Below are 288,358 nucleotides of genomic sequence, written 5' to 3'. Positions count from 1 at the left end.
TTGTATTAAAAACGTTGAGTATTTGAGGGGCTGCCACAAAGAAGAGGGGGTCAAATAATTCTCCAAAGCACCATAGGGCAGGACAAGAAACAATGGTTGGAAACTAATCAAAGAGCGAAGCAACCTGGAATTAAGGAGAAACTTTCTAACAGTGAGGACAATTAACCAGTGGAATAGCTTGCCTTCAGAAATCATGGTACTCCATCGCTGGGGGGTTTTAAGGAGAGACTAGACAGCCACTTATCTCAAATAGTATAGGTTCTCCTGCTTGAGCAGGAGGCTGTACTTGAAGACCTCCAAGGTCCCTTCCAGCTCTGTTCTATTCTAAAAACTTAACAAGCTTTCTAGAAAGGCTATAAAACTTCTGATGTGATCTTATGTTGTCAAATTATTGATAAAGTTGTAAATATATAAGATTCATTCTGTCATCAAGCATCTCACAAAGTCTGCTGTCGCCGTTTGAACATTACATGCCTATTTCTATCAAAAATTGAATGATTTAATGTTTTGAAATTTTTTAATCTGTTTAAAATGATCGCGTTATATTTTATTCTTCTTGTATTTTGAATATTGGTATTGTAAGTAGACATTTGGCTAAAAGCAAATAAAATGTAAAAAGCCATCAATTTAAAATTAAAATTAATTCCATCAAACTACAGAATCCCACTCTGTAGTTTCTATTGCTCCTTACAGATAAGTTTTTCTTGATGTCCAGTCTAACTGTACATAAGAATATTATTTTCAAATAAGGTACTGAAGTACATTAGTCAATGCTATAGCTTCATCCACAAAAGGTTATTCAATGTCAAACTTGTTCAGCAGTTTTGCTCCAAACTGTACTTGATTGTCATTTTCTACCAATATATATTTATGTATCATTATGAATGTTTGCATGTCACTCTTCTTTAGTGTCATGCTTGACAGACACAAACATTATTTGCAGCTTATCCTTCTTCCTGTCATAAATTCTGGCTATATTGCTAAGCTTTGCAGGAAATTCTTAAGGTGCAACTAGTGAAAACGTATTGAAAAGTATCCTTTGTTCTCTTTTAAAGAACAACAATACCAATTAAATTAGAGCTACGCTCATCAGGGCTTTACCGAAATCGAAACATATGCCATCTGCTCACTTATTCCTTAAGCTAGTTCTTCAGTTTTGCCAAGGATATTAATTTTAAATTCCCATGGGCTGAGCTGCAGCGGTGCCTGCTGTAGCATTTCTTACCTTATTATTTCTCAGTCCTTTTCCTGGATCAGCATTTTCTATGATTAATATCATTCTCTGAGAATTGTATTTTAGCACTGGAAAGAGAGAGTGAAGGAGGGAGGAGAGGGAGAGCGACAGAGAGAGAGAAAAAGAGAGTGGGGGAGAGGGAGGGAAAGAGAGAATGCCAATATGAATCTTGAAAATAATGCATCTTCAAATGATCATCTAGCTAGCTCATATGCCTCTGGCAAAGGAGAGTCCATCATCTTACAGGGCAGGCTTTTCTCCTTAGGATTCTTTTTCCTTAAAGGTTACTTGAAATTTGGTTCCTTGCAATTTCCAGACGTTCGTTTTAGCTCTGCTGTCTGAAGTAACCAAAAATAAGTCTGCTTCGTTTTTAGCTTATGGTAAGTCAGTAATTGGAGAAATTGAGTCTGCTTAATTTATTTATTCTTTATAACAAAGCACTAATCTTTTTGCTCAAGCGTTTGCAGAAAATAAAGGTGTTTTGTCCGAGTTCAAAACAGAATGCTGCCTTCTATGAGTTCAGTTGCTATATTGTGGGGGGGCTGCAATAGGGATAAAGCAAAATGCCTATTCTAGGTTTTGGGAATCCAGAATTCAAAAGAGTTTTGGTTGTTTTGGAACAGGGATGGGTTACGGCAGAGACTACTGCCGGTTTGTGTGCGTCCACTTCATGCACATGCACAGTAAAATTGCTCTGTGCGTGCACAGAAGCAAAAAGCAAGATGGCGGCACCTGTGGCCCCACCAGGAGAATTGATTTGGGGCGTGGCAGACCTGGGTCACTGCTGGTTCCAGTGACCCAGGCCACCAAGTTACTACCAGTTCGGCCGATAGTTTTGGACATAGGAAATAATGTGATTCAGAACAAGCCTCTCTGGATGAAAACACCAGATGCCAAATCTATTGATCACCAGGACTTTTGCTCTCTAGATCTAGTATCCCTAATCTAGCTTCCCTTGAACTCAGAACAAACCTTTTCCTGTGCATATTTGGTATTCTAGTTGATTGTTTTATGGCAGCCTCTATCAGAACAAAGGCGTACAAATAAAACTATTTGGAATCAATAGTTTGCCTAAATCAACCAAAAAGCGCTTTTTGGAGGAAGTATTTTGTGGAATGGAGAAAATATTTACATTCTAAAGGGTTTTTTTTAAGGGGGAATGGGAGTAACTGGGGGAATCTCCCCTTTTCTTTCCATTTTAAACTACATCTCAACATGCTACGCTGAACCAAACTGATTTTTTTTTAGAACATTAAACTCCAATAAAATGAGAAAGTTGCTTAAGATGGAAGAAAATTAGATTCTGCCATCATCACCAAAAGAAGTTTGAGTCCAGTACTGAGTGAGCACAGATCACTTTCAACTTCCTTTCCATCTTATTTTCAGCCTTTGTCTAGTGACAAATAGTTCCACAATGGTCCATTTGCAATGCCACGTGCTCCATAAAAACCCACTACTTTCCTGAGAAACCCTACCAAGATCCCTCATTCCCGTGATCTAAGCCAGGGCTGTCAAACTCCTGGCCCATTGGCCAGATGCGTCACATGCTGGCCACGCCCATGCCCAGTTTAGCAAAGGTGGGAGAAAGTCCCGATACATCACATGACACTGCTGTGGCGATGTGAGTTTGACACCCGTGGTCTAAGCCAACAGCTGTAGAGGCATGACCTGTCATAGGATTCATAGGAAAATTTGAAGATCACCCCCCCTCCATCTCCAAGATATGAACAATTCCCAATTACACACAAAGCAACTTATAGTGCATGTGTGTGATCCAGAGTGTTCTGAACTGTGTCCAGAAGAAAACAGCTCCATTCTAGATCCAGTTCAGCCCCAATCAACTGGAACACACACCAACCGTTTCTTTGGCACACATATTATCTGAAAGTGGTTGTCCAACCCACATCCCATTTGCCCCAAGATGTTCTAAGCACTGTATGTTTTCTACACCCCTAGTTTTCATTAAGTTTGAGTTTATCTCTCCAATTCACTAACATTATGCAACTTTGTAAACAGCAATTCTGAAACCAAGGGGATAGGAATGCCTCCTCCCTGGGGTTAGGGTACAATCAAATTATGCCGATAATAAATAGAAAGTGACAACAGTGTTTAGTGAAGATGACTGAACTGAGAGAAAAGCAAAGCAAAGGCATCGTTTTAACTAAGCTGAATGGGACATACATAAATTTACACAAATTACATAATAGTGGTAAATTTAGTAACTGTTTTGGGAGGACAAAGGCTTCAACTTCTGTGGAACGCATTCAACCTGATGGCTAAGTGCCATTTACATAATGGGATTTAATTCAGCCTATTCGCAGATTGGGCTGCATTGTGAAACTCTATATGACATAAACAACTTCAAGGGTAACTTTAAGCCGAAAGGAAATGTCAGTAGAACTAATGCAAAACCGGGCCAGCCCCACTCTGCTCTTACCTCGGCACCTGCAATTAACCGATTAAAAACAGCATACTGTTAACACATTTCTTTGAATCAGATATGAGGCTGGGCCTGAATAGCTCCCACAAATCAATCTATTCTGGCCCAAATCCAGGAACCAAATGGCACCTCCCTCCCGCTACAGCACAATTGGTTGAACTTTTAATGCTGCTGTAAAAAAGGGACCACCTGCCTAATAGTTGGACTGAGCACAGCCTCTGTGTGGCTTTAGTTTGAGGGTGTCAAACTCAAGCCTCGGTGGGCAGATCTAGCCCATGGGGTACTTAATCTGGCTTGTGGGGCTGCGCTGAAAACAGCAAAGAACTGGTCCAAGGTGCCTCTGCCAATGAAAATGGAGCTTGGGAGGGCCGTGCTCAGCCCGCCCAGGCTTCATTTTCAGCTACGACGGCCTCCTGCATCCCTCTGCCAGCAAAAATGGAGCCAGAGAGGCCACTCGTGACCTCCCCCAACTCTGTTTTCGCTGGCAGAGGGCTGCAGGAGACCATTGCAGCTGAAAATGGAACCTTGACAAGTGACATCGAGGTGCCACACCCACCCTGGGCACCCCCCTTTCACCCCCACTCAAATACAACCCTGTTGTGGCCTTCAATGAAATCGAGTTTGACACCCCTGCCTCAGCCTCTGTTCTGTAGGTCACACACTCTCTCCTCCCCCGAATAACTTCCAAGATTTCCATTGCGTGCAGTCCAGGGTGTTTAGACTCCCTGGCAGGATGCTCCATTAGTAGCTGGTAGTGCATTTCTCCATGAGTCATCACCTGTGTCAGCCTATTTTAGACCTTCCATTTGTTGCTAAGATATATTAAGACACTCTTTTTGAATGAATTAGAAAAGCAAAACAAAATCATTAGCAATGTGCGTACAGAAAATCCTTAAAGTGGCCCTGTCAGCCTTAATGATGGGAGGAAGGTTGTTTTGTTTTATGTGGGGATTTTTTTTCAGGGGAAAGCATAGCAAAAGTTCTTCTCCCCTCTGGGCAGTTGAGGAAATGCTATTAGAGAAACTTTCTGTCCCCACTTATCTGATAAAACTGTCAGCTCATTGGCAGCCAATTTGTAAAACAGCCGCCTTTTCATCTCTACTTCAGAGGGGCTTGGCTCTCATTGGCTGTCACTGAAATTAAGCTTCAGATGGCATTGATCAAGCAAATTAACAATACAGATGGGATCTTCTCAGGGAAGATCTGTAATAGGGTATCACTTAATGGGGATGATTTACTAGTGTAGTTCTAATCCCAGAGAGCCCTTATGTTCCAGAAACACTCAAGGCATGTAGAAAATGCTTTGGCACTGCCATTCATTCGAACAATGCAATGAATTATTCAGCACTCTTAAATATCTTTTTATTATTTTAGACAGCAGTCCAGGATCAAAAAAAAAAATTCCAACTTCATCTGTAAAGAATGAACATTGATAATGAAATAACAATAAAGATAAAGGTCAGTCTGTCCAGTCATGTCTGACTCTGGGGAGCTGTGCTCATCTCAGTTTCTTAGTTGAGGGAACCAGTATTGCCTGAAGACAATTTCCATAGCCAGGTGGCCAGTATGACTATATGCCAAAGGCTCACAGAATGCTGTTATCTTCCCACAGAAGTGGTACCTATTTATCTACTCACATTTGCATGCTTTCGGTGCATGCTAGGTAGGCAGGATCTGGGGCTAGTAATGGGAGTTCACTCCATCACATAGTGCTCGGGTCTTGAACCTGGGCTGTCAGCTAACTAGCTCAACCATCTTTAACATCTGAGCTATTATACCACCAAAATAAATATACAGTTAATATAAATATTGTGTCGCTTGAACTCTAACCCTTTGTTTACTGAAACAGGTAATTTTTTGCTTCAATCAGATACAATGGAATGTGTCATTGAGGGGAACTCTACAACCCTTAGGTTTAAGAAATAAATGGATACTTATTTATAAAGATAAAGGTAAGGTAAAAATGAATTCTTAAATAGAATTCTTTATTGACCAAGTGTGATTGGACACAGAAGGAATTTGTCTCCTTCAGTAAAGAATTCACTAAATATACAGGTTGCTGGAACTGTACTTTTATTTTATTTTATATTGCTTTCAGGTCAGTCTTATGTCCTAGTAACTGCATAAAATATCCATGCAATTTTCTAGGCATTTTTGAAAGTAGTTTACCATTGTTGTCTTCTTAGTGTTGAGACAAAGTGATTGGTCCAAAGTTGGCAGGTCAACTAGTTGGCAGATCATCACAACTCTCCCCACTTAACCACCAGATCAAATCATACCAACTTCTTATATCTAATCTTCTACAAACGGTTCTTTAAATATGTTCAACTATAACTCCTATTATCTTATGCCATTCTTAGTAACCATCTCCAAATCTATAATTTATAGACATCTGTCATTCTCTAAGTGTTTCTAATGTTCAGTTTTCACAACTCTATATTATTAGCAGCGAGACTATTGCTTTCACTCTTCTGATTTTATTTGTCATTCAAATGCCCTACCTTTGTCTCTAGAATTGTCTGAGCCTTTTAATGGTTTCTGCCCTAGGATTAATCTTCTCCTTATTCTGCAATATGCAGCTCATCTTTATCTATTCTTGATCCCAAGAAAATAACTCTATCTGCTGCCTTCACTTCTTCACTTTCAACTGTCAGTTCACAAAACATAGAGATTGACATCATTTTTTAATCAATTTAATATGTTAACGTTAACCTGGATTTTTCACTTTCCATTTTTTTTCCACTTGCATAATGAACTTTGCTTTCAGCTAGCAAGGTAGTATCATCTACATCAGTGTTTTTCAACCACTGTGCCGCGGCACACTAGTGTGCCGTGACATAGTGTAAGGTGTGCCATGGGAAAATTACTTTATATATAGTCAATATAGGCACAGAGTTAAATTTTTTTAACATTTTCTAATGGTGGTGTGCCTCGTGATTTTTTTCATGAAAAAAGTGTGCCTTTGCACAAAAAAGGTTGAAAAACACTGATCTACATATTGAAAATTGTTAGTGTGTTGACCTCTTATATGAGTCCCACTGTCATTCCTTCCAATCCTGTCATAGTTCATATTGTTATAATATAATTGCTGAACAGACATGCAGTCCATATGCATCTTAGTTTTCTTCCTATTCTGTACCACTCTATTGCTCCAAACTCTGTTTTCAAAGTAGTGTTTGTTCCAGTGTGAAAATGCCTTTCAGATGTCTTTATGGTTAATCTCATTTGTCTTTATTACAGCTCATCTGTTATTACTTCTGAGTGTTTCTATCATTCTTGTGAGTTCTTTTGTCTTCTTAAAAACAGTTTTGGTTTTCAGAGGTTGTGATCGTGGTTGCACTGGATTAAATTCTTGATTGAGGTGTCTTTTTCCTTTCTGCCTGATATTGAAAGCCTGTGTTCACTGTCCTTCTTGCTGCTGAAATCTTTTCAAAGCCAGTGCTAACACCAAATCTATTCCTTACATCAGTTATGGCTAACCTTTTTGGTGCCAAGTGCACAAAGCAAGCACATGCACGCAACCCCAGGATGCAATGTGAAGGCCCCCGTGCATGCGTCCTAGCCCCCCCTCACCCATTTTTGTCTTCCAGGTTGGTGCAGGCTTTTCAGGAGGAAAAGGGGGGGCTTGCACAGCACACCAATTTGACTTCCATGTTGGTGCAGGATGCCTTCCAGGCCAAAAATGGGATGCATGTGGGGGCGGTGCATGTGGTTGGGATGCTTGCATTGCATTTTTGGGGTTCGTATGCATGGCAGAGACCCGAAAACCAGCTGGCCGGCAGGAAGCACACACACATGTGTAGTGGAGCTGCGCTGGGGTGACGGCTGGCATGCCCGCAGAGAGGGCTCTGCATGCCACCTGTGGCACGCATACCATAGATTCGCCATCACAGCCTTACATCAATCTTATATTTTGGCTGTAAGTTCCCAAGATCAACACTTCCTTTCTTCAACTTGATAAGCTAAACTTGTATACTTAATGCCAGTACTGGTAATCCTCGACTTACAACAGTTTATTTAGTGACCATTCAGTTACAACATCCCTGAAAAATGTGACTTGCGACCTTTGGGGTATTCCCTTAGTCACATGATCAAAATTCAGATGCTTGGCATCTGACTTACATTTATGATGGCTGCAGCGTCCCGGTGTCATGTGATCCCCTCTTGTGACCTTCTGACCAGCACAATCAATGGGGAAGCTGGATTCACTTAACAACCTTGTTACTAATGTAACAACTGCAGTGATTCAGATAACAAGAAAGGTCATAAAATGGGGCAAAATTCACTTAACAAATGTCTTACTTAACATAAATTTTGGGCTCAATTGTAGTCATAAGTTGAGGACTACCTTGTTCCAGTTTGCCAAGAATCTGAATTTGGATAACATGACCATGTAAATGCCACACCAGTCATAAAATTGTCAAGCGCCATTGTAACTTCAAATGGTCACTAAATGAATGGTCATAAGTTGAGGCCTGCTCTACATTCCACATTACAAGACAGTGTATCCAACTCCAGTTGTTTATAATGATATTGTGACTGACAATACTAATTATTATCTGTTGCTGTTGAAATATTCAACAAAAGCAAAAGGCATATGACCTCCTACCCAACTTCCACTCAACGTGTATCCCTTAATGGAACTGCATCTATATAGATGGAAGTATGTAGTGAGGTGCCCCAAGGCTCTGTCTTAGATCCAGTATGCTTCAATATCTTTATCAATGGTTTAGATCAGGGGTGTCAAACTCAAGGCCCAGGGGCCAGATCTGGTCCATGGGGTGCTTAGAACTGACCCTCAGGGCCACCCTGGAAACAGCCCATTTTCTCTGGCAGAGCTCTTGGGCCACCACAGGCACCCCTGACACATGACGTATAGCTGGCCACCCCCACCCGGCCTCCCGAGGTCAAACACAATGCTGATGCAGCTGTCAATGAAATCGAGATTGACACCCCTGATTTAGATGAAGGGATAGAAGGTGACCTCATCAACTTTGCAGACAACATCAAGCTGGTAAGAATAGTCAACACTCCAGAAGATAGCTTCAAGATACAGAAGCTTCTCAACAGACTTGAACACTGGGCCCTATCTAACAAAATTAAATTCAATGGTGAGAAAAGTGAGGTTCTACATTTAGGCAGGAAAAACCAAATGCACAGTTACAGACTAAGTGGCACCTGGCTCATAGTAGTAACTGCAGAATGGATGAAGTCCTAGTGGACAATGACTTAAATATGAGCCAGCAGTGTGCTGCACCTGTCAGAAAAGCCAACAGAGTCCTCGGCTACATTAACAGAAAGATAAACTCAAGATCACATGAAGTCTTAGTACCACTTTTTAGTGCCTTGGTGAGACCAGACTTTGAATATTGCATCCAGTTTTGGCTGCCACAATATTTAAAAGAAGTGGAGACCATAGAAAGAGTGCAGAGAAGAACAACAAAGATGATTAGGGGACTGGAGGCTAAAACATATGAAGAACAGTTGCAGGAATTGGGTATGTCTAGTTTAATGAAAAGAAGGACATGATAATAGTGTTCCAATATCTAAGGGCCCCCACAAAGAAAAGGGGGTCAACCTATTCTCCAAAGCACCTGAAGACAGGACAAGAACAATGGATGAAAATGAATCAAAGAGAACCAACCTAGAATTAAAGAGAGATTTCCTGGCAGTTAGAACAATTAATCAGTGGAACAACTTGCCTTGATAAATGAACAACAATGAACAATGAAAGTTTTCAAAAAGAGGTTGGACAACCATTTCTCTGAAATAATATAAGGTTTCCTACATGAGCAGGGGGTTGGACTAGAAGACCTCCAAGGCAGGGGTGAAATTCAGCAGATTCTGACCAGTTCTGGAGAACCGATAGTGGAAATTTTGAGTAGTTTAGAGAACCGGCAAATACCACCTCTGGCTGGCCCAGAGTGGAGAGGGAATGGAGATTTTTGCAGTATCCTTCCCCTACCACGCCCATCAAGCCATGCCCATAGAACCGGTAGTATAAAAATTTGAATTTCACCACTGCTCCAACGTCTCTTCCAATTCTATTATACTGTTATTTACTTATTCTGTTATTCATTTAGGTTTTTGCAATGCAGACAAATTAACATACTTATTCAAATTATGAATGAACTTTCCACACCCTAAGATGGTCACACATACACATTAGATAACCATATTTCAAAACAGTTGTGAAACTAGTCACAAAGTCCAATTTGTGTACTTCGGGAGATAATCCAAACTCATCTAACATCCTTCTGATTCAGCAATCTAGCTGCATTCCCACGCCACATTTCCCTATGCCTTCTATAGTTATAAAGGCTTTTTCCTGGCATCTCTCCATCTCACTACTTCTTTCAAGAATGTAGGCAAAAGCCCCCACTGCCAATGAAGATGACATAACCAGGCAGCTTTTATAAAACAAGTTAAGTAGAAGAATTTATTCCCTCCTCCCTTTCTTTTCCTCTTGTTCATCCCCAAAATGTTTCTGACAGACTTTTTCCTTTTATGGTGCTATTGTATTAGGATGTTGACCCCACCAGTATCAAGCCACCATCAAAGCAGCAATTGTTTTGTATTTTATCTCTAGAAAGCTGGCACAAGCTGATGCAGTTTAGTAAGAAAGATCACCTGCTGTTTAATGAGAAGGTACGTCGCTTCATTATTCTTTGACTGGGAAGATACACCCCTTGTTCTGCTTGGATCTTCTGCTGTAGGGCCCCTTTTAACCTGTGCCAGCTGCTACAAGTGCCTTTGCAGTACTGGTAGATTTTAATAACTAAAGCAGCTTTAGACATTTGCCGTGCCTGTTAACCACCCATGAGGTCGCAACAAAGATACCGGCACCACAACTGTCAGGCAACACAAACATATTTTCCTGAAGACTCCTTTGAGACTCAACCTTTTTTTATGCCTGATTTTAAAAGATGACCTTGAGACGGAATGAGTTCCCAGTGACGGTGTTTTAGCTTCTGTAAATCTTACAGACTCTAGCCTGCACCCTTCCCTGGAGATGTTAATTCAAACTATTTCTCTGACTTGAGAAGCAATGCATGAAGAATGGAGTATTTGCACAGAATTAATATGAAACATCAAAGTTCCTGTCCTATACTTGTCTATGGGTAAAACTCAGCAGGCAGGGATATAAAGTTTACAGTACATTTCCAGTCCTCTCTCCATATCCCAGTCTACTCCCGATGTACGCACTGCAATTTAAAGCATAATTTCAAGTAAATGCCACTGAATTAACATGGTATTCATATACTTTTGTGCGACATATAATAGCTGTTTTGATCTTCTCCACCTCTGTCACTCAGTGGCAACATTTGAGTTGATAGGATTAGGACAAGTTGTGCAGTTCACACAAGGGGTGGGTTCTGGCCAGTGCTACTGCCAGTTCACTCTTTGCACTTTGCACGCATGCACAGTTCAATAGAAATTGTTCTGTGCATGCGCAGAACTAAAAAAAAAAAAAGATGGTGATGGTGACAGCAGCAACCGGGGAACCGGTATGGAGGCGTGTCCAGCCTGGGTTGCTGCCAGTTCTGTGACCCAGACCAGCATGCCACTACTGGTTCGTCCGGTAGGAACCCACCTCGGGTCACACTGTTAAGTCCTCCCCTAAGGGGGAGACCAACCAGAGAATTCATAAGAACAATTGAGGGAATACCATTTGCTACTCTCCACTATCAGTTATCCAAGATGACCAACTTATGCTTTGTTAATGGTGGAGTCATGCAGCTCTGCATGCTCTTTTTAATTATTTTTTAGGATGATGAATACTTAGGGTACTAGTGAGTCATAAACCAGTTTCTCTGTAGTAAAAGAATTTGTTTCCATGGTAACAGCTAATGTTTCCAGAGGAATTTTCCACAAGACAATCTCTCCTGAACAAAAAAAAAAAAAAATGCACGCATACACAACATATTTTTAAACAGGTGCAAAGTACTGCACCCACACCATACCTCTGTTAAATAATCCATCATTCCAGTGCCCACCTATACAAATGCAGGTTCGTATTCCCCGGGGGCATAAACAGAGCACATGGGTAACATTTTGTACCTTCTAAATATATAAAAACTATACCTTGATTAAATACTTCGAGGGTTTTTCAAGAAAGCCTCAACCATGCTGGGTTTCTTCAAAGCAACATCCGAAATTCCGCAACTAGTTTAACCATTCTTGACACTTTTAGTAATTGAAGTGCTCATATCAGATGGAGAACCAGGATGGGAGATCAGTTCCAAGAAAGTTCACGGCAATTAACTTGGCAGACAAAACCCATAAGAATTCAGAATTGATGATTAAGCCACCAAAATAGCTTAGAAAGACAGCATAATGCCCAGTGCTCAGTCAGTAGTTCTTGAGTTAATTTCTGCGACATTGGTGGCTAGATGCTGAACTGTTGCATAAGGATGTTGCAACCACAGATAACTCGATGCATAATATCTATTTTTAATCATCTTTTTGAGCCATTTGAAAAAATAAAGCATCTTTTTAAAGAGTTACATTTTCCAACAATAGGTACAATCATACTACAATCTACTTTTTGGCTCTTTCCAGCTAATTAGTTTTACCAAAAGTCTGGAGAGAATGGATTGAGTCATTCTGAAATTTTCAAGACCATCTAGGGGGCTTTTAAAAAATGATCAACCTACTAATTTTGGAAGCCTCCAAGTAAATTCTGGCTCTTGTATATTCATAAGAGCGTGCTATTGCATTTATAAGCATGGATCTAGCTAAAATCAGAGCAACCTCAGATTTAATGTTGAATAGTGCAGTATTATATAGCTCAGGCACAACTACTATATTACCAAATAGAAAATGTGATTCAGGATTTGGAATTTTAAATGTATCTTAGCTGAATACTTTTCTTCAAAAAATGAATTATTGTCAGAGCATATCAGTATGTTCCTACTGAAGCCAAGCTCACACGCTTGTTTCCTTCCTTTTCCTTCTTGCTCTTAAATTCTCAGCTGCCCATTCTACATATTTGAAGAAATGGCAGGAATAAGGAGAAGGAGCAGCAATTACCACTGGTTTATCTCTGGTAGATATGAATGATGGACACTGAAGGAAGCAAAGAAATTGATTAAGAAGCATAAAGCTGGAATTACCAACAACCAACAACAAAAAATAGTGTATAAAACAAGTGGCACCATGCTTGGTCCCACATTAGCTTCATTGAAATGACCTCTTCTCTAAGAGGAAACTGGGCCTATTTCACTCGCCCACCCCAGCACACTAATGGACTCTGTTGGGTCTCATGCTGCTGACATTGGTAGCAAAAACCCAATATCATCCAGCACAGGTGTGGGCTGCTAGGGGTTCGCAAAGATTCAGGAGAACCTCTAGCTAAGATTCTGTGCAGTTCAGAGAACCCTGAAATCCCACTCCTGGCTTTCCCCCAACCCACCCTGCCCCTCCCTTCCCAAGAGTCCACATGCAGCCTGTTTTGGATGCAGGTAAGTGCATGGCACATGCGGAGCTTGGGAAGGGCAAAAAAATGGACCTACCAGAAGTTCAGGAAGGGCAGAAATAGACCCGTTTCTGGACTTCAGAGGACCTCTGGAACCTGGGGAGGCTGTTTTCGCCCTCCCGGAGGCTCGAAGAAAACCACTTGAGCCCAGGGAGAGCAAAAGTCCCACCCTGCTGTGGTGCAGGAGTCTGACTAGGCCACACCTACCATGGCCAGGCCTACCCAGCAACCAGGCAGAGAACCCCTTGCTAAAAATTTTGAAGCCCACCCCCGCATCCAGAGCTCTGGACAGGATCATGCCTATGTGGCCTCTCTTGACCTATTGCTCCCGACTCTCCCTGTGGTTTATGGAGGATTGCAGGTTCTGAAAAGGGTTAAGAGATCCTAGAGCACTGTTGGAGTAAAGAATGACTGTGCCTGGACATGACTTAGAGCTGCTAAAAAAAATATCACTTAATCCCACCTGCCTGGACAATTCCTGCCCATTTTCCCATCTTTCTTTTTAAGAAAGATGGTTGCTTGGCAGCTTCAGAGGATCCTGGATGAAATGGATTATCTAGGGCTAGGCCCCCTTTCAGTCTGGACTGAGCTATGGAATTGATTGCACTTATTGATGATCTCTGGTGAGAGCAGGATAGGAGTATTTCATCACTTGCTCTCCTCCATAGATATCTATGATTGCAGCCTTGCTCCATGCATGCCTTACACTTTATATCACATTTTGGATGACTTGCCATCACCACCCAATCCTATACTGAAATTTTCAGAGCTTTTCCAAGAAGCAACAGAGATTGTATTGCATTTAGTTCATTTCATGATTGCTATTGAAGTCTAAACCTGCCATCATTGGGCCCAACGTTTGGGAAGCCAGGCTTTGTCTGTCACAAGCCAGGACAAAGGGTGAGTGATGGGGGAGTAACACCTCCTTAAAAATCTTGGTCCAGCTGGCCCAGCTGGTAGCACCTTGTAAGGACCCCTTTCCAGGGTTACAGGAGAAGACAGTCAACGGTTTTGAAGGCGGAAGAGGGCCCTATGCCCCAACGGCAAATAAAGTGGCAGAACCATCTTCTAGGAGAAGGGAAACTCTGATTACAAACCTCCACTGTCATGTGGCTATATCCACTCCTGGAAAAGGCTTCAGGAGTCAACCTTGAGGCAAAGTCCAGAGCCTGACACCCGGAAGCAGTTAGTGACTGTGTACAACCAAGTTCTGGTAACTTCTGCAATTCAGCTGGAACCAATCGTATCGGCTCTGCCGTTCCATTGGAGTATTTCAGCGACGTGGAGAGAAGGGGGGGGGAATCTGCTGCTTGGGTAACAGTCTATCCTCCATATTAAGCTACCCAGGCTTCGTACTGGAAAGGACAGTCCAGCTTTACCTTTTTCCAGAGCACAATACAGTAGTCTTTTGAGACTGAAGGATGCCAATGAATGAATTGAAGTCTATACTTCTCAGGAAATATGGAGATTTGGCTTACGGAGAAAAAAAACCCCAAAGTATGGCACTGCTTCATTTTCTACTAATGTATATGAACACGTTTGTTTTTTTTCAAATGGCCAACATTTTGTAGGTATCTGTTGTAGCCTGGAAAACAAATGTTGTGGAACATCTCAAGTGTGGTTAGATTAGAAGTTCAGTTGTGGATGACTCTCTGGAGCACCTTTAGAGCTCCATGCTGGTTAATCTACATACAGAATTAGAATTGTATAACCACTAATGCATGCTGGAAGACTTCAGTGCACAGTTTTCCTAGATAGTTTTGGAAATTCAAGTAACTTATTTACTTATGTGGGAACAACAGAGCTGTCAGGTAATGTTAGATTCTGGATATATCATATTTTTTGGAGTATAAGACACACCTTTTTCCCTCAAAAAAGAGGCTGAAAATCTGGGTGTGTCTTATACACTGAATGCAGCATTTGTTGCCGCCCGAAACCCCGCCCCCTTCACCAAAATGGCCGTGCATAGCCTTTAGGAGGCTTTCAGAGTGCTCCTGGGGGCTGTGGAGGACAGGTATGAGTGTAAAAAGGCCATTTTTTCCTTAATTTTGTCACCCCAGCCGCCAGGAGCACTCTACAAGCCTCCTAAAGGCTATGCATGCCCTTTTGTGAAAAACAGGCCATTTTTTGCTCATTTTTGCCCCCCACCCCACCCCCCAGGAGCACTCTACAAGCCTCCTAAAGGCTATTCATGCCCCCTTTTTTTAAAAAAAGGGCCGGTTTTTGTGAAAAACTGGCCATTTTGGGGAGGTCTGCAGAGTGCAAAAACTTTTTTTTAAATTTGCCTCTTCAAAATCTTGGTGCGTCTTATACTCCGGTGCATCTTATACTCTGAAAAATATGGTAGTCGTCCCGTTGAGGCTTTCCTCTTGGAATAGCAGTATGTCTTATTCCACTCACTTCAAGGTTGCTAAATTAACCCATCTACTGCTATCTAAGAGATCTATAAGAATTCTCTCAAACTTTACCTTAAAAACCACCCAACACATTAAATACTAACCTGATTTTACAAATGTCAGATGCCACAGATTAAACTCCAATCCATGTCAGCATTCATTCAGGTTTTTTAGTTGTGTCCATCATATTTCCATTTTTTTTAAAGAAAACACTGTTAAAAATTATGTCAAATATGTAAAACACTTACATACAATTGTTGCATGTAACAAACATATTTTGTACACATCTTTTCCTAAGATATATGTATTTGTATGCAACCACCACCAATATATATATTTCCTATGTAACCAGCCCAAATATACCTATTGGTGCATGCATACATACATACATACATACCAGAGGTGGGTTGCTCTTGTTTTGGCCCAGATCGGGTGAACCGGTAGTAATGGTGGCGGGAGGCTCTGCCTACCTGGACGTATGCACAGAACCATTGCGCGGGCGTGCCCGAACCGGTAATAAAAAAATTGGCAACCCACACTGATACCTATGTATGTATGTACTTACATAAATACACTCTCCTGTTTATTTACATTACCAAGAAATATTTAAATATGGATACTCACATCTCTGTGAACTATGTGCTATTGTACTTAGGAGATTTTCAATCAGGCCCATCTTAATTTATGCAGGTGGGAAATGTTTATTTGTGTGCAATGTTTCTCTTTTGTTCATTTCCTCCATATTTGGCAGCCAGGCCTTGAGAAGAAAAATCACAGTATTCTACAGATATTTTTTTTTTAGTTAGCATGTTGAAATAAATCACATCTTCTGTATCACTGTCCACTAATAGAATTTTGCCACCAAATATAAATCATGAATGAAAATCAACAACCAGCAAGAAAAAGGCTATTGAGGCTTTTCACAATGTTGTCAAAATTCCAACATTCAACCCTGTTAAATAAAAGATTAGAAGAATCCTTTTACATTTCCCAACTTCTGCCTTCTCTTATGCATGCAATTGCTGCATCTCTGGAATCTGCATTCTTTTGAGCCTTTTAATAGCCAATACGTTTATGTTTCCTTTACATATAGATTGATGCTTTATTTTTAAAAAGGAAAATATAAGTTGTCCTTGACTTACAATCATTCATTTAGTGACCGTTCAAAATTACAACTGCATCGGAAAAAGTGACTTATGACCATTTTTCACACTTGCAACCATCTGCAGCATCTCGTAAGTCATGTGATAAAATTTGGACTCTTGGCAATTGGCACATATTTATGACGGTTGCAGTGTCCTGGGGTCATGTGATCATCATTTGTGACCTGACAAGTAAAGTCATTGGGGAAAACCAGATTGACTTAACAATCATGTTACTAATGTAACAACTATAATGATTCACTTAACAACTGTGGCAAGAAGGGTTGTAAAATGAGGCAAAACTCAATGACTGTCTTGCTTAACAACAGAAATTCTGGACTCAATTGTGGTTGCAAATCGAAGACTACCTGTATATTTTAAAAAATGATTTGAAAAGAACCATTCTGTCCCCAAAGTGTTCTAGCTCAAAAAATAGTACTCCAGAATGGGTTACAGACTCCTCTGAGCAGGACTGCATTTACCAGGATACAGTGAGGATGGGAGTGGGGAAAGGTTTTGCCAATTCTTGCCCCATTCCTGCAAGGCTGGAGATCTATCTACCCCAGGTATGTCCAACTTTGGCAACTTTAAAATTTGTGGACTTCAACTTCCAGATTTCCCCAAGCAGCATGGGAGTTAACATACACAGCAGAGGTGGTATTCAGCAGGTTCTGGAGAACAGGTAGCAGAATGTTTGAGTAGTTCAAAGAACTGGTAAATGCCCCCTCTGTCTGGCCCTGCCACCATCTATTCTCTGCCTCCCGAGTCCCAGCTGATTGGGAGGAAATGGGGATTTTTCAGTAACCTTCCCCTGCTATGCCCACCAAGCCATGCCATGCCCACCAAGCCAACAGAACCAGTAGTAAAAAAAAATTGAATTCCACCACTGATCCACAGGTCTTAAAATTGCCAAGGTTACACACACTTGATCTACCTCCTTTTCAGTCGGCGAAGGTCTCTGCTGTCCGAATCTCTTTTGTTTTCAGAAGAGATGCCTCTGATCTTGATGCTGTGACTGAGATAAACGATACTTTTTCTTTGCTTGCATTATTTGATTTATAGAAAGTCTTGTTATTTTGTTCTAGGTGTCTGCTATGGACTGTAAAAGGAAAATTAGGGCTCAATAGCTTACACTTTAAGAAAATAAATAGTGTAAGGGGAGAAAAAAACAGTGCAAGGATTGATGTCCTCTGAACTTAAGCATCCAAAATGTTTAAACCCTTTTCATCCTTGTTTCAGACCATTGTGAGCCCCAAATGTCTTAGCATTAACTGAAGCTGCTCATTTGATAACACAGGTACGTCCAGTAATGGATTCCTACCGGCGTTCCTACCAGTTCGCTGTGCACACTTGAAAGAAACAGCTGAGGAGTGGTAATTCAATGTGCTGTCCCTGATCAGCTGGGCTTCAGAAGCTAAAATAAAGATAGGTATAACCCAAGAGCAGGTGGACTGGCCCACTTTCAAAGCAACAGAGAACTGGTTCACTCTCTGCTTGACGGCAGAGCTAACAGTTCGGAAGAACCAGTGTGAACCGGTAGAAACCAGTGGTGGGATACGACCGGTACCCCCCCTCCCGGTACGGGCGTACCAGTGCCTGCTGGGAGTACCAGGTACCATTCTGGTACGGTGCTCCAGAGGGCCCACCTGCCCGCCCACCCTCCTTACCTCTATTTGAGCTGACTAGGGCATTTGCGCATGCGCAGGGGGCATACAGTGCCCATGTGACACTCTGCTGAGCAGCTGGAGCGTCACGGGTGGTGGGATGCATGCACATGGTGGACACCCGGCCCCGTTGAAGCGTACCGGCTGCAACGGGAGCCAGAACCCACTACTGGTAGAAACCACCACCCTCCTTCTTGCAATAAATCTGGACCATACTGTTTAAAAATCTTTCAAATATGTTTTAACACTTAATATTTACCCAGGTCTTTCAAGCCTTGTATAGGTTTGGGCCTTCTTCCAGAAGAAGCAATGCATTTAAGACATGGAGCTTTCTAGTTATGAATTAAAACAAACAGGCCTATCTTCCATTTCCCTCAGTCAATTGTAGTGCTATAAAAGGAAAGACTACAATGAGGTTCTCATTTGGAGAGTTTTACAGCCACTTGGCCCAAGCTGTTCAAAGGCAACTGCAATTGTGCAAACAGTTCCCCACCCCACCCCTTCAGTGGGCAAGCACTTGGCTCTTAGGGGAAGAAGCAAAGCAATTGCACCTGAGCAAATTAATTGCGGCACCGCTCACACCTCAGTGTGATAGCTGCCAAAATACACCTTCTGAAAAGTCCTTTGACATTTCGGCAATTGAAAAAAAAAACACACACACACACACACAAAGCACGGAAGCAGCACTCAAGCTGCTGTGACAACACTCAGCCTATCCAAAGCGATATCTGAGAAAGAGAGAAAGCAATATTTGACAAAGAGAGCCAGTTTGGTCTAGGGGTTAAAGCTAGAAAGCAAGAGATTGTGAGCTCCAGTCTTGCCCTAACCATGAAAGCCAGGAAGGGTATCAAGGGCCAGTCACTTTCTCTCAGCCCAACTCACCTCACGGGGTTGCTGTTGTTGTTGTTGTGAAAATAGGAGGAAGAAAGTGTGTTGGATTTGTTTGCCGCCTTGAGTTATTTGTGAAAATAATAAAGGTCATAATAAATAAATAAATGGATAAATATGTGGTATATCTAGTCTAATGAAAAGAAGGACTAGGGGAGACATGATAGCAGTGTTCCAATGTCTCAGGGGTTGCCACAAAGAAGAGGGAGTCAAACTATTCTCCAAGGCACCTGAGGGTAGAACAAGAAGCAACGGGTGGAAACTAATCAAGGAGAGAAGCAACCTAGAACTGAGGAGAAATTTCCTGACAGTTAGAACAATTAATCAGTGGAACAATTTGCCTCCAGAAGTTGTGAATGCCCCAACACTGGAAGTCTTTAAGAAGATGTTGGATAACCATTTGTTTGAAGTGGTGTAGGGTTTCCTCTCTAGGCAGGGAGTTTGACTAGAAGACCTCCAAGGTCCCTTCCAACTCTGCTATTGTATTGTATTGTAATAAAGATAAAGGTTTCCCTTGTCCAGTCAGGTCCAACTCTAGGGAGCTGTGCTTATCTCAGTTTCTTAGTTGAGAGAACCAACCAAAGTCCCTTCTCTTCTTTTCTCTTCTCTGAAATTTGTGTCAAAAGAAGAGACAAAATTGCTAGAAAATCCCTTCACTACCACGCTCCGCTTCTGTCCTTTTACACACAGCCATACACACATGCCTGGTTGCAGCAATTGTTCTCTTAATTTGATGCTCCACCTGGGCACCAGGCCTTCGGATTGGAAAGCTCAGCCAGGTTGTGTGGTGCTGGCATTAGGGCAACCAGCCAGCCTTGTCAAAAGCCCTTGAGGTAGGTAAAGCTCTCCCATTGCACTGATCCTTTCCTCAAAAAAAAAATAAAAAAAAAAAAATTGAGCCCTAAGAGGCAAATCAGCTGTACAGTCTCTGCCTGGAACTATCCAGTAATTGAGTGACCACAGATGATGCTTGTCAAAGCTCATTATAGTTTAAATAAATTTCTTACTGCTAAGAAAGTGTTACTGCTAATAAGGCAAAGGCCCGCTCAACTACAGCAGTAATTGCTACTATTATTTTTCAATGCCTTTTCCCCCCTTGTGCGGCCTAATAAATATAATATCTGCATCTTCTGCAACCTGGTATCCTCTTAGAGGTTTTGGGGACTTCAACTACCATCCCTCTAGAGAAAATAGGCAAGAACTTTATGAATACTCCCTTAAATTGTAAAAAAAATAAAAAAATAAAGATGGGATGTTAATCTAATAATCAATGAACAAATGATTAGGTCCCATCGGGTTTGTGTTGATTCTTAGAACACATATTTTCTTAGGAGCCATGGTGGCAAAGTGGTTAGCGTGCAGTATTGCAGGCTAATTCTGCCGACTGCCAGCAGTTCGATTCTCATCGGTTCAAGTTTGACTCATCCTTTCATCTTTCCGAGGTGGATAAAATGAGGATCCAGATTGTTGGGAGCAATATGCTGACTCTGTAAACCGCTTAGAGAGGGCTATAAAGCACCGTGAAGCGGTATATAAGTCTAAGTGCCATTGCTATTTTTCTATGACAATCCGTCTGTAACTTGATCCTTCAGGTGTTCCACTTTGCATTATAACTGACTCCATCTACCTTGCTGCTAGTTATCCTCTTCATATTTTTTCTTCCACCTTTTCCAGCATTAGAGCTTTCTTGGGAGAGTTAGTCTTTGCATAATGGGTCCAAAGTAGGATAATTTGAGCCAGGTCATTTGGGCTCAAGTCAGAACTCTGGGGTGAGGCATTTGTTTGTTTTCCTGTCTGTCTATGTTATTCTCAGGAGTCTTCTCCACCCACAAATAAAATTCTGATCATGTAGACTCAACGCATGCGGAAGAAACTAGTTTGGCAAAGGCAACCCAACTGAGGCTGAACTTATTTAGTTAGTTAGTTAGTTTGACAGACATGTACGAGATAATAGGTGTAAGTATAAACATGGACATGAACAGAGGAAATGGGTACGAATAAATGGGGACAATAGGATAGGGATGGTAGGCACACTGGTGCTCTTATGAATGCCCCCTTACAGACCTCTTAGGAAAGGGGTGAGGTCCATGCTAGATAGTTTAAGGTTAAAGTGATGGGGGTTTGTGGATGTAACAACAGAGTCGGGTAGTGTATTCCAAGCATTGACCACTCTGTTACTGAAGTCATATTTTCTGCAATCGAATTTGGAGCGATTTACCTTGGGTTTGTATCTATTGTTTACCTGTGTATTATTGAGGTTAAAGCTGAAGTAGTTGTTGACAGGTAGGATGTTGTAGCAGACAATTTTGTGCACTACGCTTAGGTCAGACCTTAATCAGCCTAGTTCTAGGTTGTCCAAGCCCAAAATTTCGAGGCTGGTTGTATAAGGTATTCTATTGTGAGCAGAGGAGTTGAAATTCTTTTTCTTCTTACAGGCCAGCGCTGTCCTTTCTTGCTATAATTTTAGCAGAACCATAACTATGCTAACAGCTTAGGGGCCTGGGTGCAATGGACTTTGCTAAGATTGGCCTTTAGGATGTTTCTGGTGCTGTTGGTACTTTCTTATGAAAATAGAGAATTGTTTTAATAGTTGGCTTTGAAATCATATTCAAAGAGTGCACATCATTGATTCCTCATCCCACTGGAGACAGGTATCAAGTGGGATGCCACACAGATCAGCTCTGGGTCCTCTACTTTTCAATGTTTTCACTAATGAGTTGTAAGAAGAAGAGACAGAAATGCTTATAAGTTTGTCAATGATACAAATTGGAAAGGATACCGTGTTTCCCCAAAAATACGACAGGGTCTTATTTTCTTTTTACTTACAAAATATGACCTTGGGCTTATTATAGGGGAGGGCTTATTGTTTTGGGGTTGCCGGGCTGCTCCCCCCTTGCGAACTGGCTCCCGAAGAGCCGGGCACAGCCTCAGGGGTCAAGCCTCAGGTCAGTGCATGGAGCTCTTCCGGGCTGGAGAAGGGGGTTGCGCGAGCGCCTGTTCCGCCCCCAGCAGGCATGCCTCCTAGCCTCAACATGTCCGGGCCCAGCTCTCCCTGCAGCAGCCACCGCCTCGCTCCGAGCATAACACCTTCTCCGGTTCCAGACTCCCAAACTCAGCTGCTGAGTCTTCCAGCAGCGGCCGCTCTAGGAGTGCGCTCTATGGTTGTGGGGTGGCTGCTGGAAGACTCTCTGACCAGAAGACTCTCTTACAGAGTCTTCCAGCAGCCAGCCCACAACCATAGAGCACACTCCTAGAGCGGCCGCTGCTGGAAGACTCAGCAGCCGAGTTTGGGAGTTTGGAACCGGAGAAGATGTTATGCTCGGAGCGTGGTGGTGGCAGCGGCTGTTGCAGGGAGAGATAGGCAACTCCCCCCCCCTCTGGCCATGCAGAACGTCACTCCCCAACCTAGGGTTATCCCAAAGGCAGCAAGCAATGTGAGCGCCTTTCCTCCCCCCCGGCTCCTGTGGCTTGGCACCTTCAGGATATCGCTATATCGGTGAGTGGTGCTCTGCCTGGCCAGAGGTGGGGGGGTTGTCCAGGGGGTTTATTTTCAGAGGTGGCCTTATATTTTTGCCCACACGAAAAATGTGGCAAAGCTTTAGTTTCAGGACAGGTTGTATTTTTGGGGAAACATGGTAGCTAATACTCCAGAAGAAGAAATACAATTGAAAATTATTTCGATGGGCTGAAAAAAAATGGACTGAAATGATAGAATGAAATTTGGCAGAGACAAGTGCAAAATCCTTCAGTTAGGAAACAAAAATCAAAGGCACAGGTGCAGGATACACAAAGATCTTGGAATGCTAGTTGATCCTAAACTGAATTTCATCTAGCAATGTCAAATGTCTTCAAAGAAGGTAAATGTGGTTTTAACTTGCAGCAATAGAAGTATAATATCCAAATCCCATAAAGTAATTGTTCTGCTTTGTTTCAGATTGGTTATACTCTCCTAAAATATTGTGTTTAGATTTGGTCACAGCATTTTAAGAAGGTTTCAGAGATACAACAGTACTCTTTAATTGCTTAAGAGTTCTTCCTTGCTGAATGACTTTATAATATAATCGGTCTCCTTGACATGTTGATGCAGTTAAGTTGAAAATTTCAACTGCTGAATTCCTGCTTGTCATGCAGTTTTTATGATTTCAGGAACTCTGTTAGGGAAATATTGGCAGCTTGCAACACTATCTCCATGCCAAGTTGATAGAGAATCTCTTTTGCTTTAAGAGCTTCATGGAACAGAATACAAAAAGCAGCATTTTATTAAATTGCACTGAGAGCTATCATATCTGGGCTACAACCCCCACCCATCCCTTGATGCAGTGGTGGGTTTCAAAAATTGTTCGAATCTACTCTGTGAGTGTGGCCTCCCTTGTGGGAGTGGCTTGCCGCCCATGTGACCGGATATGAAGATGCCAACGACACTTGTCAGAACCACCTTAAATTACCTCACACACAGCACTGCCATGCATAAGAATATGATGTAAACTTGTTTTTTAAAAGGCATCTTTGGTTTGCGTTAAAACAACTTCAACACACGCAATGTTCTGATTGCACCACAAACGCAGTAGTCATCCTTACCTTTCACAGAGGCACTGAGTTTTATAAATATGAGCATGATAGTGTAGAATAATCATATCCAAGGACCAGTGGTGGGTTTCAAAACATTTTGGAACCTCTTCTGTAGGTGTGGCCTGCTTTCCGGGTCCACTGGTGGAACCTCTTCTAACCGGTTCGGTAGATTTGACGAACCGGTTCTACCGTATAGGTGCGAACTGGTAGGAACCCACCTCTGCCTTGATGGCAACAAAAACCTACCAAAATATCTCTTTGCTCCCATGTAGGGATTGTCCAGATTTCTGCAGCCCAAATATAATAAACCTAGTCCTTGAATTATAACCATAATTGCGACTGGAAAATCCATTGCTAAGCGATGCAATTGTTAAAGTCAGTCACACCCATGTTACAACCATTTTTGCCATGGTGTTGTGAATCCATGTTTCTCTATTTACTCTGATTGTCAGAAACTGGCTAGCAAAGTCACAAGTGGCAATCACATGATCTTGGGATGCTGTAAAATGCAAGCCAGTAGTCAAACACCTTGATTGTGATCAAATTACCTTGGGTACAGTGCAACAGTTATAAGTGCAAGAATGAGCCTCAAAGTCAGATGACAATGATCAGCACCATGGTAACTTATGTTGTTGTTCTTAGTTGCGAAGTCATGTCTAACCCTTCGCGACCCCATGAACAATGTTCCTCCAGGCCTTCCTGGTCTCTCAATCTTCTGAAGTCCATTTAAGCTCACGCCTACTCCTTCGGTGACTCCATCCAGCCACCTCATTCTCTGTCATCCTCTTCTTCATTTGCCCTCAGTCTTTCCCAGCATTAGGCCCTTTTCCAGTGAGTCCTTCCTTCTCACTCTCAATCCAAAGTATTTGAGTTAACTTATAGCAGTCACTAAATCAATGGTCCTAAGTAGAGAAACTACCTTGCTTGTACAAGTCTCTTGACTATGGTCTTTTGACTTTCTTTTTGTCTTTTGACCTCAGCTAGAGGTTTTCCGCATTACCTGTTGGATTTTTGCTGCAGAATAAGCAGGCATAGATTAACCATGGGAGGATCCAAATGCTGATTCTAAACTAAGATTCCAGGTGAACTGCTAACATCATTAGAACACTTTGATGAAATTCACAGCAGGAGGCAGCACTCAATGAAAACCATGACTGATCTTGAAGACAACTCATTAGAGGTGGATCTTGATAGCAGTGGTGTCAGAAGGATCCAATCCTTTAATCAAAGAGATAAACCCCACCACCACCATTGCAGGGTATGCTCCAACCTTTCCTACATGCATGTGATGCCACAACTTTTTAGAGATAAAGCATAGCATTTAAGCTTGCTTCATTCTTAGCATGCTTTGATTTGAAATCTACTTAATCACTGCCTAACAAATCCCAAACCCAGCAATGATAATGCATAGCAGGGAAATTTTAGCAGAGGCCAGGAGTTTATGCTTGGTAGCTCTTATGCATTCTTAAGTAGTTTAATTAGCAATGTAATTTCCTGTTAGACTCCCAGTGCTCTTTTGAGAACAAAGCTGAATTACAATTACAGCTCTTCTTGGCTGGGGAAAAAAAGGGAGCAGCAGGCAAGAGCCCAATGAAGCATACTCATTTTTCTGCAAAAGTGGTATAATGAGGGAGGAGCAGAAACTTAATGCAAGCCTATGGGACTATTCATAGGCATGGCCCTTAAACTGAAGTCATCATGCGTATTTACATGTTCGGAGCAGAAAAAGCCACCTATGCTGCAAAGGCAACAGGCTTGCACTTTGTTGAAACGGAATAGGCGGCTGAGAGAATTGCCTTTGTTTTCCTTGGAAATTCTCAACTGCTATAACAAGTGCCACTCTTCCATCATGTCTGGTCGTTTGCTAGTCTATTTTGCAGAAGCCTTGGCTAGACAAACTTTGTTTATTTTGAAAGATGCTTTCCAAGAACTGCTGCATGTGATGGAGTTGATGGGTTTTTTTTAAAAAAATTTTTTTTATTTTCTTATTTTCATACAAGTATACCATTACATCTTAACAAACACTATTATGTATTATCCAATGTTATATCAATTTCTCTCACCATCTACCCACAGCAACACTACCTCCTCTCCTGCTCTCCTCCTCCCTACCTCCTTTCTTCCCTCTACCATCCCTCTCTTCTCTACTTCCCCTTCCTCTCTCCTTCTCCTCTCTCTTCTTTCCACTCCTTCTCTCTCTCCTACTCTTTTCCTCACCTCTGCTCCCTTCTCTCCTATCCCCTCTCTTCCGTGATGGAGCTGATGTTGATTTAGACTTGTAAATAGAGTTCTAAGCATCTGTTCCAGGGATTACTGCATAAAGACAGCCCATCCTTCTAGCAAATCTTAGATGCCCAGAAAGAGAGAGCCAATGAAGCAGTGGAAATTTATGTCCCCCAAAGTCTGTCCCGAGAATGGAGTTAAATGTTTCTCTCCTCTGTCCTCATATAAGTAGAAGGTTTAAAGAAATAGGAGACTCCATCAATCAGGGAAAGCAGTAACTGCCACCTGAGAAGTAAACCCGGGCCAGCATCACCTGCCAAAACCGAAGATGGGATGAAATCTTTACTTGGTTTCAGGTCCATCTCATTTCAGCCAGAAGACAAGCAGCTTAAGGTTTTTGTGTCAAACAGCCATTAGACATATCTGGATCAACAACTGGAGAAGATTTGCGGGGTGGGGATGGGGGAGAGACTCAATCCAGGCAGCAAGGAAGTTTCCAGCAAAGACCATGGAACAAACCATGCATTACTGTGGTTAAATGTCCATATTAAAATTAGGAATGCTAAGATGTCATCTGGAGAGAATATAGTCAGGCTTTATATATATACTTTATAAGTGGAAGTAAACTAAGGAGCTGTGGGAAGAAATGAGAAATATTGTGAAAAGTGAACAATTCCCAAAATAAAAATATCCAAGTGGCTTTCAAAGCAACTTTTGTATAGTCAGAGGAAAACAGAATGAAAACTTTGTACTTTAAGGACAGATATTCAAGTAGCAAATGCAGATTTTTCAATGTCAAGCCACAATGTCAAAGGATTACAATTTTAAAAAAATCAACAAAAGTCTTGTGATTAAAAATAGGGGAATTGTAGGAAAAAATTCAATGGTGGTGGGAATATTCAAGCGCAATCATACTGTAGATGACCTCTGAGAGAAGTAAAGTGACGAGAAAGGAAGAAAGAAAGACAAGGCTGGAAGTCCTTTACAAAGAAATTTACAAAAAGAGAAAAATATTAATATACAGAGAGCGTATTCAGAAGTAGACTCCATTAGAAAATGAGGTATGACAGTTGTCAAATAAAAGAGCACAGCATATGTAGATAAAATATAGGCTGAACAATTTGAAGCTGGAAGAGCAGATATGCAGAGTTAATGACTCTATGTCAACAAACACAGAACCCAAGTTTGTTGCTTAAAAATTGGAGATCGGTATATAAACCTATAAAAGGGACTCAGTGGCTCAGTGGCTAAGATGCTGAGCTTGTCGATCAGAAAGGTTGGCAGTTCGGCAGTTTGAATCCTTAGTGCCGTGTAACGGAGAGAGTTCCTGTTACTTGTCCCAGCTTCAGCCAACCTAGCAGTTCGAAAGCAAGTAAAAAAATGCAAGTAGAAAAATAGGAACTACCTTTGGTGGGAAGGTAACAGTGTTTATCTTTATATAAAACTATACCAAAAAAAAAAAAAAAGGAAAATGGAACAAAAAGTACAAATTATGGAATGATTCAATGTAATTATAGATAAATATCTAAAGAATGTTGGTGGTATAGTAGAGTTGTTAATCAGGGATGTGAACATAGATGTGTAGGTAGACAATGCCATATTATTGACTGAAACCTGAAGATTTTACAGCGAATGCTACACTGATTGGGCAATATAGTAAAAACTATGGATATGAAAATAAATGCATTCAGTCGAAATAGCTGTGTTTGATAGGAAAAACAGATTGAATGAATACATGTATGCAGAAATTGTAAAAAAAGAACTAGTATTAAGTATAATCTTTATTGTCATTGTATTTAAATACAACAAAATTGGTTTTAACCTCACTGGTGCAAAATTATAACAGAAACAAAAAAAGAAAGAAAAAGAAACTAGCATGTGCATGGAGTGATTGTGGTTGTATTTAAAAGTCTCACAGTCCAAGGATAGAAACTATCTTTAAGCCTGTTTGTTCGGTTGGCTATACTTTGCTGTCTTCTTCCTGATGGTAGAAATGCAAAGAGACACTGACCAGGGTGTGAATCATCTCTGACTATCTTCCTTACTTTGCTAAAGCAGAAAGATCTTGCGATGTCATCCAGTGGTGTCAGAGGGCAACCAATGGTTTCTTGTGCCGAATTGATCACTCTCTGTAGTGCCTTCCTGTCCGCAGCTGTTAAACCAGCATACTATACTATAATACAATATGTGAGGACACTTTCTATGGTGGACTGATAGAAAGAGGTCATCAGCCATTGTTCCACCTGATTTTTTCACAGGACTCTAATGAAATGAAGTCTCTGTTGGGCCTTTCCAATCACCAGAGACGTATTGTTTTTCCAGGTGAGATCTTGACTAATAAGCACTCCCAAGAATTAATACTAGTATATGAAATTATCTGCTTTAATTGAATGTTTACGAAATATAGGAAAATGGATGAAGACATTTCAAGATATGCAAATGCTGATGAAAATGTGAAAAAGAATGTAATGTCTGTTATGGGGAATACTTTTTTTAAAAAAAATCCAAAAGAGGTGTGCACTCTTGCTTCTATAGTGGAAGTGCATCAGTGGTGGGATTCAGCCAGTTCGCACCTATTCGGGAGAACCGGTTGTTAACTTTCTAAGCAGTTCAGAGAACTGGTTGTCAGAAGAAATCTCATTTTGTTTTTTCCCACTTTACAAGGCTAATCCTATAAAGAAGGCAGGAAAGAAACATTCTGGTGTTGTTTCTAGCCTAATCTTTATTGTCCTGCTTACAGAACCTTCCTCTCCGGTTAACCCTTGTTACATTCTAACAGCTAAGACGAAGCGCCCATCGATGTAAGTGATGTTGAGTTGGCCACGCCCACCCAGTCACATGACCACCAAGCCACACTTACTCAGTTGGTCATTAGGGCAGAGAACCAGTTGTTAAATTATTTGAATCCCACCACTGAAGTGCATTCAGACATTTATGTAGTAAACAGTTATAGTGTCAAGAATGAATGGGTGATAAATGTGAGCAGATCGAATACAAAAACGAGTGACTGACTATAGAAAATCTAAAGTGTGCCAGAAGATCTCACACCATTTTTACATTGGAACAAAAAACAACTTTGAGAACTGAGCTTGGAGAAAGAGAGTGCTTCAAAAGAGTGCCCAGATTGAGATAAAAATACGTAATGTCTGTTTGTCTGTTGAGTGATTATGAGTGTGACAGGGTTGGAATCTGAAAATTGGAGATCTAAATACTAACAACTGTCTTGTTAGCTGAAAGCAAAGCTCATACAAGTAAAAATGGAAAGTGAAAATTCCAGATTAGTGTACAATATTAAAAGGATAAAGATAATAGCAAGTTTAATATGATAGCAAAGAAGATGGTGGACAATCCCAGTTTATCAGCTTGATATTTGATTCATTTAAAGCAACACAGGACATGATGCTCCCTCATCACAATGTCTTCCTGTTGTTTTGGGACTCTGGATCCCAGGTCTAAGAGGATGACTAGGTTTTCTGGGTGGAAATCAGGGGTGGTTTCCTGCCAGTTCTAACCTCTTCTATAGAAGAGGTTCCACAAATCTACAGTGCCGTTAAGAACCGCTTCCAGCTCCCTCCCCCCAACCCGTCCACACATCATCAAGATGAAGAGCGAGAGGAGGAATTCTGGGAGTTGAAGTCCACAAGACTTAAAGCTGTCAAATTTGAACATCCCTGGGGTTTTTTTTCTAAAGGGTTAGGGGTGCAAGGGTCTTGTAAGCTTTAAGATTTGCACACTTCAATGCCAGAGTTCCTGAGCCAACATGACTGGAGGAGGAATTCTGGGAGTTGAAGTCCACCAGTCTTAAAGCTGTCAAGTTTGAACACCACTGGGGTTTTTTTTTCTAAAGGGTTAGGGGTGCAAGGGTCTTGCAACTTAACAGCTTTAAGACTTGCGTGCTTCAAATGCCAGAGTTTTTGAGCCCACATTTTGGTTGCTAAGTAAGAGCGTTGTTAAGTGAGTTTCACCACATTTTACTAGTTGGCCATGCCCACCCAGTCACATGGCTGGCAAGCCACTCCCACCCAGTCACATGGCCAGCAAGCCCCTCCCACAAAGCAGGCCACACCTACAGAAGAGGTTCTAAAAAAATTTGAAACCCACCACTGGTGGAAATGTATATGACAAGTATCAGGAAAGTAAGATGGGCCAAGAACTTTTTTTCCCTTTTATCATCACTTTTTTTCTAATTTGACATATACTTCTAAGTTTCTATTATTGTAATTTTAACTAATCTCCAAATATTCTGGACAGATATGAGATTTGAAGTATAGCCTTTGGTGGGCCTTTGAAGTACTCAATGAGTTTCTACTCTGATACTGTGTATTATAATTGCATAAGCAAGAAAAATCACAACAACTTGAACATGTTTTAAATAGAAGTCCTTATAAATTGAAGCCTTTTAGAGCAGTGGTGGTACAGCAGTTAGAATGTAGCATTGCAGGCTAATTCTGCCAGCTGCCAGCAGTTCAATTCTCAGTGGCTAAAGGTTGACTCAGACTTCCATCCTTCCAAGGTCAGTAAAACAAGGAACCAGATTGTTGGGGACAATATGCTGACTCTGTAAGTTGCTTAGAGGGGGCTGTAAAGCACTATGAAGCAGTATGTAAGTCTACATGCAATTGCTATTTTCCTGTTACTCCAGACTGAATAACTAATTTTGCAGTCACCTCTTTTTAACCTACATAAACAATTTGCCTCTGCCTGAGTGTGAGAGATGGTACTTGTGGAGGGAAAACTGGTGTGATGGACTACAGTGAAGTAACAATTTCCCAGAAAGGAGGGAGCACATTTCGGAAAGGCAAGAGAAGGGAGAGACAAGAGGAAGCACAGCACAGCATCCAATAGGGAACAGAGAGAGAGGTAAAATGATTAAGATGAGAGTAGTAAGGGTTTAGTCAGGCAAGATTCTGTCTATGTAAGCAAATAAAGGACTGAACTCTGACTGAATTGTTCTATGTTGTTTTGGGGCTTCGCCCAACACTGAGTCTTGATTAAAATACAGTGAATAAGGTGGAGAAGAAAGTGTCAGGAAGTAATAGATCAATCTCTGGAGATTTTCCCCAGCTTGATGAAACATGTTCTCTGCATGCTGTGACTATGAATTGACTCAACAAAAATGAGCATTTTTAATAGCCAACCTGGCTTTGGGGAAGAAGTATGATTTGAAGAATAAGATTTTACAGTTCAATCCAGAATTTCTATCTTGGAGGAAGAATGTTAATACCGCCTGAATTTCAAACTTTCTTCTCTGTGGAATACATTCCTTCCAACATTAGGCAGTTTCTTTTTGATAAAAATAAATATGCGTATTTAAAACCATTTCTGTGTTTGATAATAATACAACTGTCTGCTTGCATCTTAGTTCTGTTTTTCACTTACTAAACAGATTCTTTGGTGCAATCTGAAACTACTTTCATACCTGGCAGAATCTTATCTGAATGTCTGCATCTACTCTCTTTTTTTTAAAGTTGCAACTAAATGCCAGTTTCAAACGTAGAATTTTTCCCCACTCTAAGCCTGATGAACAGGTCTTGAAAATTTGAAAAATTGTTTAGTATTTTGTGGCCTCGCATTAGCCTTATGAGTAAAATGTAGCTTTTTGAACTTTTGTAGTAATGGTAATTTGTTGTCGAGATCTGAGAGAGAGCTATCTCTCCCCAAGTCCAGAAAAAAAAAATCCAGAGCTAAAACTATCATTTCTTGCAATATATTCCAATGCTTTCTGATACTAATTTAACATTTCTAAAGGACACCTATGTTAGTTTACTGTAAGAAAATCCAGAGACCTGAAGATTGACAAGGCTGAAGGAGGCTTAGTTCCAGAGATACAAGAATAAAATGAAGCTAAGAGTAGCACAGTCATAGAAGCTTGTTTCAAAAGAACTCATTGTAAATTTTGCTCAGCATCCTGAGACATTCTGTAAAACCTAAGAATTCAGGGTTTTTTTTTTCTGTACCAAACATCTCACCCTAGGAAGAGAAAGCTCATTTGTTTTGGAAAAGGCTAGTTTATTATGTGTATCAGTATTACACCAAATACTCCAAGGATCACATCCTCTCACATAATCCTTCTTCTGCAGTAGTACCATCTCCACAATCCTCCTCTAGCTGTTACTTCAGCTGGAGAAGGTAGAACTCAATAAGACTGAAAGTGTTTTTTTTAAAAAAATACCCACACTTTTAAATTATTTCCAAAAGATGGCTTTATATTTTCAGTGCCAGTCAGGCATTTTCATGCCTTGATTTTAAATTTCTTATGCTGTTAGGCTCCTTTTTTTTTACTTTGTTGGTATAGTTATTTGTGATTTTTTTTCAAAACTGAGAATTTATATGAGAGTCGTTTTAATAATGAAGAGTAGGTAAACACAGTTAGAGTATAAATAAACAAAGAAAAAACCCACTCTTCCCCAGTAGCATAAAAGAAAAAGGAGTGAACCGTTAGAATTAGCCACTAGTAGAATGGATAAGGTCTTCTCCAATTTCAGAGCTTGAAGGAGAGGCTAAAAAACAGTAAACAATTCTAGGAAAATATTGTGGGTTCCTGGGCAAAGAATGTGATTGTTTTTTGATGGATCAGTTTACACTGACACACACACACAATGCAGGAAGGTTGAAATGTAACTGAAAAGCTGCTTTCCTTCATGGAAGTCAATCAAATTAAAAACCTGATACAAGAGTAGCATTTCAGTCTTTTACTCATGGACACATATGATGTGAGAAAAACTCCAAGGACCTTGTGTGGAATTTGTTTGAGTGTTGACCCTCCTGGCCTGAAATAGGATTCTTATGTTTCCTTTCTCTGTACTGGACACTGACCTTTGGCTCAAAGCTCCTCCAAGGTAAGTGATAGGGTAGGAGCAAAGCATTTGACAGTCAAGTCATGGCATTCCTCACTTAATAGCTACAATTGGGACTCCATCACTAAGTGCTGTGATTGCTAAATAAAACATCTTGTGATTATAATGGGCTTACAACCTCACATCCCCTTTGGCTATTGAACAAAACATCATATGACTACAACTTATGATTTTACTTTTGCAAAACATGGTGATTGTATGACTGCAAGGTCAAATAGTGCCAGTCATAAATGTGAGGATTGGTCACAAAGCTGGGGGTATATATTTTTTTACATCATCGTAACTTCAAACAGAGGGACACGGTGGCTCAGTGGCTAAGACGCTGAGCTTGTTGATCAGAAGGTCGGCAGTTCAGCGGTTCGAATCCCTAGTGCCGTGTAACAGAGTAAGCTCCAGTTACTTGTCCCAGCTTCTGCCAACCTAGCAGTTTGAAAGCATGTAAAAAGACAAGTAGAAAAGTAGAGACCACTATGGTGGGAAGATAACAGTGTTCCGTGTGCCTTTGGCATTTAGTCATGCTAGCCACATGACCACAGAGATGTCTTTGGACAGCGCTGGTTCTTCGGCTTTGAAATGGAGATGAGCACCACCCCCTAGAGTCAGGAACAACTAGCACATATGTGCGAGGGGAACCTTTATCTTTACCCTTACCTTCAAAAAGTTGTTAAAGGATGCAGTCAACAAGGAAGGACTATCTCTAATTAAAACAGACTGGAAAAGTAATTCTATTTACCCCATTCAGGGGTTTGCTGCTCAGCAATAAGAAAGTTTTTAAGAGCCACTAAAGGCAGGGAACACTTAAACATTGAAACAAAACAATGAAAGCAGAGCAAAGAAGTCAGTTGGTTAAACATATGGAAAACTGGAGCTTTTTCACAGTGCAAAGTGGAAGTATGGAAGAATATTTCAGCCATTTGATAGATTGTGTTATTTCACTGTAAGGTTTCTGAAATGACATTGCACATAAAGAAGAAAAGTTAAATTGCAAGATTTTGGGTTTGCCAGATACTTGGCTTTTGACTCTGCAAAATGGATGAGTTTGCATGCACAGACTCATTCTTTTTTCCCCATAAGCCATTGTACAGGTCTTTGATAAAAAACATATTGAGAGTCCTTTTCAACTTTTAAAATATTTTTTTATTCAGAACAAAATTAAAATATAAAATATGAAACTCAATAAAAATCCAAGAAGACATAAAAGGAAAAAAACAACCACAAAAGTCAGAACATTAAAAAAGGGTGCATCAAAAAACAACAACACATTATATAGCAATAGCAGTTATATACCGCTTCATGGGGCTTTCAGCTCTCTCTAAGCAGTTTACAGAGTCAGCATATTGCCCCCAACAACAATCCGGGTCCTCATTTTACCCACTTCGGAAGGATGGAAGGCTGAGTCAACCCTGAGCCGGTGAGATTTGAACAGCCGAACTGCAGAACTGCAGTCAGCTGAAGTAGCCTGCAGTGCTGCATTTAACCACTGCGCCACCTCGGCTCTTATAGACATCTTATCCCCTTTAGTTGAATATATTACTTGCAATTACCATAATTCCCACCCCTTGTAAAGCAGGACCTCCCAAAAATTTTAAACTACTAAATCTATTAGCAACTTGTTGACCTGTCTTCTATATGTTACACTAGGGACAGTAGTTAGTTAGTCAGTAGAAAGCAGTTAGCAGGAAAACAATAATAGTAAAACAGAAGAAAATTAAAGTTTCAAATCTCTCTATTAACAAGCTATTAGTTTAATCCACTGAGAGAAAATTTACCACGGCATCTTAACTATCCTGGATCATCCCAAAAGTTATAAATAAATCGTCCTTGGTCAAAAATCCATGTTTGTTTCTTAATACCCTCTTTGTCAATTGTTTAATTAAATTTAGTAAATTCAGTCCCCAGAATGTCTATTTTCCAGTCAGAGTGCAAGCAGAACTAGTTACAAGTGTTGGAAGAAATGTCCATCTGGGTTCCAAGTGGGAAGAAGGAGACTGGAAACACGGAGACTGCTTGGAAATATGAGCCGAGGTGGCGCAGTGGTTAGGGTGCAGTACTGCAGGCCACTTCAGCTGACTGTTATCCGCAGTTCAGTGGTTCTAATCTCACCGGCTCAAGGTTGACTCAGCCTTCCATCCTTTCGAGGTGGGTGAAATGAGGACCCAGACTGTGGGGGCGATATGCTGACTCTGTAAACCGCTTAGAGAGGGCTGAAAGCCCTATGAAGCGGTATATAAGTCTAACTGCTATTGCTATTGCTATTTATTGCCTTGGAGCTCCTGGGTGAAAAGGGAAGAGATGCTGAGAGTCCCTGAGTCTTATGCCCTCTCTGGGCTTTGAACGTCCTGGGGCACAGGAAGAGTATCCTGATTGGTTGCTGTCAGAGGTCATAGCTAGTTTTGTAGGTTGTGTGCTAAGTTTGGTTGAAACTTGGTGGGTGGTGCAATGAAGGCAATGAAATGGCTCTGCCCTTTCAGGGTAGATCTTTGTTATGTAGAATAGACAGACTCAGGCCTTAATGGCCCATTGACAAATATGAGAGGGGGGGCTATTAAGAGTGAGTCTGTTTCCTGCCTAAAAACATGTTTCTCCGTTTCTAATCCAGGAAAATATGTTCTGCCTTTTCAATATTTCACAGGATATTTCATTTTTCTAGGAGAGGGCTGGGTGCTAACTTCCTAAATTCATCCAGGGAAATATTGTCAACTCATAAAGCTCATGAATTAATTAGGGCATCTTTCGGAAACCTGGCAAATATAATATTCTGCCTTTTTAATATTTCCTAGGATATTTCGTTTTTCTAGTAGAGGGGTGGGTTGCTAACTTCCTTTACAAGTTGCAATAAATCCATCCAGTCTCCCTCCGTCTTCATAGAGGAAAGGAATTTGTCTCCCTCTCTTTCAGCTGAGGCCGTAATATTGGAGACGAATACAGATTTAAACTTAAACTTCTGAACAACAAATGAAATCTACTTTGCTGGTTCTTCAGCCATGAGGCTATCTCTGATTTGGAAACGGATCAAAGTCCTTTATCCAAAGATAAAGCACCAGGTTGTAACATTCTTTGAAGAATTATTAAAGTTTGATCAAATTTATGTAAGAGCAAAGCAGATAAGAAGCTGCATATTTTCCACCCTTCTTTTTTAGATTTCAAACCCTGTTCAGCCATTTTAATCCGTAGAACTTAATCAGGAAGCAAAGGGGAGGGGAAAAAACAATTTTCCTCTATATTTCAATCCAAAATTATAAGAAAGATTCAATAGAAATAAACTTCAGGTATTTTGCATATTCAAAAACTACAGAATCCAGTGGTCAAAGTCTAATGTCTCTTCACCACCATTCCTAATGTTGCCGTGCTTTCCATATAGAGTTATCCAGAACAACATATATCAGAAGGAAAAAAGAGAAAAAGCAATTAGAGTCCAGGAAGGGGTTGAAATAAATCAGCATGCAACCACTGATCAACTTTTAAAAGCAAAATAAAATCATAAGTAAAAAAAAGTGAAAGTTAAAATTCCGGCATGCTTACGAAACAAAACTGCTTGACAGGAAAGTGGATATTCCCAGGGACTTTTCAATCATTTCCAGAGGGAATTGGAATCGTCAAGATCCCCCTCCTTCCCCACTGGGTTCACGATTGTCCAAAAGTTATATTGTGTCACTCCTAAGTGCTCCCATTCAAAACCAGGGAGCAACATTGCCAAAGAACCAGCTTTAGCAGTGAAATCAGTAGATCACCAGTAAGATAAAAAAAGAAACTGAGCAGCAGCCATCTTGAAAGGAGGAGCAGTCCTTTTTAACTTTTGAGCTCTGGAACCTCCGTTCTGTTCAAGAACTCTTTGCTCCTGTATTTTTTAGGCTGTTTACGATAAATCTTCAAGAAAACTTTCTTCTTAAGGAAAGACCCATGGATATTAATTAATATTTATAAGGGAGGTTATTTCATATTTGATTCATATTATCATTTCATGGGATGAAAATCTATCTTGGAACTTTTATATATAATGGCTTGGTGGGCGTGGCTTGTGGGCGTGGCTTGGTGAGCGTGGCAGGGGAAGGATACTGTAAAATCTCCATTCCTTCCCCACTCCAGGGGAAAGGTTACTGCAAAATCCCCATTTCCTCCTGATCAGCTGGGACTCGGGAGGCAGAGAATAGATGGGGGCGGGGCCAGTCAGAGGTGGTATTTATCGTTTTCCAAACTACTCAAAATGTCCGCTACCGGTTCTCCCAAACTGGTCAGAACCTGCTGAATACGACTTCTGGTATTTTCTCCAAGGAACTCAGGACGAAATACAGATAACATACCACCTCAGTGTGATTCTCCAGACATCGCTGGAGAACTGCATTGCAATTTAAAAATGCAATTTATAAAATTACCTCCTTTTTGTTGTAGAAAAAGTCAACTTTCCCACAGAAAGGATTTTTCATAATTAATTCCAAAACATTTCAGATTTATCTTCAATCTGTTTCTAACTTTCTAAAATGAAAGTCTTAATTGTTTTTTTTCCCCGCTGTTTCCCCCCCCCCAATTTTTAAATGTCCCCAAGCTTCTGGTTAAATTTTTATTTTATTAAGGATTGAAGGCCTGTGGGGTGCTTAGATCTGGCCCTCCACTGACATGTAGGTAATCCTTCCATCCTCTCTTTGATCTGACAGGTCGAGAGAACCAATCTACTCATTGGTTCTTTGTTCTTTGCCATGGTATCTGCTTGGCTTTTCACAGAGCCATCTTCAGTCTGCCATTTCTTCCTCTGGAAGTCTGCACAGATATCTTTCTTGGTGCACAGCCCACTCAGCTCCTTGGTAACCATCTCAGCTGAAGGCAATGAAGCAAGTCAAGAGATGATGAGAACACAGGTGGAGCCAAAAAAACCTTTCCAATCCTGTCAAACTTAATCAAACCCCACTAAGAGTTTATTGCTGACCCTACATGGCCTCTTTCCCACAGTCACAAAGCAGAGGAGTCCTTGACAGAAATATGCAAAATGACACATAAGCAAAAGGACCACCCCAAAGGTACTTTTTTCCCCTAAAAGGCAACTAGACTTCTTTTTTTGAAGACTTTCATTTCTCATCCAAGAAACGTCTTCAGTTCTGACTGAAGATAAGTGAAGGGAGCTGAAACATTCTCTAAGACTTACAAAACAAGATAATATACACAAGCCTCCCTGATTCACTTGAGTAGAAGAAGGTGGGAAGTAGGCAAAGCACAATCAGGCTTGCAAGGTTCTGTTCATATAGCCAATAATACAGTGGTGGGTTTCAAAAATTGTTCGAACCTACTCTGTGGGTGTGGCCTCCTTTGTGGGAGTGGCTTGCCACCCATGTGACCGGATGGGAGTGGCTTGCCACCCATGTGACCGGATATGAAGATGCTGACGACACTTGTCAGAACCACCTTAAATTACCTCACACACAGCACTGGTATGCATAAGAATATGATGTAAACTTGTTTTTTAAAAGACATCTTGGGTTTGCGTTAAAACAACTTCAACACACGCAATGTTCTGATTGCACCACAAACACAGTAGTCATCCTTACCTTTCACAGAGGCACTGAGTTTTATAAATATGAGCATGATAGTGTAGAATAATCATATCCAAGGACCAGTGGTGGGTTTCAAAAAAATTGGAACCTCTTCTGTAGGTGTGGCCTGCTTTCCGGGTCCACTGGTGGAACCTCTTCTAACCAGTTCGGTAGATTTGACGAACCGGTTCTACCGAATAGGTGCGAACTGGTAGGAACCCACCTCTGCAATAATATAATAAAATGTAGTTTGAGCCTTCCTCAATTTCTGATTTTCTGATAGGGCTGACTTTTTCTGAGCAGTTTGGGAATTTCTGGGATATGGCTCAACTAAATATTCTATAAAACCCTCAACAGCTCACTATGACATGTTGGATGGACAGGTTGAGGAAGAAATGGACCTTAACTTGGTCTTTACAATTTCAGTACTTCAATCTATAGATGAGTCTAGGACCCCATTTGGTCAGATTTTTTTGGAATGCACTTCACTTCTTAAAGCCTAATAATACAGGCAAGCCAGGGAGTTTTCATTAATTTGTTTGTAAGTTTGCCTACCACTAGAGACCAAACAGCAGAACAGCACAACCACACAAAAGTTAAGAGAGCAAACATGAAGCTCTTAAAAATGAAAATCTAACTACCCAATTATCAATTGCCATGTCTCCCTTGTATAATCAGTACTGAGTAGAATGGGCTGTTCTTATAAATCAGGGGTATCAAACTGGCGGCCCCTAGGCTGGATGCGCCACATGCAAGTGACCTCCCTGGCTCCACGAAGGGGAAAATTGTCACAATACATCATGTGATGACAACATGACCCTGGAAGTTTGACACCCATGTTACAAATCAGGGGTGTCAAACTCGATTTCATTGAGGGCCGCATCAGGGTTGCGTTTGACCTTGGGGGGGGGGGCAGGTAGGTATGGGCAGGGTGAGTGTGGCCAGCTTGACGCCACTCTTGTCGGGAGCACCTGTGGTGCCCTGAGCGCTCTGCCAGTGAAAAATACTGCGACAGAACTTTACTTCCTTCGGGAACTCTCCCTTTCCTGGGGATGGCCTTCTTGCTTATCAAGACACTTCCTTAATGACGGATCTTGGGATCCTGAGAGGTGGCATGCAAAGAAGAGACTTCTTAGGGGTTTCTTACAGGGGTTTTTAAATCAAATTTTAAGGGAGAGGGTTGATTTGGATGGCTCATACAGGCTTGGGGGGGGAGTCTGCCAGGGCACAGGCCAGAGCTAACTAATAGGCGCGGGTCGGGAGTGCTGGGAAGGGTTGGGATTCTGGGGGAGACATTAAGCCATTCCATTGGGGGGGTTCACCATCTCTACGGTTTGTAGGAGAGGCAGATATGGTTGGGGCCGAGGGCCAAATTATGTTCGGGGGACGCGGGTTCGCTGTTTAAGAGCGATCACGCGTTCTGACCCTCATTGCACTTCTTGCACCTCTGGGTGCTCAGGATTACAGGTGCACTCCCGCTGGTGTCGCTTAATGCCAGGTCTGTGGTACATAAGGCTCCCCTCATTTACGACCTCATACAAGAGGGTAGAGCGGACCTGGCGTGCATTACGGAGACCTGGTTGGGCCATGAGGGGGGTGTTCTCCTTAGTGAATTATGCCCACCAGGCTTCTGGGCGTTTCACCAGCTGAGAGCCCAGGGCAGGGGTGGGGGGGGGTGGCGGTGGTTATTAGGGAAAGTCTTGGACCTCAGGTGGTCACTGTGCCTCAGATAGGTGGGTGTAAGTCCCTTTTTGTGAAATGGGGCATTGGAGTTCAGGTGGGCCTTTTTGTTACATACCTGTCTCCCTGCTACGTTTCATCGACCCTGCCAGAGCTGCTGAATATGTTAGCTGGATTGGCGGTTGATTTCCCCAGGCTTATGATCCTGGGGGATTTCAATCTGCCTTCCATTGGCAAGACATCCGAGTCAGCTCGGGAGTTCATGGCTTTCATGATGGCTATGGACCTAACTCAGTTAATTCAAGACCCCACCCATAATAGGGGACACACGCTCAACCTGATTTTTGTCTTTGGGAAGTGGATGAATGATCTAGATTTAGGGGATATTTCTATCCAACCCTTGTCATGGTCTGATCATTTCCTCATCAGGCTTGACTTCCATACTGCTATCTCTCGCCGCAGGGAGGCGGAACCGACCTGATGGACCCTGAAAGGTTCCTGATGGAGCTTGGGACTTTTCCTGAATCCCTTGCTCACAACTCGACCGAAGCCCTAGTGGAAGCCTGGGATAGGGCGGGATCACTTGTGGGATGCCCCAGGGGTCAGTTCTCTCACCCCTGCTGTTCAACATATATATGAAACCGCTGGGCGAGATCATCCGTGGTTTTGGGGTACGGTATCATCAATATGCTGATGATACCCAACTTTTCATCTCCACCCCAAACCACCCAAATGATGCCCTCGATGTGATGTCCCAATGTCTGGAGGCTGTGCGGATCTGGATGGGGAGGAACAGGCTCAAGCTCAATCCCTCCAAGACTGAGTGGCTTTGGTTTCTGTCATCCCGATTTGTGCATCTTGTTCCATCTTTGATGATAGGGAGAGAAATTTTAGCCCCCTCAGAGAGCGCCTGCAATCTGGGAGTCCTCCTAGATACACGGCTTAGTTTAGAAGAACACCTGACAGCTGTGATCAGGGGGACCTTTTACCCGGTTCGCCTGGTACGTCAGTTGAGCCCCTTTCTGGATCGGGATGCTCTGTGCACAGTCACTCATGCCCTCGTCCTTTCTCGCCTGGACTACTGCAACACTCTCTACGTGGAGCTGCCCTTGAAGAGCACCCGGAGGCTTCGGCTGGTCCAGAATGCAGCCGCACGGGTTATCATGGGAGTATCTAGCTGCTCCCATGTTATACCCCTCTTAGGCGGCCTGCACTGGTTGCCGGTTGTTTTCCAGGTGCGATTCAAGGTACTAATTATGACCTTTAAAGCGCTCCATGGCTTAGGACCAGGGTACCTGTGAGACCACCTACTGTCCAGTACGATCCCACAGAGTTGGCCTCCTCAGGGTGCCGTCAGCCAGACAGTGTCAGCTAGCGATCCCCAGGGGGAGAGCCTTCTCTGTGCGAGCGCCTTCTCTCTGGAATGACCTGCCTCTGGAGCTTCGCATAATCCCCGACCTCCAGTCATTACGACGCGCCCTAAAAAGTTGGCTTTTCCAGCAAGCTGGCCTGGCCTGAACAAAATAAAATACATGATTGATTTAATTGTTAATTTTAATCTAATTTTTAAAATGTTGTGGTTAATATTAATTGGGTTTGTTTTTGGATACTCTTACCTAATTTCCTTTTTAACTTTTGTAATATGTGTTTTTTTTAATGTTCTACGCCGCCCTGAATCCTTTCGGAGAAGAGCGGCATATAAATCCAATAAACAAACAAACAAACAAACAGGGCTCCTGATCTCCGTTTTCAACTGGGACGGCCTCCTGCAACCATCTGCCAGCAAAAATGAAGCTTGCGACCCTCCTGAGCTCTGTTTTTGCTGGCAGAGGGTTGCAGGAGGCCATCCCAGCCAAAAACAGAGATTGGGAGTCTGTTTTCGCTGGCAGAGGCACTATGGGGCTGTCCTTCACTGTTTCCAGAGTGGTCCCGTGGGCCAGATCTAAGCACCCCACAGACCTTGAGTTTGACACCCCTGTTATAAATGAATCCACTAATAGGGGGAAAATGTTTTCTTCATATGTTTGGCTCTGATGAGTAAAAGCATTATTAGTTGAGGACCTGCAGCAGAAACTATGGGAAGCTGATTCAGTTGATCCTTTGGAGCTAGGGCATATTACTGTACTTCACACAAGACTCCTAGATGTTAGGAAATTATATCGCTTAAAAAAACACTCTCCAGTGCAAGAAAGATGCAAGAAAGGTCAGATGCTTGACTGGAGGGCAAGGTCTTCTCTATCAATCATCTCTGCAGTAATAGAAGAAAAAAACTTTGATCTTTCTGGAAATTGTTATGAAGAATATGCTGTTTTATGGCTAAAATTCATGCTGGAGCAAAGCTGAAAGGCTTAACTTAAGTCAAAATTAACATCATTCTTCCAGGAAGGGGCAAAACTATGAATTAAGAGGTCAGTCTTCTGAAATACATAATTTTAGCCAATTCTAATATGAGTCTGGAGAAGAATCTCCAGGTATAACAGATAACAAGATCATCTTTATACGCTGTATTTGGGGTGAAGTCTTTCAAGAGCTCTTAGACATTTATCATATTCACAACTATATATTATAAAGCAAAAAGCTGAACACCTTGGCCTTGAAAACATAAATGTGGCAGCCACAAAATCATTTCCTTTGCAACTAGCAAAATGAATTATTGCATTAGATATCCTTTGTGCTCAGCAATGTCTTTGTTTTTCCATGATGTAGATGAGCAGATTATTCAAAGGCATTTAAACCCTTTGACTTTTTCAATATAGGTAAATTGGAGTCTATGTCAGTGTGGAGTGATACAAACTTTGTCTTCATATAGAAAACAAGCTGTACATACACAAAGGGTGTTTGGAGGAGAGCATAAAACACTAACTATTGCGCAGAAGCTAAAAGATATTGGACTAAGATCCACACGTGGTTGGAGAAAAAGACACAAAAACATATAGACTTAAACCACAGATTTTGGGGGGGGGGGTTGTACCAGAAATATATAATAGAGATTTGAAATATTTGATTGTAAATGTTTTAACAGCAGCTAGAATCGTATTTGCAAAAAATTGGAAAAATGAGAAAATACCAACGCAGGAGGAAACTATTCAAAAAATAATGGAATGTGCAGAAATGAGTAAATTGACATTTGAAATTAGAGAACAAGAAGATGAACAATTTTACAAGGTTTGGGACTTGTTCTATCAACGATTAGATAAATAATCATGGTAATGGAAAATGTTGGAGAACTTTTTACATTTTAAGAATAATAGAATGATATATGCAATACTTTAAGGGTTTAGCATTTTAAACAGATTAGAACGATGTAATGGAATGATATAGAATATTCTGTTTAAAATGTAAAAATAATAATTGGAGTTGAACTATTGATGCAAAATGATGTTGTGTGTATGAATTCAATACTTAGAATAACTTGTTTAAAATTAAGGAATAATAATTACAGTTGGATAATTGATACATAATGATAATAATGTACTCGTGTTTATCTAATGAATAATTTGTGATTCAATATATAATTGTAAGTGGTGATCATGGGAAGGACGCACAAAATCTTGTAACCAAACGACACGCCATTTGAAATGGAAGAAGGTTGTATGTGTTTTATGTCTTCATTTTTTTTGTTTGTTGAAAAATAATAATTTATAAAGAAACACTAAATAAACACTTTGGTGATCTTTGACAACAGTCTAATTCCATATCCAGTTCTAGTCAGATGTTAAGGGTTATATACTTAGCAAATTGTAAGGTTATCTTGTGAGTGTATAGACTTTTGAGGCAGTAGTGGGTTCCGGATCCCGTTGCAAGTGGTATGCTGTGATGGGGCCGGGTGTCCACCATGGGTACACGCGCTGCACATGCGTGCGCACTCACTGCCCTGCAACACTCCAGCTACTCGGCGGAGCGTCACGCAGGCACCATATGCTGTGCATGCGTGCGCAAATTGCCCAGTTGGCTTAAATACAGGTAAGGAATGTGGGTGGGCCCTCCAAAGCACCGTTCCAGTACGGTGGCTGCTGCTCCCAGCAGCTACCCATACACCCATACTGGCCGGAACCACCACTGTTTTGGGGAGTACATAAGTTATGTAAGGTATACAGCAAGAAATATAACTAATAATATAATTAATTAAAAGGCATTGAAATAAGAGGAGAAATCTTATAGAAGATTTTACACATTATTTATGGTACTGTCTTGTTTCTGCTTCAGCACATGGAAAAAATTTAGAATCCTCTTGATGGGAAAATCACTTTGGTTTGATTCACATATAAATGAATATAAATTCATTTAAACAAGGAGATATCAATATAGAGGTTAGAAAGTTTGTGCAGGCTGTTAAACAGAGATGATCTTATCAAAAGTTCCTAATGTGTTCCATTATTTCATCTATTGTAAAATCAATGCTTTAATATTCTTACCAATGAATGCTATCATGTTTCCTTTGAGTCTTCTCTTCACTAGGCTAAACACATTGAATTACAAGAACCAATCTGGTTAGGTCACCAGGACCAAAGGTTTTGACTTCTGAGCTTTTGGACTCATGCTGGAGTCCATCTTCAGGAACTTCTCTATAACCTCATGCCTAATCCTAACTCTAACCCAGATTGGATCCTGCAATATTATCTTGAGACACATCTATTTGCCTTCATTCGTGATACCCATTTCCCTTAGCCATTCATTGTATGACTTAGTCTCCAGACACCTTGTTATCTTTGTTGCTCTTCTCTGCGCTCTTTCTATGCCGCAATGCCTCTATATGAAATATCAAAAGGTGCCAAGTGTCTATGATATCCATTGTCATCCTAATTTTCCAGCATGAATTTGAATCCTGTGATGAGATGGTATCTACAAATCTCAACAGCTGCTGAATTTTGGGGCATTTTTCTTGTTACTCAGTAAGGACAAATAATTCTTACAAAGGGTAATTAGAAACATGTTTGTTTGGAAGTCCTTTCCCAATCTTGTTCCAACAGAGAATGTCAGCATATATTCGTATGCTTTGTTAGGAATATAATCTAATGGTTGGGTTGGCAATATATAAATCATATAACAATGCTGTACCTGTTTCTTTAAATCATACTGTAAAATGTGATTGGTTGCTGTTTTCCTCAATTGGCCATAAGAGGGAGCCAGAATGACTGTTAGCTCTCTGTTTGTTAGATGCTGGGCTGATCTGATTTGAGTGTTTTGGAAGCTGACTGTTAGTAAGTGCCCTGAGCTATTGTATGTTTTGCAACTGTTAGCAAACTTTGAATACTGAATTGATTAAATGATACTTGGATTACTTATTTGGATTATCCCTTAACTGAAAGACGTTGATGACTGACTGTCTTATCCGTGTATGACTTGGACTGTTTGATGGACTCTGATACCTCTATTTCTATGAAAGTAAAAGCCTATTGCAATGTCTCTGTATGCTGGTTTGTGTGTTCTCCAACACAACTCTCACAATGCTTCTCTGAAAGTACTCGCTCTCCCAACAGAGAGCTTATCTAACAGGCTTAATTTGCTTTGCACTGTAATCTGTGTGCTTGACCTATAGTAAAAATGCAGGTAAAGAGAAAAGGGGGGCAAAACCAGCAATAATTAACTGTTAACAGCAGGTTTTGAAATTATAATTAAAAAAACACCTGGCATATTGGTCAGGCATCTCAGTGTAACAACATAGCTTTATATGTGCGCCTCACTGACTTTATGATATGCTTCAAAATATTTGAGGATTTCTTGCAGGTTTAAAATTAAGACACAGGTATTGGTACATTAAAGAGAACCCCCTGTTGCTAATATTTTATGTTTGCTTTGTTGTTGGATTGTCATTTTATGATTATGTAGTTATTTTTGCATTTATTTTGGTTGGCATCCAAATGAAAATAAAAATAAAGATTAAAGAGTTGAGGAACTGAGTAGATCCTACACTAAAAGCAAAAATCTACTATCCTGAGGATTAAAGTTTATGGACAATTTATTAATGTAAATTAATAATATAAATTAATTAACAATTTAATTTTTTAGTGTTATCTCCTCATCCTTCCAATGCAATCCAACTTTGTAAAAGCTCTTTGTATTTAAAACCCAGTGCTTCGGTTAGGGGCAGTTTGATAAAGACGTAACATTAGGTTCACCAACAAATGCACGCTCGAAAAAGCACACCCGATGAAACCGCAGCGAGACAACCGTAAGTTCTAAATCGCGCCAACGAATGAGCACAGAAGTGCGCCGACAACAGCGCGCTGACAGAAGTGCACTCTAAACCTAACCCTAAACCTAACCCTAACCCTGAACCTAACCCTGAACCTAACCCTTACCTTAACTTAAATCGCGCTTCTGTCGGCGTGCTGTTGTTGGCGCGTTAATGACGTCTCGGTTTTCACGCCGTGGTTTCGCAGCGCGCTTTTGTCATGCGCGCATTTGTCGGCTCACGGTAACATTATAGGAGCCACATAGGTAACTGAGAGTAAAACATTCTGTGCAGTATAGGAATCCAGATGAAAGCATTTCAGACAGATGGCTGCCTAGATGTTAACTGAGCACATACAGTGAAGAGAGCCCACCATCTCTACAAATTATTTGTACCTCCATATATATCAAGAGTTTTTTTAAGAAAAGAAAAGAATAACAGCAAGCCTAAAACAGAAATAAAGTACCAAGTTGGTGTAGAGATGTCGTTAAAGAAATTAAATGTGATGCAACGTATCAAGTGATTCTCGAGAACGTATTCCTGTTAAACAATATTTGTTTGCAAAAATGCTAACAAACACTAACTCCCTGATTTTAATATATCATTAGGTAAAGGTAATTCCCCTTGCATGTATGTGCTAGTCATTCCTGCCTCTAGGGGGTGGTGCTCATCTCCGTTTCAAAGCCAAAGAGTCAGCGCTGTCCGAAGACGTCACTGTGGTCATGTGGCCAGCATGACTAAATGCCGAAGGCACACGGAACACTGTTACCTTCCCACCAAAGGTGGTCCCTATTTTTCTACTTGCATTTTTACATGCTTTCAAACTGCTAGGTTGGCAGAAGCTGGGACAAGTAATAGGAGCTCACTCCGTTACACGGTGCTAAGGATTCAAACCACCGAACTATCAACCTTTCTGATCGACAAGCTCAGCATCTTAGCCACTGAACCACCATGTCCCCAAATATATCATTACATTTATTAAAATAAAGCATATTTTTAACATTCTCAACACTATCACAATGACTTACTCACTTTAATATTGATATAGATAGATGCAAATCAGTTATGTCTGCTTGTTTGTTCATTGAGTACAAATTGAAGGGGGGGGTGTTTGGTGGTTCATCAGCACAAAATTATACAGACAGCAAAACTGTAGCTGAGCCTGAAAAACATGTAATTTTCCAGAGTGCATTATGTTCCAAAGCTGTGTTATTTAAATTTGGTCAAACAATATTGACTAGATTTAATCAAGATCAATCATTGACCTGATTATGTGTCCTCTAGCTGACTGTGGCATGTAACCATAAGCCTGAATCTGATAAATACAAGCTTCCTCATAAATACAAGTATTTATGCACATTTATGCACATCAAAGTCCGATTCTGAACAAAGAACATATGTAAACATATTCACACCAAAGTCTGCACTTACTTGCAGTTGATCAACTACAGCAGTGTATTTCAACCTCAGCAAACTTAAGATGTGAACTTCAGCAGTTAGTATGGGTGGGGTTGAAAACCAAACACCTTAAAGTTGCAGGGGTTGAGAAACATTAAGCTAAAGGTAAAAGTAAAGGTTTTCTCTTCATGTGACATTACCAGGGGAGGGTTTCAACTGGTTCGCGGCGGTCCCCGCGAACCGGTTGGTCGGCGAACCCGAAGTAAGTAACTTCCGGGAACGGCGAAGGGCCCACCCGCCCGCCCGGGCTCCTTACCGGTCTTTGAAGGCTTCTGCGCTTCTACGCAGGGGCATGGCACATACAGCGCCTGCGCGATTCTCCGCGAGCAGCTGGAGCATCACGCAGGCGCTAAGACGCATGTGTGAACTGCGCACGTGCACGAGGATGCCGCCGGCCCCGTTCCAACCGAACCGGTTGAAACGGGATTAGCAACCCACCCCTGGACATTACCCTTGAGGATACATAATCAACCCCAGTATTATTTGATTAGCTTTAACCTGTTTGGAAATACTTTTCATTCTGAAAAATTCCTTTGCTATTTTGAGGCTGGAAATGAATTAGACCCTCAAGTATCTTACTCGCTGATTTTCTAGTAAATTTGTGTTAGTGCTATGTTTCATTATATTTTAAAAGAGACACATGATTACTGCTTTTTGTTGTTGTTGTTGTTAGTGTAGCAAATAAGTGAAATTGGTTCCTTTTGCCCTGTTTGGTGATTCTATTTATGCTTCTGGCCAGTGGTGTCTGCAACGTATGGGTTAAAAAGTCAAGATGGTGAACATAACAGTGTGATCAAACCTGTACCAAAGGTGCTTTTTCAAGAGGCAACTGGACTTTCCGGTTTTTCTTTGAACATGTTTCATTCCTTTGGGACAACCATGATCTGGGTGACTGAGAATCTCCAGAGATACAGATCAAACCTGTACTTTTTCCCGCTCACACTGTTGTGGTCTCCATCTTGATCTTCTTTTACTCTGTAGACAAGCCTATTCTGATCTATCTATCCTTCTATCTATCTATCTATCTATCTATCTATCTATCTATCTATCTATCTATCTATCTATCTATCATCTATCTATCTATCTATCTATCTATCTATCTATCTATCTATCTATCTATCTATCTATCTATCTATCTTTTATACACCACTTAACAACTGTTAGATGAACATATTGACCTGATTTTAAGAAGGGTAAAATAACTTACACAAGATCCTATTTTTCTATGTTCCAGACATGAAGTTGGATTTCTGCAAATCGAGGATAATGATTAGTCAACCAGGTGTTGCCCATTTTACTTTTCAAATACACACTTAAGGTTGTCAAGAGAGGCTTAATACATAGCCAGGGATGTCTGTAGTATATGGTCAAAAAAACCAAAATGTTGGCCAAGATGATATGATCAAAGCTGTGGTTTTTTTTATACAGGTTGCACACAACACACCCAAAAACCCAGATGGTTCAATTGCACTGTCCTGGCCACTATCTTGGTTTGTTTTTAACTTTAACCTGTGACACCTCTGTGGATAGTAAACTGTAAATCTTGTGAGGGAGTAGATATTTGGATTTCTGAGGGAAGCCTTACTGGAAGAGCAAAAATCATAGCCAGGAACAGTCTTGGCCTCAAGCATTTAGTTGCTTCAAATAGGAGCACTGACTCTACTTCAAAAAGTCAACTACAGGGTAGTGGACAGGTTGAGTTATTTTAAGAATGAAATAAAAAGGGGGCTTTATTTCCTCTGACTGTAAAGATGACTACAATGACATATGACATTTTTTGGGTGACATCCAAGGAAGCAGCTCATGGCAACTGCCCATTCAAGCCAACTGTAGGGCCAAGGTTATGCAACTTATTTTGACAAAAACAGGAATGCAGCAAAGCAATGTTCCTTAACCACCAGACAGCTGGGCTGTCTTGTAAGAAGGAGGCAACCTTTAGCGGGCCCAGATGACAGGGGCCTTTCTCCAGTGACTTTGCAAAATAGCTAAAATGTTTCCCCCAAGCACTTAACCGTTAGCAGGACTTGGTCTTATTTTCATCCTGGTTTTAATTGCACAGATTTTATTGTTGTGCTTTATAGGTTTGCATCTTGATGCATGGCTTGTGATTACTGCCTTGGGTGCTTATGTAAGCAGAAATGTGGGATATTTATAATCATGCTGTCAAAGGATAAGGGGAGTTTGCAGAAAGAAGGGCTTAGAAGAGAGAATTCAGTCCTGAACATTCCGAACCTGAGGCAATCACAAAAGGTAATTTTACTATATTCCAAAGACAAAACAGCAAGTCACAACCCTCCTCCACTAATTCTACTTCTAAAACTAATCCTATCATCAGGGTTGGAGTAGAAAATATTATTCTCAGTGCACCTAGGTTCTTAGAGAGAGGATTTCCTTTACTCCTTTCATCACATGTTCAAAATTCTGCCTGTTGTCAATGGTAGGATTTGTTCCTCTCCAAATATGATCACAATTTCTTTGTGATTTCTGAGCTTAGGAAAATGATATTTCAGCCCTGCTGTCTCCTCAGGACAGGCAAGGAAAAACCAAATAAATGTTCTCTCTTTATTTTTCCCCTGAGAACCACCAACTGCTGCTCGCTTCAGCTGTGAGTCCAGATTAACAGAGCAACATTTCATTTTCTTCCTAACATGTTACAAGAGCTTTTATCATTTATTTCATAGGTTTCATATCTTATATTTCATCAGGGAATGCAAGAGAAGTAAGGAAGTGACAAAGCAGCATATCATAGTACCAGGAAAAACAACTTAAATCTTCCACAGCCACAAATTGACTTGGGTGGAGTTGCGTAAAATCTTGGGGGGTGTGACAGGTCAGATTTATCAAGACAACATTTTCCAGAGCTTTTCTTTTTTTAGTTCAATGGCTTATCTTTCCGGATTTTAGAGCAACCATAGATGTTCACAAAGCTAATAGCTGCAGAAGCCCGATATGACTTATCTCAATGTGTAAACATCAGGACTGAATTGCCAAAATGCAGGATATCTCTTAGCAGAAGCAATTTCAGGATTAAACAATCTTCTGACTTTTGCATGAGTAACTCCTCTGCCCCCACAATCCGACAGTTAGAAATCTAGGCAGGAGGAGGCAACTGCACCAGGCAGAGGATGTGTGGGGAGGACAGAAAGTCTTCTCTCAGGGTTGCAGAAAACAGTTTGCAAAATATTGGGTGTTAAACGTTCAGTCAGAAACACTGGGCTTAGGCGTGAAATGCTCAGTTGGAAATGAGGAATATGAAGTTAGGTAGGTCTTCAATCAAATATAAGAGGATGAAGCTTTATTATGGAAAAGAGCTCGGGATAGTTAGTGTAGTTGGGGCCAGGCCACAAGGTGGCCTTCATATAACCTCTTCCAACCTTGTCATGATATGAGACTACAACTCATGTGTGGGCTAGTAGCCATCTGGATTGGGAACAGGGGTGCTATTCACTTACCTTCCCTACCGGTTCGCAAACCTGAGTGTGCGCACATGTGCTCCACCTTCCGTGCATGCGCTTTGCTTAAAAAAGGGACCTAAATGGGATGCCATAGATCCGGGGCAGGTGGGCAGGGCCACCCGTAATTTCTGCTACTGGTTCGGGCGAACCGGTCAGAACCAGCAGAATACCACCTCTGATTGGAATAAAGGAAAGTGTGGTATAACAACTTCTGGAGAAAGAACTGGAAATTATTTGACTAGCTTTACTTGGATTTAGTCTTGACTCTGTCTATGGCTTACCAAAATCCTAGATCTCTTCTCAACAAACTGGCCCTTTAAGCATGTATGGTAAAAGCTGAGTAAGGAATTATTGTCTACAACAGTAGTGTCAAACTGGCAGCCTGCGGGCCAGATACGTCATGCACAGGCCACGCCCACCCCAGCTCTGCAAAGGGAAAAAAACATCACATGACGATAACATGATGCTGCGAGTTTGACACCTATGGTCTGCAACTTTTTGAAACAGTAATTGTGCGGCCTTGAAGACACATCATAACAGGTTGGTGGGAAGCAAAATGTTCTCCTCTTTGCTTATCAGATTCATCACAACTTCTTGCCTCCACCCACATAAAAGGCTGATACCAACTTGGGAACCACAATGTAGGAATTAGCAGAAGGGGGGGGGTGCTTGGGAGACGGGAAAGGGTAGAAGGAAACACACACATAAAAGGGGGTAGAGTGGAGGTGTGTTCCGAACCATTCATTTCAGTCAGGAAAACTGGCACTTACAAGGTTTAAAATAACATCAATTGTGGCCTTGAGCGGAGTAAGATATTCTACTACACATTTCCCAATCTGGTGCTGCTCCAAAGTACAGCACTCTGTTAGTCTCTTGTTGGACATGATAATTGGGAAATTCTGGGAACTTGAGTCCAAGATCTCTGGACACTGATTGGACTATATTTAAAGAAGGCAGATTTACTGCAGCTTGATGGCTCCTGTTAAGAATGCTTAACTGTAAATAGATGCATTATATTAAAGAATAATAAAGTATAACCCAAAGAATATCATAACACACTCTTTTTAGACATCTGGATATTTTCATTGGAGACAAGTAAGATACAGTTCTGGCACTGGGAGAGGAAAAGAGATAAAAATGTTAATGCAAAACATTCAACATTAAGGGCGATTTTTCAGACTGGAAGTTCAGAGCCTATTTATAAACAACCACTCTAAGCAATCAGAGACAAAAAGAAGGGCAGTGCAAGATTATCTCAGGAGATGGACAGTCATTCATCCTCTTGATTTCCTTGTCAGGGAGTTCCTCCCTAGAGAAACAGAAGAATACAGATAGAGGATTGTACGGTCATCCAGCTTTCAGGCTCATTTATATAGGAACATATTTCTCAGCTTCAGGGAAGATACAAACCAGAGCTTTGGTAGTTCGTAACTAGTTTGGATAAAAGGACATTTTGGTTTAAGGCAGCTGATAAGAGTTTCCAAGGAGGCTTGCTCATGTCTGTGGATTCTTTTGTGGTCATTGGGTATTGTAGATGTTTTGACTCCCACAGCTTGCTTTAAACTGTTGATATCCATCATGGCTTCGTTCCACTGCACCATTAGCACAACACTCCCATTTCAGATGATTCCATCGTCCTGGAATTAAAATGCTTTCATCTTTGTGCCTGAATCCTGCTTGCGCTTACTTTAAGAACTGAAGCTTTACAGTGAAATCCTACTCTTTACTGTGCAATTATGGGGCTTTATGGGGCTCACTCCTAGGAAATATACAGTGACAGTTACAGCACAGTGTTGGATTGTTGCTGCCATCTGCTGGCTGCATCATGTTAGTTCACCAAAAAAATGCAAGGGGTAAAATCCAAAACTGGATTATTTTGAAAGTAAAACAAATGTACTTTTTGCTTGGGAACCCTTCATTAATAGGCATGGCAACAGCAGTAGCGTGTAAGCATTCTACTATAGGAATTGATTTGGAAAGCAAAAAAAGAACAAAATGTATCTTGGATTTGCTTAGGGCTAAAGTCAAACTCCCTAATCGGAAATTCCATTCTGTGTTTCCCATTGATAGTTATGGAAATAAAGTTATCATTTTTAAAGAAAAATTCTCCCACAGAACTAAAGGCGACTTATTTATTTATTAGACTTATATACCGCTTCATAGGGCTTTCAGCTCTCTCTAAGCAGTTTACAAATTTTTTAAGCAAATTGAGTCAGCAACTTGCCCCCACAGTCCGGGTCCTCATTTCACCCACCTCGGAAGGATGGAAGGCTGAGTCGACCTTGAGCCGGTGAGATTTGAACCGCTGAACTGCAGATCACAGTCAGCTAAAGTGGCCTGCAGTACTGCACCCTAACCACTGCGCCACCTAGGCCAAATTTTCAGCTAAAAGGCTAAGTATTTTCTGCTTTGAGACTTACAAGTTTTTATTTAAATGAAGTGGGGAGAAGTTTACTATCAAACTTTCCTATGATGAGCTACCGTGTTTTTCAGAGTATAAGATGCACCAAGGTTTTGAAGAGGCAAATTAAAGTTTTTGCACTCTGCAAACCTCCCAAAAACCTGTTTTTTTGCAAAAATGAGCCCGTTCCCCCCCCCAAAAGGCATGAATAGCCTTTAGGGGGCTTGCAGAGTGCTCCGGGGGGGGGGAGAGCAAAAAATGGCCCATTTTTTCACAAAAACGGGCCGGTTTTTGTTTTTAAAAAGGGAATGGATAGCCTTTAGGAAGCTTACAAGTGCTCCTGGGACTGGGGTGGTAAAATTGAGCAAAAAAACGGGCTGTTTTTTGCTCATTTCTACCCTCCCCAGCCCCCAGGAGCTCTCTAAAAGCTTCCTAGAGGCTATGCACGGCTGTTTTGGTGACGAGAGCAGGGTTTCGGGAGGCAAAAATTGTTGTATTCAGTGTATAAGACGCACCCAGATTTTCAGCTCCTTTTTTAAGGGAAAAGGTGCATCTTATACTCCAAAAAATACGGTAGTTAGATCTAATAAGTTTTAAATTAAAATGTTCGGATTTTGTTTTCAATAGAAAAAGAGTCTCTTTTGAGATTTCCAGGAAAAATACGCATACTGTATGTATTTTGAGGGCAACTCTCACAAAATAGCCCAAAGCCATTTAGGAGAGAGGTGGCGTAGACATTTTATAAATAAATAATATTCCAGGATACAAATAGTCCTGTAAATATTCATAAAGTTAGATGCTATCATTTGTGTGAGTAGGGATGCTTCAAATAGGAACAGGAGGACTATGATGTATATTTACTGCCTTGAGTTATTTATAAAAAATAATGAAGGCAGATTAAAAAGTATCTAAAAAAATTGAAATGTGTGCAAATTGCTTTTCTTTATCCCCCGTTATTTTAAAATGTGTCCGTGCGTGTGCGTGGTAATTTGTACAAACTATGTATATATCACAGATATATCTTAGACAAGATGGCAGGCTTCAAACAGGTATAGTCATAAATATCAGATATGCAGATACTGAAAACCTTATTCTGAAACTGGCTTACTTGGCAGGCGTCCTGCATAGGATTTGGCAAGATTAGTCTCTTTATTGCAAATAGAAAAGAAATGAAACCATAAACACTGGGAAGATTTCTCCATTGCAGAACAAAGAAATCAAAGCCTTTTTAGAAGATTGTACTGCTGGCTTTCAAATCTAATCTTTTTCCTGCCACCTTTCTAAATCAATGAACAACTTGGTGCTTCTCTAGATGGCCATAGAAGGCACCTGATCATTGTTGGCATGATGGTATTTTGTAGTATGAGAACTACTAGTTCCTGCTTCATTAACTTCATTCCTTCCTCCATTCCCCATTAAAGAATTTTGGTAAATCAGAAGAAGTTTGTTTTTAACTTGAGTGCCATCAAATCTATTTTATGTATTTTTATTATTAAATTTGTTAGCTGCCCATCTCAGGACAAGGGGACTCTAAGTGGTTTACAAAATTAAAAATCATAGAAAGCACAACATAACAAGAATGACAATAAGGGGGAAACAAACCCCAGCATTTTTTAATTGCATGTACTGGGTTTCAAAGTCTTCAGCCATCAGGCTTGTCCTTGAGAGAGCAAGAACTAATAAAAAGTGCTGGACAGTGGTAAAAGTACATAAGGTAAGGTAAAGGTTCCCCTTGTACATATGTGCTAGTCATTCCTGCCTCTAGGGGAAGGTGCTAATCTCCGTTTTAAAGCCGAAGAGCCAGCGCTGTCCAAAGACGTCTCCGTGATCGTGTGGCCGGCATGACTAAATGCCGAAGGTGCACGGAACGCTGTTACCTTCCCACCAAAGGTGGTTCCTATTTTTCTACTTGAATTTTTTACGTGCTTTCAAACTGCTAGGTTGGCAGAAGCTGTGACAAGTAACAGGAACTCACTCCGTTACGCAGCACTAGAGATTCAAACCATCGAACTGCCGACCTTTCTGATTGATAAGCTCAGCATCTTAGCCATCGAGCCACCACGTCCCTTCAAAAGTATATAGTAACATATTCAGTACTTTTATAAAGCACAAGAATTAGAGACTGTGGTAAAAACCATCCACTATAATTTTAAACTATAAATAAGAAAAACTCAATTTTCCTTTATATTTGTGTTTTTTTATTTGTGCTGATAAATAAATAAAAATCATATATATATATATATATATATATATATATATATATATATATATATATATATATATATATATATATATATATATATATATATATATATATATATATATATATATATATATATATATATATATATATATATATATATATTCCTTAAGTGAAAAGAAATATTGGAAATGCCAAGTAATTTCATAAGGAGACACAGGCTTATGACATGCATACAGGACTAAGTGATAAAAACTATGGATTAAGTCAAGCACATCCCTCCATTATAGTTTATTTTATGTGCAAATCAGACAAATATGGATAACACCACTAAAAGAATTCTGATTTAACATTTGTGCTGAATGCAACTATGTCCTGTGTCTCTGTGAATTAGGAAAAAATCAGTAAGGTGAAGGTCTAGTCCTAATCCACATGGAACAGTCCTGAATTTTTCCAAAACAGATTACAGCTGTGGCCAAAGCCAGTGTCAGTGTGCAACAGCAATAGCACTTAAGCCTATATACATTCCAAAGTGCTTTACAGCACCTTGGAAGGATGGAAGGCTGAGTCAACCTTTATCTAGTGGGGATTGAACTCCTGGCTGTGGATAGTTATCTTGTGACATTGCATTCTGACCACTGCGCCAATACAGCTCCTCGATCCGTGATGGCGAACCTATGGTACGTGTGCCAGAGGTGGCATGCAGAGCCCCCTCTGTGAGCACGCGCACGTCACCAGATGCTCTATGCATACTGGCCAGCTATTTTTACACACCAGAGCGCCAGAAACGTGAAGACCAGTTGGCCGGCGTGCAAATGCGCACCAACCAGGTGGTCTTCAGGTTTTCAGTGCTCTGGCACGCACGGTCCATTTTGGGCACTCGGTGCTGAAAAGGTTCGCCATCACTGTCTTAGATACTAGATTGGGATTATGGAGAACCATGTTCAGGGCTTATTTTAGCCATGGAAGTTAACTGGGCACTTTGGACTATTTAACCCCAACAACAGAATTATTGCAGAGGAGAAAAATATAGGGTTAGTACATATACTGTGGTAAGCTCCTAGAAGAAAGGCTTGATACAAATCTATAGATTAAACGAATCAAATTAAATGCTCAGTCCTAGTAAGAATCACCATTAAATAACCACATCAGTATTTTTTTTTACTTTTTAACATAGCCCAGAATAGGACTTTTGGATATGCTCATATTTTTATGAACTTTTCAATTTAATCAAACTATTTTACCAAAAAGGTACATTTTCCCATCAGAATGTGATAAAAAATATTTTCAAAATATTCCCCAAAATTTTGTTAAATTTGCAGGATACTGCCTCATCAATATAAAATGACCTATTCTAGCTGATGAAAGAATGTGAATGTTATAGTTTTGATATTTATTATGGCAAATTATTTACATGTCTTCGCTCATTTCCACCCCCACCTCCTAATAATAGCAATAGCAATAGCAATAGCAGTAGACTTATATACCGCTTCATAGGCCTTTCAGGCCTCTCTAAGCGGTTTACAGAGAGTCAGCATATTGCTCCCAACAATCTGGGTCCTCATTTTACCCACCTCGGAAGGATGGAAGGCTGAGTCAACCCTGAGCCGGTGAGATTTGAACCGCTGACCTGCTGATCTAGCAGTAGCCTGCAGTGCTGCATTTAACCACTGCGCCACCTTGGCTCTTGGCTAATTATATACATGTATTATTCATAATACCCGACATGCCTTTTGTTTATACTTTTTTGACACTGTTGTCTACTCCTAACATTTCCCATTCTATCTTGCTTTTTTACTTCTCACACAATGTAATTCTTCCCTCTTCATAGTGCGCCAAAAGGTACTGTATTGCCAAATGGCATCAGTTCCTCTATTAAAATATTGGCCTTTGTCTAGCACAAACTTCTTTCTCATCTTCCATCAGCTCATTTCTCTTTCAGAATTATTCACATCTTTCATTGTTCCAACAATACAATTTCTAAAATGCCTTGTCTTTCCTCTCTGTACATGATTCAGCAAAGGATAAAAACAGATGCTACTGCTTTAAATTGGAACTGAGCATGCCTGGCTGTGGAATTCTGGGAGTTAAAGTGCACAAGTCTTAAAGCTGCAAACTTTGGATTTTAAATTGAAAGGCTGCTCAGAAGGAGGTTTGCAAAGTGACATTCAACATTTCTGGGTCAGCTGAACAACAAACTAGAAAGAAAGAAAGAAAGAAAAAGAAAGAAACAAAGAAAGAAAGACAGACAGAAGCACAGCAATTTAGGCCTAGAAGGCTATTCAGAGGTCATCTAGTCCAACTCCATGCTGCAGCAGGAAACCTTACATTGTCTGGATTATTTTGGTGCTTCTAACAGGGAGGAAAATTGCCAGAAAGGAGAAGAAGTTTTCTAGGACAAGGCTGCCATGCAGAGGAAGACAGAGATAGTCCTTGACTTATGACTACAATTGAGCCCAAAATTTTGGTTGCTAAGCAAGAGGGTTGTTAAGTGAGTTTCATCACATTTTACCCAATTCATGACATCCCCTGGTGAGTGTCATCAAGTTGGCCATGCCCACAGTCACATGACCACCAAGCCACACCCACAAAATAGGCCATGCCCCACAGAATAGGTAGTAAAACATTTCAAAACCCATCCCTACTTCAGCCTATTGTGTGACTCTGTGTGTGTGTGTGTGTGTGTGTGTGTGTGTGTTACTAAATATTACTATAATCCTATATAAGACCAACCTCAATTTTTGTGGGGAGAGAAGTTAGAAAGAAAGGGATATGCCATGCTGAAATTGATCATGAATGTAATGAGAATAATGATAACTGTAGGAGCTAAAGTATAGCATGAGTACAGTAAAATGCACATCTGAAAAATACAAAGCAATAAATGACAGATTTGGAGCTCGGCAATAAAAGAACATATAATGTCATTTCTATTCAAGGAACAGAAGAGAAGGTATATTAACCTGAACATTTTCACCATTGTTCTTCAAGGGAAAAAGAATAATGAAATATACAACACCCATGTGTAGTTGTTTAAAAGTCTTTGATATAAAAAACAGAACATGAAAATAAAACAAGGGACAAGAAGAATTTTTTTTTAATTTCATTGTTTCTTCACTGTCAATACTGTCTTTTCAAAGCAACATGTTACAAACAAATCCTGTCAACTTTTCCCAGTTTTAAACAGCGACAATATTTACAGGCTGTTTCAAAAAAACATACACACACCCACGCGCTCATACTCTCACCGACACATACAAAGTACACATAACCCTATCCCTGGCAAGTTCTCCATATGCTGGTAAATGCAAAGCACATATTCCATTTTCCAACTCATTTTATCTTTGCCCCCACCCATCATTTAAGGTAATAATAAGCAGTTCATTATCTGGCTGAGTTCATAAAGGAATAACAAGTCTGACTTTTAACCGTTGTGACTTTTGTCATCCATTTGGGTCATCTGTAAAGTTAGTATAAATATCTAAATGGTATTTTCAAACATGTTTGCTGATGAACGGTGTATAGAAATCTATGAAGCCTTTTAGAGCAGCCATCTTTTAAAAAATTTGGGGACAATTAGATATGGGCAGTAGCTCCCACCAAGGTCTTATGTACTCACCACCATTTTACTAAGGCACACATTAAATACTGCTATAATTCTTATACTGTCTAGCATTGCAGGGCTAATGGCATCAGTTTTCCAATCACCAAGTAGAACCAGACAAGTAGAACCTATATAATAGGTAAGAAAAATCTCTCTTAATAAAACTAGGTATATAAAACCATGGTGGTTGAACCTACAGCTAATATGAAATATTTAGGTATGCTCTGAAAAGCTCTTTCAAATGCACTAGTCCATTGGTAGAGTTATTACCATTTAAAATATATAGAACTGAAGGGCTGGCATCACTGCTTCATCCCATCTGTTAAGAAGGCATTTCAATGTCAGTTTGGGTAAAATGTGCCCCCAAATTTAAGATTTCAAAGGCCTCTTCCATAACACTCCGTACCATCTATTCAATATTTTCACATAACATTGCAACTATGCAACTAGTCATTCTCCAACAGCAGCAAGCATGAGTAGAAAAAGCAACAAATAAAAAAAAACACCTTGTAAAAGATATAATTTTTCAAAAACATTTCCTTCCCTCCATATCTATTTCCTAGGTTACAAGAACATCTACAGAATATTACCTCAATATTGAGCAATAATAAGATTTTGTTCTTTATGAAAATTAAAGCATTTCACGAGGTAAAAGAAATTTCTCCTTTCATTTCCCAAAATATTAACTGGGAAGCTAAGTATATATGTCTGTGATTTTACATTAAATTAATGCCTAGTTGGATTATCAGTTTATTATGCATATTTTTATAAACATTGATAGTAGGCAAATGAACTTTCATAAACTTTTTCTACATAAATATTATAGCTTAATCTAGAAATTAATTTAGTGGATTACTAGTTTTGTACAAGACTTAGTATCAAATGCAAAAAAACAATATTGTAAAGTTTTCAGAATGCTTGTCATAACTGTTCGGAGAAATTAAATGAAGAAAGCCACCGAGTCCATATATGAAAAACTGCAAAACAATTAATTTGGCTTCCAAGTTCATATACCACAACAAGCAAAGAAAAAAGTTTCATAAATACTTGTTAATCCACCAAATTATTGGGAGATGAACATCTTAAAAATCTGCAAATAAAACTAGATATAATTTTCACGAATGCTAATTAGATGAGATTTATATGTATCAAAAGTGTGATTGAGATTGTACTAATCAAATAATTTGTTTTCAATTATTTAAACTAAATTTATCACATTCTAAATGTATCTAGATATATTAGAAGTCTTGAAATTATCCTCTCTTTCAAGATACCTGTTTAGTTTCAAATATAATCAGTAGTGTGGGAGTATCCTATGTCACAGAGTGCCATTTCTGTTCTATTAATAATTTAAAAAAGGAAAGAAAAATCTTATCAGAAAAATCCAATTTTCCATATTACAGTGTTCATTGCCTCATTCAAGTTAACCTTCAAAAGCACTCTCTTTGTCAATGAATTTCATATATTCAAAATGACTGATTAATCTTTTTGAAAGGTAGATTGCATTTTCTTTCTATTTTGGGAAGGTCAAAAAGATAAATGAATATTTAATTGTCAATTGAAATGTGAAGTAAGATGGCTGACCAAAACTCAGAAAATAATTTTTCTCTTGTTCATAAAATGATGAAAATATGTGTGGGCATTCAGACATTAGCAGGTGATGTATATTTTACCAGAACAGCAAAATCTTTTGGAAGCTTTTTTCTATATTTTATTGTTAATGCTGCTCCCTGGGACAAATGTTGTGATTTTCAGATTCTAGCAAGTTATCTGCAGCAGTGAATAGCTTTGCAAAATATTGTCAAGACTGTAATGCAGTAAGAATGGCATTTGGATTTTACTTTAATATACTCAGCAAGCCATAAAGGCTGTTTTTTATGGTGTCAGATTGTTATGAGATTATTTGATTATGTTCATTAAGTGTACGATGGTTATGTTTCACTGCAACTTCTTGTTTGTAAGATCACCCATGCATAATTAACATAGGAATAGTTCAAAAGTAAAAGATGGCTGCTTCTAAAAGCTAAAACTGCAAATTGTTTTGTTTCCCATTGAGCCCAAGTTTCAGATCACATGAAAGAAACAATCACTACATATAAAACTTTCCATTAACATTGTGAGCAAGTCATAGAAATAGCAAGATAAAAATTGCAACTTTGTCCCCTTACTCTGTTGCTGTTTGAATAACTTGTTTCCCTGAAAACACACACTAAAAATTCCAATCAGTAAAAATCGATGATATGCAACATAAATCAATTTCACAGTTATATGCAAAGTACAATTATTATAGAATATATATAATTATTGAAAATGAATTCAAGTCACAGAACATAATAGCAACTAAAGGGAGCTAAAACGCAAAATGATACAGATAATATGATACAACATGCCTTCTGATTTTTATCCTTTAATTTTTTTAAAAAAGTAAACTATTTTGCTTAATAAAGGAATAAGTCCCAGAATACAGATAAAGTCACAACCTTATTTAAAACAATGTATCTCATCCAGTTTTCCATGAAAACAAAAGCAAACTTTTTTTTTCAAAGGAGCCCAGTAACATATTTTTGTTGACTCCATATTAGAAAGTAACAAAAGAAGAAGAAAATGCACAATTGTATGATTGAGCCCATTATGTAAAAAGATAAAATTTATGCTATCAATTGGTTTCACCATGAGTTAGGCTTCCCTGGAGTTTTCTTCTGTAATTACTGGTTAATCTACCATATATTGTAAATAGGACAGAATAAATAAGTTGTTGGGAAATTTTTTAGCCAAAAATGAACCAATGGTCTTTCCTACCATCATATGAATATGATGGAGGAGGTGGATAATCCCAAAGGCAATTTAAATAACGCTATTTTCTTTTATATATATATATATCAATAAATGTTCTGAGCAATCTAAGATTTTTGTAGTGCATTGCCATAAAAAAAATAGTGCAGTTTTCTCAATGATCTTTTTTCCCACTTAGAAGAAAATCTAGTTATACTTGCAGTTAATGAAACATTCTATTCAGCTTCACACTGACCTCAACATTTATACCATTTTCAGCTGCTTTAAAAAAAATGAACTGAATCTACATTAATGAGACAAAATATTTTTGGCAAGACAATTAGAAAAAATTGAGATGCTCCTGTTTTGAAACTTGGAAAATGTGGGGTTGTTTTAAAGCATTGCAATGGATAAAATAATGTATAAAGCAAAAGATATATCCTTTTTACCCTTCATGCACAATATTTTCTTCAGTAGCTAACTTGAAAAATATCAAAAGCACCCCCTTAATTCTTTTGGGGACTGACATCCTACCCTTAACTTTGTTTTCAAGTCTCTTCCTATTACTTGAGCTGTTAGGGTAGCCTTCTGAGACACCTTACTTCATTTCTAAACATTGTGGAGATGGACTAGGCATTAATTGTCCAAGATGGTCACACTTCAGCTCCAAGTTCCAGGACTCCGGTTTCAATCACCGCAACATATTTGTCTTCAATTTGGACGAGCAAGATGGTTTTGTCTATATGGGACCTATGCCCTGGATCTCTGCTGCAAGGCACCCAACGGTGAATCACCTAGCAGGGATAGCAAGCAAAGAAAATATACTCAGCAGTAATAGTAGAACTTTATCATTCTGAAGTAGTACGTGCAGGCTACGTGAGAGGATCAGGTTCGGCTTTGAGGTCTTACTTATCTATTTTGTTGCTCCAGCACAGAAATTATTTTGATTCCAATAAAGTTATATGCTATAATACTGAGAATAAAATAATAATAGAAATATTCCCGTATTTCACAGGAGAAAATTTATAGAAAGCATTGAGAACTGTAACAAGGGAACAGGAAATGTCATACTTTGGTAAATAGTGCACTTATTTATGTATATTTCCCTTGTGTGGATTTAATATACTATGCTCTTACCTTCCAAGAAACTATGCAGAATTGATTGGTCTTAAGTTGCTGTTGTTTTTTTAAAAAGTTAAGATTTCCAGAACACATAAAACAAAGACATATGATGCATATTCCTGTCTATCGTTATAATTTAGAATTTGTAAAATTGGCTTTTTCTTAGTGCTCCACTTTTTGAATTTACATACAATCAATATAACCTCTGAGCATGCCAATAGCAAAGGCGGATGAGGAATGAAACTTACATGGCCTTCCATGCCTTCCTGAGGAGTCCAGTCTTTCCAGCTGTTTCTTCCAGCCCTTAGTCTTATCATTTCATCTGGCCACTGCAGTTCTTTTCTTTTGGATAAGTTGATCCCTTCCAAAACCTGGCTAGGATCTATTATCTTTAAAAAAAAGCAGCAGCTTAAAATTAGTGCTATGCAAGAACTGAGTTTGAAATTCCTCTTTTTGAAATTGTTCAAAACTTTTCCAACTCAAAAGTTTTTGCATATCCTTCCAGGTATAATTTGATTTCAAACACCAGACAGCAAAATAAGAAGGGAAATATATTTCCACAACCACAGGTTTCACATTCCTACAACTAGTTTGAGTAGAACACAGAGAAAATGAGATATAATTCAATGTTTCCCATTGATGTTTTTCTTAGCTTCCAAACTTGGATCATCTAGCTTGCACTGCAAACCAACATACACAAGAAAGTCTGTTTAATGAAATAACAAATAATTGCTTAATTCTCCACCTAATAGAATTGTTATAGCATTTTAGAAAGCTGTTGAAATAACTTTAGTACTTAACTTACACCATATGTTTTTGTAATACAAAGATCTTTATTCGCTGACCATGTCTTTGCCTTGTTCATTCTCTATCCTTTAGCAAATGAAGCACCATTTTCAAAGTGTAGCCAAAGCACAGCACAGCCCTAGCAAATACCAGCTGCTAAGATGTGTTACATCTGAAATCTTTCGTGAATTCTGCATATTAGTTTTTCATTCCAGTGAGTTGCATTCCAGAAATGTAGGGAAGATTAAAAAATTAAACCCATAACTGTCCAGCCATAAAAATAGTCATTAGATAATAAAGGACATATAAACCAGGTCAATTTCTACATTTCATTTACCTGAATTCTGTAAACAACATCATCCCTTTTGGTTCGTGTCTGGTTCACAGGGCTCACATTTGTGCCTGCCTGTGAATCAGTGACGTTCGTCATTCCATCGTTCCCTAAAAAGCCAACAAGGGCATGTTGTTTGCAGACTGGGATGCTCTGACTGGAACTGCTTGAAGAAGGGAGGCCATTCTGCATATTGGCAACACCAGTCTGGTTAGTGGATTCCATTTGGTTCACCATGGAAAGACGGGACTGTATGGACGATGGAAGATTGCGAAGGGAAAGCTGGCTGGTGGAAGACCGTCGGCAAGGCACAAAGCCTGTGGTGGATGTCCGGAGGGATGAATGACGACTGCTGTAGCAGTAAGTTGACTGGCTGGCAACTGAAGCACGAGCAGGGGAATGTCTGATAAGGCTTGATTGCACAGAATGAGCACTCTGGCTGGTGCCTAAAAATAAAATATGAGCAAAAAATAAATGAAATTATTATATGTTGTATAATAATTTTATATACCGTGTTTCCCCGAAAATACGACAGGGTCTTATTTTCTTTTGCTCCACAAAATATGGTGTTGGGCTTATTATCAGGGAGGGCTTATTATTTTGGGGTTGCCGGGCGGCTGCTCCCTTGTGAGCGGACTCCCGAAGAGCCAGGCACAGCCTCAGGGGCAAAGCAGCCATGAGATAATCACGCTCATAAGCAGCCGCCCGGCAAATCCCCTCTGCAGCCGGACAGAGCGCCATTCACTGACCTAGGGGGTATCACTAAGGCACCAAGCCATGTGGCACTCTGCCTGTCCCCCAGCTCTGGAAGACTCTGTCCGGAAGACTCTCTGTCCGGCAGCCGGCCCACCATAGAGAGCACTCCTAGAGCGGCCGATGCTGGAAGACTTGGCCCCGAGTTTTGGAGTTTGGAAGTTATGCTGGGAGCGTGGTGGCGGTGGGTGGCAGCAGTGCCCTGGGAGAGCTGTGCAAGGGCTTGGTGAGGCGGGGGGGGGCAGAACAGGCACTCGCGCAACCCCCCTCTCCAGCCGGGCAGAGCTCCATGCACTGATCTAGGGGGTATCCCAAATGTGCCAAGCTGCGAGAGCTGGGGGGGGGGGGCAGGCAGAGCGCCACATGGCTTGGCGCCTTAGTGATATCCCCTAGGTGACTGAATGCGCTCTGCCCGGCTGGAGAGGGGATTTGCCAGGTGACTGCTTGTGAGCATGGTTATCTCATGGGTGCTTCACCCCTGAGGCTGTCCCCGGCTCTTTGTGGGCCCGCTCACAAGGGAGCAGCTGCCCAGCAACTCTCCCCTCCGGCCAGGCAGAATGCCACTTCCAACCTAGCGGCATTCTGAAGGCGGCAAGCAACGTGAGCATCTTTTCTCTCCTCCCGGCTCCCGCGGCTTGGTGCCTTCGGGATACCGCTAGGTCGGTGAGCGGTGCTCTGCCTGGCCAGAGAGGGAGTTGTTCAGGGGGTTTATTATCAGGGGTGGGCTTATATTTTTGCCCATGCGAAAAATGTGGCAAGGCGTTAGTTTCGGGACAGGTTGTATTTCCGTGAAAACATGGTACATACAGTATTATACACTTTAGTTTGTTTATGCCAAAGATGTAAATTTGAATGGAAAATTGAAAAGGCTATTGGCTTGTATGCTGTTTAAAATTCAAATTAGATTCTGGATCAATTTCTTTTAGAAACAGCAATGCCTATTAATTGAAGAAAATGTGTCTGATAACTACATAGAAGTTCCTTCAACTTTCTTCAACCATAAATTTAACTCCTCCCCCTTCCAAGTCTTTTATGCCTGATGTTTTAATCATTGTCAGACTGTCTGTTTCATCACTGGGGGTTTTAAAGAAGAGACTGGACAGTCACTTGTCTGCAATGGTATAAGGTCTCCTGCTTTATCAGGGGGTTGGACTAGAAGACCTCCAAGGTCACTTCCAGCTCTATTCTGATTGATTGATTGATTGACTATTGTGCTTTATTCTGAACATTTTAATTTTGGATAGTATCATTTGAGGAGCAATAAGGCATAAATTCAACTGTTAGATTTGTGTGGTGTGGTTTCTACAAAGAACTTCCCACATAGTGAAAAATAACCATAAGAAACTATTAAGATGGTTTTGACATAATGTGCAAAGTAAATACAGATCTCTCCCTGGGTAATGAAATGCTAATTTGATATAATGTAATTAATTAATTAATCAATCATTAAATTGATTTACATATGAAAAATATGACGAGTTGTTGGATGGCTAATAACTCATTCAAACAATAAAAACAGCATAAGTGAAGTGAAAAACCAACAATGACTATCAAGAATGGAATAGAAACAAACTACTTAAAAGGCCATCTAACCTCTCATCCCTCAGACCTGGAATACATTCTAGTTTTAGCACTTTATAGTGCTGACCTTGTGGAAAGCTAGCAAAGGTGGAGCCAATCTGGTCTTGGAGAATATGGCTTTCCATAGGGCAGGTGTTATGACAGAAAAAAACATGTTTCAGAAGTCCTGTATAATTTTTTTAATCAAAAAGATAGGAGCATGTGTCTCCTGACACACCTAGTGGGACAGGAAGAAACAACTGAAAAAAGACATTCTGACAAATAATCTGGCTATATTCAATTGTAGGTTTTATAGAGGAGAGCCAACACTTTGAATTCAATCTGGATGTACACTGGAAAACAGTGGACCTTATGGAATTGAGGTGCAATATGGGCATACTAAGGTGTGCCCATTTCTGACTGCATCACTGCATTCTACACCAGCTGCAGCTTTTGGATAGTCCTAGAGGACACAGCCATGACAATACATAAAAGTAACCTATTTATTATATGACCAAGGTAGGAGTGACCATGAGCACTGTCTCCTGATGCAGGAAGATGCACAGCTGCTTTACAAAACAAAAAAAGTCCTCCTAGGCATGGCTATCACTTGCTTTTTGGAGTCAAGAAGTTTTTGGTTTTGAAGTGTACCACAATCAGTGGTATTGAAGGACACTAAGAGATCAAGAATAGCCAGAATGGATACCTCCCCATACCTCTCCTATAGAGGTCAGCCAGAAATGCAATCAGTGTCATTTTAGTCTCATGACTGGTCTGAAACACAGCTAAAAATAGTCCAGATAATCTGTTTCCTTCAGAACTCTCTAAAACTGCTGTTTAACCACCTTCTCAATAGCCTTTTTTTTTTGGGGGGGGGGGAAACATGCAGCTTCATAATATTAAGATTTTGGAAGATGATTTATGTCTTTTATATGTGTGCTGATCTTCATGGGAAAAAAGTACAGTTATCTTTCCTATTACTTTCTACAGAATCACCAAGCTGAATGGATGGCACGGGGCCTGTGGATTCCAAACATGCTTAACAGACACTGTTGATATTAATTATCCCGATCTGGCAATGAGATACTTGAATACATACACTCTAAGACACCTGTTCAGTTTTACCTAGGGTGACTGGATGAGAGGAGACAGGGGGTTGCAATCCTACTCCAGATCCCTGTCCAACAGTTATATTCCCACCTCCTTGAGATACGCTGCTCTGAGAATCATTGACAGTTGCACTATTACTTGTGCAGGAAGCACCACCTCCAGCATCTGAGTCTTCAATGTTTCCTCCACTGTTGCAACCAGCACCACAACCTTTTCTTAACCTGAACATAACAACAATAATAAATTAAAAAAATAATACCAAAGTCTTACAAAGTCATATCTTGATCTATTCTTTTCATATTTATTTATCACATATCCTACTTTTCTTCCAGAAATTCAAGATGGCATATACAGTTCTCCATCCCTGCATCTACCTCATAATTTCTTGAGATAGATAAAGGTAAGCAAGTGGACCTGGTCCAAAAGTTATTCAACACAACACAATAAAACACAATACCAGTTTTCTCAGCTGTTGTAGGGATGGGAGATACAAAACAGGTAAGATTGTATTGCCTAATTTACTTTACAAATCATCCCTGGAACAGTGAATTCAAGAGAAAAATAGGATATGTTAAGGCAGTATTCTGTGTCTGGAATAGAGTTTCACAAAGAGCAAACTTTATCCATAGTTAATGTTTGCAGGGCGTAAATGATGCAACTAAGATTAAAACTGAATGTTGACAAAATACTGAAGTAAGTGTTCCACATTTCTAATAAAAGCAATATTCTTGTTTTGACAGGAATCTTACTCTGAGTTTGCATCATAAAAACAAAAGTAATAAAATAAAACTTTATAGTGTACCATTCTAATTAAATATACTAAAATGAGCAATTGTACTCTGGAGACTTCTTTTGCTCACCTGTGCCAAGTAGATACTATGAAGTTCTTGATGTTTCCCAGACTGATGGCACCACCAAGAATCTCTCTTAGCTGTTCATGACTATCAGAATATGACGTTGTCAGAGGTGAGACATAAATTGGGTATCCAATAGGCTGATCACAAGATGAGTTGATCATGTTCCTCAAAGCTTGCTTGGCATTTTGGATGCTTCCTCTTTCTGGGTTTCGATTGCGTAAGAAGACCAATTCCTGCTGCTGCCCAGCCCAAAGGCCACGGACACATTCCTTATTTACCTGCAAAAACACAGAAATCAGGAAGGTATGCAGGAAATTAGTGTGGCAACATGCAAATCAGACAGCTATAACTACATGAATTTTATGACATGAAATATTCATTGTGTCAGGATTCCAAATAACATCCAAAATTAAATCAGAGTCCAAGGCAAAGTATTGCTCAAAGTTCCAATTTATTAAGAGAGTCACGTTGGCACATCTGGGAAAACCCAAATCTGAAAGCTTCCCGGTTTCCCCCACCCAATTGAAAGTTTAAGATCCTGTCCCCACACCCATAAGTCCATCACATGATCCAATCTTCCACTGCCATGCTGGCAGTTCCACCCATCCAGTTCCGGTCAGGTGCAGAGACAAAGGATGATCTTGGCAATCTAAAAGGAATTTTATTTTGGTTACATCACATCCTACTGCTTACTATCCCCCTCCAATTTCCCCACTATAGAAACAGCATAGTAGATAGAAATGTAGATAAGAACCGAGGTGGCGCAATGGTTAGAGTGCAATACTGCAGGCCACTTCAGCTGACTGTTATCTGCAGTTCAGTGGTTCTAATCTCACCGGCTCAAGGTTGACTCAGCCTTCCATCCTTCCGAGGTGGGTGAAATGAGGACCCGGATTGTTGGGGGCAATATGCTGACTCTGTAAACCGCTTAGAGAGGGCTGAAAGCCCTATGAAGCGGTATATAAGTCGAACTGCTATTGCTATGTGGCAGGATCCAAAGATCCCAAAAGGAACCGGCTACAGGCCTGACACACTGATTTTATCGAATAAATCTACTAGTACAAAAGTGGTTTAAAATTACAGCCATTTTTTAAATGTCTCAAAAATGCTTCTTTCCCCCAAAGGCAATGGAACTTTCTTGTTTTTTTCTTTTGAAAACATTTCATTTCACATCCAAGAAGCTTCTTTTTCTAACTAACTAGTGGGGAACTGAAGAAACATCTTGGATGTGAAATGAAACGTTTTCAAAGGAAAAAAACCCAAAAAGTCCAATTGCCTTTTGAAAAAAATCACCCTTGGGACAACCATGACCTGGACGATTGAGTCTCCCTAGACACTTTTTAAACGCATACTGAAAACAGGATATAGGCGCGCGCACAAACACACTTCCATCCTAATCATAAATATCTTCAATGTTTAGACAATTTTAAAATTATACATTAAAGTTTTACCTTTTAGAAAAATAACTAAAATCATGTAATTACTAGAAACATGCAGCCTTTGTATTTAACTTTATGGAACCCATTCATGCATATATTATATCATTATTTATTCTACTTGTAAGCATTAATATAAACAAATTTAAAATTTGCTTAGACAAAAGAAATAGATAAAAACTGTTTATCAGTATACTGTAGGAGGTAAGATGTAGCAAGGTAGTGAGAAATGCCTACGCTACACTTTTCTTAATTGTGGAATTAAATATAAAATATGATCATTTTTTAAAATTTGCCTAGTCTGCAAGTTCTGCTGATTTCCTTAATCAAAATATTTAAAAACCTAGAACAATTTAACATAAAAGAATTGCTTAACAAAATCACAGCATTTAAAAAGGAATTTAAAAAAATCAAAATATCAATTTCATACTAGGAAGTAATAAATGCCTATTCTCCCCACTTATTACATCTCATCCTAGAACAGGTGGTCTCATCTACCCTGTTAATTGTTTCTTACTTTAATGACTCTGAAGATTAGATAGCGCTTGTTCAGCATGATGATCTTGTATTCGTTGGTGCCATCATCCATCACATGGCGAAGGGCAAGTAGGGAGGGAGAATTGGAAAGTACAGCACTTCGCCAAGCTGGGTCCCCCTCATGAGCTATAACCAGGTTTTGTTCATGCGTTGTGATAGCTTCATAGAGAACAGCAGGATCATCGTATTCATCGGGAGAGGTGAAATGATCCTAAACCGAAGAGTAAAAGCATTATCATATCAATATGAACCTTCATTGTGAAAAGGGAAATGATTATATTCTACTTCAGTGTTGCTGAGCCTTGGCAACTTGAGGACATGTGGACATCAACTCCCTGAATAGCAAGTTTGGCTGATGAATTCTGGGAGTTGAAGTCCACACATCTTCAAGCTGCCAAGGTTGAGGAAAATTGTTTTAGCCTATACTAAAATTATACAGTCCAAGTTTATATTCGGCCAAACTCAATTATTTAAGATTGCATCTAGTTATCTAGTTACATTAAACAATGAAGAATGCACAGTTTTCCTAAAGCAGTAGTTCTCAACCTTCCCAATGCCACAACCCTTTAATACAGTTCCTCATGTTGTGGTGACCCCCCAACCATAAAATTGGTGTCTCGGTTACTACGACCATCGAAAATACGTGTTTTCCGATGGTCTTAGGCAACCCCTGTGAAAGGTTTGTTCGACCCCCAAATGGGTCGTGACCCACAGGTTGAGAACCGCTGCCCTAAAGGCTAACAAATTTACTACTGTATAATCATTCATAGATCACAGCCTAGGTTTTAAGCTGAGATATAAAACAACTCAGCCATACATTTCTCTAGGGATGGATTTGTAACATCTGGCACCATGGCAATACCAAATGCAATTAACAAACATAATGAGGACCCAGACTGTGGGGGCGATATGCTGACTCTGTAAACCGCTTAGAGAGGGCTGAAAGCCCTATGAAGCGGTATATAAGTCTAACTGCTATTGCTATTGCTATTTTTTCTCTCGTCAAAAAGATGTAAAAATTGCATTTGTTTTTAAGAAATGCATATGAAACAAATACTATATGCTTCTGAAAGTTTGGTATTAAAAAATGAGAAAATAGTCAAACAATGAAGACCAGGGAAAATATCAGGGAATTTTGTAGACAGTGATATTGAAAAGTATAGTCTGCTTCCCTTTAATTCCTAAATCCTAAATTTTTCCTTTCTCAGTTTAATTCTAACCATTTTCCCCAAATTTGCTCAGTCCTGTTCTTTCTTACATGATATAACGTTGTAAGGAAAAATAGAAGCTTTAAAAAATACCAAACAGATCTGTTAAAGTATCTATTCAGAATATCTATTCACTCTATATTGAATTGCTGATCCTGCTAATATGGACATTAAGGCAAATTCACATAACTTACTTATCTTTCATTATGAAGCTATTTATGAAGATAAATCCTGTTCAAATAGGTAACTGAAAAAATGTTAAAGCCAATTTGCTCTTGAAAGTTAATGTTTTCCTTTCCTGATAAATTATCCTAAATAAACTCACAAAGAATGCTATCGCCACATACATCCATGTATTTTCAGTTTACTGAAACAACATTCTTTTAATACATTTCAATTATGTATACAGATATATGTGTGAACCAAGCATTATTTATGTATTTATTTTATTCAACTTCTAAAACTGCCCATCTTAGTGAATGACTATGATACCAGATGATACCAGAGTTACTGGCTTGAGATGGGTGACAACAGAAATTGAATGAGTAATGAATGAATGAATAAATATAACACTAAATTAATTTTTACTGTATTTATTGGCATTCATTTCACAATTAAAAATTTTCCTCATACATTACTAAAAGTGACTCCTTTTTCAAGAACTTCATTTGCCCTTGAATCAACTTTTTTACCAATGGGGGGACTGCTACAAACCCAGAGTTTGAGTTATAATCATCTATGTCACTTTCGGCTGATGTGCATTTGTGCAAGCATTCTGTATACCTGATGCAGTTTTAGTGACATGCGTATTCCAGGGACCACCACTTTTCTCAGTAATTCCATGTCTGCAAAAATCCATTCATCTCGAATTGATGATATACGAAAGTCTCCTTTAAACAAGGCATGGAGCCCATACAGGAAAGATTCCAGATTACTGTTTGGTTTGGGAGAGAAACCCCAAACATTAAAGCAAACATTCAGTATTCTAAAATTAGTTGAAGAAAGTAAGACTTTCATTTCTATATAAACATTGTGGGCTGCCAAGCAAATTTAAATTGCCATACTAAACAAATATAAATCAGGAGAGTAAAAAAAAAGAGAGCTGACAATCATTCTTCAGTTCCTCATCTGTCCTGGCTATGTGTTCAAGAAAGAGCCAAGGTGGCGCAGTGGTTAAATGCAGCACTGCAGGCTACTGCTAGATCAGCAGGTCAGCGGTTCAAATCTCACCGGCTCAGGGTTGACTCAGCCTTCCATCCTTCCGAGGTGGGTAAAATGAGGACCCAGATTGTTGGGGGCAATATGCTGACTCTCTGTAAACCGCTTAGAGAGGCCTGAAAGGCCTATGAAGCGGTATATAAGTCTACTGCTATTGCTATTGCTAATGGCTGAAACACTAAAGGAAAACTAATCATCCTCAAATTACTTGGCAGAAAAGTGGCATAAATTCTTTGTGTTAAAGAGAACAATAGTAGTTGCATTATCTTGTACTCTGCAGTTATTTACCAAAGAAGCACCTGGCCTATTTGCTGACAAATTACTTCTGTATCTTAGAGTCTTTCACTTCCCTCAGAATCAATTTTATACTTATTCTATTCTTGAACTTAATGGAAGGATTCTCCAAGTTCCCTTTTCTTCTTCTTGATGTTTATAGATTGAGCTTGTCTCAAATACCAACTCAGTGCTGTTCAATGACTATAATAAAATCAAAAGATCCAAAAATGCATATTCTTTATAGCAGTGTTTCTCAACCTTTGCAGCTTCAAGATATGTGGACTTCAGCTTACAGAATTCTGTTACATGTTTTCAAGATTGAAAAGCACTGCTTTAAAGGTTTGTCACTCTGAGAAATCAGCCATTAACAGACATACTGAGATAAGGTCTAGCTATGAACCCTTCCAAAAAGGAAGCAACCAAAATCAAAGAAAGGGGCAAACAGATCTAAGTACATCTTTCATCATCCTGCACTTATTATAGAATGGAAAAAGGCACAGCTATATTCTAGGGGACTATATTCTGGAATAGTAAATAAGAGTACCTAGCCATATGATGTGAAGCAGTTCCCAGAGCTCTCCGACCAAGAACAGACAGTCCGTAGCAAAGGGTAACCAGAGAAGAATCCTTATCTGCATTGAGTGGCTTTGAGTAAAAAGAAAAACAAAAATTGAAAACATTAGGTAAAGAATATAAGATGTTATGTTCCATCATATAACTCAAACTGTAAGTTTTCATCACTGTTTTCTATTTTCTTAAGAAAAAAAAAGTGGAGAATAATTTCCAAAATGAAATATACACTTTCACTTTAAAAAAAGTGGCTGCAAGCCTTTATGTTCCATTATCAGCAAATGAGATATTGTTATTACTGAGTAGGTTCTTGGCAGCAATAAATTCTCTTCATGGCTAACATAAATACTTTAAGCTAATATATATATATATATGGGACTCAGCTAAGAAGGTCAACTCCCAATTCCTCCACATTTTCAGGATTTAGACGCTCTTTGAGAGATAAGATAGCATATCTTCGTAGGATTTCTTAATCATTCAAAAATACTTACTTTTTCTCTCTGAGAGCAGCAATATTCTACCCAGTTGAGATAAATTATACAAAAACTCTCTCTTGAAACCCCTGCTAGCCGATGATCATAATCTTCATCAATATTAGGATTAAATGTAGGGTCTACATCTACGTAATTTTGATCTGCACATTGTTGCAGTCCTTCCTGCATTGTTTCATTTGATAACCATTCCTCTAGCTTGGGAGAGGATATTACATAATAGATGATACCCTACAAGATAAAAAAATAAAGTTATTAGAATATATACATCTGATTGTCACTTTTAAGTATTTAGCAAACATAGAAAAAGGATTAAACACATCCTTTGTAGAAGTTGAACCCTGACGGTTTATTTACCAGACCCAAGCCATAGTAAAGAAATGAAAGGTAAAGAAATGGAAGAAAGGAAAATACCCAGGTTTATTGTTTTTTTTGTTGGTAAATTTTACAGGATCATGAAACAATTTAGAATTGCCTTTACAAATGAGTACTAAGCTATTTTATTCATATTATTAATATATATGGTATATTCAGGTAGTCCTAAGTTAACAAAAGTTCATTTATTGACCATTCAAATTTAAAATGGCACTGAAAAAAGTGACTTATGACCATTTTTCATGTTTATGGCATTGCAACATCCCCACACTCACATGAAAGAATTCAGATGCTTGGAAACTGACTCATATTTATGACAGTTGCAGTGTCCTGGGATTATGTGATTACCTTTTGCAACCTTCTGATAAGCAAAGCCAATGGGGAAGCCAGATTAACTTCATCACTGTGTTACTAGGTTAACAACTTCAGTGATTCACTTAACAACTCTGGTAAAAAAGATAATCAAATAGGGCAAAATTCATTGAACTATCTCACTTAGCAACATACATTTTGGATTCAATTGTGGTTGTAAATTAGGGACTACCTCTATACCAATATTGTAATTATTTTCAAAAGAAGGTGGTAATGTGCTTATAGAAAAAATCATATTGGCTAGAAATGCACTGGTAATCAAAGTTGCTTTGCAGTTGAATGTGAGGAGTCTGAATTTCAAATGTAAATTTCCATCCTCCCACCCAGAGAAATTAAAAATAATAAATACTGTGCAAACTATTCTTCTAAATCAGGGGTGTCAAACTTGGGCCAGATCTGGCCCACAAGGTGCTTAGATCTGATCCGCGGTGCCGTCTTGGAAGCAGCAAAGGACTGGCCCGTGGTGCCATTGCCAGTGAAAATGGAACCAGGGAAGGCTGCGTGTGGCCTGTCCCCAGTTCCACATTTGGCTGCAACAGCCTCCTGGAGCCCTCTGGCAGCGAAAAAGGAGCCCAGGGAGGCCGTGTGCAGCCTCCCTGAGTTCCGTTTTCACTGGCAGAGGGCTGCAGAAGACCATCGCGGCCGAAAACGGAGCCTCAATGAGTGACATCAAGCTGGCCATGCCAACTATGGCCATGCCCCCCTCCCAAGGTCAAACACAACCCTGATGCAGCCTTCAATAAAATTGAGTTTGACACCCTTGTTCTACATTCCTGAGTTAGAGATATACCTTGACATAGTATGTGGTGAGTATTTTCCTTAGATCAAAGACCTGAAGCATGGAAGCAGCGCTGTTGTCAGTTATGCTGTAACCCTCCAAGACATACTTTGTGACTAAAACTTCCCAAGCGAGCCAACGCTGGCCAAAGGCAGCATTAAAAGACAACACATGAGGGAAATGACCAGGTTCACAGCAACAAAACCCTTCATCTTCTTCAACCCCTTCAGTGATAGCTTCTACTTCTCGTTGCTGACAATAAGTTCCTGAAATGAAAAAAAGTAATTCTTAAAAATAGGAGCATTAACACCACCAGTTCTGATAATTTAAAAATAATGATTTGCACTTGCTTTCTGGTAGAAAATGGGATGAGAACTGTGTTTCCCCGCAAATAAGACAGGGTCTTATTTTCTTTTGACCCCCAAAATAAGCACTTGGCCTTATTTTCGGGGAGGTCTTATTTTTGAGGTGTAGGAGGCAGCGAGCGTGGTCATCTCACGTCTCCTGCTGTGCTGCAATATTTGGGGGGAGGATTTATTTTTGGGGGAGGGCTTATTTTAGCACATGCACTCAAAAGCCCGATTGGGCTTATTATCTGGGGAGGTCTAATTTTCAGGGAAACAGGGTAACATTGGGATAAGTAATTAAGGACCTTCATGAGTTCAAGTTCATTTTATCAGTAATATCTGTATCATAGATTTTTTTTTAATTACAGTATTTATACCACTATAAAGGTGTCAGAAATTACTAAAATAGAATACACTAATGAAAGAAAAAGTAACAGGATTTTTGTTGAAATATTTGAAGAAAGTAAAGATTAAGTGATCTGAGGTTATAAAATGAACTTTGTTCAGCTCTATCAATTTTACCCAGACTCAGAGCATCTCAGTCTCTAAAATATTTATTAATCTAATGGACTAAATTAGCATGTTATAATGTCTGAAGCAGAAAGTAGTATGGGAAGATTAAAGAGAAGTGCCTTCACATAGACTTTACCTCTGAATTCAAGCCCTCTCAGCTGGAAGGTGACTAAGCCATTGCCAATCTCTATAAGGTGTACAAGTGCATTGAGGTAGTCGGAAGCAAGAATAAAGCAATCTCCAGTACTGTAGTTTCCCCATCGCCCCAAGAGTAAGTCTCCACATAGGCTGTGCTGAAGGGAGCGAGTTAAATGTTCATAGAAGATTGAATTCAAGTTATTGTCATCAGAACCTACATGGATGAGAAAAATAATGCAATATACTAGAAACATAAATTTATTTTTACAATTCTATTGAAAAATCAGCCCAAGATATTAAAACAGACTGGATAAATGATCACTTTAAGAGCTTATAGCTGACTCAACACCTGCTTTTTAGCCATATTATTTTCACTGTAGAAACATTAATGTATGTTGTTCTCTTGGCATCAAGGAAAATTTCTTAGGTGGGGCACCCCAAAAGTGACAGAGATCAGGAACCATCTCCAGGAACTCAAGATAGTATCCACAGCACTTCTCCATTTTTCTCTACAATAGTACAATACAGAGAAAGCCAAAGTAGAAATAAACAGTTTGCATTCTTTAGTGCCTAGCATACAGGATTAACCTTTGCCCCTGGTTAAGGTTAATTATTGTTTTACAGATAGTTCTCTCATCTTTGGATAAACTCTTTTTGAAAAGGGGAATCCTTTTCAAGGATTTGGACAAGTTGCTAGAATATATCTGGTAGCTTAAATAGGGATTGTGTAAAGAGGAATATTCATAAGGACAGCAGCAGAATTTTGGTTCCCACCCCCCTGAAAAAATAGAGAAAAAACATAAAAGAAAGACTCTAGATTTATTCAGATGATAGAAGGGCACAAAAATAGGAAATACTAGTTATAATTTTGAAGTTGCAGTTTTGAAAAATATGGTTCTTTAGTTAGAAAAAAAGATTTTCATCTATTAATTGAATTTATCTATTACTGTGTTTCCCCGAAAATACGACCTGTCCTGAAACTAAAGCCTTGGCACATATTTTGGGTGGGCAAAAATATTAGCCCCCCCCCCTGAAAATAAACCCCCTGGACACCCCCCCCCCCTCAAGCCAGGCAAAGCACCACTCGCCGACCTAGCGGTATCCTGAAGTTGCCAAGCCACGGGAACGAGGTGGGGACAAAGGCTTGGTGTTGCTTGGTGCTTTTGGGGTACCGCTAGGTCGGTCAGCGCCATGTCCAGCTGAAGAGGGGGAGTTGCTGGGCAGCTGCTCTCTTATGAGTGGGCTCCCAAAGAGCTGGGCACAGCCTCAGGGTTGAATGGCTGTGTTGCGCTGTCACAGCAGCATCATAGCAGCCATGAGGTGACCACGGTCATGAACAGCCGCCCGGCAACCCCCCTTTCCAGCCAGACACAGCACCGCTGACCGACCTAGCAGTACTCAGAAGGCATCAAGCAAGTGTGACTCGCAGACTCACGATGCCCTTGGCTAACTCTACAGTACCTGCAGAGCCAGGGTATCTCTGTTGCTGGTGCCGCCCGCCACTTGTTTTTTTTTTGGCGGCTTTCAAAGCATGGAGGACGGATGCCGCTCTGGGAGTACGCTCTATGGTTGTGGGCTGCAGAGCGTACAACCATAGAGCGTACTCCCAGAGCGGCATCCATCCTCCGTTGCAGCTTCCAAAGCATGGAGGTAGGATACCGCTCTGGGAGTACGCTCTATGATTGTATGCTACCATAGTGCATACTCCCAGAGCGGCATCCGTCCTCTGTGCTTTGAAAGCTGAAAAAAAAAAAAAAACCCCAAGCGGTGGGCAGTGCCACCAGCAGAGATGCCCTAGCATTGCAGGTACTGTAGTTAGCCAAGGACATCGTGAGCCTGCGAGTCGCGCGAGCAGGCAGCAGAAAAGCCGCTTGCGCAACCCCCTCTCCAGCCATGCAGAGCCCCATTCACTCACCTAGGGGCATTCCGAAGGCGCCATGCCGCAGGAGGCAGAGGGCAGCGAACAGGCACTCACGTTTCTTGGTGCTTTCCGGGTACCGCTAGGTCAGTCAGCGGCACTGTGCCTGGCTGGAAAGAGGGGGTTGCCGGGAGGCTGCTCATGAGCATAGTCACCTCATGGCTGCTGTGTTGCTACTGCGACAACGCAACACAGCCATTCGACCCTGAGGCTGTGCCAGCTCTTCAGGAGCCCGGTCGCAAGGAATGGGCCACCCGGCAATCCAAAAACAATAAGCCCTCCCCTTTAATAGGCCTAAGGCCACATTTCATGGGTCAAAAAAATATAAGACCCTGTCGTATTTTCGGGGAAACATGGTAGATCCGAGGTGTCAAACTTAATTTCATTGAGGGATGCATCAGGATTATGTTTGACCTTGGGGGGTTGGGGTGGGTGTGGCCAGGGTGGGTGTGGGCAGCTTGAAACCACTCATGTTGGTGGTCTGAGTGCTCTGCCAGTAAAAACGGGCTCCCAAGCTCCATTTTCAGCTGTGACGGTCTCCTACAACCCTCTGCCAGTGAAAACGGAGCTCAGGAGTGTCCCTCTCAAGCTCAGTTTTTGCTAGAAGAGGCACCATGGGTCAGTTCTTCACTGTTTCCAGGGTGGTCCCGTGGGCCAGATCTAAGCACCCCACGGTCTGGATCCAGTCGCCGGGCTTTGAGTTTCACACCCTGTATTAGATGAATACAGATAGACCTTGACTTACGACCACAAATTTTTGTTGTTGAGTGATAAATTTGTTAAGTGAATTTTGTCCAATTTTATAACTTCTCTTGCCACAGTTGTCAAGTGAAGCATTGCAGTTATCATCGTAGTAAATGATTATTAAGTGAATCTGGCTTTACCATTGATTTTGTTTGCCAAGTGGTCACAAAAGGAGACCACTGCAACCGGCATAAATATGAGTCAGTTGTCAAGCACCTGAATTTTATTCAAATGACCATGAGGATCCTGCAACGATCATAAGTGTGAAAAATGATCATGTCATCTTTCTCAGTGTTGTTGTAACTTTGAAAGGTCACTAAATGAACTGTTGTAAGTTGAGGACTACCTGTAGTGTGTAACAAATCATCTAAGTAGACAACTGTTAAGGAATATAGATATAATCATTAACACAATCAATATATTTGAATGATTAAGGAATGTAGTATCTAAGAATTAACTGTATTTGTTGCAAATGAATTTAAAGTAAATTACTAACAATATCTATAAAACAAAATATCCTATTAATATTTATCCTCCATAATACATTGTTCAAAGACAGAATCCTAATGTAAAAGCAGGTAAATACTGTTGCACATACAAAATATACTTATCTATTAGAAAGAGCTCTTCCCCACCCGCTTAAAAGATGAAAAATATCATCTTTCATTGGATTAATTTTGCTTTCCACCAAAAAAAAAGGTACGGACTGAATTGAGCTGTTGCACAATCCACTAAACAGTTCACCTGCCTACTTTTATCAATATTACCTGGGTTTCTGTCAAGCTGAGAAGCCAGTCTTGTATTTGAGTGGTCCACTCGTTTCGTGCTGAAATAAAGACAAAAAAGTAGAGTTAACTTGTATTCCTGAAATACCTTGAAATGAAGCACCACAGGGTACTTACTGTTTTCCTACCATTCTACCTTCCAGACAGAGACTCATTTTTACACGCCTTATCTTAAAATAAATAAGGGAGAAACTTTTGTAGAATCTAATATACAATAAGGGGCTTCCCCAATTGGTGATTGTCCAAAATATTTGATTCCCTGCTTACAGAACTGAAACAGGGCCAATGGTGGGTTTCAAATCCAGTTCCAACCAGTACGGTTGGAACGGGGCTGGCGGTGACCTCATGGATGCGCGCAGTGCGTGCATGCATCTTAGCGCTTCCGCAATGCTCCAGCTACTCCACAGAGCGTCGCGCAGGCACTGTACATGCCATGCACCTGCGTGGAAGTGCAGAAGCCTTTAAACACCAGTAAGGAGCTCGGGCGGGCCGGTGGGCCCTCCGGAGCACCGTACCGGAATGGTATCAGGTGCTCTGGTACACGCATACCTGGTCGTACCGCCTGCAACCCACCACTGAACAGGCCGATGAACAGTGCTAGTTCCAGTCATTTGTTTTCTGATAGGAGAGGCTGAGACAGATATGTTTCTAGATGTGAAAACAGATCCTGTCTGTTTTTCAAAGTTCTGAATGATACTTTCATGAATGTTGTGGCAACCAGAAAGCCTAATTTTACAAATGCCATAAAAATCCATTTTAGGGGGGGCATTGCAATAAAGAAATCAAAACAATACTAAAAAACAGGAGAAACATAGTTAATAATAGTTTTTTAAATTCTGGCAAGACTTGCTAGAAAAACATATCAAAATGAGAACACCTGGCTGGAAAAAAACAGATGCATTATTCTTGTGCACTGTGAAACTCAAATCTTTTCCATTCCTTTAAAAATGTATTTGTTAAATGGAAATATTTGAAGCTCTGTAGTTTCATTCCCCCCCCCTTAAAACGTTATATATTCAGAATAGTCAGTATCAAGAAAAGAAACATTTGTGCCTTTGAGATTAAAAAAATATATTTAAAATTTCAATGCATTACAATGTACTATACATGAAAGCCTTGTATGATTTCAGTAAAACCTACTTGTAGTCTCTCTCCCAGAACTTGACGGGTCTGACATAAGAAGTGATAAATATTGCACTTCCCAAAAAGGGGTTCAAAGGGGTAGAAAAAAAGGCAGACACGATTGCCTGGACAAACAGCATTGCAGAATCTACCGGACAATAAAGTTAAGGATGTCATAATTGTTACCCAGATCCTTTATTAGCAGGATAAAATGAAGCTGGATATTTGTCCCTTATTATTTTTTCTTATAACACTGAGCATGTAAATTCGTCTTTCCTTTTTGTAATCATTTACTACATATTTTCTCTACTAGATTTAGATTTCAAGAGATCAAATTAAAATAAGTTTGAATTTCAAAAGGATACGGGGCACAGCAAATGGTTGGGCGAAAGCATGGAAAGCAGATCCCCATGTGATTTGCCAAGGAGCAATGTAAGTGTACACAAACCTTAGTTTGTAAAAAAGTTCCCAAAGCTACAAAAGAAATCAGAAGAAAATATTTAGAAATATAAGCTCCAGCAAGAGTAGCAACACAAAAGCATAATCATGCATGGATTTTATCCTCTTGAAGCACGTGCAGAATAATGTCTCCAATAAGGCTTAAGGGAACTTGATTTGACGAAGCCACCAAGATCTACCACCGCATCCCATGTCTGTGTGTAAGCATGCCCTGCTGAACTGATTAAACACCACTGTCAACAAGAGAAATGAAGTGGAATTTTTCTGGGTTCCCTTTTAAAATTCAGGAAAAAAATACCATGACATTGCAAGATTTATTTTACGTTGTAAAACTAAAAAAAAAAAAAAAAAAAAGTAGAGTTAATCCTCACTTCTGGAGACTACATGGATGTGCCCATGTATTTTCCTTTACAACGAAGCATCGTCTTGGTAGTTTATGTTGGCTTCCTCTGGGATATTTTTTTCTCAAATTCTTAGTTTTTGTCTACTACCCTAAGATATCCTGTTAAATCTCCAATCAAAATTTGTCCAATTATCCAATTTTACTTTACATGTCTAATATGTACAATTTTACTTAGCTTTCTGAGATTAGTCAACATTGACCAAAATACCTTTATACTTGGTACCATAACAATTCTTATTTATCCATTTACTTATTAACTCCTGTACAGAAACCTATATGGTCTCTCAGCTAGTAACAAGGCATACATCATACAAAACCACACAGGAAACAATAAAATAATACTTGAAGAAGAATACACGTTGTGCTTACATGACATGCTCACCTATAAACAGTAGTTTCAGCTTAGTAGTTTGTATGAATGCAGCCATTATATTTTAGGAATCAAAATTTATGGCTTCGTACATTGCTCAAAATCAGCCAACTCTAGTTTATTCAGTGAACCATGGCTAAATAAATAGGAGTTTAATATATATGAACTAGATCTGTGTTATAAAGGCCTGCTTGATCTTTATAAGAGTTCATTGAGCAAGAAGACAGCTCTGCTACACAAAAAGCCTTTCCGCCCTTTGCTCTGGCAGATGTTGAGATGTTCACACTAAACCAGTTTCTGCCAGTTGCTTGTAACAATATGGAATAGAAGATGATGCTGTATTTGACTTTACCTTGCTGAAGAGTATGGACATGAAGAACAAGTCTAGCAGCATGGTCTCAGAGAATCGATTGTAATCAAACGTAAAGAAAAGCACTGTAAAAATGATAGTGACATACTGGTAGGTTGGATTGCTAAAAGATGAGCGCAGCAACTTCATACCAGCTATAGTAATCATTAAAGCACCAAGTCTGCAATGGAAAAATAGAATTTCAGATGAAATCTGAAGCCAAGGAATTCCCTTAGTTTTCCCTTTAGAAATTCCCATTAGTTTCTTCTTGCCTCACACCCCTCTGCTTGATTAATTTGTTGATTATTCTCAGTGAACTTATTTTCTAAAAATCCTTTTTATTAGATTCCGTAACTCGCAGGATCTTGTTTGGGTTCTCAGCTTACCGTATTTTTCGGAGTATAAGATGCACCAAGATTTTGAAGAGGCAATTTTTTAAAAAAGTAGATAGATGGATAAAGGGATAGAGAGGGAAAGAGAGAGAGAAATACAGTAGGTACGTAGGCAGAGAGAGTGCAGGTAGGTAGAGAGATAGATAGATAGATAGATAGATAGATAGATAGATAGATAGATAGATAGATAGATAGATAGATAGATAGATAGATAGATAGATACAATAGATAGGTAGGGAGAGACAGAGTAGTTAGGTAGGTAGGTAGGTAGATAAAGAGATAGAGAGAAATAGAGAGAGATAGAGAAATACAGTAGGTAGGTAGGGAGAGAGTGTGTGTGTGTGTAGGTAGGTAGGAAGGTAGAGGGATTGAGAGAGAGAAATAGAGAGAGAGAGAGATACAGTACATACGTAGGTATTTCTGCTGGCACAGCACTTGATCAATCTAATTCTCGGTTAAAGAGCTTTCCAAAAGGGAAAAAAAAGTTTTTGCACTCTGCAAACATCCCCAAAATGGCCCATTTTTCACGAAGATGCCCCCCCTTTCCCCCCCCCAAAAGGCATGAATAGCCTTGGGTGGGCTTGCAGAGTGCTCCGGGGGGGGGGGGGAACAAGCAAAAAAAGGGCCCTTTTTTTGAAAACGGGTCAATTTTTTGTCAAAAAAATTCCATGCGGAATTGCTTGGGAAGCGTATAGAGTGCTGCTGGGGGCTGCAGGGCAAAAAATAGCCCATTTTTGCTCATTTCTGCCCTCCCCAGCCCCCAGGAGCTCTCTGAAAGCCTCCATTATGGTATGCACAGCCATTTTGGTGAAGGGGCGGGGCTTCGGGAGGCAAAAATACTATATTTGGTGTATAAGACGCACCCAGATTTTCAGCCTCTTTGGTGCCTCTGCCAGTGAAAACGGAGCTTGGGAGGGCCACCATCGTAGTCAAAAACAGAGCTCACAAGGGCCGCAGACGGCCCTCCTGAGCTCCATTTTTGCTGGCAGAGGGTTGCAGGAGGGCATTGCAGCCGAAAACGGAGCTTGGGAGCCCATTTTTGCTGGCAGAGCGCTCGGGCCACCACAGGGGCCTCCAACATGAATGACATTGAGCTGGCCATGCCCACACCCACCCTGGCCATGCCCCCCCAGCCCCCCCCCACGAGATCAAACACAACCCTAAGGCAGCCCTCAATAAAATAGAGTTTGACACCCCTGCTCTAGAAGAACAATCTATCTGCCATCAACTTTGACTTAAATTTCTATAGTGAGTAGGAGTTTGAACTCAATGGCTTGAATGAGACCTTTTTATTCTAAAGTTGCATGAGAGAGACACTATAGCATTCCTAGTGCTGAGGATGATGAAAGGTTATACAATGGGAAGTGAAAATAGAAACAAAGCTCCCAGACACTTTTTTTTCAAAATACTAATCATAATTAAAACAATAAAATAAACAGTAAAATAAATCTACTTACTCTGTATCTAATCTCTTTGGACTAGCAATAGCCTTTGCACTGCTGCTGAGTTCATTGAGGACTACCAAGGGATAGATTATATTTTTCTCCACAAAAAGAAGCCATATATGAGCTTTCTCAAACCACATAACATGTGCGGCATCTAAGAAGTCAAAGAGCACATTCTGAAATCAAGTATTTCTGGAGTATGCATATAATATCAAACTCAACTCTAATACCTCTAACAGAGCATCCCTAAGATAGCTGAACTGTCTTTCTTTATAGAGGAATAAGGTTTCTATGGCAAAAAGAAAAAACTAGCATGTAGCAATAGCACTTAGACTTAGACTTTACAATGCTTTACAGAGTCAGCATATTTCCCCCAGCAATTTGGGTCCTCATTTTATCGACCTTGGAAGAATGGAAGGCTGAGTCAACCTTGAGCCTGGTGAGATTTGAACTGCCAAATTGCAGGCAACCTGCAGTCAGCAGAAGTATCTTACAGTACTGCACTCTAACCACTGTGCCACTACGGCTAGTGAGACCTCGCCAAAACGTTGCCAAGACAATCTCAATCTTACACGGGAAAAGACCCGAATACAACAAGACATGCATATATATATGCTGGTCTTGTTGTATTCGGGTCTTTTCCCGTGTAAGATTGAGATTGTCTTGGCAACATATATATGTATTGTGTCATACCCAAATATGGAAGGGAGCATACTGCTTCCCTTTTTCTGTCTTTGTGTTGGCAACATATATATGTATTGTGTCACAACCCCTGGTATGCCCAAATATGGGAGAGAGCATACGGATTCCCTTTTTCTGTCTTTTGGATCACCCTAGGAGCCATCCAGGCAGAAAGCCATTTTTTTAATGTTGCCTTTTATGTTGCCTTTTTATGTTGCCTTTGTTTATTTATCAGCACAAATGCAACACACACACAATATATATATATTTAGTGATAATGCAACCAATATTTAGTTAATCTATTGCAAATTGTGCTACTTACTGCGGACTTCAAATTGATAGTATTCCTTGGTTTTCAGCAATGGATGAGAAAAACAGTGCCATGGGAGCTGTTTTCGGAGCTGAGGCAGCACATAATGGGTCATAAATCCTATTAATCCCACCAATGCATACAAAACGTAACTTAAAACAGGCTAAAAGAAAATTTTAAGAAAAAAAATATCTCAAAATCAGGTAAATATAATAACCATCCCTTTCAGAATTGTGTTACCTTATTTACTTTATTTCATTGTAAATAGCAGCTCTGATTAAAAAGCTATCTTCTCCTCTGATTAATCTTATCAACAAACACTGTATGTCACAACATATCAGAAACACATGATGTAGTCCCCTATTGGATCCTAGTTGCTTCCCTTGATTAAATGTATATCAGTTTACGGGAATATGGTACCAACTGAAGAAAAATGGCAGTAGAATTCTGTATTTTCCCTTTAAATGCTTTACTTTAAATGCAGAATATTATACTGCATGTTATTATTAGAATTAAATTCTGTTGTTTTTTTTGTCCAGGATTGGAACACTCCTTCTTCTGTATTTTCTCACCTATCTTTTGAGAAAAATATCGGTGTCCTAAAATGAGCTTCTCTGGATGAATATGATTAAAATCTAGACTCTTCTCCAACTCCTTAACCACTGAATTTGCTGGAAGTTTATCATTTAGTGCCCCCCCCCCCAACCGATAATATTTGCATTTTATTGCATGTGTATCAGACAAAACAAAAACAAACAAAAATGAGATTTTGGTCTGTTCAGACAGCATAGCTTCAGTACATCATGGTTTTTAGCATTCCAAGTTTCCATATTTACTCATATACCAGAAACATAAGTCTGCTCTGGAAAAAGTTGCACAAGCAGAACATGCAGAAATGAGAGAATTTTCTAACCATAGGCTACCTCATATTCTTCCCATCTTACTTAAATTTCTTAAGATAGTAATAAAGACTAGCTGGAATAAACCCGGTAGCACTTAAAGCAAGAAAAAAACACATGAGGCATACATGGTGTCAATGTGATATGGCTGAACCTAGAAACAAGTTTTCTATGTGGTTAAGCAATCCAAAAATATCCAAGAAAGATTTATAAAAGAAGTGTGTGTCATGATTTTTTTAGAGGACAGCAGAAATAAATCTTACCTGCAATACTGTGAAACCTGTGCTGACATGGATTGCAAAATAAAGTACACCAATTACTAGACAAACAACAAGATCAGACTGCAAACGTTCATTCTACAAAGAAAAAAAAGACAATGCATCTGCATGTCAAGAAGGTTCTATAAAATTTCCACATTTTTATTACTCACATGGTTATTTTGAAGACAGTTTTAGAATATAGTGTTGCAATTAATATTTATAGAGTCTCAAAACCTACTCCCCACCCACAGTTTGTATTGACATATTTGTGGAATTTTAGTTTAGGTATCAGATGATTTGCCAAGCTATACAGAGATAATTTTTTAAATTGTTGTTAAGATAAGATAAGATACTTTATTTGTATGCCGCCCTTTTCCCTGGGGGGACTCAGGGCGGCTCACAGTTCAGGGGGAGGGGAGGACAAACCAAGTTACATATAAGACAATACATCATTAAAAGCACAACATTCATACTATTCGGGCAGGGTTAAGGTCTTTAGCCCCAGGCCTGTCGGGACAGCCAGGTTTTAAGGCTATGCGGAAGGTCTGGAGGGTGGTGAGGGTACGAATCTCCACGGGGAGTTAATTCCATAGGGACCAATTAGATCCCACAGAGAAGGCTCTCCTCCGCGTGGTTGCCAGTCGACATTGACTGGCTGATGGAACTCGGAGGAGGCCTAATCTGTGGGATCTAATTGGTCGAGTGGAGGTGATTGGCAGTAGGCGGTCTCTCAAGTACCCAGATCCAATACCATGAAGGGCTTTGTAGGTGACAACTAGCACCTTGAAGCGTACCGGAGATCAACAGGTAGCCAGTGCAGCTCGCGGAGGATAGGTGTTATGTGGGTGAAACGAGGTGCACCCACGATTGCTCGCGCGGCCGCATTCTGGACTAGCTGAAGTCGCCGAATACTCTGTTAGAACAGAGTATCATAAATCTTAGCATAGTCTGAGCAAATCATTTCAACATCTGAATTGTATGTGTGTGTGTGTGTGTGTGTATCTTGAGCACAGAGTATTATCATAGCAATAATAATAATAATAATAATAATAACAACAACAACAACAACAGTTCCTAGGTCCTTGGTTAAGACTCGAACTGTTGAGCTACCAACCAGCCCCAAAGGCTGTGAATCTCACCAAAGATTAACATAATAATAATAATAATAATAATAATAATAATAATAATAATAATAATAATAATAATTGCAAAGAAGCTGATGAAACTGTTGATCACATACTCAGCTGCTGTAAAAAAATCGCGCAGACTGATTATAAATTGCGGCACAATTCAGTAGCACAAATGATCCATTGGAATTTGTGCAAAAATTATAATATTAAAACAGCAACAAACTGGTGGGAACATCAGCCTGAAAAAGTCACCGAAAATCAGATGGTCAAGATCTTGTGGGATTTTCGTATACAAACCGACAAAATACTGGCGCATAATACACCAGACATCACACTGGTTGAGAAAAATAAGGTCACAATCATAGACATCGCAATACCAGGTGATAGCAGGGTCGCCGAGAAGGAACATGAAAAAATCGCAAGATACCAGGACTTAAAAATCGAAATTCAACGACTATGGCATAAACCAGCAGTGATAATTCCAGTGGTAATTGGCACACTGGGTGCTATTCCAAAAGCACTGGAATTACATTTAAAACAGTTAAAAATTGACAAAATCACCATCAGTCAAATGCAAAAAGCCGCACTGCTTGGATCTGCACGCATATTACGAAAATACGTTACGACCTCCTAGGCCCCTGGGTGGGGCCCGACTAGTAACCAATGCCAAATCCGGCGAAACAACTGGCCGCTGTGATACAATTGTATAATAATAATAATAATAATAATAATAATAATAATAATAATAATAATAATAATAATAATAATTCAGTAGCACAAATGATCCATTGGAATTTGTGCAAAAATTATAATATTAAAACAGCAACAAACTGGTGGGAACATCAGCCTGAAAAAGTCACCGAAAATCAGATGGTCAAGATCTTGTGGGATTTCCGTATACAAACGGACAAAATACTGGCGCATAATTCACCAGACATCACACTGGTTGAGAAAAATAAGGTCACAATCATAGACATCGCAATACCAGGTGATAGCAGGATCGCCGAGAAGGAACATGAAAAAATCGCAAAATACCAGGACTTAAAAATTGAAATTCAACGACTATGGCACAAACCAGCAGTGATACAGTTGTATAATAATAATAGTGTCCATGTGAAAAAGTAATTATTTTTTTAGATTAATTGTTTTCATCATGTTTAACTATAACCATTGCAACCCAATGTTCTCCAAAACTAATGATTAGCTTCTCCTATTAATACGTGGGTATTCTGGCTCATTCCTCCATGGTGAATGGCTTCCAGTGAATGGCATTTGTGGGTTTTCTTACATTACTTGCTTACTTCAGGTCCCACGTAATACTTCAATGAGATTTAGGTCAGCACTTTGACAGTGAGTTTGTTCTTCCTCCATTATTGTGTAGATTTCTTTGTATATTTGGAATCATTGACTTTTTATATGATCTACTTCAGGGGTGGGTTTCAAAATTTGTTCGAACCTACTCGGTGGGCGTGGCCTCCTTTGTGGGCGTGGCTTGCCACCCATGTGACCGGATGGGAGTGGCTTGCTAATGCCGCCGCCGCTACCGCCGCCACCGCCGCCACCACTACCGCCACACACACCCCACCCGCCTTCGGCCCATAGTGCACACGAGCCCGCAGCTTTTGCAAGCTTCTCGCAAAAGCTAGGCCGCCGCCCCCCACTTCAGCCGCTACCGCCGCCGCCACTGCTAACGCCGCCGCCACTAACACCGCCGCTAATGCCGCCCCACCACCCAGCTTCGGCCGCGTAGTGCACGCGAGCCCGCAGCTTTAATGAGCGAAGGCCTGGAGGCCTTCCCTCACGAAAGCTGGGCCGCCGCCCACCACCCACCCGAAGCCTCCCGAGTCCCGCTGCTTGGGCTTTGTTGCTTACCTGAGGGGGAAGCAGCAAGCGAAGGCCGAAGGGAATTTTCAAATGGAGGTCAAGCGCGAAAAAAGCTTTGCTTCGCCTCCAGCCCGCTCACTGATTGGCTGGACTCCAGCCAATCAGTGAGCGGCAGGGTGGGCTTAGTGCGGGTGGGCGGGGGAGCGAGCTGCGGATGGGCAGGAGAATGAGCAAGTGAGCTGCAACGCGCTGGCAAAAGGGCACTTTGCAGCAACAGGGGCCAGGACCGGTACCGGCGTTCCCGGAAGTTAATTACTTCCGAATTCATCGACGAACCGGTTCGTGCGAACCGGTGCGAACCGGGAGGAACCCACCGCTGATCTACTTGTGCCTTACTTCAATTTTAGCTGGCAGATAAATGATCTAATCTTTTCCTGTAGAATTCACTAAGATGATCAAAATTCTTGCTTCCTTCAAGACTGGCAAGTCATTCAGGCCCTGAGGAAGCAAAGCATCCCCAAGCTGTGGCACTGCCAGCTCCACACTTGACTAATGGTACAAAGTTCTTACAGCAGAATGTATTGTTTGATTCAATATAATAAATATAATGTAAATATAATAACACAGAGAAGTCTAAAAAGTTCCAATTCTGATTTGGTGGCAAAGATATGCAAATATCTAGATATTCTGAAATAATCAAACACTCTTTTTATAGAACTGTAGACATAGAAGCTGCACATTGGGATGTCCTCCAAATGTTGTGGACTCCCTGTCCCATTTGTGTCAGAAGCACTGTTTAAGGCACTTCCAGGTTGAAAGGATTAGTCGGTGACATCATCATTGCCTGGGGGATGCCTGGGGGGAGAGGCTCTTTTCATGTCCCCATCAAGGAGCTGAAGCAAATGATAGGAGCTCACCACACTATGCAGCAGTACATGGGTCTTGACCGCAGATGTTGCTAACTTCCAACCTGGCATGAGCCACGCATTCTAATGTTCTGGATTGTGTCTCCCACAAATTCCCGATGAGCAATGATCATTATTAATAATTCTGGAAGTTTCCCCTGTTCATGAAACATATTAATCTTTCTCTAGTCTTATACTATAGATTTCTTATTTATAATACACAGTAGCATTGTTCATATTACTGAAATATAACTGTATACAACATTGAAACACCCATAAATATTAGACTACAACTAAGACGGTGATTATTCCTAAATATTCCAGAAATATATCAACTATTTAGCTCAATATTTAGTCTCATAATAGCAAACCTATTAGAATTATTAGTAATTTGAACTGTTACAACTTACCACTGAGTTTCTAAGCTTTTCAGGTAAGGGATCTTTGACTTCAGATAATGGATCTTCTGGGTTTTTATCTTCTGAAGTAGGAAAAAGCTTTGATTGCACTAAAGAGCTAAAATAAATACTTGTTTTAAACAAAGTCTTTACAGAAAAGAACTGCATTATTCATTACTGTATTCTAAGCAAATCTAAAGCATCCCTTTCAGTTTAACAGAAAATGAGCATTCTTTTTTTGATAAAACAAATGGTATCTATCAAAAGAGCTCTATAGCTCTTTGATATCCCCACTGTCTGGATAGTTTTATAATGCTGTAGATCTTGTGATAAAATATTATAAATTGTTTCTGTATATCCTCTACAGCAAGTTGCCAATCATTCATGGTTTCATTGAAATAGCTGAAATTTGAAAATGTAAATGAATGCTACCATTTAATGATTACACATTTATCTTTTGGATATCATCAGAAATGTTTCAGTTCAATATGTCAAACTATCTGTCAGTAAGTTCAAGTTCTTTGTGTAATTTTTAGCTGACTGTTCTTATGCAAATAATTCCTACAATGCTCTGACCGCGTCTTAAATTTATTTATTTATTTAGAAGATTTATATCACTGCCCATCTTAAGTAACCCTAGGCAGCTCACAACTACAGTAAAACAAAGTTATAAAAGATTGTTTTATGACAGGAAATAATGATAAAAACAGTAAAGCAGTAAACAAAAAATCTGTGCCTTAATCATCTCCTTAGGATACTCCATGGTAGGCTCCAGTTGTCCATATTCCAAACTATATATATATGCGGTTTTAGGAGAGGGACTCTTTGAACGAGGGGGAGGCATCAAATAGGGACTTAGTCTAGAATCTCTATGTAGGCACAAGAAGGCAAAGCCCAACACTTCCTTGAATACCACTGAACTTTATCTAGCCTCACCTAGGTGCAAACAGTGTGAGAAAATCCCTGTGTAGAGGCTTGAGCAATAAAACAGTTAATTGAACTCTTCAAAAGTGGGTTGTTTGTTTATGCCTGACAATAATACAATCCTATACCAGCACCTTGGTAAAATGGAAAAATGCCAGGTCTTAATTTCTTACAAAAGGCTAGAAGGGTGGGCACCTATCAAATTGCTGAGGAGAGGGTGTTCCAGAAGATAGGGGCAATCACAGAAAAGGCATGCTTCAAATGTCCCACTAGATAACAAGATTTTAGGGAGGGGACCAGGAGCGTGCCTACCCTATCTGATCTAGTGGAATGGGTAGATATTCTTAGGGAGAGGTGATCCTACAAATAACTAGTGCCATACAAGGTGCATTGCAAAAATGCAACTGGGAAGTGACTAAGGCATTAGTGACCACGAGGAAGGCCTTTCAGGCCTTTTACATATACAAATGCTTCAGAATCATCAAAGTTTATGGCAATGATCAGAGTAACCTGGTATTTTTAAGGAAGAAATTTCAATGCAGCAAAGAACTACAATTCCAATCCTATATCTGTTTACTACTAGTTCCAAGTGAGTTAAGGTAACTTATTCATAGAAGTAGCTTTAGGCTTTTAAAAAACTAATTTCTTCTATATTCCTCAATCTGAGAAGCAAAATTGATGTAATATAAGAACAGGAAGATATCACTTACAAAAGGACAGAAGGATCACTACTTTGTCGGCTGAGATGATAGGAAATTGCCACTAATGTACCACAGAATACTGAAAAAAGCACTGGAATATGTTGACCATCCCAAGAATCCTGTAGATAAACATGTATTCCCTTATCAGAATGATTAAGTCAAATTATAATATAAAAGATAATTTTTATTTTAAAATTGTTAAGAAATTCTGAATTAAAAATAAGTAACATCAATTGCATAGTGGTAAACCACAAGTTTATTTTTGATTAATACAAAACTAAGTAATGAAATGTAAATGTCTATGGAGAGTCTCAATCATCCAGTCATGGTTGTTCCAAAGGTGCTTTTTCCAAAAAGTAACTGGACTTTGATTTTTTTTTTCCTTTGAAAATGTTTTGTTTCACATCCTAGAAGCTTCTTCAGTTCTGGTGAAGGGAATTAAAGAAGTTTCTTGAATGGGAAGCAAAATGTTTTCAAAGCAAAAACCAAGAAGTCCAGTTGCCTTTTGGGAAAAGCACCATTGGGATAATGAAATGTAATCACAAAATATTCCAACTCCAGTGTTTTAGGAGTCATAGAATTCCAACTGAGAGCTCTGAAACAAGGCACACACTACTCAATATAAAGATCAGAAAGCATATGGAAGCATTATAATTTCCTGGGAAAAATAAATGAGAACTTTGGAAGGAGCAAATCTCTGTATTTAAGTCACATACAGACTATGCTCTTCCAAATTAAAGAAAAATCAGAACAAAGGCAAATGAACGTTTTCAAAAAGGACATGGTCACTCACGAGGAATTATATATACAGGGTGAAAGGATAATAAATGACCACAACTTCTGCTTTTCAGCAATTTATATTCAACAAGCATTTTCTCTAAGTCTGGAGACCCATGTAGCCATGTCTATACATCTGCTGTATGACGCTCCTGTTAAAATTGGGATATAAATCTGCTATTTTTGAAATTTTTCCATGTTATAAAAAAGAAGAATGAAGCAATATATTTCCATATGGTCCAAATTCTCAAGCTTCAGAATGTAAAATTTAGAATTCTACATTAATTAATTAATTAAATTATTAATCAACGATCAACATTAAGAATTTAGCAGATTAAGGGCTAAATTAATTCTGTATGTAATCTTTTACTTCTTTTTTGCTAGGATTAATTTATTGTAATAATCACAATATGCCTAGAGAAAAAGATTTTTTTCTCACTATAAATCATTATTGCATTTTTTTCTTTATAGTATTTTAGTTCTTTGTATTACAATATTATAATATAATAATACTAGCACACTGAACTTTCCTAAAGTAAGGAATTTACACCTACTATCAACAAATATTCGAAATATATTTTCTTATATAAAGAGGTGAGATTTTTGTCTGCACCTTGAAACTATTTAAAATTACTTTTATTGGAAGATCCTGGGTTTCTGTATTGTATGAAAAACAATGATGTTATCTCCATGTATGATATAAAACAATGAAATCAGATGATAACTGCATTTATCTATTTTACAAAAAAAAAACCCAGAATATAACAATTTTAAATCTAACTGTACTGTATAAAAATATAGCACTAATGCTATTACTCACCTTTAGGGCCCCATAACACAATCCATATAATAACGCTACGGCCACAATACTACAAATAAAACTGTAGAGTGCTGCAAGGAGGCTTGTCGTGGCTAGATAATAATATGACAATGAAGAATAATAAAAAATGAATAAAACATTATCTTGATGTAAAAATTAAGCATTCATTATTCTGAAGTTTATTTTAGGTATGTCTTTGGTTATAATTTTTTTTAATGAATTCACTTTCAGCAAATATTTTTAACACCTTCTTAGTTTAATCAAATATAAATTATTATTCCTTCTCAAATAATATAGAGGTAGTCCTCGAATTGCAACAGTCCGTTTAGTGACTGTTCAAAGTTACAGCAGCATGAAAACCATTTTTAACACCACTTTTCGCATTCATAACTGTTACAAGCATCCCCATGGTCAAGTAATCAAAATTCAGATACTTGATAACTGACTCATATTTATGACAGTTGCCATGTCCTGGGATCATGGGATCATCTTTTGCAACCTTTTGACAAGCAAACTCAATGGAAAAGCCAGATTCACTTAACAACCACGTAACTAACGTTAACAACTGCAAAGATTCATTTAATAATTTTGGCAAGATAGATTATAAAATGGGGCAAACCTCACTTAACAAATGTCTCACTTAGCAACAGAAATGTTGGGCTCAACTGTGGTTGTAAGTTGAGGACTATCTGTATTCTTAATAGAAGTACTATAATTAGAAGAGATTTCTGGAATTCTGGAGAATTCATCAGATCATGTATAACATTATTCTGGTGCATGAAAAGTTCCTATCCATTTTTTTGTTTGTTAACAAATTTTGAGATATTGCTCTCAAATTAATCAATTGCTTGGTTAACGCTGGGACAATGAAGAGCAGACATAATGCCAAAAAAGAATTAGGTTGCTGCAGTGGTTAAGGCACAAGTTAGAAACCATAACACTGTGAGTTCTAACCCTGTCTTAGACACAAAGCCAGCAGTGTGACTTTGAGACAGTGACTCTCTTTTAACCCCAGGAAGGCAGCAATGGCAAACCATTTCCAAATATCTTGCAAAGAAAAGTACAGGGACTGGCAATGCCTAAGGTCAAAAGTGACTTGAAAGTGTGTATGTGCCTGCATGTGTGCAGGCACACATATACACAATACCAAAGGTTGGCATAGAACAGCAAAATTCAAGTGAACCCTGACTTATGCATTTCATCCTTAACTTTCCTAACTTGTAGCAGACCACAGTCTACTTTTATATTACAATTGATATGTTATGGTTTTCCTTTTTGCCCCGCCCCCCCAAGCTGAGTACTGTAGAAAAAATAAAATAAAACTATGAATAAAACCAATGAACTAACCAATGAACTACTACATTACACTGAAATATGGTTAACATTATGCTTGTTTATATAAATCAGTACATAACTATTTGATTATTAATCATTTGTTCAGCAACCATTTGAAGTTACAAACATGCCAAAAACAGTGAAAAGCAGTTTTTTTTCCAATGGGAAAGGAACAAGGCATGGCTCAGAAAGCCACAGGTAGGAATAGTTTCCTGGAAAAGCTGCTTGCAAAGGGGCCTATTTGTGCCAGAATGCTCTTGCTGGCTTTGCACAAAAGGATATTTATAAGAATACATATTGCCTCTTTTCACTAAGCTGGTTCCTGGAGAAGCAACTTGCAAACACTATATGCTTTTCCTGGAGTGCTTTTGCCAATGGGGCTTCTTGGTGCAAAAGGACAGGACAGGCACACTTCATTAGCAGCAGCAGCAGTAGCAAGAAGACCAAAAAAGGTAAGCTGGGTATCAGGGGTCTCAGAATTCATAAATATAGGCAGGTGGGAAGGGGAGCTGCTTACCTTTCTAAGGTTTGGTGGTGGGAAGGACAAAGCTTAGAATGATTCAGATTGGGGTGGGTGCTCAGCTAACAACTGCTAAAATATACTTAACGACAGTGGTGGGTTTCAAAAAATTTTCAAACCTACTCTGTGGGTGTGGCCTCCTTTGTGGGAGTGGCTTGCCGGCCATGTGACCTGGTGGGAGTGGCTTGCCGGCCATGTGTTCTCTTTCTCTCTCTCTTTCTCTCTCTCTCTCTCTCTCTCTCTCTCCTTCTTTTTGTCTCTCTGTCCCTTTTTCATTTTTTTCTTTCATCTCTGTCTCACTTTTTCTTTTTTTCTTTTTTTATTTCTTTCTTCCTTCCTTTCTCTTTCTCTTTCTGCGTGAGTGTGTGTGTGTGTGTGTGTGTGTGTGTGTGTGGTGGGTTTCAAACATTTTTGGAACCTCTTCTGTAGGTGTGGCCTGCTTTCTGGTGGAACCTCTTCTAACCGGTTCGGTAGATTTGACGAACCGGTTCTACCGAACTGGTGCGAACTGGTAGGAACCCACCTCTGCTTAACGATGACAAGGGGAATTGCCAGGATTGTCACACTAATCTCACTTTATGAGCATATTGGTTAGCGATGGAAATTCCATTTCCAATTGTGGTTGTAAGTCAAAGACAACCTATAATCTGAAAAGGCTAAAATGATGATACACTGAAAACTGAGAGTTTGCATAAACACTCAAATTGTTTTTAGAAACCCACTGAAAAGTTTTTTACTGATTATATTTCATATAATAAAATGGTTTTACTCACCGTTGCCACCAAAGACATGAATATCTAATTGTTCACAGAGGTACATCACAAATGTGTTCACCTGAGGCAGCAGACCAATGAAGAATACTATAGGGAAGCATAGTATAAACACTATAGGAGACAAAAACAATAAAAAGCAGTAAGTACATAAAGAATTGCTAACTGATTTTCCACATTTGTACCACATTATAAAGCTACTTTTCCAACACTGTCAAACTGTGAACAGTCACTAAACAAGATAGCCACTTAACAAAGACTACCTATACTGTTCTTTTCCCTATGACTTGATTATATTTTCTAGCATCTAAATCCTGTATATTCACTTAAACTCTTTGTACTGGGACCTCCTTGAAACTGGTGTAACACTTCATCTTATTTAAAGAGAAAGACAGAGAGGGAGAGACTAAAATAGAATAATTAGGTTCAACAGAGCAAAGATGACACAGTAAGCAATCAGAACGTACATCAGGGATGGGAGAACCTAGCAACCTCTAGACATTGCTACCTGGGATGGCTGCAATTTTGGTTCAACAGCATCTGGAAGGCTACAGGTTTACCAGCCCTTACTTAAATGCACCAAATAGGAAAAAAATCACTCACCCATTATCAAGTCCCTTGCTGAAAGCAGCAATATTGGATTCGTGAAAGCCATTCCATATAGTTGGAACCGTGCAGTAAAAGTGCTCTTGCTGCCATAATCCAATAGCCAAATGAGACTGCAGCATATACAGAAGTAAACAGGCCTGCTGTAGGCGATGATTCGGTTATGACCCTGGAATACAAGTTTGAGTACTGCAACTTAAGTTGTAAATCATAACTACGCCTTTCTTTAAAAATCAGTTCTGAAATTTCATTTCGCATGCTAGTTCCACTGAAGACAGAATTTATATGCCTTTTTCTAGGTGAAGGAATAGGTTTCCCCCCCCCCCGCACCATTCCAAAAGACATTGCACACTATTATTTTAATTCTGTATCAATTACATCAGCTTCATACTCCAAGTAACAAAGATTCAAGTAGCATTGATTTTCAGTTTTAAACAACAGCTTATTTTCTGCTATCATTAGATTATTATTTTTTTGCAGCTTCTACTAAAGTAATAGAAATTGCCTTAACTCTTTTGTGACTTTATTGAATTCCTATCAGGCACTGTTAAAATAAATATTGCTGCGTATGTGTATTGTTTTTCTAGTTTCTGTAGTTAACACTCCAAAAACTTTCTATTTAGAACAGGGGTGTCAAACTGGCAGCCCACAGGTCGACTGCATCACAGGCCACATCCACTGCGGTTCCGCAAAGGCAAAAAAGTCATGATAAGTCACCTAACATCACATGATGTGATTGAGTTTCACACCCGTGATTTAGAAAATCACCTTCTTTTTTAGTCGATTTAATTAGTACATTTTGAACTGTATACTGGCCATTTGTAGGCATATCATATACTGTATAGATTTTTAAAAAAAACCTTCAATGTTTTTAAAGTACAATTTCTTCTTAATGGCAATATTTCTTGAAACAACGGCAATAGATGCAGCAATTTTTGATTTATTACACTACATAAAGACCAGATGGGAAAACTTACATGTCGAGGTGATGAAGAATCTGGCTGAACGCTCTGAAAAAGTGCAAAGATAGCAAGAAAATGTTATTGTTGCTTTGGTATCTCCTAAAATAATAATCTGAACAAATGGTATTTAAAATGACTTCCCTGGACAGATAAAACTATCAGGAGAGCATTTTCCAACTATGAAAAAATATTTCTCAACTATTATCCAGAGCAAACAGGAATTAAAAAGTCTATCATAGTTTGGATATGTCTAATTGCAACAGAAAATAAATACAACTCTTAAAACAATTTTTGGTGGGGAAAATGACCATTTAGTGGTCTCTCAAGGGAGACGATGTAGTTTGTTTTCCCCTGTTTTTTTTCACATCGAAGGAGGAGACCAGGAAAATCTTAGACATTCTGTATGGACGTACAGTCAATTTCTGTAAAATATCATAATGTGACATGAAGAATTCAGAAATATACAAAAAAGTGTAATCAACAATAGGAAGAACACACTGTTTTTCTGTGTGGGTTGCCATAGAAAGGAAAACTGTGTTGCTTCCTAGGGGGGAAAAACCAAATTCACAGTCATGCAGTAGCCTCATTTGGGACAATTCAAATATCTCAAATTGTGAGTGGGCTTTTGAATTATTTAGAAAACTTCTGGATATTTCTTTTTTAAAATATTACCCAATGTGGTTTTTAACAATTTGTAAGATTGAAATTTCTATGAATCTCACTTAAAAAAAAATTACAGAATGAATAATATTCCCAAGTATTAATAATTGCCTGTCTCACAAGATACTATATCCACATACATTAATATTTCCTGTGACACCTCAAAAAGAGGATTAGTGGCTTCTTAATCACGATTATAAGGACAAGCCAGAATCACATCAAATCTAATAAAATATATTTTGAAATCCACACTTGTTCTACAAACCATAGTTTATGCAAACTCCTCAGCTATGGCTGGTTTACACTTAAAAGGCAAAATTAATTTATTTCAATCTCCTTCTCTGGCATATTTTTTAAAAAAAGGAACTGAGAGGAATATGAAAAGATTTGTTGGCATTTGGGAATAATTATTCTGCTCTCCCCTTCAAGGTGCTCTTTTAATATCTTTATTTAAAAATAAACTATAAAACAGGGGCATCTTTTGAAAATACTGTATATTAACTCACACAGTAAGACAACTTTAATCATTTAAAACCACGCAACCGTGAGGATAAAACATTACCTTCAGCAAAGAGTACTGGCAGCTGGCAATCACCAAACAAAATTGGAAGACCCATATGTCCTTGAAGAAGCCTTCTATAAGGAGTACAGAACCTAGGAAAGCCACCTGGATAGCTAGAATGACAGCTAATACATTTTCCAAGATCTCACGATTCCTATGACAAAGAGATGTATATATTAGCGAAATGCTACAACAGGAACAAAGAATGCAAGAAAGCAGAACACATCAAATAACTATTATTATGCATATTTAAAAGACACATCTGTTATTTTTGGTTTTGAAATACAGTTTAGTTATAATCAGCCACATTTTCCCTTGAATTCAAGTGAACAATCTGTTCTATTAAATATATCCAATTTAATCAAATCATCTGGTAGTCCAAATCTTAACAAGAAGAAACCACCACTTCCTCTTTGTTTTCTAGGTTTTTTTTTCTAATTAACAGTAAATATTTTGTTATTATGATCTTGCTCATTTCTCAGTAAACTATTATTTGGGTAATTGTACTCCTTAATGCTTTGATACTTCTAGAATATTTAGATTTCTTTCCAAGCAGACTAATAACCTAAACATATTCTATATTAGAACAGTATAAAGCATACAGGACTTACCTGTCAAACAAAGCCAAAAGAGTCAATCTATCAAAATTGATACCAATCCAGACTTTGGGTAAGATCCAAAAGCGATAATAGTGTTTCACTTTTTGTGATGGCTCCTCTTGTGGTTGTAGATGGTCCTGCAGATCAGGACTTAGGTCCATGTCTTGATGCTCCAGAAGATCGGTATCTATGGTCAACAGTCTGTTCAGTCTGATCTGAGGGAGGGAAAGCTACAATAACGTTAATAAGATTTTGCTTTCATAGTTAGCTTCTTCAGTCATATTTTGAAAGAACATAAATGTTAGGGAAGAGATCCTGCTAGATGATGACTACTTGATTACCTGCCATCTTTATAAGACTCTATAAGCACTGGGTAGAGAGCTATCTCTGGAAGAGTTATTTGAATGACAACTGCTTATGACCATTTACTTAAAAACACTATGGGTATGCCACAGGATATCTGGACTGGCTAATTGTCTCCAACAAAGAAATACAGATCTTTCCCAAAGTTAAATAAAATAGCAGAACATCTGAACCATAAATTTCAGGTGGTTAGCCTGAATTTAATTGGAGCAGCTAAGTTTAGAATATAAAATTATATATAATTTACAACGAATAGTAACAAATGCAAAAACTTACTAAATCATGTGGGTAAAAACGAACTGAGGTAGAACTTGATACATGAGAATCCGTATCACTGAAACAAGAAGACAAGTTTAGTTGGATGCTTTAGTCTGATTTCCAATTCAATTCAGTTTTCTGTTTTCGAAAAGAGAACATTACCCCAATATCCTCTTACAGACTAGCATACACACTATATTGAAGCTAATATTTGATTTTGGCAGAATATCTATTTGAGCCATAGGCCAGGATTTTCTTTCTTTATGATGCATGCACACATATAACAATAATATTGGTGTGTAGTTCCCAATTATTATTCAATCATAACTATTAGATTCAATACATAACCTCTGATATTATACAATATAAATCAAAAACATTTGCTGTTAGTATCAAAATGCAATCCTACAAATATTATCCATTTATAAATTGGTATTACTGCAAAAAACAAGAGCAATTACTTTCAAAAACACACCAGATGTTAGATGTTCTTCTTGCAGCTGGCTCAAAATTCACAAGCGACATATCGCAGCCCCCCGACTCATAGAGTGTGGAACTGAACTTACCTATTGAAGAGAAAGTCAAGATAGATTAAATATTATGAAATCTTTGAACATTGTAGCAACAATCATATTGTTATTTACAAACATACACATTTAAAAATCATGAATAGGGCAATATTTTTATTAGATAAATCCCTCAAAAGATATTATAATCAGGATTAGTGATTAAAACACATGGGCACTTATGAAACTCGCTAATTTATATACCCATTTTTCATCATCCTTGTATGGCATAGTTTGTTAACACAAACATTAAAAACACAACATCAAGACAATTAAAATAATGGAATTTTTTTGTTTACAAATTTCACCTTATTCGGCTTACCAATTCCTACGTGAATTCCTTTCCTGTAGGAGACAGCTCATAAATTGGACTTATGTATTTGCAGAAAAATAATTAAATAATTAAACAAACAAGAGAGGGAAAAGAATTTCTCTTGTATAATATTTGAATGTGAGACCATTCAGTGAAATTAATTGACAATATGCTTAAAACAGACATAAGGAAGTGCTTGCTTCTTTGCATTAGTGTATGTAATTTGCTGTCATGATAACTCTATTACTTGATGAAAACATGGGAAACCTGCTTCCATTAAAACTATATATTAGCAACCCATGATTATTAGCTACTGATAGAAACAATTACTAAATGGTTTCTAACTCAGATATCCCTAATAAAGGAATAAAGGAAAGAAAAATGCTTGATTCTAAGTTCCTACCTACTGTAAATAAAATGGACTAAATCTTTGTATGCTAACGCTGTGTCTATGTGTGTGTGTGTGCGTGTGCATGTGTGTGTGCATAGTATGAAAATATCACACACTGGAAATTTTAAATTATTAGTTGCCATAGAGAAAATGCAAAGTGTACACCTTTTTGATGCATGCAATTCTGGGAGTTGCAATGTTCTCAAATGATCCCCAATGTTGATGAGGGCAAAGTTTTTCAACTCTGTCTTTTTTTTTTTTTTTTTTTTTTTTGCAATTTGAGGATTTTGTGGGACTTTAAAGGGTGAATTGTAAAGGCCCAAGATCACTGCATCACTTAAAAATCTGATTAAAACTAGTGAAAATCACATTTTTGTGATTGTTTTTTATGGGACACAATACATTTCTGCATTTAGCCATTAAGATCTAACTAAATCCCTCAAATCCCTTGTGTCATATTCATTCTGGTGATTTTCTTCTTTCAGTTATTCTTCTGTCTGCTGAACCAAATCAAATCCATTAAACCACAGATTTAAAGAATTAGCAGTGCTTGCTTTTTATCAGCAGAGGGAGATAAAACTCTGTAGCTCTATAGAGTCGAATTCTACAGTTACTAAATTGTTATTAAACAATGATAGAATGAAATTTAAAAAATAATAAAATAGAAAAATGTAGAAGAACAATAATAGCAATAGCAGTAGACTTATATACCGCTTCATAGGCCTTTCAGGCCTCTCTAAGCGGTTTACAGAGAGTCAGCATATTGCCCCCAACAATCTGGGTCCTCATTTTACCCACCTCGGAAGGATGGAAGGCTGAGTCAACCCTGAGCCGGTGAGATTTGAACCGCTGACCTGCTGATCTAGCAGTAGCCTGCAGTGCTGCATTTAACCACTGCGCCACCTTGGCTCAAAAAGCCTCCACTTTTCAAGTATAGCCACTGACATGCTGTACAGAGTTCATGGCAACTTTTGAGCAAATAGACCAGTGGTTCTCAACCTTCCCAATGCCGTGACCCTTTAATACAGTTCCTCATGTTGTGGTGATCCCCAACCATAGAGGAGCGGTATCTCGGTTCCCAAGACCATCGAAAATATGTGTTTTCTGATGGTATTAGGCGACCCCTGTAAAAGGGTCATTAGACCCCCAAAGGGGTCGCGACCCACAGGTTGAGAACTACTGAAATAGACACTCTACATTTTTGTTATATAATATGCATATGATTCCTTTGAAAGTGCACATTTCATTGTTTGAAATAGGAAATTGTAGGAGTCATAGTCTCCATTAAAACTCTTTTCAGAAGAAATCCAGGGGTCACCATAGTTTGATTTCAATACGGAACAATTACATACAAACATGCATGGCTATCATGTTCTTCCTGTTCAAGAAATGCAAAATTCACAAAAAGTAATACATCATAAGTCAAAAAATTAAAGATGTGAGATTAAAAAAATAGTAGTAGTATAAAATTACTTCACAAACATAACATTGCCTATATTTTCTCCATACCTTTCTAGCTTTGGAAAACACATTCATCTTCTACTGCATCCTTACATAGATTCATATATTGCTTTCAGTTCTTTAAACTTCTCATCTCTTTCTCAGAATCTCATCAATTCTATCCAACCATGCTTATTCCTCTCAACTAATTCATTCTTCCTTCACATATTTATTTTGAATTCATTTAGCCTATATAAGCACATTAATTCAACTTATTTCTTTCATGCTGATCATGGCATGTTATACTTTATAATCCAATGTAGGCCTTCACTTCATTGAATATATTCCTAAATTCTAAATCCATAATATCAAGCCATCTTTATTACACTCTTAATTGTTTTTCTCATTTTCCATGGACACATAATGCACTTCTTTCTTTTATTTGTTGATTAATACTTTTTAATAAAGTAGATATCTTGGTTATATTCCAAGTTGTAGATGACTCCTGTAATCTTAAATCTATCATAAATTTGCTTAGTAAGAAAAAAATGTAGATGTGGTTACCAGCTTTAATTGCAAACATACCATGAGCATCATCTTATGTTAATAGTAAGGACAGGATTTTTTTAGTTCATTTTTGTCAAACTGCTATAAGTGCTGTTGAAGTTATTTTACCCTAAGAAAGTTGATGCTATTTCAGTATATGCAAGATAGTTTCTAAATTAGAAATTGCAAGCTAATATGCTATTGCAAGCATTCCACCAGCTAGAAAGTACATGCAGTCTATCAACATAATTCAGAATGTTATAACAACTGTATTAAGTGAATAAAAAATAGAAAAATAATAATTTATAAAACTGATTTTATATCAGCTTTCCAACTAGTTCCTAGTTTAGCCCATACCAATTACACAGGATTATCATTTGTAGATACAAATCCTTTTTGCCTCGTTGCTTACATTGACAAAAAAACAAATTCAGATTACCAGCTGCAAAATTCTGTGAAAGATTTTTAAAAATAAAATCAAACTCAGGCCCTCAAATGTTTTATTGTCTGTCTGTCTATCACAGCTATCTTCCATACTTCTAAATCTCCCATCTCCCTCAAAGAAGGGCTCTGATCTTTTGGTCTCGCAAGCCAGTAATTTATTCATATTGATAAGGATGGCAAACATATTGGCTTTGTTTTGAGAAGAGTACTAGCTGAGCAATTACAATACAATACTTACTCAAAACTTCCCCAATTAAGGGCAATTTATACAACACAATTTCACAGAATTAATTCACTTATCCCTCCCTAGATTCCAAACACTGACAGGAGGAATTTGTAGATATGACTATGGATCTGATGCTGAACAATACAGCCTGTTCATGATATCTTTAATCTTTGTTCATGAGCTAGGACATAATCTCAGAATGAGCCAATGCAATATTGTGCATTTAAGTTATGGCAAAGCTATATTAAATTTCAAAACTTGTAGCAGTAGAACATCATCCAATTTGGGAGTGTAACACAGATAATCCTAAGCTTAGAATCCCTCCGACTCCAAAGCTCCGTATGATCTCCCACTAATGGTTTTATTTAGATATAAGTAGCACAGATGAAGAAATGGTATTCTGTGGAACACCATGCATGGGTGAATGACTTACCCACGTCATATAGCACCATTAAAAAAAATCTAAATTTAATTTTATTCTCCAAAGCAGAGAGAAAAAATAGAAATATGTGTTGCTGCTACATTTTGGATATCTAAACACTTGAAAACAAACACCTGGTACCTGGCTGACAATATACGTGATGACTTTTTAGCACTTCCCTACAAACAGTGAGATATGTCACACCTATAGTCACAATAAAAGTAATGTAAAGGTATATGAATGAATTTAATAGTGGAAACCAGATTTCTCTCTCAATAGTGCATAGATTTATTTTTTATTTGCTTTCTTTAAAATATGTATATAATCATATGACAAATTAAATATACCCCATGTAAAAAACAATCTTTTTTTAATATATGTGGACAAAACAATTGTTTGTATTCATCCAAACAATATATAAAGACAAGGATGGTATTACTCAACACTGACTTTGCAATCATTTATTCAACAAAAAAGAAATAACAGATATACCATTTCCTTCTGTGGAAACGATAAGTAGAAGTACAAGTAGAAGTACCCTTTGCTCTAATGCAGGTAGTTCTTGCTTAACAACCAGAGCTAAGTTATGATGGCCCCCAAATTGTTACTTTTGACCCTCCTTTAAGTTATAATTGCTGCACAGAAAAATGTTTTTTTGCGAAAAACAACAACACCCATTTGGGAGAATGGGTTCACTTGACAGCCACATAACTCGCTTAGCAACCATATGATTTGCTTAACAAGTGCAGTCAACTGCAATAGAAATGGTTGTCCCATGTCAGGTCACATGGTCATCTGCTTAACAACTGCAAAAAATTTTGATCAAAATTCCAAGACAACGCGGCTTATCTGTAGTTGATATTGCCTCCTTTGGCAGAAACAACCTCAAATTGCTATTTCTTATAACTGCCTCACAGTGTCTGCCATCCACTGCAATTTATTCCCACTCTTCCATGAAGATATTTTTTCACCTGTGTGATGTTTGAATGGTTTCAGTCCATTTCAAATTATCCCACAATGACTTGATGGGATTTGCAGTAGATACAGACTTTGACTTGGTCATTCCAGGTTCCTCCATTTCTTTCTTTTTCCTCCAAGCCATTTCTTGAATAATTATTGCAATGTTTAGGCTCGTTAGTCATTGGGTCACTATTTCAGATATATTACCTTACCTAAACAGAGAAACATAATGACCATACAGGTATAAAAGCAGTGGGAGTGGGAGCAACTTTTGATTTCCTGCCAGTTTCCCATTGATTTTCCTTGTAGAAAATTGGCAGAGAGCATTGGAAATAACTAACATGCAACTATGACTGACTGCTGTAGTACAGCAGTGGGGCAGAACTGAAGCAGCCACAACTTGGCTAAATATTAATTGCACTGGAATAATGAATGATAGATTTTGATGCATTCTTTAAGTTACTCCATCTGAAGTTTGTTGATTCCAAAATAGTTGCACAATAATGCACTATTTCTCCCAAATAAAGGTCACCAGCAATCAGACACAAAAGTTTTAGAGGTATTAACACTTTATGCAACAGAAAATGTTTATCAAGTCTGCTGAACATAGGAGAGCTTCAATTTTGACCTTCCTCAGCATAAATGATTTAATGATTGTAACAGCAGTGGCTCCTTGGATTAAAGTTGAGGTAACAAATGATGACAAAATGATCTCATACATGTGACTATGATTCAAAGAGAAATATGTTAGCATCATTTTTTTTAAAAAAGCAACCACTTGTACTACCAAAGCCAACATTTGATCACTTCTAAATTAACCGTTTTTCACCAGGCTATATGCTTTCCTGTAGTGCCAATGTCTAATATGGTAGGAGTGAGGCTAATTGTGCACTCTGATGCCATGGATGACTATCTTCTCACTTGATTTGGTTTAAGCTTCCAGCATGTAAACAATAACACTCCAAGGACATTAATGGGCCACAATTAAACTCCCTAAATCTGAATTATAGCAGTCATTTGCCTATTCATTCCAAAACATAAATATAAAAGTAATACATTCAGAAATTATTGTAACTCCAAACTTCTCTTATTCTATAGTTGCCACTAAATGTTGCACATACCAGTAAAGCATCCACATTCAATCTAATAGACAGAGCCTATTAGAATAAGAGCTCCATCAAAACAGACATGATCCTAAACAGGGGTGGGTTTCAAAACATTTTACTATCTATTCTGTGGGTGTGGCCTATATTTGTGGGTGTGGCTTGGTGGTCATGTGACTGGGTGGACATGGCCAACTTGATATCACTCACCAGGATTGGGTAAAATGTGATGAAGCTCACTTAAAAACGCTCTTGCTTAGCAGCCAACATTTTGAGTTCAATTGTAGTCATATGTCAAGGATTATCTCTGCCATCCTCTGCATGGAAAGCTTTGTCCTAGTAAACTCCTTTTCCTTTCTGGCAATTTTCCTATGTTAGAGGCACCAAAATAATCCAAACAATGTAAGGTTTCCTGCTAAAGCAGGGGGTTGGACTAGATGACCTCTGAGTAACCTCTTCTAGCCCTAAATTGTTGTGCATCTTTCTTTCTTTCTCCTTTCCCTCTGTGGGAAGCAACCCCCCCCCCCAAAAAAATATTATTCCCAGAAAAGGAAAAATCAAGCTGCTAACAAAGAAACCTGTCTGAGGCTCATTCTACATTACTGCCATATAGAGATGAGATAATGAGACTAAAGAAAGTTTGGCTCCATTCCCACAAGCAGGGAATCATCCAAACACAAAGCCCATATTCCACAAACCCCAAAACTTCAAAAACATAGAACCATATAAGAATCTTTCCTTTTATCAAGTTTGTTGTTCAGCTGACCCAGAAACAAGCTACTGAATGTCACTTTGCAAACCTTCTTCCGAGCAGCTTTTCAATTTAAAGCAGGAGTCAAGGTTTGCAGCTTTAAGACTTGTGGACTTCAACTCCCAGAATTCCACAGTGAGGCATGCTCAGTTCCAATTTAAAGGGACAGCATTTTTTTCTCCTTTTCTGAATCTTCCAACTGAAAAGTGAGTTTCCTTCTTTCTTTCTTCCTCCCTCTCTCTCTCTATCTTACTTTGTAAAGCTTTTTTCCCCTTGCCTGAACCAGCAGGGGGGAAAAAACCTTTTTTTAAAAAAGCTTCTGACGAAGCTTGACAGAAGAACAGGTATGGGGGCATGGCCAGGCCACCATTACTACCGGTCCTATTCAGTACGCTAGATTTTCACTACCTCTTCTGGCATACCGGACTGTACTGAGAGGAATCCATCTCTGATCCTAAAGTTATTCCCGTAAAAAAAATGGCATTTAAAGTCTTTGCAATAGCTTTCCTGATCTTTTCTTCCTTATACAAATTATTTTTAAAAACAGCACATATATAACATTAAAAATATCAAGTTCTCAAATTTATCAGCATCCCTGTTGTCTAAGTTAAATCTGGACCACAGAAAAATAAAGACACTAAAATTCATATTTGGGGGGAAAGACTATGCTAATAGAGTACATTCCCCATGTTGTCCTTTGGAGAAGATGAGAAATTCAGCATAATGTATTTTATTTTTATTATTTTATTTATAAAATTTATAAAAAATTCCTGTTTGCTTAATGGAAGCTCCAGCTATTCATGCAACATAAGAATTTTCAAATATTTTGTGTTTCTTTAGTAATGACCTGTTCAGGCAACCTAAAGAATTAAAACTAAAATGAACAATAATAAAATGGTGGTGCAAAGGTCAGACAACTGAAAAAAAAGTATCAAAAAAGTAATTATTGGTCTAAAAGCTTGTAGGTGATTTCATCCACTAGATATGCCAATACCCTGGGAAAGGTTCTTCTGATTATACAGAATTATTATGAAACAAATGTGAATTCATTTAAATCCTTGTCAATGATTTGGAAATATAAAGGACACTGTGCAGCACATATCCAAAATTAGTATTTTTCCACAAACTATGTAACAGAAACAGCAAAAGGAGGAGAGGGAGGGGCATAGTTTCCCAATTTAAAGATCTAATTTTCAACTAAGGAGTAATTTCACAGCAGGATCCTTTTGTTTATTTCCCAGGATTGTATTTTTAGGAAGAATATAAAAGTATTCATTTCATTTTATGACTGCTTTTTGCAGCAAAAAGAGTTTTGCATGATCAGTGAGAGACTACTATTGTTACCAATATCTAAAAGAAACCCCACAGTCCCAATTTTTTGATTCCCAGCAAAAGTACCATCAGTTAGCATAAAATTAATTACATTTCTTAAGACTTAATTTTGGGAAAATGCAAGTAGAATTGCAGCTTTAGCAAAATAGCATTTACTGTATAATTGATTTAATACTTTGTAAACTTTTTTTTTACAATCTGCAAGTTATCATTTTAATATGTCCTTTTTTAAAGTCGTCAAAAAGAAATTTTTATCAAGTTAATCATGAGATGGCAGTATTGAATTCTAATACAAGATAGAATAGAAAAGGATTGCACAATGAGACATCAGCAATACCTAAATAAACTGTGATCAATCTGGTCACACATAAAAACCTCTTTTCAAAAATCAAACTTGGGATGTTGCGGCAAGGGGAATGCAGGTATCATATGTATCACATATCCCAACTCAGAACAGAACATTTCTATCTAAGATGGGTATTTTCTTCTACCAAGCAGGCAATGGAATGGAAGGAATGCACCTAGAGCAGTGAGGGAAGAAGGACAGCCATCTGACCAGTTATATCAGACAAATCACTCTTGGTGACTGAAGGCAAAACAGACATTCCAGCCAGATTGCCTTTACATCCACTACTGAAAGTATCAGTGCTTAAATTTAGCACTGCTTCCATATATATGTGCACAGAGAAGCCACAATTATTTTCCACCTGATTAAAATATTAATAGGATTTTACATTGTGGGTGATAATTCAGCAATCATCAGAGGTCACATGACAGATGTTATGCACTGGTACAAATTTAAATCGTCCAACATGAAACAGATTGTAGAAGTCATTTCTATGATAAATTGTAATTATGTTTTAATTAAAAATAGGCTTGCTGAATTATTAAAGTACAAGTTGTATCATGCCTTCTCTAGGTTTATAGTTTCCATATCCAAATATAAGTTCCAGTTCAGAATTCAGAAATGTGGATCAATGCAAAAAAATAACAATAATCACAAGTGTCAGTATTGTAAAGAGGACCATAAACAATGTACAATGGCAACATTTAACACCAAAAGTGTATTATAATAACAAAAGTTTGAAATACTATTACTTGCATTCTGCATATTAATGCTGAAAAGCGATTTATTAGAGTTCCATGCATGATTAAAATCTTTAAAATAAATGCAAAAAAGTTGAGACATGGTATTTTGATGGATTTTTATATAACTTAATTCAGTATCTTCAATCAGTGATTTTTTTTTTAAATTTAACATAGGAAGTCTTGCAAAAGGGAGACCAGAAGCAATTTGCTGTAAGAAACACACCTCAACAGTCTGAAATAAAGCCAAGACTAAGCAAGTTTAGGTAGAATGCATTATAAGCCACAAATCTATGGAATAAACACTTTGATTGCACTAAGTTATGTAAGGCCTGCATACCAAGTTCATTGTGCAAACTGCTGCTGCCGACAGCAGATGCATTGTCATGTGTTGCTTCTAACTGGACACTCCCATTTCTCACCAGCAAGGAGGTGCTAGCGCTGAGCACTGCTGCCTGGGAATGGGGGCGTGACTGGACTTTGACTTTGGCTGTGGACTGCTGCCCTTGTTGAACATCTTGAAGGCTACGAAAGAACATGGATGGTGGAAACATTACAGGGAAGAACACAGAAACAGCAGCTAGAAACCAAGTTAACACTGCATTTTGAATTAAGGTTAAAAGAAAACTGCAATACAATGAACTAGCCAATCTTTGATGAACAACACTGTTACAACATATCTAGGGAGTCAAACAAACAAAAGTTAAAATTAGCTGGATAACCATTCCAAGCAGTTTCTACACTAACTTGGGTTTATTACTTCAAAATATTTTCTGTTTCATATAGTTCTCTTCTAAGCAGTATTGGAAAGTGCAATTATATCATGATGTCAATGTCTAATGTAATATGGTAAGTTTTTAAAATGTAAACTTTGCTTTTTTTGTGTGCTAACGAACAGCAAATGTTACTCTTTCATGTAAGTTTAAAGTAAACTTTGAAAAGACTATAAGGAATAAACGCAGTTGCTCAACTTAATTTAAAAATAATATAAATCTGTTGCACTAAAAATCACTTTATTTATTTCATTTTATTACCTATTTATATAGAAGAAAACAAATTATTAGTACATGTCCAATTTCCCTTTTTTTCTACATTCCCCTCAAATGTGTTTTGTTTAAATGTCTGTCCAAGATAAATTCAGAGATGTACATAGTGGTAAAGATAAAAACAAGAAAAATTCTTGTTGTACAAATGAATACATATGTACTACATAAAGTCGAATTTTTCCAAATGCTGAATAAAATTGTGATATAGAAAAATTAGAGCACTGTGAAATAGACCCATTCTGCATGCAGGTATCTAATAACCTATGCTTTAGTCTAATTTCAGTTGTGACTTACAATCATAGTTATGCATCCTTGTTTTATTGCATAGAACTATAGCAATCTACCTTATAGGTAACTAAGAAATCACATTGAATAAGATTATGTACAGTCTTTCAAGTCTATGACTGCAATATTAGCATATTTAGTATATTATGATTGCAATACAGCAACTTCCCAGGTTAAGAAGGTCCCAGTACAATATTACTTATTACATAATAATATTATGCAAGTTTACATAAATTCGACTTAGGAACAGAACTCATTCTTCAACTGGGTCCTATCTGTATAGCACATTTTAAGAAGAAGGCAGAAATTATGTATATTACAACTGAATTGAATTCTACTGGATTAAATAACTCTTACTTCTTGGTAAATTAATAATGGATACAGTATATGTATTTATATATCCCTGATATATAAATGCCTTGAAGTATCATTATTCTGTGTTCATTTATTAATTTCATATGAATAAAACTGCAATTATTTGCAGAACGCATTATTTTTTACAATATATAGTATTATATATAATACTATATTAGTATTAGCTCTCATCAGCTAGCCATAACCTTACTGGGATTCGAACCTGGGCTGTATTACATATTAGGCAGATGTGTTAACCATTAAGCCACCTCCACCTTTATCAGCTGGGCCAGGGAAATAGGTATGTATTTAGTGTCACAACCCCGGGTATGCCCAAATATGGGAGGAAGTCTACTGCTTCCTTTCTCTGTCTATCGGCTCGTCACAAGAGACCATCCAGACAGAAACCCAATATTTTTACTGTTGCCTTTGTTACATTTGTATATAAATATGATTAACAGATAACCATAAATTAATGCTTAGTTATTAATATTAGTTTCTTAAGGTCCTTGTGTAACTCCACTCCTTATCCAAATAACATTTCAGATGAAAAGAATTATTCCAACAAAAAGGATTAAGTTTGATAAATTCACATTGCTCACAAAATTGAAGCAATATTTAAATGAGTGTAAGAGATCCATAAAAAGTTTTATACATATTTGTGTCACAGATTTAATTACCCAACTAATTACATCATTAGTGTTAGCAGTATTGATATTACCTAGCTGAGTAGCAAAAAGTCTGCAAGAAAACATCTAAGATCAGAGATCACCAAGGACTCCATAATTCAACCCTGAGTTACATATAATGCATTCTACTGATTTCTTTCATAATTTATATACTTCTTGATTCCTATACCTAATTATCTGACCAGTCTTTCTGCAATTTAGACTTAATTTTTTAATTAAATTTTTCACTGATTAGTGTGAAGAACTCTTTCACATTTCCTCTCTTTACAGAAAGAAATGAGAAAGAGGATGCTTGGCTTTCTTTATGTGTTAATTGGCTCTTCCATAAAATTTGCATTTGGGAAATAGATTCAAATGATCTTTTCCATGAAAATATTACAGTAGATTTTACATTAAAAATAACTATTAAAATAATTTTAATTTCAAAATTGTCAACCTATAATACTATAGAACACATGCAATACATACTGTAAAATTCCATATGTTCAATATGTATAATTCCTAAAATTGTAGTAATTCTATTATTAACCTAATCATTAGAAGAATCTTATCATATTTCAGTAAAATAAATTAATAACTGAACATCAAAGATATATTTTAAAGATCTAAAACTGAGTAACACGTTACATTCCAATTCATTAGAATGGGTAGCCGTATTTTAGAACTGTAATTTAATTTTTTAAAGGCCTTGACTGCTTGTTGCAGCCTTATGCCATAGTCAAAATCCAGAAAAAAAGGTTTTAAACATCGTAACCAAGAAATAAGAGTATACTTTGTTTACTCTGAACAGCTTGTGAAACAGATGTGGTGGTTTGGAGCATATGATGCATATAGAATTGAATTATTTAGTGCCTTTGTTTAAAATATTTTACATTTTTTAATTTTTTTACAATATAATATTAATATGTAAACATGCAAATACAAGAATAAAGAAGTTATTTAATATTAGTGTAGATATTATCATTATCCTTTTCCAAACTTTAGAAAAAATGTATATATGCATTTATTTATATGGGGGGATTAAATAAAATTTTTATACCAAAATAGTCTATTGTAACATCAAGCTTTAAAAAATACATTTCACACAAAAGTAAAATTTATCAAACTGAAATAACTCTTACAGTAATGAAGATGGATAGTCTTTGGAAAAAATTTCCTGCTACTTAGTCATGGCCTTTAGTCTGTTTGTGACATTGCTAGCAGAAGCCTTCAGGAATTACTGTACAGTTTTAGTAAATATCATTTACTCTCAAGCCTTTGATATTCCATTCTGTTGCACAAAAATTACAAATTAATAAATCACCTATTCCACAAGTTTCAGCCATGAACTTTATTAAAAGAGCCCTAGGAATATATTCAACAAAATATGAGAAATTATAATGAATAGGAAATCCTGTTGAAGAATATTTCCAAACAAAGTATCATGTAGCTGTGCATTCTCAATGGACATGAAAAGGAGTATCACCATGCAACATGCAAGCCAGCAAGAACAGTGTTAGTTTCCATGGTCCATAAAAACATTGTTATTTGATTGTTTGGCAATAGCCACAATTCTTTTTTCCCTATTTATATAAAATAAATAAGGTGGGCTTTGGGTGCCACACAAAAACTAGTGCTGAACTCTAGACATTTTAAAATTCACCAAGTTAGAGAATCTTTTACTTAAAGCAGTTAATGCCAGATAATGCACAGTATTTGGCTTGATAGACAAATGCTATGCTTTAGATTCAGATTCTTGTGTCTCTGGTTCTTTATTTCTGGGTTGTCTGTAATTGTTTTTATTCTGTTTCACAGGTTAAGGCAAAAAAACAATAAAGCCCAGCTACCTCAAATAAAGATACAACAGAGTTCATAAATAGCTTTAATTTATAACAAAAAATTAAAGAATGTTATAATTGTATGGAAGACAAAGTAGAACGAGCTCAGACAATTTTTCCCCAAGTTGATAAAAATATTTAGAAGCCCATCTAAATTTAGGTTGTAGTATCTATACTATCCATTAAGCTAGAAATCCAAATTTGCCTCAAGAACTGCGCAGGATGATACCCCTTTCTAAATCCCATTTCTTGAGCCAAGTCCTTCTCACTCAGCAGTCTTTTTCTGCTTCTGTGCAGGGAAAAAATAATAATCCTTCTCTATTCTTAGAAATGATTAACTTTTGAATGCTGAACTTCTATTGGCTAGATAATGTCTTTAGGCCAGGGAGTTATTTTATGTTATAGACAATATTGTGACTGAAATTGTTCCCGACTCCTACATTTTACAGCTGAATTTAAATTTTTTGATAAGAAGGAAAAATAGATGTAAATTCAAGTGAAAGACCAACTACCTAGTTGAATTTGGAAGTTCATTGGTTTATTATTGAGAAATATTTTAACAAAGTTTGGAATGTTTAAAAATAAGGTATCAAATACTTCAATAAATAATTGGAGTGAGAAGAAAATGTTAGAAAGGTTGCTTTATATTTTGTTCCTGTTGCTTACTTAACACATGTAATCCGCTGACTTTTCCCTTCTTTAAAGTAATGAAGACACTTGAAAAAAACCCATCACTACTACACAATATTTAAATATGACCTAATTCTTTTCCTAATTCCTAAAAAGTCTTCTTTTGGAGAAAAAAGTCTTGCCATGACAAGAAATAGGCAAGAAATAGATAAGAATTATCAGCAAATGAGATCTTTTTTTGTTAAAAGAGCAGCATAACTTTATATGAGTTCTAAATTAAAATTAGCAATAGCAGAGAGTGAAAAATGGAACATTGCTCCCATTATTTAATTATCCACCTGTGGTCTAAAAGATACAGAAGCTGTATCAAATACGTGCCTTTATCATATTAAAAAAACTCAATAGATTGTTTTTGTGATGGAATAGCCCACCACTGAAAATGTTATTCACATAAATGGATTCCCATTAGAATTATGAGTCTATATGAAGCAGAGCAAGTTGAAGTTATCCCTTCAAGGTCACATCAGGAAAGAGATTTCAAAAAACTGACTGGAACAATATTTATGTAGACTACAGTAAAAGAATATTGAAAGGCTGAATTCTCTTCTCCGGTCCCCTTATCCTATATGAACTGGGGGGAAGTCAGTCTGGGCTCCTTTCTTATGCTTCTGCTATTGCTCGGGGTTAGACTTACAATAGTTCATTTAGTGACTGTTTGAAGTTACAATGGCACTGAAAAAAAGTGACTTTTAACCATTTTTCACACTTATGATCGATGTCCCATCCTCATGGTCACGATTTGCATTTGGATGCTTGACAACTAGTTTGTATCTATGACAGTTACAGTGTCCCGAGATCATGTGATCCCCCCTTGTGACCTTCTGACAAGCAAAGTCAATGGGAAAGCCAGATTCACTTAACAACTATTAATTTACTAATTTATTACTAATTTAACAACTGCAGTGATTCACTTAATTGAAGCAAGAAAATGGGGAAAAACTCACTTAACGAATTTCTCATTTAGCAACATAAATTCTGGGCTCAATTGTGGTCATAGGTCAAGTACTATTTGTACCATGATGAATATATCAAAATAATTTTTATATTAAGATTATATAGTTGAAAGGAGGGCACAATGGTATAATTTTATTCCACTTATGCACAAAGCAGCATGTAAAATAGGGTTAGTTCTACACTCTTTAGAATAAAAAATATAATGCATTTACTTTCATTAGAATTTTAACAGTAATTATACCCAGAACATTTTATTTAATTATACTGTCATGCTACCCATTAATATGAGCTATCTGGACAATCAATTAAACATTTCTTCTTACTCCTCTTATAGCACATCAGGTGTTGAGGTTAAGCATTGTAATACTAAAATATAAAACTACAAAAAATGTTCCTAATATTGACAAAAATAATTTTGGAATGCTTCATCAATATTCATTAAATTATCTACAACGTCATGTCCAATTTGGATTGCTTTCAAGACAGTTCTGAATAATCAAGATTAAATGACAGATTTAGAAGCTAATAAGTTTGTTGTTCTTTTCTCTACTTCCATATAAGAAATTACTCCAATGTTATTAATTATTAAGGATTTAATAAGGATTTAATCTTAAAGGAAGAAATTTATCAATACTTTTCAACTAATGACTATAAGCCAACATACAGATCATCTATAGAACATGAAATTCATTCAGATTATTGAGGCATATGCTAAATATATTTGCATACTCATTTTACATTGTGAAATGACAAGATTTCTTATTTAATGCACAATTGTGTATTTTTTATTCTGGATTGTATTATATAGTTCTGTTCTAAAACATTTTGTGCAGTCTTATATTTATACTAGTATTGTATGTTATTGGTTTTATTTCAGTATCTTATTAAAATATCGTAACTGATTTTAATGAGGCAATTGATGCATTTCATACGATTCTTAAGTGCAGAGGAAAAATAATGATTGCATGGAACCTCCTTTTGGCATAAGAACCATATGTAGAATTCTTGGGGCTCTCTAAACTTAGTTGTTTGCTTGCATATTTTTTTTTCTGCTTGATTGTGTGTCCATTTAATCCCCACTTATCTGGGTATTGGTTGAAGTTCTGATCTTTTTGTTTTCTTTTTAGTTTTTTTAGTGTATCTTTAGAATGGTATATAAATGTGATTTATTTCTAGGTTCTATTGATTGCAGATTTATCTGAATGCCAAAGTTTCTAGGAATTCCCTAGGTTTACTGGATTTAGCTTGGTCTGGGATGCTCATAGTTTACCAGTGAAAGCATGATTGAGTCTGTCCATGTTTATGAGATTAAGGAGTTTTACTGTATTTTCTTACTGCTAGTAGGTGTTCATGGATGTGTTCTGCTAGTCTTCTACCTGTCTGTCCTACATAGCAGTTGTTATCTTTGCACTGTATGTTACAGATAGATCCTACTTTTTCTTCTTGGACTAAGGGGCCTTTTGGTTTAGAATGATTTGGAGAAATTTAGTAGGTCTATGTGTTATGGTGATGTCATGTGGTTGTAATCTGTTTGGTTATTTCTGAGATTTTTTTATGTATTGCAGTGTTATTCATCACATGTGTAGGTTGTGCTGCAATGATGAATTAACCAGGGACTGTTGAAAAAGTATACATTTCATTGGATAGGTTTCCTTTTTCTGGAGTTGTGAATTGCTGCAGTGTTTTTATACATATCTGAATAATATGCTTATCCAGCTCCTATTGAGGGATTTTAGGTTGTTACTTTGTTAATGATTAATGTGGGTTGTTTTTCAATAGAGTTGTGTTTCTAATTTGCCATTATTTCCCCTGCTGATGACGATATCCACACTATATAGTGTGTTTGTTTTCTTCTTCCCTTGTGAATTTTATTCCTTTGAAGATGTTGATTGTTTCATGTGTCTTCTCCAGTTGTTCCTTTTTTTATTATGACAAAGGTGTTGTATATGTACCTTATCCATATTTTTAGTTGTATGTGTGGGAGTGCTAGTTTCTAGATATTGTATTATAGTCTCTGCTATAAAAACTGAAAGTGGTATATTCTTTTGCTAGTTCTGGATCTGTACAATATCACCGTAGCACACAAACCAATTAAAGCCCCCCAAAATCTTAAGTAAACCAAAAGACGTATTAGCCCAAAGACTCCAAAAACAGGAGTCATCTACAACATATAATATAAGGACTATAACAAGGACAGATGGGCAGAACACTAGGAGAATGCATCAACTAGCAATTAGAAGACAAGATGAAAATGTAATCTCATAATTAAACTAACAAGACAGAATTAATCATATTTTCAACTGGGAGCAATCTACACCAAGCCAAATTCAACAACACTAGGGAATTCCTTGAAAGTTGGCATTTAGACAAATCAGCTATCACTAGACACACAGAGACAAAAATACTAAAACATACATACCAATTTACATACCATTCAAGAAAGAAAAGAAAAGAAAAAAGCTAAGAAGGAAACAAAAAGATCAAAACCTATTCTTTGTAGCAAAAACACTAGATAACAGCAATTAACATCAGAAAAACAATTAAGCAGAAAACAATGCCCTAATCAAGAAACTACCAAGAAAACCATACCCACATCACACTGTTTACTAAATATAAACAGGGGGCAAACTACACATTCACTAATACTGATGATGCTACTTAGTCAGGTAATGAAATGTCTGCAAACAAACAACCAAACTCAGAGAGCACCAAGGACTCCATAGTTCAACCTTGAGATATATTTTCTATTCTATTGGAACCATATGTAATGTCTTCCCAAAGCATTCTGTATACATAGTTACCTCCTATACTTTCCTTAGATGCCTCTAATTTTCCATAATTGGTTAAAATTAAGTTTGGTAGACAAAGTAGGAAAATACAAAGAAACAAACTTACAACTAGAAGTGGAGGGAGTATAAGAAAAATTTAACATTGTTAGATATGTCAGTGTTCTGTTTTGATCATGTCCAATTCCCCCTTGTTCCAACTACATAATCTACAAATTTGTCATACAGTTTTCAATCCCCCCAAATTCTAAGTTTATGTTTTACAAGAATAGAATAGCATTGCTCGATTTTCCTAATTCCCCCATTTCATTGCAAGACTATCACACAACGTTCCAGAGGACCACTCAATCCTCAGGAATAACTTTAAAAGGATGTCTAGAAGTAACTCTTAAGTGAGGAATGCTTTGGTTATCTATTGGCATCAAATCTAACAATTTTGGTTTCCAAGTTGAAAAATAGATATATTTATAAATATATGAAGCACCTCAAGTGATGCTTTAGAATTGGATATTTTTCCAACACTGCACCAATAATTTGTTTCTCTTGACACTTGCCTTTTATATGTATTCAGTAGCATATACAAGAGAAAATTTGTGACAACTGTGAGATAAACATTGAAGTTACAGCAGTGCTTCATAATCACAACTAATATTTATTTCAGATTTTACAACAGAAAATATTTTATGAAACCTGTACTACAATTGAGATTTATTATTTAATATTTAATTTCTTATTAAATATAATAGCTAATGGATTTTAAAACAGAAATATGTTTTTAAGATTTTTAAAATCTGATATAGTTTACATTTAAAGGCTAGAGGGAGATAAATATATTGATGATATCTCCAAAAATATTAGACTACTTTAATATATCTTGGTTTAATCATCCTGATAGCTCATGAATTATTTAAAGTAATTTCTACGTTTAATATTTGTAGAAAAAATAGTAATGCATTGGGGAAAAAATAGAAACTTAAATGAAAGAGCTAATTTTAGATCAGTTTGTTAGCATTCTGGCTTCTTAGATGACTTTCAGTAGACTAATCATTTTGAAAAGATGGACAAAATAATAAACAACATAGTGTACACATGCACAATTGAAAAAGTATCACAAATGCATGCAGTAACAGCTTAAGGAGTTTGATTGGTGGGGGTAAGGAGAAAGGCAGAACAAAGCATGCCTACAACACCATTGGGAGTTGGTAGCAGTGATCAGCTGCATGCATGTTAGATACGGTGGAACACAAATACCATACCTGAGGGGAGAGCCGATGAGCAATGAAGGAGGGGTAGGGTTACTCCCTGCATTGTGACGGCGCCGTACTGCCTGACGCCTAAATGTGCTGCGTTCACGCCGAACTGTGACTGCTTCCTCATTGGCTTGTGCTGCTGCATCAAGACAGACCAAGTCAAATTGAACCTCAGACCAATAATGTTTACACCATCCAATGCTATTCCCACAAATTGTTCTTTCTCCTGCAAATCAGTTGATTGTTTTAGTTCACTGCCAAATAAAAACTATGAATATGGAATGGTCAACTTAACAAGTATCCAGATAAGGTTTTTTTTTTAAAAAGATTCAGACAGAGTTTAAGTCAATTTTTAAAAATAACAATTTGATTCCACAAAATCAATAGTTGTAAGCACCATTGAAAATATATCTTAATCTCAAAAATCTAAATTAAATAACAGTTGATCGTTTCTTTAAAAGTTATAGACAATCCTATACTAAAATTGAAATTGCTGGGTAAGAATGGGAGTGTGGGGAGGGGGAACCTTAAATCTTCCTTGATTGAAACTTCGTGTTTCTTTGAATCTAGCTTTTAGTTTATCTAAAACAGGGGTAGTCAACCTTTTTATATCTACCGCCCACTTTTGTATTTCTGGAAGTATTAAAATTTTCTAACCGCCCACCAGTTCCACAGTAATAGCAATTTATAAAGTAGGGAAGTAACTTTACTTTATAAAATTTATAAAGCAGAGTTACAGCAAACCCCTACCACCCACCATGAAAGCTGGAACGCCCACTAGTGGGCGGTAGGGACCAGGTTGACTACCACTGGTCTAAAAGTACAAAATTGAAGCAAAAAGAAATTCTCAGTTGCTCTTTTTCCTCTCAACAAATGTTATTATGATATGCAAAAGAGACTGTGAACTCCCTAGTATTATTTTGTTTTTGTTATGTGCCATCATTTTCAAGTTCTAGCAACTACACAGAATGATTTTTCCCCCCAGGACATTCTATCCCTAGCCTCTTCTTTCAAGTTTCCCAAATATTTCAGAACTGTTTTCTAGCAACTAGTTAGCAAGCATGCCTGTCCTGGAAATATATGGCATATATTTGAAAACTGTATTTCAAATAATTAATTTAAATATTGTACACTGAATCTAAAAATATCTTCTTTAAGGACAGAGACTTGTAGAAATCCCTTGAGGATCTATGGAGAGGAGTGAAAAATAGGAAGTTCAAGTAACTGGGTTTTGAAATGTTGCTCTTGGACGTTTCTGAAAATAGCTTTCTTGCCTTCCTTGGAACCAGAGTTATCCGACTCCTCTTGGCTGATTCTGACAGATTCAGAAGAAGCGGGGAATCACACTTTTTAGTATGTAATTATATTGGAATAGCTGTATATACTTTGGCTTTAGAATTTAACTGCCTTCTCAAACACATTTTAACAATAGCAGTAGCACTTAGACTTACGTTCCACTTTTAACAGCATTTACAGCTGTATAAACTGAAATAAATAAAAGATTACTTTTGAAACTGCTACTGAATTCTACTTTAAAAGAAGTGACATTCAGAAACAAAGGCCACTCTCATCAGACCAATGCAATTTCTTTACTGAAGGCTGTGCCCAATCATGGGAGGAGAATAAAAATACAGAATTAGTTCAATTGTTCCCAAGCCAAAGTTCAGTACTAATTTTCTAATTCAGACACTACTGAGTACTACAGACATCTACATTCTAGAATTCAGTTTTATTATTCTATTTTTCTGCAACAGCTCAAGGCAATGTACATACCTTATTTTCACCACACTAATTTTATCCTCAAAACTAAAACAAAAATAGATTAGGGCATGAAGAACTGAACTGGGTCACCTCCAATCCCAGTCCAATATTTTAATCATTATATCTTAATGGCTTTCAGTGCTGGGGAGCACAAGCCTCTGAGGGTGTTGATGAGCTCGGAGAAATGGGATCTGAGGCATGTTCTGCTTACACTGAATTTTTAGACACTGCCTACATTCATAAAAAATGCAAAACACAGCTTGATTTAGACAGAATGGCACTCAATAGTTTGTTGAACAAGCCATTGCACCTTGGGATAAATGATTAACCATGAATTTGTCATCATTCTAAGCCATACATAAACATCTTCAGTTTAAAGAGTTTAAATACTTCCCATACACTGTACATAGCTGGCTTTTCCTACAAGCAACCAGAGTGACACTTCTTAGAAATCATATTCCATGGTTCATAAAATAGATATATCATCTAAAAACTCATTTTCTGACTTAGCCTAAACTTTGTACTATATAACCAAGTTCACAGAAATTTAGTGTACAATTAAACATAAGCTACCAGAAGGAATTACATTTAATCATTTTGTGAAACAAGAGTTTGCAGGCAATATCCCACCAATAAAAAGAGCTACTGACACTACACTTTGTATTTTGGAAAATACATGCTACTGATGCAAACAAAAACAACGGGAATAAAAAACCCCAGAGAACTATCCAAATTGTCCTAAATTATGCAAGTATGACCCTCCCAATCCTAATCATCAACCACCTGGACTAGACATGAAATAACACTACTGTTCAGTATTTAGAATTTACTTAGGCATGAGAGGCAACATCCATTCTAAAACATTTTAAATAGAACAGATGTGAAAATGGAGTATGGATAACCAGTAGATGCTCAGAATCCTGGTATGTTCATTTTAAAAATAAAAACCAACTGATCATTATTCTTATTCACACTACATCACTGTAGCTATTGTGGTAGAATTGATAGGTAATACTTTTCATCAGCGTCATTTATCATATACCATATTTATATCAGAAAATTAAGATACAGCATTGCCACTGAATACTATTATTTAAATATTGGATGAACATGTAGTGCATGGGAAGAAGATATGGAGAGATCTGGCCCATAGAATCACCAGGAGTTGGACACAACTGAATGGATAACATCAACATGATCAAACACTGGATGTGTTAAACTAGTCTTGCACTCAAATCTTCCATCTTAATATCTATTTTTCTCCTTAAAAATTATGCTTTAGACTGTTTATTGTCCATTAATATAGCTCAGTTAAAAAGGAAATGAATAGCTGCACGTGGATAAATAAAACTTCATGATGTCCACCCACCACAGAATCTTATACTGAGATCAGGCAGGCCTCAGAAACAAAGCATTTCTACCACCAACTGGTGTCATATACATCTAGCTTGGCATTCCACTCACTACCAAGATTGGCAGTTTTCCCTGGTGATATCAAATACCAATATTTATTTGTTTGTTTGTTTTTTCCCCAGGAATTTATTGAATTTCACATGTTTTTATCATAAAGTGCTTTGACATTTCCTGTAAAAATAAAAAGTACATACAAATTATATTAATTAAATAAGTATAAATCATATTGAGCACTGAAACACTTTTAATCTCTACTTGGTTCCTCACTCAAGGCTATCACACTCATTCTGCTACTGTTTTCTTCTTATTCCTTTGGACAGGAAACATATAATGGATAGGTTTGTATAAATTATATAAGTTCCTTTTAGATAAGAGTATTTCTTCTCAAAATAGATCATCACATTTTATTGGCAAGCATTTATATGTGTGTGTATATACATTCATAATCTCAGGTAACAATTTTTATGTCTTCTCAAAATAGATGACATAACAATTATATCATACTTAATTCCTGGCTTTTCCAACCATATTCATGAACTTAACTAAATCTTATGAATATTTTAAAATTGAAATAGGTGAATTTTGTTCCAGATTTAGATAAATTATACATGAAGGCCCTTTGTTGAATTATTTCCCAGTCTTAATATTTTTTCAAAGGAAATAGCAATCTGATATTAATGTGAATCTGTTGTTTTACAAAATCCGAGGGGGGGGGGCAGATATAAAGAGGTAAAAGAGAAAATTGTAGATTTTGAAAGTTGAACTCCAAGATTTCAAAAAGCATTACTGGCAAAACATTTTCTCATTATGTACTGCACAAGTTAACATACATGGTACAAAGAAAAAAACCTATTTAAAAATGAAACATTAGTTGGTTTTATTTTTTCCAATGTTGAGCATAAACATAAACTGGCATTGTATCCAGAAAATCATTTTTTTACACCCAAGGAAAGAATGAATTTCATAATGTTACATTATTTTAAAATAGTGCTATCATATTGTTTCTTATATACCTTATATTTGCTTCTCTTCTTCAATCCATTAATACACTCATTTTGACATTTTTTCCAGCCCTTGAATTTAAATATACCAACAAGTTGACATCTATATTTCAAATAGAACCAAGAACAACATTTACAATTTAGAAAGTAATGAAGAATATGATCTTTCCATTACAAGTGGAGCAAGTATTGGAAACAATGTAACTAAATAAACCCAAAGCAGTTATTATTACTCTGAAAAAAATATTGCTAAAGCTGACAGGATAATAGGAGATTTGCATTTCTATGCTTAGTACTATGGGGAAATAAAATCTGAATCTCTTTTCTTCTGAGAATACCGCTGCATATACTTCTCATATTCAACCTCCTACAATGTTTCACATTTCTAACTCAGCTCCAGCAAGTTACAGAAGAACATAAAGTAACTTGTATGTTACATGTTGACCTAAATTTAAATGGCAGCAATTAATTCCTAAAGTTCACTTTTGGCAGATATGAATGGCAGATGTTTATATAAAATAAGCCAATATAACTATTACTGTGTGCATAAGGCATCAGTTCTTTACAGACAGAAGATAAACTACAATATTTACCCAAAAGGAAAATTATTTTGAATTTAAGAAAATTGATACTTCTCTTGGAATGACAGAAAAAAGATCATTTGACTCTGTTACCATATTCCCAGTGAACATATATTTCTTTATAGTAAAGATACATGAGGGTGGGGGAAGGCAATTCTTCCTATCGTATAAATATCAATGTTTGTATTATAATGAATTACACTATATTGCCAAAAGTATTCACTCACCTATCCAAATAATCAGAATCAGGTGTTCCAATCACTTCCATGGCCACAGGTGTATAAAATCAAGTACCTAGGCATGCATACTGTTTTTACAAACACTTGTGAAAGAATGAGTCACTCTCAGGAGCTCAGTGAATTCCAGTGAGGAACTGTGATAGGATGCCACTTGTGCAACAAATCCAGTCGTCAAATTTCCTCGCTCCTAAATGTTCCAGAGTCAACTGTCAGCTGTATTATAAGAACGTGGAATTGTTTGGGAACGACAGCAACTCAGCCACGAAGTGGTAGGCCACGTAAACCCATCCAACATCAGTGTGTGACCTCACAAATGCGCTTCTGGAAGAATGGTCAAAAATTCCCATAAACACACTCCTAAGCCTTGTGGACAGCCTTCCCAGAAGAGTTAAAGCTGTTACAGCTGCAAAGGGTGAACCGACGTCATATTGAACCCTATGGATTAGGAACGGGATGTCACTTATAGTAAGTTCATATGCGAGTAAAGGCAGGTGAGCAAATAGTTTTGGCAATATAGTGTATGTCCAACTGATGTCATAAGAACCACACCACAAAATTCTAAACTATGAATTGGATCTTACTTATATCTCCAGACCAGTTGTGGAACCCTTGCAAGTTACAGGTTTATTATGAAACCTCATCATTGAGGATACTATAACTGTTAATAATTGCCAAAGTGAGCATTATAACTTTCTTCACTTATGAAAGTAGAATTGTTTGACTGCACTCTATTCATAAGAAAGTTTAGTATAGTTAACCATAAATAATGAACCTATTAGTCATCTATTATGCTAGTGAATGATGTCAACACTGGATGAGAAAACCTTTCTTTCGGAGAATTTATATCAAGGGAAGCTAGAATAAACTTAATACTGTGCCAGTTGCTAATCACGACTATCACAATCTGATGAGTTGATGCATATCACAAATCTCATGAGATCACAGAGATTTCACCTTTCAACTATTTCAGTTTTAAAGCAACCTAGATCTGGTTAGTGTGTTTGCTAACAATAATTAGCTCAGGTTACACATGACAAGCCCTCATTGACTCATGATGGAAAAAGCCACACAAAACAGTAGAGGATTCTCCATAATAACCTAACTTGGCCTGTTAGCACTGTTACATTTGGATGCAATCAGCAAAAAAGTGGAAATTGGAGGATCAAATTGAAGTTGCTATTTTATTAATTAGATGAACACAGAAACAACTTAACTGGAGTAGTACTCTTAATAATTAAGATATTAGAAGAAAACAAATATATTATAAATGCAGGAAAATGCTATTTTAAATTCAGCCTCTTTGCATTATCAATTCTGATTATCGCTAGAATAGTATATTCTTAGTTCTGAAAAAACTTCGAAAGCACTTCATTCCAACGTGATACAATAAAATTGATCTGTAGTTTCTTAAAAATGAACAGGTACATTTTAAAAAAAAATGATGCTAAGGACTAGCAAACAAGTCTAGGACACTATTATTATATGATTGTCTGCAAAGAAAACAATGTTAATTTTTAAGTAACATAAAAGCTTGGGAATCATGATATCCTTCTAGTCCAAGGCATTTCAGTTTGCAATACAACTAATCAAACTGCATTGCAAATGCCTGTTAACATTTCTATTTGCAAAGACTGTTAACATTTTTATTTGCTATATCTCTTTATGATAAAATAAAAATGGAAGAATAAGCCTTTCTGCATCACTGATTATGATAATACTTATATTATCAGTTTATACTTATATTTTGTTGAATTATTAAAAATATTTCATAAGTGAAAAAATAGTAATTGTCTTTCCATTTAACTGCAAATACTTTAAAGATGAAGCATCAGCTACTTTGGTAAACAGTGGGATAAAATTCAAATATATAAAAAGTCACACACACACACACACAAATAGTTATGCTAATTAAACTCAAACAGCCAGTCAATATAAGTTATCAGAAACCCTCTCACCAGATTTCTATTAACAGTTATATTAATTGGTCAAGTTATACCGATAGAAGAGCATATTATATTATATTATGTTATAACGTATAAGCTATAGTTATAAGTTATATTCACTGGCACTATTTATTGTTAAAAACATACAAGATACTAGTGAGGAAATGCTTACAAACCAGAACCGTCAATTGGAGATGCTTTTCTTTCTGCCACTCTATTGTTCTAAGTTGTGTTTGATCATTGGCAACATTATATGAAAGCTCAGGTTTATGCAAAGCATAATTATTTTGCAAGAATTTCTAAACTGGAAGGTGCTGGTGTGCTTGTGATATGCTGCTACTACAGGTAGTCCTCAACTTACGATGACAATCCAGCCCAAAAGTTATGTTGCTAAGTGAGATATTTGTTAAGTGAATTTTGCCCTATTTTACCATTTTTCTTGCCCCATTTGTTAAGTGAATCAACACAGTTGTTAAATTAGTAACATGGTTGTTAAGTGAACCTGGTTTCCCCATTGACTTTGATTGTCATTAGGTTGCAAAAGATGATCAGGTGATCCAGGGACACTGCAAATGTCATAAATGTGAGTCAGTTGTCAATAATCCAAATGTCACATGGCCATGGGGATGCTGCAACGATCGTGTGTGAAAAATGGTCATGTCATTTTTTTCAGTGCCATTGTAAGTCGAGGACTGCCTGTACTAATAGACTTCAGCTTTCTTGACTGTCAAGTATGTTTAAAAGTGAGCTAAAGTGGAACTTGAACAGACCTATCAAGCAAACAACTAACTAGCCCCTAATGTGTTTAAAGAATCAAATAACAGCCATTTTAGGGAAAGAAAAATCTCCTTGATCTTCAGAAGCCTTGGCCAATAGGGCAAAGAGAAGGCAAAGAGTTGGTTTCATTGTCCTCAAAAACAAACATGGATCTTAAATCTACTGCATATACATGCATATATATGCTTTAGAAGAAATTAGCATCTGTTTAATACTTGCACTAATTCAGGATTAAAATATACATTGCAACCATGTCCCACTGGAATATTTGGCCATGATGAAAACAATATAAAAACTGTTATATTGAGGAAACCACACACATATTAAGAGCTAACTTATGGGACTCACAAAAAGGGTAGATGGTACCACACTACAAAAGAAAAGTAATCTGTGTTTTGTTCAGTCATGACAATAGCACAAAGAGATGCAACAGAAAAACTTGAAAAGAAAGATGTTACACATATTTAAGAGCTTGATGAAGTAGAATGCAAATATGTTCAACTTTACCTCATTATTACAGATGAAACATGATAAAAGTAAATATTTTACTAGATGACAAATACAAAGCATCATATACTTGGGTACCAATATGCCCACAGATACCTCACTGGGCACCTGTCAGATTGCCTATCCTGCCTGGCTTTTTAAATTGATGTTTTTGGCATTAGGCTGTAATTACTGGCACTTAAGCTTCTAATATTGTTCTCATTTACCATAATCACAGCAATTCTTAGAAAATTAATACAACTGATAGCTTTAATTATTATTATTTATTTGGAAGTGTGCTCACTAGATCAGAACATAAATGGTAACCAGAGGTAGTAGGGATTGTATTCTTTGATAGCAGGGAACAACATCACCAGTTTGTGTTTTGACAACTAGGTATTTGTGAGAAGGCCTGCCAAGCCATCCTCAATACCACATTTTCAACATTCCAATGTGCCCAACTGACCTCAATAATTCTGTACAGTTTGTATTTGTTCAACCTGTCTCAGTTTGTGTTAAGGGATCCAATATTAGCAACAGTAATGCTGTCTTATTTACTATGCAATGCTAATTGAGTTCAGAATAGTATCAGCATAAAATGATCTCAAAATGTAAAACACATATAATATAGATGACCTGCAAAAAGTTGACATTTCTTATAAGCCAATGTAGACTATGTAGAGAACAAACGCACTGATAGACTGTGTTACATCTAAGTATTCCAGTTACTTACCAAGGCTTCCCTTCTCCTGATCGTCTCTTTCAGTAAACATAGGCTGGTTTGGTAAGCTATTTCTAGAGCGAGTGACTGATTCTAGTTGTGAAGCCCTTCCCAACAGAGATAGCTCATCAAGCACCTCTCCCTCTTTGGCCTCTAAGTCAGATTTAGAAGTTGTTAGTTGTTTTATTGTATCTGGCATCATTAGATTTGGATCATTCAAACAGGCTACTGCACCACTATCCAAGCTTAATACCCTGGTACGACTCTTGGCACTGTGTGTACTATGAGTCTGTCGGGTTGAATGCTTTTTGACAATTGCATCAGTGCCCAAGTGAATTTTGTAAGAATTTTCCAAGTCTGTGCCTCTCTCTTTGGCAATATATTTTGTCTTTAGGGCATTGAATTTTCCTTCAGGAGACTGGCATGAATGAGAAGTTGTGCTGGAAGAGCTATCACTGCTGAACTGGTGGGCTGACTGCATACTTGAAGTTCGGCTCAAATCACTTTGATCACTTGAGTCTTCATCATGGCAAAAACCTGCACTGTGGGGCTTGGTAGCAGATACCCCTCGGAAGGAAATATACTCTTTGTGTCGACTTGTGTCAAAACTACTCGCACGTTTTTTCCCTGTCCTTCTCCTGCTGGATTTTTGAGCTGAAGCTGTCCGATGGATTAAGCTACAGGATTTAGGACGCACATCCCCCTCCTTCTGCTTTTCTACCATTTCCTTAAAAGTTCTTGAGTCAACCACAGACGATTTCTCTTTATGTTCATCTCTCTTCACAGTAGGGTTTCCGGGAGACTGTTCTGCTTGTGTTGTTAGTTCATTAGCATGAGGATTCTTATTTGCTTCTTCTGAAGCAGAGGTACTAAGGGCCCTCTGATTGTGCATCTCCTCTGATGCATTCAGGCATTCTTCTACTTGAATGCAACTGCTGGTGTTAGTTTCAACTATAGTTCTTTCCTTGCTCGTCCTTTTGTTAGTAGCAATGTGACAGTCCTCAGAATCAAGAGCATAGTCTTTTTTCTTGCTGCCTTTTTTCTCTTCTTTAGGTGACACCTCATGGTCTGACAACATGCTTTCTATATGAGTAGAACTTGTCTGCTCACTTTTATAGCTGCTGACAGTACTGATGGTATCACGGTCAGTCCCACTACAATAACTCTCTGTTGAGCCACTACTTCTTGTACTCAGGCTTCTCAGGCTATCAACACTTTTATCTGCTTGTAGAGATTTACTCCTGCTGCTTTTGACTAGCAGCTGTGGACTGCTACATTTTAGAATATCATCTAGTTGAAATACACCAGAGACACATGAGTTCTCAGCTAATGATTCTTTGGATCCTGTTCGAGGCTTGCAAGCTTCTAATTCACTGACAGTATCCAGCCCCCGCCTTTGCTGATAGAGAGGAAAGTCATTTAGTGATACATCTGGAAATGCAACAGCTGAACTGGAAGTCCTTGGCACACCTCGTGGCCTATGATCTTTCCTGTAGGAGTGTGAATGCAAAGGGACAAGAGAAGCCATTTCAGTATCACATGCATTAGACACAGAAGGATCTATATGCTGATTAGGAAGGCACACTTTATCAGTACTGTCTCTTGATAACTCCTGTGCAGTTGACAATGAGGGCTGAATGGATACAAAGGAATCAACGGAGACCAGATGAAAAGTCTTCCGATCAGCTGTCAAATCTGTTTGTTTAAAAAAATGAAGCAACATTAAGAATTTTGCATATTACTCTCACTGCTTATAAAACATATTCTAGATTTCTTTTTCAGCTAATGTATGAATACAGAATCTGTTCTAACAAACATGATTAAAATCCACACTTCTTTTTGTTTTCTTAGTTATTCATCATTCAGAAAACCTATGCATGAGAATATCACAGTCTACCAAAGCCCTAAACGATAACCGAGACAACTATTATATGGAATTAATGCAAAGACCCAAGAGGTAGAATAAGTATTTTACAATGTATAGGTAGTTCTTAGCTTACAACCATTAATTCAGTGATTATTCTAAGTTACAGTGGCTGATTGAAGAGCTTGATGACCAATATCCAGGTTACAGCTGTTGAATCATCCCTGTGGTCACATGATCAAATTTTGGGTGCTTGGGGGCCTGCCTGTAATGATAACCACAAAAATATTGCAAGTCCCCCACCAACCATCTATGCCCTTCCTACAGCCACAGGGTTGTGGTGAACTAAGATGCCCTGAGCCACAGTGCCCAGCTTGGTGGCAGCAGTCAAAAGGGCAGAGATGGCATAGGTGTTTGCGGGAAATTGAAAATGCAATCCCTTACTACTTATCAAGACCAGGAGCTAGGACAACAATAGGAGCTTACCCGGTCATGTGGAGCTCGGGTCTCGAAGCTGGGCTGTCAGCTTTCCAGCTGACAAGCTCAGAGTCTTTAACCACCGAGCCATCATGCCCCCATAGTTAAATAATAAAATAATGTGAATAAAAATATTGTAAGTAATCAGTCTTGATAATTACAATAAGCTAACTTTTTGATGAAATCCAGATAACAAAAACAAGTCATTAATATTGCATGAATATTATGCTAAGTTCATTAGCTCACTTGACTGCAGATCTGGAAGCATGCAAAATATAACATATGGATATGTGTGAAAATCATTTCATCAAGTTTGTTGTAGTGCAGTCTTTTTTTTTAGTGTTTAATTCTAACTCTTTGCAAGCTACTTTCATTAAGATTCATATCACTAGCATATGAATCCACAGAGAAAAATACTTATGACACATCTAACACCCTCTGAGGTTTGGTAGAAAAAAATTAAAAGACTTTAGAATATCAAAAGACTTCAGATGTAATCACCATAACTTTAGGCTTGATTATATAATAGATAAAATGATCAGTTAATACAGCAAGCTACAGTTAAATGACTATTATTTTGCAAATACAAAATTAAGACAGTTATTATTTGTTTTACTAAAAATGTAACATGGATATAATGCATAAGAGGTTGAACAAGACATACATACCTTGCTCTTCGCTCCCTTCTTTACAAAGACTAGAACTCTGGCCAAGACTCAGACTGATATCATCAGAAGTCTTTGCAGTATCTGTATCACCTAAGTAGTAGAAATAATGTTAGCTCAGAAAGCACCACCCTATATGCCTAAAAGAAAATAGAATTTAAAAAGTGTTTTTAATTCTCTACATATAGTTATAATGATCTGAACTGTATACTCTAACCTGTATTACATCAGCAGGGATACTGTTGCATTAATGTAAGATTTCATTGCAACAGCACAACTAAGAAAACCAAAAGATAATAGGGCATCTCCACCATATTAAATTACATTATGTTGAGGCTAATATGCCTGTGCAACAACAAAACTGATGAGAGAAAAGACACATCATGGAAGACTAAGAGAGTTTGCTAGTGCAGTATTTTTCAACCTTTTTTGTGCAAAGGCACACTTTTTTCATGAAAAAAATCACGAGGCACACCACCATTAGAAAATGTTAAAAAAATTTAACTCTGTGCCTATATTGACTATATATAAAGTAATTCTCCCACGGCACACCTTACACTATGTCACGGCACACTAGTGTGCCGCGGCACAGTGGTTGAAAAACACTGTGCTAGTGTAACATCCACTATTCAAAAAGCTGCAAAATTTACAACAGGGAGGCCAGTTGCAGTCTGTGAGACCTCATCATATGCAGGGCTTACCTTACTATTTCCAGTGAACAGCCCCAGATAATCCCTATAAGAGGATAGCACGAAAACGACTCTCATATATGATATGGTGAGGATATATATTGCAAATGAAATCCTAAATGGTCAGTGCATCCTTAAAACCAAAACAAGTCTCAACCCTTTATATAAGGATGAAAAAGCACTGAGTAACATCTCTAGATTCCCTGTTTGCAATGATACTATTGACCTGTAATTCTTGAATCCATTCTTCCATATAGAATCACACACACCGAGGACATGTTTTAATGTAATTTTTTATATCAACAAAAGTTCATTCAGCATTATATCCCCAAGAAGATTTGGCTCACTTATACATTATTTAAAGGAAACTAAGTTGAAGGTCCTGATTCCATGTGAAGTGATGAAGATGGGAAATCACCAAATGTCTTCTTGGTAGCCCCAAGCCCTGAAATCCTCTATACTTTCTCCTAAGTTAGGAAATGTCCCTAACTACCTGTTTTTCAGAAAATGTTAAGACTTTATTATTTTCTAGAGCAGTTGAATGCTGATGATGCACGTTAGTTCATTTTGCTGCATTAGCTGTGTTTTATTTATATATTACTGTAAACCACCACCTCAGGCTCAACTAAGTGAAATATAAAACTTTATAATAACTTTGCATAAAGAAATAAACCATTACATTTTCAAATGAAACACAAAAGTAACTTCAACCAAAGACTGGAACAGATTTAGTGCATCAAATAAAATTGCAAGGAGAGAAAACCGGTACGGCCGGACCTGACTTATTCCAACTTTATGAACATGGAAGCTGTGCTCTGAAGAAGCGCTACAGAGATTGGGTTGGTAGTTCATTTAACTATATTAGGAAACAAGAATTATTATAGAGCTTAAGATGAAATAATACCAACTCTGAGAGTGGAGGTTTGTTCTCCAAGTTTGTGAGTTGGTTTCTAAACGTTTCATTACCAGACTAGACGACTTCCATAGAATTTGGGGATTCCTAAATTCCGCTGAAGATGTTATTTAGCCTGGTAACAAAATGTTCAGAAACCAACCCACAAACTCAGAGAATGAACCTACACTCTCAATCTACACCCAAGCTACAAATATTCGCCACTATTGCAATATCATCTTTAATTACTGGCTGTATTGCCAAAGACATGAATATGGTCTATAAATATCACTGCATGTAAGATAACTAGAGCTGTGACAGTTCCAACCAGTTTCTACTTGGAAATACTTTGGAAGACATTCCAGAATAATAGGTTTCAATCGTGGAAGAAGCATGCTACTGCAACAGGAAAGCAAATGGGTAGAATTCTTGGGATATCAATTTTAGAGTTAAAAAAATTACAATTTAAAGTAAACATATTCTGTATTTTTTTGTCAGGACTCAAGGATCAATAAGAATTTTTCTGCATCTTATATTGTGTTTTATTTTTTACCTATCAACAAAGTAATATAAAATCTTTTTAATACCAATCCATCTGCTGAGGTTATTCAAAGATGAAAGTCAGAACGTTACCTTTAATGGTAGCTACAGTTCCATGACGAGATAAACCTGATCCAATCTAAAAGGAAGAAATAACCAAATAAGTTGCACCAATAATTTACCTTCTTAGGCAAAATTGGGATAACTGGAGTAAATACCTGAAATCCCCTTTATTAATAGAATAATAGGAATAGTACTTTTAGCTTTTAAAAAAATCTTTTTTAAAAGATTATTTTGTAAACACAAAATTTTAAGCTATTGTCTACTGCAAATTAATCATATAATTGCTTTTCTCCCCTAAATCATTGTGCTATTTTTGCTCCTTTCAGAAAATATATTTTGGAATTTTAAATAATGTGTATGATTAATAGCACTCATAACAATAATGCATAAATAACTGCAATTAGTAATACCTACAGACATCCAAATACATGAACATACAATAATTCACAGAATCCTATCATCCCAATGTTAAACAACTGCAGAGAATAGCAACAAAAATAACTGTTTCATTGCCAGTCACTTTGAAATAATTTAACAAATGTACAATATTAAAATCCCGGAAGTTAACAAAAAGCAAAGGAAGTAACAGATCCTCAATAAACTAAAACAGATGATAAAATAAAAATAACTATGACCGTTAAAGGGTACTGTTATTTGGCTCAGCTGAATTTAACTAAAAAAAGACATGTGTCCCCAAACAGTTCTTACCTGGTTATTTAGATCTAGGCCAGCAAAAGAATTTCGGGAACTGCATCCTACTGGAGGTGTGGCTTCTCTAATAAACTCTGACATCTCAATCCCTCCGCCTGGATCACTAATAGGTAAGAAATTTTAATATTTAAAGTATTATTTTGGTTATCTATGTCAAGTTATACCAAAGGATATATTTGAAAGTTCTTCAATTGCCAGCATTGTTAATACTCAGTACATCTACTGGAACTACAAATTCAATGTTGTAATCCAAAATATCTAGTTAGCAAAATATCAAGAGTTGTTCAATCTCTTCTATATCCAAGTAAGAATAAGCTTCTTTATATTATCATGTTTTATACCCAACTTATTCTACATGAAAATGCCCCCAAGTTGACAGAATCCAAAAAGTAATTATTCTCACAAAAATGCAAAAGATCTCTGAATTAACAAGATTCTAAATAGGTATGCTAAAGAAAAGGTGTATACTAAAACACTGTACAATAAAAGATTCCCTACTTACAAGAACCTCTAGTATTAGAAGATGAAGTAAGATAAAACACTCCAGTCATTACCAAGATGGAAGGCTACAGGAACTGGTGAAATAACTCACAGAAATATGGAAATCAACAGAAAGAGAATCAGTAAAAGTTTTAACCAGACTGGGGAGTGATACAATGGCTGACAGAAGAAGAGCCTTTCCTGCTGTGGCTCCCTCACTCTGGAACATTGTGCTGTTTGAGGTGAGATCCACCATCACCCTCTTGGCTTTCTAAAAAAGGTCTAAAAATCTGGCTCTGCCGATTGGATTGCGGTCCCAATAGGAGTGTCCTATTCTGGAGATAGTTAATAGACTAAGAAGAAGATCCCAGCTCCACCCTATTTTGTTCTTTTTAATTTTCAATGTTCAGTGGTGTGTGTGTGTGTGGGTGGGTGGGTGGGTGTGTGCTGTATATATGAAGCCACCCAGAGTTGCTCAGCAGTGAGAAGAGCAGCATATAAATGTAATAAATTTTAAAAAAATAAAAATACCAAAGTAGAGTTAACAGAGTATGCAAACTATCATACAATATTCTTAATTGCTAGAAAAATAATGCTGAGAAACATCCAATGTAGATTAAAACTCTACCTGGAAAAAAAGATTTTCCGATGTTCAAGCTGGCTTTAGAAAAAGTTAAGGAACCTGAAATATTACTGCTTATCCAGGCTGAATAATTGAGAAAGCCAAAAAAGATACTTGCTTCATTGATTATGTAGAAAAGCCTTTAATTGTGTTAATCATGGCAAGTTGTTTAATATGCTCAGAAAAATAGGAATCCCATGACTTCTAAATGTTCTCATCAAAACCGTATATATATGGTGAATCTTAACAAAAGATGGATTGGAAGATGAGGACACTTCTGGGGAAGAAATGGCAAACTCATGATGTCTGTGCTAAAAATAGAGCAAACAAATGTGGCAGAATGAAGCAAATAGATAGGCTCTTCCTAATCTCTCTTGGGACAAGGAGAAGACTTGAGATCACTCACAATACTCCAGGCAGTTGCTTCACAAGAAGAGACCACAAGTCAACAACAAGGTGGGTTTTCCTGAACTCACATCTGCTACCAAAAGAGCAGGTGGCAGGCATGACTAGGACATCTTTTGCACAGTTCCAATTAGTGCACCAGTTGTGACCTTTCCTGAATTATAACTTCTTGTGCTCAGTTCCTCAAGCCCTGGTCATCTTTTGTCTGGATTACTGCAATGCACTCTACATGGGGCTAACCCTGACATCCATTTGGAAGCTTCAGCTGGTTTAAAGTGTGGCAGTGAGGGCAGTCTTTGGGGCCCCTAGAATGGCCGATATTACACCTCTTTTCCACAAACTTCACTGGCTATTCGTCTGATAAATGCAGTCTGTTTATGTCCACCTACTGACTGACAATGACTCTGAAGGTAGCTTACAAGCAGTACAGTATAAAAAATATGATGATGATGATGATGATGATGATGATGATGATGATGATGATGATAACAACAACAACAAATAAACAACAACCTCCCCACCTTACACCCCCCCCCCCGGAACAACACATGGTAGGTTAAGCCATTTGATGGGTTCTATGCAACTCTAGGCTCTCCAGATCTTCAAGGTCTTATGAAAGAATGTCAGAGTGTGGGCAAGTTTAATTTCTGTAGGGCTCCTTATTCCAAAGGGAGGGAGCCACCAAGGAGAAGGCACTTCTTCTGGGTCCTGCCAGATGTATCTCCTTAGATGATGGGATTTGCAACATTCCCTGTCTCCCTGTTCTAGTAGGTGGGGTAGATGTAACAGACAAGAGATGGTCCCTCAGGTAACCCAGTCTCAAATCACAAAGGGTTTAAAGGTGACAAACAGCACCTTAAATTGCACCCGGAAGCTAATCTGCAGCCAATGCACCTTCGGCAGGAGAGGTAACACGTGTGCACACCTATGTCTGTAAAAACCCTGCAGGCTACTGCATATTGAACCAACTGCAGCTTTTGGATGCTTTTCAAGGGCAGCCGTACAACCCTTGCAGAGTGCATTGCAATAGTCAAGACGGGGGGTGGGGGGTAATTAGGGTATAAGTGGCTATGGATAGGAAAGGGCATAACTGGTGCACAACCTGCAGGTATGCAGTGGTCCTCCTGGCCATGACTATCACATGCTCTTCAAGCAGGAATCATGAATCCAGGAGAATCTCCAGATTACACACTGGGTCTGTATGGGGTAGTGCCATCCCATACAAAAGTAGCAATTTCTCATGGAACTCCAAATCCAGAGCCATTTGGTCTTGTCAGGATTCAGTTTCAGCCCATTGCTTCCCATCCAGCTCCTCACAGCTTCCAAGCACTGCAGGTATCATCAACATATATCTGATGATATATCAGTCCATGGTGACGGATGATCTCACCCAGCATCTTCAAAGTATTGGTTATGACCTTTAAAGCCTTTAAAATTTTGTCTTTATTTTTGCAATCACATCATCCTGCTGACTCATTATCAGTAGCATTCAACTACTACTTCAAAGTTTTTTTCTCAAGTTCTGTACTGCACTATAGCCCAAGGAAGACAACCTCTGTGCTATATTGCTGCATTTGATTTTTGCTGTTCAGATGTACAACTTTGCTGTTTTCTGTATTCAATTTTATTCCACTACTTTCAGTACATTTCTCTAACCAATCAAGATTGTTGTTGATTAGCTATCTCACACATTTTTTATCATGTGCACTAATGAATACATAAGAAGAGAAGACTGAACCATATGGCTCCCTGCTTGATACTTTTCTCCTGTTGATGACGAATCCTTGTTGATAGGATTTTTTAAGCCAGCTATGTACCCACAACTGTCATGCCTTAGAATCCTGATCAAAATCTCATGGGTACTTTAAAGCAGCCTCTGAGTAGGCATTAATGTTCCTAGGGCTACTATCTCCTTCTGTATCCTCAGCGGGAAATCAGTTGCTAGGATGGAGAGGAATAAAAAAGTAAAAAGTTTCCCACACATTCACTACAGGCACTTTTTGTGGCAAAAGTCCATATCTATCTGCTGATTCATGCTGAAAAATGAAGGGACCTGTTTGAAAATCTTGGGTTTTCAAGTGCTACTCTTTAGACTCTGGCTTATATAATGGATTCAGAGTGAATATATTCTTATGAAGCCCACAAATATAAGCATAATGCAACCTATAACAACACATAATGATTTTAGCTCAATAATCAAGGACAATTTCATGTATTATTTTCTACTACTTTCAACAATTGGAATAGAAAATCTATAACAGAATAGATACTGCACAAAAACTCTGAAGAACACAAGCCAGCATGCTAAGTTTAAAGGCTAACCCAATCTTCTATAACTCAGTAATTTATAAAATACACAATAAAAACAAAAACCTCACTAGAAGTACAGGAAAAATCAGTCATTATTGGGGGGGGGAACCCACACAGGACCCATTACCCACTTTAAACCAGGACCTAGAGACAAAGCCGCTTTTTAATAGCTTAATGAAATTCAAGAAGAGCCGTACAAATATTTTACAATTCTTTTGTTCTGTTCTATGTTCAGTTTGTACAAATTGGAATTTATTTATTCATTTCAATTTATAGCCACACTCTTGCCAAAGTGAATCCAGGTAGCAAACAAAATATAAAATTCATTAATATAAATAAACCAACTAAATAAATAAATAAGAAACAGCGGCCAAGAATAAAACACTGGAATAAAAATAAGGAAACAAGTCTCACAAACTACCAATCCCCACACATAAATCCAACAAATTTTAAATGTTTTCTGGAATGCCAGCAGGGTGAGGGTTCAAGCTAATTTCAGGTGGTAATGAAAAGGCACTACAATTGTAAAGGTACATGGCACCCAAAGTATGTCCCTGCAAGCAGATCTAATAGAGCAGGTAGAAACAATCATTGAGAGGTGGGCCTTCAAATATCCTGGCCTCGTGCCATAAAGAGCTTTTTAGGTTAACAACCAGCATTGTTTACCAAAAGCTAATACAGGTTGCAGAACAATGATGTAACATGAGGAACGCTCATAATTGCTTGTGTTGCCACATTCTTCAACAATTGTTGTTTATTGATGCTCTTCATGGGCAGCCTTACATTGCATAAGTCCTTATGTGAGCTGACCAAGCATGAGCAATTATGCTTTGTGCTCTGGAAGCTAACAAAAAGCAAAGAACAACTACTATAAGCACTGAATAATGAAAAGAGACACAGTATGTAAATAAGGATGTCAGTTTCTTCCTCACCCAACTTGTCTATCTTCTTGAATCATGGGAATAAGAAAAGTTGTTGTTGCGGCTATAATGTCCTACAGCCAGGAAATTAAAATGAGGACGAAACTTTGAGTAGAAATTTGTTTCAGGGGAAATTCTAAATCTGTTTAGGCTGAACCTGGACCAATCTGCTTATCTTTTGTATAGAATGGCTTCCAAATGAAGCCAGTAGATAAATAATCTGCAGCTATGAGTACAGTGGCAGGTAGGCCAAAATCTGAAAAAACAAGTCTTGTAGCCTACAAAAAGGAATGAATCGTTACTTAGGTCCACTGGTTAAGGCATCAGACTAGAAACCAGGAGATTGTGAGCCCTGCTTTAGGCATGAAAGCCAGCTAGGTGACTTTGGGCCAGTCACTCTTCTTAACCCAACTCCCTCACTAGGTGGTAGTTGTGAGGAAAATAGGAGGAGGAAGGAATATTAGTTATATTTACTGTCTTGAGTTATTTATAAAAATAATAAAAGGCAGGATAAAAAAATAAAACTTTAAAAAATCATTTCAGAATATAAATAATTACAGGAATAGAAATAGTGACCAAAAATGGTCATCTTGAAGATTTCTTACCTGGGTCCATTACTGTCCCTTCTCTTGGTAGAAGAGTTATTCTGTTCTGCTTTTGCACTCCTGTCCATTTGCTCACTGGCATTTCTCTCCACAATCTCACCTTCATCAAGAGCTCTGTGAAGACGGTAGTTTATCATCTTCAGGACAATGAAGAGAGCAGCTATCACTGGGCAGTAAATTGCTACTATCACCATGGAAGAAGGAAGAGCCTTTTGAAAAAGAAAAGGAATTGGATAGGAGGAGGAAATTAGGGAAATTATTTACAAACATTTAGTTACATACACTTTGAATCAGATTATTCACAACTTGTCATGTACAACGTATTTAGGCAGTAATTAAAATATAGTTAACAATATAAATATATGTTATACATGAAAGAAGCATAAGTTTTCAATCTATATCTAAGTTTTGAGTTTATGTTTTCTCTAGAAAAGAGTATTAATTGATAAAGACTCTTTTTTAAAAGGATACTGAGATGTAAAATGAAAATAAAAAGGACTGTACTAATATGTGGCTCCAGTTACCCTTATGCAGGCTGAAAAAATGCAGTCATCAAATCACAGAAAAAATGTAGTGATAACCAAACAGATGAAATGGAGTGATCATCTAAGAGGTGTACATGCAGGTTATGGAACTGATCAGAAATGAGGTGACCCCGGATCCTAATCCTAAATCAACATAATCTTTCTTATTACTGAATAGAAACAGAGCACTATGCCATCAAATCTTATTTAAATAGAGAACTATTAAGAAATATCCACATATTCATGCCTAACCTCAAACAGGACATTCTCAAAAATAGGAGAGTGATTTAAAACATAATTGAAAGGGAAAATTGAGAAAGTGAAAGCTTTGCAACATGCTTTAAGATACTGAAAACCACAATTCAGCTACAGTATATGCAGCAAGGAAGTAAAGGGACCGCAAAGTCCAAAGCACTAGCTGGCTATTAAGAAATAACAATGCAGTTTTTGGTAGATTTCTCCTAACTGATGTTCAACACATCTGAAGGGCATAACATCCACCAAATCCATATGCAATGTATACATGCTCTATCCAGTCTGCACCAATTTTGGCTGGTGAGATCCAGAAGAGCCTTTTCTGGCACAGCCCCTGTCTTTTGGAAGGAGGTCTTTTAGCCTCAAACTAAGAAAGACTTAAAACTTGGCTATGCCAGTTTGCTTGGAGTCTTGAAATAGAAGCTGCTGGCTGGAGATGGTTGGTGCAGTAATAGGGAAGGCAGCACCACCTCTCCACTCCAAACCCAGGGTTTTTTTTTTGGGGGGGGGTGGAGTGAACTTTTTATATATGTATCTGTTTTTGTATTTATAATTATCTTTGTATTTGCATATTTTGTCACATTGTAAGCGGCTCAGGGTAGCTTGAAACTGTGAGATGAGTGGCAAATAAATTTAATAAATAATAATGGCTACGGTGTAACTAAGTATGCACCAAATATCCCGCCCAAAAGTCTGTATCTTTACTCTCTGGACCCCCACCCATTCCTGAGTGAAAAAGTGCGTTTTACATGTGCAGTTATTAGCATGTGAATGAATATGTTATATGTGTGCCTAAGCAAATGTCATGAGTACCTGAGAAAAGGGTTTCATGTGGTCAATTAGAGTGGAGTATCTATCTGACTTAAAGGCAAATAGAGGATTGTGCAAATATGTACAATATAAGTACAGTTTATGAAATACTTATGAACACTCTAGCTGGAGAAATCTTGAGCACAATTTCGGCCTTCTGCGTTTCTTTGACCAACAGAATGGTACAGTATTTAATTTTCATCCTATCAGCCAATCACAGGATACAGACAAGCTTGTTTTGATAATGGCTGTTAAGAGACCTGACTGGTTCTAATGTGTATTATTAAGAGTAGAAATTGTGGTAAATTAAATCACAGAGTACTTTAAGCTCTAACTTAAAAATAGTATCTACTTGGCAAGGAAGTTAGATTAGATATGGGCATTAGGCATTAAATATTAGTGAACTGTTGAATTATGTGCATTTGCACTCTTCATCTAGTACCAATTAATAATGAAAAGTTTATTTAAAACATATTTTGAGAAATGATTCTATTTTAAAAGTATGTTTAATATTAGATATAATCTCCATCACTGTTCTACTCAAACAGCAATTACTGTTCTGTATTCGTTAGCATTTTCTTCACCATTCTTGACCTTTAATGTATAAAATGATGTTTTTTCTTTATTTTTACATACCAGAATTATCATATAGCAATTTAGATAAAATGTTTTCGGTTGCAAACTTAATATTCTGCAGTATTCTCTAATGGGTAAGTAAATGGGCAAGTAAAAAAATGGAACATTACTATCTGCTTTAAAAATTAGTTTAAAAAAACCCTTATATTTCTTCTGCACATATTGTGGGAATCAGAACTCTGAAGAACAAGAGTAATTCTGACAATTCTATTAAGTACTCCTTATCATACTGAGTTGTTTATAGAATTTAACAGTCCACACCTTTTATTAAGATTTACAGTGAGGACCATATTTTTATTTTACAAAGGACAGCTTGCAGTAAAATTTAGTATTTTTTATATTTGCAATTAATCATTTAATTTATCTGTCATACTAATCATTCAATGTATTCTAGAATTCACTGTGTCATAACACTTTTTTGGGAACAGTGACACCTTATAATTTCTTTTTGAAGAAATTGTGCCTTGTCAAACTGGCTGAAGCTTACCCTGAAGCACCATGGTAATGAAAAAACAGTGCAGTACCCAATTGCCCCAACTCCCGAGAGATCTACTTACTTAATGCTGCAACTCCTTCAGTTATATTAATGAACACATTTTAGAATGTTCATAAACATAACTGATTGTGCAGAAACCATGCTGAACATTCTCCTAGAAGAATTTATTTTTTAAAATAATAGCAACAATAATTTAAGTACCCTAAAATCAGAAATACTTATTTAAGCCACTTCAGGGCTACAACCTTCAGTTGTATGCTTTATGACAAGTCCTTAAAAAATCCTTGTGGACTATGCACTGGGTTAGAAGAGCCATTAACTTGACTAAAAGAATAGGTAAGTCTTCATGTATCCTCTAGTGAGAAATCTGTTATGATTTGTTAGCAAGCAATGATTAAGAACACTGTAAAATTCAATGTATATACAAGAAAAAATGCCTCATAATTTAATCACAGAGGCTAAAGGGAGAAAAATTTGACAAACTTTACGAATAGAAAGAGAGGCAACAAAATATTCAATCAAACTAATGGTAGCCTGCTGTTGATATTTTTGGAGGGAATAGTCTTTGGAAAAAATAAGTCCGTTCACAACAAATACCCTTTCTTCATAAACATCCACAAGTCTTTAAAGAAGGCACTTTGAAATGAGGAAAAACATAGAAGAACAAATGTAAAAGATTGACAATGCAGAAGAAAAAAAAATCGAGGGCCAAATAATATGAAATTATCCAAGCATGTAATCAGTGCTTGAGTAAGATTATTACAAGGAGATTTGTTAAGTCCTTATCCAAAGAAAACTTAAGAAAGGAGAACTTCAGTTTCAAAATGTCAGTTAGAGAAAATTAGATAAAAATATGCACCCATAACCCAATATTTGGCATAGTTCCACCTATGTCGAACAGTAATGCCAAAAGAAAATTCTGAGGTAGTTAACTAATTACAAGTCCATCAATCAATAGTCAGACAGTATATTCCAATTCAAAAATAACACTGACTTTGTATTTTGACAAGAATAGCTTAAAATATCCTATCTTCAATAATACTGAAAGCCTTTTTAAAGTAGTACTCCAAGAAACTGATTTTCAGATTTTCAGAAAAAATCTATTCCAAGAAACCAGGTACAATGTCATCACAGCTTGAATTATTAACAAAAATAAAATAATTTTATGGAGAATCAACCAGCATTAATGCTAAAGAGGGATATATTGGAGTAATCACAATGTTTACCTCAGGGGATTTCTGGATAATGCATAAAATGACCAAAATTCAAAATGTAATGCAATAAAGCCATCCAAAATCAAAACAAAACTATATCAACCAGATTTAATTTTAAATCTCTTCAAACTTTTTTTAATGCTCATGCAGTAGAAGTCAAAATTTGTACCAATGTTGTAGGGGGACATAACATATTTAAGACACTGGCATTGACAATGCTAGCTATTTTGACATGTTAAATTATTTTTCCCACTTAATGAACAGAGAATTCTTCCATTCTAAGCCAAACAGAAGATGGAACACTAATCGGGTTACTTCTAGCCAGGAAAATAGCTGATAAACTATATGAAAACAGCAGATAATATTCTAGGTTACTAATATCAATTAATCCTCAAGAGAATCCATCAACTTAAAATGTCTAAATTGTGAAAAATTTCCTAAATTTAAGTAGACCAATTCTTTCATCAAGAAAAAAAATTGTTACAGATTGATAAATAGAAAAAAATACGTAATTTCTAAAAGAGAGAAATAATATATGATATTCTGTGAATAAATGAGGTTTGTAACCATAACTGAGAAACAAGAGCACATTAATTAGGAAAATAAAAATCCAAAGTAGCCAATCAAAACCAAAATTTAAAAAAAATCTAGATCCTAACATTTTTAAAAAGTTCAATGAGTACAGGAAAGACATATATTAGCAATAAAGAAAATGTTATGCAAAAACATTCTTGCATGGACCACAGATCTGATAGTTTAATATGGAGAAAAAAGTTAATTTATGGCCGTATATGCTCTATAAAGTTTTAAAGGTCAAAATCAGCACTTTAAATTACACTCCAAAATAAATGGCCATTTTAAAATCCGTAAGAGAAATTAGTTGCTGTTATTAACCTAAGTGTTTTATTGGGTAAAGAGTTTCCAAGGAGTCTTCAAGTATAGCCCCGTGTATCGTAATATACTGTATCAAGATTATCTCTATCTAGAAAGAAAATGCAGATGCTATAACACGCAAAGTTGGTGGAAAGCAATTAATGCCAAATATATCACTTGGACTTTAATGAGATAACTGCACATCACAGCAGTTCCAAAATGTATAACCATAACTAACCCTAGCTTTATCTAATGAAATCAAAGTGTAAAGTCCAAAAAAGTCACGAGAAAATTCTAATTGGCTTATGAAAATTCACTACTGTTCACAAAGCAATTGGCAACCATTTTCAATCATCATAACAGAAATTCAGTCAGCCACTCACAGTTGCATCTACTGTTCTTTATAAACAGAAGCTCTCTGCTCCTGAGCAAAATTTCCCTAAAAATTACACATCTGAATATTTATTTTCTATGTCCTCCCATCTCAACGGGATGACTCATACAATAGTTGTACCATTACTATTGTGATATGCCTATGGGTACCCAGAAGCAGCTGACTAAGCACTTGTTGCAAACAAAATATTGATTTAAACTGACCTGACCCAGCAATGGCTATTTTTTCATTGCATGTCAACCTACATTATATGTCAAGCTACAAAATAAGCTACATTGATAGATGTTTCTCTTTGTTAACTTTCTTAGCATTTTATTTTTTCCAAGATTTAGATTTGATTTCCTCATTCCTTGCCAACTCCCTTCCTGCCTGCATCAGAATGTAAAGCATACTCAATTTTCCCTATCCATATGTGATACAGTACACAGTTACCGTGTTAAGACAGGGTCTTATTTTCTTTTGACCCTCGAAATAAGCACTTGGCCTTATTTTTGAGGAGGTCTTATTATTTTTGAGATGCAGGAGGTGGCGAGCATGGTCACCTCATGGCTGCTGCTGTTTTGCAATATTTTAGGGGAAGGCTTATTTTCAGGGGAGAGCATATTTTAGCGCATGTGCTCAAAAGGCTGAATGGTCTTATTATCCGGGGAGGTCTTATTTTCAGGGGAACAGGGTATATCAAGTCAAGAATGTACCTGAAACTGAAATTGGGCCATAAAGGCTACCTTTTCTGAATAAAATTTATGTTCTATCCAAAAGACAGTTGAAGATAGAATTCACATGTTGAGTAAAAAGATTTAAGCTGCCATTTTATGCACAAAATTCACAGCAAATCTTCCATTATTACAACAGGAGTATATGAAAAAAAGTATCCAGATCCAAACACAATTCTAATGTGGTAATTCATTTTCTTCTTTGTTCTGAGTTTATAATGTTTTCACATACACGAGCAAAATTGTACCTTTTCAAAGTTAAAAAGTTTTTCAATGTATTATATTTGGAAGTGGAAGACAAGCAAAACTGTTGATGCAATAGTGAAAGAAAATTACACCCAAAACGTCTGGATATAATTTTTTTAGATATTTCTATTAATTCTGCTAATTTGGTTATCTTCTTCTTTGATGCTCACTTATTTTGCGCTACATGAGCAGCCAAAAACAGCAAAAAGGGAAGAATGAGCACAGAATGTCAGAGCATACGTCTGGCATCTAAGATAGCCAAACCAGAAATTAATTTAACATTTCTGTCACTATACATCTGCATATAGGATCTTTTGATTTAGAATGAACATTGGCTGCGTAATACAACAGTTGGCAGTGCTAATCTCATTTCAGAGACTTCCAAGATAGAAACTGCTATTCTGACACAGAAAAGATCAAGTCATACATGATCAGCGTTTAAAAGGACTTTGTTTCTCCAATTTAATCTCCTACTTAATACAAAATCTATAATGCTAGATGTGAGTATATAAGCAATGGTGGACCCATTCCTGGAGTATATTAGCTTTTTCTCAAAAGGGGGAAGAACTACATCAGCCAAAATAAATAAGCTATACATTCAATGGGTAGCCTTATCCATTTTGTAATTTAATTAGAAAATTATAGGATTTCTCTACAAAAAGCAAAGAAAATTTGCACTATTTGATAGAGTGAAAAAGTTCTATAATCAAGCTTTGGCCTTAGGTTATAGGTAACCTACATTCATCAATCAAAATATATGCCATAACAGTAACTGCTTTGAAATTTACAGAATTTGGTACTCAACGCATTTTGACACAAAAATTTTGTTCTAGTGCTCATTGTTTTTTTGGTACTCAACACACAAACTAGAACTTGTCAGTGTTGGCTGCCTTTTAACCACATTATTTCTTAAGGGGAAAAAAACTGTATGGTACTCATCATTTTGGTACTCACCACACCTCCTGAAACCAGTTAATGATGAGTACCAAGGAACCACTGTATTTAGTTCATAATTTTGAAGTTTACTCCAGTACATAGTTAAAATCCACACCTAAAGTATCTCTTTTCCCAAACTCTAAATAAATATTGCTATTATGTGTAATTGTTCTACTGGTCCAAAGCTAGAAAGCTTGGAATAAATAGTACTTCGAAACCAAATTTGGTATATAGACCTTACACACATGGCAAACATGCAATCCATAAAGAGCCAATTATGAACTGAGGTGTGACTAACCAACCTATACTCACTATAGGATTAAGATCATTGGCCTTTTCTGTTAATTCAAGCCTATCCAACAATTATTTCTTTCCCTGAAGATCTATTTATAATCTTTTTGCTTTTGTATTAAGGAGCAGATATTACAAAGAAATATATGTATGACTATCTTAAGACAGAAGTCATAGTTCTCAAAAGTTATTCAATGTTATTGCCCTTTATGCTTCTCACCTGACAGAACAGACTTCATAATTCCATATTTTTCATGTAATCCCCAATGGTAAAATAATTCTTTGACTTGTATCTTAAATACAAGTTTTGATAATGGAAGATAATGTAGTTCCCTACAAGTTTATTACCAATATTTCTGAACACATGCACAACTGAGTTTTATACAAAGTAAAAAAAATATGAAAAACAGCAAAATCACAAGCATAATGGTAACCAAAACTTAGCATAATGAAAGTTCAAATACTCTCTCTCAGAACCAGGTTTCACATTACTGCAAAAATTCATCAGACAAGTAATCCATATTTATGGGAGTGAGCTGTTCCATGGGAGGGAAGTCAACACTGGGAAAACCTAACTATAGTGTACTACCAATAGGATTCCCCCTAAGGACAGGACCTTAGCAGAATTTCTTTTCCTGATTTTACGGATAGATTCAGTTCGGAGCAGATAATCTTGACGATAACCAGGTCCTGAAGCATGTAAGGCTTTACAGTTCATAACTAGTAACTTGAATTTCACCTAAAACTGAGGAGCAACCAATACAGTTGTCAGTCTCTGCTTCGCTACTTGCTTTCGGCTGCCATAGAAACGGGGGGGGGGGTATTTGGGATGGGAAATAATTGGTATAGGAGGTTAGTTAAAAGGGGAGTTTTGTTTTCACCATGTTCTGCGCATGCTGATGGCCGATGTTTGGGGTTAGTCAAGGCCAGCCGTCCTGCATTCCAACCTGATGATACTTCTTGGAGATGCGCCCACATGACACATAAGGGATTTGCAGATTGGGCAATGGGGTGGGGGTTGTTGGGGGAAGGGGGTTGAGCAAATGTTTGATATGTTTGATTGCGCGTGTTTCTGCCTCAGACCTTGCTTTACTTCGCTGCTATCTTTTCATAACCAGTAAAAGTACTCTTAATTCTACAAATGGAGTTAAATGGTTTCTTTCTTGGTTGCTGAAGGAGGTGTGCATGACAACAGTCCTCAATTTACAAGTTTGTTTAGTGATCAAAGTTACAACAGCCCTGAAAAAATGGACTCATCACCATTTTCACATAACCATTGCAGCATCCCCATGGTCATATCATCAAAATTCAGATGCTTGGCAACTGACTCATAGTTGTGGTGGTTGCAGTATCCTGGGGTCGTGATCACCTTTTGTGATCTTCTGACAAGCAATGTTAATGGTGAAGCCAGATTTACTTAACAACTGTGTTACTAACAACTGCAGAGATTCACAAGAAAGGTCGGAAAATGGGGCAAAACTCACTTAACAAATATTTTATTTAGCAACATAAATTTTGGACTAAATTGTGGTTATAAGTCAAGGACTACCTATAAAGTTTCTAGAATAGAAGTGTTTTGTGGGCAACCATAGGTGCATCCATTGCTACTCATACTAGTGCATACTAGAACCAGTTTAAGCTTCTGGATAGTCTTCATTTGAATACACTTCATTAAAGTCTATCAGAAGATAGTCTTCAAATGAAGACACTTCATTTAAGTGTACTGTGGAGTGATCAGAACACTGGTGCTTATATGTAATGCCTTCTAATCCAGAGAAAACCACAACGGAGAGACAAAATATGTTAGTACAAAGGGTTTTCTGGCCATGGTCGCTGTTCAAGCTGAACCCAAGAATCCGAGAGAACCATCAGATTACTAAACTGCTATTATGGGGAATCATGACTCCATCCTATACATGTATCTCTGGATTCGGAAGGTCTTCATACCCTCAGCCACTCATTATTGCTTAAGTCTGTTCCTCTCTATCCAGATGCCAATCACCTTTAGGGGTTGAGTCAAAAAGTTCACTGCCTCATTTCTCCAGCCTGGTATAAGGAACAATTTGCCTGAATTAAAGAAATAGCAAAGCATAGAAAAATAGAAAAGATGCATTTTCCTTTATTTATTCAATTTATTTGGCTGCCTATTTCAAACAAGTGACTTTGCACATCAATCAATCATAAAATCAATTAAATTACAAGTACAATACAAAAAAAAATTAAATACATACAGCAGCCAAGAAAATTATTATCTGAAAATGATAACATAACCAGGAAATGGAAACCTTAACACACTCTGGACCCTAGTCCAGCCACATAACTAGATCTTTGAGGACTTATAAAAAGTCAACAAGATCAAGGCCATGCAAATTTCTTAAGTGACAATATTCCAGAGCTTAGGTATTACAGCAAAAAAGCTTCCTAGTCACTGACAGCAGATATTCCTTGCCTAACTGGACTCAGAGCATGCCCATTCTGCTGAAATAAAATGGACAGGTAAAAACAACTGGAGGAAGACGGTCCCTCATATAGTCTGGTCTCAAGCCATGAAGGGCTTAAAGGAGATAACCAGCAACTTGAATTGCACCTGGAAACACACTGGCAACCAATGCAGCTCAAGAAGCAGAGGTACATATGCCAAGTACCTGACACTATTTACTAACCATGAAGCTGCATTCTGTGCCAGTTGAAGCTTCTGACTGCTCTTTTAGGGCAGCCCAATGTAAAGCAAATTGCAGTAATTATGACAGGAAGTCACAAAGGAGTGAGTGACAGTAACCAGAGCATCCAGGTCCAGAATGGGTACAACTGGCACAAAATCTGAAAGTGTGCAAAAACCTTCTTTTAATCCACAGATATACAATCTAAGAGATACTCTAAGCTGGTCTGGTACCTGGTCTGTGTGGGGCAATGCCACCTCATCTAGGACCAAAGGTGGAAAATCTTTGACAATGGAAGGCTCAACTACATAAAGCCACCCTCCTCCAATCGTAGAGTGGAGACTAGATAGGGATTTCAAGAGAACAAGTGCAGAAATGCTCTTTTGCACATTGAAAACAATGTGATCACACTGGCAGCAGGAAAAAAATCAGGCAAATGAGATTCTCTGCAGAAATCACTTGCTTCCTCCCCCTCTCCAGAGAGAGATTGGAGAGGAAGAAATTTGAAGAAACTATTGCAAGCTGTTTATGTAATATGCCCCCTTCATTTTATTCTTCTAGCTGCAATCTCATGCACAATTCTCTCTAGAGTCTTATTTGATGAACAATATAAATCTTTCACAAGTCAGCTTTTCCCTGATATTTTGTTTACTAGAATTTCCAAGGAATAGTGCAATGTCTGGTTGTCATGGCAACATCACACTCACAAAAAAAAGTTTCCCCTACATTAGAAAGAACTGAATTTAGTAAGGGGCATGAGATAGCAATAGAACTTAGCATGTTCATTTCCCAATTCTGCTCCATAATTCTTCAGCTCATTATTCATTTCTGAAATCAAATTGTCAAAAATATATTATTGTTTACGCCATTACCTGTTTATGACTATCAACATCTAGATTTCAGTAGGTCAAGAATATCAGTGATATTACAATAAATGCATACAAAAAAATTCTTTAAAAAGTGATACTAAGAAATATTTCGTAGCTTTTCCATAACATAAATGTATGCATTTATTGTAATATCACTGATATTCTTAACATGACCTAGCTGGGTTTAAGTTACAGAAATTTTGTTTATACCAAGAGAAAGAATCTCATTGCCTCTCTTCATCAGTTCATTCATTAATCCACAGAATACAAAGGTATGTAGGTTAAAGCTTACTGTAGTAGAAATATAAACTATAATATGTAGCTTAAACATACTGTAGTAGAAATATATGCTGTAGTCTGTCAAAGTTGTGCATTCTTTCATCCCGTGTATACTTTCTGTACAAACATACAAAGACTTCAAGTTTTCACAGAAACCTTTAATTCAAACAGATTTCAAGTATGTGGACTTCTGCCATCCCGCCAATCAAAACAATAACTATTAAATTAAGATTATACATCAACATAAAAAGAGTGCTGGGAACAGAGTCTGATGACCATTTAATTGCACCTCCAGCTGTAAGATTTCTACTGTTTTTTTTAAAGAGTATTTCTTATCCCACTATAGACAGGGATGCATATCCAATTGTGGAACATTAGCTCCAACATTTCCCTCCCTCCCCAGCAGTACTTTAGGACTGAGTCCATCAGCCTTTAGTTATTTATCCTTGGTCCTTCACAACTACTCGCTCAGCAACTGTGTATGTTGACAAGCTGTAGCCAATCCTGGATTTGGAGGACAATCTCATCAAAACACCCCACGTGTAAGATTGCCACCCGTTCAGCTTTACACGTAAAAAGAACATTAGGTTTCCACACAAAGCATTTCCTGTGGAGGGGGAAAAATCCATACCGTACGAGGAGGCCAAAAAAAAAAAAAAAGCCACGCATCCGCTTCAAACGACAGGAGAGGTCACACCACTGGGACCTTCTCCTATTTGTGTTTTTAAGGAGCGGAGGTAGGTTTTGGACTTTTCCTCCCCAAGTTTATTAGCTTAGCGTTTGACCTGAACAGGGAGGCAACGGCGCTTTTTCCGACGGCATCGCCCTCCGCCTCCCCGAAATACAGTAAAAGCAGCGGTGAGGAGACGGTGGTGTCAAGGCGGCTCCCCAGCCCAACCTGACCGGGAACACTCCTTAAGTGCCAAAGGCGACAGCCCCCAACCTGAAGGCGAGGCTGAAGCCCGAAAAAGCCCCTTCCCCTCCTTTCTCTGCCGGTGGGGATGGGTCAGGCCGGCTCCTTCACTCACCATGTACAACGTGAAAGGGAAGCCGAGCAGGAAGAGCCACAGGTAGAGGTGCAACGCGTTGACCCCGGCGCCCTGGTGCGGGTCTTGGTACCAGCCGCCGCTCAAAGCCGCCCACACACCCTGGCGCAGGATCTGCAGCACCTGAGAGCCCATGGCGGCCTGGCCCCAGCTCGGGTCCTGCCAGCCCCGAGCCCTCTTCCTTCTACCCGTCCTGCGAGCCCGGGCACAACTGCCCGCCGCCTCCACAGCCTGAGCCTCGCGACAGCCACAAGAGCCACCCCCCCGTCCTCCGTCTTCCCCTCCTCCTCCTCCTCCTCCCCCCCGCCAACGCCGCCGCCATCTTACGTCCGGGCCCCGGACCGCCCGCCTATGGACCGGCAACCCTTGCGGCAGCCGACGCGACCTCACCGCCCAACCTGGATTCTCCGCCCGCTGCGCGAACGGAAGATGCGGCGGCGGCGGCGGCGTTTTCGGTTCGGCTGCCGAACCGCTTTGCGAGGAAGTCCCCCCCCTCCCCTCAAGTGAAGTGAATCAGAGGCACAAAGGGGGAAATAAACACTTATTCTCGCCCGTTTGGCGAATGAAGCAGATATTTTATTTTCTTGGAGCTGCTTTCCAGCCACAAGCGCTCTTTTCCTTGGGTTTCCGTTGATGTCCCCAAATTACGAGATATTTACTTAGGTCGCTGGAGAGGCTCTCCTCCGCCTGGCCAGCGAGGTGGCAGAGAGTCAAGCCTTTGGCAACGCTGTCGACAGCCAGAACAGCAGAACTCTAGTTTGCTTTGGGATTGCATCCGCTGTCTTCGCTACCTGAGCGCCGTTAGCACTGCTGGAAATATGGTGGGGGGAAAGGCATTTAGAAGATTGCTAAAAATGCGAAAGGGAAACTACGAAAACCTAGAACAGAGGTCTTCAAACTTGGCAACTTTAAGACTTGTGGACTTCAACTTCAGCTGTGCTGGTTGGAGAATTCTGGGAGTTGAAGTCCACAATCCTTAAAGTTGCCAAGTTTCAAGACCTCTGACCTAGAAGCTAGAAAAAAGGGGGATACAAGAGCAGCTCGCTTGTCAGGCCCGGGAACGGTGTACTTTCCTAGGGCGCCGTCCTCTACCAAGCGGCTTTGTAGTGCGAAGTACAAATGGTAATTCGTTCGCAGACACTTGAGGTTTGGCGATTTGGACTGCAGTCCTAGGCACCCTTTTTCCCGGAGAATATAAGAGACTGAATGTCCCAAAGCTGCTTTTTCAAGAGGCAACTGGACTTTCTGGTTTTTCTTTTTCTTCAGTTGCCTCTTGAAAAAACACCGTTGGGGACAATCGTGACCTGGATGACTGAGAAACTCCATAAACGGACTTTTAAGAGCATGTTTCTCTGTGCTGATGAAAACGCTTATGCGTAAGGCAACGTACAGCGTTGGTGCAGTTAGCAGCTCGCTGCGACTATGAAATCGGGCGATGTGGGTCACTGATTAAACAACCACAAGTCCTGCGGGACAATACTATGCCAAAGTGTCAATGGCTTTTGGAGAAGAGCTACCCTGCAAAGAACTGAAGTGAAAAGAGTGTGAGTTTGTAGTGGGTGGAGCCAGGGGTTATTAAATTACGCCCCATCGTCCCTTCTCGCGAGATAGCCAATTATTGCGAGAACAGGAAAGCCGAAAGCGTCCCTTGGTGTCATAGTAACGAGACTCCCCACCCCACCCCACTTTCCATGCTTGCATCGCGGCGTCCTGACAAAGCTGTATTCGATCTTTTAAAAAACCATTTTATGTTAGTGCTGCTTTATATATATATGCTATCTATACCAGGTGATCATTTGATTGACAGGAAAGCTCAGTAGTTTCACTGATTTTAGAACTGTGTGAGAGAAGGAACTCATTGTAAAGTTACTTTCACCAGTAAAATCAAAGGGGAGGACTGAAGTTAAGAGGAATCCATAAAGGCAGGTGGAGTTACATCTAACCAAATAAGGGTGAAAACTGACATTGAGAGAATATAATGGCCAGGAAAACGCAGTGTGTGCTCTCAGCAACCAAATAGACTGCAAACAGTCCGTTACAACAAGTCAGTAGGAAAGAAAAAGAAAAATCTTGGATTTAAACCTCAGCATATACAGATCTTTCAATTCTGTGGGAACTGTTTTTACATAATTAAGTCTGCCTAGCACTTTGATGATGAACAATGGCATGTGTGCCACAGGTGGCATGCACAGCCCTCTCTGTGGGCACACGTGCCAGCCAGCTGGACTTTGCAGGTGCTGGAGCACCGGAAAACAGCCTGAAAATGGCCAAAACCCAGGCCGTTTTTTGGGCCGTTTTCAGGCTGTTTTCGGGCCGAAAAATGGCCAAAAACAGGCATGCATGCACTGGCCAGCTGGTCTTTGGGTTTCTAGTGCTCTGGTGCATGCATGTGCACACACATTCCAGTTTCGGCACTCGGTGCTGAAAAGGTTCGTCATCACTGGCCTAGCATCTACAGTAAAAGTACTTCTCCATACAATTCTCACAAATTTTGTGAACATTTCCTAAACATCTATTCATCCAAGAATTGGCTCAGGCAGCATGAGGAAAATCAAACCACCTAAAAGGACAACTTTTCCATTTGGAAAAAAACCAGCGCATTATTTTCAGCCTATGCTTGGCTAGAGTTAAAGCATTCCTCTAGTTATTTGAGAACTTGCATAAGTAAATCTGGAAATAATTATAAGGCTAGATACAAGCTAATATAATCACCAATGCTGCAAGGTTTAAAAGAGGGACATAACATAAAAAGTGGGAAAAATAAATCTTGAAATTGTCAAAGTAGAAATTAAATTTTAGGCATATGTGAACTTAAGTGGACCAGGATTTACTATTCAGGGCATGGCATGGCAATAATGCTTAGAAAGGACGTTACTCAGTATAATATGTACTATAGTTGGCTATAATCCATTAAATAATGAGATGATATATTAGAATTACTGGATATTCCATACATAGTTACACTCATCTATGCTCCTGTTGATCTGTTTCTTGGAATATTTTATCCAGTCCTCATTTAAGGAAAGTTCTTTAGCTGTCAAATAGGACATTTAATCACCAAATGGAGATAAAACAGAAATACTCATTGAGTTTTATAAACAAAGAGGAAGTTAACAGTTCTATGTCAACAGATATGAAACAAGACTGGATTACAGACAGGTACATCGATCAGTTTATATATTTGTTCCCAAAATGTGAGATGAAGAGAAATATATAAATTATTGAACCATTTCATTCATTATTCATATAAATAAATTTATGCTTTGTATTATGCTTGATAATACAAAGATGTAGAGATTCACACTTGGAGAAAGTAATGCCAAATGAACTGGTAGGTTTTAGAAAGGTCAGTGGAGCATAAGGTATGTAATATAAATATATTAAAAATAAGACATTTACAAGAGAAAGATCCTTTGCTTTGATTGATATATGGTTTTATTTGATTTGAGCTCAGAAATAAATATGGCCTGTCTGATGGAGAAACAGAGATATAGGGAGAAAGGCAATGGATGAGAATCAGTAAAACTCATTGCAAAGCTGATCAAAATTAGGTTAGGTTTTGAGGAGGTCAAAACATGTGATCTTTATTTAGCAATCTGACAGCTATATGTTTCCTTTCTCTGTGTCATCACACACAGAGTTTAATGGAAATTAGTGAAAACTTCTTGTTAGAAGAATTGTACTTCAATTTATTCGTTTATCAAATTTCCATCTCACTTAGGTGACTTTGCCGAGTTTAGAAAGAATGAGTAAAAGCAAATATTGGACAATTACTAGAAATATGAGGTTCTTGCATTGTCTCCTTGGCAGCAAATTTTAGAGAAGGCCAGTCCAGCTATTGAGCCAGATCAAGTGTGGACATTTAATTTTCTCAAGGGTTCACATGAGAAACTGGGACAGTTGTGGAGAACTGAACCAAAAGAGCTGTAAAGGTGCATAGGGATGCCTGCATGTAAGAACATACATAAATTGAAAAAAAGCAATCATCTTCAAAAAGCAATGCAGTTGTGTGCATAGCATATACTTATTTACATTTAATTTTTAATTTCTGATTGAACTCATGTAAGCTGGACAGAGATACCCAAAAATGTGGTCTGGGGACCATAAAATGCCCTTTTGCTTTTGAATCATAATGATGGACTTGTTGCGTTTGTTGGTTGCTATGATGCTTTGAAGAGATTTCTTGCTTTTCTTCTCATAGTATGACAACAATTACTGGCAAATTTCAATTCTTCAAGTTTTTACCTCTACCATCAGCACGCAAAGGAACCCATATCCCAATACTGAAGGACTCAGTAATGTGACTCATATTCCTGTGAAATTCCAAGCTTGAGAGGAATTTCCTTTTACCTCTTCTTTATAAGCTCATCAATCTTACTCGTGAAATTTGGTGGTTGCTGTAACAATTAGTTCACCTTGTCCTTGTTCACACAAATCAGCTCTTTCCAGTTTGGCCCAAATGTTAGTAATCACATTAAAACAGTCATCATCATAAACTACCTGCATTTAATTGTGAATTAAACTGACAGGATTCCTTGAGCAATTAAAACTTCCATCTCATAGTGGATTGCTTAAAGCATATTGAGGAATACTCATTGCAAGCTTTCATTTCATAAACAATAGCAACATAAGCTTTTCCCCAACAACACTTCACCAATTTAAGTGATAGAAAGGGAGAGCTTCTGGTGAATCAGTGCTGCCATCTCTTGGTCACGTACAACACTGGAGACATTGCTTTCCATTCAATCCTGGTACAATATTTTTACTAATCTAGTTGAAGGAAAATAACTGCTGGTTTAAAAAAATAATACTATAAATGATATGCTGATGTGTAGGCTCATCTTGCTTACAAATTATGGTTCCAAACCCAATCATGATTGATAATCTTTTACTAGAAATTAGGTGGAGATATTTGATCATCAAATTCCTGTCAAATCTTTCTTAAGATTTTTGAATTCAGAGTTTGAATACAATACAATGAAAACATTGGCACTGATGCTCAGTATTCTAACCTGGAGTTTTCTTTGTAAAAACTTCCTGATAATGCCATTTTATTTTTAGTAGAAGGTGAAATGAACACTTGATTTAATGGCACTGGGTTTAGGAGATTTTGAGAGCAGTAGTCAATTTTTCATTAGACATTACCCACAATTTAACGAAGCCCTTTATTTATGAAGCAAACTGGACAAGTGATGTAATTTTATATCATTTGTATCAATTTGTATACTTAGACTATTGATAGCTATTTGTATCTGTCATTTGTGTCAGTTTACAACATTTAATTTACAGAGATTATAAAGGTAAAGGTAAAGATTTCTCCTTTTCAGTTGTCTCCAACTCTAGGGTACCGGTTCTCATCTGTTTCTTAGCCAAGGGAACAAGCATTGTCCAAAGACACTTGCATGGTCATGTGGCCAGCATGACTATATGCTGATGCACATGGAACACTATTAAATTCCCATTGAATTTTTTACCTATTTATTTACTTGCATTTACATGCTTTTGAACTGCTAGGTTGGCAGGAGCTGGGGTAAGTAATGGAAGCTCCCCCATCATGTTGCGCTTGGGTCTCAAACCTGGGCTGTCAGCTTTCCAGTAATGAGTTCAGCTTCTTTAACCGCTAAGCCATAATGCCCTTTCACAGAGATATAAAAAATCAATTATGAAATTAGATAAGTATTGGAATTTTGGATTCCCAACATAGTCTGTTAAATTGAGGTTTTTCTATATAAACATTAATTGAAAAAGTTTGTCTCCTCTTTTTGCTTAGAGTTAAGGTACAGTATATTTTGTAAAGCACAAGATATCCAAATTGCTTCTGGTTTAGCCCCCAAATTTATTACAATGAGAGGAAAAACGTATCAGGCTCAATAATGTTTTTCGAAACTTTAACTGTAAATATTAAACAACTATATGAAATATAGTTAGGTTTATGAATATGGTTAGATTTTAAGAGATTTAACTGTATTAAACTGTAAATATTCTTATTCAACTGTAAATATTAAATAAATATATGAAATATAGTTACGTTTATGAATATGGTTAGATTTTATGAGATTTGGAATATAATAGAAATAGTGTAATTGTAGAGAAAGAATGATCAAGCTCATGATCTGATCCTCCACTCTGGAATAGAATGAGTACCACATAATTCAGTCCTGGATAGATTTCATCAGCACATTGCAGATACACAGCTATACTTCAGGATAAAACAGGCAGGATAAATATGCTACTTTAATCTGCTGTATGGAGGTTGCCAGGGGCAGAAAAAATATTTTGTCATTGTTGCAATTTCTTTTGGTGGACATAATCTTTGGACATAGTCTATTATAGAAGCCAGCATGAATTAAAATCAAAATATACTGTTAAAAATATGGGATAATATCTGATTACATTCTACCACTAATAGAATAGTTTTTTATAAAATGAATGGGAAAGCTCCAAGTATTTGCACTTAAGAATAAAATTTTCAAACATAATTACTGTGTTGCACACAGACTAACTACAATGTAGTTAATTGCTGGCTCAGTGTGTTATGCAAAGCCAGGAAGAACAGTTATTTTTTGATCTGTGTGTCAATGCTTGGGAATTAATCCAGTAAATGGTTTAATAAATCATGGATTAAGCTGCAATACATGTATGTTGGAAACAAGTGCAGTTTTCTTTTAGGAATAGTTTAATTAGATATCCATTTATTTAAATATTAAATGAATAAACTGATGTAATTGGCTGAGATTTATTTAATCTAAATAAACCTCAACAGTATTATTACATCCATAGCTGAATGGGTCTTGGGTTTGCAATTCCATTTTGTTTCTCTGGTTTTGTCAACCACTGTTGCATTCACCCACTGTTTATTGATTCTTCCAGATTAATACAATTAATCATGAAAATCAATAGGATTAAAATAAAAGCTAATGTGTGCCTGAATTTTCATTTAGTGCCATGCAAGCAGAATCACTCACTGTTTTTCTCTGTGTTTTTCAGTCACATTTCTCTACAATGTGAGTCATCTAACTCACAGGAATTTAAAGTTCTTGTGTTATTCTAAATCAAATTGTGGCTTGTGCTATGTGAATGGCTTGTCCATTTAGTTCAAAACTTGAAAGTGACTGCTTCATTCCACATGCTAAGCTATGGGATCTTAATCATGATTTATTGATCAACATGTACGTGGTTGTTCAACATGAAAGGTATCCCATAATTTACACAGCATGGTAACTCACAAGCTAACAATACAGTGTTAGCAACTTTAAAAAAAAAGGTCTACTGAAAGGATCTGAACTTGAACATTTCAGCCATTATTTTCCTACTTCAGGAAACAAATTGCTACATTGGCTTGAAATGCCATGCAAGCATTAGAAAGGCAGCAATCTTGCTTGTATTTAAGAATATTGAAAAAGCTTGCTAGGAAAGCTATGCCAGCAGAAGTCAGAAAACTGATTTGAAGAAACCAAAACCCACACTTTTATTAGGATCCATTTCTCTATTTACATTTGTTACATACCTCACAATTTTTTTTCTAGGGATGGTACATACACTTGAATTGCAACCAGAGAATAATAGTGACTTAGACTTTGCTTTTAAATTACAGCATTGTAAATTGGCCTTGGAAATACACTGATAGGTGCTTTTATCTCATAAAACGGTCACTTGACTTCCCATCGATATTTGGGTGGTCGCACGCAGCCCCAGCTCAATTTTTGTGACTAGTTTATTTCAAAGGCAGGTAGCCCCACCTGGTTGCCAACAGTTCCGATAGAGCCAAAAGGCTGCTTTGAAAAAGAAAAGATGCTCATGGTAAGGACCGTTTTGCACCTGGCGCTTGAATACTAGAATACTATATAACATAGTAGAATCGGAGAACCCCGTAATATTTAGTCAGGCGTAAGCGAAGAAGCGCTTTTCAGAATAAGGAGACCCGTTTCCCTCCCAGGATCCGCGCCCATTCATTCCCAAGCAGCGAACTCGGCTGGCACGCGCGCGAACCCGCGCCGAAGGCAAAAGGCAGCCTTCTCACCTAGCAACGACAGAACCTTGAGCTCCCGCAGTGACGCTCAAGCCGATCCAAGGGAACGTTGACGGAGCCGCCCAATAGGAAGGACGACTTAAAGCGCGTGCGAGACAGCTGAGGGAGGGGAAAAAAGAGGGGGGGGCGGAGAGGCTAAACAAGGAGGCAGGATACCGTTAAGGCACCGCCAATCTTCAATCAGGTAAGGGAGGAGATTGAAGGACTGCCGTATCAGCGAATGGGAGCCCCGGGATGGTCAGGGAGGCGGGGTTTTTCGGACGCTCCTCCCTCCTCCCCTCTTCCAAGCTTGCCCGGTCAATCAGGTGGCTTAGTTAGGATGTGCGGTCGGCGGCACCGGCGGAGCGCAATGTGGCTGTGGAGGGGCTGCTGGGCGGCGTCTCTTCTCCGCGGAGGCTCCGGCCTCGGCGTTCCCTCCAGGGTTGATCGGGAGCCGGCAGCCGCATGAGCTATAGGCAGCTTTCCCCGCGGGCAGCCCTGCCCCCTAATGGAGGAGCCGTCCTGTCCTCCTCCGCCTCTCCTCCTCCCGCGCAGCCCCCTTCGGCCGCCGCTGCCGGGGAAGGCTGAAGGGGAGGGAGCTGCGGCGGCGGCGGCCAGCCCCGCTTGGGGGAAGGCGGAAGCCTCGGCCTCGGGCGATAGCACCGACGAAGCCGGCCTCTGGACGGCCGTCTTCGAGTACGAGGCGTGCGGCGAGGACGAGCTGAGCCTGCGCCCCGGCGACGTGGTGCAGGTGCTCTCCAGGGACTCGCAGGTATCCGGTGACGAAGGCTGGTGGACGGGCCAGATCGACCAGCGCGTCGGCATCTTCCCCAGCAACTACGTGACCAGCAGCGGGGGCAACAGCAGCGGACGCCGCCTCCAGGAAGGGAGGAGATCGGATCTCCAGGCTGCTAGTCCGGCCATCCAGTGTAAGAAAGGAGGGCTCGGTGTGTGTGTGTGTGTGTGTGTATGTGTTGGGGGGTTGATTCAGGAAGACGCCCGCGCTGTTAAACGCCGGGCTGAATGCCCTGTGGATGTTGAGGGGGGGGGGCTTCTGGGGAAGAGGCCGAATACTCCCCCATACACGCGCGCGTGCGCGCGCGCCTTTTCACTGCATAAGTCCATACAGACGACCACTGGGAATTCCCCCCTCCTTCCCTTTGCCGGTCAACGCTACGACCCAGGAGAGGCTGGGTTTGCCTTGTGCTGGAGAAGTTTGTGGAGGGGGGGGTAGACTTGGTCCTGCGTGTAGGCTGCATACCCGTCACTTGGGTAGGAACAGGACACGCTTGACTCGTGTCTTTGAAACTTCGTCCAGGGATGGCACTTCTTCTCCCATCTTAATGAGACTGCAATAGACGCGATTTTGCTTACGTTTTGCAGAAGACAATCACATACTTCCGGAGGGATCTAAGGAAGGGGTGTGGCTATATTGTATCCCATTGATGTTTATCCCCGCCGTCCCCACTCACCTCTTTTGCTCTTTCTTGATCTCAGCGCCAGTAAACTTGGAGAATTGTATATTCTTCCCCATCCTCCTCTTCTATAGTTTAGATGAAATAATCCAATGTCCCAGTGCTTTAAACTGGGTCAAATAAATTCAGCCTAATTACGTTTTCCTATTTAATTTGCATCTCTGAAAACTGTGCACTCAAGAATAACAACCAGTGTTGCTGAGTGTCAAGGGGCACAGTATATTACTTTAATAAAGAATGCTAACAGTGTAGGAGTGTAATTGTTTCAGGAGAGAAACCTTTTTCAGCAGTGTATTTTTACTTGTTAAATTGGGTTGTTTTTGCAAGGGACCTTGGTACTCTCTAAGCTTGTTTTCTTGCAGATGTTTCATTACCCAAACTAGGTAACATCATCAGTGCTGTTATAGGTCATTGTTTTCCTCCTTTGTAACTTCCATGCTCTTTATGCCCAATGTGTTTTTCTTAAGTCTCAGTAGTAACCTTGTTCAGTTGCATGCGCTTCTAGTGGCTGTTTAATAAAGGTAATTTTTTAAAAGTCATTATGAAAGGTGTAATCTCAATTTTGATACGAACTAGCAAGATGATTTCCCTCTATTCATTAATTTGATTCATTGGGAACATTTCAGCAGTTCATACTACAAAGATATAAAGCTTCCTGTGTTTGAGTGGTTTGTCCCAACTGTCAAAGCTTCTCTGATTTCCCCTTTTTCCTGTGATCTTTCTGCTTCAACACATAAACAGTTCAGTTTTTTGCTCGCTCTGCTTAGAAACTTCAGAAGAAGACATGTATGTTTTTCATCAGGATCTTTATTCCAATATGTTTTATGTCAGGTTACTTTTGCAGTATTTCCTTGTAAACAAGTGGCTACAACTGAAATGTGTTAATAGTACAAAATTCAGTACAAAGCATTAGCTTTGGATTACTGTTATACCTTATTGCCAAAATCAAGATATTTGAAAAAGAATGCTAGACTTGGCATTTTTCTTTCCTTTTCAAATTCTAATTTTGCAAATCATTTCATTCTTACAGCTTAAACATTTGCAAGAGAAAATAGAGATTAAAAATACAATATATGGGAAACTTATATCCACTTTAAAAGGAAATAGTAAATAATCTGAAATGGGAAACTACAGTAATTTTGACACTGCTGCCTCTTTTTGGTTTTGAGATGCATTTTGTCCTAAAGAAAATAGCAATAAACCAAAAAAAAAGTCTTTCCTAGCACTTTGCCTTTCTGTAGGAAAAAGTGTGCATAGTGTTGCTTTGAGACCATTTGGTAGCAACATTACAATTGGCAATTTGTTGTGGGGAAAAAATAGAAACTTATTTGCAGCTTTTTCAATGATACAAAGATATCTATTTTCAGTTGTAGCTATTCAGTTCTTACATATGTAAAACTGACCTGGCTGTAACTGACAACAGTTAAGTTACAGGATTTTTATTTACATAACATCCACCTCGCATAGATGACTTTGGATGGCTTACAATAAAACAGATAAAAGCAATAAAATGCGTAATAAAAAATAAAAAATAGAAGCTAAGTTTCATAAATAATGTCTCTTATGTCCCCTTTTAAGTTATATTTAAACAGTATTTGTACACTGTCTGATGCAGTATAACCTTGTTCTTTTCATACACAGAAATACAGTCAAAAGTCTACTCAGAAATAGGTATTTGGTGGCAAACTCTTTGTTATTACACAAGGAAGTTACAGAAGTTTAGATCTCCAACCTAGTAATATAATCAACAGAAAACACAGTCAAATAATGAAAGCTGGAGGATTTAGTTTAGCCATACAGAGATGATTTGGTATAAATCCAGATTTAGACTAAATGTTTATGCAATTGCACTGAGTAGCCTTTGTCATTCATTCTTTTGCAAAGGGGCATTCTTTATATTGACTTTTTAAAAACCAATATTGTATAGCTGAGACCACTGTGGTACTGAAAGTAAAGTGTATGTTCCCAAATGTACATCTACCCCCCTCTCTCTGTGTGTATATATATAGTATATACATGCCCACACACACACACATGATCTAAACAGAATAAAATTTGATAAATGATAAAACATCTTCATGACTTATATCGAATAAAATTTAAAGACTTAACTTTGAATTTACCTGCTTTTTGTTATATGAAAATATTTGTACAGGATATCACTCTTCTCTTAACCTTTTTTTAAAGACTCCTGTATAATTTATAAATTATGGTAATCATTTAAAGTTTTTTCGTCTACAAAATCATATGCTTCAGACTGCTGTTGAGAATTCTAGCAAATGCTTTATCACCAAAGGAGCTGTCCATTCAGCACCCATTAATTCAGAATCTCAATTTTCTGTTCATAAAATGTAAGTATCCTTATGTCCTGTGATACAGTACTAAAAACAGCAGTAAATGAAAGGAAAAATTTAAATGAAATGAAAAATTTCACTCCTTTTAATCACTTAATCAAGAATATGCAGGAAATTTGAGCATGCTTAAGCTTTTTAAATAGGGAAATCAGAACTATAACTTCTTCTGTTTCTTTTTTCTACTTAAGTTAACCTTAAAGATCCTAATTTACTATTTAACTTGATAAAGATGTTTCCAGTTCAATGCTTTTTAACATTAAATTCCCATATGACTATTTAGACTTCTAATGTTTTTCAGAACCCCATTTTTTGCTTTTATTCATTGATATTTCAATAGTGAAAGGTCTTCATTAGATAGACTGCATGTATTGTAGTAACTAATATGCTTCCCTTCTTCTTTAAGAACTACCTGAATTCTGGGGGTTAATATTAATACAACCAGCATATTTCTTGACTGCTGGTTCCTTTGTTGTAGATAGATGATTCTAAAGACAGAAGCTACTTATCACTTTTATATCTTCGTTGTCATTGTAGGTGAATTTGTCTAATTCTCTTTTAAATTTGGCTAAATCACTCTCTGTTCTCAGCAAATTGGTCATCATGCTACTTATCCAAGAATTCAGATTGGGGTGAACAAGATGAGTGTTGTTGGCTTTCAAAGGTGGAGTTTTTACCTCTTGTGATTGTAACAACAGTTATTGGGAAAATTATTGGTCAATTTCCCCAATATTTCATTGTCAAGGATATTATATAGAGCTTGTACATTAATCATCTTAAATTGCATCCTAAATTATTTTACTTTTCAAAATTGATCTTGTGCTTAAAATTGGTATTTTTCCATTCCAGCATGTCAATATAAAAGGAAACTTGTTATGTGTTTCTCAGTGGCTATTTTATGTTATTTATGTTTATATTTCATAACAGAAATTTAATTCTGTTTTATCCTGTTTTAATAGTTGGTCCCCCAAAGTCCTGTATATAAGATGGAGCTATATAAATTGAATTAATTAAATAAATAATTGTACCTGCTTTTAAACTTCCTTGGAATTATTTGGAGCATAATTTGATCAGCAATCTATAGTCTTTATTATTTGCATGTTTATAAAATTCCTATGGAAAATCAATGATCTATTATTCTTTTGGTGGAATTATAGTATTAATTGTAATATATCAGCCAGAAAAGTAGAACAGTGTACAAATTTTATAATGCTATATCTCAAAACAAATGATGCCATAAGACATCTTCCTTATCACCAGTATGATGAACTTTTCCTTCCTGATGTTCACACATGTATTACATGGAAATCTGAGCTCTCAGCAAACTGCCCCATTTCAACCTCATTGTCATCAGCATCCAATCATGCATCCCATCTTACATGGCATAGCCTATCCTGGTGACATTAACATATGAGTACATTTGTGCAGAGAAAAATAATTCAGGTATCCAGGCATCAACTAAACTATTTAGATTTTGAAGGTAAGAAGTAGCCTTTTGAATTTAGATTGGAAGCAAACTGAAAACCAATGCAGCTGATATGACTCTGTCGTGTTATGACTGGGCTCCAGTCCAGAGGTGTGTCAAAGTTTGTCAAGGATATACTCATAAGGAGTACAATACAGTTGTGTAACCTAGACATGCAACTGTGACTTTAAAATGTAAGCTGCCTTGAGCCTTTGTAATGAGGAAAAGTGAAATATAAATAGACCGTTCTTAATACTGTTGTCTTCACGTAATACTCCTTCCTCCTCCTAATTTCTCCACAAAACACTCCTGTGAGTTGGGTTGACCTAAGAAAGAGTGGCTGGCCCATTCTTTCCTGAAAATTGATCTTTTTTTGTAGAATAGCTTATAACAAAAAACATGTTTATAGAAGGTAGATTTAAGTAAAAAAAATGTTTAGTTAAAAAAGAACCTAGCTATAAGGTATATTTGCAAATGTATTAGTAATTTTTAATTAAGGTATATCAACATGTGTTAATTGCAGAGTGAGAAGAGGAAAGATAACTGACCTGATCAGTTCTGCAGGTGGTATAAAAGTGCAGCCAAGGATGTGCTCCTACCTCTCTCTCATTTCAAGCATCCTTCAAAATCAAACAAATTAAGTAACAGAGAATTTGGAGAGATGAAATACACCTGGAAAAGAAGAAGAGACTATGATGAATATAAATGCAAAGGTTGGAAGGGGAAACGCAAAGGTGCTTTTTCAAAAGGCAGCTGGGCTTTCTTTGTTTTTGCTTGAAGATGTTTTGCTTCTCATCCAAGAAGCTTCTTCAGTTCTGAATGAATGGTGAAGAATGGAAGGATTTATATTCCTTACAGTCATCTGGTCACTAGCATAGTGTGTGAGAGTTGTTGAGGCCACTTGGAGGTTTATCTGTGCCTTCAGGATCACCTGAATAGTGCAAAGGGATACGGCATTTTCTTGGAACTGCTGAAAGAGCTGTGTTGTAAACAGGAGATAGATAGTCATATCCCTCCCCCTCTCTTGAGAGAGGATTCTTCAATCTTAATGTTTGACCTCTCTTTCACACCAGTGAGTATGAAAAAGAATGACCTTTGACTCTTTTGTCACTGCATTCGCCCTTCTAAAGCAGGGGTATTAATTAAAATGAGTCACAAAACATAGTATAAACAATTGCTTCTTAATGGATAATCCAGTTTTCCCTAACTTGTTTTCCCTCAGTTGGATGGATTTCAGTGCCCAGAATTCCCCAACATGCATTGTCATTACTGAAAAGTTAGAGATTGAAGCCATATATCTTAAGGCACTAACTAAAGATCCGGACGTTTGGCAAGAATGCATCTACCTTTTAAAATGAAATATTTACCCATAATAAAATCTTCATTCCTCAGGCACAATATTGCAGTCTTATTAGAACATGATGATACAAAACATCTTCCTGGGAAGTAATTTAAATTGTGATTTTTAATGATTAAAATATGTTTTTCTGAACCATGATTTAGTTATATTTGATTTAAATTAAATCTGTCTTTTGAGACACAATCACAATACTGATTTAATATATTTTTTCTGAGTATTTCTAGCATTGGTAAGGGTGCAAAATGAGCTGAATCATATTTCCACTAGGTAAGTATTTCAGCAGTCCTTTGTCTTAAAAGGTCAAGGTTAAATCGTGTCAGTAAATGAATGATGCTGATAGCAGTTATTGTCTTAAGTAATCTTTGTGGAACTTAGACATTTTCATTTTGTATCCTAGTGCTGGAGATTGACTTCTCAGAGCTTATTCTGGAGGAAATTATTGGCATTGGAGGTTTTGGGAAAGTTTACCGTGCAGTTTGGTTTGGAGAGGAAGTTGCTGTCAAGGCAGCTCGCTATGATCCAGATGAAGACCTCAGTGAAGCCATTGAGAACGTCCATCAAGAAGCCAAGCTCTTTGCTATGCTAAAACATCCCAACATAATTGCCCTTAAAGGTGTATGTCTAAAGGAACCGAACCTTTGCCTGATTATGGAGTTTGCCCGTGGAGGCTCATTAAATAGAGTGCTGTCTGGTAAAAGGATTTCACCAGACATTCTGGTTAACTGGGCTGTCCAGATTGCTGAAGGAATGAACTATCTGCATGAGGAAGCAATTGTTCCTATTATCCACCGGGATCTGAAGTCCAGCAATAGTAAGTGGAAATTTGGAATGAAACGCCAGTAACTTTCAGGAATATTGGGCATAAAATAGTATTTGAAAGTTGTGAGATCACTTATGTCATCATCAGATGGATAGCACGTGAAGAAATGTTCGAAAACAAATTTCCAGGTCTATAAACCTGTGTATAGAAATGATGAATAGAGAAAATCCACTCTACTCCTCTAAGGAACTGATTGAACAAAAATAGAAATAAAAGAAAACCAGAACCTCCTCTTTTTTTTCAGTTTCTTCTGCTAACACTCCCTCCTCCATCTTGAAATTTTGCTGACTGAACTATTTCCTGTTGCGTTTGTTTACCAAATTTACCAAGTTGTTTGTAACATGAAAGGAAACCTTTAGTGCTTAAGACAGACTAGAGGAAAATGAATTGTTCTTTCTTACTTGGATGTTATTGGCAGTGTCAAGACTGATACATGAATGAAGGCAAATATACATGTCTCAGGATAATTATTGCAGGATCCAATCTGGGTCAATCATTGGGACCAGAGATTTAGTCTTCCAAGCTCTCTCACTCGTGCTGGAGCCCATCCTCAGGGAACTTCTCCCTAATGGAATGTGACTGACTGATGATCAACCCAGATTGAATTCTGTAAGAGTAATACAGGATTGTTCGATGTTATATATTTGGTCTATAGTAGTTAGATTTATTTTTAATTTTTATACTTTTAACTTTGCAATCAAATTGTTTTGTACTTCCCTCCCCCTGAATTGTGAGCCGCCCTGAGTCCCCCCCAGGGAAAAGGGCAGCATACAAATAAAGTTAAAATCAAAAATCAAAATCAAATTTCCGTAATTATAGTATGCTGATGATACCCAATTATATTTTAAACTGGAGATATAAATGAGGCCATCAAGATGCCATCCCAGTGTTTGGAGGCTGACCAAGTTTAGATGAGGGCACTGTCTCTGACTTCAATTCTAGCAAGACTGAATGGTTGTGAGTGTTTGGGCACCCAAATTGGGAGGTTGACCTTAGATGGGAAAGTACTTTCCCCTTCAAAATTGCTGGCCCTCTGAGCATCTTCCTGGATTTACAGCACTTGCACAAAGAGCAGCTGTCAACTGTGGCCAGGAAGGCCTTTACATACTTCAATTTGGTACACCAAAAACAGCCTTTCCTAGATTGGGCGGGGGTGGGGAGCTTTCAGATATTCACTCATATCCCAGTTACCTTTTAGCTCAACTACAGCAATGTGCTCAATAGGGGGCTGCCTTGAAGACCACCTGGAACCATTAACTGCTCCAAAATATGGCATCATGAGCAGTAATCAGCACTTCAAATGTGCTCTACAAATACAGTTGCCAGTTTACTTCCAGGGGCAATTCAATATGTTGGTTGTTTCCTATAAAGCTCTATACATGGCTTAGGGCCCTAAACATTGTTCCAGACAATTTCATCCCACAAGGTTGGCATACTCTAGGTTGTTTTGACTTTAAAATGTCACCTAACAGAATCCTGGAGGTGCATTTTCTCTGTAGCAACACCTTTTCCCTGAAACAATTTGGTTGGCTGCTTCTCAGTGTGGTATAAAAAGCCATGAAGATCTGGCTGACCACTCAGGAGTTTATCAAGGGAGAGTAAGATTCTTTGCTTCATCATGCATGGCATTTTTTAAAAAAATGTTTTTATTGCATTTCTTTGCTTGATCATTCTGAGTCTTTCAAAATCATTGAGAGTTGGATGGCATACAAGTGAATAAATTATTATTGTATAACTTTATTTTGTGGTGGTATCAGAAAAATTACCTCAGTACTTGAGGCTAGGCTAATGTTGAATGGCAAGCCTGAAAACATAGGAAGCTAAATCCATTAGTCTCATGAGATAATTGTAATTTATGTAGATAAAATCTAATAGGGTGTCCTTTCAAGAGAAATGAATGCAGTATCTTATGAACTTGATTAAGTAACATGATGGAATAAACGTGGGCAGGAGTCTAATAGAAATGAATCTTGAAACTAAATTAATCTTAAACATATTTTAGCTTACCAAAAATACTCAGAGGAATTATAGACCCTTAAAACTTCTTTCTTTTATATCAGAATGAGGATAGTTCAGTTTTAACTATTGAGATGGTTCTTGGAAAGTCTAACATCATGGAGAAAAAAAAAGTCACCCTTATCCTTATTTTTTAAAAAAACCTTATTACTATTTCACATCTGCAGCAGGTTTGAATTAATCTAATTAATAAAGTAACCAATCAGAATTTCACACTTAGGAATTTATGACATAGAGCTAAAAATAAAACATTTTGGTCTATCTATAAAACACAAAATATCAGCATATGATAATGTCTGGTGCCCTATTTTTCTAATTATAAAAGCCAGGACTTCTAAAATCAAAATAAAGAGAAAAGGAGAAAAATGTCACATTTCATTCATACTCCAACATAAATTTAAAGTGAAATTACAGTGTTAAGAACTATGATTTATAAGATGTATGGATCATATTGATTCAAAATATTTCAATTATATCAAACACCTTTTCAGCTTCCAGAGAAATTATAACTGATGCGTATTATGTATGTTGAACTAAAGCAAGAACATTGTTTAAGGATCTTATAGTTTCTATCACAAACTTAATTGTTCCATAGAAATAATACTCTGTTAATCTATAATCCAGGAAATAGTTGTATAATTAGAACACACAGCAATCCCTGTTTGAATACTGTGATATTTGCCTGATTAATACGCAAAAGACAGGGATTCCCGTAAGAATTTTGAGCATATACCTATGCGTCCATTTTATATCAATTGACTGACACCATCGGTAGATTTAGTTGCACAAATTAATTAATCAGTGAATGACTTGCCTTCAAAAGTTGTAGGTGCTCCAACAGAGGAAGCTTTTAAGAAGACATTGGGCTGCCATTTATTTGAAATGGTATAGGGTTTCCTGCTTGAGGAGCGGGTTGGACTAGAAGACCTCCAAGGTCCCTTCCAACTCTGTAATTCTGCATTTTTAAAATGAAAGAGGGCCCCAGTTGTAGCATTCACTAGTGGAGCAGCTTTACCCCAGATATTTAGATAGCTGTGATGTTATAGATCTTTTAAAAACAGTTAAAAGCAAAATTATTCCAACATGCTTTTGGTCTGGATAATCAAAAAAAAATATTATAGATGTTGCTGTTGTGTTATCATTTTCCTTGTGTGTTTTTATAATCTTGTTTGCTAGCCAGGGTTCTTTGTGATTAAGACAAATGATAAATACAGGTAGTCCTCCTTTAGTGACCATTCATTTAGCAACCATTCAAAGTTATGACTGCTGAACAAGTGATACTTACGATCGGTCCACAAAATTCCAGCCATTCTGGCATTGCTGTGGTCAAATGATTGTCCTCTGGGTTATATCATCCCATAGGTACATGATTACCATTTGCAGCCTTCCCGAGTCACAAGTCATTCTGATCAGTCACTTCCACCACCTGCCATCTAGCACAAGCCATCCCCGGGCTTGCCATGCTTATGCCGCCCCTCATACCAGACCTTATCTGCTTCCTGCTTACAAGCCACCTGGACTCACTTAATAACCTGCAATCTTTACTTAATAATGACTATTGGAAGGGCCAGGATTGCTGTCAGTAAGCAATGCAGTGTGACATTGTGCTTATGTTCACATTCCCAATATTAAGCAAGGGCTCCCTGTATTATGAAATACATACATACATACTTACATATATACACCCCAGAGGTGGGTTGCTCCCAGTTCGGCATGGATCGGGTGAACCGGTAGTAGGGGTGGCAGGAGGCTCCGCCCACCTGCCCAGATGCTTCTGCACATGTGCAGAAGCATTGCGGGCACACTCCAGTAGTAAAAAATTTGGAAACCCACCACTGATACACCCATACATGTATGTGTGTGTGTATGTGTGTGTGTATATGTATGTATATGTATGTGTGTATGTATATATAAATATATGAATGCCAGTTAAAAACACCTTCTCCACTTGATTCTTCAATAATCATATTATAAAATCTATTTAAAATAGATTTAGAATTTTACTTACATAAACCTTCTCACTCTGCTTTCTGTTGGAGCTATTCTTAAATTGAAATATGTCTCTGGTAAAAAAAAAACAATTTCACTTAGCTAATGCCTTGCTTATCAAAAGAATCAAAACATTTTACAAACATGCTCCATTTTATATAATTTTGGTCTAGAAAGTTAAAGAAGGAAATTTGGAACAAATGAAATATATGAAGTACTCCTTTTTTATAACACACTGCGGAGTTAGTCACTAAGTGAAATGCAATATTTTACAAGTCAGTGTTCATCTCATAAAAAAAAAATTGATCAAGGCTGACCTAAGGGTATTTGCTTTAGATGAATGTGACTTTGAAGGGAAAGTAAATAGATTTAGGTAGGAGAGTTTGGCTCTGTAGCTTTTGAAAATAAACCACAATACCTGTTCTTAATGATCTTTCAAAGTTACGTTCTTTAAAGTCAATCTTGATAACTACACCTAGCACATAAGGTTGACAAAAGGCATGACCCGTCAAAACCGCACTCGACTAAGCCGCGCCCGATTAAAGCGCGTAGCTGACGTCATCAACAGGGCGACAACAGCGAGCACGGAGAAAGAAGGGCGCTTTAAATAGCGCTTTGAAAGCAAGCTGATTCAACTTAAGGTAAGGGTTAGGTTTAGGATTAGCTTTAGGGTTAGGGTTAGGTTAAGGGTTAGGATTAGGTTTAGGGTTAGGTTAAGGGTTAGGTTTAGGGTTAGGTTTAGGGTTAGGTTTAGGGTTAGGTTTAGGATTAGGTTTAGGGGGGTTAGGTTTAGGTTTATGGGTTAATTTTAGGTTTAGTGTTTACAGCGTGCTTCTGTCTCCGCGCTGTTGTCGCCCTGTTGATGACGTCAGCTACGCGGTTTCGTCGAGCGCGGCTTAGTCGAACACGGTTTTGTGGTGGAACCGACAAAAGGTTTGCAACGTTCAATTGCTTTTATACATTTATATGTTCTTTCATCTCTTCATCAACTTTTTTAGCTGAAACGTAGGTAGGTATGTTATCTGGTATTCTGATATTTGGCACTTAGTTCTGAGCAATCTATTTGCTTATCAGGAATAGCATTGGTTAAATAGAGACCCAGTGAATCTTTAGGCATTTGCAATGGTGACATTTTAATGGGAGAAATATATATATATATATCTTCTGTGACTATAAATTAACTCTTCTTCCCACCCCCTCACATTATGTTTTAGTACTGATCCTTGAAAAAGTGGAAAATGGAGACCTGAGCAACAAAAATTTGAAGATCACTGATTTTGGCTTAGCCAGAGAATGGCATAAGACTACTAAAATGAGTGCAGCTGGAACATATGCTTGGATGGCTCCTGAAGTTATCCGTTCCTCTATGTTCTCTAAAGGCAGTGATGTGTGGAGGTATGTTTATTAACACTAAAACATTTTTATAAGTCCGCAATGTTATATTCTTGCTGCATTGAACCCTCAATTGTTGATTTTCCAAACCTTATGTTAATGTTATGTATATCTGGTCTGGGTTGCGAAATCCACATATTCATTTTGCAGACTTTATTCTAAATTTGCTTATATGAATTTGGAAATTCTTCAGCTTCTACTTCCTGTTGAACATGAACTGTAGACAAACCATCAACAATTGACTGTTCTGTTTTAAATGTATTAAAGCTTGCAATCAAATTATTGTAATAAACATGACATTTCCAATTTTCTAAATTATGCTTGGTTTATGTTGTAAAGTGGATTGCTACATGAAAAAAAAGCTTTCGTCACTACTTTAACTGCTTGATCTATTGTAAAGGCACCATCCAGCACATGCTGTATTCACAGATCTGCTTTTTTAATGGGATTCTGCCACTCTGTCTTTAATTAAAATCTGTTAAGCATTCATGAGAAATTTGATTTGGTATGCATTACTGAAATGAAGCTGACAACAAGGGGATGCTTTTCATTGGCAGTGCTAAGCCTTGTTTCCGGTACGATGTTAATTATAGTCCCAAGACAGGTGTGAGGGAGTGGCTTAGTTCACCTGGCAGACTTGTGGTTTCCATCAATGATACTTCATTGAAATAAATGGTCAATGGGTCTTAAATTGAGCTAAAATTGTAATGCAACTGGGGGGAGGGGATATTGTGAGACTTCCTTAGGCTATGAAAATTTTTTAGAATACCCATATCACTCTCTGTCTTAAATGATCATGTAAAATAACTTCTTCCAGGTGAACATAATTTTTAAATGATATATTCATAATAGGGATAACTGACAACAACCCCATTCATCTCCAATTCAGTTTTTGTCTCTGTGTACATTATCTTAATTGCATGAGAACACTTATTTTATATATCTAAGGAAAGAGTGATTCCAGAATGTTGTGTTAGAGGAGATATACTATAAGCTACTACATTAGTTATTAAACCTCTGTTTTGTATTCATAGTTATGGGGTATTGCTTTGGGAATTACTAACTGGGGAAGTACCATTTCGAGGAATTGATGGCCTAGCAGTAGCATATGGCGTTGCTATGAATAAACTTTCACTTCCTATTCCTTCAACGTGCCCAGAACCTTTTGCCAGACTGATGGAAGGTAAGAATGTGTTGGACAAACTGGATCTGTCAAAATGCTTTATCACACAAATATAGTTCTGAATATCTGCTGATTTTAATAACCAAGACTTTGTGCAAGTACTTGAGAAATAGAGAATAGGTAGTATGTCACTTTGCTCTTTCTAGAAGAGTTATCCTTCTGCTTATATCTATGAATATATAATCTACAATGATATGATAATTCTATATCGTATCATGGTTATGATGTAGAATTACTGGTAGTCCTTGACTTACAATTGAGCCCAAAATTTCTATAGCTAAGCAAGAAAGTGATTCAGTGAGTTTTGCCCCATTTTTACAACAATTGTTAACTGAACTGTTAACAGTCGTTAAGTGAAGTGTGTGGTCATTAAGCAAATCTGGCTTCCTCCATTGACTTTGCTTGTTGGAAGCCATCTTATTGGAAACTTACAAATGGTATCACATCACCCATTGCCAATTGCCAAGAGTCTGATATTTGATCATGTGACCATGGGGATGCATGCAACAGTTGTAAGTATGAAAATTGGTAATAAGTCACTTTTTTCAGCACCATTGCAACATCAAATGATGATTAAACAAATGGTTGCAAGTTGAGGACTACCTTGAGAACCTTGGATGAGAAGTGATAGCATCCATCAAACTCTGCCATAGAAATCTCTTTGAATTATATTTAATTCATCAGAAGAAATATTTCAGGGTATATCATACTTGAAACATTCAGATTTACGACATTTTCAGAATCAGTATTTGTTTTGAATTTGGCAGAAGTATATCTTTACTTACTAAGTAACAGAGAAGTCAACTAAAGTAGAATTATGTGTGTAATTTTATGCGCATACATATTGGATTAAGGTACTTTGGACTAAGTAGAATTTAGGATATTAATTATAATACAAGGAAAAGGCAATATAGCAGATACAATGTGAGTCTTTGGTAGCTGAATAAAATTGTGATTTACTAAGCTTCTTTGAAATACTTCTGAATAGACTTGCAAGATTTTGTTGATGAAGCCTTACAATAAAGTAGAATTAGTTCATCTAGTCCTATTTCCTGTCTGGATTATCTGGGAGGGCTGACATCAATCTTGCAAGGCTGAAGGTACAAATTTTCTTCCAGCATTTTTAATTGTTTGATCGGTAGAGTGGATCCTTCCTAAGTTTCCTTCCTGACTCTCAAGCCACTGGGGGCTCCTGCCTCTCTTATCTGATTGTTTCCTAGGCAGCATTGCCACCTCTCATTCCTCAAGGTTTCCTATACTTACAGTCCATTCCACATAGCCTACAGCTACATAATAGCCACAGAAAAAAACTCCAAAAGGAGCTTCCCTTGCAGTACTCATGTCAGCCTTCCCAGGTAGATCAGACAGAAAATATAATCAGATGACTTAAGATGACTACAATAACTGAATCTTTCAAGTCTGATAATACAAGCCTCCTGGCTTCTTTTTTTACAGCCTGAGAAATTAATTGCTTGTTATGCAGCTGCAGGCTATGTCCTCTCTTATCTGATCATTCCTTAGGTACCACCTCTTCCCCATCTCCCAAGGTCACCTCATATGCCATTATTTATATATTCTAACAAAAGAGGACATTTGAGTAAGTATGGGAACTGAGATGATTAGTAATTAAGTGCATAGTTCATTAGCAAAGCCTCACCAATACTGTACTATTGTAGCTCCTGAATTGTTGGCTTTATCCTGTTTAGATTGTTGGAATACTGATCTTCATTCAAGACCATCCTTTGCAAATATTTTGAATAAACTAACTAATATAGAAGAATCTGGTTTCTTTGAAATGCCAAAAGAATCATTTCATTCCCTGCAAGAAGATTGGAAAATTGAGATCCAGGAAATGTTTGACCAACTCAGAGCCAAGGAAAAGGTAATTAGGTGGGAACTGTTACTTCAATAAACAATTAACCACTTCTGTCTCGGAATCCATTGCAAGTCAAGTAGATTTCTCTACAACACAGACAGAACTATACATATTAAATTTGTATTCTTTTCTACTTCCCATGAGAAGAAACTTTAAAACTTAATAATTAAGACAGTAAAATGCATACTTGTTCCTAAATAAAATTGTTTTAGATAAATATGGTCCAACTGAAACTGGAATATATTCAATTATGAAAGAAAATTCTAGATAAGGTCATTGTGAGACAGAATAGAACACATAGCCCAAACTGTTTAAGTTATGTGAAAAGACTTGTTCTGAATATAGGTAGCCTCGATTTATGACTGTAATTGAGTCCAAAATTTATGTTGCCAAGGAAGACAATTGTTGAGCTTTGCCCCATTTTACAACCTTTCTTGCCACAGTTGTTAAGTACAATAATACAATAGCTGATGACCACCTTTAAAGCACTCCATGGTAGTGGATCTGGGTACTTGAGAGACCACCTTCTGCCGATCACCTCCCTACGACCAATTAGATCGCACAGACTGGGCCTCCTCCGAATCCCATCTGCCAGTCAATGCCGACTGGCGACCACACGGAGGAGAGCCTTTTCTGTTGCAGCTCCGACCCTGTGGAACGATCTCCCCGTTGAGATCCGTACCCTCACCACCATCCAGACCTTCCGCGCAGCCCTCAAGATCTGGCTCTCCCAGCAGGCCTGGGGATAGGTTTCCAATTCACCCGCCCGAGTGTTTGATTGTTGAACGAAAGTTGTGTTTTTACTATTTTTCTTTGTTCACATTTTGTTTTGTTTTTTTTTTTGACACTGCACCCCCCTCCCTTGTGGTTGTAAGCCGCCCTGAGTCCCCTCAGGGAAAAGGGCGGCCTATAAATCCCAATAAACTCAAACTCAAACTCAAACTCAGAGTTGAAAGGGACCTTGGAGGTCTTCTAGTCCAACCCCCTGCCTAGGCAGGAAACCCTGTACCATTTCAAACAAATGGTTATCCAACATCTTCTTAAAGACTTCCAGTGTTGGGGCATTCACAACTTCTGGAGGAAAGCTGTTCCACTGATTAATTGTTAATTAATAGGGACAGGATCATCGTGGAGAAAATCTATGGTTACTAAGAGTTGAAAACAATTTGAGGGCACACAATCAATTTTTTTTTAAAAAGCAACATATACAGTTGTCTTAATTACTATTTGTTTCCACACACATATATTCAAGTTCTCTTTTTGTATATATAGATAATCCACTGCAAGAAGATCATGGTTGGACTAAATGGCATAGATAATCCACTTCTCCTGCTATGATTCTATTAAATCGATTAACTGATTTTTTTAATATTAACCAATTAATATTAAAAATGATAAAAGCTCATGACAATAAAAATGATCAAGATCTATAACATGAGAGAAGTTTAAAAAGGGATTGGTATCAAATTTGAAAGGCGGTACTGAGTATAGCTAAAGATTTTAAGTACAACTGCTTTTTCTATATCTGCAAATTAATCTCTGGAGCTATTTAATGAAGTGCTACTGTAAGTAAACTGCAGAGTCTGAATCATCATTAGATGGAAATCAAAGAAATACAGAAGACTTCTGTGGTATGGATTCTGGCAGATCAGACAAGCGGTCCAGTGAATACGGACTTGATGAAAAGTAATAGTTCTATTGCTTGTTATTTGTCTTCTCTACTTTTTTTTATAATAACAAGCTAAATAATCTGATTTCCACTCAATGTATGAACATTTCTTTCAGTTTTTTAATTTCTCACCATATAGGTAGTCCTCACATAACGACTTTTCAAAGTTACAACAGATTAAAAAAAATTACAACCCATTCTCAACTTTATGACTGCTGCACACATGTGCATGCACACACACATACACAGACAGTGTCATGTGATCGCATTTTGGATGCTTGGCAACTGGCTTGCATTAATAAGTTGTTGTAGTGTCCCACAGTCATGTGTCAATGATTTGCGATATTTTTTTGCTGTTGCACAAAATGGTAAAAAGACACTCTTTGGATACGTTGGATTCACTTAATCACCATGTGCCTTGTTTAACAGCCACATGATTTACTTAATGATTCTGGTGACTCACTTTACAACCATCCCCAAAATATTTGAAAAATCAAGTCAGATCATGGGTGAACCTGTATAACGATTGCAATAAGTTATGACCAAAATTCCAGCCTCAGTTGTGGATGGTAAGAGAAGATTACCTGTAATTGCTTTGAAATTTGATTACTGGCTGATTTTAGAGAGAAAGCTAACACTATTCTGATTTTAAAAATGTAAATGATTCGTTCATATCACTGAACTTTAATTATTCAAATTATATGTATTGAAAAGCTGTTAACTACCATGTGCGTATTCAAAATATCAACTGTGTTTTGTTTTCTGAGCCTTTCCGTTTATAGCAAGCCTAATTGACTTTGCTACCCCAATTTTTAGTTTGGTTTGGGACATGTTTTTTGTAGGAGTTGCGGACGTGGGAAGAAGAGTTAAAACAAGCAGCAGTTCAACAGAAAAACCATGAAGAAGTACTACGTCAACGCGAGCAGGAGTTGGCAGAACGAGAAATTGATATTTTGGAAAGAGAACTCAATATCATCATCCACCAACTGTGCCAGGAAAAGCCCCGTGTAAGAAAACGCATGGGCAAATTCAGGAAAAATCGGCTCAAATTGAAAGATGGCAATCACATCAGTCTTCCCTCTGGTGCGTTTAGCAAAACAAAATAAAGTATCTATTGCTTCCTTCCAGATTTATTTATTCCTGAAAATATATGATGTGTGAATAATTACAATATCTGATTACAATTCAAACATTCTTTCATTCAAGCTAGACTTTTGGTGATTTTATAGGCCTAGACAAATTGTTTTCTTGACAACAGTGTGAAAGTGACAAATCTTTTTGAGACATCTTGGTCAACCATATGTAGGTACTACCAAACTGCTCTACTACTTTTTAAAACAAAAATCAGATTGTAAAAATAAATCTGTCATTTATCAGGTTTCTGTTTAAGGGATAGATCTTGATCACCAGGCAATAAGTAAGATTGAGATATATTCTTTATGCCTTTTCAAATTTATACAAACTCAATATCAGTCTGAAATTGGAATTGTTTTGATCCACATTTAAGATAAACAGAGTCTACAAATATTTGAACCAAAATGTTATGGAATGTCCTTTTAAAAAAACAGTACTGAAAAATTCCTAGTAGCTGGCCATTTCTGAACATTTACCCCAAAATAAAATCACATTCTGTAAAAAATTAAACATGTTATTGGTTTTTGTGACTTTGTAATGTTAACAAGTGGGACACCGACAAGAACTGTTTCTTTAATTTAACTTCAGATCTTAGCCAGAATTAAAGTAGACTGTCTCTGATTTGGTCCAAGTCCAATGGAAGTATTTTCAAAATAATGCTGAATGTTGCTGGAACAAAATCTTTAATTTTAACATCCCCAATAAGCATTTGTGATACAGAACTTTTAGCAAATTTAGCAGTATTTTCCCATCAAAGCAATGTCCTCTCCTTCCTCTCTTCTGAATTAGCTTATTGAAACTACAGCATTTTAATATGTCATCATACTGTATCTTCTAGAAAAAGTACTTTACTGTTTCATAAACTACCAGTAACTCATCTGTGTAACATGTTGCATAGTAAGTTTGATACAGAAGAAGACATGGCTCTAACATATTTTAATAAGTGGAAAACAATATAATTTTAATGTTTTCTCTTGTCAAGATTGCAGGATTCATACTAAATTCTCAACTGAAGATAATGTATTAGCAGACTAAAATATATATATGAATGACACAGTACCTCACTTATATCTTTTCAATGTTAGCATTACTTCACTAAGTTCCTTCTTTATATTTCCTTCCATAACAGATTTCCAGCACAAATTCACCGTGCAGGCATCTCCAACCATGGATAAAAGAAAAAATTTGATCAACTGTGCTAGTCCTCCTGCCAGCCCTACTATCATTCCTAGACTCAGGGCTATCCAGTGTAAGGAATTTTAATTCCAATTGATAAAAAGTGTCCAGTGCCAATATGAAACTCTGAATTTCTGTTTCAAATAAAGACATCATGTTGCTTTCTATGTTGAGGAGTTTTGCTTACAGCTAATCTTGATTGCCCCATTGTGTCTCATTATAATTTGTTTTTAACAACTGATTGCTTTCTTCCATTTTTTTGCCATTTTATCCTTAACAATATGGGTTTAAATACCGTATTTTTTGGAGTATAAGACGCACCGGAATATAAGACGCACCAAGATTTTGAAGAGGCAGATTAAAAAAAAAGTTTTTGCACTCTGCAAACCTCCCCAAAATGGTCCGTTTTTCACAAAAACGGGCCTGTTTTTCACCCAAAAAATTGCATGCATAGCCTTTAGGAAGCTTATAGAGTACTTCTGGGGTGGGGGGGGGGTGGGCAAAATTGAGCAAAAAACTGCTGATTTTCACTCATTTCTGCCTTCCCCAGCCCCCTGGAGTTCTCTGTAGAGCCAAGGTGGCGCAGTGGTTAAATGCAGCACTGCAGGCTACTGCTAGATCAGCAGGTCAGCGGTTCAAATCTCACCGGCTCAGGGTTGACTCAGCCTTCCATCCTTCCGAGGTGGGTAAAATGAGGACCCAGATTGTTGGGGGCAATATGCTGACTCTCTGTAAACCGCTTAGAGAGGCCTGAAAGGCCTATGAAGCGGTATATAAGTCCACTGCTATTGCTATTGCTCTGGAAGCCTCTTAAAAGCTATGCATAGCCATTTTGGTGAAGGGGATGGGGTTTTGGGATGCAAAAAATGCTGTATCCAGTGTATAAGACACACCCAGATTTTCAGTCTCTTTTTTGAGGGAAAAAGGTGGGTCTTATACTCCGAAAAATATGGTAGATGTGCATAGCTGTAACTTGTTTTCTTGCAAGGCACAATATAAGATGTAGAGCAGTTGACTAAACACAGCACACAGTAATTTTGCTACTGCATTTTGCACTGGCTTTTATTTTCAGATCAAAAAGACCACCAAAAGCCACTGGGAATTAAAAATAATAAATTGTTAATATTTGCCGCAGTCTGACATTACAATAATGAAGTATGAGTTTGCCAGTGTGAGGATTCCTGATACTAGCTTATCCCTATATAAGAACAGCCACAAATAGTCTGTCAAATGAGTTAAACATGTTCTCTGATACTAGCTTCCTAACTTCTAGTAACAATACTAACTCTGCAATTAGACTGCATATTCCATCAGAACGAGAAGGCTAACTATTTCTCAAAGCCATGAAGAACATATCTTTAAGACTTACATCTTAATTAACATGCATTTCTGCTTCTTATTCTGTCTGTCACTATGTGGTACAACATTGACCTATGATTTTCATAATTTCACAATGCAGATGGAACAAAAATGTGTTCTTTTTTATTTTATTTTTTAAGAAAAGGTTTTTCTCCATCCCAATACATCAGTTTCAAACTGATTATCACAAGCTTGGTATGATCTTTCAGAGGCAAAGAGGATGTCTTATTTAGCTTTAAAAAGAAGCCGGAACAGATATATGTAAAGTGGTCTGACCTTTAATCAAGTATAGAGATATGTTTGGATATTTATCCTCTTATCAGTTTTTTCTATCAACTTCTTCTGCTATTTCATTGTATTATTTGAGACTGAGTTTTATTTCCCTGAGAAATGTTCTCTCCTTCAATATGCATCTTTAAAAAAAGAGAAAGAGAAGAAAAGAGAGAGATGACAAATGCCTGCCTTCCCTATAAAAAGTCTTTTCCCTGGTTAAGTTGAATGAGAATGTCTATGAACAATTAAAATTGTGGTTTGTAAATTTTCAAAAATAAGTCTAGTTTATAAAGTATAAAATGTTACTTCATACAACGTTGTTGGGTGATGCTTACTTTTTTTCTTTCTCCAATTTTGCCTCTCATCTTCAGTAACCCCTGGTGAAAGCAGCAAAACGTGGGGACGCAGCTCTGTGCTCCAGAAAGATGAGGAAGGGGAAGAAGAAAAAAGAGGCCAGAAGAAAAAGGGTCGGACATGGGGGCCAGGTACTCTTTGCAGCAAAGAGCTCACATCAAGTGAGGATGGGTAAGGATGAGGATGCTCCTGTATCATGAGTTTTCAATGTATATTGACAAACATTTTTTCAAATAAATAATCATCATCATATTTTCCATAAAGTGTTCCAAAATTTAAACCTGTTCACTTTATCATATTCTTTCACTATACCTACAAATACACAGCAACATTTCTTTTTCACTTTTAGCTTAGGGTCATTTTGGGGGGAGGGGGTGTCTCATGTAGACTTTCAAATTTGTTTAGGCATTCCAAAATCTTGAATAGCTGATATCAGTATCCGTATCATCATCAATGCTGGTTGACTGAAATAAAAATTAAATTGGGTTTCATTACCTAATTATGTTGAGGTTGTAGTGTATTGTATTGTACTGTATGCTGTACTGTATTCTACGGTATTGTGTTGTTGAATTTTGCTAACCATTTTGTTCTCACAACTGTAGATTGTTTCAGGGGTTATGCTAAGGAAAATCTCATATGTTTAAATAAGTAACTGAGGTGCATTTCATTTTTAATGTAGAATCTATAGAATGTCAAGTAATGTTAATGTTTAATCTATAGAGTGTCAAAATGGAATATAGGAAGCAAGCAAGCTCCTGCATTTATTTAGTTTTTCTTCTCTATATTTTAGCCTAAAGTCCCTAGCAGATGGCGCTAGACAGTGGTCATCGAGTGCGCCAAACCTTGGAAAATTCCAGCGAACAATAGTCCCTTTTCCTGGATTTGCAAGCCTAATAGAGATGGGTAAAGTACATATTAAATTACATGTATTAAATGAATAGCAGGTTGCTTTATTTCACCATTTGTGATAAAGAAACAAAAGCCTCTCAAATATCTCTAATGGTTTTTTTTTTTTTAGGCTCCGCTTAGCAAGTCTGTTTGCCTCACTGGTGAAGTTGGGACATATTTAGCTCTCCCTTTTCCCCAGAACTGTCACACTTGTTAAAAAAAATTGATTCCTTGGGGGAAAAGTTTTGATCAAAGCTCTTAATATAGAACAAATGATCCAAAACATCTCATTGGCTTTTAAGAAAAGCCTCTGAATTGTGCACATAAATTAAACTAATAGCAAATGAAGCTTTTTAAGGGCATGTGATTTCAGAGGTTAGTTCCCCTTTTCAGCTTAGAGGCTTTATTTTAATGACAATCCTGTAGATATAATTTTAAAATAAATCTGGAGTTTACCAACATGCCATCCATTATTCTTCATTTCATTCCAGGAAATATGTGTATTCCTAAACCCCACTCAACAAACTCGGATCAATTAACACAACGTATCATAGTTTTGACTCACTGCAGGAAATACAGCCTCATCTATAACATTTGAATATCCCCTCTATCCTAGATAATCGCCTGCAAAATACAATTTTCTTAGAACTGTTGTCTTTTAAAAGACGCATGAGTCAGTATAGTTGCATAAGAAAGAATTAGAGGATTTATCAATTCAAAAGTAGTCTTTTGACATTTTTCCTTGAATGAACAGTGTTCCAATATGTTGTATTCTTATTAAAATTAAAATTCAGATTTTGATGATTTTGCCATGTTTCAAGATATGCATGTGTGGTAAAGTTAACCAATACATATTTATTATGTAAATATTCAAAAAGTTTTTTTGTGTGTATTTCAGACAATGAAGACAACGATTCTTTGAATGATACGGAGAGCAAGATGCAGGAATCCCCTGGATTTAACCAATCATACCTCTGCATCCCGTTTCATAAGAATGATGACTGGGATACCCACTCGAGCGATCCAAATGAAGAGACTACTCCAGTGAACTCTTGCACAAGCACTCCTCAGCTCACTCCCACCAATAGCCTCAAACGTGGGGGCTCCCAATACAAACAATGTCAGTTGGCCTTTCTAGGCTGTGGGGCCGTGTTGGCTGCTGCTGGCCTAGGTTTTGATCTTTTGGAGGCTGGCAAGTGCCAGCTGCTAACCCAGGAAGATCAGGACATGTCCAAGGAAGAGAAAAAGAAACGGGAAAGTATCTTCCAACGGGCTGGTCTATCTCGGAGGAGTACCAGTCCACCTTCGAGGAAGATCTTCAAGAAAGAAGAACCCACATTCTTGTTAGGCGAACCATCCAGTTCTCTGACTCTACTCTCTTTGTCTTCAATTTCTGAATGTAACTCCACCCGTTCTTTGCTTCATTCAGACAGTGATGAAATTGTGGTATACGAGATGCCTGTTAGTCCTGTGACAGTGAAGGCTCCCTTGCCAGTAGTTAGTAACCCACTAGTTAATATCCGAGTTGAGAGATTCAAACGGAATCCCAACCAGTCTTTGACACCTACACATGTGACTCTTTCTTCTGAAGCTCAGCGACAGAGGCATAGACGCACTCCCTCGGATGGTGCCATAAAACTGTCTGATCTTGTTCCTAATGGAGATTCTTCCAGTAATTGTCCACCAGGAGCAATGGGAACAGGTAGGTTTTCCTTCTTCATTTTTATATTCCATACGAAGTGAGAACATAAATGTCCTTGGCACTGCATTTCTGCAACAGTTGTTGATTTTGAAGTAAGATTGAAGGACAAAAATAAGCTATTTTTGTACAGACAGTTGGAGCAGTAGAGAAGACTCAGAGATGCTGAAGGAAAAATGAAACCTTTATTCAATCTCTTTTCAACTTTCCTCAAACTAGAGGTTTATCTTTTTCTTGTAGCTTCTGGTTCTTACTTCTCTTCCTATTTTGCTTCCTTTTGGCATGATTTTACTTCTTGCACACATTTTTCTGTGCTTTAAAAAGAAACCCTAGAAATACTATTTTATCATTTCATCTCTTCTTTAGTGTTCCCAGTGTTTTCTTCCACTCAAGATTGCTTCTTTATTTTCCTGAAATCTATGTCCTGCTAAAAGATCAAATTCTTTTGTGAATTAACCAAATTGAGCTAATATGACTAACGAGTGACACTAAAAATTACTCAGATGAACGAATGTGCATACATTGTTTATTGTGGCAGAGATACGTTTCCTGCTTCTTAATTGAGACAATATATTATCTTAAAAGCAAATGACAAGTATAAGACTTACTGTGGACACCTACAATTTCATTAAATCTCAAGGAAGCTATTTCATTCTTCACAATTACATTGTGAAAATCCCAAAACTGTTTGATTTCTTGGGATACGTTTTGGGTGATGAATTTAGCAAAGATCTGTTCTCTCCAAATAATAAAAGTAGTAGTAGTAGTAGTAGTAGTAGTAGTAGTAGTAGTAGTAGTAGTAGTAGTAATAATCATCCTAGGCCCCTGGGTGGGGCCCGACTAGTAACCAATGCCAAATCCGGCGAAACAACTGGCCGCTGTGATACAATTGTATAATAATAATAATAATAATAATAATAATAATAATAATAATAATAATAATGACAAAATCACCATCAGTCAAATGCAAAAAGCCGCACTGCTTGGATCTGCACGCATATTACGAAAATACGTTACGACGTCCTAGGCCCCTGGGTGGGGCCCGACTAGTAACCAATGCCAAATCCGGCGAAACAACTGGCCGCTGTGATACAATTGTATAATAATAATAATAATAATAATAATAATAATAATCATCATCATCATCATCAGCCTGAAAAAGTCACCGAAAATCAGATGGTCAAGATCTTGTGGGATTTTCGTATACAAACCGACAAAATACTGTCGCATAATACACCAGACATCACACTGGTTGAGAAAAATAAGGTCACAATCATAGACATCGCAATACCAGGTGATAGCAGGGTCGCCGAGAAGGAACATGAAAAAATCGCAAAATACCAGGACTTAAAAATTGAAATTCAACGACTATGGCACAAACCAGCAGTGGTAATTCCAGTGGTAATTGGCACACTGGGTGCTATTCCAAAAGCACTGGAATTACATTTAAAACAGTTAAAAATTGACAAAATCACCATCAGTCAAATGCAAAAAGCCGCACTGCTTGGATCTGCACGCATATTACGAAAATACGTTACGACGTCCTAGGCCCCTGGGTGGGGCCCGACTAGTAACCAATGCCAAATCCGGCGAAACAACTGGCCGCTGTGATACAATTGTATAATAATAATAATAATAATAATAATAATTGTTGATCACATACTCAGCTGCTGTAAAAAAATCGCGCAGACTGATTATAAATTGCGGCACAATTCAGTAGCACAAATGATCCATTGGAATTTATTGCAAAAATACGTTACGATGTCCTAGGCCCCTGGGTGGGGCCCGACTAGTAACCAATGCCAAATCCGGCGAAACAACTGGCCGCTCTGATACAATTGTATAATAATTATAACTAATAATAATAATCTTCCTGCAATAACACCAGCAGAATTGCAAAAAACTGTGCTACTTGGAACATCTTATATTTTAAGAAGGTACTTGGTTGATACCTAGGACGCTGACAGCAACCCGTATTAACCATTAACACCAGACAATGGTATTTGTGATGCATTTTTGAATGTTCAGTTGACTGAGTTTCATGTTTAATGAATAAAGTAAATAATAATAATACAACAAAGCCCTCTTACTAAAAATAAAATAAGAGCAATGAAATAAAGAATAACTGAGTAGTTGCGCAGCAGAAAAATAACAGTGTTGCCTGCTTTGAAGCTTGTTCCAAGAAGCAGCTACTACAAGTATTAAAAATGCCAATACTACATATCAAATATAAGCAATAATTCACTGCAAGAAACAAACCAACTGATGTACAACACAGCTGCAGTTTTAACTGAATACCTTAAATGCAAAATCAACAAGATGAAAAGCTACTAAAACCCAGTAAAATGGAAGATCAGGTTGGGAAATAAAGCCAGGGTGCTTAGATCAGATGCAAGCAAGCTAGAACAGGTGAAAGAAAAAACGCTGAAGAAATGTCATCTAGAAATAAGGAAAATCAAGAAATCACTGGAAATAATAAAGCAGCAAATAATAGCCATAAGCAAGAACTTCAGCAGACATAAGGCTCACATTTGCTGCCTTGAATTATTTGTAAAATTGATAAAGGTGGAATATAAACAAACAAATTGCACACTATAGTCAGATCATAAATGTTTCTACCAGTTCATCCATGGAGAGATTGCAATGAATCAGTCAACACCTGATGAGGAAGAAACATTGCAGTTCTGGTTGCAGCTATGGGACAACCTAAAAAAAAAAAAGTAGGAATGCAGCTTGGCTAAAGAAGGTGGAAAGAAAAAGAAGAAGCTGAAATGAAAGAACTTCCAAGAACAGCAGAAATTATAGAGAAAAGGGCAAGGAAACTCAAGAATTGGTCAGCACTAGGTGAAGATGAAAAGTGCTTGGTTTTTGGTTGAAACAGCTGACTGGTCTGCACCCACACATTGCCAAACAGTTTAATAACATACTGCAAGGAGGTGAAATTAAAACACCAGCAAATCTTACCTGATCATGAAAGCTTCAGCAAAAGGGGTAGCACCACTATGGCCAATTATCTATCTGCCAACAACTTTGAAATTGCTAACTGGTGTGGTAGCTGATGCAATTCGACAATATCTACTTGAAAACAAGCTCTTTCCACCTGAGCAGAAAGGAAACTACCCAAACAGTAGAGAAACAGAAGATCAGTTCCTAATTGAGAAGATGGTTTTTGGAAAATTGGAAAAGAAGGAAGTCCAACTTGAATGTAGCAAGATTTGATTACTAGAAAGCATTTGACTCCCTGCCACATGATTAGATATTCAAGCGTCTAGAAATATAAGAATCAGTAGAAACATCAGAAACTTTGTGCAAAGATCAATGTCACCATGCAAGACACAATTCCTGGTCAAGAATGATAGAGTGGGAGAGGTAAATATCAACAGAGATCACTATCACAACTACTGTTTGCCATTTCATTGATTCTTCTATCATCAATACTGAAGAAGTCAGCCATGGCTATCAGAGATCAAAAACATCTGCCAAGCTATCACACCTCCTCTGCATGGACTATCTGAAGCTACAGTATATAGAAAAACACCATCTGAAATAGAATTGCTGCTAAACACCGTCAGTAATTGTAGCCAAGACATTGCTGTAGAGTTTGGACTGGATAAATGTGCCACCCTTACCATCAACAGGGTAAAAATAGAAGAACTCAAGATGCTCCATGGAAATAATTTCAAGCACCTGGATGAAGAAGATCACAACAAATACACGGGCATCCATCCTGCAAGCTCAGAAGGTCAAGGCAATTGAAGTCAAGAAGAAGGTTAGAAGGGAATACATCATGAGAGTGAAGAAGATCTAAAGTCCAAACTGAGTGGAGGAAATGTCATCAAGTCAATTAACACCTAGGAAATTCCAATCATTAGATATACAGCCCTGGAAAGGAAGAACAGAAAAATGATGACAATGAATCGTGCCCTTTATTCACACAGCAATGTTGACAGACTGTTATTTACAAGGAAAATAGATGGGCATGGACTCTTACAAATATATCAGACAACTGAAGAAGGAAAAAGGACAGTGAAAAAGATGGACTGAAACTAGGATACCATATTATTACCAAAAGTAACAGGTGCCTTGGGTGCAATCCCAAAGCATCTGGAGCATCATTTGAATGCCAATTATATTGGCAAAAATCGCACGAGTCAATTCCAAAAAACAGCTTTACTTGGAACAGGTTAGATCCTACGACAATTATCTTTTAACGCCATCTAAAAATATCTCTACATCTCAGATTTTGGAAATAACTTGATAGATAAAATTGCCAAATCCAGTATAAACACCTGGCTAATTGTGTGCTCCACCATAATAATAATAAATAATTCTGTGCCAGCACTGAACATGACATTATTTTAATTTACAATTTTAAGGCTACAAATATAGATACTTAGATAGTTGGAAGTTTTCTAGCCATGTCCATACAAATAATACTTTGTCATCCTAATTTTGTCCATTTTCTTAAGATATATATTAAAATGCATATTACAATAAAGCATAAGGGTTATGATAAAATGAAAACTTCATCTTCTCACAAAATACTGTCATTTCCTTGCATAAAATTGATATCATAACTTGGCTATTCTGAAGTTACTTTAGGTATATTGGTAAGGTGGGGGAAAGTTCTATAATTCCTCCATTTAAAGGAAAAATAAGAATGCTTCACTGTTAATACTATTTTTAAAACATAATTTTTAATTTAATTAAAAATTTAAATGCATTTTTAAATTAATTACAGTTGAAAAGAAACAGCTTTCTTTAAAGAGTTCTCAAACTTTTTAAATAAATGGTCTGGGTATAATCAATTTATAATATAATATATGATTATATAATCTGGATATAATAAGAAAGTCCTGTATCTATAACTGATAGAGATCCGAAATTAAATCTCTTCCATTTCTTTGTTATCTTTTCTAAGTGATTTAAGTCAGTTCAAAAGTACATCGATATGGTACATACTACATACAACAATATGTTGTGTATCACTTTAGTTTCCAAGAGAAGAAGGTGTTCCAGCAGAGATGGAGGCACTAGGCAGCACGCGTTCCCTGTGGCTGAAACTAATAATGCCATTTCCCAGCACCTGTTCTCTGCAGCTACAAAGCAGTCCTGGAAAAAGACGTACTTGACTTAAAGCATTGCCGCTTAGTGCAATGGAAGAGCCTTTCCAAAACACTTTTTTTCCTTTTTGAATTTTTCACAATCCTGTCATGCACTTGGTCAGATAGGATTCCAAACAATGCATGATAGAATCACTGCCATTTACATAACTTGTATCCTGCTGATGTACGTAATATGCAAATAAATACTAATAACAAGGATAATTAACGCCTACTCTTAAGAAGTTTCCAAATGTAGTTAAAGAACATTTTAAACTTCAAGAGACACATAGTCTAATTGTAGATAGACACTGCATCTTTTTTTGGAGGAAGCCCCATTTGAACTGTGAAATTACTGTTAAAAAAATGAGCCTTTGAGCAAAAGTTCCACTTTGAATCATAGCACGCCTGTGTGCTACCCTGAAATCTAGATGCAGTATGTAGACACAATAAGAATTAATTGAGAAAAAACGTTACTATTTTATTGTTTTTGTTTTAGGTTGCTTTTATTAAAAGCAGTGGCTACTCTCTGCAGAGCTGTAGCCAAAGAAATGTTTTGTATCTTCATAAATAAAATTTGTTCCAAGCCATTCTAAAGCAATGACGCATAAACATAGTCTTCACACTAATAGTAAAACACTAATGGAAACCTTTCCTTTTCAATATAGGTGTGCTGTTCTCTGACTGTTACCAACTATAAAATTGGTTTTAGATTTAGTGCTAAGTTGTCCACATTGGAAAAAATAATTCCAGCAAAAGAGGCATTAAACTGCATGTTGGGTATATGACGACCTTGTAACCTGTCACTCTATTCTTATACTGGCATTTGCCATACAGATTTGCTTGGGTCAGCAATAATAGTCACCGTAGCTCCTATGTGAACTGAATCCTCCCTCTGTCTAATACACCCTTTGTATACTAAATGATCCCAGTGCCTCATTTCATCAGTGCTGTCTAACTGGTTGGTTTCTCTTTCTTTTCTCTCTCCCCGTTCCTTTCTTCTGTTTGTGATTTTTTTTTCCTGGTGAGAGAATAGGTATAATAAAAACTCCTAGTCCAAGTCAGGGTCCAAATGAAGTCCCTCGTCTGCCAGATCCCAACCTCATCTTCCCTCCAACCCCCAGGCGTTATAGTGCTCAACAGGATTCCATGTTGGAGAGACCCAAGACCTTGGAATTCCTACCTAGGCCACGCCCTTCAGCTAACAGGCAGCGAGTTGATCCCTGGTGGCTTGTATCCCCAAGTAAGGCTAGGGGTGAATCCTCTGCTAATAGTTCCAGTACTGAAACTCCCAGTAACCTGGATTCCTGCTTTGCCAGCAGTAGCAGCACAGTTGAAGAGCAGTCCACACTGCTTTCTTTTCGTGTCAGGCTGCCTGAAGAGGAACGGACACTGCTGGACATGGATGCTGAAGGTCAGAATCAGGACAGCACAGTGCCGCTATGCAGAACAGAACTCAGAACACATAAATCTACAGCATATGAACTCAAGCAAGAATTTTGGTCCTAGCATGAAATCCACAAGGGGCTGGTAAGCTCCTTTTTGCTTCAGTTCTACTTCTTGCACTAAGAATGCACTTTCAAGCCAGGTAAAGTAGGAAGTTGGTGCTGAAACCATATCACATTTCTTGGTCCGCTACGGAACTGGCATTGGGGAACCCCGTTTTTTATAGCTGCATGTGGCTGAGCTACACAGAATTGCTGACTCTTTTTCTGGAGTTTCTTGTAGTCCTTGTTAAACTGCAACAAGCAATGCGAGACATCTAAGCCCCTGTTCTTGATTTTTCAAGAATACTATGATAATTTGCAAAAGTAGACATCAGTGTTTGTACACTGTTAGAGAGCAGGAAAATATGTAAAAATGTTCCTGCACCAGCACTCTTGTCACACTTCATGTTGTTTTTCTCTCTCAATGCTCTAAACCAGGGTTGTGTCAAATCTTGGCATCTGTAAGGCTTGGGGACGTCTAACTCTCCGAATTCCCCAATTTGAATTCTGGCAGTTCAAGCCCACAAAGTTTTAAAGTTGTCAAGGTTGGGGCATTCCTATGCTAAACTAATTTCTTCTTCTTCTGCCCTTCTCCTTTTCTGTATGCATATGAAACTACTGTTGAGTCTGAATATTGTAGGCATGGGGGATTCTAGGCTATCTGCAGGAAGCCTTCACTTTTTCCAGTTGACAACATTGTGGGTTTTGACATCATAATGCAAGCTCTGCTCCTTATATATTTGCTTGTAGGACAACTCATGTATAAAAGGGGCAAAGTTTGTACCACACCTTTTATCATTTGCCCCCTTGACTTGCCTCCTCACTCAGGGGGTGGGGCAGTTGGTTCCCTATAAAAAATGAACTTGCCAACATCATATAAAGCATGTATTCAACTATATTTAATGATTTCTGTTGAGAGGTAGAGAGCCTTGAGTTTCAAAGCCTATTTTCAAACTCCTGAAGTCAGCTATTTTGGATGGGTAAATGAATGCAGGGTTACATCAGGGCAGAATCACCAGTGGGATGTATGTAGTGGGAAAGCTCTGGTAATGAAGAATTGGTACACTGATACTTTGATCTAGCCCAATCATGTAAAAACACTTTTACATCTTCAAAATTACAGAAGATTTGGGTTGCAATTAGAAAGTGGTATAATTCAATGAAAAAAAAGAAAACCAGATATAGAATTCTGCATTCCTTGCACAGATTTTGGAAATATTTTTCATGAAAAAGTTGTTAATTGCACATGCCTTTTTTCACCTAATCTTCTGACTAGGAGTGTAAAGTTTTGATACAGATTGGCTAGCCACGTAAAGCAAGCAACATGCATTGATCTCTTATTCCCATGTTATATGATTAGGTCTATTTCTTATTTTTTATTTCAGCTGATTGTAATATTTGATTTTTAAAAAGAACTGAAAAAACTAACTCGTCCTATACACTTACGCTACATATTTAACTTCAGATTGTGGGATGTTTTCTCCCTATTGTAACTATTTTGATTTTTTTTGTTTACTTGTTTTTGTCTAACAATGACTGGCTACAGTTCCTTACTTTGAACTGTAAGCTGGCCACTTGTGAAGAATGTTTTACAAATTTTTGGCACCATTGTTGCCTAAAAACTAAATATGAATTCTGACAATTCAGGCTTAACTTTGCTTGTGCCACCAGCTTCTTTTATGACATTGGGCAAATCAATTTGCCATATGTGCCTCAGTTTCTCCATCTGTACTAATAGCTACCTCATGCAACAGAAGTATAGACTTACTGTGCAAGTGGGAACTTATGCCCTCAATAGAAGTAGACAATTTACTTTAAATTAAGATAAGTTACATATGATGAAAAAATCTCTCTCTTTGTTATAAAGTATAGGCTAGGTAAATCTTGAATTAGTTCCATATTAGTTTATTCATCTAGCTGGGCCTAGAGAATACAATCTTAACAATCAGCATGGAAAAAACACTTGCACACTTATGTAGTCTGGTGCAATGGCTTGTATCTTTCTAGGGTCAAATACTGCTGTTTTGTATGCTTTAACATTTCATCTCCATATTGTTCCAGTTATAAGCATTGGCCAGCCTAAGCTAGACAATTCCTAAGCTCTTACTGGTGGTTTGAACTTTGCTCTCATCATAATCATGTTTGGTCTTGTCTCAATCCCATTTTTTAAAACAAATGAACGTTCTTTGATATGGCTTTAATGAAGAAGGTGCAACAGAACAATTGGAACTTTGGGGAGAACACAGGTAACCAGGGCTGTGAAAACTCATTTTATGGGACATTTCATGAAATGACTGAAGCACCCTCCAAATTCACTATTCAAAATGTCTAAGTGTTGCGCCCTGTTGAAGTCTCAGGGCAGCCATTTTGAGAAACTCCCTGAATTACCTGAACATGTGAGACCTGTTGCTGAAGCAAACTGAATGGTTAATAAACTCTTGGAATCTCCAACTGCATGATTAACATTATAGTGCACATTGCAAAAATTAACTCTAAGAATAGCAAACTTAACAAAAGGCAGTTATTTCCAAATGTCATGTATATTATTTCATGTATTGATTTATCTGAATTCCACTTTTTTTTTTGCAAGAATCTCAGGGCAATGGTCATTGTCCTCTCCCATTCCATCCACCATCTCTTTGCAATAATGGATAGTGTGAGATCTTATTAAATATCTCTTAGTGAGATTAATATATCTAAATTGGATTTAAACTTCAGTATCCCCAGTTCACGTTCATCTTTCAAACACTATGCCATGAAATATTAATGAGCAGAGAAAGATTCTAAGAAAGAAGAAGTCAGATTGTCATAGTGGCTCATATGCTTTGTTCTTAACTTACAGTATATATAAAACCAGTGGATTTCAATGTAACCTGACAGGCAACCATTCTATAAGAAGATTGCATTTTTAAAAGTGAAGTACTTTTTAAAACCTTATTTCCAATTCCCATGCCTATTTCCAACCAATATCACATAGGAAGTTCTATACCATTAGCTTTTCAGCACTTCAACACAATATTAACACATGCACACACACACACACAGAGACACACACTCATATAGACATAGACATACATGTACACACACACACACACACACACACACACACAACTCTACCGTGTATTGCACTTTGCTAGGGTTCCCCCTAATAATTCCAAAATTATTTGCACAACTTCTGTCCATGAATATGCAAATTATTAATGCCTATTTTTTAATGTCAGGAAAAACGGACTTGTTTTCAAGCTGCCCATCTGAGGAAAATGCTGTATGTTGACTAGAGAGAACTTTTCACATATGCATCCTTCTTTACAAAAAAACAAACAAACTGGAATTTGTGGCATCATAAGCTAACTAAACTGTGGCTTGTCACAATATGCTAAAGCTGGTATTGTGTATCATGATTGGGCACATAGGCTATCCATGTTTTCCATATGAAAGATATGAATCTTTCATATTATTCCATACCTATGAGCAAACTATTTCTTTTCTGTGAGGATAGAGCGTGACCGTGGTCATTTTATTACCCTATCAAATAGCAGAATTTTAGCACACTGGAATGTAAGTATCAGTATTATTTAAATGTTTGTTTGCTCTCCAGATCTGAGATTAAATGTCTTTAATGGATATACTTTGATTGATTATCGCTGCCGTCATCACGCACATGCACACCCGCACACACACAAGTTTGGTAGGCAAAGTTTTGAAGATTGCTGTGCACAGTTGCAGAATGTATATTGATTGTGCATTTGACAGCTTCAAGAATATTACAAGTAAGTAATCTGTTTCTTCTTTTATATCTTGCCACCTCTATGTAATGTGGGCAAGGCTGCTTATCAAATGAACTCTCTTCAATCTATAGCTGCTAAAATTTAGAAGTGTAGTTGGGCCAAAATCTATCTGCTGTAATCATAATCAGCCATCTCTGGATCTTTCCCCCCCCCCTCTTGATTGGGTGTGGTTTGGTCTTCTTGAAAGACTGCTCACGTGGAATAATTGTACATGTGTGATGTATTTCACAGGTTAGCACATGTGGTCTTGCATGCCCTGGTTTGGAATGCGGCCATTTTAGGTTGATGTTAGTTTAAGTACACATAACAAGTGTTTTGCGTGGCAACGTATAGAGGAAGTTGGATCCTTGGTTTCTTCTCATTCAGTCTGGCATGATAAATTCCATTGGGGTTTCTGTCCCAATACGATGTTTGTTAAAATCTTGCTATAAAGGCTGTAGTACAAGGAAGGTATGTTTTTGTCCCCCAGTTCATTGTTACAAGTTTTTGTATGCTAAACACTCTGTGTTCTTCATTTTGTGATAGTGGTTAAGTGATGTGGAAGTTTGCCTTTTTGTTTGTACTCAGCAGCAAGTTAGGAAAAGGGTGGGAGAGTAATTTTATTTTTAAAAAAGTGTTACAGCCTGTCGCCTTTGGAGTTTAAAAATATTGACAGCAATGACTGGTTTGTTTTAATCTTGTGGGTTACATCGACAGGTTACATTTGGTGTAATTTATTGTATTTTGGGTTTTGTCAATGTATTATGTATATATCTCTATTGTGTTTTAATTTATTTTATGCCAGCGAACAAAATGTAAATCGAATAAGCTGATTCCCTTTTCTCTTTTTTCCCCTGAATGTATTGTGGGGGGAAAGGTAAACCAAGGATGCCAAGCAGGCTTGGTTCAATGGCTAAGATTACCATTGTATTACAGTGTAATGCTATTCTAAGCCTTGTCTCAACATTAGAGCACACTTACTTGAATAAAATTGTTAAACATTAATTGCACTATGATATTTTCATTTCTTCACAGCGTGTTCTTAAGAAACATTGAAAAATGTCCTACTACATGAATAAACCAATCATTTTCTACTCAAATTACTACTAAATAAAAACCTAAATCCATTCAGAGAGATTTGGACAAGATAAAGATTAGATCATTCTGATTTCTGTCAATATACATAATTTCTGAAAATGCTTTATTATGGTCACTAATCAGAATTCTACCAGGTAATAGAACAATTAAACAGATTGCATTTCAAATATCTTTTTTTTAATCATAAAAAAATAACTACATCATTAAGGCAACCAAGTCACATTAGGGTTTACAAAATAAAACGCACTTTTGCCACATTCAAGGAAATGGAATCAGCCAAGTCCAACTGAAGTAGCTGTGTGCAAAATAAATCACTACTGTCCAGTACATAACCAAGTAGGGAATTAAGAAGCAGGCCCTGGCATTCTCAAAAATCAGCATAATCAGTACCAATGACTGTACAACTATTTGACTGGCATTGCAACTGAACATCTTAAAAGTTACCATATTTCTATTTGGTCTTTTGGACCTGTGGGGATTCTGAGTAAACATCCAGCACTTGAAAAGAAAATATAGTCAGATAAAAGGCAGCTGAGCTTTCAGATTGTTGAGCTACTGCAAGTTAAAGCAAATTCTGCCCCAGCTGAATGTATCATGGCGTTTTGCAAGCTGGTCAGCCGTATGTCTACCTGCTGTTGATGTTGCAACAACTTTGCTGATAAATGTTCAGCGGATAGCGTAATCCCATGAGGATCGGAGGCATTCCTCAAATTCCTCTCACTGGAAGAGAGTACGAGACCTGCAAAATTGATATCAGCCTTATGAAGTAAACCAGACAGGAGACAACCACCAAACAAGTTCTTTCTACACTATTGTAACATTATATTAACATAATCTTACAAGTCTGAAAGTACAGCTCTCTTCCAAAGTCTTTGTTTACAGTTTAAGAAATTAGGGAGGATCTCTTTTGAGACTCTTGCCCCACCCACATTCCTGCTGCGTGCTCAGCTCCCTTTTATCTGACCATTCTCTTGGCTGTGTCTTTTTGCCCTGTCTCCAAAGGACATTCCCACATAGCATTACGCTCACTTTCTGACATCCAGATAAAATCACTGGATACTTCTGGTTGTGCTGGCTTCTGCTTCCACCGCCATCCTCCCTCATGTTTAATGTGTGCTTTTTGTTACTGATTTCCTTGAATGGCAATGCTTTTAGCTACTTTAAACAGCTTACACAAAGGGGAACATGCTCGTTTTCACAAACACATGTGCAAACATTGCTCTTCAAGTACCCACGTTTTCCCCGAAATAAGACCAGATCTTATTTTTTTTTTTGCTCCAAAAGACGCATTAGGGATTATTTTCTGGTTAGGTCTTATTTTTGGGGAAATACAGGACTAAATGTGTCCATCTGGCTGACAATCTTAATGAGCTTATTTTTGGGTAAGGCTTACTTTAGGAGCATCCTGAAAAATCATGCTGGGGTTTATTTTCCAGTTGGGTCTTATTCTCAGGGAAATAGATAATATGATAGAGATAGTTGCTCCTGGGAAGGAAAACTGTCAAATCTAGACAGCATATTAAAAAGCAGAGATACTACCTGGCCAACAAAAGTGTGTATAGTCAAGGCTATGGTTTGTAGTCCCCCTCTCGAGCGTGGAAATCACTTTATACTGTTCATGCTTTTTCAGGCAGCACCAAATTAAATTGTATGGGCGGAGGCATCCTTTTGAATCTGTCTAATAAAATAACAACTACCACCAGAGGGTGCTCATAAGAATGCATAAGCCATTTAATTCCCCGATTTAAGTCCAGTTCAATGAGCAAATAGCTTCTTCTTTGAAAAACAAAAGCTTGTAAGAATTTGTGTACGATCAGATTAAGAAAGAAACAGCTCACATTTTTTCATCTGGCAGTTCATGCTAGTAAGAATGTTGGTTCCCTTAATGACATATAAAATGGTGATAAATTTAATTCTATTGAAAGAAGAGAAAAAGTTGCCAACTATTTTCAAGATACTGCCTGGTTTAAGCAAAACTCTTAATTCAACCTAGTAGAGTTATGGGTTTTTTTTCTCTAACAATGCCTGTTGAGAAGATGAACAAATAAAGGTTTGTGGGTAATGCAACCTTCATTAAAAAATATTGAAACAATTGCATACTACTGAATTGTGTACCCATTTTATGTGAATTTTCTTAATTATGAGAATAGAGGATATGCTTCTTTGAGGAAGATGCCCACCATTTGCAACTGCAGGGGTGGGGTGTTGAAAGAAAAGATTAAATCAGTAAATTATCAGCAAAATCTCACAAAATGTTTGATATACAATTAATAGAAGGTGTCTCTGAGATAGGACTGGGTTGCCCCACCCCTGAGCTAATTAATTATGGTTGTATCTTTGGAAGCTTTTTCCCCCCTTGTAGATGGCATACTGCGTTTAATATTGAGATGACATGTTTGAGTCATAAATTAAGCTGATGCTATAACACTACTGGTTTGATCCAGTGAAACCTAGAAAAGTGAAAATAGAAGCCACACAGATTTTTTCTTCCTGGAGATCGTTCCCTGAGGATCTAGAAGACAGGTAAATTAGGAACAACCATTAAGATGCTAATACATTGCTTTTGGTGTAGGAAACAGAAGAGGCAAGCATACTTAAATAGGTTGATACGATTAGAATTTATCATTAGGAAATTTAATTAAGACGTTTACTGATTTTTAAAGCTCTGGGTAGAAAAGGAAATGAATGAGCTCAAGAATTAATCAAATTGTTTTGGGAAACTAGCGTAACCTTTGGAATAGTATCCAGGAATAAATTCACCATTTGGAAATTACTGACTTAATTTTAAAAATGCTCTTCATTCTATCTCTTCCCCTCTCTCTATCAACAAATACAGAAACAGATAATGGGATCAGTATCATTTGTTCAATTAGAGGTTAACAACGTAAAGTACAAAAAATATTCCTATACAGTAATACAGAGTTTCCCATCAACCCCCATGTGCTTAGATGAATAAATAATCTGTCTTCAGAGCTCCTTTACAGTTATTTCAATTATTTCCAGCTGAAGAATAGAAAAATCTCTTCTATGCATCACAATATGGAAAAAAGAAATGTGAAGAATGTGCCCATGCGATGTTTTGCATTGTTTGTTTTGACAGTGATGTGTGTTTTCTCTTGTCATGTGAGATTTATTTTCTGCTCAATTTATCTGCTTTTTGCTTTTTCTGGCTTTTAATTATGGTACCTGCCATCCAGAGTGTTGGGGCAGCTGTAGGTAGGTAAGTAGACAGCAGACAATCAATCAATCAATCAATCGGAGAGTCCTGGAGTCCCCTTAATTGGCTTAATTGTTGGCAAAAACCTCTTAACTGTATCTCCTTTTGTTTTCTACGCCTTCAAAGCTACATTATCTGCAAGAATTGGATTCCAACTAGTGTAGCTCAGCATATTTTGTATCCTGATAAAAATCCATCCAGAGTAACTTCTATGCAATCCAAAAACAAAAAGCCTCTGCAGGCAATCTTATCATGGATGGGAACAAAAATAGGGGTGGGGGAAACAGACTCTTGCTCTGCTGCCTATTATCATCAGCTGGAAAGGTAGAGGATGAAACTAATGTGCTGATACAAGTGACACCAAGGGATATATTAAATGTTTCGGATAGAAAAGATTTGCATTTTGTATTGCTCAGCTAAAAGATCTGTGCAACTCTGAAGCTTGTAATTCCAGTTTGAGCCAAATGCAGCCAAGTAAATAAAGTATGCACATCCTGTCATTTATCAACCATTTACTGAATGATCTGGGCACATAACCAACCAATCCTATATTTGCTTCAGCATTAGGACAGTTGATATTTCATTCCCTTGCTATTGAATGATCCTTTCTAAGAGCAAACATCTAAATGTTTTTCTAAGCATATTAGTGGATCAAGAGACCAGTCTCTTGATCCACTAATACGCTTGGAAAAACATTTAGCCTGCACTATTGATTCACAATCTTGACAGATCTATAGTTTAAGTAACTTTAGCATGTCAGTGCTCCTATGCTGCATTTTCCAAATATTCCTCTTTTTAGGAGCGCACAAATATGCTACATGGGTTAATTTTGTAATAATCTAAATAATCTTAAAGCTGTGATAATATCATATGAACCAAATTATTTATCATCCTGCCTTCTTTAGCGTGACATTTTAAAAGTGAACATGTCGTCAAAGCTGTTGAAAATGCTCTGTTTCTGTTCTTGCCCCATAATACTATAGGACAGGAGTGTCAAACTGATTTCATTGAGGGCCACATCAGGATTGTGTTTAAACTGGGGGGGGGGTGTCCATGTGGGCATGGGCATGGTGGGTGTGGTCAGCTTGATATCACTTGTGTGGGGGCACCTGTGGTGGCCCAGGCGGGGCTAGGGGGAATCCACTTATGCTAGTAGTTTATTTTGGTAGCACTCTGCCACTGCAAATTGAGCTCAGGGGGCCCACACAGCCCCTGCCTCTGCCAGTGAAAAGACCCTCCCAAGCTCCATTTTCATTGGCAGAGGCACCGCGGGTCAGTCCACTGTTTCCAGGGCGGCCCTAAGCACTCTGTGGGCCAAATCTGCCCCACGGGCCTTCAGTTTGACACTCCTAATATAGGACATTCATAGTTCTCTGATTGGACCCCATTAGAAACATTCCAAATCATTAACGGTTTCCTTTTCACAAGTGAATAATTATCTTCTTAAGGCAGAGGGGAAGTTGATGTCAGGAGAAATTACATGTTTCTTTTTCCTTAGCTATCATTGCAGTAGCAAAGGAAAACCTCCGCGGTATTTTCAAAGATTCAGAATTTAATCTGAATCTTCTTCTCCTCTTGTCACTTTTAACTGCAAACTAGTGTTGAGGGCTGCTTTCTTTATTCTCCATTCCAACCTGAACAGTGGACACATCTGTATAAGCTTCCAATAAAGGAGAATATTTGTAGCTCAGGGTTGAAATAAGGGGTCCTTGGTGCTCTTGGTGCTTAGTTGTAACAGCAGCAGCAATGATGTTACCTAGTTTAGATACTGAAACATCTGCAAGAAAACAACCAAGCTCAGAGAGCACCAAGGACCCCTCATTTCAATCAAAAGCCTATTGGTATCACATATGGGCATCAAATGGTTCTGAAAGTATGCAGATGGGAAATATTTGCCTGTATAAAATTGCAGTATATATATTTTTCAATTTAGAAAATGTATTACCAGATTGACATTTATATAGATAGCCATTTGATATGCCCAAGCCAAGACTATCTTCTAATTGTCTTTCCCCCCCATCTGTACCTAGTGCATATGCCCTTCAACTTAACAATTAGTTACTACAATTAGTTGTATTTGAATGGCTGGTAGATATTGTATAATTTATCAAATAAGAGTTTACTATAGAGAAAGGCCACACGATATTCATTTAAATTGAGCATTTTCTAATGTTGCAAATATATAATTAAATTTATATATTTGCAGATTGATTAATGGATAAAGAACTTGTAAAAAATGGAATTTTGATGTTTTATAGGTTGACCGCATGCCAAGAAAACTTTATGCACAAAAATGGAAGAACACTTTGAATCCTACAATGGATGAATGGCTGCAAAAGTTGATGGAGTTAGCAGAGATGGCATACATATTTTTATTTCTCATGTATTATAGCAGAATTAATTTGGCACACTTAATCATACAAAAAGATAAACTAGGTATGTTTAAAGATTATTTATGTTTCAAACAAATTTAAGAGACTGAACATTGATGTGTTCTTTACTACTGTTTCCCTTTTACCGAAAAACCCTTAGCAACTAATCTCCAGATTGCAGAATAAATAACAAGAGGTTTCTGCAGGACTCATTAAGAATGCAATTTCCTTTTAAATGAGAGGCAATCAGTGTCATTATCAAATCCATTAACACAAGTATTTTAGCATTTTAGCTGTGTTTTTATGTGTCCTACCTGAGATTTCCTTAGGGTTTTTTTGTTAATTTTATCATGATGTACATTTACATTGCTTACTTGTGTTTTATTTGGGCAGCAGAGAAGGATGGTCAATATTGTACATTTGGAGGAGATGGATATGACCTATTCAAGAGTGGATTTAGTTAGCTGACATTATTGTAGACAGCATTGCCCGCTACAGTGGATTATGTAGAACAGGAGTGTCAAACTCATGTCGTCACGGTGGCCTCACGTGATGTATCAAGACTTTCCCCCCCTTTGTTAAACCGGGCATAGGTACGGCCAGCACATGACGTATCTGGCCTACAGGTCATGAGTTTGACAGTCCTGTAGAAGATACGGAGGAATACAAGTGGACACACATGGAAATATATGAGGCAGTACAAAGAAGTAAATTTTCCATCTCTTAGTCGATATTCCTGTTCTTTTCAAGCATAGCTGTCTAATGATTACCAATCGGATTTGCCAATATATCCAGCCTATTGGATTTAGGTTAAAGCTAAAGTTAATAAGATCTGTTGTTTTCTTAACAAACTGGAGCAATTCTGCTTTCTTTCCTTCCTTTCTCTTTTAGTATGATTTCCCAGCAAAGAGGTTGCTCATTGTTCATAAGCATGATCTCCTCCTAATCCTTAATACATACTCTTTTGCCCTTATTTCACCCTAGTTTTAATGCAGAGATAGTGATTTAGTAGCAGAATTGATTGAGTTTTGCTTATAATTCTTGATGATCTTGGCAATTTTAAAGAGAACATGGCAGCAAAGTATTTTCAAAATCTACTTTTCTCCCTTTACAATGCAAAGGATTCTGAGGTGTTTGTTGAAAGAAGTAAGCTTTTAAAGTACAACAGGAATCCCATTCTGCCTTAGATTGCCTTTAAAAGGAGAATGCTGCTTTTGCCTACTTAATATATAGGCAGATGTTAATCTGCCTTCATTCCTTCCCAGAATATTTTGCATTCTGCTTCTGTTTCCAGCTGTGTAATTGCACTTGGGTTTATTAGTTTGTTTGAAGGGACTTGTAAGGGAAAGGAAATAATTTAAAAGTAGCTTTAGTAATGAGACAATATTTTATCTTTCAGAAGCAGGCACTATTGCTTTTTGTTAATTCTTGTTGTCTGATGCTTGGTGAAGCTGCATTCAAAGTCGTCTTTCATTTTCTACTTTGATCCAAATCAATTCAGCATAGTCATAATACATAGGACTTCTATTATTTCCTGTTGATAACAATGGGTGCTAAACCAAATTCGTCCTCATTCACCTAGAAAGGAGAACAAAGTTATTATAGTGCATGATTATTTAGGCAAAATAGGTACTCTGGATTAGTGATCACTTTTACCACAAGAGGCAATTATTTTATACTTACGCATTTACATTTTTGTGCCACTGTGGTTGGTATGCAAATTATAGCTATTTGCAGAAAAGAAGATCAAGGAGAGACTTCTAAATATGGTGAAAACTTTTAAAATTATGTTTCAAAATCAGGTGCGGGTTGGCTATTTCATGGTGCGACTGAGCGTAATTAAGGGTTGCTAGTGGATTTAAGATTTCATCTGAAGAACAAAGCACTGTTATTATAGATGAAAACAGACATGTGTGCGTATGTGTATTCATCTGGCATTATGGCTGGTGTATGATGTCACCATAATCAGTGTATCTGAAAGCTCCATCTGTGTTGCTGCCACTTCATCATTATGTTGCATTGTGTGCTGCTTTTGTTCTTCAACTGGCTGGTGTTTCCTTATTCCCCATGAATTATTCAACTTAAGAGGCTATTCTTACCATTAGCAGCACTCTTGAATCCTTCCGACATGTTTTCCAAATATGTGATGGAAAGCAGTCCCACAGCTGAAACATTTTGATGCTTTTTAAGATGCCTTTAAAACCATGGTGGTTGTATTATTTCTACAGCCCTGACAGCCTGTTGACAAAACGGTACCATTTTGGAGAAGGTCTTTTAGGAGACATTAAGAGAGTGTCATTGGGGATGTATTGTCACTGTTCCTTGCTGTCGCTATTTTCATCAGCTAGGGTACAGTATGTCAGACATAAATATGAGTATTCCCTTGTAGCTAATAGGCTGCTAGTGGTAGGAGGATAAGTAATGATATATCCTGAATGATACAGCACTATGCTGAATGTTTTAGGATGCTTGTATCCTAAAACATTTATCACAAACTGCTATGTGAAATTAATCGGAATATAATAATAGTAGATTTCAATGTAACACCATATTCTTCTCTCCTTCTGCTTCCAGACCTGATTGATTTATTGACTAATCTTATATACTGCCACGCTCCAAAAGGCTCTCCGAAGCTTACAATATCTAAAAATACTTGAAAATCAATAAAATGGGACTACTACCAAAACCATCTAAAAGGTATCAGTCTCTTCTTAGGATGTATCTTTCTCGTCACATCCGAGAACTACATTGATTCTGTCTCCTAAGGTGGTAATTTTGCTACTGACTGTAATCTTGAACAAATCAATGTTTTTCTCTTTGGTGTATTTTACAGACTGGAGGAAAGATTATAGTGGCTGACTCTACCTTGCTTTTGCTATCTTAAATAGCTAATGATTTGAACATTTCCCCAAGTTCTCAAAATTACAGTGATTTAGTCTGGCTAGGCCTGGGGAGGAAAAAGAGATGAATGTGGAAACAGCAGCCGAGGTCTTGTTTGCAAACCATAAGGGGAAAATATTTGAACATGGTTATGATTTGAGAAGCCATGACTTCTAGTGCTATCTTAGGCAATAAAACACACTAGGAAAGTTTGCTTCCTTAAAGGGGCAGCCAATGCAACATGTAACCTTAGCCCAAATGGCACATTGTTAAAATATATGCGCAAGAATTAGAAGTACATTTTTTTTTGATACAGCTTTTATCAGAGAAAGGATCATTTCACAGTGAACTCTGCGTTTGATGGCTGTTTAGTTATTTGTTTTCCTTTGCCCCACTCTGACCTTATGGATGAAATTGCTGATTATAGATTGTTGAATGGTGAATGATATACACCAAACTCCACATTTTGGTTTAACTACTTTGGTGCAACTATTTAAATAATCATACCCCTAAAATAAGGAAATAGTATGTGTTATGGATTCCTTTATATTATATATTCCATTGAAATGCCATGCAGAGAGGAGATGGTACAGTAGATAGAGCATCTCTATCTTGACAAGAATAAATAATTAGCTCTGAATAAATGGTGAAGTTTCGATCAATGTCTAAACAGATGGACTGCAGACTTGCAAGTCTAGAAACTGGCAAATCTGAGCTCCATGGGGAAACTGAGGACTGTGGAAGCCAAACCTATTAACATTTAACAAAGATTTGGATGTAGTGTAAAGAATTATTATTTTTCATGAAGCCAGAATAAAGTCTTTAGAAGTAAAAGAACAGTCTCATGACAGATTGAATGCAAACTATAAATTGTATTCAGCGATCATAGGCAGCTCTCAGATATGATTTAATGAATGTACCTTGGGTTTACAGCCTTTGTTAATATTTATGGAAGAATGTATTGATGGAGTCTTTTCATTGCCAGCTGATTTTAAATTGGAGATAGTGGATGGATACAGATTAAGAGCAAAATGCAATTTTTAACAGCTATATTTAAATTAGAGGTACTATATTCAGAACAACTTGAGTACTCTTTCAAGTGCAGCAATCACTTAATCTGAACTATTGGGAAAAAAGGAAAGAAACAGGGGGACTTATTGGCTCACCAGCTTACTTACTTTACATACTTTTTCCCCTTTATTTATGTTTACAAATAACTCAAGGTGGCAAACATATCCCAAATACCTTCTTCTTCCTATGAAATGTTGTTCCTCCTCCAGAACAACTCTAGGAGGTGAGTTGGGCTGAGAAAGAGTAACTGTCCCAAAGTCACCTAGCTGGCTTTCATGGTTTCCTGCTTTCTAGTCTGGTGCCTTAGCCACTAGAACAAACTGGCTTTCTAATATTCCAAATTTTATATTTGGAATACAGGCTAATCAGTGGTGAAATTCATTTTTTTTTTTTTACTACCAGTTCTGTGGGTGTGACTTGGTGGGCGTGGTAGGGGAAGGATACTGCAAAATCCCCATTCCCTCCCCGCTCTGTGGCCAGCCAGAGGTGGTATTTGCCGGTTCTCTGAATTACTCAAAATTTCCATTACCGGTTCTCCAGAATCTGTCAGAACCTGCTGAATTTTACCTCTGAGACTAATGAATGGTTTCATACTGAGGCAGAATCTATTAATTGTGTGGTTTTTTTAAACATACTTAATTATATAAACTGATAACTTTTGTAACTGAACAGTAGTATTACCTCTGAAGTAAATATTGAAAAGAGATCTCTCAAGAGGATTTTTTTTTAAAGGCATAAATATTATGTTACATGATAGCTAATGATAATTCAATCTATAAGCCGTCCTGGACTTGATAGTTTCCCAGTTGAATACAATAGAACCATTATAGATTCATAGATACTTATATTATTAGAGGTTTATAGTGAATAGTTTTTCTACGTTGCCTTTATCATTGTATGTGGCATATATTGATTGAGTTCTATAAAGTTGTTTTGGACTTCCAGCAACCACAGATATTTTTTCCATAATGGATGAATTATAGTAATATGAAATCATGAGAAATACACTAATAGATGTATGAGTTATAGGTTGGTGCTAAAATAATAAGTGCAGCATCAGCCAGGTGTTTATACAGTGTGATGCCATATATAGTTCACCTTTCTCAGCCTGAATTTTTAAAAAAGCAGACAAGCATCTGATAATATTCATCCTACAATTTATATTTTGGACACTGCAGGAGATAAATGATTAAATGAGTTTTCTAATCTTTTTAGATGCTGAAAAGTTCTTTGATATAGTTCAGATTGAATGAATGAAGTGCACTTCGTGTTAGAATTGGCTATAATTATATCTCCAATAAGGCTTCCTACTCCTCCATTTTTTTAAAAAGATTCTTGATTCATTAGGTTTTCTCAATAAACAATCTCAAGCTATTAAGGGTGATGGCATTTGAAAGTGAATATATGTTATTTACATATGATCATGATATTGTGGCTGTTTTGGATAATTATTATCAATGCTTATTGAAATTCTACTGCAATATGGTTTTATATTCTTATTATACTATAAGTTAGAAAAATCCAATTTGTTGGAATCTACAATATGTATAAGCTCCTGCAATAAATTGGGATTTAAATTTGAATAGGCTCTATAAAGTATCTTTGATTTGTATTTTTTTTTTAAAATATGTTACATATGTTGGACAATATCTATCAAATTTCTAGATTGCCAAACTCCAAAAAAACTCCAGACTTCACAAGATTAAAAAGACAACAATGGTGTATGTATTTAAAACACACACACACACACACAGAGAGAGAGAGAGAGAACCACAGCAGTTGTCAAAGGCAACATAACATAATGTAATTTCATATCCTCCCTCCAACTACCTGAGGCCTGTCTGAAATATCCTAATCCAAGGCCTGGAGGAGAAACCAGATTTTTAGAAACCAGGTTTTTAGTGGCAGACAAGGTAAGGGCAATATAAATTAATTACATCTAAATGTTTAGATTGGATATACATTTCAGTAGATATAATCCAGTTAAAACTTCCATTGAGTATCTGGAATAAGATAATGTAATTAAAATGAACATTGCATTATGTCTAATGTATATTTTAAGAGAAATTCCAATGTTAATTCCTAGTAGATACTTTACACAGATTAACTAATTAGAACCAGTTTATGGCAGGATAAAATCCTTCAAATATTTTTTCCCTAATTGAGCATAACTGCTTGTGATGCTGGCTTTATCCTACCAGATTTTCAATTTTACTGTTGGGCCTTTATTTTTAAATCTATATTCTCATTGAATGAGAACTTGAGAAATTCAGAAACCTGAACTGGGAAACAAATATTTGGAAAATCTCATCTTGGAAGATCAATAGGCCAAGATTTTTTTTAATGTAAAATTGACCTATTATTATTTGTGAGTGATGTTAATTAATGATAAAATATTTTGGATCTTTTAAAGTCTGGACTTCAGATTTGTGTATGTGTGTGCTGGTATTGTAGATTTGAGGGTTCTTTCACTGACCTAATTTCATCTTGTCCAATCATAGCTCTCTTTCAGTTTCAAATCAGAGCATACGGTTTTGGAAAGAAATATAAGGTTTAAAGATGTAAATAAGGTGTTAGAATATATTCTTAATTTGGTTACTGGTCATTTTATGAAGATCTTTGTCACGACTGAGCCTGGGTTTTAGAAAAAAGAATAATCTTACGAAAATGTGAAGAAACTTACCCTCCTGATATCAAATAATTGATTCAAAATAAGGTCGGTTCCTTTTTTTAAAAAAAAGTCTTTGTCTTCTAAAAATAAGAAGATAAAACAGGACGTTTCTATATGATATAGATTTCATTGTAGTTTCAAGGATCGAATTCTAATTTGACACAAATGCTTGTAATATGGATCTTTTTATTATCGCTTTGTCCTATTACATTTAATTATTTAAAATTCTGTAGCGCTTTTGGCTGTTTTACTGTATATCTTACTATTAGTGTGTTTCTTTTTTATTGGTGGTGTTGGTTTTTCATCATGTAATAAAAGTAGAAGACGAAAAACAAAAGGGAAGAATGTTAAGATTGTGTTCCTGGAATAGAAATGTAACCATTTCTCCTCTTCTACAATGTGATATAGAAAGATTTGCCTCTCTGTGCTATGAATCATAATAGAATTGAACCTTTCTTTTATATGGGCTACAAATTACAGGCAAGTTTATCAGCCAATGACAATTACAAAGAGAGAGATTTACTTAATTTACTGCAATGATTTCCTGTCCACAAAATAAAACTCCTCACTTGTAGAATTCTGGAAGTATTAATTTCACTTGAATCAGTTCTCTCACCAAAACCCTTTGGCAGCAACGCTCATACTTTATGAGGCTCATATTTCTTCAGGTTCCAAGTTATCCAGGACAACATGTCCCAATACCCACAGTAAAGGTTGTACTTCACAGAGGGGTGTGTGTGTGTGTTTATTTATTGATGAATTTATTTATTTAAAACATATAACTTCCTATCTTACAACCAACCCTGCAAAAGCTCCTAATCAAAATTGATGTTTTTATATACACAAAAAAATGTGAAATCACAGCTATTAATTCTTTAGCTAGTGTTAGCTACCATATGCATCAAGTTCTTCTCAAGACCACTAGCAGGTTGTAATGTATTGGCATAATTTATCTGTGGATCCAAGCAGTGTGGCCTTTTGACATTGACAGATGGAAATTTTTGTCAGTGCACAGATTTTCTAACTGCTGTCCAAGATTTTTATGTATGGCACTTAGTGTGCCAATAATTACTGGAACCATCACTGCCAGTTTATGCCAATAGTGTTTCAGTTTAAATGTCCAGATCTTGATGGCTTGTGATCTTCTCCAATTTTTGGTCTTCTATTGTATTACCTCCTGTTATTACCACATCAATCTTCTACACTTTCTTCTTTCCAACAATAGTTTAATCTGGTGTATTATGAGCAAAGGCTTTATTAGTTTGCATTCAGAAATCCCCCAATATTTTAACCTGCTCATTTTCAACTTCTTTTTCAGTTATATGTTCCTACCAACTTTTACAGATGTTATAAGGATTCATTTTGGCAACTATGTTATGTTCTTGTTTGTATATTTTTGCCTGACAAAAATATGACAACATCAGCAACTAGATGTCTGGAAATTTTTAATTTAGCTGTTTAATGTATACCATTGATAAAGTTCTTTAGGTTTTCTTTAGTAACAAGTTGATGTCATCCAACCTGAGGGGCTTATCATATCACATAATAGTCCTTTTATATTGTCTATCTGTGTGGTTTTCATGGTCAAATACAGTATATGTTTACCATTCCCTTCTCCTGCCCAATATAAAATTATGCCTGCTACCCAATATATGTTCCCCATACATGCTCTAACGTGCTCTAACCAGAATGATCTTTATATCTTGGATGAACCTTAGTATATACTGTTGGTATAGGCTCCCAGCTTTCTTTGCTCTTTCCTTCTAGAAATATCTCTATCACAGTGAGGGAGCATAGAAGGATTTGGAATGAGATCATATACTTCTGAAGTTTTATCATTTCAAATTGCAATTCATCAGGTATATATTGTAAAATACCAGATTTTGAAATGGAAGGAGTGTCATTTTTCTTTATTTACCTGACTTCAGAAAAAAGGGATATTGTCAACATTTTTTTTTGGTTGTTTCTGCCCTTCCCAATTAACCAATTATCTCAGCAAAGCACATAGCAGATTGCAGTTCCAGCCTACACAGTGTAGTATTGATCTCCTCCCAACATACGTAGCTGGCATGCCTCAGGAAATGTGGTAAAGAGTAGAAGATTCCCATTTCTCCAGTGAAGAGTTCGTGAGTATCTAATTATACAAGGCGTATTCTATACAAATTAAGAAAATAAAGATAATACAGAATTAAGCTAATTCATAATAGGAGAAAGTCATAGCATTTGACCTAAACTTTCTCTATGAACAATGCATTCATCATACACATCACTTTCATCTATCCTCCTCCGCCTCAAACCAGGAGCTGGTCATCAGGCTATTTGCAGACAAGAGTTCCCAAAGAAAAAACCAGCAGCAGGAAACAATTGCAAACAGTGTGCTTAATGTAATATCCAATACGCTGATTTCTAGATTTCTCACCATGTGTCTTAACTTAGGAATCACTCCCAGTTTTTGGGGTTACTTGTGTTATAGGAAGGGCCAATGTTTTGCCACAGGGTGGATAAAAATTGATGATTTTTGAAAAAAAATTAAAAAAAAGATTTTTAAAATTTAGATTGGATTTTTTGATTTTTATCAGATTTATTTTAATAAAATGCTTTTGAAGTCAAAATCTGTCTAAAGACAGTTTTATACTTAAGATACATTAACAATATAGTTTATTCAGCATGAAATGAAGCTTAGTTATGTAGCATAAGGCTATATATTCTGCAATATTGGGGCTGTCAGTGAGTCAACAGCAGGTCAGAGGATGACAGTTGCTCTTTAAAAATTATGATTTAAATTTACTTGATTTAAATCAAGCCTTTTTACTAGTGATTTAAATCATGATTTAAACTGTGATTTAAATCGACTTGATTTAAATCAATTCCACCCTGTTTTGCCAGCAGTGTCAATTCAGCTTTGTCAAAATATTACTTCTATTCAAGCTATTGGAGGTGAAAATGGAGAATCTGCTTTGAAAAGGAGCCATCGTTCCTCTACTACAAGGAGGGGTGTTCCACAAGGATGCCTTCTATTTTAGACCTAAGAGATTTGAATATTTTCATGAGCTTTGTTGGATTTTGAACCATCACTTGTAGCTTGTTCTTTCCTTACTCTAATTGGTGATTGATTTGCATCTATTCATTTAAAGGACCTTCCAAATCATGATTCGGCTCCAACAGGGATGTTTCCTAGCCTCCATGAAGATTAGACAGTAGTGACAACAGCTTTTTGGACTTTCACAACATTGTTCATTGGTTTTTCTTACTGTTTTGACTATTGCTTTATCTGAGGCGTCAGAAATCATGCATATTCCCATAAACATATGATTGATTCATAACTTCTTGACATCTGTTTCTCCTACATATCAGGGGTGGGATTTACTTACCTTCCCTACCAGTTTGTAAATGTGAACGTGCATGCTTTGCTTGCACGGGCCTCATCTGCACATGTTCACCGCCTTCTGCGCATGCGCAATGTGCATTACGTCAGGGCGGGTGGGTGGAGCCTCTCACCGCCAGTGCTACCGGTTCGCTCAAACCAGAGAGAATTGGCTGAATACCACCTCTGATGCATATATAGGATTCACACTCCTTCTCCTAGGCAATTTCGTTTTCAGATCATTTGTAAAATTTCCAATTACAGCTCATCCCTTCAGTTTCTTAGTATTTTTCTCAGTTGAATTGAAGGAAATGTTCAGCTTATTACTGTGATTCAAATAGTATCAGAGATGCCCTGCAGATTTTGGGATTTATGATGTTGACCTTAGTTAGCTCAACAATATACTTTAGGGCTGACCCTTTATATTGGTGCTTCCTTGGACCATTATACTATATTTCTCAGACAGGTTTGGGATCTCATCACAGATGAATCTGAACACTCTAATTGTACATTCTCCTCAGAGTTCCTGGTTATGTTGATGGCACTATGTACCTTTAAGCTTTCCCCGTGAAACTGATAAAAATAATACTGGTATTTTACTTATCTACTTACTTATTTATTCTCTCTTGTGCACAGCATTTTTTTAAAAACTGTGGTAACCTTTCAGGAGTGAAGAAATGCTCTGAGCAGAATTCAGCCTACTGGAGTGCATCCTAAGGTTATCCACTACCTTTTCTTCCGCTGGGGTTGACTGACTTCGAATTACTTGTCTCATATATAATGGTCAGGCTATTGCTCCAGGGCTCTAATAGGTGGAAACTTACTGGGATGTATATTGATATTCTCTTGGAAGTCCTGTGCAACTTTCTTCCATCCTTTCTCTCATTACCAGAATTAACCACTTTCTCCATCATATATCATTTGTAGGCCTATTTATCACCCCACTGTAATCAACACAGCCTTAGTTGCCTACTTCCCTAATTCTGTCCCAAAGGAATTACTGTCATTTGTTTAAGAATAGGCATTACGTTCTCTCTGCAAATTAGATTGGATTTTCTTCCATAGACATTTCCTGGAAATATTGCCATGATTTTTGAAATCTCTAGGGCACGGGTGTCAAACTCGATCACATCATGTGATATATCATGACATTTTTTTCCCTTTGCAGAGCTTGGGTGGGCATGGCCTGCGCATGACACATCTGGCCCATGGGCCGCCAATTTGATACCCCTGCTCTAGGAAGTCCTATAACTTTGTCCTAATTTTTAACATTGCAAATAAGAAAAGGATCAGTCTTCCTAGTTGCTTCCTACCAATTAGGATTAGGTTTATTGGATCCAATATTGGATCTCTTTTAGGTTTTGCTCTGTTGCAAGCTCTGCAATTTCCACAGAGCCCATTCTTAGAAATAGCTATTGTGTGGGCTAGAAGGACCAAGGTCAGATTCAAAAAGCCTGAGACCAGCTGCATCCATTACCATAACAATGCTGTCATTCTTCCTATTGAGAAACCAACAGTATTCAGTCTCTTGTTGGTATATGGTCAGGAACAAGAAAGAAGAATTGAACCTGGGGACATGGATTGGTATGGATTTTGAGGTTTAAAGTTGGCAGTTGCTGGTTTTCTGTTCTAATTAAATATTTTCTACTCTCTGTAATAAACCACCTTAGCAAAGAGCTATATGCTTGAGTCTCAGCCTTCAGGTTAGAATAATGGATTGGGTAAAACCTGATAGTATCAACTCTTACTGCTGTTTTTATAGGGAAAAATGACTTAAATTCCTATGATAACTAACCCTCTTCAACTCTAGATCAGCGCCTTGCTTCTGGATGAAACCCAAGCCACCTAGCATTAGAACCAGGTAGCCATCCAGATTCAATGACTGAATGTACAAGTACGGCAAGTAAATCAGAAGTCTTTACTGGTTGTTGCTGCAGCTTTGCTAGTGGCAATGACAATAGGGTCAATTACCATTCTTGAATGGTTACTTGGCTCCTTGCCTGACAAGTATGATTGAAATCATGTAGCATTTATGAATTCTCTCTCTGTCTTTCTCCCCCTCTCCCACTCTTTCTCCCTCTCCAGATCACTTGCAAAATGGATGACCCTCTCTTCTGCAGCAGAATGTTCTGGACCTATACCTTCTTAGATAGACTGTGACCTTTGATTAAAATTGTTGGCAGCTAACGATGAAACTCTATGCTTAGTGCATGCATATGTGGCTGACTGTCAGTTGCTCACTAAGGATATGGCTGGAATGAACCAGTCTTATTTCATTACTTGATAAAATACAAGAGCAAATAATTTGACAGGGCACCTCAGTTACCTAGATTGAAGGCTCGAAGGACTGCAACGCAACATGGGTAGGAAGGAGAGATGCCATTGCTCTTTTTCATTCCTCTCCTCCTAGCATGTGCTTGTAAGTTGCTGAACCCTTGGAACTGAAAGCCAGCAAGGCTCCCTGTCTGTGAAAGAGAAACCACACTGGCACACATATGGCCTGAGTTTATATTGTGGAGGCCAGGCTATTTTACACAACTATATTGCTTTGCTAACCCATCCCCACCCCCATCAGAACAGGTAGCTAAGTGCTTGTGCAGAAGAGAAGGGAGGGGCAGTGTGGTTATTTTCCAAGCAGAAGCTGTAAGAGCTCCAGAGCTGAGTTGCCAAGAAATTGCAGAATGCAGCAAAGCACCTGGAGTAGCTTACAATAGCAAAATAAATCAGTGCAATTAAACAGAACAAATACAATAAATTGCAAAGTTGCCATTCTGTTTTTAAATCCTCCACACAAACCCCTCCCCAATACCAAGCACTATATTTTGAAGCTTGATGAATTTTTTCCCCCAGTAGCTGTCTAGAAGATAGGGAAAGGGGACTCTAATCATTTCCATCGGAATAATAACTTGTTTTAGAACTGTGATACCACTGCCAAGAAAGCACTACCAAGGAGGAGTTGAAACAGTACACTATGGCATTTTGCTGAAATGGTCCTTCTATTGACATAGTGTTGTTCACACTCAAACTGCAGTATTCCTTACAGTTGTAAGAGCGAGCAAGTTACTAAAGCAGCAACAGTACAAAATTCTATACTGAAAATAAAACTTAGGCAGTAGTTTTCATAATACTTGATTATGAATGAAAGAGTGAAAAAGCATAGTTTAAGGACTGCCCTATTTTGAATAGGGATCCTATGAAGAATATCAGTTGCACAATAGTATCAAACCTGTATTCTATGTACATGAATCCAAAAAGTACCACCTACAAACAAAGATAAGTTATTCTCAGGAGTATCACAGCAAATTACAATGAAGCCACCATGCTGCTAATACATACTTACATCTTAACCTTGTCTTGCAAGTACATAAGTCATGAAATGTGTATGATGGCACTGGCAAGAACGCCCCCTCCCCCTCAATCTAGATGTTAGATTCTGGCAATTCTCCAGATCTGTGGTAGTTAAAAAAAAAGAACATATTAGAACATTTAAATCCAAACACAGAAAACTAGGAAATAAATTGAATATACTAGGTAGTTAAAATTCATACTAAATAGGACCACTGTTTTTATGGCATTTTATGATATAACATCAAATCTTATAAAACATTTCCTGTGGTCATCTTCTGACTGTGCTATACAATTCAGTTCAACATGGGTTATTTTCAAGGTAAATACATCTCTATATCTTATAAGAACTTTACAAGTGAAAGGATTGTAAAGTTCTGCCATTGTTTTTATCGTGTGTGATATAATATTAAAATTCAGTGTTTTAATTAAAAGATTCTGAGAAAAAACATAACTCTACTAGTTCTATTCAATCCTGGGAGATGCTTTCAGGAATTATTTGGAGGAATCTGGTAAGTAAATATCTCTGAAATGATGACCTAGCAGATTATCTAGTCTTATCTTAACGTTGTTCCAACATTTCTACATATAATATTTACAGTAGATGTATTATGTGATAATGGAGCATATTTTCAAGTGCCCTTAAAATGAGCACATTTTGAATGGTAAAGCTACTATGTGTTGTAAAAGGTCAGACAATGTTCTATTCCACTCATGTTATTAAATATTATAACTTCTAATTATTTTATGGGAAAAATAATTTTGCTAAGGAATTTTTCCAGGCAAACAAATACATTTTTAGGAAGTACATCTGTATCGATCATATTCTTGTGGGCTGTGAGTGCGGTGGATGCTCCAATACTGGAGGTTTTTAAAGACGAGATTGGACAACCATTTGTCTAAAATGGTATAGGGTTTCTGCTTGAGCAGGGGGTTGGACTAGAAAGCCTCCAAGCTCCCTTCCAGCTTCGTTTTTTCTGATGGATTGATGCAGGTGAAGTCCATATTTGCTCATTCCTCTTGGGAGAGATGAATCTCCTTAAATGACATACTGTTTTTTTATCTCAAAATAATCTTTAATAGGATTAATGTACCTTTCCCTCCCTCTAGCAGGTGTTACTTTGCAAAACATGATAAAGGTTCTTGCTGATGAATCTAAATTTATTTACAAATCATCTCCCATCAAAACTGTCCCTGGGTTCTGTGTGGAGTTTGGAGAATATTTTTATAAAATTGCCTGGCAAGCTATACTGCAAAAATCAGGAATTCAGTTATGTATTGTTTCTGCAGCATTCTCTGAAGAAGCTGACTTATGCAATTTGCCCAGTAATCTGACTCTCTTCAGCTTATTTCAAATGGTCTCAGGTTGTGAAAATGTAGAAGTTGGATGGAAACAGAAGAGGAAAAAGAATGGCTGACAAATCATGTATCATTTTTGATTAAAGGGAAAGGGGAATGCACCCTGACTTGACTATCTAAACCAGCTTCAGAACTGTAGGTGCCTCTTCTAAACAAAATTCAGAATAATATTTGGCCTTATGTCCATATGGATTAGTTAGAATAAAAGTAAAACATTAAATTTTAAACAGAAATTGTAATGCATCATAATGCATATAAACGGCATACTTAATGTCAGCAATAGCAGAAAGTATATGGATTCATTGCACAAAACAAAATTAGATTGAATCATTGGAACTAAAATATGTAATGACTTACTTGTCTCCTTATTCTGCTTTGGCAGAAAAAAAAAGACCTTGAAAAAGTAAAAATTAGATGAATAAATTATGCCAAAATCTATTTTTGGACCATATTCCTATTGTCACCAAATAATGTAGGCTTTTCAGGTTTTCAGAATTTGCAGTAAATTTGGAAAGTTTAAAAAATACACTACCAGCATCTGGTAGAATTTAATCTGAATGTCTGTTGTCTCCTATATTCTGCCTTATAATTTAACAGAGACATTATGGCATCAATAGGCACCCAATTTCTTGTCCTTATTCCACTTCCTACTTTATTTACTACCAAGCTGATGATGAATCCTAGAGGAATTGCAGAGAAATTTCATCTAGTTGAGAAATAGTATATATTCTGCAGCATGGAATCACTGTTCAAAGGCTGGAAAGGAACATTCTCACATGGAGTGTACAGGTTGTCCTCAATTTACAACAGTTTGTTTTCTGACCGTTCAAAGTTACAATGGCACTGAAAAAGTGACATAACCCATTTTTCACACTTATGACCTTTGCAGCATCCCTATGGTCATGTCATTTATCTTTGGATGCTTGTCAACTGGTTCATATTTTTGACAGTTTCAGTGTCCCAGGTCATGTTGTCAACCTTTTGGGACCTTCTGACTAGCAAAGTAACTGGGGAAACCAGATTCACTTAACAACTGCATTATTAATTTAACAATTGAAGTGATTCGTTTAACAAATGTGGCACGAAAAGTGGTAAAAGGGGTCAAAAGGGGTCAAAACCGCCTTGAAGGAGGTGGTGGTTAGGCCCCTCCTTAAGAAGCCTTCCCTGGACCCAGCTTCTTTAGCCAACTATCATCCGGTCTCCAACCTTCGCTTTGTAGCGAAGGTTGTCGAGAGTGTGGTAGCACGTCAGCTTCTCCAGTACCTGGATGAAACTGCCTACCTGGATCCGTTTCAGTCAGGTTTCAGGCCCGGGTACAGCACGGAGACGGCATTGGTCGATGATCTCTGGCGGGACCGGGACAGGGGCTGCTCCTCTGTCCTGGTCCTATTAGACCTCTCGGTGGCTTTCGATACCATCAACCATGGTATCCTACTGCGACAATTCGGGGGGTTGGGAGTGGGGGGCACCATTTTATGGTGGTTCTCCTCCTACCTGTCGGATTGGTCGCAATTCGTGTTGACTGGAGGACAGGGATCAGCGCGTTACTTGTGGGGTGCCCCAGGGGTCGGTTCTCTCACCCCTCCTGTTTAACATATATATGAAACCACTGGGCGAGATCATCTGTGGTTTTGGGGTACGGTATCATCAATATGCTGATGATACCCAACTTTTCATCTTCACCCCAAACCACCCAAATGATGCCCTCGACGTGATGTCCAGATGCCTGGAGGCTGTACGATCTGGATGGGAAGGAACAGCCTCAAGCTCAATCCCTCCAAGACTGAGTAGCTGTGTTTTCCGTCATCCCAATTTGTGCATCTTGTTCCATCTTTGATGATGGGGGAGAAATTTTTGCCCCCTCAGAGAGAGCCCGCAATCTGGGAGTCTTCCTGGATATGTGGCTTAGTTTAAAATAACACCTGACGGCCGTGACCAAGGGGGCCTTTTGCCAGGTTTGCCTGGTATGTCAGTTGCGCCCCTTCCTGGATCAGAATGCTCTGTGCACAGTCACTCATGCCCTCATCCTTTCTCGCCTGGACTACTGCAACACTCTCTACACGGGGCTGTCTTTGAAGAGCACCTGGAAGCTTCAGCTGGTCCAGAATGTGGCTGCGCGGGTTATCATAGGGGTACTTAGGTGCTCCCATGTTACATCCCTTTTAGGCGGCCTGCACTGGTTGCCGGTTGTTTTCCAGGTGCGATTCAAGGTACTAATTATGACCTTTAAAGCGCTCCATGGCTTAGGCCCAGGGTACCTGCGAGACCACCTACTGCCACCAGTAGCATCCCACCATCCAGTGCGATCCCACAGAGTTAGCCTCCTCAGGGTGCTGTCAGCCAGACAGTGTCGGCTAGTGACCCCCAGGGGGAGAGCCTTCTCTGTGGGAGCGCCTTCCCTCTGGAATGAGCTGCTGCCAGAGCTTCGCATAATCCCCGACCTCTGGTCCTTCCGACGCGCCCTAAAAAGTTGGCTTTTCCAGCAAGCCAACCTGGCCTGAACAGAATAAAATAAATGATTAATTTAATTGTTAATTTAATCTAATTTTTAAATTTTTATTGTTAATATTAATTGGATTTGTTTTTGGATACTTTATTTAATTTCCTTTTTAACTTTTGTAATATGTGCTTTTTTTAATGTACGCCGCCCCGAGTCCTTTGGGAGAAGGGCAGCATATAAATCCAATAAACAAACAAACAAACAAAACTCAACAAATTTCTTAGCAACATAAGTACTGGGCTCAATTGTGGTTGTTAGTCGAGAACTATCTATAGACAACAGTCACTTTCATTTTCAAAAGCTTGATAATAATGCATATCCTAATATCCGTATTGTTTTTGTTGTGATAACCTCTTTTCAGTGCTGGATTGACTTGTTTTCCATTATCTTCTGCTGAAGTTTTGGTTTGAAGAATTCTTCCTTGACCTCTATAAATTAATATACTTAGGATGGACAGTATTCATTATTGTTTAGGGCATGTTGTTCAGTTGCTGAAGAACCAAACTTCTTGTTATGCAATCACCAATATATTTCCCTTTTCTTGTCAAACTAATTTTTCAGTTTTCCCACTGAAGTAATTTTTTTGTGGGTACTTTAAAAGTGGGAAAGAAGGTGATGTGTGCAATTAAGCAGCAATCCCCATATATCCATCTAATGGAAAACTCTTACGTAAATGTATTTTTCTCTAATAGCAAACGATGTGAGTGATATTATTATATCTCCAGGTGTTCTGGCATTTCCACCTACAGTAAATATTAATAGAAAAAAACACCATGTCACATAGTAATTGTCTGCATTTCAAAGCCCCCTCAACTTTTCTTTTGTTCTTTTGAAATCAAAAGCCTTTTTTTCACTTGAATATTCTTCTGAGCAGGTGAAAGAAGTTAAGCTTTAAAGTAGCTACGTAGCATTTTTTGCAGTGTGTTTACCATTTGATAATATGAGCAAGTTCTGAATTCTGCATTGCTTTAGAGAAGGAGAAGCAAAGCTTTTTTTATATATACACACTGCACATTTCCAGGCCATTTCATATGATTAAAATTTCATAGCAATGGCAAGTTTTCATCTCTCTGCCTTTCTGTCTCCGAATGTCTTCGGCCTTGCTCACAATTTTAAATTGTCATTGACTGTTTGAAATGTCAGGACAGTAGAGGATGCCCAACAGCTTTGGGTATTTTTACTACGCAATTCTCAAAGCCATGGCTCTTTCCCTGGGCCATTGTAGGAGGGGGGGAGGGGGGAGGCTTACAGTGGTGAGGTAGATAAGGCCATTAATGGCTCTGATTCAGGTGATTCAGTAACATATTAACACTTTGGCTAGATCATTTTAACATGTTGGTTGCTGCATTTTGATGTCTTCTAATCCTGAACCGTTCTCATCATTCTTAGGAGCTAGCCAGTAATTCAGGGATCTGAAGTCCAGGTCCCAGTTTAAGAGTTTCTTAAATATTGATATTCTATAATATTTGCTGAATTACTGAAAAGCATCATGTTTTAGTTTGCCTTTTTAAGGTAAAAAAAATACAAATTTATATCAGTCAGAAATACAACATATATGAGAAAATCATGGGCTACCTCCAGGTGAGGAGAATTTAATAGTTATAAGCCTACATCCTTTAATGTGTAGATAGAATAATCCATTTTCCATAGTTTTGATAAGACTTTTCTTTAAAAAATAATCCCTAGATTTCTTTTTTCAGAAATCACTATAAATTCATAAAGAAAATTATTTTGGTTTTTTTTTTTTTCAGTTGTATTCATCCATTGACTCATTGGGAAACTCTTTGAAATGGTAATATGCTTCTTAATGTGATTGAAATATCTAAATCATGCAATTGCAATACAATTGATGAATAATCTCTCTGGAATAATACTGCACCCCTCACCCGCCCTCTTAATTTTATTGTGTGGGATTAAAAGAACCTGTAATTCAGTAGCACATTCGTGAAGTCAGATATTCTGGGTTTAAAAGGCAGTTTAGAAGCTAAAACTGGGTTTCTGACATTTGACAAATCATGCCCTAAATTTCTCACTAGCATTAGAAGGATATTTGGACATTGCTTCCTGTTTTGCCTGAATTGGATAAACCAATGAATGTTTTGATTTGGGGGATTACAGCCTGATCCGTTGCAGCCTTGAGTTAAAAATAACAAATGAAAACAAGCAGGAAAGTATCAAGACAATGTGTAAGAATTGCAAGCTTAGTCCAGTGAACCAGTAATATAATTTAGCACTGTACAAATATTAGTTAACAAATTCTCACAACACCCCCTGTGAGGTAGGGAGACATTTTTGTTCCCTCTATACAGATGGAAAAACTGAGGCACAGAAAAGTTAAGGTGTATATTAAGATGGTGGCAAGCCCATAATTCAGTGCTTCAATTTCTATAATCTGAAAACTAATTATAAAATCATGCTTCCCCTTTATGTATTAGAGCCCAGCCATGCCTTCTAAGAAATAATATGTGGGGTTGTTGCCTGTTAACAACATACATTTGATATTAAGTAATTGTTCCAGTTTTCATCCCCATATAGAACAGCATCTTTCACATTCTCATTTAGATACTATCCCATGCCCAAACTCTCAACTTTGTTGAACATTCTGTACTACGTAAAATGTACTACAAGGGAGTTTCATTAAATATATATATATATTTTCTTCATTAGCTATTGTCTTCGTATTTGAAGAGAAAAGGAGGATCTCTGGAAGGCTGCTGTGACAAAAGTAGCAGAAGATAAGCACAAGGCAAAATGAATCCTTTTTCTATTGCTCTCTTCATCCAAATTCCCAGAGCAATTGTGCTAGGAGGACTAGAATGTTATCACTAAGCCAGCAAATAGCCAAAGCTAGAGCCAGGATCTCTTCTTAGATCAAAAGTAACATCAGGAGAGGAGAGAAAACTTGTCGATCTAATGTGAAGCCAATGAGAAGGACAATTCAACCAGTGATCATTTAGGGGAGGACGTGTCCATTTAGGCCCACAGAACTGGGTTTCTTCTTACAATGTTTCTTTTTCCCTCTGGGAACATCTGCTAAGCTTCATTTCTGTCAGCTGGATGTACCGTACAACATTGGTATCTGCAGGGAAAAATAATTAAAATACATCTACTTAATATAACTTTCTTCTTGAAATATGCAACAACCACATTTGTAGATCATATTCCCAACTGGTAATAAAATAAGGGAAGGCTATTTTAGGAGAGATCAACCATCAGCTTGAGAATATGGCTAGTTTTTCTATCATAGAACTCAAATACCAAGCCAAAGTACTTTGCTAAACTCAAACCAGACAAACTATATGATATTAGTATGTGAGGTATATATCATGTCCTTGTTACCCACTAAGCACTGAGCGTATTCCAATTAGCATAGCCTCATTTACTCCTCTCCACAACCTGTGTTGCCTATACATGCAACATGTATGAAATAACCATGATTGACTGTGCTTTATATTTTGCAAAGGAAATAATGTGACTTTAAATGCCAATGGTGCAATGGAGACCAGCTCAAAATATAGGATTTGTCTATCAGTGGGTATGACAAGAAGCTAGCTGTTGGAATGGTTGGATTGTGGGGCACCAGATCTTTGTTGATAGTCCAATTCTTGAAATTACCTATCCTTTGTCTACATTGACAGGGTACATATATGAAAATTATGCAGGTATTTAATTCCTACCATATCATTGTAGTGTCAATCTCCTTGAATATGTATGCAGCAAAAAATACAGAAATTGTCTTGATTACTGCATTTAGGCATGAGTTAATATATAGGCTCAGAAATAATGAAATCTGACACTCTACTGGTAGTAGCTAACGCTTAGGGGGAAAAATCATAAGAAAAAATGAATGTGAGAGACAAAGATTAATTCGATTTTCGACAGTATGTAAAGAGCATCCATAAAAAGTTCAGAGTTAGAAGGTTTAGCACTTTGTGATCAAAGATGTGCAATTGGAAATTTCATAAAATATCTGGTAGGGAGTCTCTCAGCCTCAATTTTTTTTTCCAATTACTACTCCCAACAGTTTCAATCATCATGGATAGCAAGGAAGAAGGTGGAAGTTGCCATTGAGTGGAATCAGGAGCTCTGTAGGTTGCCCATCCTTACCTGAGAAAAAAGATACATATTCTACACATTCAAAGTACAAATATTCATTTTTTTAATTAAAAAAACTCCCCCGTTTCTCTTTTGATGTAGATATAATTTCCCGTTATGTTGTCTGCTTTTTATGTGATGTCATAATTCAGCCTTGGACTGATCAGGAAGATTGAAAGATATATTAAATAAATAATGAAATATTTATAATTTGTTGGAAGAGTAGCTAGGAAGTCGTTTTATCAGTTCCCTTCTTAACACTTGTACTGCTTGCTTTAAGAAATTGAAGATGGAAAACCGAAATGCAGCTACTTTATATATTGTGCACAATACCAGTTTATACCAGTTACAAAACTCCAAAGAGCCTTCAAAATATACAGTAGTTACAAATACCATCTTTGCTATTAAAACAGTGTTCAAACCTTGTAATATGTATAATATATTCTCTGTCACTTGAATCTCCCCCCACCTCTTTCTTGGCAGAGATATGAAACCTTGAATATATGCCGAGTGAACTAAGAGGGATAATTACCTAGATAGACTTAAAAATCACACATCCTGAAGATCACAGAAACAATCAGACAAATTTCTAAAATGATAGAGAAGAGGTGTGTGATAGGGGGATGGGCAGGGGGGCCTAAAACGCCAAGTAGAGAGCATGTCTTTTTTTTGTCAGCACAGAAGGAAATGGACCTATGGATAAGTTCATGCATATGAATACTTTCTCAAATGCATTTTCTTTTCAAGACTTGGAGATAAAATAAGATTTAATCAAAGATATAACGTTTTGTAGCCAAAAAAAAAAAAAAATCCCTCAGCCAATTTTTACTGCAGATTCTTGGGCTTGGTTATCCAAATCCTAGGTAAGGTATTCTTCACGGAAACCGTTTTTTCAAGCTTTACCCCTTTTTTTCTATACAATTGTACTAACAAATGTGTTATAAGGCAGGTATTCTTGTTCTTATTTCATTTTACACATTAACATGATTTTCTTAAACCTCCAACTGGAAGCATAATCCTGCAACTACCCCTCCCCCCCCAATCAATGTGTTTATGCCACCCATGGCTTGAGTTTGGCTTAACTTGACGTTGCCAGCCATTGGAGTTAATTTATCCAATTATACTTACAATGTTTGTGGCTTAGCATAATGATGAATACCAGAATTTTGACAGTGGGTCGGATTCAGACATTGCTTTAAGCTTGTGCTGTTCAATTTTTGATGTGTGAATCTACTCATCTGGTTTATTAAATCAAAGCATTTTTAAACAAACGGTGGCTTTTATTTCTTTCACATTCTTTAGTATGTTGTGTGATATTTTCATTTATTTTAAAAAGCCTATAAAATGTCTTTGAGGATGTATGACAGCTCAAGAGACTTTACTGATCCAGAGATATTCACTGAGGAGCCAAAAAATATAATGTAAGTATGTTGCATGGCAACAGTGAATCTAACTAATGGCAGCAACCAGGACAATTTCAAGCTGCACTGCACTCCAGAGGGAGGGAGGGAGGGAAAGAGGGAAGGAGGGAAAGAGGGAAGGAGGGAATTACATATCTTTTTTAGTGTAGATATGTTATTTATTGACAGACGGGTTATAATCACTCTTTTACAGTCCTCATTGTGACCACATACTGTGAAACTTACCAATTTAAAATCTTCCATATTTTTCAAACTGTCGGGGGGGTGGGTGTTGCTGGGACAAATATTTTCCTAGATGTTATTTCTCTTTGATTTCACAGTCAGATCTGTCTGCTGTCTGTAACATCTGATTATATAGATCAGGGATAGGTCATCTGTTAGTGCCAAAGTCTCCCTGGACAATTTGAGAACATGTCACGGTTGCCATCATAGAATTGTTGCCATAGGAAATCAACCTGTTCATAAGATAGTTGCTATAGGGGACATGGTCAGTCACAGAAGTGCCATGTAATAGAATAGTCATCCAAGCAAGTCTCTATCACTCCACCTGAATCCTTCTAGAACTCAAGCTGGACTTTGCTTTGTAAAACTACTTCCTGTTTACATGTAATTAAAAATACTTTTAAAAAGTCAAGTAAAGCAGGCAAATGAGCACATTTGTTCATGAGCACACAGTGTTCATGGGCACCATACTTTGACCTAGGTAGCTTCTGGAAGCTTAAACTATAGAGCCATAAATTGGCAGGAATAAGGAGGTTCTCCATATGATGCGGTACCCTATTTTAACATGGATAATAGCTGAAACTATCTGGAACACAATGGCTCAGTGGCTAAGACGCTGAGCTTGTTGATCAGAAAGGACGGTAGTTCAGCGGTTCGAATCCCTAGCGCCGTGCAATAGAGTGAGCTCCCATTACTTGTCCCAGCTTCTGCCAACCTAGCAGTTCGAAAACATGTAAAAATGCAAGTAGAAAAAGTAGTAACCACCTTTGATGGGAAGGTAACAGTGTTCTGCACGCCTTCACCGTTTAGTTATGCCAGCCACATGACCACGGAGACGTCTTCAGACAGCGCTAGCTCTTTGGCTTTGAAACGGAGATGAGTACCGCTCCCTAGAGTCAGGAACGACTAGCACATGTGTGCGAGGGGAACTCTTACCTTTACCTTTAATAGCTGAAACAGTATGCTTTATATGCAGATGGACTCCACACCCTCAAAACCTTTATATAAAATCGTGAAAGACTTCTGCCAATCATAGATACTTAGGATCAAGCAATTTCTTGTGAGGAGAACACAGTGGTCTCTTTACATGATAGACATGTTTCTCAGTAATCTTCATGTTGCTTCCATTAATTAAACAAAAATTAATGGCAACTTCTCCAATGGCAATTTCCAGTCTACTTTCTCTAAATCATTGCATCTCAAAAGTTTGGGGAGAGCAGACAAAATGTTGGACTTCTTCAATCATTTAATGCATCAGTGAAGATTAGGACCAACCAACTCCCCGTCTGACATTCTGGCTATGCTTATCTGGAAGCTCACCTAAATATTTTGCATTTTTCTTAAAAGAGGATGTCAGTAAAGAATAAGATAGCATTTGGGAAATTAAAAATGTACCAAGTATTGCTTAAATTTCACAACACTAAATCTTTTCTCATTCCTCACCTAAATCCTTTGAGTTGCCTTGCAGGATTCCATGATACCATTTCCCTTCTGCCTTCAAATTTTTCCTCAAGCCTTGTTTTTGTGAAGCTTTCAGCACATCTGCTTCTCATGTCTTGATGGAGCTGCATGTAAGCAAGCCCCAGAATCTGCAGGTGAAGCCATTTGTGGTAGTTCCCTATTTATATTTTCATAAGTTCCCTTTTCTGTGCTTTTTTCAAAGTATTATTTTGTAAGCTCTGTGGAACTGACATTTGTCTGCTTGTCCTCTGGAAATTTCCATGTCTATCATTCATGAAAAAGAAGAACCACCCTAACAGACATAAGGATGAAGGTCAAGCCAATTCTTGTTCCCTTTGCTTGAGAGGGAAAAATGATTGGCATTTTATAATAGCAAGGCTGAACTTGCCTGGACAGAGGGATCCTCACAAAATTGTCAAGGCAACATTTTTCTTAATCACATCATGTGTCTGGCTTATCACTTCTGAAAGTCCTACAAACTTCATCTTCTAATAAAAGAATGGCTCAATTATCTCATGTTCTTTTCTACTTTTTTCTGATTGAGGTTATGGGACAAAGGTAGAATGCAGTTCAGGCAGGTTAGTTTTCCATACTGTAAGCTCTTGGCAGAGAAATAAAGAGATATAAAAGGCATGCTTCACCAGCAGCAGGTTTTTAGAACACAGGATTCATCTCTAAAATACATTCCTGCTTACTCAGTGAAGTGAGCTTCCACTGGGTTGTACTAATGCACTCTTACTAAATCCATCAAATTCTTATGTATATAATACAAGTATGTGGTCTCTCCCCCCTCCCATGCCATTATTTCATAAGCATGGGTATAGATAAAGGAGGGTAGCAGAAAGGTAGAGTAGATATCATAAATTACATAAAATATGTAATATTCTGAGGTTCAGTTTTGTATCAGCTTCCAGATATGATTTTACTTGATTATAACACTCTCTTCTCAAAATATAGAAATTGATTTTAAAAAGCAAGCAAACCAAACTCATAAATACCACTTTGGAAGCAGCAGCTACAATAATGGGTAGGTTACATGTCACAGATCAACTTGTCAAAAATGAATTTCAGCAATTCACCCCGGTGAGCGCAAGGCAGAGGAAAGATCAATAGAGTTTGGCAGATGTCTTACTATAGAGTATCTTGGAGATAACCTTGGAGAAACTATTTAGAGATATTTCAACAAAAACATATGCAAAAATATGCACTGAGTCTAGGAAACAGGGAAAGCATTAACAAGAGACTCAGTTAATCTCCTCCCTGGGGTATAAGAGGGAGGGAAGGGAAAACACATCAGGCCACATTATTCTGTTGGTATAACCTATTTAAATAAAATAGAGTGCTAGTCATCTTTGGAATCCATTTCCTGATCTGGTCAATTTTAAAAGGCTGACACTCTGACAAACACAAATACAAACTAGTTAATCACACACGCAGACACGCACACTTATTTAGAGTAGGCATTGAGTTCCCAAAAGTTATAGCTGAGACAGTGACAGTAGGGACAGCTGCCAGTGCAGCAAACTCCTGCAAAGGTTGGCTTTGAATTCAATGGAGTGCTTTGCACTTCTGTGAAAAAGAGTGGATTTAGTGTGTGTTTTATTTGAGGAGTTTCAAACTTTAATCACTTTTAGGAACCTTTGGATCTAATCCTCTTTCTCCAGATAATCCAATAAAAGCTTTTCTAAATAAAACTTGAGTCCTATGGAATCTTCTGATATGTATCTAACAGCAGATAAGAGGTCAAGAGACTTAAAATGATCTCCTCTCCCATCTTCTTGTGTAGCAGTTTTAGATCAAATGTCTTCCTCTCCTCTACCATTTAAGAAACATCTTCTCCGGATGAAATCGAGCATGAAATGTGTAAATGTTAAAAATGGTGGGCAAATATGAAATAGCTGGTAACACTAGTGGGTTCTTGAAGGTTCCTTAGTGCTAGGGAAGGGGGGCGGCAGCAACTGAAAATAATTTAATACTCCCCTCTAATTAATTTTCATTTGGGAGAAGTCAGATATTTCCTGTGGTTAAGTGAGATGCAGAGTAGATATGACAACCTCTAATCTAACCAGGCTGACTGAAAGGGTATATAAACATATTGGCAGAGCAAATACAGGCTACGCAGCTGTCTGAGATGAACGAAAAGCGCTTCAGGCAGCATCAAGCCAAGCATGACAGATGGAAGCAGAATGTCTTGTGGGATATGAAGAGGACAATGCAAAGCAAATGTCCAGCTTGCCTTATGAGTGACAGAGAGTGGTTTGTTTGTATACATCTTTTGCTAGAGAAGACCTTGACCTTAGCCTTTATATTAGTTCCAACCCATGGAGTCTTCTGAGCAAATAGTTGCCAGCTCATTAGCTAACTCTTTGTTGATGCCATTTTGACAGACACGAGAACCTGCTAAAAAATGGGAGAAATCTGAGTGAAATCTGACATTCAGATCTTCTTCCCGAGAAATGATTGGCATCCTCCAAATGCACATCACTACTAATAGGTTTTTAGATAATGCAGCAAAGTTGTCCTGCATGATCTTTAATGCCAGATGCCGGAATGAAAAATATTTTTTAAAAAATCTGTTCAAATCTATCTTTATTCACCTAGTTTTGGAACTTATAAGCTAGACTCTTGTATTTCTCTGTGTCATGCTCTTGACTCCCATTTGACAAATGAACAGAATTCCAAGCTTCCCCACAGTAGACACAACAAATTGATCAAAGTGAGGGGAATATTAGACTTAATTCTCACTAATAGAGAGGAAATGATAGAAGGTGTTGAAGCCACAGGAACCCTGGGGGCAAGTGACCATGCAATATTGGAATTCAGCATTATGCAAACACAAGTAGTAGAACAAAGTCAAACTAGAGTCTTGGATTTTAAGAGAGCTAATTTCAATAAATATAGAGAGAGTTTGGGAAGAATTCCATGGATGAGAATCCTCAAGGGGAAAACAACTCAAGAAGCTTGGGAAATTTTGAAAAATGAGATTACAAAAGCTCAGCCTAGCACAATACCAATGAAGAAGAAAAATAACAGCTCCCAAAAGAAACCAGCATAGCTGCATAAAGAACTCTCTGACAAATTGAAAGACAAAAAAGTTAAGTATAAAAAGTGGAAAGAGGGGGACATAACTAAGGCAGAATATCAGCAAATAGCCCGAGCCTGTAAAGATGAAGTAAGGAAAGCTAAGGCTCACAATGAAGAAAGGCTTGCCACAAAAGTAAAAAAATAACAAAAAAAGCTTCTTCTAACATGTTAAAAACAAGAAAAAGGTTAAGGAAACAATTGGTCCATTGCTGGGAGAAAGTGGCAAGAAGGTGACACACAACAGGGAGAAAGCAGAACCATTTAATTCATTTTTTGCATCTGTCTTTACACAAAGGGATAAAACAGTCTAACCTATCAAAAAACAGCACCACAAAAATCAGATTGGGAACACAAATTGAAATAGGGAAGAAAATGGTAAGTGAGCACCTGTCTACCCTAGACGAGTTCAAATCACCAGGACCGTATGGATTACACGCCAGGGTTATGAAGGAACTGGCAGATGAGATCTCAGAACCACTGAACTATATCTTCCAGAGATCCTGGGGCACCAGGGAACTGCCAGAGGACTGGAAAAGAGCTGATGTGGTTCCCATCTTCAAAAAAAGAAAAAAAATAGATCCAGGACACTATAGACCTATCAGTCTGACCTCAATACCAGGAAAGATTCTGGAAAAGATAATTAAGCAATGAATTAGTGAACACCTAGAAGTATACATAGTAATAGCCAAAAGCCAACATGGGTTTGTCAAAAACAGATCATGCCAGACTAATCTTATTGCATTCTTTGACAAAGTGACAAAATTAGTGAAGCAGAGGAATGCCATCGATATAGTTTACTTGGACTTAAGTAAGGCATTTGATAAGGTAGACCATAACCTACTACTAGATAAAGTAGAAGAATGTGGGTTGGACAGCATCACCACCAGATGGATTCGTAACTGGCTGACCAACTGCACTCAACGTGTAGTCCTCAATGGAACTGCATCTACATGGAGGGAAGTATGCAGTACTCTTCAACATCTTCATCAATGATTTGGATGAGGGAATAAATGGGGAACTCATCAAATTTGCAGATGACACCAAGCTGGCAGGAATAGCCAACACTCCAGAAGACAGGATTAAGATACAAAAGGATCTTGACAAACTTGAACATTGGGCACTAATAAAATGAAATTCAGTGGTGAAAAGAGTAAGGTTCTACATTTAGGCAAGAAAAACAAAATGCACAGGTACAGTATAGGTAGTACCTTGCTCAATAGTAATAACTGTGAGAGAGATCTTGGAGTCCTAGTGGACAACCATTTAAATATGAGCCAGCAGTGTGCAGCAGTTGCCAAAAAAGCCAACACAGTTTTAGGCTACATAAACAGAGGGATAGAATCAAGATCATGTGAAGTGTTAATATCACTTTATAATTCCTTGGTAAGGCCACACTTGGAATACTGCATTCAGTTTTGGTCTCCATGATGTAGAAAAGATGTGGAGACTCTAGAAAGAGTGCAGAGAAGAGCAACAAAGATGATTAGGGGACTGGAGACTAAAACATATGAAGAACGGTTGCAGGAACTGGGTATGTCTAGTTTAATGAAAAGGAGGACTAGGGGAGACATGATAGCAGTGTTCCAATATCTCAGGGGTTGCCACAAAGAAGAAGGAGGAGAAGAAGGAGAAGAAGGAGTCAAACTAGTCTCCAAGGCACCTAAGGGTAGAACAAGAAGCAATGGGTGGAAACTAATTAAGGAGAGAAGCAACTTAGAACTGAGGAGAAATTTCCTGACAGTTAGAACAATTAATCAGGGGGACATCTTGCCTCCAGAAACTGTGAATGCCCCAACTCTGGAAGTCTTTAAGAAGATGTTGCATAGCCATTTGTCTGAAATGGTGCAGGGTTTCCTGCCTAGGCAGGGGGTTGGACTAGAAAACCTCCAAGGTCCCTTCCAACTCTGCGATTGTATTGTATTTAATAGGAAAAAGTATGACAGCTTGATCACCACTGCTCCATCGCTTTCAAAACAGACATAAGACATGTTTTGTTTTTAAATGCAAAAAACATCTACCGGCGACAACCCACCAGGATTCAAGTTATCTGTTCAGTCTGACTTCAAGGAAGGGCCTTCCCAGGTCAATAATAAGGGCAAGCAAGAGAGCAATCTTGGTATCCACTTCCCAAGCTTTGTAATCCCCCTTTCCCCAGAGGATTACCTAAAGTTAATTCTTCTGAAAGTAATGAGTAACTCTCACTACAATGGAAATTTAGTGGCTGGGCCATTTTTCAAAATGTGAACATACACATATACATATAAAAACACACCCATATTTCTATGTACCATTTTCAGTGTTTCGGTTCTCAGGTAACCAGAGCAAAAGTGCTTTAAATAATGGATTGAAGACCTTTTCTTTGTTCTGAGCTATATTCCCCAATGCCAGAAGCTACATTCTGAGATTAATTTCTCTCTCTTTCTCCCCTTCCACCTGCCCTCAAACTCTTTTACTAATTGTCCTATTACTTCTCCTTCCCTCTTCTTGAACACCTAACAGGGAGAAAGCAGAACCATTTAATTCATTTTTTGCGTCTGTCTTTTGCTAGGAGAAGGATAACTTTTTGCATAGATCTGAACTGATAACTGATAACTAGCAGAAAAGTTTTGGAATTAGAGTATGGGACACAGGTGCTAATGAGTCTTGTTTTTTTAAAAAATGTGAGTCCCTCTAAGTCCACATTTTTGTTTCTGAGATTCATGTATTACAGAGTTCTTCAAGACCCATGATGGGACCTAAGAATTGTGCCTCAAAAGAATAGAGCCCCCTAATTTTTCTGTGCTGCAATCCTCTATTTCCCTGCATCATGTTATGATTACTACTGTTAGAGGCAGGGAAACATGCAAGCGTTCACACACTTGTATGTTTCCCTACTTCTGTCAGTAGCAATCATGAATATAATGCAGGATTGCAGCTCTGAGCAATTGCACTTTTCTTACGTAGTTTTGTGGATGACAAGTGTTAAAAGAGGAGCAGAAAAAAATGACCAGAGTGAAAAGAAGGGAATTTGTTCTGAGTAAAAATACATTTTTTTTAAAAAAAAAAAGGAGAGGCAAACAATGCTGATGAGAATAGAGCAACAGTGGATGATCTCTTGCTAGTACCTGTTGGCTGTCGAGACCTTGCTTCTTTCAAGTAGTAAAGGGCCTTGTTGTAGTCTCCAAGGTGATAGAATGCTACTCCTGACCGGTAAAGTGCCTTGAAGTTCTCTCCTTCTTTCTTCAGTACTTTCAGGCAATATTCTTTGACCCTCTCATAATTCACCAGCTCAGCTTGAAGTAGGCAGGCTACAAGAGAAAAAGGAACAGCAACTACTACAGTGTAAATCTATTTTAGAGAATTATTCTTTCAAGATCAACAAGGGGAAGGATGTGGAGTTGGATGAAAAGTAGACAACTTAGGAAATGGCATTCTCATTCAGCTGAGCATCAGATCCCATTTTCCAATCTCTAATCTCAGCAGAAATAGTCTATGCTGCAATTAGAAATTGACATAAAGGTGGCATGGATGGATGGGTACCCTCTGGTTTGTTTGTTTTACAAATGAGCCAGGAATTCCCTATGCACCAAGAACAAAACTTTGTACAGACAGGAAAATGGATTCAAACTGTATGATAAAACAATACACACACATAGTACAAAGCATATGCATATAATGCTGAATTATATGGTGCGGCTTAGAATATATTAAACTAAAGAAAAATAGTGTTATGAAAACATAAATATGGATGCTTGAACTGCAAAGCTACTTAAGATGAAGTCATTCATAATACCCAATAATATTTTCTTTTTAAATTGCATATTTGTAACTCAACAACATTTGCATTTTATTTTCTTACACAAAGCCATTCACAACGATCTCTTTCCACCTTCTGTTATAATCTGAAGAAATGCTCTGTAATCAATAGCCACACAAGATGGGAATAAGACTCTTGTTCATACAGAAGCTATGCATATGGTTCCACCACAAAACCGCGGTAGACTAAAGCGGGCTTGATGAAAGCGCGTATGTGACGTCATCACAGCGCGACGAAAACAGCACACTGTGAGCGGTAAACTTAAAATTAACGCGTAAATCTAAACCTAACCCCCCCAAACCTAACCCTAAACCTAAGCCTAACCCTAAACCTAACCCTAAACCTAACCCTTAACCTAACGCTAAACCTAACGCTAACCCTTAACCTAACCCTAAACCTAACCCTAACGCTTAACGTAAATCTAAACCTAACCCTAACCCTAACCCTAAACCTAAACCTAACCCTAACCCTTACCTTTATGTGAATCGGCTTGCTTTAAAAGCGCTTTTTAAAGCACCCTTTTTCTTTCTTGTCGCGCTGCTGATGACATCACGTAAGCGCTTTAATCAGGCACGCTTTAGTGGACCGCGGTTTTGACGTGCCACGATGCATATATATGGAAAACTAAAAATTGATTCGTAACATTTGCATGCCCAACTGCACTTCCCTGTAAAAAGTTATAAAGCTGCTACACAGTGCTTTGGATTGTTCACCATGTCTTCTTTGAATGAAGGCATGAGACTAATTTATTTAAAAATATTTGGGAAAACCATGGGACCATATTTACCAGGACTTCCCAAATCAGCCCCTTTGTCGCTGTGGGATACAATGCACCCATTGAAGATGCAAACTCACTATATAAGCACTGTGGTTATTTCAAAGCAGAAGAGCATTTACAGTTTCAAGGTAATGACTCATTGGCTGGACTGTGGCTGTATGAAAAAAATTCTTTTGCTTGAATCATGTCCTGGTATCTTCAATTTACAGAATGTTAAGAAGACCGAAAAGAGCTGCTGTCAGCCCGGGATCAACAGACAAAAATCTAGCAACCTGGTCTGTTCTCAGACACCTTTATGATGTTCTTTCTTGTCATGTGTTTGGCAAGAGATTCAGCTTTTCCTTATCATGCTTGTTTTCCTTTCACAAAAGCTCTACACAAATTGTACCTTTCCTGAACTGGAGCCACACCATCACATCAATTATACAAATCTACACAGGCACAGGCCAAAGTACATAGCTATTAAATGTTCTGTCCTATGATTGCTGTGAGAAATCTCCACGCCTGTATTTTGTGCTAGGTACAACATAGCAAGAATGGGTTAATTCTGCACTTCTCTCTGCATATTTTTATACCATGTCATTTCCAATAGATGCTCTCTTTTGTTAGACTCTCTCCTTTCCCTTCTTCACAATGGTACTACTCTGTGACAAGGCCATAGAATTGATTAGTTCAAAGCCAGACATAGGATCCCTGCTGCTGTTCCTTTTTCTACAAGTTGGACTGTCTTTTCCAAGATGGAAAAAATTCCTGCCCTTGAAAGGGAGACACAACATAAGAAACTATGGATTTAAACAATTTGGGCCTCACCTTCACCATAATGTCAGTATTAGATGGACTGCCTCTTCCCAACTTATATCTGCCCATGTCATCAGGTCTGGCAGAAGAGGCATGTTGCAGGTCCCATCTGCTAAGGAGTCACATCTGGTGGGACCCAGGAGACAGGCCTTTTCTGCTGTGGCACCTGTCCTGTGGGACATCATCTCCTCTACATGAGATTGGCTTCATCTCTGCCAAACCCCCAGAAGTCTTTCGAAACCTTATGTCAACAGGTTTGGGGGGTCACAAGGGAATGATATTTGATGAGATAACTCCATTGTTCATATTATCATGTTCTCTGCCAGCCTTTTAATATTAATTTTTGTACTTGTTGAATGTTTTATGTATACTATAAAACTCACTCTGGGTATGTGTGTGTGATGGATCAGTTGACTAGGTCCATCGTCCGTCTGTCTGTCTGTCTGTCTGTCTGTCTGTCTGTCTGTCTGTCTGTCTGGTAAGGGCTAGATGCAATAACAGCAGACATTTCAATATAATTTCTGGAATTGACCCTGTCCCCAGGTCCTGTCTCTATTCACTCACTGATCATGGAATGGGACTGTCAGCCTCTGCTTTGCTGCTGCTTCGGCTGCCATTGAAACGGGGAGGGGAGGCATGGTATTTGGGAGGGGAATCATGATGTGCTGGAGGAAGATTCTAGATGCTGACCTGACCATCTTACTGCGCATGTGGAGGAAGGGAGTTTCCCGCCAAGGTTAACTGTCCAGCATTCCATCCTGGTGATGACTTTTGAAGTTATCTCCCACCTGACAGTTGGGTGCATTATAATTGGACTATGGACTGGGGTGCCAAGGGGAGGGGATTGAATTATGCATGATATTATTCGCTTTCGTGCCTAATTAACCAGATTCAGCTTAGCTTTGCTACTGTTCATTTATAATTAGTAAAAGTACACTTGATTTCAAACAAATGGAGTTGAGTGGCTTCTTTCCTGATTACTAAATGAAGTCGCAGTTGACAGGGACAATTCACCACAGCCAACTCCCCATGACCAATTCACCACAGCCCACTTGCTGCAAGGGAACTCACCATGGCCTACTTGCCATGGACCAACTCGCCATTGGACAATTCAACAATTCAATGTAATTATTTAAAACAATTTTAAAATTATTTTAATTTTTGTCATTCACATGTCCCTCCTTTTGCATCCTTTCTTTAATGATTCTATTCCACCATTTCTTTGATCTTAGCTAAACTATTATGGCTGGGTTGTCCCATGGCAAGTTGGCTGTGGCAAGTTGGCCATGGTGAATTAGCCATGGCAGGTTGTCCCGTATCTGATCTCGGAGTGGGCTTGATCAACTACAGCCGGACCTGCCCTAACTCTGCTTCAGATGGTAGTACAGGTAGTCCTCGACTTACAACCACAGTTGAGCCCGTAATTTCTCCTTCCCTCTTCTTGAACACCCAATGTTTTGCTAGGAGAAGGATAACTTTTTGCATAGATCTGAACTGATAACTAGCAGAAGATTTTTGGAATTAGAGTATGGGACACAGGTGCTAATGAGTCTTGTTTTTAAAAAATTTGTGAGTCCCTCTAAGTCCACATTTTTGTTTCTGAGATTCATGTTGTTGCAGTTGTTAAGTTAGTAACACAGTTGTTAAAGTGAATCTGGCTTCCCCATTGGTTTTGCTTATCAGAAGGTCTCAAAAGATGTTCACCTACCCTGGGGACACTGCAACCCTCATAAATATGAATTAATTGCCAAGCATCCAAATTTTGATCACATGACCATGGGGATGCTGCAATGGACATAAGTATGAAAAATGGTCATAAGTCGCTTCTTTCAGTGGTGGTATAACTTTTAGCATTACTAAATGAACTGTTGTAAGTTGAGACTACCTATATATGTTTAGGAATATTTTCCTTTGCTATTACAATGCCGAATTGCAAAATCAATACACTTGATACACAAATGTACCCTCAATCCGTTCACAGTAGCCTGCAAAGCAGACATAGCATCTGCCTGGTCCAGGATCCTATTTTCCATAGTTCCCCCCCCCCTGTACTTAAATTGATTGTCTAGCCATTTGTGGTCCGAACTATGCTGCCACTGATTCTGACATCATATTGGTCAGTCACTATCACTGATTAAATTCCAGCATGTCCCCATTGAACCTGTTGCACAAGTTAGCCTTGAATTCAAGTATTGTTGATTTCATGAATTATAGATAAAATGGACACTTGCTGGATATTATCCATAGGTGGTGGCGGTGGTGTTTCCACAACAACCTGGAAATCAGTATCGACTGTCATGAAGGAAAGGCATAATTTTAGGGGCCGATGCTGTTAGGCAGCAAGAGAAAGTGGCTGCTGCTTACAGATGGTAATTTCAGAGAGGGGTGGGGATTGGGAAAAGGGTGTGACAGATAAAAGAAAGAAAATGCCTGAATGCTGCGGCAAAATCTTTTCAATCATTGGCCCGGGTCACCTGAGTTCTGTTTCAAACAACAAAGAGTCATAGCCTGATTCTACATGCACTTGTCAGATGTGATGGAAATTTGTCACACATCACAAAAGAGCACTAATGGGGATTTGTTCCCAACACAGAGAGCAGCCTAAAGCGGCAGATTTTCATCAGGACAGCTACGGAGTGGTAAAGGATTAAATTCTCCTTCTTGACTAACGCAGCCTCGCCAATGATATCCCAAACAAATAAAAATCGGGGACTGAGAGATTTCAAAACAATACATCTTAAACACACAAAGGCATAGAACAGTAATGGCTAACCTTTTTCTAAAGGTGTTCCAGAATTGTGTGTGCATGTGCTATCGCATGCACACATATGCCCACGCACCTGCGCATGCACGTATGACCCCCCCGGGCATGCGCCCTCCCACATGGGAGGTTTCACCCTCCCCAGGTTCCAGAGGCTTTCCTGAAGCCTGGGGAGGGCCTGGAATGGCCAACGGTCCTCTGGAAAGCCAGAAATTAGCTGGCATGCGCATTAGAGCTGAGGGCTGCCATGCTGGCAAATATTGCTCTGTGTGCCACCGGTGGCACGCATGCCATAGCTTCGCCATCACGGGTGTAGAACAAAGGCTTGGTTCTGAATTTACCCCCTTCCTCGCAAAGAGAGAGCTGAAGCAGAATCAGCAGAGTTGACCCAATCCAAAGAGAGATTGGCCAAGAAATGGTTATCCAAAGATCACACTGTCCTTTTGCTTCCTTGCTTCCAGGATCATAATCATGCACAGGTAATCCTCGGCTTACAACAGGTCATTTAGTGGCTGTTCGAAGTTACAACGGCACTAAAAAAAAGTTACTTGTGACCATTTTTCACACTTACGACTGTTGCAGCATCCCCATGATCACGTGATTTACATTTGGATGCGTGACAAGCGGCGCACATTTATGATGGCTGCAGTGGCCCAGAGTCACGCGATCACCTTTTGCGACCTTCTGACAATCAAAGTCAATGGGGAATTCAGATTCACTTAACAACCATGTTACTAATTTAACAACTGCAGTGATTCACTTAACAGACGTGGCAAGAAAAGTTGTAAAATGGGGCAAAACTCACTTAACAAGTTTCTCACTTTAGCAACGTAAATCCTGGGCTCAATTCTAGTCATACATCAAGGACTACCTGTTGTCATTAGGGCCAGGAGCTCCTCTTTGCATGAATGCAGCTTTACAGCAGTGTTTCTCAACCTTGGCAACTTTATGCTATGTGCACTTCAGCTCCCAAAATTCCCCAGTCAGCATGCTGGCTGGAAAGTTCTGGGAGTTGAAGACCACACAGCTAAAGTTTGCTGAGATTGAAGAACACTGCTTTAGAGAGGAGTAAACATAATGAGATGAAGGGTGAGGGGGGAAAAAAGAGATTTCAACCCATTTAACAAAGGCTGCTGTCACCATTGGAATTTTTTTCCCCATTGACTTCAAAAGCAATAAACTCTCTGCCTTTTAAAAAATTCATCTATATTCTCTCCATGGAGCTTGAAATGAAGGCAGCCATTCCTTTCTGTCATCCACCCCCATGTCTCTTCCTGTCTCCACACTTCCTTCTCGTTAAGGTGTGAATCTGAAACTCAAATCCTTGACAGCCCTGGGAATGTAGTTCTATATTTGTGTGTCAAATAACAGGTACAATGGCATAAACAGCTGCCCTTTACCCAAGAATTTTGCCTGGTGCAGTCAGAGAGCAACCTCTTTGTATAAGGCCGCCTGTCAGTGCCACAAAGAGACAAGTTGCTGGAAGCATGAAGAGTAAAAAGACAGCAAAGGCTTCACAATTGCAGGCTCACAAGGAGCTGCCTTATTCTGAAACAAAACATTGATGCACCTAGCACAGAATGATCTTTACACACTCCCATGGGGAGATGAGTATTTGGGAGAAGAGCAATTATTCTCAGCCCAACCAGAATCGTTGACATCTAATGCCACAGCAGTTCTGCAAGGTTTCAGATAGAAGTCTTTCTCAGCGTCACTTGGAGGTTATAAAAAAATTGAACAAGGACCTGTTAGTAATCAAAGCGCATGATCAAGCCATGAGTTTTAATTCCTTTTAGAGATCAATCATTTAGTCCCAGCAATTTTATCAAATCTTTTTATGAAGTCAGGGAAATTGTCCCCGGTGTCCATATTTACTACTATATGGGAAGCATGTTGATCCTTCGTAATGATTTTCAATCTCAGTGTGAAATTCATTCATTTCTCAAGCAAGCCAATTCTTCAGCTGCAGCAATTTATGAATTTGGTCCTAATGGTCAACTTTGAAGTAAGGAAGTTTGATGTACTCATATGAAAGCTGTATTACTTCCCTGCTATGCTTTACATGTCCTTTTTTGTATGATTACTGCAATATTTCTAAGCTTGCAGCAGAAATATGCTCCCACCCAAAAATTACTAATAGTGGAAATGACATCATTATGTCTGTCTGTGAAGAAGTGATGACATCATTATGTCTGTCTGTGAAGAATATTTGCACACAAATATTTTTCCACAGCTGCCGTCCATGATCTTATTTAGGGTGGGGGGGGGGGAAATCTAAGTTTAAGGCCAGAATTTCATTCATTTATGCAGAACATAAACTCATCAAGTTTCTGAGACCCAATACAACTAAGAGATAATATTAATATAATTAAGATTGAAATATAAGAAGTCAAATCGCAGGAAATTATTTGTAATTTTCTTCTCATATTTTTCAGGCTGGCCTTTCCTGGTTTTGGACTTGGTTAGTACTTGGATGGGATGGAAAACCAAAGCTAGACTGAGAAGTACAATATTTTTTTAAAAAAAATCCCAGAAAATAAAGCGTATTCAGTGGCTAGACATTTCTCTGTATTCACAGACAAATACCACTTTGCTCAATATCTTCTGCACCTCTCATCATCATCTCCATCGTGAACAGAGATCGCTTCTGCCTTCTTTTGTTTGTTGCTATTGTTGAATAAGTGGTTAAAAGCCCTGGAGGGTTTCCTCTTTTTCCTCTTTTCTTTTAATTTCCCCAGTAATGTTTAACCCAGGTTTTACCTTTCAAAAGCAATATGCATGCTCTGAATCTCCAGTAGCTTTTTCTTTTCATACTTCAGTTATGCTTTCCCACTTCGTGAGTCATTCACTAACTGAGAAAGCTTATTCAGTGGTTTCCTCTTCTGTTTCTTCCCTATTGCTCTTTCTTAGCAAGCATCACTAAAGATCCTTCTGCCTTTTGTAGGCTCTCAGCAGAAACTGACCTTCCTGCTAAAGAGGCTTCTCTCCTGAGACACTCCATCGCTCCTAAAGGTGCTCTAGGAAGCTAGGAAGAACCTCAGGAGCAGATCTGAAGGATGGCTCCTAAAGTTGATAAATAAATACAAATATATAACTTGGACTCTGAGAGACCTCCCAAGTGGGCCTGTTCCTTCAAGAGGAGGACTTTTATCCTGAATTATCACTGGGAGAGACAAAGTTTGCCCAGAAACCTTCTTCTTGCCGGGACTTAATCTCAGTTTCTTTCCTTTTGTCACAGCTCAAACCAATTGATGATCTTCCTAGTAGCTTTGTACAGATGTGAAATAGCAGGGGAGAAAAAGATGAACCTCACGGCACCCACAAGTGGGCAACTGTTCGGGTGACCTCTCCCCAGAGGTGGGCTGCTGGGGGTTCGCAGCAGTTCAGGAGAACCTCTAGCTAAGATTCTGGGCAAATCAGAGAACCCCCAAATCCCACTCCTGGATAGCTCTGCCCACCCCACCCCTCCTAGGAGTCCCCACGTAGCCCATTGTGGATGCAGGTAAGTGCAGGGCGCGCACGGAGGCTCAGGGAGGACAAAAAATGGGCTTACTGGAAGTTTGGGAAGGCTAAAAGCAGGCCCATTTCTGGCTTTCAGAGGGGCTCTGGAGCCTGGGGAGGCTGTTTTCACCTTCTTGGATGCTCAAAGAAAGCCTCCAGAGCCTGGGGAGGGCAAAAATGCCCCCCCCCCATCGTAGTGCAGGAGGCCAACTAGGCCACGCTCACCTTGGTCATGCCCATCCAGCAATCGGGCAGAGAACACCTTGCTAAAAATTTTGAAGCCCACCCCTGCCTCTCCCCAATCATCACAAGTGGCACTGCCTACTCAGGAAGAACAACTTCAGAACAGAGTTCCTAGTGCCCTGCCTTTGAAGTCAGACGGGTACAATGGTGATGGTTATAGAAGCCAAGAGGTCCGAATAAATGAGAAGGGATTGCATTCCCCTCATTCAGACCCCAGTAATGATCAACTATTAGATGACCAGAGTACTTTCTATCCAGGCCCAAATGTTGATCCAGATAATTTACTTCCTCTAAGGCAGTGGTTCTCAACCTGTGATCCGCAGACCCCTGGGGTGTCACAATGTCATCACACGGGATCCACGAAGGATTGAAGAAAAGGTGACCTTGGTGGAAACTTTCCTTCCCATTGTACTGCAAAGGAAAAAAACCCTCTAATTAAAGGGAGTTTATTTGCTGGCTTTGAAAAATAGATATAGTTAGATGAAACACTTTTGAAATATAGTTCAAATAATGCCTCACCTGTAGCATGAGGCAGATGGCCAAAGAGGATTTCCTGCTCCAGCTGGCTGTTCTCCAGGTCCCTTCCAATGGGCCAACTGGCACCACTGCCATGTGTGAAGGTCCCTTCCAATGGACCAACTGGCACCACTGCCATGTGTGAAGGATTCTGTTAGGTAATCTCCCCATTGGGAGAGCAAGTGCGTTCAGAGAAGCGTTGTGAGAGTTTTGTTGGAGAACACACAAACCAGCATACAGAGACACAACAGTTTAAATAGGCTTTTACTTTCGTGGAAATAGAGATATCAGAGTCCATCAAACAGTCCAAGTCATACACGGTTAAGACAGTCAGTCATCAACGTCTTTCAGTTAAGGGATAATCCAAATAACATAGTCCATAATCATACAAACAGTCCAGTACACAAAGTTTGCTAGCAGTTGCGAAACTTACAATAGCTCACGCTGATCACTATATGGCACTTCTAACAGCCAGCTTCCAAACACTCAGATCAGATCAGCATCTAACAGTGGTTCTGGCTCCATCTTATGGCCGATTGAGGAAAACGGCAACCAATCGCATTTACAGCATGATTTAAAGAAACAGGTACAGCATTGTTACATGATTTATATATTGCCAACCCAACCATTAGATTATATTCCTAACAGATTCAAGACTTATGAGGGAGATAGGTGAAAAATAAGTATTTGGTAGAGCAGAACTGTTTCTTCTGCCTATCTGTCTCAGCTCATATTCTATCAATTGCTCAGAAGGATGGTTCTAATGAGCTTGAAGAATTTTTTTTTTATTGTTGATTGTTAATTGGTGTTGCAGTGAGGTGCCTTTGAATTTATATAGGATATAAATAGCTGCAATAAACAATGGATGTGCCAGCCTTGCATGGATAGCAAGATTGGGGTCAGGAGGTATTTCTACGATGCAATTTGTGCTGCTAGACATCCAACATCTGCAGATATTTTCAAGTGAACTTTGCATTTTCAAATAGTACTGGGATAACTAATTGGAGAGCTGAAGAAATAAAAACAAGAAACTCTTCTAGCCATTTGGCAAATTCCCTCATGTACTGCAGGGCCAAAGGCTGCTCAAGGAATGAGACTTGCTCAGTTTCTGCTCCAGATGGTCTGCATTATATCCACAAAATCCATCTTGGAGACTTGAGTAAACATATATACATAACTCCGTGTATATTAGAAATATACTATTTACTTACCTGTTTGTTTACTACAGTTTTATCCCACCTTTATTGCTTTATAAGTAATTTAAGCTGGCAAATATATAATATTTGTACTATTTTCTCTACAATCACCACCCTGTGAGGTGCTCCTCCCCCACTAGAGTCGTACTCGACTGGATTGGGGAATCCTTTACCTTTTATTATCTTTAATTACTTACAATTGTCATGCTGTTGGAGATGCAACTCATGATTAGAACATTTAATCCCCCAGTTTGGCTTTATCCCATGATGTATGTTATAATTTATCCAATAATTTTGGTTTAAAATCCATAAGACAGTCAACACGACCTTGGAACACGACTTTGCTGTTAAATAAAGACACACTCTTCTTGACCATAGAATCTGTGTTCAGAATCTATCAAGAGGTCAATAAATTTGGACATGGTATCAGGGGGCGATTTCAGACAAATTGGAGCTCATTGGTCCCCTGAAAGCTCTCCTTCACCACCTTTTAACTAATTTTAACCTCTTGCCTCCTGTTCAAATTTTTAACTTTTACATATACAATATATATAACTGCTATTTTGACATTATATTGTACACTGCCTAGAGTCCCTCTTTGAGGGAGATGGGTGGTTTAGAAATGTGAGAAATAAATAAAAAATACATATTTAACATTAGGATGATAAGTCTCCGCTAAATTGCAGCTATGAGCTGTTAATAACGTGGCTTATCATTAACTTCTTTTGAGAAAGGGGCAAGGAGGAAAACTTTAAAGTATTGTGGTAAATTTTTCTGAAGTTCTTTATTACACAAACTTCCAGCTCTCCTGCTCTTTCTCTCCCTTTTCTCTTTTTCTCCTCACCATTTTTAAAAACATTATATGCAGTTCATATATAGTGTAATTTTTCATTTAGATGATAAAGTTTGTTAATATTTTATAACAGTTAAAGATGCATTTAGCATTTGTGGGTTTTTTGTCTGCACTACTATTTTATTATTTTTAATTATTTAACAAAATATGTGCATGCATGCATATTTATTTGTATCCCAGTTTTATTAGTTTTACAAATAACACAAGGTAGCAAACATATGACAAAGGGACAAAATTAGTGGACCAGAGGAATACTGATAATATAATTTACTTGGACTTCAGTAAGGCATTTGATAAAGTAGACCTACTTTAACCTACTACTAGAGAGTAGAAAAATGTGGGTTAGACAGCATCACCACCAGATGGATTTGTAACTGGCTGACCAACCACACTCAATGTGTAGTCCTCAATGGAACTGCAGCTACATGGAGGGAAGTGTGCAGTGGAGTACCCCAAGGCTCTGTTTTGGGCCTAGTACTCTTCAACATCTTCATCAATGATTTGGATGAAGGGATAAATGGGGAACTCATCAAATTTGCAGATGACACCAAGCTGGCAGGAATAGCCAACACTCCAGAAGACAGGCTTAAGATACAGAAGGATCTTGACAAACTTGAACATTGGGCACTATCTAACAAAATGAAATTAAATGGTGAAAAAAGTAAGGCTCTACATTTAGGCAAGAAAAACAACAGGTACAGTATATGTGGTATTTTGCTCAATAGTAGTAACTGTGAGAAGGATCTTGGAATCCTAGTGGACAACCATTTAAATATGAGCCAGCTGTGTGCAGCAGCTACCAAAAAAGCCAACACAGTTCTAGGCTGCATAAATAAAGGGATAGAATCAAGATCATATGAAGTGTTAATACCATTTTATAATGCCTTGGTAAGGCCACACTTGGAATACTGCATTCAGTTTTGGTTGCCACAATGTAAAAAAGATGTTAAAACTCTAGAAAGAGTGCAGAGAAGAGTAACAAAGATGATTAGGGGACTGGAGGCTAAAACATGAAGAACAGTTGCAGGAACTGGGTATGTCTAGTTTAATGAAAAGAAGGACTAGGGGAGACATGATAGCAGTGTTCCAATATTTCAGAGATTGCCACAAAAAAGGGGGAATCAAATTATTCTCCAAAGCATCTGAGGGCAGGACAAGAAGCAAATCGAGAAGAGAAGCAACTTAGAACTAAGGAGAAATTTCCCGACAGTTAGAACAATTAATCAATTTGCTTCCAGAAGTTGTGAATGCTCCCACACTGGAAGTTTTTAAGAAGATGTTGGAAGTGGTGTAGGGTTTCCTGCCTAAGCAGGGGGGTTGGACTAGAAGACCTTCAAGGTCCCTTCCAACTCTGTTCTATAGCCAATGTACCTTCCTCCTCCTATTTTCTCCACAATAACAATCTTGTGACTTGGGTTGGGCTCAAAGGTAACCCAGCTGACTTTCATGGCTAAGGCAGGACTAGAACTCACAGTCGCCTGCTTTCTAGACTGGTGTCTTAACCACGAGGCCAAACTGGCACATATGTGCATGTGCACGCATGCGTGTGCATATGCGCATGCACACACACATACCTATGTTCTTAGGTCCACCAGTGAGAAGGTTGGAATGATGACCAAGGAGTAGAAATCATTGGCAGAGCATGTCTGGAATTCCAACCCCAGGGAGGTTTTACATTTTTTGTTTTAGATTTTGGAGGGTCTATAGAACATTCTGTTCCAGTTGGTTTTGAAAGATTGACACAACTCTCACCATTCCCTCTGTTGCAGTACTACATTTGATGTTAAATGTATTTGTTTTATCTGTTTTAAATGTTGTGATTTAAAATATTTATCAATGTGCAATCTAGCATTACGCTATTATTTGCTGTGAGAAGATGCATTGTCCTGAAATGTAGCATAATCTTTAATATTCATCTTTCCATAAATGAGAAAGGGCAGGTGCCAATTCAGGAATATGGATGGCATTTTCAGACCAGTTGGTGATGACTTCCAATTCCTGTATCTAATGGGAGACTCTGTGTAAGGCTTTGGGGTTGATGATGCTTCCATGTTTCCCTTACAAACACAGCAGAGCCAAATATGCGAGTTTGGGAATTTTGAGACCACACCAATCATTCAAGGACTAGTTCATATATCCTGGTTAAGGAATGCATTACCTGAGAAATATCAGGATTCATTGAAAAATACAAACTGATAGTTTTTTATGCTGGAAAAGTAAATTTCAGAAGGCTAGTTCTCATGACATGGGTGAGAATGTTAAATGCCTAGATTCAACAACGGGAAGTGATATTAGGTTACAGTCTCCAGTCCTGCTGTCCCAAAGGCCACTTAAATATCTATCTAATTCTATAAGAAAACCTACATGCACGTACCTACAACTAATGTAATATGTTTACATGCTGTTGAAAGAGGGCTATAAATCTACAGGCTGTTCCTCAAAGAAACCTTGAATCCTAAAACCTGATCCAAAATTTGGTGCTGAATTATAATTTTTAATGAGCCTGAAGGGAAAAGAGGCTAAATATATGAGGAATACTAGCAATTGTATTTAATTCAAATAACATTGTTCCAATTCAGCCTGAAGATTGTTTACTCCTATTTTAAATTTTCCATCGGATGGGAAGAGTCAACAGTAGAGCTATTTAAGCAGATTTTAGTAGGAATGAATCAAATTTAAGTAAACTGACATAGCAAGCTGGATTCAGATTTCAGATGCTATACTTATAGAAATGTCTTCTCCCTACGGTGGCAACTCCTACAGGATCCTGAAAAAAGCCCTGTGTTTTGTTTTGTTTTTCTGATTGTTGTCTTTGTTTTTTTCCTGTATTATCTGTAATTGATTGATATATTAAGAAAGATGTTGTACCAGTTTTTAAACTAAAACTAAAAAAACATTTAATTAAAAAAAAAAAAAAGCCCTACAAAACATGAGGTGCATCAGCCAGGCTTTCAAGGATCTGCTCTTTACCATCAGTGCATTTAGTAGAATCCTGCCCTGCCTGTATAGAATTTCCAGAAAGAGTTCTAGGGAGCTAGAAGAAAGCAAATCTCTTCCCACAATCCAGTTGAATGAAACTAAATGTAAATTCATGTTTACATTCCTTAGATCAGGATGCAGCTTTCAGCCATGTTGGATGCAAAGGCTTTCTTGACTTTAAGCACAACTACTGCAATATGAACTTAGAGAACAGAAGGGGAAGAGGCTTAAAGTGACTTCTGGATGTTTGGCAAGAACAGGCTGATGTCCTTTGTTTAGTATACTCTAGGGATCTACACAGATTGTGCCTTGGGATTAGCACTGCAAGTGACACTGCTGAGTGTTGTTTTCCAATCGTTTCAGTAGGTAAACAAACAGCTTTTCACCAAGACACCACAAAGCACAAGCATTTTCCTGTGATGGATATTTCATTTCATTTTGGTTCTTTAATCAAAATAGCTATCTTGCCAGTAATAGAGGGGCATCAGCTGCAAACATCATGAGCGATGAACAGCAGCAAGTCATCAAAGCTGCTTGGGGAGATGCTGCTGGTTTGGTATGAAATGGTCTTCTTACATTTTGGAAAGTCTTACCACTGATGATACTTTGATAGGAATGGAAACATGTTGTAAGATCTAGGACTCTATCCGTTATCTCAACTTTAGCATTACTAATCCTAGAAAGGTCTAAGGAGGTTGCAGCATCTGCCTGATCTTGGCTAATATTATTAGAGACCACCAAGAAACACGTGACTATAGTCTAGATTGGGAAGGCAGTGATGGCAAATCACTTTCACACTTTTGCCAAGAAAATGACTTGGATGTGTCCATATAAAACCTCTGAGCAGAGGTCAAGTAGCAGAAGGCCATCTTTGATCCTAGAAATGGAATGATTTTCTCCCATTAAGTTGACTGAAAACTCCAGTTGTGGCCTGTTGACTGCCAGCAGAGTTAGCTGCAGAGTCAGAGGAGGAGGAGGAGGAGGAGGAGGAGGAGGAGGAGGAGGAGGAGGAGGAGGAGGAGAGCTTGGGTCAACTTTCTGAAGCTCTGATGTTCTGAAAGCTCTGGCTTTTGGAAGGCTCTGATAAGGAAACAGCATCAGAGACAGAGGCAGAGCTGGGGCCTTCCAGCCTCCCCCAGGTGGAGAGGCAGCTATCTTCGGGGCCTGAGCTGAGTGAGGGGGAGGAACAGATGGGGCCCATCCCAGATACATGTATGCACAGAGAGGAAAAGAGAGGAGAGCAAAGGAAAACAATAAGCCAACTCTCAAGGAAAAGCAGACATGGATGCTAGCATCCAGTCCCTCCCTGGCTGGGAAATAAATAATAGGGGTTTGGGAATGGCTGGTTGTCACAGACAACTGTTTGCTTTTAGGATACAGCAAGCAATTCAGATTTCTTGGCCAGGTCTGTTGGGACTAATTACATTTGATTTTTGTTTATCCACATGAATAAAAGACTGTTCCTACCCTGTTTGAAAAGGGGTTTGTTTTTACTTGTGAGTAAGTAGCTTATAATGACTTGCTAAGGTTGGGTCAGAACAACTCCATAAGACCATATTGGACAGGAGTGACTCAGACAGAACCATCACTTTTAAATTCCAAATTTTCTTAGCTGTTCGGCGTTGGTGTTTTACTCTAATTTTACCCAGGGACATGTAGATGCAATTGACTTGGGCAATTAAAGATTGCAAAACATTTAATGGGGGAGATATCTTGAGTTACAATTGTATAAAAAGAAAGAGGTGTAGATTTTTACAATCTGCTAGGAATACTATCCTGTGCACTATGAAGATGAACTACAATAAGCTCTTGATTTCACTTTTACAATTTCTACTCTGCATGAAAATCCCACTTCACATCTAGGCAGTGTGATAATTATGAACCAAGCCACCCCACGATGATGCTGGATAATGGAAGAATAGTTAATTACAGCCTTCTAATTCTTACAGATTCTAGTTATTGCAGTAAAAGAACGTGTATGTGGATTGCCTCTTGATTCCTGTCCAGAAAAGGGCTCCTGCTCCAGGTTTTAGTAAGACTTCAGGAAAAAGCTGGAGGCCTCATTTTAGAGTGCTAAAAAGCTAAGCTTTTTATCTTTAAAAGAAGAAAGTCTCGTGACAGCTTAAATACATTTATTACTGCCTTGCTGACAAAGTATAACACTGATATTCTTGCATTAATTATTTGGTGAACGTAGGTATGCTTGCACTGTTAGATCGGGTAAAGGAGGCACAAAAGGCTTCAGTAAACAACAGCTCTTTATTGCAAATCAAGTAGAGCCAAGGTGGCGCAGTGGTTAAATGCAGCACTGCAGGCTACTGCTAGATCAGCAGTTCAGTGGTTCAAATCTCACCGGCTCAGGGTTGACTCAGCCTTCCATCCTTCGGAGGTGGGTAAAATGAGGACCCAGATTGTTGGGGGCAATTTGCTGACTCTCTGTAAACCGCTTAGAGAGGCCTGAAAGGCCTATGAAGCGGTATATAAGTCTACTGCTATTGCTAAACATCCGGCTGTTTAACTGTTTAACTGTTTATTTCATTTGTATGCCGCCCTTCCCCTCCCCAGGGGGACTCAGGGCGGCTCACAGCTCAAAACAAGGGAAGGGGGGATACAAACAATTTGCCAAAACAACACAAAACAATACATAATTTAAAAGCGCAACAATCATACCATTCGAGATAGGGGCACGGTTCTTTAGCCCCAGGCCTGTCGGAACAGCCAGGTTTTAAGGGCTTTGCGGAAGGCCTGGAGGGTGGTGAGGGTGCGAATCTCCACGGGGAGTTCGTTCCAGAGGGTCGGAGCAGGAATGGTCGGACAGTGTCCCCTTTTAAAGGGATCTGTCAGACCTCTTAACCAATGAGATTCAACCTCTGTTCCCACCAGAACAGAGGACCTTGGTGGAAACCTCTTTCAGTCTTGGGGGGGGATATCTAACATGCATAGTATACTTTATACATGGTAAATTGACCCCACTTACTCAATCCAATTCTTTGGTTCACACAACACAGTGAGCCATACACTAACTACATGGGCTTATTATGGCTTTTGGGGTGGGGGGAATGTAAACATCAGTTTTCTTAAGAGAACTAATAGAGATGGGGGGGGGAAAGAAAACAAAGATCTTATGCTCAGAGAAATGCAGGAATCCAGAAAGGGGTGGGGTGGTGCCTATTACAATGTAGATATAGATCAAAATTTAGAGCATTGTGGCTGAGGAATTTTGAGGCTTGAAATCCACAAATCATAAGGTTGTCAAGGTTGAACACCCTTGGTTTAGATGGGTTTCTGCCTCATTTTGTTCCAGATGTGTAGTATTTGGGGATGGTTCTGTCAAGAAGAGGATGAAATTTATCGTTTCACTCTGAGGGTGGTCATAAAGCTTAGCAAATTAATTAAAACATTCAGTTTAATTTTCAGATTAATTTTGCATGCCACAAAGATATGAATCAGCCTCCAGCATCATCTTTCTCAGAAGGCCTCTGTGTCGAAATGGGCCTTAAAATTAACGGCTACAACTCAGTGCTTTATTTACCAAGGGTCCATCTGGGCAGAAATAGGACAGGAGGGAGTGTTGTGTGGAAGGTGGGATAGAATGGTGCAGGTAGCACTTTTGTGAATTCATGGCTTTGTTCCCCATGCAACAATTTTGGGAATGGCAAGCCTCCTGTAAGCCCCTCCCACAATATCTCAGAATTCTAAAGGAGCTCACCAGAAAGCTTGGAGTCTCAGGTATAATGGCTACCCCAAATACCAGAAAAATGGTAAATAACTGCTTCAGTGTGAGCTGAAACTGAAGGACCGTCTCTAGGGTTTTCCAGATGAACAGGCATCCTTATTTCACAGCATGGGCAAGCAAATCAAGGGGGGAGGACAAGCTGTGGCTCCCTTCCCTCCACCATTGTGGGCACCAGCTTTGTTTTTCACAACCAGGAAATGGACAAGTAGACGGGTACAAACAGGCAGACAACTCCTGCATTCAAGGAGATGATCCTGAGGCTATCCAAAGCCCGCACGGTGTAGGAATGAATGCGTGGATGTGAAACAGTGCTAGCCCATACAACCCCAACTCTTACTTTGCGCCTTTAAGATTCAAAGGGGACTTAGAGGTCAACCTTTTATCACCCTACCCTGTTCTCCAACTTTGAAATGTTTTTGTCATAGTGGGCGACCTTGACTGATCTTGAAAAAGCTGACCAATATTGAAGTATTTAGGTAGGCGGCCACCAACAAAAATACCAGGGATTTGAAGAAAACATCCCAGAATGTGGTAATGACATCCTGTTCTTTACTGTTATTAACTCAACCACATGGATGCGCTCAGGTACCACCAGGAACAGAGCTCAGCTAAAGTGACATTCAACTCACTGAAAGAGACTTTTTTTTTACATTACAAAGGGCCAGAAGAAAAGCACTTAAAAGACAGTTATTTGCTTTAAAGTTCAAGGCAATTTAAGACATATATGATTCAAGAATAAAAATGACAAAGGAGAATGTCAAACTGTGAAAGCAATCCATTATTAAGTCATATGGAAATGCATCAATTATGAGTAAGAGCATCCAGTTCTAGCCTACTGATCCAGGAATGCTCAAATTCAGTTTCATTATAATAACATCAGGATTTGCTATGGCTCCTACTCCTCCACTCTCTCACCCGCACTTCACAAAATCATTCAGAGGGAGGCTTAAGGAAATCAAATTCATTGCTAATTCAAGGTTATGTTCAGTCAAGACATCACAGCTAAATAGCTGCTTCAAACTCATTTGGTTACAAATAATAGAATTTTATTTTGTAGGAGTGACCATTATTTTAATATCTTTACCATTTCAGAAAACAGCCGCTGTGATATTTGATATACAGATCAAAGAGCTCTGCAGCGAATTTGATTTTCTCATAAATCATAATATATAATAGCTATCCTGGATTTGACAAACCGCATAAGAGACCACTCTATGGGTCCAACCAAAGATTCCCAGTGATGCTGGCAATTTTGTCTAAATAAATAGATAAAAGGATGTGGATAGGTTATATTGCTTTCAAGCCATAATTTATTACTCCCAATTCACTTAATAATCAGGTTAAGTCAAAGCCAGCATCCCAAAGTGAACGGAATGATTCAATGTTCAAAATTTATCCAAAGCCGAACAATCATCTTGTCATACTAAACATGTTATCCAGTGTTTCTAAACTGACTATGATCACTCCAAACGCTAAGCCAACAATCTCTGCCAACTCATTTTCAATTGCAGAATTTTGGGAATCAAAATAAATACAGGTGGATCTCATTACATGACTATTTGAAGTAATGACAACACTGAAAAAGCAGCTTGTGATTAGAGCTTGCATTTAAGACCATTCCAGCATCCCAATAGTCAGTGATGTGGTTTTCACTACAGAATGAACCATTATCAATCAATCCCATTTGGGCTCATCTTAACAATTTGAATGACCCTCTGCTGTAGCTTTGGCAATACAAAAGTTATAGAGTTGAAATGCTTATATTTTATATGGTATAGGGAAGGAGACACAAGGCAAATGAATTATGCAGATTGACTGAAAAGAAGCTAATTTAGTCTAGTATCTGCAAGATGTATCTAAGTTTCATTGATTGGTGGATGGGTTATCCTTGCGGTTCAGGGTAATTATGCTGTTCTCCACCCAGCTGACTCTAAATCCCATTCAGAGCACTAGCAAATTTTACATTCATGCACATATATAGCTATAGTGTATGTGAATATTGTGCATATGCACACACACACACACACACACACACACACACACACAAACCAGCATACACAGAAGATAAATGATGCACTACCAGACTACTCTTATCCGGAAATATTGCCTTCATCCTCACCAGCAGCACTCCACAGTGAAACCCTTTTGATTGCTATAAAATCTCTACATAGGTTCACACAGAGGTGTCAGGGATGATATGCGAATGAAGACGGTGACCCCATCACTTGGAGTCAGGCAGCATATATATGTAATTACGTTATTGGCACTATTATTGAAGCCACACTCGGTTCCATATGTGTGGAGTATGAGACGGTTGGGGGGTCTTGAATGTGTGACCCATCTTGACTTCTTAAATCTCCCCATAGATGCCCCTGGACCTGAGCACATGTTATATTATAGTAAGGCCTAGAATAATACCCTAAGGGACATAACTGCATCCACTCCCCTAGCACACAAAATGTTGTGTAGTGAGGTCTGAATAAATATATACAATGTGTAACAACTAAACCTATAATAATGAAATCTTATAAGAATCAGAAATAGTTTGTGCTCTGAAACCGAGTTCTGAATACCTGGCTAGATTCTTTCAGCAAGCCAGTTTCTTGTGCAAACCTTTCAACTCTATTTATCTTCTAGTCCTGATTGATTGGTACCACCAATCTGATGATCTTGCAGATATTTTCATTTAGCAATATCTATTCTTCAAAACTAGGGAGCATTTCAGCATCCGCTGAATTATTAATAGTAAAGACCTGGCATCTATACAACACCATGTAAGCCTTGAAGTGCAACGTGAGATGGAAATAAACCAACGAATGTCAAACATCACCACCCTTTCTTCTGCCAAATGATACAGAATTACACTTGGATGAACAAATCAATGTTGGAACATGTGCGCAAGTACAAGAAAAAGCAGTATTTAATGTCACCTGATCATCTTTCTCCAAATCACAGCTAAGTATGTAGGTTGGAGGAGAAAAAAAAATACTGCATCTGTTAAAATGTGACTTTAAAAAGGCTAAATGTTGCATAGGCTACCCATATGAGCATCTCAAAGCTGCATTATCATAGCTTCAACGGAAATTCACAGTTCATCGATTGCAACTTGGAGGCACAATTTGGATGCCTGAAACAATTGTTGCTGATCAAAACACTTGTCATTTGACAAGCTTCAGAACATTTGTCATCTGAGCAGCTTCAAAAATGATTCCTCTTTATAAACCTTGTTTGTGTTGTTTTCAACAATAAAACGTGAAGCAATGATCTCCTGTTGATGTCCAAATATCTGAAGTACATACAGCCTTTAACTAAGGCTTTCCAACTTGAAGGTATTGACCAGTGCTAGTCTATAACTCCCATGATTCCTAGTGAGCATGATTGGATGGGTGGGGATGATGGAAATTGTCATCCCAAGTCCCGCCTAAGTTGGAAAAAAATCTGCCTTAAATGTATGGAAAAACATACGAGCATCCCTAGTGGTCTCCCACACCCCCATTCTATAATTCTCAGTTGCAGTTCTACGTTCAGTGAGAAGTGGAGGAGCATATTTCTATAAGAAATGGTTTTTTTCCCTCTTGAAGAAGGAGTCAGAGCGGGATGAGGCTTGGATTCTTCCCATCTATATCGAAATGATACACCCAGAAAAAGGATGAATGGGCTCAATAGTGTAAAAGGAGATGCTGCAGAAGCTGAGAGGCAGTGCATCACCTTACCAGCACAACCAGCTGAGTTTGTGCTCCTGGCTGGGCTTCCAAGCTATGAATCTGTCACTGTGATCTTGAGGTCCAAACTCTGCTATTAGATCAACCTCTCCTGGCAGACTCTAGTTGTCTTTACACTGCTCAGAGGCATGTTCTTTATTGATCTTGGCTGTCACCATCATTTATTATTAATATTTATGTCTATATTGGAAATATGAACCCGCCCCTCTCCTCATCCTCAATAACATCTGTCATCTTTTGAGAGGGGGAGGCTTCTTAGTTCCAAGATATACATTATATATATATATATATATATATATATATATATATATATATATATATATATATATATATATATATATATATATATATATATATATATATATATATATACACACACATACATACATATATACATATATACATATATACATATATACATATATACATATATACATATATACATATATACATATATACATATATACATATATACATATATACATATATACATATATACATATATACATATATATATATATATATATATATATATATATATATATATACACATACATACATATATACATATATACATATATACATATACATACATACATACATACATACATACATACACTTAAAGTCACAACCCCTGGTATGCCCAAGTATGGTCTCTTGTGACGAGCCTAATGACAGAGAGTGGAAGTGTGACCTTCCTCCCATACTTGGGCATACCAGGGGTTGTGACTTTAAGTATATACCTCCCACCCTGGCTGGCTGATAAAGGAGTCGTTCTCTGTAGCTCAAATGGTTAACTCCCTGCCTGGGAGGCAATGGAGCACAGGTTCGATTCCCAAACTTGGGTATGGCTAGCGGATGAGAGCTAAATAGCTTGAAATAGATCTATACTAGTCTCCCTTTATTTATTTATCAGCATAAATATAACATATATATATATATATATATATATATATATATATATATATATATATATATATATATATATATATATATATATATATATATATATATATATATATATATATATATATATATATATATATATAATGTGACATTGGGTAGGCTTGGAGCCCATGGATGATGGGACCAAAGCCAAAAAGAGTACTACACTGTACAAATGTATTTCTCACACTCAGACACCCAGAGAGAAACATACAAATACATGACCTCAGAATTAGGTTAAGCAGTGTAAGTCAGGGCTGTCAAAGTCCCAGCCCGCCAGTGAGCGGATTAAGGCTCACTGGTGCCCTAAGTACTGACAAATCTTGGTGCCCCTCTCCTTTGTACATACTGTACAAATCTTCATTGCTTTTTTTAAAAAATTTCTCAACTTTGTGGTGCCCCCTTTGGGCCTGGTATCCTAAGCACGTGCTTAGTCTGCTTAACGGTTAATACACCACTGCAGCCCGCGGGCCAGATGTGTAACTCACTGGCCACACCCACACCTGGTTTAGTGAAGGCGGGGAAAGTTCCAATATGTCACGTGACACCACTGTGATGATGTGAGTACTAGTAATAGACACCCCAGGTGTAAGTGGAAGAGTATCGGTGGGTTATTGAAACAGAAATATACCCCTCTTCCCCGATCTGGTGCACTGCAAATATATTGAATTCATTACTCTAGGCCTTGGGAGTCCAATAAGATTGGAGGGCATCAGACTGGATAGATAGTAACATTCATGAGTTAGCAATAGCAATAGCAGTTAGACTTATATACCGCTTCATAGGGCTTTCAGCCCTCTCTAAGCGGTTTACAGAGTCAGCATATTGCCCCCACAGTCTGGGTCCTCATTTTACCCACCTCGGAAGGATGGAAGGCTGAGTCAACCTTGAGCCGGTGAGATTTGAACCGCCGAACTGCAGATAGCAGTCAGCTGAAGTGGCCTGCAGTACTGCACTCTAACCACTGCGCCACCTCGGCTCTTTCATTATATTTCAGTGCTCTGCTATTATACAAAAGTGCTGTGTAATTCTTGATACTTGAGAAATAGGGAACACATGGAACAGAAACCTGGGTGGCTATAATGAAAGTTACACCCACAGAGGCTGGGTTCATACCACAAGGTAAGACATTGTCTACTTAGCCATCATTTGCTGAATAAACCACAATGAACCGAGAACTATAAACAATGGTTTAACAGAACAATGCCAGGTTCATACAACAGACTAAGCTGAAATGTAAACTACCCAAGCAAAGGCAGAGACAGTAAAGTTACATTTAGTCCCAATAAAATGTATTCTGAACAATGCTTTTGTCTCAGGTCTGTTGGTCAGTTTATGCACTTCCACACCTTTTCCCTTCTTAATATATGGTGGGTCACACCGGCCAGGGAATTCTGGGAGTTAAAGTCCACACATCTTAAAAGTTGCCAATGTTGAAAACCATTCTTTTAGAGAGTTTGGATTGTTTAAAAAAAGAATTTAAAATGTTTCCCTTATGTGTCTCAGTAAATTTTACAGGAATTTTGCAAGGTGTGCTAATATTGTGTTGACTGAGAGACTGTGTTCATGCAACAGGCTATCATAGAATCCTTACCCAAGGTGTATGAATAAATCAAAGTTGCTGGGGTTGCATCAAATATTTAGAATGGGTGAAATTTGAACCAAGATCTTCCTAGTTTAGAGCTCACATACTTAAATACTAGCATTCTCGTTGCTATCAGCCATAGATAATAGACAAAAATAAGTTGGCTGCCTTTTTCTGGATTCTTTAAAAAGTATTCCAATTGCTCATTGAAATCAAATTAAGAGTATTTCATGCCCACCTAGACCTATGTTGTTAAGTGGCTTTTTACCATCAGTACTTCTGAAAGAGGTAACTCCAGCCATTATAGTATTAATGCCAAACTATTGAACTGATGATAAACAACTGGAAGAAACAGGCAGAGAGGGGAGGGAGTGCTGTATAATTGATAGCTGCAAAAGCAGAGAAGTCTTGGGAAAGAATCTATGGATCGTAATCTCTGGAGAACCCATCGATCACTTCAAAGTTATTGTCATGAAATTAGCAGGCGATAGAATTGCTGGCTCCTAATTGCCTTGCTCTTTGAAAAAATCACAACAAATCCAGCTACTGTTCTATAGTTGTTGTGCTTCAAGGTGGATATAATGAATGCTTGCTCTTTCTCTTCCTTTCTCCCCACAAAGTTTCTGGAATATTTCTCTCTCCCCACTCCCACCACCCTACCAAGGACAAACCGCCTTCAGATACCTCCTCTTTTTTACGAAACATTTGACTTTAGACCCCTTGGTCTTCTACTGTTCCCCGAAAGGGAAATAAACAGCCAACTCTGAACAATTGCAACACACAAACACACACACACACACACACTCCCTTCTCACTCCTGGTGGTGGTATGTGTCTTCCTTAATCTTGGGTCCTCCTCTGTCAAAGGCCTGAGGGTTCTGTGCAGTATCTTAACTGTTCCTAGCACTTCATTCTTCTGGACCAAAAGCTCTGATTTCATTCATGGGATTTGCTGGAGCCATTCTCCCAATTTAGGAGTCACAGCCTCAAGTGCTTTTATCATCAGTGGGACCACTTTTGCTTCTGCTTTCCACATCTCCTCTAGTTCCTTCTCTAGGCCTGGCGCTTCTCAGACTTCCCGGACTTCTTCTTCCCAGTGTTGTTGTTATTTGGCACCATTACATGATCTATCACTGCTGCTCTCTTCTGGTCTTTGTCTATTAATTTGTCTACTACTACAGTGTCTGGTTGGTTATCTAGTGCCTGCCTGTCCATCTGGATCCGAAACTCCCACAGATTCTTAACCCTTTTATTCTCCACGACCTTCTGTGGAAACTGCTTGATGGCTGGCTGGGGAATTCGGGGAGTTAAAGGCCCACACATCATTCAGCTGCGAGAGAGACATGGATCTACCCCTTGGGTTCTATCTAGTGTGGTAAATTCCCTGCTTCTATGGATCTGACGCTTAATGCCTGTTCTTGTGTTGCTGTGATCAGTGCTGTCTTTTACACACACACACACACCACTCAGTTGCTCTGGGGTTGTGTGTGTGTGTGTGTGTGTGTGTTTGTGTATTAATTTTACCATTGCCCACAGAATAGATGGACACATATTTCCCCTAGGAACACATTCTAGAAGGGCAAATGTGTTACCCCGCTATTGCAACCAGGGGAACAACAGACTCTTGCAACATGTTAAAAACAAAGCAACTAACTGATTGCATTCTGCTGCTTCTGAAGATCATTAGCACAATCAGCATTTTCCTCAATTCATTAGAAGGTGGGGAGATTGGTAGCGCTATCTACCGAGAGTAATACTTCACAAATCTCTCTGGTTCATAACAGTTTATGCTGGAAGAAATCTGCCGCAATAATTACTTTCCCCCCCTTCTTATCCTTTTCCCTTTAGGTAGACTGGATTTGCAAGAGCCTTGGGGACAAGGAAATCAACCATTTACTTTAAAGTTTCATGCATAGCCATGGCTATTTATTATGCCCTAGTTATTTAGCGATGTAGAAAGGTGCACTGCAGCAGATGTGCTTTTCAACTGTTAGCGCGCGCGGACACACACACACACACACACACACACACACACACACACACACACACACAGGAGCAACGACAGAAGCAACCTACAAAGTATGCCTCCGAGAACGCCAATTCACCCTAAATAAATACGGCCTTTATTTGCTTCTCCGGCTAGATAGAAGGACTCTTTCGAAAGACATCTGGGATGCTTTTCCTCTCCAGACTCCACATCAGAGGGGCGGCAAATCCCCGCACACGATTTCGGGGGGGGGGGATAGCCCATTTCAGGAAGGCGGAGGTTTGAGGGGGGCGGGAAGAAGGAGGGGGGAGACACCTGTAATTGTCATCATCCCAATTTCGTGACTTGATCTCGCTATCAAACTTGCATACAACTGCAGCGAGAAGAAGTATATCCGATCTCCCCACCCCCACCCCCCAAAGCCCTTGCCTTTGCCTTCAGCCTCCAAGACGAACTTTAGTCACAAAGCGCGGTCGGAGCGCTCCGGGCGAGAGAGAGAGAGGGAAGGAGGGAGGGAGGGAGAGATGGGGAGAGAGAGGGAGGGAGGGGAGAGAGGGAGGGAGGGAGGGGAGAGGGAGAGCCGCAAAGCGCCTGACTTCTGTCCTTCTACTTTCCTTCCCAGGTCCTCCCCTCATCATCATTCTCCCCCGCCCAGCCAACCCCGAGGCCAAAACCCCGAAAGTGACCGCCCTGACCTGCCAGGCTGTTGTAACAATCGATTTCGATGCTGTCCAGCAGTTGCCTCTGCTCCTCGGACAGTTTGCCCAGGCCGGTAGCCCCCCCGGTAGAGGCGGTCGAAGCGGCGTCCTCGGAGTCTTCCTGGGCCAGCAACAGCCCCTTCAGCTCCAGCAGCGCCCTGTGGTACTTGCCGATGGCTTCCCGGCACTTCTTCTCCTTGTAGCACTGAGCGCCTTGGCTTTTGAAATCCAGCGCTCTTCGGATCAGCTGCTCGGGCTCGGCAGCCGGAGAAGCGGCGGTGGGCGCGGAGAGCTGGCCGCAGCCGCTGCTCCGAAGCTGGGCGGCCGCCGCTGACCCGCCGCTGCCCTGGGCGCAGTGCCCGTCCCCTGGTGCCCGGCTGCCCGGGTTCTGCTTCCCCGCAGCAGCGGGGCTCTTCCGCTCCATGCCAGCCGCTGCTTGGCTCCTCCTCGCTCTCAGGGCGGCGGCAGCTCCGACACTGAAGCCGGAGAGCGAGAAAGCGCCGCTGCCTCTGCTACCGCCGCCACCTCTTCTTCCCTCTTTCTCCCCGCCGAAGGAATCAAGCGGCGGCCGAGGCAACTCCCGGCTTGCTGGGGCTGCTGCCACCCTTTGGCTCGGCGCGGCTGCTTGCTCCCATCCTCCAGTCGCTCCCTGGCAAGAGCGGGGCACCGCCGCCGCCGCCTCCTCTCCTCCTCTCCGACCTGCCTCCCGTCGCGCGGGGCGCGCGGGGCTGCTGGTTCCCGCGCCGCTGCGTTGTTTCCGAGGGGATTTTCGCCGAGGAGCGATTGGTGCCAACCCAGAAGATTCTGCCCGCACGCAGGGATGGAGGGAGGGACGGAGGGGAGGGGCGGGCAAGGAGCCCAACTGCTTGCCCAGCCCGCTCTCCGTCCGTCTCTAAAGGCACCAGGCGACGTATGGGAAGGGGGGGGGCGCAGGGAGGGGGGAAGAGGAGACGGGGAATCTATCAGGTGACGTAGGCAGAAAGGGGGGAAAGCAGAGCGCCGCGCCCCGAATTTGGGGATGGGGGTGGGTGGGTGGGGGAAGCCACCATCTCTTTGCCTCGGAGAGATCAAGGTATGTAGGCTCTTAAAGCGATAGGCATCCTGTTTGGGAACGTTTGGGCGGGGAACGGAGGGGCGAGCGCCTGTATGTAAACACCCGTAGTCCTCGACTTACAAGCTCATTTAAGGACACTTCAAAGTTACAGATGATGCTGAAAAAAGGGACATACGGCCGTTTTCCCACACTTACCACCCGTTGCCTGTCCCCAATGGTCATGTGATCAAAATTATGACTGTTGCAGTGCCCTGGAATCACAGGCAAAGTGAATAGGAAACATTGCCACATTCGCTGAAAAACCACGTTACTAACTTAACAAAGGTAATGATTCACTTAACGGTGGTAAGAAGAGTCTAAAAATGGAGCAACGCTATCTTAACAAATGTTTTGCTTAGCACCATAAATTTTGGACTCAATTGTGGTCCTAACTCAAGGACTACCTGTACAGTACAGTAGTAGCTAGTGATCCTCACCTGGCCTCCATTCGCATACATGGCTACAGCTTAGAGCAGAGAATATAATAATAGTGAAATAGTAGGGTGATCCTGGACGAATGGAAAGGTGTGTGTGTGTGGGGGGGGGGGGAATCCAGCAGAATAAAGACAAGCAGAATGGGATATTTGGGCCCTAAGCTGGGGCCCTTCATCCACCCCATGTTTCTTCTACCTTCCCCTACCCCTATCGCAGTGGTTTGGAAGTTGTTTTCTTTGTGTATTGCCTTTCTTTTCCCATTGTTGCTAAAAAGCAACCTAATCTACAACAGATCACTTGGAAAAGGATCTTTCTGCAGACCATTAATTCTGTGATGCCTTGTGTTCAAAAACAGGGGTGTATAAAAACATTTGTCCCTTCCCAATTCTTACTATGAGTCAAATAGGACGAATTTCCAAAATTGTGGCTGAGATGAGGCCTCTGCAATAGGCAAATATTCATAGCCATTTAGTATAATCGCCTGCATTTGAGTATGCCCTGAGCTCAATCTGCAGACAGGCAGTGGGCATGAAGCTCAGAGGTAGTAATTCTCTCCTGCATGAATATAACAGAGTTGTGTGAAATCACCATTGCAGACTCTGGCTAAGATAGGAAAGCTTAGGAAGTTAAAGTAAAAAGTGGTAATCCTGCTCCCAAACATTCCAATGGCTACAACATCTTCCACGAACTGTGCACTTTGTCTTGAAAATTCATAATATAATAATTTAATTTTTTTTATCATCCTAGAAAGAAGTAACTTTGAAAAGAAAGGGGGGAACACAGTAAAATAGACCCAGCATTATATTAACTTGACATAGGTAAATTTAGTTCACACAGGCTTAATTTTCTCAGTTTAATTGTGTGAAGATGTGTTAGATTATAATTTCCATAACTGCTAGCCAACATGAATGTGGTCATCCAGTATAAGTGAGGTCAACTGGAAAACATTTGTCATTAAGAAAGTACCCATCAAACTCAATTGATTCCCCAACAGGCAAAAGATTGTCCTTTTATAACTTTTTATCAAGACTGTATAGCATTTGCTGGAAAGGATTTGTTTTGGAAATATTTAAATCAGCTTTGTTTTTTTTACTTATTGTAACTTTAAATATGACTGGATGAATGAATATGATTTAGAAATAATGCAGTTTTATAGGTGGTGTTATCTCTGTATACATTTAAGTCTTCCTGAGTTGCCTTTCAGCTCAAAAAAGCCTCAGTGATTAAAATAATAATAAAAAACACCTTACAACAAACCTCAGAAGTTAAGGTATCATCTCACAAAGAAATTATAGAGCCAGCAAATATATTCATCTAAAGGTGACCTCCTGAATAAATTACTGTGGGCTGGTTTATACAGCTGACAATGGCTGAATTAACTGTGACATCACACAAAGAGCGAACTGATCAAAATAACCTGATTCTATTCCTTCTTCCTAAAAATATTTGCTTTTCTCCCATGATTTATGATTTCATGCTGCATCTGAAGCAGGCTACTTGAGATTGTTCAAAATGCCAAATCCGAAACCAAGTATTAAACTACAATTTCCTTCAAGTCATATTCCTAGTGACTTCATAGCCAAACCCATGCATGTTGTTGGAGGTTTTTTTTTTTGCAAGAGTACAGAAATTGTTTACAATTGCCTTTCTTTCCAAATATTTTTTCAAATCTGTTTCTAGCTCACAGATCTGAGATTTCCTGGTGTCTTCCAACCAATTGCTAATTAGATCCATTCCAACTTTGAAAGTTTAATAGCAGCCAGGTGAGATATATGCTACAAACAATTTAGCAAAAACAATGGTAGCTTGCTGCAGATGGGAAACATTAATTTAAACACATTTGCATAGTGGCCTACTCACACAAGGCAACTCTAGTGATTCCACAATATAAAATCCCCTAACACGCCCCTCAGCAGCCACAGGCACAATCACATCACACACTTGATGGGCTCCATTTCAACCTGGGATCCCAGGGCCCCAGGCCCACTGACAGAACCATGTCTCCAGGGCTTTCCAGAAAAGTATCAAGGTGAAGGCTAATCTTATCTCTTGGGGAATGATATTCCACAGAGAGGGACCCACCATGGAGAAAGCCCCTTTTCTGGGTCCCGCTAGATCAAAGGTGTCAAACTCGCGGCGTCACATTGCCGTCACATGATGTTTTGCAATGTGCAATGTGTTCCCTTTGTGGAGCTTGGGTGGGTGTGGCCTGCGCATGATGCACCCGGCCTGTGGGCTGCCAGTTTGACACCCCTGCACTAGAGATGCTGTCCTAATAAATGGGGTCTGTATCTTAACTTGCCTTCCTGCTCTGGTGGGCTGGATAAATGGAGAGAGGTGGTCCTTCAAATACCCTGGCCCCCAGTCATACCCAGCACCTTGAATTGCACCTGGAAGCAAATCAGTAATCAGTGCAGCTCCCATAAAAGAGGTGACTTATCTTGATTGGTGGAAAACTGTGGGGGTCACTACATTCTGACTCAACTGAAGCTTCATGTTGACTACATCACAGAAGTCCACACAAGATGACTAGGGCATGGGGAAAGTATGAGAAGGGCACATTGATTGAGGGAAGAATATAACTGGTGCACAACTCACAGTTGTGCAAAGGCCCTCCTGGCCATGACTGCCATCTGCTCTTGAACAAGAGCAGTGAGTCCAGGAGAGGTCCCAGATTATGTACTAGGTCTGTTTGGGGCAGTGCCATCCCATCCAAGACTAAAAGTGGCAATTTTCCAAGAGCCAAGAAATCATGGACATAAAGCCTCCACATCTTGGCAGGCTTCAGTTTTAATCTTTTGTTTCCCATCCAGACCTCAACAGTCTCCAGGAAATGAGAATGGGCAGCTGCAGCAGGGATATGTAGCTACCATCCAAAGGAAACCTGAAAGGCCTCTGAAGCAAAGAATAAACCATAGCCTGGTTCCTATGGGGAGAATATATGTGTGGATGTGTGGAGAAATTAATTAGATTGTTTGCAAATAGTAGTAGGTGTAATTAAAAGACGTTCAAAGATCGGTGTGTATGTGTGAGGCAAAAACTAAAGACGAAGTATGTAAGCCTTAATCGTATCTCTTACAGTTTAGTTTTAGTTTTTTAGTTTTCACTTTATTTGTATGCTGCCCTTTTCCCTGGGGGGACTCAGGGCGGCTCACAGTTCAAAAGGGGGGGAAGGACAAGCAATTTACAACATAAAGGCACTACATCATTTAAGAACTCAACAGTCATACAATTCGAGTAGGGGTTAGAGTCTTTAACCCCAGGCTAGCCAGGACAGCCAGATTTTAAGGGTAGCGCGGAAGGTCTGGAGGGTGGTGAGGGTCCAGATCTCCACGGGGAGTTCGTTCCAGAGGGTCGGAGCAGCCACCGAGAAGGCTCTCCTCCGGGTAGTTGCCAGTCTACATTGGCTGGCTGATGGAATTCGGAGGAGGCCTAATCTATGCGATCTTATCGGTCTAGTGGAGGTAATTGGCAGTAGGCGGTCTCTCAAGTACCCAGATCCAATACCATGAAGGGCTTTGTAGGTGACAAGTAGCACAGTCATCAGATGTGAATGTCTCGTTGAGGTCATGAATATGAAATGCTTGCTATGATGCAATTAGTCATCTTTTGGCAACAGTAACCATTTCAAGTATTAAAATTGCAAATCAGTCTTTTTCTGAAGAGAATTTAATAGCATTTTAATGAATTCCACATAATAAAATGAGGCCTGCCATATGTGGATTGCAAAACTCCAGGTGACCAATAGATGGCAAAAAAGAAACTTGCGTGCTTCAAATGCCAGAGTTTCTGAGCCAACATTTTGGTTGCTAAGCAAGAGCGTTGTGAAGTGAGTTTCACCACATTTTACAAGTTGGCCATGCCCACCCAGTCACATGACTGCCAAGCAACTCCCACTCAGTCACATGGCTGGCAAGCCACTCCCACCCAGTCACATGGCCAGCAAGCCACTCCCACAAAGCAAGCCACACCTACAGAAGAGATTCTAAAAAAATTGAAACCCACCACTGCCACAAACGCACACCCACAGACCCGGTAGTAAAAAAAAAAATTGAATCCCACCACTGGTATGATTGCTTGTCAGTCTGGGCTGACTCTGTGTCTGAATATACTGTGGTGCATCTGCCTTAAACTTTCAGAAGGAAAATTATCCACATTCTTCGCTTGAATCACCACACTTTGACATTGCTCAATAGGGTCTAAAAAAAGGTTATGATGAACTGTTTCAACTCCTTTTGGCATCTCTTAATTGCAAAGTAATTCATCTAGCTAGCCAACAAAACGGGCACATCAAAGGCGGAAATGGCTCAGAATCAAAGAGCTTGAATCACAGATAGATACCAACTCATAAATATTTTCAATTTAAGATCTTTCACCTCAAGTACTTAAAGGGTATGCAGGACAAGTTTAGCCGTTCCAGATTTTATTACTGTACTGTAGAATCAATTTCTATTCTTTAATCAGGAGTGAGTTTTCTGTAATAGGAGACTCATGAAGAAGAAGAAAAATAGGAGGCAGCTGATGATGGAAGGGAGGCAAAATAGCTCAATTTAAAGTCCATAATAGTGTTTTCCCCCCTATCGTAATGCAATTCATTTCTTCCTTTCTCCTGTTTATTTCATGCACACCTGGCCTAGCATCACCTAGTACACTAAGCCATGGTGTGATTTGATCAGGAAGGACTTTGTTGCTGTACGAACTCAGCCACTGCACTTGCAGCTCAGCTTGTCTCGGAAGACCAGCCAACTGCAATTTATTCAACAAATTAAGGGAGTGCAATTTTGAATCAGATTGAATGTCCATGCAGCATCAAATTAAACCGAAGCTGTGAAAACATGAGTGCCCAAAATAGCTTCTTTACCAACATGTACACCATCTTTGGAAGATAAATGATTCTATTTTTTTTAAAAAAAAGCAGAATAATAAGGAAATATTAAACTACATTCCCTATGTACAGGTGTCCTCTTTCTACTCCGTGCCTCTCTCTAGGGATTTTTGTTTCAGTTTACATCAAATTTAATTCATGCATTTCTAGATTCACAGGTTTGCTTTACCAGGATGTAATTAACTATATTTCGCTGGAAAGATCATAATTGTCTGGGTTCACACTTTCCCTAAATCACAGTTTACAAGCCGCAGTGGCTAGGTTCAAGCAACATGGTAAGTCAAACCCAAACAAATCATGTAAAAGTAGTCCTTCTTTACTAACTACTTATTTAGTGACCATTTGAAGTAGCAATGGTGCTAAACAGATAGTATTTGTAACTGATCCTTGAAATGTTGGTTATCACACCACCTCTTCAAGCAGGGATGTGCAGTCAGGGGAGGCAGAGCCTCACCCCTGTCATCATGAAAAGAAAAAAAAATGTAAAAGGAAAAAGGCTGAGCTAGTTGCTGCCAGAGTCACAGTGGATGACTCTGCTTAGTGCTTAACTGTTTAAAAAAGCCTCTTAAAAATGCCCTCTACAGGAGGAGGCAGGCGAACAACGTGCCTCATCCAGTCTGAGCTCAGGCGGGCAAAAGAAAATATTTTAGTCAGTGGGGTGTCGGGGGAGAGGACTGCCTCACCAGCCATAAACCTCACCACACGTCACTGTCTTCAAGTCTCATCACCATTATTCAGGCACTTGGCAATTGGCTCACATTTACAAAGTTGCAGCATCCCACCGTCACATGATTGTTATATGTGACTTTCCCTGCCACCTTCCCAAAAGCAAAGTCAATGGAGAAGCTGGAAGGGAAGGTTGCATCCAAACCGTTGCTCCAATAACTTCCTCAGGCCTTCCTGCCCTAGTGCCAATCTGTGGCTTCTTTCCCATGGCCTCTCTGCATTCACACACAACCTGCATTGGCTTTCTCAGGGCCTCTGCCCTCCCCCATACCAGGCTTCCCTCCCATGGTATTCCTTAACTGGAATGTTCTCCCACTTCTTCCCACTTAACAACCCATTCTTTTTGGGATTATGATGGCACCCAGCATAGCCGGGATTGTCATTACTAAATGATACGACCATATAATGCCGTGCTTTATGACTGCATCACTTAGTAATGGCAATCCTGGTCCCGACTGCTGTCCTAACCCAAGGACTACCTGCGATGACTCTGAGCAATAGTGACATAACTCTGACTTTTAGCCACTCACCACTTATTCTAGATTTCAACCTTTTCAACTGCTCACTCTTTATAAATATTTATTACTGGCCACATCGTATAAAGTGGGGTGGATGGCGGGGGCTAAAGAAGAAATATACCATCCTGATGTCAGAACACAAATTGCAAGACAAATGCACCCAGGGTCTAAATACAATCAGATATAATTACTAAAGGTGGGCATTTATATCATGTTTCCCTTCCTTTCTTAGCACCTTTGATTGCAATATTCCTGTAAGGATTTAGACATGGTACTTCTGTGCTTCTGGTCCTTTACTTATTGCTTTACTTAACCTGAACCACCGCTGATGTGCCTGCTGCTTTGCAGCATAAGCAACAACTCCTCTCCCACCCCGACCACCAAAAACAAAAACAGAGGTGGAAGACCATGGAAAGGACGCACAAAATCTTGTAAACAAATGACACACTATATGAAATGGAAGAAGGTTGTATGTGTTTTATGTTTTTGTTTGTTTTTGTTTGTTTAAAAATATATTTTTAAAAAACAGGTGGAAAACAGGTTATTCTCTTAAGGTGGCTTGGCAATGGAAAAAGAAGCAAAGCAGCATATGTCAGCAAATTCAGTTTGATCTTCTAATAATTAAAATGATTTAGTTTTTCAAAGATTAAAAGATTAAATACCACCCGATAAAACTCTTACAGGCAAGAAGGAAAATTAGATGTGTGCAGGAAAAACAAATGAAATGACTAAGAAAGTTATCCTCAAGGGTTCCTCTATCTGTCTGCTTATGCTACGTGTTTATATTCATAAGCTCCAGTGCTGCTTAAGGACACAATGCACGTGGGACTGAAAGCTTGATCCTGTCCCTACATGCTTAAGAAAATCCACTAGACTAACTTAGAATACAGTAAAAGAAGAACATGTTTACCATATATACTCATGGGTAAGCTGAGAATTAAAATGCCAAAATGCACCCCAACAGTTGGTTTGACTTACCTGTTTATATACACAGTAATACATTTTTAAAGTATCTGCATATACTTGGAGTTAAGTCCATCCATGGATAAGCCAGCCCTCATTTTTTTAAAAAAATAAAATAGCATGAAAAAAGGGCCACATATGGGTAAACCAGTTGTAAAAATTAAAACATGAAAATGTCAAAGGTCAGCTTATCTACAGGTGGCAGAAATTAAATTCAATGACTTTGAAACTTAATTAGCAGGTAGATGACAAAACAGCAGATGATTACACAAGGCTGCCTTTTCATGCCATGCTAAGCCATAACATAGTTTCTTCTGACTGATTATCAACCCAGCCATCACAGTTTGTATAAGATTTAGCATATATTAGAGTTCACATAGTTCTCATACGTTTCAAACAGATAATCTGGTCAGAAGATAGCCATGGCTAATTATTGGCTTTGTGCGAAGTGTGAACCCAGGACAGGTTCATGTTGCCGTTTCATCTTTTCATCTGTCAGATGCATTTAGGAATGAAAAGGTGCAAGACTCTGCATAAATAAAGGTCCTGGATTGAAGGTCAGAGCAAAGAGTTTAATAGGAGTAAAAAGCTACCTAGATTTCTGGGCTGTCAAGCTCTTCCTGAATGTTTCCAGTGAGATTTCAGAAATAACTTACTTTCTAGAAACTTCCACCAATCAGCTCCCTGAGGTGATTTTATAAACACATAATGCCCTCTGTAATTTATCTCTTCTGGAAGTAAGTGCATACATTTAAAATTGTATGCTTCTGTAAAACCAATCAAGGAATGTAATTGAAATGTTCATACACACTCAAATCTATTGGGGTGAGCAATGCTATGCAAAGTGCAGAAAAAAGGTAGGAAGTAAAGTAATAAAAGACATGATGGGAAAAATATAGATAACTATTCTGACCCCCTCCTCCGTCCAGTAACGAAAGCCGAGACAAGCTTAACTGGAATGTACTTTAATAGCAAGAAACCAAAACCTTGATGGCTGAAAGCCAAGCATAACAAACAGATAAGGACCTTGGCAGCAACTCAGAAAACCTTGGCAGCAATCCAGCCTGCCAAGTTAGTTACAAAAGTTCTCTTTAGTCAATGCATTGACTTCTGCAAGAGGGGCATGTGCACAACAGTCTTTTTACAGTCTGGAGAGGAGCCTAATAACTACCAGCTGAGTGCAATTACCTCCTGTACTTGCGTAACTGTTCCTGACGCCTATTAGCTCTTCGATTCCGGGCATCCAGGAACAACTCACTGCTGGCTTCTGGATCACTTTCCCTTGTCTCCTCCCCACTGGTCCAAGGCTCAGGCACCTCCTGGTGACCAACCAGTCTCTCTGCGCCCTGCTCGGAGTCGGAACCCTGTTAAGGGTCCTCCACATCCTCCAGAGCCGACTCATAGGGCCCCTCGCTGTCAGAGTCTGGTGGCAGCTCCAGCGGCTCCTGCTGGGCCACAACAGATAACATAACCAAACTAGCTTCTATCAACACCATTCATTACAGTCCACAACATTTCAGGCCCTGTCCTTGTTTCATGTCTATACACAGCTTTCATGCATTGCCTTTTCTTCTTTAATTTTTCACATGTTGTCTTCTGTGAATCTCATTGATTCCTCTCAACCAGAACCTTCTTGGACTTCTTCCTCTTGATTGATGTACCTTCTTTCCTACATTCACTCTACAATTAAACAATTATTCATCCATTGTGTTTATATAACCTAACACCATGTACTTCCTTCATACTGGTTGCTTACTTTTGTACTCAAACCATATTCATTCAGTATCCATAACATAAAACACATACAACCTTCTTCTATTTCATATAACGTGTCATTTGGCTACAAGATTTTGTGCGTCCTTCCCATGGTCACCACTTACAATTATATATCTAATCACAAATTGTTCATTAGATAAACATGAGTACATTATTATTAAATGTCAATTTTTCAACTGTAATTATTCCTTAAGTTTAAACAAGATATTCTGAATATTGAATCCATACATACAACATCATTTTGCATCAATAGTTCAATTCCAATTATTCCTACGTTTTAAACAAAATATTCTATATATTGAAATCATACATACAACATTATTCCATTTCATCATTCAGTATACATTTGTTCTTGAAGCTATTCCTTTTAGTTTTTCCAAGGTCCCATTTGTACTGTATTCAGCATTTATGTTTCTCCTGATACACCAACTGGGAAGGAGCTTACTGTTATATGCAGAAGAATTTCTGCTTCTGTTAACAACATTCCTCACAATAGACCACATGCAATTTAGCTCCTTTCTAGCAGAATTTGCAATCTCAAAATTTCTCCCATACAGATCCTCATTTTTACTAAAAATTTCACCAAGATACACAATTTTATTTATATACTTCACCTTTTTCACAATTTATCAAAATGGACAATTGAATTCTCCATTTTGGTCCAAACACAGCTGCCTCAATATTTGATGCCTTAATTTTTATATCCAGATTCCTTGTTATTTTTTATAGTCTAGTTTACATTTACTGCAACACTTCTGTATTCTTTTGTATGCAAGTAATGCTATGTTTAAGAACATATACGAACGTTTCCTACCAAAACAGGCCTAGCATTGCCATATCATTCAATATGTTATCTAGAAATATATTAAGCAATCATAGGGGTTTCATACATCCTTAACCTACCTCTTGTTCAATGCCGAACCGCTTGCTAAGCATTCCTCTTAGACTCATACATACTTAATTGCCCTTATATACTGCTCTTACTGCAACCAACTTCAACTCCATTTATGCAAAATATTACATAATTCAAGTGAATTCATGTTGCCATACTCCTTTACTAAATGAACAATAAATCATTTATATTCAAATTGAAAGCCAGGTTGGTATAGTAGTTAAGGTGTTGGCTTAGAAACCTGGAGATGGTTCGTTCTAGGCCCATCTTTGGCATGAAAGCTGACTGAGTGTTCTTGGGGTAGTCGCTCTCAGCCCAACCCACCTCAAAGAGTTGTTGTGGGAAAATAATATATTGTATTTTTCGGAGTATAAGATGCACCTCCCCCACCCCTAAAAGACCATAACCAAGTTTGTTCACTGTCCACTTTATCTTTTATTTTTTCCAGAAATTGGCCATGCAATGCTTTGTTCTGCCAACTCTCCATTCTTGATTTTATCACATCTTTTCTGTATTCTTGTTTTATCTGTTGGACCTTCAATAGATTTTTGTTCTTTACTTCAATTAATAGATGTTCTTGACTTTCCTTTAAATAATCAGCCAGTGCATGTTTTTCTTCTTCAACTATTTGCTTCACTTGTAATAATCCTCTGCCACCTGATTTTCGGGGCAGGTATAATCTATCAGTATCACCACGTGGATGTAAACTGTAGTGCATTAGTTTCCTGGTTTTTCGGTCCAAAATGTCCAAATCAGCTTGTGTCCAGTTAACTATACCAGCTGTGTATCTTATAACTGGTATTGCCCAGGTATTTATGGCCTTGATTGTATTTCCACCATTCAATTTAGATTTAAAAATTTTCCTAACTCTATTGGTGTACTCTCCCCTATCATCATCATCATCATCATCATCATCATCATCATCATCATCATCTTCATCATTATTATTATTACTGCGTGGTTAATCTTTGGTGAGATTCACAGCCTTTGGGGCTGGTTGGTAGCTCAACAGCTCGAGTCTTAACCAAGGGCCTAGGAACTGTTAAGGTAGCATTGGAGGATATAAGCTGTTCCAAGTAGGGTGGTTTTTTGTAGAATCAGAATGTTCAAGTCTGATAAATTTAAAATTTCCAAATAACGAGGTAGCCCTTTGGGTATTGCTCCAAGGGCTCCAGTTACAATAGGGACAACACACGATTTCTTTTTCCACAGTCGCTCAACTTCAATTTGCAAGTCCCAGTACTTTGTGATTTTTTCTTGCTGTTTATCTTCAATTTGTGCATCTCCAGGTATTGCAATGTCAATGAACCATACTTTTTTCTTTTCAATTATTGTTATGTCAGGTGTGTTATAGGCCAAGTGCCTGTCAGTCTGAATTCTGAAGTCCCACAAGATTTTGACTTTCTCATTCTCTAAAACTTTCTGAACCTGATGTTCCCAGTGTTTTTTGCTGTATTCTAATCCAAACTTTTGGCACAATTTCCAGTGAATGATATTAGCAACGCGGTCATGGCGTTGTAGGTAGTAGTAGTTGTTGTTGTTATCATTACTACTACTACTACTACTACTACTACTACTACTACTACTACTACTACTACTAGTGCTGCTGCTGCTGCTGCTGCTGCTGCTGCTGCTACTACTACGAGGAGAAGGAGATGTCTGCTCACAACATTGAGCTGTATATGGGTAAAAAAGACAGGACTAATAAATAAGTTCATATATTTCTCAGTGTCTTACTGTGAAGCAGAAATGTGGCCTGCACATGCTCTATCCAGCAGGAAGCAACACTATATTTCCTGATACCTCTTGTACTTTTTCAATCAAAATTCTGCCAACACCTTCCCAGGTGTTTAACAAACAAATCACCATATAATTTTGTATCTGCATCTGGATCAGCTACTTTATCCTTTTCTATAAGGGATTAATAAGGTTTCTCTGATTTTCAGATGCAAATGCATCTGTCATGCACACATTCAACAAATCATGTTATTTTTTAAAAAAATTAATTCTTCCACTTATCATTTATGCCTGCAACCTTGTAATGTTTCAGAGTATTTATAATTTCCTTTTCCTTGGTTTTTACTTAGGTGCTAAAGCAGCATTTGATTTAATTACACATTTTAACATAATTTCCATACAGATCTTTAAAACGGTCCTTCTAATATCCTCTTACTTCAACTTCATCCCAAATCTTTTCTCATGGATTGTTTGGGCAACTTTGAATGAACAGGAAGGCATTTCTAGCATAGGGAGGATCTCAGTGTTTGCCTTTAGCAAATAATAATATGGACTAAAAGTTCAAATTTCAACTGCATGGTCCATGTTATTTCTGCATCTGATACGTTTGGAAGATGGATAGTTTAACATCCTTCCTCATTCTTCATATTATAATAAAAGAGTTAAACAGAATGCTAAGACAAGAGGCAAACAGGAGGGAGATGTCTTGCCTAACTTGTACTATCTGTCTTGGTTCTTATCTTACCAGAAACGATTACACAGAACAGAAATATGCAGTTGGAGGAAATAGCAAGGATGTTGACCTTGACTTTGTGCACACATTGTGCAAACTGGGCTGGGAGGTGGCAGTTCTGGCTTATTTTGAAAGTTTCACGAACACAGATAATTTATTTTATAAGCCAGGGTTTACTGTTCACCATTCTATTCAAATACAAATAGTTGTAGCTGTTTAAAGCACAATTTTGTGTGTGAACGCAGTTTGTCTCAGGGGAAAGAAACATGACTTTGCATTGTTATTAATGTGAATACAGTAATGACTGCCATTGCTAGATGTGGCATAACTACAGCCCTTGAAAAGAGACAAAGAACCATGGCAGTTCCGCTCATCTTCTGTACTAACAAAATCACCCATTTAGCAACCCACTGTGTTCCTAGTATTCCACAGTTAAAATAAAAATGGATAGTCAACAACCTAGTCTGTATGTCAGTCTAAATAAGAAAACTTAAAACATTAGCATGATCAGAACATACAGGAAGCCATTTTTAAAAAACCCCAGTACATGTTGGTTTGAGTTTGCTTAGTATGTGAACTCAAATACAGTTGTTTATATAGTCAATTAGTGATGATAACCCGGCGTTGCCCGGGTATTTATTTATAGGGGGGAAATATCCGGACCAAGTGTAATTTCTAATGTTGGCTTTTTCTCCTTACCAGAGGGAGCCCCCTTGTGGAATACTGTAAAGCTGTTACCATGGCAACTGCACTGCACTGTACAGTAGAAGTCATTTTATGGCAGTACAGTAGAAGCCATTTTAAGGCACAACAGGCTGTATCTTAACAGAACACATACCCCAAGGGGTTTTAGGGGTGTATTACCATCACAATATTTGTTTCCAGAGACTAAGTCATCTGTGTACCAAGTTTGGTTGAAATTGCTCGAGGGGTTCCAGAGTTATTCGGGAACACACACACACACAAACCTGTTTATATATATATATAGAAGATAAACTATGGGTATGCCATATATGGCTCCATAGTCTTGGCAGCTCAGTTTGATATAGTCCCAAAGCCTGGCAAAGAGTCCAAATCTGGCTCCTAAACTGTAACTTTGAATGTAACAATGATATTAATAAGTCCTGGGAAGATCTTTATTACAATCTATGTCAGTTTTATTAAAGTCACCCACTCAAGTATTTTGTTCTGGCAGCACCTAATTCTTTGTCCAGCCCCCCAGCTACTTTGAAAATGCTATACAACCACCAGCATGCTACCCAAGGGCAAACTGTAGTCCTCACACTAAACAAAGTGGTCTCCTAACTTAATTCTTTATGAACTAAGGTCAAGAAATGACCATTTTGTTTCAACAGACCTGTGATAAAGGCCAAAAGAACACATCATTTTTCTTTAATTGACAAAACTGCTTGTGGCCTGCATCTATTACTTATAATGGAATACTGTATAACAAATGGCCTCTGTATGATCTAATCACCTACTCTGAAGAAAGATACGAGCTGTCTGATAAATAGGGTCTTTTATTAGGAGGTGTTAGATATTCCACCCCCAAACTGATAGAGGTTTCCACCAAGGTCCTCTGTTCCGGTGGGAAAAGAGATTTAATCCCATTGGTCAAAAGGTCTGACAGATCCCTTTAAAAGGGGATGCTGCCCGATCCTTCCTCAGCCAGATGTTTACCTGCAATAAAGAGCTGCTGTTATTGGAGCCTTTGTGTGCCTTCCTTTATCCGATCTAACACTGGTGATGAAGGTGGGATTGGAAGGTGACTATGTGAACAAAAAGAGCAAACAGGATCCTGCAAGTACATCCAGGCCGGAGTATCTTGTGCGGCATCAAGCAAGCCATCGCTGAATGATGAAATTGAATCAGGATGGCTGCATACCCCACCAACTCCGTATGATCCAGCCACCAAGCACTGGGAATCGTACATGCTACGATTCAAGTGTTTCCTCAAAGCAAATGAACTCACGGGCATTCCAGAAACCTGTAAGAAGAACAGGTTCCTCGGTTACTGTGGCCGGAAAGTGTTCGAAATGGCGAAAAACCTCTAGGAACCAACCCCGCTCCAAGCGGCATCTTGGTCTGCACGACAACAAATGCTGAAGACCCACTATGCACCCACGCCATCCAAATACGTTCGCCGGCACGAATTTAACATCCCAAACCAGATGGAGGGCGAATCTGTCAATGAGTATGTGGAGGCACTCCGGAAAGCCATAGCGTACTGTGAGTTCCAAGACCTGGACCGCGAGGCTTTGGCTGCAGTGTCTGGAGTAAAAAGGTACCATGAATATCTCTATGGCCAGGACTTTGAATTGGTTACAGACCACAAACCATTTTTGGGTTTACTGGCTGGGTATCGCCACACCTCGGTATTATTATCTTCCCACATGACCAGGTGGACTATTTTCCTGGCTACCTACTCCTACCGCCTCATTCACCAGCCCGGCTACACTTTAGGGCACACAGATGCCTTGAGCCACTGCCCATTGCCTGAAGTTCTCACCGACCCCACCCCCGAGATGCTGATCCTCCTCATTGACTGCTTGGAAACCGGACCCGTCTCATCTAGTGACGTTACACGCCACTCTGCAAAAGACCCCAAAATAAAGCAAATTTTGAACTGGGTGTGGAGGGGGTGGCCCAAGGGGCCTGTTGGGGCCGATTTCAAAATGTATTTTGCCAAACATGATGAATTGTCAGTTATTAATGAGTGTTTGCTGTGGGGGGACCTGGTAGTTATTCCCAACAAATTGTGCATTGCAGTATTAGAAGCATTACATATAGGGCATCCTGGGATCGTCAGGATGAAGTCTCTGGCAAGGAGTTACATATGGTGGCTTAACATGGTGGTTGGCCACATGCACACCCTGTCAGGAGTCCAGACCAGCTTCCCCAGAGGCACCCGCTAAAGAGTGAGAGTGACCACAAGCACCATGGTTCAGGGTGCACATTGACTTTGCTGGCCCGGTACACGGCCAAACGTTCTTCATAGTTGTGGATGCTTACTCAAAATGGTTAGAAGTAGTCTTGATGACTTCCACTACAGTGGAAGCAGTCATCAAAGTACTACGGAGACTGTTCTCCACGCATGGTCTACCCAATGTCTTGGTCTCTGACAACGGGCCCCAATTTACGGCTATGCCATTCGAGACCTTCCTAGCATCCCAGGGAATCAGGCACGCTCTGGTCGCGCCATTCCATCCGGCCTCCAATTGTCAGGCAGAGAGAATGGTGAGATCTGCAAAAGAGGCCCTCGCTATGATGGGCCCAGGTGATTGGCAAACACGAATCAACCACTATTTACTGATCCAATACATCACACCCAGTGCTACCACTGGGAGAAGCCCCGCTGAGCTTCTCATGGGCCCTGTCTAAAGTCTCACCTAGACCGGCTACATCCAAATTATTCCACCTCATCACCCCCCGACTCCACAAGCAAGGTTCGATCTTTTACCATAGGTGATTCGGTATATGCCCACAACTACACTGTGGATTCCTGCCACAGTAATTGGAGTTACCAGTCCTCGATCATATACAGTACAGCTCGAGGACGGTAGAAATTGGAAAAGGCATATTGACCAACTCTGTTGCCGCATTTCCAACTCCACACTTAGACAACCAACAGTAACTCCTGCACGAGCTAGTCAAAGCCGCACAAAACAAAATAGCAGTCTTTCCATGTCCAACTCAAGCCCGGGAATATCGGAAGACTTATCTGATGTTGATGCAGGCCTGCAGTGAGCTCGAGTGAGTTAACTCCAGAAGCTCCAGCCGCGGCCTGTGAAAAGTTCCAGGAGTTTCCATTAGGCAGAGCTGCGGGGCAAACAAGTCCGTCCGACTTGTCCGAAGGAACCACTCACACTGAACTGTGCAGGTCAGGCAGAGCTATGCAAAAGCCTGCCTAACTGCATGACTACGTCACCAGTTGGATTGTTGTATCCTAGAAGGGAAGGGTGTTAGATATTCCCCCCTCCCTGACAGAGGTTTCCACCAAGGTCCTTGTTCCAGCAGGAACAGAGGTTTACTCCCATTGGTCAAAAGGTCTGATAGATCCTTTTAAAAGGGGATGCTGCCTGACCCTTCCTCAGCCAGATGTTTACCTGATTTGCAATAAAGAGCTGTTGTTACTGGAGCCTTTGTGTGCCTTCCTTTACCCGATCTAACAGGAACCTTATATGGAAAGATTACCTTTTTCTTCAAACCAAGGTAGCTTATACTGAACTGTACCAGGCAAGCTAATGGAGAGAAAATTAGGCTCTTCATCATATGACCACTAAGATCCACTCTCTGGCTATTTTGACATGAAACGCTGAACTACAAATTATCCCGTCAAATTTTAAGGCAACTGTGGACCATAATTATCCATGAGTAAGCATATCATGCTCTTACAATAAGTATGATCAATGGCGCATTTTTGAATTTCAATAAAATTATTCAAGTTTTCTAATTTAAAGTGTTTGCCACAAATCTGAACGCCACTGATTCTAATCATACCTGAATCATAGAAAAATTAAAAATTACTCTGTAGTGGGTGTAGAATATATATACCACAGGATGGTATACTTTTATTGTTTCATTTTGTTTTAATTATGAGTCACCAGTCATATAGATGAGATGGGCGGCCTATTAATTGTTTAATTAATTAAATAAGCTTGCAAACCATAAAACATCATTTTGTTATTCTTGGTTTTTTTCTAGCAATGATAAGTGCTATTCTTCTCCTCTTTCAGTTGCTTCATTTATTTCAGTGACACATCCCAACTGCAACATTTTTCCTGATCTGTGTGAAGCACAAGGTACATAAACATGAATGACAGGGCTTTCTACATTTTAAGTAATAATGAGGGTTAACTAGTATGGTTGCTGACAAGCCTATGTAACAGCAGTTACTGAGCATGTTAAACTTCCAGTCGTTTCTCTATGGAGGTGTCCTTTTAATGTATACACACGATCAATTGGTCTTTGATCAACGTTCAGTATAACCTTGTATCTCTTGCTCTTGACTCATCTGATGCAAGAAAGCAGTGACTAACCTGACAGTTTTGTGATAGGGAGAATTGCTCCTCTCCAGTTAGTGGTGTTTATTGGGTGAGTTTACCACCATAAAATACAGGGACACAGTGGCTCTGTAGCTAAGATGCTGAGCTTGTTGATCAGAAAGGTCAGCAGTTTGGCAGTTTGAATCCCTAGTGCTGTGTAACGGAGTGAGCTCCCGTTACTTGTCCCAGCTTCTGCCAACTTAGCAGTTTGGAAAGCATGTAAAAATGCAAGTAGAAAAATAGGGACCAACTTGGTGGGAAGTTAGCAGCGTTCTGTGCACCTTCGGTGTTTAGTTATGGCGGCCATATGACCATGGAGACATCTTCGGACAGTGCTGGCTCTTCTGCCTTGAAACAGAGAAGAGCACTGCCCCCTAGATTCAGGAACGACTAGCACATGTGTGAGGGGAACCTTTACCTTTACCACCGTAAAAGACCAGGCTGTTTCTCTGCAAAAGAGAAGAGCCTCAGTGCATGGTAATTTTTGCCAATTTAATGTCTGCAGCACAATGTTCAGTCAGCATGGCCTGCCAAAGTGCATGGCACACTTTTTAGTATAATAGAGTTTGTCTCTGATGCCACTGATTCACATAGGTGTTGGAGGTATTAACAAAAAAAAATGGCTCTTTTAGGATAAGATGTCATTTCTGCCATCCTTAGCTAGGTATAGACCTCCCGTTGTCAGTCAACAGAATTTAAATCAGCAAAACTAAAAAGGATGACCAAGCTATGATACAATGATTGGGTTGGTCCATTTAATTAATTTAGGGTTTGCTTAACTATGACTTACAAAATAAAATGATTAGATGGTTGATATGTTGCACTAAGTCAAACTTGATTTCTATGGATCATGTGATTTCGATTCACACACCCATGCTAGAAACAAATCACATTATGCTGGATAACTATTACATGGCAGTAAGGAAGCACAAAAAAAATCATTTGCTACAAGCAAGTACCAATAATTTACCATTCTAAATTATTATAGTGCAGATCTAGTAACCCTAGCAGTTAGATCTCATACTTTAAAACTTGCTTAACTACCTCCTGTTGTAGTTTGTCATATGAACAAGTTCTATGTTCTATTTTATTGCATTACTGCCTATAAATGTTATTTGGCTAATTATACATTTGTCTTCAAATCCAGATCTTTTTGTAGCCTGGGAAACAAAAGGCATCTGAATTAACTTGGCTTGGCTGTATGAATGTATGGATGGCAAAACTTAGAAATCATCTATTTATGTGGAAGAATGATGAAAAAGAATTATTTTGCTAATTTATTTGGGCATTCTTATACGAAGACACTTCAGTTGATTAACTTGCATGTTAGAACTGCTCTGCAGTGTTGCTGTCCACCAAATTCTGTAGTTGGGATGAACATCTTCTCCTTTTAAACTGATTTGATATCTACAAAAGCCATGACTCTGCATCAGCTCCCCCAGGGCAAATGTCCACTGTTGTACTGCAATTCCCATAATTCTCAGTCATCTAGCTAAGAATTGTAGAAGTTTTAGTACAAGGCATCTTTAAAGAACCTTGTTGGGATGGGAAACTCTATATCTTTTCCTAAGACATTGTCAGGTGCGAATACCAGGCCCACATGTGCAGAATTCGAGTTAACCACTTTATTATGTTCTGCCTGTAATACAGGAATTTCCCCAGTCTAGCAGCTTTCCCTTGGGAACAATTAGATAAGACTCCATAGAATTCAGGAAGGGCCAGTTCTGGCTCTTTTATGGTTACACAGTGACTGTAGATTAGCTCTATGCTTGATAAATTCTCCCTGCAATTCTGACTGCTTCCCAAAAAACATTCACTTTGAAGAATCTGAATAAAAATTGTGTTTGGAACTTTTGGACAAAATGGAATTCTTTTAGAGCCGAGGTGGCACAGTGGTTAGAGTGCAGTACTGCAGGCTACTTCAGCTGACTGCTAGCTGCAGTTTGGCAGTTCAAATCTCACCAGGCTCAAGGTTGACTCAGCCTTCCATCCTCCTGAGGTGGTTCCACCACAAAATCGCGGAGGACAAAATCGCGCTCGACGAAAGCGTGCATTTGACGTCATCACAGCGCGACGAAAACATCGCACTGTGATCGAAAAATGTAAAAATAAAGCTAAAACCTTACCCTAACCCCCCCAAACCTAACCCTAAACCTAACCCTAAACCTAACCCTTAACCTAACCCTAAATCTAACCCTAAACCTAACCGTTAACGTAACAAAAAACCTAATGCTAACCCTTAACCTAACGCTAAACCTAACGCTAACGCTCTAAACCTGACCCTAACCCTTAACCTAACCCTAACCCTAACCCTTAACCTAACCCTTACCTTTATGTGAATCGGCTTGCTTTAATTTTAATTTTATTTCAATTTTTAATTTTTTTCGTTGCGCTGTGATGACGTCACATGCGCGCTTTCGTCGAGCGCGATTTTGTCCTCCGCGCTTTTGACGGGTCACGCCTGAGGTGGGTAAAATGAGGACCCAGATTGTTGGGGGCAATAGGCTGACTCTGTAAACTGCTTAGAGAGGGCTATAAAAGCACTATGAAGTGGTATATAAGTCTAAGTGCTATTGCTATTTATAAAAGCAATAAAATATACTGGTATTTGAGAGTCAAATAATATCATCCAAAGTCAAGGGTTGAGTCATAGATTCCCTTCAAAAAAAGTGATGCTCAGTTATAATTTTAAGGTGACAGAAGAGCATTCTTACAGACATGGTAAGCAATCATACTCCTTATATAGATTATTTTAAAAAGAAATTTATATAATTTAAATGAAGCTCAATTTAGATGTTGTCCAAATTTTGAGATGCCCCAATATAACCCTCCCCTAATGATCTAGAGTGTCCCTGAGACAGAAATAGTTGCTGGAAGATAACATAGAAGGAATAATTTAAACATAACAATTTAAACATTTAAAGCAGAGATGCCCATCCCCTGGTCCGTGCACTGACATCAATCCATAGCATGTCAGAAACCAGGCTGCGCAAACAAGTGAAATCCCATCCGTGGGATGCAGTCAATACACAAAACCACAGCCCCTCCCGTCTGCAGAATAACCTCTCTCCATGGAACCAGTTGTGGAGCCCAAAAATTGGGGGCCACTGATTTAAATCACAGTATTTTAGGGGAGAAATAAGGTCCCATATAGGTTGCCAAGGGTGCTCCTTAATATTTAGCATTGCTATGTCTCAGAGAGAATCCTTCTTATATATAATAATGCTGTAAATTGAGATTAAGAAATTGATCAAATAACCAAGACATTTGATTTTTTTTTAAAAAAATCATGCCTTGATCATGAACTCACTTGAGCCTGTCACAGAGTGACTTCACTATGAAGCATGTAATATAATAAAAATTTTGTTGCAAAATCTTTGCAACACCGGTCTAGATATTAGGCTGAATCCACCAGGTGAACAATTGGATATCTCACACTTCTATAAACCTCTGGTTTACATACCCTGGGCCCGTCTTCTCACTTTGGGTGTGGCAGATTGGTAGTTACTGTGGCCACTACCTATCTTCTGCAGATGCCTTTACGTGGAGCCTTCCCTCTGGATCACAACATGTGAGAAAGATAGCATCATATACTTTATTGACAAACAGAATGGGGGGAGGGAGAGGAAAAATTCAGACAATTTTTTAAATAACTACTTCCTTCCCTTAAAGCTTTGAGGTGTTGGAAGAAATGTCCATCTGGGTTCAGTTCCAAGTGGGAAGAAAGACACTGGAAACATGGAGACTGCTTGGAAAGATGATTTAATGGTGGACAGGACCACATGGTTTGGGATCCTGGGCAAAAAAAGCACCTGGGTAAAGAGGGAGATAGATTTATACCCTCTCTTGGGCCCTGCCTTGGAGCTTCCTGTTCCTGTGTAAGAAATGTATTCTGATTGGTTGTTAGACTCCCACGGTGCCAAGTTGACTCTTGCTGGCTGATGATGTAATGAAGGGGCTTTGGGCAATTCCTATTATGACTGAGGGCTAATCCTACTTTGTTGGATCTTGAGCATTTGCTTATGAATAGACCTAGCTATTTCTTTATCTCTTAAATGCTGACATCTGCTGTGAGCTATTGAGAAGGGTAGGGGCTGTTAAGAGTGAGTCTGCTTCCTGCCTAAAAAAAATCTTTCTCCATTTCCAGGGAAGTATAATATTCTTCCTTTTTAATATTTCCTAGAATATTTCATTTTCCTAGTAGAGGGGTGGGTGCTAACTTCCTACAGAGGTGTATGGGAAGCCAACCTCCCCACCTCCATTAGGTAGTTACATCAATGTCACAAGATCGTTATCATCATCATCATCATCATCATCATTCCAAAAGAGGGGGGGAAAGTAAACATTCCTTTTTAACTTTAGATAATCGCAAGTGAAAACAATAAAAGATAAACAAAACACAAATACAGTGCTGCTAAAATCTCAAACTGCACTTAAAAAAAGAACCATTAAGGAGAAATCTAAATTTGTTGGGAGAGATTATAAGGTGGGATGGAACTACTGCTGAGAAACTCCAAAGGGTTTCAAACCTAGCAGCGACTAATCTTGAGCTGATCCAATAAATATCAGAGAGAATAAATCAGACTTAACATCACATTGAAAACGAAATGAAAAAATAATCTCTTCTAGAATGGCTGCACATTCTTATTTAATCCTTCCTGGGGGTAACTATTGCCTGAAACGATTTTCTTTCTGTCTCCATTATTCCCGGACTCCTCCTCCAGATGATCCCTGAGAATCACAGTGAGATCATTTCTGAGCCTGCTCATTCCAACCTCCGTTGCTACCTTCTCTTTCTAATTTCAGAAGACAAAGGAGTCTTTCTATCTGGCAGAAAGGGAAGGTGTTGGGTCCAATCTGCCTTCATCCATGAGCCACAACATGCATCTCTCTGTGAATGATGCACCTTTAAACCCAGATGTGAGAATGGTTTCAGAATGTTTGCAGTTTACCTGGCATGAAGCCGACATTCTAGAATACTGTACTGAAAAAATAGACTGGCTTTATAGTAGCAGCATCCTTATTTAAATAGAAAAATCAGTTGCTGCATAAGTAACAGCCAATCAAAATGTGTTCTACCTAGCCAACAGATGACCACAGAGATATTCCAACCAATCACAACATAGCTGTTGGCCAGCAACCAAACATATAGTCAGCCTATAGTGCTCAGTTAAGTTCCAAAAAGCCAATCTCTTTTCCCCCATCCAATAAACCACCCTGGTGACTTCATTCCTGGGATTGAGCCAGAATGTTAGTTGAATTTGATGTGCAAAGTTGGTTCTGTTTTGTTTGGCTTTTTAAAAAAAAGGATGATCAGGAGCCTTAGTTGCATTATATCATTTTTGTCTTTTCAGTTAAGATTATTTTTGGGTATAGATAGTGAAATTATTTTTATTTTGGATTACAATATTGCATGCTTTTAGATATTATCAGCTGCATAGAATCACTATGCTGAAATAGCAGTCGTATAAACCATTTTAATATGTAATAAATAAAAGATTATACTGTATTTTTGGTCTCTGTACTCCATCACCATTTAGCTGACGCTCAGCAGCTGGGAGGTGGAACAAGGACACCAGAGATTACCCCACATAACGTAATTGGCTCTGTAGGATGTTAGCACCCACCCCTCTCCTAGAAGAATGAAATATTCTAGGAAATATTTAAAAGGCAGAATATTATATTTCCCTGGCTGAGAAAAGGAGAAATATGTTTTAAAGACAAAGCAGCTCCCTGCGCCCCCTTCAGCTCCAGGGTGATGGGATTAAGACATGGCCCTCTATCCATCTCACCACATGGCACCTGGGAAGATTGCATCATCCAGCAAGGCTCAACTAAGCCTGGGACTCAGGACAGCCTACAGAGTTGTCCCTGCATGGCCCCATGGGAGTCTGACAACCAATCAGAATGCAAGCTCAACATTCAAAAGCCCAAAGAGGGTATAAAACTCAGACACACTCAGCATCTCTGCCCATTTTTTCTTCACCCAACATCTTCAAGCCATGCGGTCCTGTCTACCATTAAAACATTTTTGCCAAGCAACTTCTATGAATCCAGTGTCTTTTTCCCACTTGGAACTGAATCCCGATGGACAGCTCCAACATAGGCAATTCTGCTGGGCCTTTCTCTTTGTGCAAATGGATGGTTCTTGCATGCCCCAAAGCCTGTAAATGTAGCAGGAGGAGATCAGGACTGGACTTCAGCAGGAGGAAAAGCATTTAATATTGACTGAACAGCAGGGGGCTCCATTGATTTCATAATCAAAAACATCTCTCAATGCCCTGAGATATTACTGCATTTTTGTAAAAATAAATAAATGCTGCTGATGTATTCTGGATGTAGGAAAATTAGTTGATACATGAAAAGAAGGAGTTTTATTTGCCTAGGATCGAAGAGAGGCAGGTATCATACAGTTTTAATTATACATGTTTGTGGTAGCAGAAAAGCAGATTAGTTTTAGAGGTGAAATGTATCTATTTTCTCCAACATGAGACCCTAATTAACTTCACCAAAATGATTTCTGTTGGGAATATTAACAATTTCTCCAGTCTGGCCCAGCCGAGAAAATTCACATGGCAGTTCACCGATGTGTACAAAGAATGAAAAGGCATTCACTGGCATCCCAAAGGGCTTTCCCCCCAACTTCTACTTTGCATTTGACAGGTCCCTTTCATCCTTCCATGCAAGGAAATCCAAAAAGTCCACTTGAACTCACATGAGCTTTTTCTAATCATACTAATTTGCAATCACTGTTACATGGTTGAAATGGTTAAGGAACAAATTCTTTTTCAAATATGTATCTTCTGTGTTTTTATTCTAATTGGGGGCCTATAATACAAAATGTCATAGCTATTTAGTTTCTAATCTTCAAAGAATATCATTTATGAAGAGTACCATATAGTGTGGGAAGCCCCGTCCCGTGCATGAATGAAATATTTTGGGGAATATTAAAAGAGGCAGAATATTATATTTCCCCAAAGGAGAAATGGAGAAACATGCTCTTAAACATAGAAAGCAGCAGTCTTCCTGCTATAGGAAAACTGAAGCTGCCTCAAGCAGAATCCTGAAGTCTTTAGAGATGGATATTTTGTGTCCATTATTAAGAAATCCAGGCCAGCCTATTCATACACAAAATGTCTTCAGCCCAGCTCTCCCAGGCTGGATCTGATGGCATTAAGAATTTACATTCTCCCACCCAAATTTTAAGGACAGGACATGAACTTTAGGACATAATAGGATTAATTTACCACCATTGAAATAGTAAAAGAAACAAGGCCCACAACCCCCTGGAGCATCTCAATCACCAAACTCTAGAGCCCTATAAAAATCCATCTGCTCATTGAGCCATTTTGTCAGCCACCCCAGAAACATGCTTTAGTCACTGAAGTTTCTGGAAACCAAATAAATAGAGACCAACTCTAACTAATCAGTGTGTTTCTTCCAGCTTGGAACTGGACTGAATTTTTCTTCCTACAACAGCATATCTCTTGTTCTTAAGAGTTATGACATGGATACATTAGAAACCACTGCAGAGACTAGAGGGATGGGTTCTGAGAAGTTCACATAATATTAGCAAGGCAATTTAAATTAGAGAAATAGCATAAGTAAATCCCTTCAGTGGCTCATCTGAAATAATACTTCCCTGTATACAGAAGCACTCAATGCCAGCAACACTAAATTTCACATATAAGGAGCAACTGATCTTCAATTACTGAATAGCTTGACTGGAGCCAGTATGACAAGCAAATCAAATTTTTCCATTTCAGAATGGGGATTCAGGAAATCCATCTCTAGAAACTGAGAAGCTAATACATAGATTCCTGATGCAGAAACAAAAAAGAGGGTCATGAGATAATGAACTATTCTTGAAGACTCATAAATATGCCTTTAAGATGCTTAGTGCAAGGCTATCCTAGCACTGTGCTTGTAGATGTGCAAAATAAAACTTTCTGCCTCCTCAGCTATAAAATTTCTGCTCTGTTAATGAGAAAAAGTCATTAAATGGCTTCTGATTTGTCACAAAAGAAAAACAACAGACTGTTCTCCATATGTTGGCCACTTGGCAATCTCCAAGAGATAGTGTTGGAGACGCACAGAGAAGAAGTATTGTAAGTGTGTTTGAATGTTATCATGTATTAAGGGGAGGGGGTGGAAGAGAAGGGGTTAGGAAGGAAATTAATTGAGACAAACAGAGGTTGAGGTTACTAGGCAACCAGAATACAAGAAAGGACAGTTGGAAGGAAGGCTTTCAGTAAAAGAACTGGTTAAGCAAATTAGATTTCTGGGGTTTTTTCCTAGTATCTGTAGACCCTTAGGAAGAATATTGAAAGTATAGAGCAGATGTTTGAAAGGGAATTGAAGGCAAATTGTCTTGATCAAGGAGGCAACAAACAAAGTGAAATATTTAGAAATATTTAGAAATGTTTTTTTTTACAATATAGAAAATTTAATAAGATCTTTGGGTTGAAATGAATTCAGTACTGTAGACTGGATTGAAATGAAAGAGCTGGACAAGTTTTGCCTTTAAAAGAGTAAGCAGAGATATCTATGACAACAGAAAAAGGCAAAGATTATTAATGTTTCAGAGTCAAGACATGAAAAATGGGATTGCATTACAGAAAAGTAAATTTCAATTGAATGTTAAAAAAATAAGAAAAAAATTTGAATTAAGAGCAATTACCAGTGGCTTGATGAGGTCTTGTTTACTGGATGTTTAAAAGAAGAAACTAGGTATCCATCTGTCAGTGTTACTTTAACATGGATTCCACTTACCAAATTTAATATAATCCAATCCTAATGTTTCTGCGGCTTTCCTTTTCACAGATTTCTGATAAATTGCCCTGCCCAATTATATTCTGCTCAAATATATTATATAATTAACTGATAAATAAGAAATAAAAACCAGTTTAAAAACGACAATTTGGCCCAAATTAGCAGCAAGTTTGCGTAGCAAAACTTCTTCATCTATGATTTGGATGAGGGGATAGATGGGGAGCTCATCACCTTGACAGATGACACCAAGCTGGCAGGAAAAGTCAACACTCCAGAAGATAAGCTTTTAAGATACAGAGTGATCTTGACAGACTTGAACACAGGGCACTATATAACAAAATGAAATTCAATGGTAAAAACAGTAAGGTTCTACATTTAGGCAAGAAAAACCAGATGCACAGGTACAGTATAGGTGGTACCTGGTAAATTGGTAGTAACTGTGAAAGGGATCTTGGAGTCCTAGTGGACAACCATTTAAATATGAGCCAGCAGTGTGCTGCAGCTGCCAAAAAAGCCAACACAGTTCTAGGCTTCATTAACAGATGAATAGAATTGAGATCACATGAAGTTTTAATACCGCTTTATAATGCCTTGGTAAGACCATACTTGGAATACTGCATCTAGTTTTAATCAGTGTTAAAAAAAA

General features: G+C 38.5%; 3 protein-coding genes and 1 long non-coding RNA gene across 11 annotated transcripts; 1 reads left to right on the top strand and 3 right to left on the bottom strand.

Moving 5' to 3' along the window:
* Positions 1–60,577: 60,577 nt before the first annotated feature.
* PCNX1 (pecanex 1) lies at positions 60,578–153,300 on the bottom strand. Of its 4 annotated transcripts, none has more exons than XM_087721710.1 (36): positions 153,024–153,300; positions 140,800–141,008; positions 135,455–135,560; positions 134,777–134,822; positions 132,566–132,655; positions 129,569–131,251; positions 120,641–120,773; positions 111,104–111,288; positions 101,660–101,750; positions 101,203–101,260; positions 100,576–100,793; positions 99,965–100,118; positions 98,758–98,790; positions 97,778–97,949; positions 97,178–97,288; positions 94,550–94,641; positions 92,962–93,071; positions 91,340–91,445; positions 87,074–87,166; positions 85,924–86,074; positions 84,933–85,074; positions 83,087–83,264; positions 81,868–81,976; positions 81,521–81,650; positions 80,363–80,421; positions 76,932–77,147; positions 75,948–76,201; positions 74,411–74,641; positions 73,894–73,994; positions 72,639–72,789; positions 70,628–70,858; positions 68,678–68,952; positions 67,833–68,038; positions 64,401–64,840; positions 63,526–63,666; positions 60,578–62,949 (listed from the first exon to the last, which is right to left on the bottom strand). In XM_087721710.1, exons 1-36 carry the CDS (start codon positions 153,174–153,176, stop codon positions 62,809–62,811), a joined length of 6,999 nt encoding a protein of 2,332 aa, XP_087577836.1. In that variant the 5' UTR covers positions 153,177–153,300; the 3' UTR covers positions 60,578–62,808. The 4 variants fall into 4 exon arrangements, with proteins under 4 accessions (XP_087577836.1, XP_087577840.1, XP_087577846.1 ...); XM_087721714.1 differs by having other exon boundaries at positions 100,576–100,778; XM_087721720.1 differs by lacking the exons at positions 111,104–111,288; positions 120,641–120,773 and having other exon boundaries at positions 153,024–153,299.
* An 8,149-nt stretch (positions 153,301–161,449) lies between these two features.
* Positions 161,450–214,701, top strand: MAP3K9 (mitogen-activated protein kinase kinase kinase 9). 5 transcript variants are annotated; one of them, XR_001313645.2, is made up of 13 exons: positions 161,450–161,978; positions 168,098–168,511; positions 173,740–173,920; positions 174,952–175,100; positions 176,807–176,982; positions 179,488–179,728; positions 180,909–181,028; positions 182,959–183,112; positions 183,732–183,844; positions 184,728–185,531; positions 202,458–202,635; positions 205,146–205,268; positions 214,643–214,701. XR_001313645.2 is itself a non-coding variant. In XM_014068068.2 (11 exons), the coding sequence occupies exons 1-11, from the start codon at positions 161,558–161,560 to the stop codon at positions 214,660–214,662; spliced, it is 2,793 nt and encodes a 930-aa protein (XP_013923543.2). In that variant the 5' UTR covers positions 161,450–161,557; the 3' UTR covers positions 214,663–214,701. The 5 variants fall into 5 exon arrangements, 4 of the variants coding, with proteins under 4 accessions (XP_013923543.2, XP_087577823.1, XP_087577808.1 ...); XM_014068068.2 differs by lacking the exons at positions 202,458–202,635; positions 205,146–205,268; XM_087721697.1 differs by lacking the exons at positions 205,146–205,268; positions 214,643–214,701 and having other exon boundaries at positions 202,458–202,766.
* On the bottom strand, positions 202,946–218,362 carry LOC148049676 (uncharacterized). Its single transcript, XR_015697511.1, has 3 exons — positions 215,898–218,362; positions 211,112–211,347; positions 202,946–204,149 (listed from the first exon to the last, which is right to left on the bottom strand). It is a non-coding gene; the product is annotated as an uncharacterized LOC148049676 (long non-coding RNA).
* A 3,604-nt stretch (positions 218,363–221,966) lies between these two features.
* TTC9 (tetratricopeptide repeat domain 9) lies at positions 221,967–261,034 on the bottom strand. Its single transcript, XM_087721667.1, has 3 exons — positions 260,135–261,034; positions 233,149–233,331; positions 221,967–222,840 (listed from the first exon to the last, which is right to left on the bottom strand). Exons 1-3 carry the CDS (start codon positions 260,559–260,561, stop codon positions 222,761–222,763), a joined length of 690 nt encoding a protein of 229 aa, XP_087577793.1. The 5' UTR covers positions 260,562–261,034; the 3' UTR covers positions 221,967–222,760.
* Positions 261,035–288,358: the final 27,324 nt, after the last annotated feature.

This window comes from Thamnophis sirtalis, unplaced genomic scaffold (assembly GCF_051295495.1).
Source record: "Thamnophis sirtalis isolate CommonGarterSnake01/CBP01778 unplaced genomic scaffold, rThaSir2_p1.2 scaffold_1, whole genome shotgun sequence".
Lineage (NCBI taxonomy): Eukaryota > Metazoa > Chordata > Lepidosauria > Squamata > Natricidae > Thamnophis > Thamnophis sirtalis.
This window is presented reverse-complemented; position numbering and strand designations above follow the sequence as displayed.

Excerpts from the sequence above, each read along its gene's own strand:
- PCNX1 (XM_087721710.1), bottom strand. The coding sequence starts at position 153,176 with ATGGGCTCTCAGGTGCTGCAGATCCTGCGCCAGGGTGTGTGGGCGGCT. Across the intron at positions 120,774-129,568 it reads TCAGGAGAAGGGAAGCCTTG|CAGCACAAGCCAATGAGGAA; the intron begins GTAAGTAACTGG and ends GTCTTGATGCAG. Across the intron at positions 77,148-80,362 it reads TCAGCTTGACAGAAACCCAG|GTTCTGATGACAATAACTTG; the intron begins GTAATATTGATA and ends TCATCCATGTAG.
- MAP3K9 (XM_087721676.1), top strand. The coding sequence starts at position 161,558 with ATGGAGGAGCCGTCCTGTCCTCCTCCGCCTCTCCTCCTCCCGCGCAGC. Across the intron at positions 173,921-174,951 it reads AAAGGCAGTGATGTGTGGAG|TTATGGGGTATTGCTTTGGG; the intron begins GTATGTTTATTA and ends TTGTATTCATAG. Across the intron at positions 183,845-184,727 it reads TGCAAGCCTAATAGAGATGG|ACAATGAAGACAACGATTCT; the intron begins GTAAAGTACATA and ends TGTGTATTTCAG.
- TTC9 (XM_087721667.1), bottom strand. The coding sequence starts at position 260,561 with ATGGAGCGGAAGAGCCCCGCTGCTGCGGGGAAGCAGAACCCGGGCAGC. Across the intron at positions 233,332-260,134 it reads TTGTTACAACAGCCTGGCAG|CCTGCCTACTTCAAGCTGAG; the intron begins GTCAGGGCGGTC and ends TTTCTCTTGTAG. Across the intron at positions 222,841-233,148 it reads AAGGTCTCGACAGCCAACAG|ATACCAATGTTGTACGGTAC; the intron begins GTACTAGCAAGA and ends TTTTCCCTGCAG.